Below are 274,046 nucleotides of genomic sequence, written 5' to 3'. Positions count from 1 at the left end.
TACACCTGCTTCCCTTGCCACCCGTGGAACAAACCAGGTGGACTGACTCCTGGGCCTGGCCACATGCCCTTCCTAGGAGTCCTGTGAATATAGAGGTGCACAGAGCCTTGCTATGCTACCACAACACCCTCCTCCGTTACCCACGGCTGACCGGCAGAGACTGTCGACACCCTGACCACAACCCATTGGTCTTGGCCATTTTAGTCATTGATGGCCTGACTCCCTAATGCCTTACCAACAGGCTTTCTCTGGCCCCTGGAGCCTGCTCTCTGCAAACAGGGCAGCCTCCAAGTGCAGAGGAATTAATTATTTGCACAATATCTGTCACCCGTCGCTGCCCAGAGTTCATGTCAAAATACCGCAGCTCCCTCAGCCTGGGTGCAGGAATAACTCAGAGACACAAGCTCCATGCTGTCTCCCGCAGTTCCCCAGTGGGATTCAGCTCCAGGTGCCCACAGGGGTATCTGGGTTGATGATACACCTTCTATTGGTCCCCCTCCCTTCCCCATCCCACTTCCCCACTGCCCTTTTGTGTGTCCTGGGACCACCTCCTAAATAAAACCACTTGCTCGTGTCTCAGGCTCAGTATGCTTATAAGAGAGCCCAAAGTAAGAAACAGACACCAGAAATTGTGGTAGACAGAATAATGTCAGTAGTATCCACATCTTAATCCCCCAAATCTCTGAATATGTTACCTTACAGGGCAAAAGGGATTTTGCCAGTCTTGAGATTGCAAGAAAATTGCAGGATCAAAGTCATCCTGGATTATCTGGATGGGATCAATGGTTGAGTCAGAGAAGATGTGATGATGGGAGCAGAAGTTGGAGCAATGTGGTTGCTGGAAGGGGCACAAGCCACGGAATGTGGGCAGCTTCTAGAAGCTGGAAAAGGCAAGGTAACAGTCTCTTCTAGAGCCTCTAGAAGGAACACAGCCCTGCTGACACCTTGATTTAAGCCCAGTGAGACTCCCTCGGACTTCTAACCTCTAGAACTGTAACAGTAAATTTGTGTTGCTTTAAGTCATTACGTTTATGGAAATTCATTACAGCAGCCATAGCAAACTCATACAGTAACCAATCAACCACTCTTTCCCACCCAACCCAAGCACAGAATGCTTCCCAGTATACCCATGGGCAGGAATTAGTACACGAGGAATTATCCATGTACCACTCCGGTGCCAGGAGCACCTGCCCTCTAGATCCAGATCCTTGGGACACATCAGAGCCATCCTCTCCCTTCCCACATCCAGTGAGGGCCCAACCCTCACTGGCCTGTGTTCGCAGGCACATTGCCAATGGGAGGCACCACTTCACGGACTCTATGTGTGAAAAGACGTTCCCTGGAGCACAGCACGGAAAGCTCCAGGAATGCAGCCCAGTGGCCCTGGGACCCCTCCCGTCCCTGACCTAAGGGATGTAGCCTCTGGGGTGTGAGACGCCTTCCTGAGGCTGCTTTGGTGCTGCCGTTTTGTTTCAGGGACATCCTGACACAGCCTACGACACACGTCACTGAACAGTCGATGCATTATATCAAACAATGTGGGAAACAGACACTTTGATGCCAAACTCAAGCCCCTCCCTACCCCATCCCCCGACCCAAGTGGGGATGAGGGATGCCTGTCGCGCTATAACTCGCTGGTGGTCAGGAAATGTTAGATGATAGCGACTGCTTCCCCCAGTCGGTTGATCAGGGCCCCAGCTGCCTTATTATGGTCCTTTGCCCCCAGCTGAAGCTGTCCACAGGGTCAGTCTGGACACGGAGAGATGCGGCAGTCCGGCCGCTGGCGCCCCTCGCGGCCACACGGCGTCGCTGCCGAGCCGTCCTGGGCCGATCCGGAGGCTGGCGGGGCTACCCCGCCGCGGGGCTGTGGGTCTCCGCGGGGGAGGCGTGGGCGCCTCCCACCGCTCAGCAGCCGCGATCCCACCCCGGGCTCTTGTCCTGGGCCCGGGTAGGCTGGCTTCTACCGCTTGATGGGCCGAGGCGCGCAGCCGCCGCTGTGACCGTTCATTCAGGAGGCGCCCCCTCCTCCCCCCCACCCTTCCCTGGGAGAGGCTGCCTCCAGGAAGGCTGGCGGAGGAGGCCCCGGTGGTCCAGGAGGCCCGGGAGGCTGGGAGACTTCCATGCTGCTTCCTCTCTCTCTCTGGAAAAGATGCACGTTCGTGCACCAAAAAATCGCTGGAGGGCGCCTAGACACTGACTGCGAAAATACAAATTAGACAAAATCTCCTGCCAACCCAGAACACCTCTCTGCAAAAGTAGAAGGGAAGGAACACAGGTTTGTTATTAAATACGGGTTCAGCCGGAATGCGCTGCACATCACGGGCGACCGGCAAAGAGACGGCAAAGGAAGACTTCGCTCCTTTTCTAAGGCCAGGTAGATGGCCCAGTACACACATGGACACACATAGACACAACCTATCCCCCACCGAGAGGACTTGACAGCAAGTCGCACACAGTTCATGCTAAACGTTCCTAGCAATTACGGTAGTCACCTGTGTTTGCTAATTGCCTTCACGCAGAAGAAAAATACCTTCCTCCCATCTCTATGACAGGAGGTAGGTTTGCAACTTGGAACCAGGCACCGGTGAAGTCAGGCCGATACTCCCCCACGGAAAGGGGGAGACCGGCGCTTTCTTCCTCCATGATTCCATTTCAAGGAGATGGATTCCAGGTCCTTCAGGAAACATTCCTGGGATGTAGAGCTGGCAAGAGTCTTCGCTTATGAAAAGATTTACATATATTTTAAAGAGGCGGAACTTAAAATTGCAAGGTTTCTAAGCTGAATGCTCTAAGAAGAGAGAGGGAGAAAGTCTCTTCCCTTTTTTTTTTTCCAATAGGGAGAATTAAACTTGTTTTGTTATTTTTAGAGGATTTTTTAAAAGATGTTATTTATTGTTTGTTTGTTTGTTTGTTTGACAGCAAGAAAGAACACAAGCAGGGGGAGTAGCAAGCAAAAAAGGAAGAGGGAGAAGCAGGCTCAAGCCCTCCACGGGCCTTGGTCCCAGGACCCTGAGATCATGACCTGAGCTGAAGGCAGACGGATGCTCAACCAAGCCACCCAGGTGCTCCTTGTTTCGTTACTTTTAATTTGTATTTTCCCTGACACCCCCGTGCAAACACACGTTCCCCCTCAAAGCCACCACCACTTCTGTCTGACCCCACCCCTGACCCTGCAACCTAGCCACCGGACACGCGCAAGCGCGCATGCCCATCACACAGAGACGCGTGCACACACCAACACCGTGCACACACATGCGCACACACACGCACAAGCGCACAACAGTATGTGCGCATGTCCTCTCTCTGCTCCTCCTTTGTTATCAGAACCATTTTCTTTTCCAGGTTGAGCTGACTAAACCCAGCAAGAGTTAAGACGGAGTCTAGTTGACTCCCAGGCAAACTACAGAGGCGGAAGCCAAAACAAATCATTGCTGTTGTCAGCTGCTGAGTTTTAGGAGATAACTGATCAGTATAATAAATCTTTACTTCTTTTTTAGCACCTGATTTGTAGTTCAGGATCCAGCTACATGGAAATCCACCCCTCCCGATGTGTGTGTGTGCACACACATATTTGTGCACCTGCATGTGTACACGCGTGTGCACACACACACATAGGCACAGCACAGCCAGAAGAAGTTGCTTGACCATTCAGTCCCTACTCTGTGTAGAGCTGGTGCAGCTAACAACATGCCCGACACCACTCATGGTTGGCTTTGCAAACCCAGCTTCTGCCCTCAACCACCCTGGCACCTCTCTGGCTCACGTTGTTGGCCGTGGGCCCAGGGGCTGTAGGCACTCGGCCAGGACAAGAAGGTGAGGAGTAGAGGAGGTGTCTAGAACTATAATGTAACCAAAGGCCTCCTGTCATCTATAAGTCAGAAGCCAGGGGCACCTGGGTGGCTCAGTGGGTTCAGAGTCTAACTCTGGATTTCCGCTCAGGTCACGATCTTAGTGTTGTGAGATCGAGCTCCCTGTCAAGGTCTGTGCTCGGCAGTGAGTCTGCTTGAGATTCTCTCCTTCCCCCTCTGCCTCTGCCTCTCCTCTTTCCCTCTAAAAATAAATAAATAAATCTTGGGCACCTGGGTGGCTCAGTCATTCAGTGTCTGCCTTCAGCTCAGGTCATGATACCGGGGTCCTGGGATCGAGCCCCATGTTGGGCTCCCTGCTCAGCGGGAAGCCTGCTTCTCCCTCTCCCATTCCCCCTGCTTGCGTTCCCTCTCTCCTTGTCTCTCTTTCTGCCAAATAAACAAATAGAATCTTCAAAATAAAATAAAAATAAATGCATCTTTAAAATGTGTGTGTGTGTGTGTAAAGCCAAATGTCTGGGTACTGAGGCTGGGCAGCTGCCAGTAAATCAACGCCAGATGCAGCCCCCATCTTGGACATCTCTGCACCCCCAAGAGGCTGCCAGATAAATGGTTCCCATGGGGTCAGGGCAAACAGCAACATGGACATCTCCATCACACAGACTGGCACCAAACTGGGAGGGGGGGTGCGCAAGAAAGAAGGCCAGTGAGTGGCCGAGCATGCCCCCCCCCAGCCAGAGGACACCCCTGTACCAGCGAAGAGTGCGAGGAAACCAATGAAGAAAGCAATGTGGCATCTCAGCGGGGATGTCCTCCAAAGCAGGAGCTGAGAGTTGGGGCTGGCCCGTGAAGTTTAATGTCACAGGGAGCTAACCGACACTAGCATCTCAGATGTGGGCTTGGAATGAACTAGGATTGCATGGCATTCCCCTCTAACAAGTACTTTAAATAATAATCATAATAAAGACTGGGTCTGGCTGGTTCAGCAGAGGTGGGGATGAGGCTGAGCCTGGGGCGGGCCCAGGGATCTGGGTCCACCGGGCTTCTCTGCTGTGAATTCCTGGTCTGCGCATCCTACCTCCCGACCTACCGCGGTGTGGCCTCTGTCTGCTTTCCCGGTCAGCCGGTAGTGGGTAATGATGAAGCTCTCTGGTCTGTGCTGGTCATCTGCAGAGACTAAAAGAAGTAACTAGAGCGGACAGCACCTCCAGTCGGGACTTTCCTGCCCTCGGGGCTCTCTGCTGAGACCCCAGAGCCTAGAGGGCCACCTCGGCTGGCTCACTGAGAGGTAACAAAAGCACGTCCTATCCGCACCCCCCAGCCCCAATCTACACCCATGACATTGAAAAGTTCAAGAAAGACAGTTCTGAGCTGGAACTTTCTCCAAAGGAAGTGGTCAGCCCAGGAGGAGGGAGAGAGTGTTGACGCACACACCCCCAAAACACGCCACCGCTCAAGTCAGGTGAGAGGGACTCAGGAGCGCCACCGTGGGGGGCGGAGGCTGCCAGAGAGGACCGTGGCATGTCATCCCCACACTGTCATCCATGGCGCTGGCTGAGCCGTTGACCCTCTGAGCCTTGCAGTCTCCAGGGCAGAGTTCAGGGAGAGAAGGTGGGAGGAAATGGAGACCAGAAATCTGGAACAGTCTCCAGCCTGGCAGAAGAGAGGGAAGAGAGGGCTGCAGGGGGAGACCTGCCCTCCACCATGGCCAGAGTGGACATCCAGAAGGGAGCTGGACTGGAGTGTTCTCAAAGGGACCCAAAGAGCACCCAAGAGGGCTGCCTGTAGGCATAGAAAGAGGCTTTGTCAGGAGCACTGGGCAGGGTCTGAGCACTCCCCAGGATCAGACGTTCCCTGCATGGGGATCAGCAGGGGCCGAGCCCTCCAAGGGGCAAGCCCACCAATCCACATTCCTTGTGTGACAACAGCGTCATCAAGGAGCACTACCCTTTACCTGGAATCCCCTTCCTCCCTTCTGGACCCCTCTGCAGGAGCCAGAATGCAGCTGCCTTCCCCGGAGGAAGGAGGTGAATCTCAGAGAGCCCACCCTCTGTGACCACAGAGGTCCCAGCTGCTGAGAACCTGGTCGGCTTGCATTGGAGAAGCTGATATTGAATGGAGGATAAATATATCTATTGAGAGAAGACGAGCCTTATTTTTTAACTTGGCAAAAATAGTTTCTTTTTTGCCCAACTTTTTACAAGAATTTTCAAACACACAGAAAAGTTGAAAGAATAGTGCAATAAACACCCATATGCTCACCCAAAAATTGTTGACGGGTGTGTGTGTATGTGCGCGCGCACACACACGTTCATGGTTTGGCTGAACCATTTGAAAGCAAGCTTCAGCCATCACAGCCACTCCTAAATCCTTCAACGTACATCTCCTAAAAGAATCAGAATTTTTGATGCCAGAAATTGAAATTGTTCTAATATCAGAAGGAAATGGATAAAGCTACACTCAGCTGAAATGTTTTTTTCTCTCTCTCTCTTTTTTTTTTTAAGATTTTAGTTTTAAGTAATCTCTCCACCCAACGTAGGGCTCGAACTCACAACCCCAAGATAAGGAGTCCTACACTCTACCGACCAAGCCAGCCAGGCGCCCCTGAAATATTTTCAAGGAGGGGGAAGAGAGAAGAGACAAACCATGTGCTAGGGCAGTGGGGTGAGAAAAATTGAACTGTTTCCCTCTTGCACCCTACGAAATCCAGCCAGTTGAATAAACAAGCTCCATAAAGAAGATAAGACGATTTCAGATGATGGCTGCTGTTACAGAGAAAGGAAATAAAGCAGGATACACGCGATAAGACTGGGAGGCGAGGCAACATTGGAGTGGGTGGTACAGAGCGATGCCATATAGGAGCTGAAACCCCAGTGACAAGCAGTCAGCAAAACAAGACAATCTGGAGATCCGTGTTCGAGGCAAAGTAACCAGCAAGGCCAGAGGCCTGGGAGCAGGAAGGAGCATGGAGTGACAGCTCGGGAACAAGGGGGGACAGGAAGTGCTGAGAGAGGAGAGGGGTTGCCACCCAGATCTGTCAGCCAACGGGAGGAGTCTGGGGAGAATTTTAAGCGGGCAAGGGACTTGATCTGGTTTATAGTTTTAGATATTCTGCAGCTTAGTTGGAAAAGACTTGGGTAGGATGGGGCACCTGGGTGACACAGTCATTAAGCGTCTGCCTTCAGCTGGGGTCATGATCCCAGGGTCCTGGGATCGAGCCCCGCATCGGGCTCCCTGCTTATCAAGAAGCCTGCTTCTCCCTCTCCCACTCCTCCTGCTTGTGATCCCTCTCTCTATGTGTCTCTCTCTGTGTCAAATAAATAAATTGAATCTTTTTAAAAAGAAAAAAAAAAAAGACTTGGGTAAGAAGCCCAAGGGGGAAACCTGGAAACCATCACGAAGGCTGTTCGCAATCCTCCAGGCGAGGGAAGGGCTGGCTTGCACCAGGGTGGTGGCCATGACGTAGGTAGTATTTACGGGGACACGGAGGCTCAGAGAAGTGAAGTGACTTAACCAAGGTCACGCAGCTTTTAAGTGGCAGGTCCAGGGTTTTTCTCGGTACTTTTTAAATTGTGATAAAATAGATATAACATAAATTCACCATTCTAACCATTTTTAGGTGTACAATTCAGTGGCATTAAGTACCTTCCCAATGTTGTGTGACCGTCACCACCATTCATTTCCAAAATTTTCTCGTAATCACACGCAGAAGCTCCAGACCCATTAACAATAGCTCCCCATTCTCCCCACCCAGTCCCTGGTTACCTCTACTCTACTTTTTATACCTATAAATCTGCCCGTTCTAGATATCTTCTACACGTGGACTCATACAATACTTGTTGTTTTGTGTCTGATTTTCACTAAGCATGTTTTCAGGGCTCACTCATGTTCCAGCATGTATCAGAATTCCATTCCTTTTTAAGGCTGAATAATGTTCCGTTGCGTGTATATACCACATTGTATTTATCCACTCATCTGTTGATAGCGTCCAGGGTTTTTACCAGGTTGTCTGAGTTGCAGCGTGGTTCCCGTGGGCTCCGCTCCAAGACCTCCCGCAGAGCCCCGCGCAGTGCCCCCTGCGGCCACCAGAGGGCGCACCGGGCCCCCAGGCAGGCTCGCGGCAGGTGCACAGCGTGGTTGGTGGGCGGAAGAGGAACGCGGAGCCCAGGCTTTTTGCACACACAGTCCTACACCCAAAACATGCTGACGAGAAGGAAGCTGGCTGCGGGTAAGGTGGCTGGACTCCAGGATCAGCCTCAAAAGGAGGAAAGTGAGGAGGTCAGGGTGGGAGGGGCCGCCCTGTAATACTCTCCAAGGGCACAAGAGACAGGTGCCGACGCCCGCAGCTTGCCCGCCCGTTGTCCTCCCGTGTGAACAACCCTGGTGCTGAGGAGATCAGCGGGGCAGGTGTGGGGGAGTGAGTCCAGCGAGACTCGGACCCCCATTCCTGCTCTTCCCCAGCAGCCAAGTGAGCTCCAGCTTGTGGCGGGGCACACTTTCCCAACAAGGAAACTGAGGCTTGGAGCCACGTGCTGGTCGCCCACGCAGGTGGAACAGGCAAGCTCTGAGCGTCACCCTGTGACCCTGGGCACTTCCCTTGTCCAAGCTCAGTGCCCTGATTCCTGCAAGCACACCACAGGGGTAATGCAGAATGGTATAGGGCTCTGGAGGCTGGTCTGACCACGATGGCCTCCCTCCTTCTGAGCCCTGGGCCTCTTGTGATGCTACCTGCGTTCACCCTGCCTGGTTTTTTGTTAGGCCTCCTCATGCTGACCAATATCTCTGCCTGCTTAAATCCTTCGCCATTTCTTGCATGTGCCGTTGACGGCTGAGCCATTTCTCCCCACCCCCCGCCCCCCCACCGCATCTCTGTGCAGCTGGGTCTTTGGATCCGAGTCCAGGAACTGACATTTATCCCTGTCAAATTTCATCTTGTTCGTTCATCTGACAAACATTTGTTCGGTGCCCACGCCGTACCAGGCACTGGGGACACAGCACTGAAAGACGAGTCCCCTGGCCCCAAGGAGCTCCCGCTGTCGCTAGACAAAGCCGCAGCCATCCCATACCCCAGTACGAGCTGGCTGCCACGTACAGGTCGTCTCACCGACCTTCACGGCACCAGCGGAGAGGTGACGTTGCCCCCATTTTGCAGATGGGGAAGCCAGTGTTCCGAAAGTTGATGCGACTTGACTGATGCGACTGAAGGGGCATACCTAGAAAGCGGCAGGCCCAGCACTCACCCTTCCAACCCCTTTGGATTCTGATTCCGTTCTCCTACTTAGATACCTTAAATCTCAGCTTTGAGTTCTCTACGAGTCTGAGAAACTTAACCAGCTGCATTTCGTCAACAGCACTGGTGTTGACCCGACCCCGGGGTAGGCCACCACTGCCCCCGTACCCCAGACAGACAGCCGTCTATGGTCCCATGCCCTGTACATTCAGCAGATACAAGGCACCTGACTGGAAATCACAGGACCATTCTCCCTGCACCCCTGTGCAGCCTCCAGCTCCAGGCTGCCTCCCCTGTCCAGGCGGCTACATGTCTGCTTGTTGGCCTCTCTGAACAACAAACCAGTCCCCAAGACCACGCCCTCTACGGGCAGGAGCCCTTGCCCACACCATGGTGAAGATTCATCCTCCCAAGGGGAGACTGGAAGCCCAGGGACCAAGAGTAGGCAGTGGCTTTGGGATTTCTCAGGCTCCGAACATCCCTCCCCCCTTTGCATCTGTGGCTTCTTCTCTCCCGCACAGTCTGCTCCGGGAGCCTCAGCCCATCTTTTTCCCTCAGTGTCTCTGCCAAGTGCAGGGAGGTCAACGGCAGAGCAGGCCTGTGGCAGGAAACAAGGCAAGTGGAAAAATGCGCTGTGCTGCTAGGGGAGGGGGAGTTGTGAGATGGGCTCCAAGCTCCCAGCCAGGACCCAGGGCCACCCACCCCACACACACACAGGGTTCAGACCTACGCACACCTGCCCTCCTCCCAGCCCCATTACATTAGAACTAGTATCCTTCTGCCCATTTTGCAAGTGAAGGCACGAGGGCCAGGCAGATGGGGTCCAGGGTTGAGAACTGCCCCCGCGGACACTGCTTCCTGAAAAGAGATGGCAGGGGGAGGTGCTTGTGGACAGAGCGGAACCTGCTGTGCTTGAACTCAGCGAGCTCCTACCATAAGCCCACTCTGGCAGCGAACAGGTCAGAGCCAGGCCCTGCCCTCATGGCCTCCTGGTTGGGGGGCAGGAGAGGTAGAGGCAAACAAGTACGCAGTTCCGGGCAGTGACACATGGAGCCTGTTAGAGAATGTGTTCCTAGAGCTGGGGGCCCTTCTCTACCATCCTGGAAGGCCTCTGTGAAGAGGGGACATCTGAGAGCAGAGGAAGAGCTGGCCTTGGGAACAGTGAGTGTAAAGATGATAAAAGAACATGATCGCAGCGTGGAGCCAAAGCCACCCACCCCTGTCATGGCTGACTGCAGACAGGGAACCACCGCTCTGATATGAGGCCTTGGTGGGGAAGCACGTGGGACAGTGTCCTCAGGGTGCCTGGCCCCTGGCACAGGCTCCACAGACACCTGTCCCCTCCACTCTCCTTCCAGCGCTCTGTGGCCCTCCCAGGCCACGCTCTGTGTCTTCTTCACTTCTCGCGTCCTCCGCACGTTTCTGTGCCAGACCCAGCGCCAAGCAGGTGCTGGATATGTGTTTGCCGGATGAACCAACACCCAACAGCCCTTCTCACCAAACCCTGAGGTCCGGCAGGGAGCACATGTGAGGACAGCCCCGAGGAAATCCTACCTTGTTCTACAAGGAATCACTGGATGGAGTCTGTGACTCCGATAGGTGGTAGAGGCAGAAAAGACAAAGGGATTCCAGAAGGTGGGAGGAGGGGTCGCCTACACAATTGGAAAATTTCACAAAGTCCAGATTTCAAGCTATTTTTAAAATATCTGAAGCTCTGGCAACCCCAAGCCTGCCTATTCCCATGGCAACACCAGCTGGTGCTGAGCACCGCTGCCCCCTTGAGACTGGACATGCGCTCTGCACCTTCGGGCGCTCGGGGCCACTCGCCATTGCCCACACCTAGCCCACCCCGCTCATCCACATCACCTGGCCCCGTGGGCATCTGCGTTGGCCAGCTCTGGTTTAAGGCATTTCACGAGCAGAAAGCAGTGCCGGGGACATGGGGACTGAGACGTCTGCTGAATCAGCCTGTAACCAGGGGTTCCCCTCCCTCAGGTTCTTAGAGCAGTGGGCCAGTGTTGGGGTTTCCAGATCCGCAGAAATCCGTGCTCTGTGCTGGGTTCAGCGGGCAGGTGGGCTCCGGAACTCCTTGGCCACGCCCTGGAGGTGAGAGATATAGTTCCTGATATGCACCAGCAGGGAACGCCACTGCTGGCCTGCCCTGGGCTGGGGGCCCCAGGCGCAGAGTCCCTCCACCATCCTAGGAGCTGTGTCCCTGACCTTTCCTACTTGGGGTAACAGCTGAGGCCCAGCATGCCTGGCAACATGACGGGCTCGGCAGTGACTGGCTGGGCCAGGATATACTCCAGGTGCCCAAGGACAGCCTCAGGAGCCCCCACCCTCCCCACTGCCGTCTAGAAGCCCTTCCAACCTGCAACTCCCCAGGGCCAAAGGGCACCCCTCCCGGGATCCCTTCTCCTAGCAACCACTCCTCTCCCTCCTCTTCTTCTGGGACCACTCAGGCTTCCCGAAGCCCCTTCCCTTGGGACTGACCCTCCAATTCAGTGTTTTATATACTGCGTGCTTGGCACTGGGTTCAGGGTTTTATATACTTTATTTAAAATCCCCACAATCCTATAAGGTAAGAATTAATCCCCATTTTACAGGTGGGAAAACTAAAGCTTAACCAGGCGACACAACGCCCCAAGGCCACGGAACTAGCAAGATTCCAATTCAAGCATGTAAGGCCCCTCTTTCCTGGATGGCCTTGCTCCTAGTGAAGGAAATTTTAGAATAAATGGAGGGGAAGGAGGGACTGGTTAGGGTTTGAGGGCAGAGGACAATCCTTTGTTCAGATCCATACCGGACACCTAGTCTGTTAAGAGCCACCCAAGGACAGGGACTGAATCTGGGGCCTGTAAGCCAGTGATGAAGCCTTAGGAATAGCTCTTGGCCTTTGAGAATTTAGTGAACATCTCTCCATCCCCACCTAGGGCCACAGTCTGAGCAGCGAGACAGGCCCCAAACATGCTGCAGCTTCTGACTTCTTTTTTTTTTTTTTTTTAAGATTTTTTATTTATTTATTTATTTATTTGACAGAGAGAAATCACAAGTAGGCAGAGAGGCAGGCAGAGAGAGAGGAGGAAGCAGGCTCCCTGCTGAGCAGAAAGCCCGATGTGGGGCTTGAACCCAGAACCTGGGATCATGACCTGAGCCGAAGGCAGTGGCTTAACCCACTGAGCCACCCAGGCGCCCCAGCTTCTGACTTCTTGAACCCATGGTGGGTTCAAGAACCCATGAGGGGGCCAGGAGGCACCCTCCCCAAAAGGCTCGAGTGACCCACCCAACCGGATAGGACCTTTATGAGGGCCAAGAGGCCCAGACGCCACACAGTGAATTTAGGCACCACTGAACATGACTCCATTGGTGACCCACAAGCCTCAAGGTCTTCCCCACCCCCACCTGCACAGGGACAGAGAAGCCCAGAGAATCATCCGCCCTCTGAGACTATCACAGTTCTTCCCCAGCCCCTGGAACCAAGGCCACCACGGAGGTGGGAAAAAGGTTTCTGTCCATACTGCTTATCCAACTCACCTCCCATTTCCCCAAACATGCCTGCACTCACACCCCTGGGTCTGCTGGCGTCTCCCCGATTCTACCACCCCATCGTCCAAACCCAGTGTAAAAATCACCACCTTCTCCGGACAATCCACGGTAATCCAATCCATCAAACCTAATCATTCTTTCCCTCTCTGGAAAGGACTAGAACCCCATGGACCTCTCCTGTGGCATTGAGGCCAATCCCCTGCATGCTGTCATTGTTTCTGGGCTGCTGTTTTCTCTGACAGCAGACAGGAGGGTAGAGCAGGCACCCTATCTCCTAGCATGGGGCCTCATACATACACGGCATGAAGTTCGTTGGAAGGTTGGAGGGACGGGTGGACAGACGGACAGACAGATGGATGGTGACATGAACAAACAAATGAACAGGTGAGTGGGTAAGAGTAGATGGCCCCCAGAAAGTTCACCGTGGTCCCCGTAATTGGCCAGGACACCTAGACTCCCCACTGTTCCCCGCAGAGTAAGATGTCCCTGTTTTCACTTGTCATGGTGTGTCCTCTGCTTCCCTGAAGATTAGAAAGACAGCACCATGCGGAGAAGCACGCTGAACCTTCGCTGAACCTTGGTCTCTGTGCGTGTAAGGTAAGGATGTTGGACTTGAACTTGATGATTCTTTGGGCCCCTTCAGCTGAAGACACATGCCTGTGCTGGGGCCCAGCAGGGAAGGGTGTCACTGACTGAGCCCCGTGCTGCTCAAAGGACAGCGGGATGGGTTCAGACAAGAGATGAAGGGACGAAAGGGAAAAGGAAAGAAGGGAGAGGGAAGGAAGGGAGGGAAGGAGGGAGGAAGAAAACTGCATTTCCATATCCGAAGCTAAAAATGCATTTAGCATGTAAGATTTCCCAGATGCATCGTTTCTTAAAAAAAAAAAAAGTTAATTTCAACATATTCGATTTAGTATCACAGCAAGGCAAGAGTGAGTGATGGATCCTGTAATGTAACGGAGATGCTTCTAGCAGAGCCGGCCGGGGTCAGAAGATGCCAAAGGAAAGGGTGAGCCGAGGCGGGCACGGGGGATGGAAGGGCCGCTTTCTCTCCACCTTCCCTCCTCTCACCTCTGCCTTATGTATTGATCTTACAAACCCAATATACTATTTGAATAAAAGATTTCTGGAGAGTGTGTGTAAGCCACTTAACTAATGAGGAGAAACGAGAGGCCCAGAGGGAGGTGACTTGCCCAAGGTCACCCAGCAAGTTCATGACACAGTCCCTGGGGGCCTAAGAGAATGCCTCAGTCCGGATACGTGAATCCAGGCACATTCCCTGGGGGCTCGGGCCCCCCCCGCCCCAAGCTGGCCTTGCACATCTGTACTCTGGCTCAATTCCAGCAGCCTCCACAGGAAGTCACCAGGCTCCTTTAGAGAACATTCCGCTAGGACAGGAACAGACGGATAACCCAGGCCCTATTAGACACCAGCAAATCTCACAGGGGGGCGAACACCCGGAACAGGGGGGCTCGAGCGGCGGCTCAGCTCTCTGCAAGCTTCACAGTCGAAAACCTTCCTAAAACAACCCCTTGGCTGCTTCGGAGCATAATTTAATCTTCCTTTGATGACTCCGGATCTCGCCCTTCCTCAGGCCACTCTGAAAACATCAATTACTGCTGGGTCCAGGTGGGGAGCAGAGCCCTAGAGGCTGACCCCACCCTGGAGGGGGTGGTGGTGAGGGGCTGGGAGAGACTTCAAGGGGCAGAGGCCAGCCTGAGCCAGGGAGCTGGATGTTGCTTGGGTGGAGAAGGGGACCGACTCCTCCCCAGCCAAGAAGGGGAGCCCTAGGTGGGCCCCTCCCTAGCCCCCCAGAGCAGATAGGACGGGGCTGCTCCCCAGAGTCCCTGCAGGTAGAACCAGAGAGGTAAAAGCACATAGGAGGGACACTGAAAGCCAGCCAAGGTGACGCTGCTAAGGTAGAGAGCCCACGGACTCTGCAGACGTTGGGTCCACACCGCCCCTGTCCTCCCCAGCTGGGAGACCGTGAGCAAGTTACTTAACCTCTCTGTTTCTTAGTCTCCTAATTTACAATGCTTGGAGTAGTAATGAGGCCGTGAGGTTACCTGAGCCTCCTGCCGGCTGCTGAAGAATGAGGGTCAGACCACAGTCCCTGCGGAAGAAAGGTCTGGAAGAACATACATCAGAAAGCACACGGGGTTGGCTCTCAGGTGAGGCTGGGTATTTTGTTTTGTTTGGCCTATTTGTGTTCCCCCTGTTTTATGCAAGTAAAACATTATTAGAGAATTACAATAATTCAGAGAAAAGAACAAAACACCAGGGACCATGATTTGTCCCCAAAGGGACGCAACTGATCGGAAGAGGAGCCTGTCCGTGGAGAGTGGAGATGGAAGGGGGCTGTTCCCCTGAGCCTGGGACTCAGACAAAGGAGCCCTGCCTGCCGAGGAGCCTAGCCGATCACAGCTGGAGCCCTCAGGGACAGACAGCCATGCCACTTTCTGCTGGACCCACCCTACCATTTCCCAGGGGACAAGTCTCTAGGCCACCTTCTCGGGAGGCAGCAGGCAGGGGAAGTGATGCCCGGCAGAATGTCTTCTGCCCACTCACACAACACCACTCTCAGAGCTATCCCACAGACCCTCCACATAGAGATGACCCAGGGCCCTCAGGACTCAGACCAGACCCCCTCCCAGACTATCCTCAGGCCAGCCTGCCCTAACCACCTACCCCTCAGTCTGGCCAGCACCCCTGCTGGGCTCAGCCACACCAGTGGCCAGCCTTTGCTGAGGCAGCCCTTTGAAGACGGCAGGGCTCGGTGTGTCCACAGCGCCCTCCCATGCCAGCACCATTAACACTCAGAAGAAAGTCAAACATCAGCCTGGGGAACTTATGCCTTATATAAGTCCCCCTGGGGGCAGGCACAAAAACAGCTCCTGGGAGCTAAGCTGCCCCAAGCGCAGGAGCCTCTGCTGGACCCTGGGCTTCGGCCACATTCCGCCACCGGCCCCAGCGGAGGGACCTGGGCCCCTACCAGCTACCAGGTAAGGAGGAATGGGGACCCCCGCCCAAGCCCCGGCCCGAGTAGGCCCCTGAGAAGCCCCCAGGATCTGGTCTTGCTTCCTTTCTGGGACTGGCCGAGCCCCTTACGCCCTCTGGGACCTGCCTGGGACTCCTTCCACTGCCCCAGTCGGTGGACCCAGGCCCAGAGGACAGCCGAGAGCCAGAAGGCTTGGGGCTTGGGGAGACTTTCCCAGCAGGCAACCTGGGCTCTTCCAAGCCTGTGTCTGCTCAGGGTGAGCAGGGACCTCCCCACCTTCCCCCAACCACCACCATCTGGCCCCTGTTGCCAATGCCCATGGCCAGGTCCCTGGGGTCCCAGCTGTCCTGTGCCACACGTGCACGTGGCCTGTGTGAGCAGCCTCGCGGAGCACAGACAAACTCACACACACAACCACACGCCCATGCTCCCACAGCTGCGCCTTCTACTCCAGCCTCAAGACACACATCACAGCAGACACCCCATGGACACACACACCTGGACACACGCCGCACCTGCGGTCCTGTGCCTGGACACACCGCTGGGTGTGTCCTCATGTATCCACGTGTGGACACACACCCCTGAGCCCCACATCTGTACATGTTTATATGCATGCTGTTCCGTGCACCTGTGCTCACACGTGCATCTGGCCCACAGTCCCACGGTGCTCCCACACCTGTCCGCATAGGCACACCAAACTCAAGTGCATACTCACCTCTCCCTGGCCAGGTGCCTTCCTGCAGCTCTGTTTCATCCTGCAGCTCTTTTTCATCTGCCATGGCCTTCTCCGAGCTCATGGACCGAGTGGGCAGCAAGGGCACCTTCCAGTTCCTGAACATGGTCTTGCTGGGCCTCCCAGTCCTGGGCCTGGCCAACCATTACCTGCCGCAGATCTTCACAGCGGCTACGCCGCCCCACCACTGTCGCCTGCCCCCCAACGCCTCCGCCGGGCCCTGGGGGCTCCCCAAGGGCCTGGATGGGAAGCCTGAGACATGTCTCCGTTTCATATATCCACCCAACACCAGCCTGCCCAACAACACCCAGGGGGCCACCGAGCCATGCCTGAACGGCTGGGTCTATGACCTCCACACCGTGGACTCCATTGTGACCGAGGTATGCACAGAGGGGGGCCCTTCTTCTTCCACTCACTCAGGGATGGGAGAACAGTCTGGGCTCTAGTCTCCCTGGGGCTGGGACCAGAGGCCGGGGCGCTGGGCAGGCAGAGAAGAAGGACCTGGGTGCCGATGCCGACAAACCAGAAAGTTCGGTTTCTTCACGTTCAGAGTCGCCAGCCCATTTCTGGAGCAGACACAGTGCTAAGCTCTGAGGATACAGAAATGCACTGTCCCTGCTACCCAGGGTCCTCAGCCCTGCAGGACATCACCCGAGGAAGGAACCCCATAAAGAAATGTAAATTTACAACTTCAGAGTACTTAGGGCTGTGACCTTAGACTAGGGCTGCCTAGGGCTGGACATGGGGGCCGGAGGGGGGGTGTGTGGCGTGAGGATGTGGGGGGGCAGTCCCAGGGGAACAGTTCCCTGAAGAAGTGACCCTCAAGCTGAGCTAATGTCCTTTGAGAGTTCACCAGGCAACAAGGAAAAGGAAGGAAATTGCATCTTGTGTGAAGGTCCCAAGATGGGAGAGTGTATGGAGGAGGGAGCGGGGCCCAAGGTGGCAGGGTTACCCGAGCAGACCTCCCAACCGCCCCCCTCCCGCCGTGAGTTACGCCTGGGTTCACTTCCCATGTGTTCAACCCTTAACTTCTTTCCTGATTCTATGACCTGCCATCCCTGGAATGACAGAGATACAGAGGTACGTCCGGCCCTCCACCCTCAGATGAACTAACAAGCTAGTCAGGAGACCATGGTGCGGGGAGGCTGGGAGAAGAACCAGGAACGGGCATTTGGGGAGGATCTGCAAATCGCCAGGCACATTTTGGTGCTTTGCAGACGTTGTGATTCTCACCGCGATATCTTGTCGAACGTGATTTTTGCTCCTTTTACAGATCAAAAAGACCAAAACTCAGAGAAGGGAAGTGAGGGTCCAGTATCACACAGCTGGTCGGTTTTGGGACTGGGATTTAAGGCAAACGCCCTCCCCTAAGAGGCACAGAGGGGGATAGGGGTTCATGGTGGTTGGAAGGAGGAAGGAGGGAGGAACTGCAAGATTCTAGTGGGATTCCCGGGAGGCTTCCTGGAGGGGGCGTGGCATCTGAGCCCTGAACAGAGAGGCCGCTATTTTCATTCTCCTCCCTTGAGAAGCAGGATGTTGCATTTGCCTCATCGGAGAGCTGCATTTCCAACCGTTTGCCCTGCGCCGGTTCTCTGCTAGGCGTGCTATAGGTGAGGGCTCCCAGAATCCCAGGCGACAGCACAGGGAGCCTCGTTCACAACTTTCCCAGGAATACCTGTGCTTAGGACCTGGCAAAGGTGGGATCTGAACCCAAGACTCTCTAACTTCCTAGTCTGTATAACTGTTTCTCATGTGTTCCGTGAATATTTATTTATACATAAAGCGCTTACTACATGCCAGGCCCCTGTTCCAAGCACTTGAGAGATATTAACACTTCTAACCTTGCTGACAGTGCTGTAAGGTAGTTTGTATTATAAGCTCATTTCTCAGATGGGATGGGAAAGCAGAAGCCTGGAGGTTAAGGAGCTCCTTCAAGTTCACGCCACGAGCAAAGGGGCAGATTCAGCATCCTAACACGGGCTTCTGGCCCCAGAGCCATGCTCCGAGCTATGACACTCGCTGACTCTCCTAACCCTGGGTTATATTACAGTTGCTTTTTCTCCCCTGGGCCAAGCTCAGTGCCTGAAATGCAGCAAACAAACACTTATTAAAAACTATATGCCTACTGCTGAGGACAAAGAGTCACAGTCCACCTGCTCCCTCCTGCCCTCCAGGAACTCACCTCTGGCAAGAGACAGAGCCACCCCTCGAGGACCCCTGGCTATGCGTGCAACACGCAAGCTTCCTGGGACAGAGATTTCTAGCTGCTTCCCTCTATCCCCAGCAGCTAGAACAGAGCCTGGGCCAGAGCGGGCAGGGGGGCCCAGGAGGGCCAGTTGGAGTCAGCGAAACCACCCTGGGTGTGACCAGGAGAGAGGAAGCAGGCAGGTTGAAGTGGGCAAGCGTGCCCCAGGCCAAAGCAACAGTGTGGGGGATCAAACGCTTGGTCCCAGGAGCAGGATAAAAACAAAGCGGTCAGGATAGCAAGAGACAGGGGAAGGCTAGAGGCGCGAGCTGTGGAGCGTGGAGGCCACCAGACATGGGGCTGGAGAAGAGGCCACCCAGCTTGGATGCTAAGGAGAGGGTGTAGCCTCTGTCCCAAGACAGCAGAGAGCCCTCGAAGGGTGTTGAGCAGTAGAGAGGTGTGTTCAGATCACCCTCCCTCTGACAGCAGGACGGAGAGTGTCTGGTGGAGAGTTCTAGTCTAGGGGTAGGAAGAACAGTTAGCAGTTCACCACAAGGATCCAGGGAAATGAGGACAAGTGGAAGGGACAGTGGGAATAGATACCAGAGAGTTTAGGGAGTCAGAATCCATGGGACTTGGGGACGCAATGGAGGTGGTGGTGAGGAGCGGGGAAGGCATCAAAGATGCCTCAATACTATAAAATTTCCAAATGTATGGGCGACTTGCTGTATAGCTGGCCCCCGGGAAATCAGAGAGGAGGAGTGAAAGCCACCATCCCTGTCTGTCCTCTGAAAACACGGAAGCTAGCTGGAGAGACAGCAATCAGGCAGGAAGCAGTGACATAACCATCACCGCTACACCTGACTGTGGGCTTTCCCCATGCCCCAGGGCTGGCCTTTATTAACCCCTTCAATCTTCCCAACAACCCTGAGGCTGGCACCTTAATTGTCCCATTAGTACAGATGAGGAAACAAAGGCACAGGTCGAGGCCCCCTGGCCTACGCCACCACGTTTCATCAATGGTGGAGCTGGGACATGGAGCAGGGCCGGCAATGGGGCTCCTTCAGGCTGCATAACCCCACCCACAGTCGGTCCCTTTGACCGAGCACCCTGTGGCCCCAGGAGGCTGCTGTTCACAGAGCCCCCTCCCTGGCTGGTGGCTTCCTCCTGGACAGGGAAGGTAGGTCCCCAACCCACCTTTTTTTTTTTTTCCCCTTAAGATTTATTTATTTTGAGAGAGAACATGATTGGGAGGGGCAGAGGGAGAAGGAAAGAGAAACTCAAGCAGACTCTAGGCTGAGTGCAGAGCCCAACGTAGGGCTGGATCTCACAACCCTGAGATCACAACCTGAACAGAAACCAAGACTCAGATGCTTAACCTACGGCTCCACCTAGGCGCCCCTCCAACCCATCTTTCGCATCCCTGCGCCAGGAGCACAGGAAGGGCTCAGCGGATGCTGAACGAAGGCCAAGGCCGCTCCTGGCAGAGGCCCTCAGGGGGTCTTGGATCCTGCTGACTGCTGGCAAGTGGCTTCCCCTCCAGGGAGCCTGGCCAAGAACAGAGTTTGCAGGTCTTGTCCTTGGACAAGCGTCCGTTCACGTCTGTGCCAGCCAAGTGCCCAGACACCATTCCAGCCCTTGGGGGGAAAGGGGTGGAATCTGCATCCCGACAACGCAGGGGTTCACCAGTCCTCAGGATACGGTACCCTTTTCTGGGTGGGCCTAGCTCCCTGGCTCAGCAAGGGGTCCCTGCCCAGCTGGGAAAATGTCAGTGGCCAGACCCAGCGATTTGCTGGTTACCAGCACAGTGATTTTTCTCTTGGCAGCTCCATCTGGGGCAAATCCGTCCTCCACCTGCCTGCGGTGGGGCGAGCAGGGTTCAGTTCCCCATGGGGCGGAGGTAAAACCATGGCCGGGCCTTACCTAGAGGTGGGTCTCTGGAGCGGAGGCAGGGTCTGGATGTGCCAGCCCCAGTGCGGAAGGTGGTAATAAGGGTGTGTGGCACCTGGCACCTGACTCAGTGACCCTAGTTAGCGGAGGCCAGGGGCTACCCCCCTGACCAACAGCGTGTGCTCGTGATCCAGGGTCAAGCAACAGAGTTCACATCCTGACTCTGCCCTGGACTAGGAATCTCATGAGGCCAGAAGTCTCAGTTTGCTCATCCGTAAAACGGAAGAACAGAGCAAGGGTGAGCCCGACAGGAGACCACACAAGGCCCCTGTGGAGGCTTCAGCTAATGTCTGTGGCCTCTGTGGCTGTTGCCCTCACTATTATGGTTAATAGAGGTGTCCTGAGATTAGAGAGGTTGTCCCCACCAGAAGAGCAGGGGGACCTCCAGGAAAAGGGGAATCAGCTGTCACGGCACTTCCCAGCTCCCCTGGGCGGCTTAGCCACACTCCACAGCTTTCACCTAGCCCTCCCCTCATGGAAGCAGCAAGCCTGGGTGTGGGTCCCCACTCCACTCTCATAGCCAGTGACTTGGGGCATCAGCCCCCCTCTCCGTCTCAGTTCCTGCATCTGTATAACAGGATCACAAGGAGCTTCCCTCCCAGAGGAGGAGGCACAGGTGGAGAGGACTGTTGGCCAGGATGGGAGTGAGCACAGGGCAGGGTCCAGTCAGAGTGGAGGGAGTCTCCCTCACCCGCTGATCCCCTAAGCCTTCCTGGCAGAGGCGACCACACATTCCTTTCTCTGAGTTCCGCAGAGATAAGGTTGGAATTTTTCAGAAAGAGCTTTACTGGGACATTAAGAGAAAACAAAGGCCTTTCTTTCAAGTCTGGCAAGTGTGGGGAGCATGGATTGTGGGCTCTGGGTTCCCTGGAGGGGAGCTGTGGCCCGCAGCTCCCACACTACTGAACCTCGGTCCTGTGGGTGCCCAGCTCAGTCTGGGGGTCCAAGTGGGCCCCTCCGATTCCTCTCTGGGCCTTGAGTTTTCCTGTCCTGTCACCAGTGCCTGAAGGTCTGGCAACAGGACGAGAACAAGGACATGACAAGCTCAAAGGCAGAGAGGAACATACACGGTGTAACCCGACTAAAACCACAGACCACATGTGGCTCAGCCTGTGCATGGAGTCAAAGTCAAAGGAACATAAACCACACACCCTCAACCCCTTTGAGACTAACCAAGCCTTCAGCCTTCTCAAGGGTCTTATACAGCTAACCACACAGAATCATGCCCCAAATGTCTCTAGGTATCTTCCCTCCCCCCAGAATTCCAGGATGCCTTTAAAAATCTCTCCAGTTCTCTCTATTTCTGGTTCCCTCATGGCCAGACTCTTCCATCCCCAATCCCCTTCCCATCACCACCTACCAAGCCCACAGTACTTCAAACATGCAGGAATCACACAGTGTATCTGTTTCCTAGAATTTCCATATCAAAGTACCACAAACAGGGTGGCTTAAAATAACAGAAATCTATTGTCTCACAGCTCTGGAGACCAGAAATCCAAAATCAAGGTGTAGGGATGCTCTCTCCCAAGGTTCTAGGAGGAACCTTTCTTGCCTCTTCTAATTTCTGATGATTGTCCGTGAGGCTTGGTGTCCCTTGGCTTATCCAATCTCTGCTTCCATTGTCCAAGACGTCCTCCCTATGTGTCTACAACTTCTCTTCTTACAAGTACACTAGTCACAGAGGGTGAAGGGCCCAGACCTACCCCAAGATGGCCTCATCTTCACTAATTATATCTGCCACAATGCGATTTTCAAATAAGGTCACATGCTGAGGCACTAGGGGTTAGAACTCCAGACTAACTTTTCACGGGACACAATTCAACCCATAGCAGTTACACGTTCCAGATCCGAGCCCTATGGATTTGTGCTGATCTGCAGGGCAACCCTGGCCACAGTTTTATCATCAACTCCAATGAGTTTTATTAACCATGAAATCTCTGGGAAGAACTAAGTGTGCATTTGAAACCCAAGATTTTTTTAATGTCTAACCACAAAGCTCTTGTTCTAAGCTTTAAACCCTCATTTCACCATTCCCTAGTAGATAGTTTGCCATAGACGTTTTTCCAGCCTGATTGCGAAGTTTTTCAGTCCTTCCTGCTGACACGTCATTATACATCCTATGGTTATAGCCCAGACACTCTCCATCCTGACATACGCTCATTGTGGCAAAGCAAAACTCTCCTCCAGGTGGTATCTGGAGTGTGGACCATATGACCTCTCATTTCTACATCAGCATATCTTAACCACTAAAGTTCTCCCTCTCTCTGTTCTTCCTGTAGAATGCTCACTCCTTCAATCCCACCAGTATTTACTGAATGCCTACTATGTGCCAGGCACCGTGCTAAGCAAAGGAAGTACAGTTGTGACCAAAACAGACGAAACACTGTACCCTTATCAAGATGACGGTCTTGAGGGAGAAACAAACACACAAAAAGGAACTATGTGGTATAGCTCATGGTACAAATGCTATCGAGAAAATAAAGCGGGGTGGAGTAATGTAGACTAGGAGTTACGATTTTAAATAGGGTGGTCAAGGGGGATCTCGTTGAGAAGATGATGTTTACGCAAAGATCTGCGAGAAGTGGAGGAGCAAGTCAAGTGGCTCTCTGAAGGGAGAACTTTCCAGGCGGAGAAAATGCCATATGCCAAGATTCTGAGGTGCCTGAGATGTTCGAGGAACAGCAGGAAGACCAACTCCAGTGGAGTTTGTGGAGGACAATGGAGTTTGTAGTAGCCAATGAGAGCAGAGAGGGAACAGGGATAAGTCTGCTCATCCTGGAGCGATTTATGGGCCATTATAAGGATTCGGGCTTGTTTTAAACATGAGTCAAAGCCCATTCTAGAAATGGTGTTTCCTTACATGGCTCAGCTTTCAAGTAGAAACTGGCTCATGACCGTTATTCTAAGGCATACCTCACCGCAAGTAGTATGGTAGAAACCAAGACGTGGCAGATCTGGTCTCAGACCGTAGAGAAGGGCAACAGCCTTAAACTAATCCAAATGGGTCTGACATTGACCCTCTCAGGATCCAAGCAGAAAGATTTGTTCTTGAGACACTAAATAACATGGAGGTTGGGGGGAGGGAATCAAGTATCCATCTGCAACTTCTGGTGGGATGTATCAGGATAGACTATGTTGCTGTAACAAAAGAGTCAATGATAATTCAATGGCTTTCAGGTCATAGACGTGGTTCTCTTTCTCATGCAAGAGTTCTAAGGTGGGAATTTCAGGTCGATGGGTGACTCTGCCCCATAGGGTCATTCAGGGACCCAGACTAACAACAGTTTTGCCATCTTCAACACATGACTTCCTGAGTCGTTCTAGTTGTCACCATTCCCATCAACAGGAATGGAGGAGGCATTCAAGTCCAGACCAAGGTTTCTCCCTTAATCAAATGAGATGGAAGTAATAAGCATTTCTTCTGCTCCATTGCACTGTCAAGAACATGACCCACCCAGAGACTGGGTCACCTGAGAAATGTGCTTACTGTGGAAGGGGTGGGGGTGTGAATGAAACTAGCTGGGTACTAGGTCTTTACTTCAGATTTTCCTAAAGCAGTTTTTCACAGCATGCCACAATGTACCAAAAGTTTCTCCAGACACCCTCTGGTGTACTCCTCCTCACACCCCTCACTTCCTCCTTCACCCTTTACCCTCCCATCATGCCACACACATACTCTGCAGCCTCCCTTCTCAGCCAGAAGAGCCCATTGGGTTTTCTGGCCATGCTGGGCTGCCTGGAGACAGCTGACCTGGAGTCTTCATCCACCCCATCCCCCTCACTTCCAGCAGAGGAATGTGGACAGGGCTCCCTGGGACGTATGGTTTCTCGCCCACACTGTTTCACTTCCAAAACATTCTTGTGAGGCGTTTCTACTGAATAAAATTCTCCACTTCATTACACAAGTAGTTCAGGATGGCTAGACAAAGGGTGCATGCTGGGGATTAGCAGAGATTAGGCCAGACAGGTAGGCAGAGGAGAGAGCATGAGGGCTTTCTAAATCTGTGTTAACAGAGCTTTCTCCTTACCCAAAGGGTAGGAGGAAGCCAGGGAGTCCTTTAGGCAAGACAGGAACCTGACCTGAGAGGGGTTTTAGGAAGCCATTCAAGTTCGCAGGGAAAGCAAGGACAGGAGGAACTGAAATCGAAGGCTGAGAGACCTGTCTGAAGATCACCACAGTGATCATCAGCAGGCCTCAGTCTCTTTATCTATAGAATGGGGATGATGACAGTAGTCATGCCCCATCATAAGGTTGTTGTGGGGATTGAAGAAGTTAAAGCTTGGGAAGTGTTTCCTTACAGCAGTGCCTGGTGCATAGTAAGCCCTCCATAAAAATCGGCCATTATTATTAATCTTGCACTAAGATAGTAGTAGAGATAGAAGAATCCAGATTCCAGAAATATTCAAAAGTTAGAAACTGGAGGATGGCGTGGGGATGCACTGGAGAAGATGAGGCAAAGGACAGGCTCCCAGCCCGCGAACAGTGGGTGACAAGTCTTATTGACTCTGAGGTGACCGTGAGACATCATCGAGGTAGAATTTTCAAGAAGGCAGCTGAATTGACTGTTCTCAAGGCCAGAAGAGAGGTTGGGCTGAAGACACGGGTTGGAGTCTTCCTCATAAAATAGAAACTGAAGCCATAGGAGCAGGTGATGCTCCACTCAGGAAAGTGGATAAAAAGAGAGAAAGATCCAGAAAGAGCCCTAGGGAATCTTTAAGAGAGAAAGGAGCCCATGGAGGAAGAAGAGGAGAGGTAAATAGGGAGAGAAAGACCAGAGGGAGGGAGAGGTCAACATCAGCAACATCAGGGGCTGCTGGAAGTCAGGGCAGGCCAGGCTACAGGAGGTTCCAGTGCGCTTAGTGAAAAAGCCATCTCGGGCGACTCTGGTGAGCACAGTGTCAGTGGAGTGGTCGGGGCCGACTGGAGCAATGAGCAGAAGATGAGGCCAGGCTGAGAGCAAGTATAGCTTCTCTTTCAAAAGATTCAGCTTTGGGGGCGCCTGAGTGGCTCAGTGGGTTAAGCCTCTGCCTTCGGCTCAGGTCATGATCTCAGGGTCCTGGGATCAAGCCCCGCATTGGGCTTTCTGCTCAGCAGGGAGCCTGCTTCCGCCTCTCTCTCTCTCTGCCCGCCTCTCTGCCTACTTCTGATCTCTCTCTCTGTCAAATAAATAAAAAATAAACCTTAAAAAAAAAAAAAGATTCAGCTTTGAAGGGAAGGGAGAACGGAAAGTGAATGTGGACCTGAAGGAGAGATCTCAGAGACACAGACAGATGTGGGATGGAGCCAGGTGTCAACCGTAGAGCAGTGTCCGCATGGAGAAGAGGGAGAAAGCTAGGCTGCAGGCCGGCCCTGACCTTGCAGCACAGGGTGCAGGCGAGCTTGGAAGGGACGAGGGCAGGAGTTGAGAACATACCTGGAAGTGACAGCTAAGCAGACTCTACAAGCCCCTGATGGACCACATACACTGGAGAGGAACTGTCATTGCACCCCAGGGGTCAGGGACCCAAAGAGCCACAGGCAGACCCAAGGAGCCCCGGGCTGGGCTGAACGCAGAGCTGGCGCCTGAGAGTGGGGTCCAGGTTCAGGGAAGTCTGGTGAGGACGCCAGGAGCAGGCGGGCACCGTGGAGCTCAGGCAGAGCTTGGCTGGGAGGGCCAGTCTGGACCGAGCCAGGCTGGCACGACCTTTCTCCTGTGCAGTGGGACTTGGTGTGTGACTCCAGAAGACTGAAAGAGGTGGCCCAGTCTGTCTTCATGGCGGGGATACTGACTGGGGGGATCGTGCTGGGAGACCTGTCGGACAGGTGAGACACGGGGGCCTCTGGAGGGGAGGCGGCACAACCTATGGGGGCATCCCACCTCACTCTGACCACCTATGCACTTCCCCCAAAGAGGCAAAGAGCTGGGGGAAGCAGGAAGGACCGACCCTGGTCTGTGGCCTTGGGCAAGTCCCAGTCCTGCTGGGGTGCAGCCTTCCCTCTGCCCCAAAGCCCTCACAACCGGAGTCTTCCCACCTCCTCAGACCCTGGGGAAAGCCTCGAGGTTTTCGGACACGGTGTAGAGGCTGTGTGGCCGTGGAGGCAGGTGCATGGACTCTTTGGAGATGGGAAGTCCCTTGACCTCTGCTCAGGCCACTGAGCTGGGGTGGGGGAGGCGATCACTCATTAACTTGGAACCGTAACTGCAAACCTTCAACAAAATAGCAATTACCAGTCAGTCTCTGTCTAAAGAGGGGATTACATGCCCTGCCCAGCCCTTGGGGAGGTGGGGGTTCCGACCCTTTGCCCTGAGACCTGCAGAGTCACGTCTCACTGAACTCACCATGGCTAACGCCGTCCTTCTTCTCCTCTGAGCTCCAGGTTTGGCCGGAAGCCCATCCTGACCTGTAGCTACCTGCTGCTGGCGGCCAGCGGTTCCGGTGCAGCCTTCAGCCCCAACTTCTCCATCTACACGGTCTTCCGCTTCCTGAGCGGCTGGAGTATCTCAGGAATTGTCCTGAGTACCACCATCTTGAGTAAGCCATAGGGGGAAGGAGCAGGGGAGCAGGAGTCGGGGGACCCCAGCCTGAAGCCAAGGGCCTAGCTCAACGCAGGTTCCCTGTGACCTTGGTCGCCTAAGGTGCTGCCCCTCTCAGGATCTCAGAGGCCCCCCTCTGAGCATAAGGACAACAGCAATCCACAACGAGGACCCCACCCCATCCCCCAGGCCAGACACTCTTGGGGGGACACCATCCCATTCGGTCCACACACACATGGAGGCCACACTATTGTCCTGATTTTACAGATAAGGACATTGAAGCAAAATGAGGGAAGTCATTTGCCTCTAGAGAGACACTCAAGAGTGTGGGCTTAGAGGTGGGGGTGGGGTGCCTGGCTGGCTCAGCGAATAGAGCATGTGACGCGATCTCAGGGTTGTGAGTTCAAGCCCCATGTTGGGCATAGAGATTACTTAAAAATAATTAAAAAAAAAAAAAAAGAGTGTGGGCTTGGAAGTCAGACAGACCTAAGTCTGGGTCCTACCTTCTTGAGCCTTAGTCACAGCATCTGTAAAATGGGGGCGATGAAGCCTTAGGATCAAGTTCAGGTCAAGCAGCTGATGGGATGGTGGGCAGGAGCTGGTGCCCCTCCATCGGGAGGTGGCCCAGGGCCCAGCACAATCTTAATCTGGTCCTTGGGCTCCTCCTGCAGATGTCGAATGTGTCTCCATCCAGATGCGGGCCATCATGTCAAATTTAATGGGTTACTTCTATACTTGTGGTCAGTTCATTCTGCTTGGCCTGGCCTATGCCATCCCCCAGTGGCGCTGGCTACAGTTAACCGTGTCCATTCCCTTCTTCGTCTTCTTCCTGTTGTCCTGGTATGTGGCCCTCTCCTCTTCCTCTCCCTCCTTAACGCCCATGGGGGCCAAACAGGGGGAGACCGTGTCTGACCAGGCTGGCGGACTCTCTCCCAGGACACCTCTGTCCCAGATTTGGGAAGGGCAATCCAGGGAGGAGGAATTAATCCACAAAGGTGTGCAGCAGGACCAGGTGTCTGGGGGGCACTCAGTGGAGGAAGGGGCCAAGTTGAGAGGCACAGGGCCAGGCTGTGGACAGAATAGAAAGCCAAGGAGCCTCGGCTTCGTGTGGAGGGAGAGAGAACAAACGTGTCTGTGGTGTCGAAAGGCCTGACTGAGCTTCTGTTTGTGACCCAAGGACAGACCCAAGTGGGTGGAGATGAGAGGAGACACATGACTGTGTGGGCAGGAGGAGCCTCAGGAACAAGTCCGAGAGGCATTTTGAAGGACAAATCCATAGGATTTGGGGACTTCTAGATTTGAGGTAGAAAGGAGAGGAAAGCCCAAACTGGGGAACTGGGAGAATCGAAGTATCTGGGACCAAAGACCACAAATAGGTCAAGGGCTCACTATCATCACATCAAAGCTAAGGACACGTTGAAAACAGGAACTGAAACTCCAAAATGTAACTTGTTTTCTGTTTTTTAAGTAGGCTCCATGCTGGCCATGGAGCCCAGTGTGGAGCTTGAACTCAGGGTCCTGAGATCAAGATATGAGCTGGGATCCAGGGTCAGATGCTTAACTGACACAGAGTGACACTTTACTGAGCACTTCCTGTGTGCAAGGCCCCATTCTAGGCATCCCCTTAAATCATCCGGATCCTCGTGACATCTCTGTGTGAAGGAGGCATCACTGTCCCATTTGACAGATAAGGGAACAGAGGCTTAGAGAAGTGAAGCCATCCCCCAGGGTTACACGAAAAGACATAGAAGAGGGACAGACCTCCATTTGAAAATGAGAGTAGAATCTTACAGAAAGGGATGGACAGGTGGTCCAAGGGTCCAGGGTAGAGCCCAGAAATGTTCACAGCCTGGGATGGGAGAAGACAGGGAGCAAAGAGCAGCAGAGTGTCAGCAGGGAACAGTCAAGAGCTCAGGCCCCTTCTCCCTGGGACTTGAGACAAGCCTCACCCACTCTGAGCCCCGAGATTTTCCTAGGCAAAATGAAGATAGTAACGCCCATCATCCAGGGTCATGGGGGCCTGGTCCACAGGAAGGCTCACTGATGGGGAGCCACTGTTCCTCTTGTTGGGGAGAGGAGGACAGAGTCTGGTCCTGGGTGCCTATGGTGGCCACAGCCACAGCTGACACCCCTCAGACAGGGCTTTTTAAAATATCATTCCTTCTTCCCCACACCTCCTTCTCCTCTATTTCTCTTTGCCTAGTGACACTCAGGGTCTGCTCAGGGCGAACCAAGCCCAGAAGTACAGCCTGGAGATGGGGAAAGTGAGGTCGGCTTCCTGCTCACTGATCCCAGGACCTCATGCTGTGCTCCTACTCCAGCAGAACTGGTCCTCTGCCTCAAACCCGTCCCCTAGGCCATAACCCTAACCTGAGCCACCTTCTCAAGCTGCCCCAGGACCGAAACCCTGCCCCTTCTTCGCCCTGGGAGGTGGCCCAAGAAGGGCTGGGGAGGAGGATATACAGGAACGTCCAGCTGTCTAGCCTTGAACATGCCGTCCCTTCCCCAGGATCCACCTGCCTTGGCCCAGGCCCAAGGTTCCTAGCTAAGGAAGATACCCAACGATAACAAGTAGCCCAGGTAGGGGGGCAGAGGAAAGGCTCTTCTGGAAGGGGAAGAAGAGAATGCTAGAATTTGTGCTGGCAGCAGGCAGCCCAGGTGCAAAGCTTGGCCAAGTTTAAATTCCATGAAGTCTGCAGTAAAACAGCTTGGGTTTCTGGACCTCCTGCTCTGGGCCCTGTTGATGTTGGTGTTCTTCTGGCCCCACCAAAAAGGCTCTGGCGTGGGGGGAGTCACTGTGACTTGGTTCTGGCACCCAGGTGGATACCAGAGTCTGTACGCTGGGTGGTCCTGTCTGGAAAATTCTCAAAGGCCCTGAAAATACTCCGGTGGATGGCTGCCCTCAATGGCAAGAAGGAAGAAGGAGAAAAACTCAGTGTGGAGGTAGGAGCCAAGAGGGATTATAGTCTGGACCAGGAACCCTCCTCTTGCCTCTGTTTCCCTGATCCCAAGCCAACATCACATCCAATGCCCCAGGAAAAGTCTTCTAGAGACACCAGGCTGCACCTCCCTCCCTCCTTCCTCCTGCCCACCAGCCAATCACTAATGGCACCCTTCTCTTTCCTCTGCCCCAAGGATCTCAGATTCAGCATGCAGAAGGAGATCTCCTTGGCCAAGGCCAAGTACAGCATGGCTGACCTCTTCCAGACACCCAACCTGCACCGTGTGACCTTCTGTCTTTCTCTGGCCTGGTAACACACCACCCCTCGTTGCTCACATCCGCACATCTCTGCCAAACAGAAGCAATGAACAAGGCTTCCGGCAGGTTTTCCAAAGGGGAAGGCCTAGGGTACTTGCAAGAGGAGTCAAGAGATCCCCTCCCTGGGCTGCCACAGCCCAGCCCCAACCCTGGAAATAAATCTCCTGTGTCCCAGCCACACACCTAGTGCTGGCCATCAGCATCTGCTTCCCCGTCAGGTCATGCCCACCCCACGCACAAGGCAAATACTCCAAACCCTTTCCCCACTCACAGCTCCCATCCCTGCTATGGCAATTGCCCCATTCTCTGCTTTTCCATCAGCACACCCACTGGCCCAGCTCTGCCCTCTGGGACCACACGGAGCAAGGCTGGCCCTCACGGCCTGAAGACAGAAATTACGCTTCTCCAAGTCATCTCTTCTGTCTGACATTCTACAGCTCCTGCAAAGCCCTCTCCATGACCTGGTTCAGAGACCCTCCTTTATCTCCACATGACTAGGGTCCATATGTCCAGGGACTTCAAAAGAGATCCCACGATTCTGAGAGAGAAAGAGGAAGCATCTGACCCAGGCACACAGCTTGACTCACCTCTCCCATTCTAGATGTTCAACTATTACACAACCAAGAGAGACCATTTCCTACTTCCTTTGGTCTCCCAGAGTCTCGCCAGTCCTGATATTCTCTAGAGTCAATTATGTGAATCTTTGCCACCACACCCTAGACCGTGCCCTTATTAGACATAACGAATCCATCCCAGCACTGAGCCCTGACACAATCTCAGAGAGCTCTCTGAGCAGCCTGTACCGATCAGCTGCGGTTGGGATAAGAAATGAAACTATTCATCTTCCCGATGACCCCATGACCAGCGTAGGGAGAGACCCCAGTCTGGCGGCAGGCACCAGCCAATCACTCTCTTCCCCTCAGGTTTTCCACTGGTTTTGGCTACTACAGTCTGGCTATGAGTGTGGAAGATTTTGGAGTCAACCTCTACGTCCTCCAGCTCATCTTTGGTGGGGTCGACATCCCGGCCAAGTTCATCACTGTCCTCTCCATGAACCATCTGGGCCGACACATCACTCAGGCGGGTGCTCTACTCCTGGCAGGAGGGGCCATCCTGGCTATCATCTTTGTGCCCTCAGGTGAGAAGCCAGGACTAAGCCAGAGCCTTCTGAAAGCAGCCCAACATGTCCGTGGGCAACACAGGCTACCGCAAACTGGGAAGTGGGGTGTCTGGGATCCCAATTCTGCTGGCTCTGCCCCTAATTCTCTGTGTTACCTTGAGCAGGTCTCTGAACTCTCTGGGGCTCACGTTTCTCATCTAGAAAATGACTCATCTGGGCTAGATGATACCAAAGCTCCTTTCCAGATCTGACCCAGCCTGGGCAAAGTATGGTGGTGTCTGGCCAGTGTGAGGGATCGCTCTGGGATGGAGCATGGCCTGCTGACATCGCTAAGCGGAAGACGAGCTGGCATGGGAAAACCACGGAGCTCAGTGCTCAGGGGAGACCCCACAACCTACTCCCACCACGGCCTTGGAAAAGCCACGTTTATATAGACATTTGTGTGTTGATACACCCATATCCTCCCAAAGGAACGTGAGCTATTTTAGGACCAGCATATATACAACAAAATATGGGAGAAGGAAATCAGAGCCAGGGGAAAACACCAATGCAGCAGGACAGCACGCAAAGCACTAGAAACAGCAGAGGGGCTCTTACTCAAATTTAAATTAGATCTGAGCTTTCCAGCAGCCAAAGCAAAAAGGGAGACAAAGTCCGCCAAGGAGGGAAAACACTCAGGTGCTTCTGAGGCAAAGACCCATCGCCTTTTCTTCCCTCTGTAGACTTGCCAACCCTGACGACAGTCCTGGCTGTGTTTGCGAAGGGCTGCCTGTCCAGCTCCTTCAGCTGCCTCTTCCTCTACACGACCGAGCTATATCCCAAGGTCATCCGGTAGGTGCTGGGCTTGGGGTTGACCCAGCCAAAGGATACGGGGTCAGGTGGGATTGTGGCATCCTCCCGCCCCTGCCCAGGGGTCCCACAGCTGTCCTTTAAGACCCACACAGGCTGCTAGTCCGTGCCCTGGATTCTCCCAAGGCAAACAGGTATGGGCGTAAGCAACATGTGGACCCGTGTGGGAAGCATGTAGGCCCCACTGGTGAAAATCACAGAGGAGTTGCAGCCCTTCATCCCCAGCGTTATATTTGGGACCATCACCCTCCTTGGAGGCAGTGCCACCTACTTCCTGCCTGAGACCCTCAATTGGCCCTTGCCAGAGACTATCGAAGACGTGGAAAACTGGTCAGTCGCTTGCCTCTGGTCCCACTGGAACTCCTCATTGGGGAAGCAGATCCAGACCGGGAGCTTTTCCTGAGCTCTCTTTCCCTAGGTCCTGGCGGGCAAAGAAGCCAAAGCAGGAACCAGAAGCAGAGAAAGCATCCCAGAAGATCCCTCTGCAGCCTTGTGGTCCGGGCCGGGACCCCAGCTGAAGACAGCAGAGCCCTCCTTTCCCTGCCCTTCCGAAACGAATCCCAGCCAGGTCTTCGCCTGCCTCTGGGCTCTGGGGGCACCTTGGGAGGCCCTGAGCAGGTCCATGCTCCAGCCCAAAGGTTTGACCGCAGTCCCTTCTAATGCCCCACCCTTGTCCTCATCCTCCCTCAGCCGAGGCCATGTCATTCTTATGTCCAGCCCTTCCCCACAGGCCACCTTCCCCCATTGACCCAGCCCCCTTCCCCTGAGGTCCTCTTCAGCTCCCTGGCTCAATCTTAAAGACAGCTTCCCTTTCTTGCTCCCCACCCCTTCCTTTGATGGAAACGTTCAATAAATGGCAATGAACTTAGGCCACCATGCTCAGGAGTGGGGGCAGCAGGGAGAAGGGGGCTGGCCTCCACGCAGACACATGCGATGCATAACCATCCACTGGAACTTCTGTGTCACATGCAGGGATGGGCACACGGGTACAGAGAGGCTGGGCTGGAACCCGTGTGCACGTGTACAAGTGCACAGAGCTGCATATACACCAGGTCTGCTCGGGTTGCGACAACAAGCCACAGGCAAACCACGTAAACAACAAATATTTCTTTCTCCCAATTCTGGACACTGGGAAGTTCAAGATCGAGGCGCTAGCAGACTCAGTGTCCAGTGGGAGCCCTCCTCCTGCTGTGCAGACGGCCACCTTCTTATTGTGTCCTCACTTGGCGGGGACAGTGAGAGAGAAGCAAGGTTTCTGCTGTCTCTTCTTCTGAGAACACTAGTCCCACCATGATGCCCTCCCCCATGACCTCATCTATCCCCAGTTACCTTCCAAAGGCCCCACCTCCAATTACCATCACGCTGGAGGCTGGAGCATCAACATACAAATTTGGGCAAGGACGCAATATTGTCCATAGCAAGTCCTGTGCTTGGAAGTATGCTGTGGCATGTACATGTCCCAGCACGCGTGTGAGCAGAGGACAAGCCCAGAGCGGCTGCAGGCAGAGGCCAGCGCTGCTCCAGTCCCGATCCAATCCACCTGCTTGCCCCAGGTCTCTGATCCACGGCCCAGACCCAGGCCCCTGGACAGCTCTGTGTCGTATGTACATGCGAAAAGCATAGCCATAACCAAGGGCCACCCTTGTCACTCTATGTTCCCTGAGTTCCCTCCAATCCCAGCAGGAAGTCAGTCCTCCCACTGGGGCTCTGCACCCAGTCCAAAGGAAAGCAGCCTTTGGATGTTTTCCCCCTCAGGTCTCCTCCACCCATTCACTATCTCCTGGCTCATTTCTCAGCACACGTCAAATGAGCTCCCGCATCTCCTGTCTTAACAAAAACGAACCAAACCAACCAGCCCCCCTTGGAACCGTATCTCTCCACAGGGGCCACACCGTCTTAAAATTTCTCCCCTTCACAACTAAACTTTATAAAGGAGTTGGATGCCTCTCGGTCTTGTACCTTCTAACCTCGTACATCTTCAAACTGCTCTCCGGCCTCCTCCCTTCACCGAGACAGCTGTGGCCTTCGTCATTCAGTGCCCCCAGGGCTGAGCTGAACCCAAAGGGCGTTTTCATCCTGCCTGTTACTTGGCCTCTCAACAGACTTGGGTCCCCTGGTTTCTGAGAGGCGGTGGGAGGGGGGGAAGGGTCGGGGGAGGAGGGGTGTTGGCGTGCAGCTCCCTCCCATACTGTGGCTGAGCCTTCAGACTCTCCTGGAGGGTTTCCAGCAAATGCTACAAAATGTAGTTTCGCCCGTCCTGCCCCTACCCCTTTCTCAAAGGTCAACACCCCCAGAACCTGCCAACTGAAGTCATGACTGTCTGGACCAGGCGGCCCTCCTGAACAAGGTCTCATTCATCACGTGTGCCCTCCTGGGCTGGGAGTCTGAGCCACAGAGGTTCTAGTCCATGCCGTGGTCCTTGTCCTGGGAAGGCAGGTTAGCAGGAGGGCGGGCTGGCCCAGAAGCTGGTGGGTCAGAGAAAGCCGGCTGCTGAGAAAGAACAAAGCGAAGGGCACCGAGAAAAGGAGAACCACAGATACGAGGGCCCAGATAAAAAGACTCGGTGAGACTATTCGCATTGATTTTTTTTTAAGATTTTATTTATTTATTCATATGAGAGAGAGAAAGGCAGAGAGAGCACAGGAAGGGGGAGTGGGAGAGAGAGAAACAGGCTCCCCACTGAGCTGGGAGCCGGACGTGGGGCTCAATCCCAGGACCTGGAGATCATGACCTGAGCCTAAGGCAGACGCTTAACCATCTGAGCCACCCAGGCGCCCCTCACAGTGATTCTTAACGGAGTCCAGGCCCCAGGTCCTCCTCAGTCCTGGATATACTGAGCTCGAGAAAATATCCTGAATTCTCTGAATAGCTTTTGTTTTGTTTAAGCTAAACTCAAATGTTTCCAAACCAAACAATTCCAAAAGCAGCTCCTCTCCTTCTATCATCTCCTAAACACTGACGTTCCCCAGAATTCTTTCCTAAGACCCCTTCCTCAGCCATCCCTTGCCAGGGATGTCCGGTGGAAATGGAATGCAAGCCACTTATGTGATTTGAAGTTCCTAGTAGCTCGTTCTTAAAAAGAGGTAAAATTAATTTTAAGTGTGTGTATATATGATAATAATAATATATTTTATTTAGCCCCAGATATCCACATATTACCATTTCAACATGTAATCAATATAAAAGTTATCAATAAAAGTATTTTACAGCTTTCAGTCCATAGTAAGTCTTCAGAGTCTGGGGTGCATTTTACCCTATTAGCACATCTCCGTTGGGACTGGCTGAGCTCAAGCCCTCAGCAGCAGGTCACGGCCACCAATCAGACAATTCAGAAACACTCCAGGGCTGCAACCGCCAGCCGCAGAATCCACTATTCTCAAATCTGTATTTAGATGTTTGGAAGAGAGCTTACTAAACAGGAGAGAGAGCGTGTTACACCCCCCTGCTTCAACATTTCAGTGACTTCCCAGTGGGATGAAGTCTACACTCTTGTTACAAGGCAGGTCCCACTCAGACCCCAACCCGCTCAGGCCCCAACCTGCCTCGACTGACTTCAGTTTCAATACCTCCACCTCCCACCTGCAATGTAGCCTCATTCCACTCCTGTCAGTTCCCAGACTGCACCAGCCTCCCCTTACCCCCTGCCTTTAGTACACGCCCAGCCCTAGATGGTTCCCACCCATCCCCCAATGGCTGGGGCTCAGTGGGCCACGGGGTGGCTTGGCTGGGGCTCAGCCTGAAGGGAGGAAAACTGGGCTCAGGTAGGAACACTAGCCCCGCCACCCCACTCCCCCAACTTCCAACTGTCCAGAATTCAGGGTGGCTCCCAGGATGTCCTGGCCATAACCATTCCTGAGCTGTTTCAGGGTGTTTATTGTGAAGACATGCAGGAAGGTGAAAGGAAGATGCCCGGGAAAGCGCTTCCCAGTCACGTGGTCAGGACACCTGGTGAATCAGGATGCCGGTCAGGATGCACACGGCCCATTCTTCTTGCAAGAGCATTTCCTCTGACCTGTAAATCATTTATCTGAAAAACCTCACAAAACAACCAAAATCAAAATCGCATGTAGTGACACAGTTTAAATCCCATTTAACAGAATAAAATTATAAAAAAAAAAAACCTGGATGTCTCAGAAAATCTGAGATATGTGATGGCTGTTAACATGATAGAAAGAGCAATGGAATCGAGAGGGCTGAGATCTAGATGGGTCTGCTGTGTGATCAAGGACAAATCCCTTGCCTACTCTGAGCCCTGGTCTCCTTATCTGTACAATGAGAAGTTTTCATGTGAGCGACAGCATTTGTCTGATGGTATGTGGTTCTGTGGCACTTGGCCAATCAGAAGTCCCAGATTTGACCCCTTCTGGGTGAGCATGGCCAGAACTGAAGTCCACATTCCAGTCAGTCCAGGGAGTCCAACTCTGAGTGTTTAATGACTCAGAATGTCCCTAAAGGATATTTCTCATTCTGCCAATCATTCGCCACGGGAGCACTTCCATCCAGAAACCCTCCAGGAGCTGAGGGGTTGGTGGGAAGTCTCCTTGCTAGACAGATGATCCCAGAAGCCAACCACAATGGAGTCCCTGGAGTCTCCAGAGCCTTTTCCAGTCTCAGCTTGGCTTGGAGCTAGTCAGGCCCTAGGGAGGGGGCTCTTCTCAAAAGCAGGGTTGGGCGCATGCTCAAAAAGGGAAGGTGCTTGTAGGACCTCCATCTCCCCCACTGCCCTCAACACTCCTCCCACGCCCCCACGAGGGCACCAAGTCCTGGCAGGAGATTGGCCCCAGAGCCCCCAAGCTGTTTGTCCAGCTGTCTTCACATCCCCAGGCCACAAGGTTCTTATATACCTTGGCCTGGAGAACGTTGTCAGGCATCTGGACACCCACTGGGTCCCAGCCCAGAACCAACATTGGGTGGGGGGAAGGGGGCTGGGCTGAGTTACATCCCTCTCTGGGCCTCCCTATTCTTTTCTGTACATGAGACTGGATGAGCCCTAAGATGTCTTTAGTCTTTTGCTCACCTCTAAACCTGCAGGAAACCACCTGGCTTTGAAGTTAGACAAAATAGGTCTGAAGCAGTCTAAGACTTCACGTATCCCAGCGCCTCAAAAGATAGTAAACACCCTCCCAATTTCATACACGAGATTGTAGCTTGCGTAAACTGTACAACGATGGCAGGGCATCCTGAGTCCTTACAGGAGAAGTCAGAAATAAAACTGCTTCCCCTCAACAATAAGACTTAGAGATTTATGCCTGGGAGAACTGAGAAATACTCCCTCTCTTCACGGCCCTTTGCATCAGCTAATTCTTATGGGGCTTGGATATGTCCCACAAAACTCCAGAACCCTAACCATCTATGCCGTTCAGACATATGCCAAAGAACCTGGTGAAATGGGGTGGACAGACAGCCCACAGAAGGCAGGAAAGAGGGAGGGACAGCCAGAGACCCCAAATGGAAATACCCCACAAAGAAGAGTCTGGCAGCAAACCTCAAATCAACAATTGAGTTAGAACATGGTAGAGAAGAGTGTTGGCCTGGACCCAGGAAGGTCAGGGTCCTGATATGGCTCCTCCAATGGCAAAACTGGCTAGGTATGCCTGGGAAGTGCAAGGGTTGCCATGCTTCAGGGTCCAAACTACTCTGCTGTAGTCCAGCAGAATGTGGAGGAAGAGGAGTTCTCCTCCTCACCTTGCAAACATTTCCCCTACTTCAATAAGAGCATGTGCATTCTTGGAAGTATTTTGGTAGAAGTCATCTGTATGCCTGGAATATCCCTGGCCAAGCAGGTATGGGATTGATCATTATTCAAAATAAGTCTGAGACGTCTCTTAAGGCAATGTCTAGAGACATTTTTTGGTTGGATTTAGACCCAAGTAAACTGACTCAGAGTCCACGTTTCCTATACCATGCACTATGCAAATTAAAAGCAAGACGTTGTTGAGGTGTCTGGGTGGCTCAGTCAATTAAGCATCTTGATTTCAGCTCAGGTCTTGATCTCAGGGTCGTGAATTCAAGACCCTCACCGGGCTCTGCACTGGGTATGGGGCCTACTTTAGAAAAAAAAAAATTTCAATTCAGTAAAAGCAAGAAGTTGCCACTGGCTCTATTGGCATTCCCAACCCATGATCCAGCCAGTCAGAACTCACAGAAGCCCACCCAGCCAGAACTCGGCACTGCCCTGATCTTGGATGATTGGGGCTCAGCAGCCAAACCATTGGAGGAAAACAAGTGATTGTCTTTGAGTTGTGGCTGCAAATAAAATAAGTACATGCTCAACTGAAAAAATTAAAACAAAAACAAATTATGGACAGAGATAAGACAAAAGGAAAATTTTGGAAACAGAAAACGCCAGAAGGTAAAAGCTGAGACCCTGAAAGACTCGATCTAGATCATGTACGAATGTTGGTCTTAGGTCCCACTCCTTCAAAAGTAGCCTCCGACCTCTTTAGTTACTTCCATCTGAACAAAGCTGTGGTCCCATGAGATCTGAGCTGTCCCCAGGAGACCAGAGACTGGGGTTGCCAATTTTAGCACATAAGAATACAGGATGCCCAGTTAAATCTGAATTTCAGACCAGTGAATGATTTTTTTTTTAGTATAAGTGTGTCCAACATAATATTAGGGATATACTTACACTACAATAAAATGTATTTGTTGATCTGACACTGAGAGTTCTGTATTTTCTCTGGCAACCCTTCTCAAAGACAGACTGCTTGGATCCTGTCCACTAAAAAGGACAGACTCCCTTCAAAAGGCTACCACACTTCCCAGAGCCCAGTCTTCTCACTAAAAGGAAGACAGTAAGGTCCCACCTGGCCCCCTCTGGCCCCCGGATGTCCAGACACGCCCTCCCAGTACCTCCCCTCTCACCACCCCCATTCCAGTCCACTCTCCTGCCCTTTATACCCACTTGGAGAATTTCCACTGACACAAGGACACTCAGAGGGTTAATCCTTCTGATACCAAGTCACACTTTAACTCATTCCCTCCAGGCCAAGGATTAAATCCTGCCCATGCAGGGGTCAGGGCTACGGCAGACCCTGAAAGCTGAGCACCCCACCCCCAAGTGAGGGGAGGCTCAAGGGAAAGGGAGGGACAGAAGACGGAGAGAGCGAAGGAAGGAGGGGCAGCCAGCCAGGCTCCTGTCCCCCCACAGAGCCAGCTCCGATTCGGCTCTAGGAACAACTCAGCTGCGGAGGCAACAGCTGCTTCTGTGCTCCAGCTAAGGACTGCAGGCTCAGGGACACCCAGACAGAAGTCCTCAGCTCCCAGCCGCTTGGCCGGCCCGGCCCCATGGCCTTCAACGACCTCCTGCAGCAGGTGGGGGGTGTCGGCCGCTTCCAGCAGATCCAGGTCACGCTGGTGGTCCTCCCGCTGCTCCTGATGGCCTCCCACAACACCCTGCAGAACTTCACTGCGGCCATCCCTCCCCACCACTGCCGCCCGCCTGCCAACGCCAACCTCAGCCAGGACGGGGAGTTGGAGGCCTGGCTGCCCCGGGACGGGCAGGGGCAGCTCGAGTCCTGCCTCCTCCTCACTGTCCCCCGACAGGGACCGCCTTTTCCCAACGGCACAGAGACCAACGGCACGGGGGCCACAGAGCCGTGCACCAATGGCTGGATCTATGACAACAGCACCTTCCCGTCCACCATCGTGACTGAGGTGAGGACACCTGGGCCCCCAGCTCCAGAGGCCAGCCAGACTTGCCTTCCCCTCTGAGACAGGCAGACAGATGCACACATACACACACACAGATTGTCCCAGATTCTCCAAAGGCCAAGATAGGAAGATGAAGAAAGGGACTCAAGATGGGGGCCTTTACAGAAAAGGGGGATGTCAGAGTCAAGAAAAGTCTCTTGGCTACCGGGACCGGGGAAGCAAACAGCAAAGGGAAATGTCAGGGGAAGAGGGTGGCATAGGCCTCAGAGGGCTAGCCCAAGGGAGGGTAAGGGGAGCCCCGCAGCCCAGGCTCATCTCTGCCTGACCCTTGCCCCCTCTCCCCACAGTGGGACCTCGTGTGCTCTAACAGGACCTTACGCCAGCTGGCCCAGTCCTTGTACATGGTAGGGGTGCTTCTTGGAGCCATGGTGTTCGGCTACCTGGCAGACAGGTCAGTCCTGGGCAGAGCCACAGGGCCGGGCTGGGCCTGGGCCTCAGCTGGGTTCATGGGAACCAGGTGGGAAGTTGGCCTTGAACCTTGGGGCTGGTCTGAGGACCTAAAGGGCCAGCCTCAGGATACAGCACAGGTCCTCAAAAGACCCCCCCAGCCCAGAGCCTCCTCCAGGGCAGGCACCCCTCTCCCTACCCGTCCTGGCACGGTCAGCCCTCAGGATCCCTGCTGCTGTTCTCCCCTCCCCCACCCCAGGCTGGGCCGCCGGAAGTTGCTGATCTTGAACTATCTGCAGACGGCCGTGTCAGGAACCTGCGCAGCCTTCGCTCCCAACTTCCCTGTCTACTGTGCCTTCCGGCTCCTTTCCGGCATGTCGCTGGCTGGCATCGCTCTCAACTGCGTGACACTGAGTGAGGGAGGCTGGGAGGGCAGGGCGGGCCTCTACCCACTCCTCTCTGACCCCCAACCCAGCAGCCCCTTTCCGGCTCCCTCTCCCAGCCAACCCCTCCTAAGTCCCACCTGCCCTCGTCTGGGCAGCCAACCTAACAGCCTTCTTCCCTGGACTCATACCATCCTGACCTCTCATTTAGGCATGATTGCAAACTCCATTTTTAGGGCCAGGCTGTTCCCATAAATGACTGAAGCTGACTGGGTACAAAAGGCATTAGGGAACACTGAGGACTTTAGACAAAGGAGGGTCATAGCCCCATCCAGAGGGGCACAACCACTCAGCTACTCAAGCCAGAAGGGTCAGGGCTGTCAGATCTTACCCTCTTCTCTTTATTAACGTAAAATATCCGAATTTTGTAATGTTGGAAATTAATTCCATGTTTTTAACATGGGGCAAGCCAGCATCATGTAGACCAAAGACATTTATGGCCTGAGCATGGTCTGTCCATGAGCCATCAATGTGCATTCTTCAAGGAGGAACCTGAGACTGGGGAGAAGGGCAAGGATTTACCCAAGGTCATCCCTCAAGCCCAGAAGGGAATTTATGGATTGGGGGTCAGGGATGAACCAGGATGGTTCATGAGCTGCTCTGGCCACCGAATCGGCCCATGCTGAGGAAAGCCAGCACTGAGTGGTCAGAGAGGCTCTGAAGGGAAAAGGGATGCTCGCCAGGACAGTAGGTTGGGGAGCAGCAAGACAGAGTGGGGGAGTGACGGGGACAATTCTTAGGGATTCCAAACCCATCTCCCCCTTCCTTCCTCCACCGAAAGTCCCCCACTTCCCCCATCATGGCACGCATCCTCATTCGACGTGTCTTCCACTGAGCCCTGGGACAGATCAAAGTTTGGGTGGAGAGAGGGCAATAAGATGCCCAGCCCAGGGGTGTCAACCTGCTGGGCAACCCGGTCAACAGCACCACTCTGTTCTCACCTTCTTTCTAGATATGGAGTGGATGCCCATCCACACGCGGGCTTGTGTGGGCACCCTGACTGGCTATGTCTACAGCCTGGGCCAGTTTCTCCTGGTCGGTGTGGCCTTGGCCGTGCCCCACTGGCGCCACCTGCAGCTCCTGGTCTCCGTGCCTTTTTTCGCCTTCTTCATCTACTCCTGGTGTGTGGGGCCCAGGGTGGGCAGGGGTACCCAAGGGCTGCCCAGAGGGCTGCAAGGGACAAGATATCCCCCAGATCCCACAGCACACTCCAACACACAGAATCAGAGAAGGTCAAGGCCAGAAGGTCAAACCCAGCCCAGTGCCTCCGTGTGACAGATGGGAGAACTGAGGCTGTGGGAGGAAGGATTTACCCCCTCCCCCCCACCCCGGGGATATAGTTCTTCAGCTCCCCCCTGGCTCTCCAACCTGCCTGTGTTGCTGCCTTTACCTAAGACCCCAAAGCTGAGCTTCTGGGTTTGGGAATAGGTCATCACGAAGCTGGTCGCTGTCTTATGGTCCTAGAGAGAGGGATTTGGCAAAACCCCTGGGTTCCCAGCCTGAAATGAAATCCCACTGCAGGCCCCTGGGAAGCCCACCCTTTGCCCCCAGCCCAGCCAAAGGGAATGGAAGCCATGTTGACACCTACCCCCACCCTCCTGCTCCCAGGTTCTTCATCGAGTCAGCCCGCTGGTACTCCTCCTCCGGGAGGCTAGACCTCACCCTCAGGGCCCTGCAGAGAGTGGCCTGGATCAATGGGAAGCGAGAAGAGGGGACCAAGCTAAGTATGGAGGTGAGACCCCCCCAAGGCCTCCCATGACACCCCATGAGGATTCTACCCTCAAACCCCGAACCCAGGTCTCAGAGGGCTTCCCTGAGTAAGGGGTTAGGCTGGGAGGAGTTTCTGGAGGAGTCCAGGCCCTGAGCCCTGCCCATCCTGGCAGGTGCTCCGGGCCAGTCTGCAAAAGGAGCTGACCATGGGCAAAGGCCAAGCTTCCGCCTTGGAGTTGCTGCGCTGCCCCGCCCTTCGCCACCTCTTCCTCTGCCTCTCCATGCTGTGGTAGGCCCAGACAGACCGAGCCATAGAGAGATAGACAGAGACAGACCAAGAGACAGGAGGCTGGTTGGGGAGAGAGTGGACGCAGTGGGTGGAAGAGGCCAGACAGAAGGGAGGAAAAGTCAGCGGACCTGCCATGAGGGGCCGTAATCCTCCACCAGGGACGATCGTGAAGAACCAGACGACCTCCCCTCAGTTCACTTCCGGTCGCCACACTGGGCTTCCGTCTCTCCATCTTCTCTTTTTATCCACTCCGTGGCAATATGGAAATACCTCCTCAGGATTGGGATCAGCCCCAAAGTCAATAGAATTACATCTTGAAGGCAGAGACTAGTCTGGCTTGCAAAACATTTGGAGACTTTCCTGATCTTGCCTGATCAGGGCCTGCCAGAAACACAAGCACGGGCAATAAGATGCCTAGAACTCACCTCCAAAAGGACACGTTGACCAAGGCTGGTATCAGCCAAAAATGTTCCTTTCTGGTTGCAACATTCCCCATAATCCTTCTGATGTGCTCCCCTCCTGAGCCCATCACCAGAATAATGCCATGACAGTTAGGAAAAGCGCAGTCAACAATTCTACCAGTGAGTGTTTTGGTTCCGATTTGGGATTTACTCCAGGTTCTGGGTCCTATCCAATAACCTGAGCTTCATTCTGTGGGCTCCAGACAACGTAAGAAGCACAGCCATCCCAGAACCAGGCCTAGGTCTGCAAAGCTTTGGCATTTCCTAACACCTTGACTCTAAAGATGTGCCTTGAAAATCCACCTGCCCTCAGCCTGGCATCAATAGATAAGATAAAGACTAAGACTATATGAATTTTACATTCAACTAAGTGAAAAATCCCCTAATATATTGGGGGATACTAGTTATCAGAAGGTTGAGAAATTTGGGGTCTTGGAGGACTACCCTGCACTTAGACTAAATGCTTGAAGACAGATTAGCCAAGGCAAATTCTAGCTTCTGAAGCAGGGTCACAGTGTAGCTCACCCCTATGTTGAAGAGCAATCCCCCCCTTTAACCCTTCCTAACCAACTCCATACCCCTCGTCCCTCCCCCACTAGGTTTGCCACTAGTTTTGCCTACTACGGGCTGGTCATGGACCTGCAGGGCTTTGGCGTGAACATCTACCTAATCCAGGTGATTTTTGGTGCTGTGGACCTGCCTGCCAAGCTGGTGGGCTTCCTTGTCATCAACTCTCTGGGCCGCCGGCCTGCCCAGATGGCCTCACTGCTGCTGGCAGGCATCTGCATCCTGGTCAATGGGGTGGTACCCCAGGGTGAGCACCCACAAGTACCTTGGTCCTTCATCCTTACCCCTATCCCCAGATTCTCATGCCCCACCCCCAAACTCCCACTGACTCCTTCCTTTCTCTCTAGATCAGTCCATTGTCCGAACCTCCCTTGCTGTGCTGGGAAAAGGCTGTCTGGCTGCCTCCTTCAACTGCGTCTTCCTCTATACTGGGGAGCTCTACCCCACAGTGATTCGGTGAGTAGGAGCCTAGTGGGAGGGGCCTTGAGACAAGACATCCCCACACACATAGGTCAGACCCCAGAGCACACCGCCCAGCATGCATAGCCAAGGCCCCCTCTCAGCCCCCATCTGTGCAAGCTCAGTACACACTTCGTGGCTAACACAGATACACCTGCCCACTAAGCCCTTACCTGATCCAAGGAAAAGATCTCAAAAGGAGTCACCAGCTGGGGCAGGGTAGAGAGCCAAGAAGACACATCTCAGAGGCAATTCATTGAGGTCCCCCCACCCCACACCCACCTTGATCTAAATCACAAGTTAGAAGCAGCCACCAAACCTAAATTTCATCTATAAGCTAAGTGTGTCTGTAACCAAAGTATGTCTGAAACCAAAGACCAAACGGGAAAGTAATTTCTTATCACAAAAGCCACATTTAATACTGCTTATGCTTGGTGGCTATACAGATAAACCCAGCATTGCTTTTCAAGTGCCAAAAGGGGGGGGGGTGCATTTTTGCATTGAGAAACAAGAAACACGTGTCTATGTTAAAAATGGGTCTCAAAATTCCCATGAGATGTCAAAGAATGGCCCGGCTTCCCTAGGCTGCTGGGACTGAGCAGGGTCATGGCTGCTGTCCTGTGCCCTTAGGGGATTTCAGGGGAAAGAACAACAGTATAAAACACTTACTACGCACCAGGCATCGTCTTAAACTTTTTATAAGTATCAACTCATTGAATCCTCATGATATGCCTATAAGGTAGGTACTGTGACCATTCCCATTTTACCAATGAGAAAACTGAGCCACAGAAAGATCAAGTGACTTGCCCCATGTCACACAGCTTGTAAGTGAGGAAGCTTGGATTTGAACCCAAGCAATCTGTCTCCTGAGTCAAGGTTTTTAACCACGGTTCCCTCAGAGAATGTTCTTAACATACTCTTAATATGCAGCTTCCGGGTCCTGTCCCCTGGGGATTCTAATCCAATAGGACTGTGTGGGCTGGGACAATTCTAACTCAAAATCCCCTAGGAGATCTGAGAACCACTGGCCTAACTTAACTGTCTCATTTGACAGCTCAGGAAACTGAGGGCCGGAGAGGAAAAGGGACTCTTCCTCTGGTTGTATGGCCAGTTAAGGCCAGAGGCAAAATTCAGTCTCCTGATTCTCTGGCCAGAGCCCTTCCCAGCCTGTTTTTGTTGTTTGTCTGTTTTTAATCTCCGAAACAAATGCCAAATTCACTTGGGGCGGGGGGAGGGGAGGCTTCAGCCTGAGCTGCCCTGACCCTGAATTCAGCTGGGACCTCAGCATTCATGCTAGGGCAGTGACTGACACCACCGCACCTTGGGCCCCACAGGCAGACAGGCATGGGAATGGGCAGCACCATGGCCCGTGTGGGCAGCATCGTGAGCCCACTGGTGAGCATGACTGCTGAGCTCTACCCCTCCGTGCCTCTCTTCATCTACGGCGCGGTCCCCGTGGCCGCCAGCGCTATCACTGCCCTCCTGCCAGAGACCCTGGGCCAGCCACTGCCAGACACGGTGCAGGACATGGAGAGCAGGTGGGAGCAGGGACTTACCCCGGTTCACACGCCCAGGCAGGGGTGGCACCGAGACTCAAACCCATTCAGGCCAGAGCTCTTTGTCCACTTCCCCAGTTGGCTGGGGTCTCCTTGAGTCCTTCCTGGGGGTCCTGGCCCCAGGGAGCAATAGATGGGGCAGAGAGAATGGTAGTTGGGCGCGGCTGAGTAGAGAGCCCCCTTGTAGCCCCCAGCTCCTAGCCCTGGCCTGGACACTGCATACCCAGGACGCTGCTCTCCTGCCCCCCAGGAGGAGAGGAAAGCCAAGGCGGCAGGAGCAAGAGCAGCAGAAGCAGATGGTCCCGCTCCAGGCCTCAGCACAAGAGAATGTACTCTGAGCACTGAGACGGGGCCTCACAGAGCCCGAAAGGGAGTGAGGGTCCTGCAGGTCCTGAGCCACCCACTCCGGGAAGGGAAAGGGGAAATGGCGGCCCAGGGCGGGTCAAGGCTGTGGTTCAAGAAAGCACCTCCCAGGGATCTCCCGCCCTGAACAGACTCCACCAAGACCGCGTCATTAAAAGGTTTGTGTGCAACATCTCTTTTTATCTCTCTCGTCTCAAATGTAATAGCCACTCCACATCAGCCAGCGGCCCCAAATTCATACAGTCCAGTCCCCTGCCCTCAACCCCCAGGACTTTATAAACCATCACAGAAAACTGGAGAAGAATCTTTTACCTGGACCCGCTCCCCCACCCCTACTTCCCACCCTCTTCCCTCCTTTCTTCTCTACCCTATTCAAATATTTCTGTGAGTTTTAAATATCTTACGCTCCACCCCTCCCTATCAGGCTGGAAACTGAGAAGAGTCTGAATGAAAGCAGCCAATCAGAGGCTTTGTTTCAGGCTCCTCCCCCCCTCGCAAGGGCCAATGAGAAACTCCAGCAGCAAAGCGGGAGAACAAGCACCACAGAGGATGTGACGTCAGGAGGCTGGCCCCAGCTCCCCTAGACTCCAGCAGAGTCCAAACTCAAAACCAGTTTGCTACTCCTCTGCTGGATGTTCCGCCCACTCGTTCCCCGAATCCTTCCCACCACCATCCTCCGTGGATATTCTTTGCTCTTCTGCCTCCTCCAGGGCCCCGGGCTAGTGGAGACAAGGGAGGAGGGAAAGGGGAGGGTAGAACCCAACCAGAGAGCGCCAGCACTGAGGGCTACTTTGGTGCCAGGCACTGTCCTAAGCACTTTGCATACACTGATTCGTTTAATCTTCCCAGTAACCTTCTAGAGATAAGTCCTATTGTCACCCCCATCTTGCAGCCCAGAAAATCAAGGCACAGAGTGGTTAAGTCACTTGCCCAGATTCACCAAGTTCAGTAAATTGTAGAGTCAGGGTTTCAATGCAGACAATCTGGCTCCGGAATGCACGGACCTGACCCCTCTGCCCGGACCTGAACTCTCTGCCCCGAGTTGTAAGGCTCTGAGACTTCAGCCTCTGGCACCCCCAAGGCCTGACTTCTTCTCCTCCCTCCTGACCTGAAAAGAGAGAGAGAAGGTGAAGGGGGAGGAGAAAAAGAATCCTGGTAGGAACGATGGGAGATGAGGAATGGAAGGCAGTTTAGGGGTCACAGTCTGGAAGAGACAAGGATATCCTTCCGATCACTGGATCAGCAAGGGAGATTATTGCAAGGAAGCCAGTGGGGATGGAAAAGACAGCCCTATTAGCATCCACAGGTGGCAGGAGTCAGGGCACCAGCCATTCCCTGCTGTAGCTGTGCTTGCTTGGTCACACTTGTCTCCTGGTACACTGCCCATTACTCTTTCCCCTGCAGCTGACTCAGCCCCCCAGCCCCTCATCCTTCATGGAAAGTCCACACCTCTGAGGCATACACATTGTCTTCCAGGTGAGACCCTAGGGCTCTAGCTGAATCAGGGCAACCTGGAGAGGATCGGGAGACCAGGGCTCCCCTGAAAAAGCCACAAAGCCCTGGGACAGCTCACAGCAGCTCAGACAGCAGGATTTCCAGGGCAAAGTGGACAGAGCTGAAATTATGATGACTCACCCCACCTCCTAGAACATCTGGGGACTCAGTGTTTCCCTTGTGCATATACTCCCCGTGTTCCCTAAGAATTTTTAGGCCATGGTAGGATCCAATAGATGCTCAAGGGCTACCAACCCTCCCCCTGATGCTGTTTCTCTGGCAGCACTGACCTCATGGCTGACAAAGGGCACCTAGAATGACATCCTCACCACCTTGAGCAGGGAAACAGGACCGGGACTGGGAGGGAGGTCATCTGCTTCTAGCCCTGCTTCTGTAGATCTGGAGGCCTGGGGATCAGTGATTTGCCCTGTCCCTGCCTCAAAACCCTGCCAGCAACACAGGCATGCTGTGACTCCTGAGGCCCTCTCATCTCTGTGTTTAGATCACCTGGTATCTGCTCCTGCCTCCACCAGAGACAGTCCCTGGCCTGCCCCTACTGCACACACCCCCAACTGGCCCACTACTGGTGTTGACTCAGATAGCTCACACCATCTGCACAGAACCCATTTCCCCAGCTCCTGGCCAGGGACTTCCTATGCTCACCCCATACCCTTGACCAAAGGGAAACCTACTTTCCTCCCATTTTGAAGTCACCAGCAAGTGACTTCTGACTATCTCCCCCAAGGAGCCATCTGCAGAACACTGGCTCGCATCCCATCCTTTCACATTGGCCCTGAGCCTGAGGTGTTGTTTTTTTTTTTTTTTAAGATTTTATTTATTTATTTGACAGAGAGAGAGAGAGATCACAAGTAGACAGAGAGGCTGGCGGGGGGCGGGGGGGCAGGGAGCAGGCTCCCTGCTGAGAAGAGAGCTTGATGTGGGGCTCAATCCCAGGACCCTGAGATCATGACCTGAGCCAAAGGGAGAGGCTTAACCCACTGAGCCACCTGGGTGCCCTGAGCCTGAGTTTTGATACCGTCGTGCTTTGCTCCAGTGGTCTCAGATGCTCTACCCAGTTTTAACCACAAAGCCCAACCGTAGCCAGGATTGGTAGGTGGCATTTGTGACCACCCTCAGTTTCTCTACCTATGGCTCTGAGCACATCCTGGCTAGGATGGCACACTCAGGAGGTTTCTCAAATGCGTGGCCCTGGTAGAGTGCTCACCAGAAGTCACCTCCCTTCCTGAGCTCTGCTGTTGTATCCCAGGACCCACCTCCACAATGCAGGCTTTAGTCCACACCAAGCCCCTTCACTAGGCTCTTCCCTCCTTTCCCAAGAGTTTTCATGGCCCCTTAGAGAATGGATGTCCAATCAGTTCAGCTTTCATATCACATGGAGGCTGAATAATGGGTACCTCCAAAGAAGTCCACAGTCTAATACCTGGAACCTATGAATATATTACCTTACATGGTAAAACGAACTTTGCAGATGAGATTAAGCTAGGGATCTTGAGCTGGGAAGATTATCCTGGATATTCTAGGTTGGCCTCTTGTGAATATAGGAGAGAAGCAGGAGACCAGAGTAGGTAATCAGAGATGTGACAACAGAAACCAGAGTTTGGAGTGGTACAAGAAGGGACAAAAAGCCAAGAAATACAAGCTGAAAAATGCAAGGAAATGGCTTCACCTCTGATGCCTCCAGAAGAAACAAATTCCCGCCAACACATTGATTTTAGACTTCTGACCTCTAGAACTATAAGAAAATTGATTTGTGCTTGTTAAGACACTAAGTTTGGGACAATTTGATGCAACAGCAGTTGGGAACTAATGTACATCCCTTATTCTCAAACTCCTACAGGGGTGTCAAACTGGCCCATAGGGGTTTTGTTTCTCCATGCTCGATTTTTTGGTGGGGATAGGGTTTTACTGTCTGGATCGCCATAGACCTCACCACTCCATATTGTCTTATACCTGATCAGATTCACACATCTATGTTATCTTATGGTGCTTACAGCCATAAAGTTTGGAAGTCCTAAACTACTCTCTGTTAAACCCCCAACTTACCTTCATATGTATTAAAAAATTGTGTGATAAGAAGCAAAAGAAAAGCTCTGGATGGACCCCACTTCCCTCATTGTTCCTCCTCTCTCAAGAAAACCATCTAATAATGTTCTCTGAGATGTGACTGTCTCCACATGCTCATGTTGTAGTCATAGAACTGTGGCTGACTCTATTGCAAAAAGCTGGAGTTATAAGCCAGATGAAATTGAGCCTCAGTCTCCCTGACCAGCTCTAGTGAGGTCTGTTCCAGCTTCTTCTAAACTTTTCCCCTGAGAGAAGCCTACACCCAGAAGCAAGTTCCGTGAGCCACACCCACAGAAGAGCACAAACAGCCTGATAGTACTTGAATTGGTCAGGGTTTAGATTTAGGTGGTAAACAATATTGAGTCTGGATGGATGTCGAGAACTGTGGCAGCCATCTTGCGACCCAACAGGGAAACCAGAGCAAGGATTACAACAACTGAAAGTGACATAGTAGAAAGATGGAACTAACCTGAGGTTTGATGATATCATTGAGCCTCTGATTTAACCAAACCTGAAGCCACCAACCTCTACTCTAATTGTTAAGCATGGGAATTTAAACTTAAATTCTCCTTCCTCTTTAAGCCATTGTGAGTTGATTTTTCTGTGATCTGCAGTTAAAGACATCTTAACTACTATATTTTTACAGCTTTATTGAAATGCGAAAGACAATTATTTGCTCATACTTACAGTGTACAATTTAATAAGTTTTAACAGATGCACGCATCCGTGAAACTATCAGCACAATCAAGAAAATGAACTTATCCATCACCACCAAAAGTTTCCTCATGCCCCTTCTTTGTGGACATAGGCTTCCATACCAAGAAATGGAATGGTTAGGTAGTATATTTGGTAAGGTATTTGTTTAAGTTTTTAAGAACAGCCAATTTTCCAAGGTGGTTATAACATTTCACATTCCCACCAGCAGTATATAGGAGAGTTCCAGTTGCTCTGCATCTTTGTCAACACTTGGTATGATCCATACTTTAAATTTTAGCCAATGTAGTGAATGTGTAGCAGTACATTATTATAGTTTTAATTTGCATTTCCCTAATGACTAATGATGTTAAACAACTTTTCATGTGCTTATTTCCATTTAGATCTCTTCTTTGGTAAAATACCTGGTCAAAAATTTTGCACATTTCTAATTTAATTGTTCGATTTCTTATGATTGAGCTGAAACTTTTTTAATGTATTCTAGAGACAAATCCTTTGCCAGATATGTGTTTTGCAAATATTTTCTCCAAGTTTATAGCTTGCTTTTGCGTTTTTATAACAGTGACTTTTGCATAGCAAAAGTTTAGGGGCATGTGGATGACTCAGGCTGTTAAGAGACTGCCTTCAGCTCAAGTCATGATCCTGAGGTCCTGGGATGGAGTCTGCATTGGGCTCTCCACTCAGCATGGAGTCTGCTTCTCCTTCTTCTCCCTCTGTCCCTGCCCCCTGCTTGTGCACTCTCTCTCTCTCTCAAATAAAAAATTAAAATAAATAATCTTTTTTAAAAGTCATTGAATGGGGCACCTGGGTGGCTCAGTGGGTTAAGCCTCTGCCTTTGGCTCAGGTCACGATCTCAGGGTCCTGGGATCGAGCCCCGCATCTGGGGTCTCTGTTCAGCAGGGAGCCTGCTTCCCCCTCTTTCTCTGCCTGCTTCTCTGCCTACTTGTGATCTGTCTCTCAAATAAATAAAATATTTTTTTAAAAGCCATTGAATAGGGGCGCCTGGGTGGCTCAGTGGGTTAAGCCGCTGCCTTCGGCTCAGGTCATGATCCCAGGTCCTGGGTTCGAGCCCCACATCGGGCTTTCTGCTCAGCAGGGAGCCTGCTTCCTCCTCTCTCTCTGCCTGCCTCTCTGCTTACTTGTGATTTCTCTCTGTCAAATAAATAAATAAAATCTTAAAAAAAAAAATAAAAGCCATTGAATAGGAAAGTTTAAAAATTTTGATGAAGACCAACTGACTGGGTTTTTCTTTTATAGTTCATGCTTTTTATGTCTTATTTTATTTTTTCTTAAAGATAGAGTGTGCATGCATGAAAAGTTGGGGAGAGGCAGAGGGAGAGAGAAAGAAAGAATCTCAAGCAGACTCCTTGCTGAGTGGAGAGCCAGACCCAGGGCTCCACCCGAAGACCCATGAGATTGCAACCTGAGCAGAAACTAAGAGTCCGATGTTCAGCCAACTGAGCCACCCAGGCACTGTGTGTCTTATTTTTAAAATCTTTGCCAAACCAAAGGACACAAAAATTTTCTCTTAAGCTTTCTTATATAAATGTTACAGTTTTAACTCTTATATTTAGGTCTGTGTTCTATTTTGAGGTTATCTTTGTAAATAACGTGAGGAAAGAGGTTGCATATGGATATCCAACTGTACCAACACCATTTGCTCAAAGACTTTTTTTCATCAATTAATTGTCTAGACAGCTTGGTCAAAGATCAAATGTCCCTGTGTGTGGCTCTATTTTTGGACTTTCCATCCCATAGCACTGATCTATTTATCTTTGCATGAACACCACACTGTCTTGATTACTGTAACTTCGTAATTAGTCTTGAACACAGATAGTATAGATCCTTTAACACTGCTTAGCTTTTCCAAAGTTGTGTTGGCCAGTCTAGAACCTTTGCATTTCCGTGTAAATTTTAAAATCAGGGGCAGCTGGGTGACTTATTTGGTTAGAAAGACAAATCTTGATTTCGGCTCAGGCCATGATCTCAGGGTCGTGAGAATAAGCCCTGCATCGGGCTCCCCACTGGGTGTGGAGCCTGCTTAAGATTCTACCTCTCCCTCTCCCTCTGCTACCTCCCCCCTTCATGCTTGCTCTCTCTCTCTAAAAAATAAATACATACATAAATAAATACACAAATAAATAAATAAATCATTTTAAAAGAACTTGTAAATTTTGACCCCAAAAAACTGGAACAGTTTAAGTTTGTATTACAAAAAAATCTATAGAGCATATTGGAAATAACTGACATCTTAATAATATTAAGTGCTCCAATCCATGATACATTTCTCCATTTATTTAGATATTCTTTAATATCTCTTAGCAATGTTTTATAATTTTCAATTTATATGTCTTGCAGATATTCTATCAAATTTATCCCTAAACATTTCCTATTTTTATGCAAATATTAATGATATTTTTATTTCAAGTGCCAATGGTATATTGTTTTTATATAGAAATTCACTTGATTTTAGTATACTGACCTTGCATCCTGAAAATTTGCTAAAATCACTCATTAATTCTGGTAACTTCTTTTGCAGATTCCTTAGGAGTTTCTATTCAAACAATCATATTGTCTGCAAATAAATGCAGATTTCCATCTTCTTTCCTTTCTGGAATTCTTTCATTTATTTTACTTACATTATTACATTCCAATACAATGTTGAACAAAGTGGTGAGAGTGAACTTGGAAGGAAAGCATTTTGTCTTTCACCATTAAGTATGATGTCTCTCCATGAATGTCCCTTATCAATTTGAAGAAGTCCCTTGTTACACCTAGTCTGCTGAGACATTTTTCGTAGGTGCTGTGGCTATTGAATTTTGTTAAATGCTCTTTCTGCATCTATAAAAATGATCGTACAGTGTTTTTTATCTACTAACATGATGAATTACATTGATTATTTAAAGTTAAATCCTATGACCCAGCAATTGCACTACTAGGAATTTACCCAAAGAATACAAAAATACTGATTTGAAGGGGCATATGCATCCCCATGTTTATAGCAGCATTATCAACAATAGCCGAATTATGGAAAGAGCCCAAATGGCCATTTACTAATGAATGGATAAAGAAGTTGTGGTATACATACATACATATATATATATATATATATATATATATATATATATATATGATAGATCAATGGAATATTACTCAGCCATCAAAAAAGCGAAATCTTGCCATTTTCAATGACCTGAATAGAGCTAGAGTGTATCATGCTAAGTGAAATAAGTCAGTCAGAGAAAGACAAATACCATATGATTTCACTCATATGTGGAATTTAAGAAACAAAACAGACAAACATGGGGGAAAAAGAGGTAAACCATAAAACACACTCTTAACTATAGAGAGCAAACTGAGGGTTGCTGGAGGGGAGGTGGGCTAGCGGATGGGCTAAATGGGTGATGGGTATTAAGGAAGACACTGTGATGAGCACTAGGTGTTGTATGTAGGTGATGAATCACTAAATTCTACACCTGAAACTAATATTACACTATATGTTAACTAACTAACTGGAATTTAAATAGAAACTTGAAACAAAAAAATAATAAATATTTACTTAATATTTAATATTTAAATATTAATGTTTCATATTAATTTAATTTTTTTAATTTAATATTTAAATAATAAAGTTAAATCAATTTTGCATTCCTGGGATAAACCCCACTTTGTCAAGATGCATTATCCTTTTTATATATTATTGGATTAAATTTGATAATATTATAGAGGCACATGGGTGGCTCAGTTGGTTAAGTATCTGACTTTTGACTTTGGCTCAGGGTCATGAGATCAAGCCTCGTGTCAGGCTCCACACTCAGTGCAGAGTCTGCTTGTCCCTCTCCCTCTGCTCCTCCTCCTGCTCTCTCTCTCTCTCTCTCTGTTTCTGGGGTCTTAAAAGAAGTTATAAAAGCTACTGCTGGTCATCAGGAAGCCTAGGGCTACAGCAGACCCAGGAACTGATGAGCTGAAGAGACAAAGTTCAATCCCCCTCCTCCCTCTGCATGGAGAGACAGAAAACAGATTGAAGGAGCAGGAGACCTCAGCCCAGCTGCTTCTGCTAGGTCCTGCCCATGGCCTTCAGTGACCTCCTGCAACAGATGGGGGTTGTCAGCTGCCTCCAGAAGATTCAGATCACAATGGTGGTCCTCCCCCTGCTCTTGACATATTTGCCCAATTTTATACAGAATTTCACTGCCACCATCCCCACCACCACTGTTGCCCACCTGCCAATGCCAATCTCAACAAGGGCAAGACAGGCAGGGGCAGCCCAGGTCCTGCCTCCCCTTCACCATTCCCCAATAGGGTCCACCCTTTCCCAATAGCCCAGAGGCCAACAGCATGGGGGCCTCAGAGCTCTGCATCAGTGACTAGATCTACAACAACAGCACCTTCCCTTCCACCATTGTGACTGAGGTGAGGGTATCTGGGCCCCCTGACCCCCTTCCAACCCCTGCATCTCCATCTTACCATCCCCACACACAGACACAGACTGTGTGACCCTAACCCGAATTTGCCTAAATGTGGGAAAGTGCTGGAGATATGAGGACCTTTGCCCAAAATGGGTGGTTAAGAGAACTGTGGTTGGAGTTACAAACTTTCTGGTATAGGAGATTATGGAAGCCCTCACAGGAAAGGAGGTGTGCGGGTGGTAGAGGGCAAAGGGAATATTCCTGAGCAGGGAATATCGGGGCTCAGAGTCCTAGAGACAAAAACAGTTTTCTGACTTCATCTAAAAAGAACTTTCAGCAGCTGAGACCAGGACATGGAGAGCAGCCAAGGAACTAAGATGGGAAAGAGAATAGAGTTATGGAGTGTCCTTTCATCTCTAGTGATCTAATGCCCCTCAAACACACACACACACACACACACACACAACTATAGAGTCAACCTGGCAAAGTGGTTCATCCAGCCGAATTCTACACTTCCACACTTCATAGCTGTCACAATGATCATGCTCTTAACAACTGTTTCAGTCAATGGTCTTTTGGTCACAAGGAAGAGGAGATCTCTTGAATCAGCTCATGGGAAATGGGGGAATTCTTGTAAGGATTCAGAGATTTTAGGGAATCCAGTGATGGGAAACAAAGTATGTCCAGGCCTCGTGGAAACTGGAACCGGGAACTGGAGCACCGGAGGCATCTCTATACAGTTAAGTCCCTCCTCAGCCCGTTTTGTCTACATGTTCATCTTGTAAGACGATCACCAGTCCCAGATCTGATTCATTTTCTCTCAGATTTAGGACCCACTACTGATCAGAATGTTTCTGTGTATCTTAACTCAAATTCTTAGAAAAGGCTCTGATTGGCTCAGTGCAAGCACACGGATGCGCCTCCCCTTACCCTGCAACTGACTCAGGTGCCCACCCTTCATCTACTCATCATGCCAAGGCACAATGTAGTGGAATTATGTAGCCCAGTGCTTACTGGTCAGGAATTTGCAGAGATGTCCTAAGAAAAGGCTATGGTAAAGTTTAGTCCCCAAACTTGCTAATGCAGCATCTGCCTGCATTGATCAAAGTTAAGCCATACTCCCACTCAAGACCCAACACAAAGAAGCAGAAGGTAACTAAGCATGGCTAGTCCTCCCTCTCTGATGGAAGCAGGCATCATATGTCATCTCCCTCCCTGCATAGTTGGGGGGATTTTCTTCATTACTTACCAGCCTCAACCCAAGTTCTAAGACATCCTTGTCCACCCGTCTTAATTTGTATGTTATCAATCCTTCCAATTCTGCTTCCCCATTTCCCTTCTTAAAACTCTATATTCTGGGGGCGCTGGGTGGCTCAGTGGGTTAAAGCCTCTGCCTTCTGCTCAGGTCATGATCTCAGGGTCCTGGGATCAAGCCCTGCATCGAGCGCTCTCCTCGGCAGGGAGCCTGCCTCCCTCTCTCTCTCTCTGCCTGCCTCTCTGCCTACTTGTGATCTCTCTCTGTCAAATAAATAAATAAAATCTTAAAAAAAAAAAAAACAACTCTACGTTCTGTTTTCCAAGGTTGACAATACTACAGGATTGATCTAAACCTAGCGCTTGCTCGTATGTTCAAAAGAGCAGGCAGTTGTTTGGGGTTTTTTTTTTTTTAATATTTTATTTATTTATTTGCAAGAAAAAGTGAGAGATAGAGAGAGAGAGAGAGCACAAGTGGGGTAAGAGGCAGAGGGACGGGGAGAAGCAGACTCTCCCGCTATGCCAGGGAGCCCAACACAGGGGATCCCAGGACTCTGGGATCATGACCTGAGCTGAAGGCAGACGCTTAACTGACTAAGCCATGCAGATGCCCCAAGAACAGGCAGTTTGATCCAATTTTCCTATTTCTTGCCATGTAGGACAAAGAATCTGGGTGAGCACCTTGGATCTCCTTCAAAATGGAGACTTGGTAGTAATGTATCTTGTTTGGTGTCGATGACCAACAAAGTCAGATGCACATAGTTCTCCCATTCCCTGAGATGTATAGAGATGCCAAGGATAATCAAATCCTCTTCCAACAGTCATGGTGGATGGAACCATCATCCACCACCACACATAAGCATGAGTCCTATTTCATTAGCACAGCCAGGGTACCTCTTCCTTGAGCCAATAATGTCAAAGCCTATGTCTGCACCAGAGAACATTTCATTAGGACAATAGGAAGCTTACATGTATAACGCAGTGTGAAGCTGAACCTTCTGAGTTGTGAAGCAAATGAAATGTCTCACAAATTAACAGGGCTTAAGCAAGAAGCCTGATTTCAGTGAAGACACCCTACCCAGGCCACATGGCTATATCTGGTAGGCACAACAGCACAGGTCACCTGAGAGAAACAAGGTCCAGGCTGCCCCTTGGAATGACCCAATAACTCAAAGGGATGCTTCAGCACTCTGAATGCAAAGCAGAAGATAAATAAATATAACAAGGAAAAGATCCTGGGTATAGGTGTATGGGTTATAATAAAATCCTGCCTGAGCTCTTTTCCTTGTTTTCTTCTCAATTAAAATGTCCTGAGCAATAACTAGCAGCTTCCATCTGAACTATATTAGTCAGAATCCTTTTTTACTAATGGCTATAATTTAAGTCAAGCTAATCTGAGCAGTAAAAGACCATATAAAGTCTCCCACAACCAAACCACAAGTTATGCAGAGGAGGGGCTGGCTCTAGGGACAATAGTAACCAAGACCATGGATGTCATCAGAACCCTTGCTAGCTCTCATCTGTGCTTCTCTTTGCATGCTGTGCATGTCCACTGTGCAGAAACCTTCACAAGGTGGCCACTGGCGATTCTGAGCTCAATCTTTTTTTTTTAAGATTTCATTCATTTATTTGACAGAGATCACAAGTAGGCAGAGAGGCAGGCAGAGAGAGAGGGGAAAGCAGGCTCCCTGCTGAGCAGAGAGCCCGAAGCAGGGCTCGATCCCAGGACCCTGGGATCATGACCTGAGCTGAAGGCAGAGGCTTTAACCCACTGAGCTGCCCAGGCGCCCCATCTGAGCTCAATCTTAATGACTTCCTCACCAGGGAGAAAAAGGGTTTCTGTTTCTCAGCTCCAGCTTTTAAAACCTTCTAAGAAAGACTTATTGGCTGTCTTGAGTCATGTGCCTACCCTTGATCCAGTGACTGTAGGGCAGGGAGGGCATAAATTATTATGAATGACCCAGCCTGAGTCTCCTTGTTCAATCCTGTTCTGCAGATGTGAACAGCCACTTGACCTTTCTACTTCCTGGTTCCACTGCCTTTTTGTTTTCTCTTTTTCTCCTTTTCTTTTTCCTGAATCAGCCTCATAATAGCTGTCATTTATCATAATCTCTCTCAAGTTAGCAGTCCAGAGCTATCCAAGGCAACAATTTTCTTAGTCACGCTTAAACCCAACATCATTTATTCCAAGAGGTTGTTTCCTGTTAGTGATAACGTATACACGAAGCCCAGGAGCATAGAGCAATGTCTGATATCTGGGGTTTCAGGTGTACATGAAGAGAACACAGACGGCAAAAGCCAGTACTAACCCTAGGATGGTAGAAGCCCCATGCAACTGTTGTTTCTGTAGGTGACGATCATCTTAGAGTGAACCAGAGGCAGAGAAATTCTTTCTGAGTATTCTGTATCATGGATCAATTTCTAATCTGGACTACATATAGATTTCATCACTAAACTGCATACAGATCTTATTCTCTTTGCACTCCTCTGACTCCTTCCCTCTTTCCTGCATCTTGCTTCTTATCCTTCCATCCTGTCTATAATATCCTTAACCCACTCACCACAGTGTGTCCCATGTGCCTCTCTACAGTCATATTCCATTCACGTATTTCCATTAAAGTATTGTTAAAATTAATTCTCAGCCTGACACAGCCCCCATAACCTTTTTGAAATTAAAGATATATCAGACAACACATAGAACTATGAAATAACAGTTATTTTAATAAAACAGCAATAAAGTCCATTGCTCTTTGGAGAAAGAATTCAAATGTTGACATCCCAAATTCTACAACATGTGAATGTGTGTATCTATGGTAAAAGTCCTACAGTAATAATTATATTCACAAATAAGGATTTCTCTCCAACCAAATCAAAATTATCAAGTAACTACACTTGAAAGATGAATTCATATGGATATATATATTAACACATCTAGAGGGAATTCCATAATTGTCCTGGTCATTCCAACCCCCTTTTCTTTTTTCTGTTAACAAAAGAAATGACAGTTTTAAAATACACTCAAAAGTGTCTAAAAATTAGGGCTTACTTGTAAAAGAAATACCACATCTATTTATTATTTTGACTTAATTTTAATGGCACATCTGTCAGCAATATGATTTTTCTGCAGGCTCCAGAGCTGTTTTACTCCACCTAGAATGGAACTATTTTCAAAATGACAATGTTTTCTTCATATTCATTAAAAAGAGCAACAAAATTTAAACTATCAGTTATAGTATCCAATCTCTGTTATTTCAGGATTGCAAATAACCACAACCCTCTCAAATTTGCTTATGGGAAGTTAGTAAAAAGATGAAAAAGTATTTCACAGAACCCAAGGTCAAGAACTTGAGCCCAGCCTTGTGAGAGACTGCGATCAGGTAGCTGAAGGGAGCTCTCCATCCCTATTTCTCTGGCGCTGACTGAGCTCTCTCCTTGACTTCTCTCTGACTAGAGTACTTCATTCTCCCCTCTCCCTGCTCTCTCTCCCACTCTCTCATATTTCAATTCCACTTCTACATTGTGCCAAACTTGTCCCTCCTACCCTATTTTAGGTATCTTTATAAATCTTGCTTCTTTGAGTCACATTTCCAAATCTGTAATAAACATATTCTGATTAGCTTAATCCAGCTCCTGGGTCAGGTTTCTTCAGCTATGCCCAGAGAGGGTCAGGTTCAGTAGCCCTAAAGGCGGGTGAAGGGTTAGAGCCTAGGGAAGGGGGAGTAGTCTGAGCTGGCATCCCAAAAGGCAACTTTTACATATTTTGAAATAATTTGAATCAATCTCGCCAGGAGAAGGTGATTGGAAAGATTGTGTGGCAGGGAGAGGGAAGCACTCTGTAAGTGCTGGTCCCAATTCAGAACCCTCAGCCCCACCAGGAGATGAAGAGTGGGGCTTCCCTGAGGCCACTCCAGCTCTCCTTGACCCAGCTCTTCCTTCCTCACAGTGGGACCTTGTGTGCACACACAAGACCTTGCCCTCATTGAGCCAATCCATCTTCATGGCAGGAATGCTGATTGCAAGCTTGATGTTTGGGACCTTGGCAGACAGGATTTTGCTGGATCTGGAGCAAAGGACTCTCTAGGCTGGACATGGAAGGGAGACTGGCATCCCTGAGGATCTAGGGAGGGACACGTGACTGATCCATCCAAGTCTAACCATGTCTGGAATGTCTGTAGGAATCACACAACAGTCCATCAGCATTTCCCATGTGTCACTTCATTTCATTGATCTCTCACAAAACCTTTGTGAAGCCAATACAAATGGTACTATTATCTGCATTTTGCCAATGAGAAAACTGAAGTTCGAGGATATTAAATAACACATCCAAACTGTCTAGAAGGAACCAAGAAAGCTGTCAGTTGTGAACTCCAAGGAGTGGAATCAGAAAGAAGAGAAGTTTTCACTTTTCATTAATATGATTTTTATCTTTTGTGACAATTTATTATTTTATGACTGAAACAAGTAAATATTTAATGTTTGCTCTTTTAAAAGAAAAAAGTACAGTCACATAGCTAGAAAGCAACAAAGAAGGACAAGAATCTAGGTTTCCTGACTCAGATCTATAGCTAACTGTGAGTCCATGAGGAAGTTACACAACCTCTCTTAGACTTGGTTTTCGTTCTATAAAATGGAGGTGTTGGCCTAAAAAATAAAATTTTCAAATATTAGAAGTGTCATAGCAGATCAAAGGTACTCAAAATGAGCTTTATTGTTCACAAAATATAAGTCATAGCCATATTCATTTTCCAAACCATAAACATTGCAAATTATTTTTTTTAATTAAAGATCACTATCTTTTGGGAGTGGCCTAATAGGAGTCACTATAGACCAACAGCCACAGTAGCAAGCACACCTCAGAGCAGTTTCCAAGCCTTGGAAACTTGTTAAAACTTAGGTTTCTAGGGGCGCCTGGGTGGCTCAGTTGGTTAAGCGACAGCCTTTGGTTCAGGTCATGATCCTGGAGTCTGGGGATCGAGTCCCACATCAGGCTCCCAGCTCCATGGGGAGTTTGCTTTTCCCTCTGACTTTCTCCCTCTCATGCTCTTTCTTTAAAATAAATAAATGAAATATTTTTTAAAAAATTAGGTTTCTAGCTTACCTTACAGGACTAGACCGGGACTCATCATCTGAGTTGTTTTAAACACACCGCTGGGGTGCCTGGTGGCTCAGTCATTAAGCCTCATGCTCAGGTCATGATCCCAGGGTCCTGGGTAGAAGCTTGCATTCGGCTCTTGCTCAGCGGGAAGGCTTCTTCTCCCTCTCCCACTACCCCGCTTGTGTTCCCTGTCTCTCTGTGTCTCTCTCTGTCAAATAAATAAATAAAATCTTTTTTTAAATTTTTTTTAAATAAACATACAGCTATGATTTTGATAAGAGGATGTGGGCCCCTCCACGGAGGTGCGCTGGGATGTGTCAGGACCCTGGACAGCAGCAACACAACAATCCTCCCAGTACTCAGGGCCTTAAGATGCCAGCCCTCACCTTATCATATTCCACTTTCCATCTCTGCATCCACCTATGTCACATCTGGGCAGCCTCACATGCATCTGCTAGATTGCCCAAGGCACCAAGGGCAAGACAGCCAGGGAAATGGGCCAGAGGAGGAAGCAATGTGCTCTCCATACGTGTTTCCTCTCCCAGCCACAGGCTGGGCTGCCTGAAGAGTTGATCTGAACCCATCTGAAGTTACTGGTGTCTTCTGCCTTTACACCCAACTTCCCAGCCTATTGTGCATGCCTCTTTCTCTCGGGCATGGCTATGACTGGCATCAGGAGCAACTCTCTGATGTTGAGTGAGAAGGGCCTGGGAAGGGCCAGTCTCATGGGGACTCCTGAGTCACAGGGATTCAATGAACCAGCAGACCTGACAAATTCAGACCTTAGCTCCTTCCTTGAGTGAAAACAGAGCCCACCTCTCCCAGCATCCCCATCTATCAGGGCCTCTCTTGGAGTAGGCAACACCCAGGGCAGAAAGAAACTAAGATTACAGCCTCTTTGGTGGTTCTAATCATTAAGGGCTGGAATCTATCCCAGATACTTAGGGATTCCTGAAAGGATGAACTGAGTAAAGACTTGATAGAGATTAAGTGGTGTTCCTTAAAGAGGCCTATCAAACTGTGAGCCTTTATTTTTTTTTTAAGATTTTATTTATTTGCCAGAGATAGAGAGAATACACACAAGCAGGCAGAGAGGCAGGCAAAGGCAGCGAGAGAAGCAGGCTCCCTGCCGAGCAAGGAGCCCGATGCGGGACTCGATCCCAGGACCCTGGGATAATGACCTGAGCCGAAGGCAGCGGCTTAACCAACTGAGCCACCCAGGCGTCCCAAACTGTGAGCCTTTAATTCAACACTCATTTACTGAACATAATTTCTTTTTCTTTAAGATTTTATTTATTTATTTGACAGAGAGAGAGAGAGCACAAGCAGGGGCAGCAGCAGGCAGAGTGAGAAGCAGGCTCCCCACTGAGCAGGGAACCTGATGTGGGACTCGATCCCAGGACCTGGGATCATGACCTAAGCTGAAAGCAGATGCTTAACTAACTGAGCCACCCAGGTGCCCAACTGAACACAATTTCAGATGGCAGTTTGTGTCAGACCATGCATTGGGGATACAAAATGAACAAGAGGACACTATCAATGACCTCAAAGAGGTAACAGTCTCCTGGGGAAGACTGCCAAGCAGTTACAAATTAGTGTGCTTAAAGCTGTGATGGGAGCCATCTTGGGTGATGTGGGAGCTCAGAATTGGGAAATCTCTCCCAAAGAAGTGACATCTAAGCTCAGAATTGACCAAAAATTGAGGCAGAAAGTGAAAGGGAATAAGTTTCTGGAACAGAGTTCTAGACATAAAGAATAGAATATACAACAGAATATATGAGGCCAGAAAGTATGACCAATTGGAGTAAATAAAAGTTGTGTAGGATACCCTGAGGGCAGGGTTCATTCATCTCTATTTCTAAGGGCAAGCAAAGGGCATGGCATAGTGTGGCAATCCTAAATGTTTGTTGAACTAAACTGGGTTGAAGCAAGTACAGAAAGAGTGGCTGTGGGCAAAAACAATGTTTGGGGGAAGCCTGAAAATATGAATGTTTTGGTTGGAGAAGCTGAATTGGAGTATGCCTGGGAATTCAAACCCTTCCAGCCCATCCCTTGCTCCACACATATGCAGAACCTTACCATTGATCAAACCACCCTTGCCTTATCCTCTGAGGGGTCTGGAGGTGCAAAGCAGGACTGAGCTCAAGAGAGTAGTCCTTCTGCTCCAATGTAAGGATTCTTATATCCACCTGGAAGTGACTACAACACCACACATGCACACACACCTGCACAAACCCTGACTTTGATCTGAGTTCCGCTCTTCTCCCCAGGCCTAGAGTGGCTCCCCATCCGTGCCTGGCCAGGTCTGAACCTCCTAATTGGATTTATACCCAAGTTCTTCTTGGCTGGCATGGCTTAAGCTGTGCCCCACTGGCACCACCTGCAGCTGTTGGTTTCTGTGTCCTTCTTTGTCTTCATCTACTCCATGTGCACAGGGCCTGAGGATAAGGTAGAGGGTTCACAATAAGTGAATAAGATGGGCAGAGCATTTCCTAGAACTCCCTCTCTTCCCCTCTAGTACCAAAATAGGTGAAAGCAAAAAGAATCAATGCCCAGTTTGATAGATGGGGGAGATCACAGCCCAGAGAGGAGCAAGACTTGTGTCAGGTCTCCCAAGAAGACAGTAGCAATCCTTAGAGTAGAACCCAGGGCTCCAAACTCCCAGGTCAGAATTCTTTCCACCTCTCCAAGTTGTCTTCCTGCTCTGTCCTATGCCCTTCTTGGGCAACCACAACTCATCAACCCAGCCTGAAATGGCACTCCCTCCTGCCCTCCACCCACAGGTTCTTCATTGAGTCTACCCTCTGCTATTTCTCGGGAAGACTGAATCTCACCCCAGTGGCCCTGGGCAGAGAGTGGCCCAGATCAATGGGAAGGAAGATGGAAGAGGACACCAAGCTGAGTATGAAGGAGAGAACCTGGGACTTTCTGTGGCAACCCACAAGGACTCTGCCTGCCCTTACCATCACCCTAGAACCCAGGACATCTGGTGCTTTCCAGGGCAGGGAGTGGGGATATGGGTCCCTAGGGGACCCCAGGCCCTGAGCCTCATCTATCCAAGCAGCTTTTGCAGATGAGTCTGTGAAAGGTCCTAATCAAGGACCTAGACCAGCCCTCAGTCTTGCAGCTATTGTGTTCCCCTGCTGTTCACCACCTCTGCCTCTGCCACTGTGGTAGGTCCATTCCTTTTCAGGTAAGAGACAGAAAAACTGGTGGATGGATACAGACTGAGAAGACAGGACAGGCTGAGAAGGTGAGAGGCCGAGGGAGTCCCCACAGCAAGTGGAAAAGGACACTGAGCCTGGGTGACTCAGTGGGTTAAAGCCTCTGCCTTCAGCTCAGGTCATGATCCCAAGGTCCTGGGATCAAGCCCCACATTGGGCTCTCTCTCTCTTCCTGCCTCTCCACCTACTTGTGATCTCTGCCAAATAAATAAAATAAAATCTTTTTTAAAAAATTAAGACAAGTTAAAGACAGAAAGTAAGATGTGTCACAGATTCCTACTATATCAGTCACCAAAATAAATGTAAATAGGTTAAACCTACCAGTTAAGAGGCAGAGATATTTCAATTTAATTTTATTTACCACTCCATGCAGTTTAGGGACCGATCTAAAATATTAGCACATGAAAATGTTAAATATAAAGAAATGGAAAAATAGGGGCACCTGGGTGACTCAGTCGTTAAGCATCTGCCTTCAGCTCAGGTCATGATCCCAAGGTCCTGGGATCAAGCCCTGCATCAGGCTCCCAGCTCAGCGGGAAGTCTGCTTCTCCCTCTCCCACTCCCCCAGTTGTGTTCCCTCTCTCGCTGTGTCTTCTATCAAATAAATAAATAAACTCTTAAAAAAAAGAAAGAAAGAAAGAAATGGAAAAATATAAACCAAGCTAATATTGACCGGAAGAAGTTAGGTAGCTATGCTGATCAGAGTCAAAATACACTTTAAGACCAAAGAAAGTACAATGGTTAAGAATATGTCTCTGCGGGCACCTGGGTGACTCAGTCAGTTAAGCATCATACTCTTAATTTCAGCTCAGGCCATGCTCTCAGGGTCCCCCAATCAAGCCCTGCACTGGGTTCCACTCTCATGGGGAGTCTGCTTCAGGATTCCCTCTCTCCCTCTTCCCCTCCCCCGCTTAAATAAATAAACAAACCTTTAAAAAAAAAAAAAAAAAAGAATTCGGCTCCAGCATATAAAGTAACTGGTCCAATGCTTGGTTATCTTACCTGTAAAAACACACATAATAATAATAGTACCAGAAATAAATTAAATAGAAAACAAAAATATAAAAGAGAGTCAACAAAACAAAAAAATTCATCTTTGAAAATCTCAATGAAATGAACAAATCTTTGGTAACAATAATCAAAAAATAAACAGACTGAAGACATGAACAAATATTAAGACTAAATAAAGAAACTGAACTACAGTTTTAGAGTACTTACAAGGATACAAAATATTCATAAACAAGTCTATGCTGATGAATTTAAAAGAGATAATATAGGAAAACTAATTTTAGAATTAATTGTAAAAGTCTAAATAGGAAACCCTAAAATCTTGCCTCAAAGAAGACACTAGGCCCAAATAATAACACAGGTGAGTTCCACCACACTTTTTTTTAAGATTTTATTTATTTATTTGACAGACAGAGATCACAAGTAGGCAGAGAGGAGGCAGAGAGAAAGGAGGAAGCAGGCTCCCTGCTGAGCAGAGAGCCCGAAGCAGGGCTCGATCCCAGGACTCTGGGATCATGACCTGAGCCGAAGGCAGAGGCTTAACCCACTGAGCCACCCAGGAGCCCCCCACCACACTTTTAAATAAAAAACCATTCTTCCGGGACACCTGGGTGGTTCAGTGGGTTAAGCCGCTGCCTTCAGCTCAGGTCATGATCCCAGGGCCCTGGGATCGAGTCTCGCATCGGGCTCCTTGCTCAGTAGGGAACCTGCTTCTCTTGCTGCCTCTGCCTGTCTCTCTGCCTGCTTGTGTGTACTCCCTTGCTCTCTCTCTCTCCCTGGCAAATGAATAAAATCTTAAAAAAAAAAAAAAACCATTCTTCCAATACTATACCAACGCTTCCCCCCAAAAGAGAAAAAGATGAAATTATTTCAGATTCATTCTCTGAAAACAGTTGATACTGAATCTGAAGGAATATTGTTGTGAAATAAAGATTATGAACAATATCACTATAAACAGATACAAAATCCTAAGTAAAACTGAGGCACCTGGGTGGCTCAGTGAGTTAAGCCTCTGCCTTCAGCTCAGGTAATGATCTCAGGGTCCTGGATGGAGCCCCACATGGGGCTCTCTGCTCAGCGGGGAGCCTGCTTCCCCCCCTCTCTCTCTCTGCCTGACTGTCTGCCTACTTGTGATCTCTGTGTGTCAAATAAATAAATAAAATCTTTAGAAAAAAAAGGTTTAAAAAAAAGTGCAATGGGCCATATATAACTAAGATAGTTCTTTTTTTTTAAGACTTTATTTTGGAGAGAGAGAAAGAGAGAGAGCACAAGCCAGGGGAGAGGCAGAGGGAGAAGGAGAGGGAGAATGACAAGCAGAATCCTTTCTTAGCAAAGGAGCCCAACACAGGGCTCAGTCCCAGGACCCCAAGATCATGACCAGAGCCAAAGTCAGACACTCAACCAACTTAGCCATCCAGGTGCTCCAATTCTTTTTTTTTTTTTTAAGTAGGCTGCACCCCCAGTATGGAGCCCATCACAGGGCCTGAACTCACGACCCCAAGATCAAGACCTGAGCTGAGATCAAGAGTTGGACACTTAATGGACTGAGTCAACCAGGCACCCCTATAGTAGTTTGTTTGTTTTTTTTTTAAAGAATGAAGTAGAAGGATTTGCTCTACCAGAAATCAAGGCATATCATAAACTCTTATTATAAAAATGTAGTAATTAAGACAGTGGATGATGGAGCAGGAAAAAACAAATTGCCCAGTGGGAAAGAAGACCAAGCTTAGAAACAGACCCCCACACGGGAGAAAGCTGTAGAGGAGCATTACAGATGACTGGATAAAACATGGACCAATCAATAAATAGTATCAGGACATCTACTCACCCATATGCAAAATAAATAAAGTGCAACTCATATTTCAATCTTAAACAAAAATTAATTCCTTCTGAAGAGGAAAGGATTTCTTAAGACATAAAAAGGACTAACCAAAACAGGAACATTGATTAAATTTTTCTGCTTTGAGGTTTTTTTTTTTTTTCAATTCTGGCCATCTGTTTCACTATAAATAATGTGAAAAGAGTAAAAGAAGGTATTTGCAAGGATTTGTATCCAGCATTTATAACGAACTTCTGAAATCAATTAGAAAAAGGATTTCTATTTCCATTAAAATAACAAAATAACACTGAAAATAAGCCCCAAAAAAAGTTTAAAGTATTTTAAAATGTCCTTAAAAGCACCAGAGATCTGGAATAAGATTAAAAGAAAACTAGGCCAACCATCTAAGGGAAATCAGGGACCCAGAGAGGTAAGCATCAAGGCAAATACTATACATATACATGATGGGGAAACTTATGTGCATTCTCTTGGACCTCTGAATCAACTGTGTGCCTTAGTACTTGGGGTCCTGGCCAACACTGATCTACTAGGAAAGAAAGAGAAATAAGGAATTTAAAAGAGAAGTGTTTAAAGTGTCGTTATTTAGAAAGAATATGATCACGTACCCAAATAAACCAATAAAATCAACAAACAATTAAAACTGAGAAGAGAGGGATGCCTGGGTGGCTCAGTTGGTTGGACGACTGCCTTCAGCTCAGGTCATGATCCCGGAGTTCCGGGATTGAGTCCCGCATCGGGCTCCCAGCTCCATGGGAAGTCTGTTTGTCCCTCTGACCTTCTCACTCATGCTCTCTCTCACTGTCTCTCTCTCAAATAAATAAATAAAATCTTTAAAAAAAAACTGAGAAGAGAGTTCATCAAGGATGCGGGATACAAAATCAAATTACCAGAAAATCAATAGCAATAACCTAGAGAAATAATCTAGAAAATCTTGGAAAATTAAGATACCATTCTGAATAATGCCAAAAGCTAAGTATCACTAGGCAATTGACATAGGATACCCAAGACTTCCATGGCAAGAATTTTTTAAACTCTTTTAAGATCATGAAGATTAAAAAAAAAAAAAAAAGATCATGAAGATTATCTTAGTAAAAGGAGAGAGATCCCACACTCTTCTTTAAATGACATAACGTGGGGGCGCCTGGGTAGCTCAGTGGGTTAAGCCTCTGGCTTCAGCTCAGGTCATGGTCTCAGGGTCCTGGGATCGAGCCCCGCATCAGGCTCTCTGCTCAGCAGGGAGCCTGCTTCCTCTCTCTCTCTCTCTGCCTGCCTCTCTGCCTACTTGTGATCTCTGTCAAATAAATAAATAAAAATCCTTTAAAAAAATAAATAAGTGACATAATGCGGGGGCACCTGAGTGGCTCAGTTGGTTGAGCATCCAGTCTTAGTTTCAGCTCAGGTATGGATCTCTGGGTTATAAAATCGAGCCCCATGTCAGGCTCCAGGTTCAGCATGGAGTCTGCTTCTCTCCCTCTCCTTCTGCCCTTCCCCTGTTCCCTCTCTCTCTCTCTCATATAAATAAATCTTTAAAAATAGAAATAAAAAATAAATGACATAGTGTGATAAAGATGCCATCCTCTGGCACCTGGGTGGCTCAGTCGTTAAGCATCTGCCTTAGGCTCAGGTTATGATCCGGGAGTCCTGGGATCAAGGCCCACACTGGGCTCCCTGCTGGAGCCTACTTCTCCCTCTCCCACTCCCCCTCCTGTGTTCCCTCTCACACTGTGTCTCTCTGTTAAATAAATAAAATCTTTAAAAAAAAATCCATCCTCCCCAAGTTCATTTCTAGAAATTCAATGGAATCTAATCAGAATTTCAGTTCAATTACTTTTTAGGAACTCCAAAAACATACTCTAAAATGTATATGAAGTAAAAAAGACCATAATTGCTAAATGAATTTTGAAATAGAAAATCAAGGAGAGACTCACTATACCACCTACTAAGACATACAACAAAACCGTAGTCTGTGTGCAGCCTTCACGGTGCAAGAAACAGAATTGAAGAGAGGGCTTAGAGACAGAGACAGAGAAGGAGAAAAACAGAGACGGGGCCAGAGATATGGCGATGATAGCAATCTGATTATATTGAAATGGACTTCTGCTTATTGAAGAACACGAAAAATTTAAAAGATAAACAACAGATTGGGAGAAGATATTTGCAACATTTAACACTGACAAAGTTCTAATATTAAGAATATTAAGGGGGTGGGGCGCCTGGGTGGCTCAGTGGGTTAAGCCGCTGCCTTCGGCTCAGGCCATGATCTCAGGGTCCTGGGATTGAGTCCCGCATCGGGCTCTTTGCTCAGCAGGGAGCCTGCTTCCCTCTCTCTCTCTCTCTCTGCCTGCCTCTCCATCTACTTGTGATCTCTCTCTGTCAAATAAATAAATAAAATCTTTAAAAAAAAAAAAAAGAATATTAAGGGGGTGCCTGGGTGGCTCAGTCAGTTGAGCATCTGCCTTTGGCTCAGATCATGGTCCCAGGGACCTAGGATTGGGGTCCTGGGATCAAGACCCACGTCAGGCTCCTTGCTCAGTGGGGAGTCTGCTTCTCCCTCTGTCCCTCCCCACTGCTCATGCTGTCTCTCATTCATGCTTTCTCTCCCTTGAATAAATAAATAAAATCTCTTTTAAAGATCTTCTTAAAATTGTAAAAAAAAAAAAAGGAATATACATGAAACTCTTACAAGTCAACAAGAAAAAAAGAAGAACACTAGTAGAAACACAGGCAAAAAAAAAAATTAGTTAATAGGCATTTTAAAGACAATGAAGCCTAAAACATTAACCACATGAAGAATGGGATCATCACTTTGCACAGTTAAACTAGCAACATTAAAAAGCTGGAAAGTGCCAAGTGCTGTGGCCATGAAGGAATACAGGACTCCTACATCCCCACATGGCCCACACATACCACTGGTGGGAGTGAAGGCTATGCCCCCATTCTGGAGGGCAACATAAACACACATACAGTGACCCAGCAATTCCCTTCCTGGGGCTGTATCTCCGAGCACTTCTCACAAGGGCCCCTAAGGCTTCATGAGAAAGGACATTCAGTGCAGTGTCCTATGAGGTCACAGGTGGTAGCGGCAAGCTAGGTTTTAGGTAAACCATAGACTGATACTGGTGGGCAAACACCTAAGAGCATGGAAATCTCTTCAAGACAGAGCGATGCATGAAATGAGAAATCGAACAAGAGCTGCTACCTGTACCGCTGAGGTCAATTAAACTACGTGCAGACAAAACATACATGTTTTACAAGAACATATCTAAATGAAAGCATATACATCAAACACAACAGAATAGTTGACTTTGGCAGGGATGGCATTTGGAGTGGGTTATGGTGTTAAAGAGGAATAATGAACAACTGAAGGCAGGAAATAAGGGGACGTTGCAAGGAGGAACGACAATAGAGAGTCGTGAATGGAAGTCTCTTTGCATTTGAGACCCAAGAAAACGTAGAGAAAAAGAGAATTATGTTAGGTAGCTGCTTTAGGTAAGATCAGGGTGATAAGGCAAATCTCCCCAGGAAAGATTAAAGGTAAACAGTAAGCCCAAAAGCCCTAATGAGAATGAGGGACAGGGCACACGAGAAGAATGGAGGAAAGCAGAGACCAATCATGTAGGGATTTGCAAGGAGGTCAGATTTTATTCTAGCATGGTGAGATGTCACTGCGTGGTTTTAAGCAGAAAGTGAAATGATCTGAGTTATGGCTTTAAAAGATCACCTTGATGGGGGAGGCAGCGCCTGGGTGGCTCACCTGGTTAAGTGCCTTCAGCTCAGGTCATGATCCCAGGGTCCTGGGATGGAGCCCCGTATTGGGCTCTCCGATCAGCAGGGAGCCTACTTCCCTTCCTCTCTCTGCCTGCCTCTGCCTACTTGTGATCTCTGTTTGTCAAATAATAAATAAATAAATAACTGCAGGGAGCCTGTTTCCTTCTCTCTTTGTCTGCCTGCCTCTCTGCCTACTTGTGATCTCTGTCAAGTAAATAAATAAAATCTTTAAAAAATACATATTTTTTAAAAAAAGATCACTTTAGGGCTGGGGGATGGGGGAGCTAGGAGGGGATGAAGGAGGGCACTTGTCGTGATGAACACCAGGCGATATATGGAAGTGTTCAGTCACTATATCCTACACCCGAAACTAACAGAACACTGTATGCTAACTGACCGGAATTAAAAATTTTAAAGAATAATTAAAAAAATTAAAGATCACTTTGGCTGCCTTGTGGAGAACAGGTGGGGGACAGAGTCCCAGGGACAAGAGCAGAAATGGGAAGACCAGATCAGAATCGACGGCAGTGGTACCGGCAAAGGTGGAAAGAGCCTGGAGTGGTTGCGGAGATGCAGAGAGAGCCTGACTCCGAACGTGTTTCGAAGAGCATCCCGATTCATATTCTGGATGTAGGGAAAGAAGGGACCAGGAGGCATCAAGACACTTGCACCTGAGCAACTGGTTGGTTCCAAGCACCACGTGCCAGGATGGAGAGACCTGGGAGAGGAGCAGACTTGGAGATGGAAATGAAGAGTCCCTTGACCGTCTAACAGTTGAAGGGCCTTTTAGACAGCCAAATGAAGACTTTGAGTAGGAAGTTGGATGTGTAGTCTGGTGCTCGGGGGGAAAGATGGGTTGGGAAGTTGTTTACAGTCACACAGCAGATGCAAATTGGGACCAGATCCCAGGCTCCCTGGTTCCCAAACTATTTGTTTCCCACTTTCCTTTCAGCCAAGGTCAGTGCAGGCATTTGGCCCTGCAGGGAATGCAAAACGAGGGAGCACACTAGCAGGCAGAGTTAGGGCACCCGAAAGCCCCAGTGGCCTCACAATGTGTTCCTGCTCCCCATAGGCAGAGCGGTCTCAGCAGGACACAGGCAGAATCCTGCTGAGTTCTACCCCTCCTTTCCTCTCCTTGCCTCTCCTTGTTTGTGGAGCAGTTCCTGTGGCTGCCTGACCCATCACTGTCCTCTTGCCAGAGACTCTAGGCCAGCCACTGCCCAAAATGGTACAGGACCAGGGGAGAAGGTGGCGGCACCTTCCCCTAGCCTCCCCTGCCCCCAGACCCACAAGGGGCTCGTAGCTCCTTGATCCAACCCTGTTTCACCAAAAAAATCCAGGCTCCAGGGAGAGGTCACCTGGGGTCATTCAAGGGGACTCTGGTGGAGCCAAGGTCAGAATCCAGGCCTCTTGCCTGCTGAGCCTCCTGGGTCCTGCTCTCACAGGATGAGTCTCCTGGAATCCTTCCTGGGACTCTTGGCTCTTGGAAACAGTAGGCAGTTTGGACATAAAGGGGAACAGCTGAGCACAGACACCTAAAAAGAATCCCCCAGTGCTACTTCTGAACCCTGCTTGGAATGGAAATTGGGGCAGAAGCCACAGGAGCAGCAAACGGTCTCACTCCAGGCCTCCCAAGGACTGCAAAGGAGCAGCAAGTAGAAGAAGGAGCTCTTGAATCTCCTGGATATGGACCCCAAGAGGAGGGCCAGAGAAACAATAGCCTGGGGAGGGCCGGAGGGACCTCTTCTGGACTTGTGGTTTCAGAGAAACACCTCCCCTGGATTCCCTGCTCCTAGCCGGACCCACCTAAGCCCATTTCATTACATTAAAAAAGTAACTATGCCCAGGGGCACCTGAGTGGCTCTGTCCATTAAGCAGCCCGCTCTGGGTTTCAGCTCAGGTCATGATCTCAGGGACCTGGGATCCAGCCCTGCGATGGGCTCCACGCTCAACAAGGAGTCTGCTTCTCTCCTTCTCCCTCTCCCTCTGCCTCTCCCCCCGCTCTCATGGACACACAAGCCTACACACACTCTCTCTCTGTCTCTCTCAATTAAATAAATAGGTAAATCTTTTTTTTTACTTTTTTTTTTTTTTAAGCAACTATGTCCAACTTCTCCCATTGCTCCTCTCCGGCCCACCCACAGTGGCCACTCCACATCAGTCAACTGTCAATCATGCAGTGATCATCTATGCGGGAGATCCAATAGAATCTACACAAATGCAACCACAACTAAAACATGAGCTTAGCAAGGTTGTGGGGTATAGGTCAATATTTTTAAAGAATTGCACTTCTAGGGGTGCCTGGGTGGCTCAGTCAATTAAGCGTCTGCCTTCGGCTCGGGTCATGATCCCGGGGTCCTGGGATCAAGCCCTATATCAGGCTCCCTGCCCTGTAGGAAGCCTGCTTCTCCCTCTCCCACTCCCCCTGCTTGTGTTCTCTCTCGAGCTGTCTCTCTCTCCTCTCTCTGTCAAATAAATAAATAAAATCTTTAAAAAAAAAAAAAAGAATTGCACATCTATGCACTAGCAATTAACAACTGGAAATTAACATTTAAAAAACAGTTTTGGGGCGCCTGGGTGGCTCAGTGGGTTAAGCTGCTGCCTTCGGCTCAGGTCATGATCTCAGGGTCCTGGGATTGAGTCCCACATCGGGCTCTCTGCTCGGCAGGGAGCCTGCTTCCCTTTCTCTCTCTCTCTCTCTCTGCCTGCCTCTCCATCTACTTGTGATCTCTCTCTGTCAAATAAATAAATAAATAAAATCTTAAAAAAAAAAAACAGTGTCATTTACAGGGGCATTAAAAAACATGAAAATGGGGTGCCTGGGTGGCTCAGTGGGTCAAAGCCTCTGCCTTTTACTCAGATCATGATCCCAGGGTCCTGGGATCGAGCCCTGCATCAGGCTCTCTGCTCAGCAGGGAGCCTGCTTCCTCCTCTCTCTCTGCCTGTCTCTTTGCCTACTTGTGATCTCCAGAGGTCTAGAGGAGCAAGGAGGGTTGAACAGGTGGAACACAGGGGATGTGCAGGAGAGGAAATCTATTCTGTATGACGCTGTAATGTCATTACACATATCAAAATGCTCAGTGATCCATAAGGTAAGTACTATTATTATCCTCAGGAAGGGTTATTATTATCCTTGAGGAAGGTAAGACACAGCTAAGAAGTAATGGAGCCTATACTTGAACCCAGAAGTTGGCTTGTCCGTAGAATTCACGCATGAGTACACACACACGCGCGCACACATACACCATGCGCCCACCTTCCTCTTCACTTCTCTATGCTCCCTGCAGGGCTGTCCTTAGAGTTACAATGAAAAACCATATGCGTCTAGCCCACACACCCCCAACACGCACACACTTGCCCCCTTCCATCAGTCTACCCTGGCAGCGAAGAAGGGACAACAGGGAGGGGAGCCAGTCAGGAGGCTCTGAAACTCTTTCCCTCTGAGACAGGTGCAAACATCTGAAAATGAAGGGGGAGATGAACACGAGGCAACAAGCCTCTGCACTCCCGGACACGCCCCGGCTGCAGGGGCAGCAAGAACCGCTTTATACCCACCTGGGCTCTTGTTCAGGATGTCCAACTAACCTAAGCTTCCCACCCAGACTCTGCTCTTCTGTGATCTGCGCCCCACCCCAGTCCCAGGGATGAGGCCTGGCAAGGCAAAACACAGTTCCAGGAGTCACTGAGATCTGGTCTCGGTCGTCGGACCCCGGGGCTCCTCTCTCACCCTGTCTGCCTCTCCCAGGCTGGCCAGAACCCCAGCACTGATGGCACTGGGGAGACACAGAGGAAGAGGGGTGGAGGCTGATGGCTTGAACTGCCGTCCAGACCAGCACTGAGGATTCCTGGTCCTGGTACCAGTTCTGAGCCGGGCGGGGGCGGTGGGCAGAGGAGGAGCTCTGGCAGTGGTTGCAGAGAGGTGGGAGCAGGCGGATTGGAGCTGTGGCTGCCCCGTCAGGTTAGGGTTAGAAGCACATCTATCAATCCAAGGCCTGTTCTGGCCCCGTCCTGGGCTAATGGGACTCTATCCCGGTCCAAGTTGCCTAGCATCAGATGCGCCCAAAAACAAGCACACATTGTCCCAGGCCCGAGAAAGGAGAGCGAAGGAGGGCTTGATCCCCTCCAGGCTCTGCAGGGACAGGGCATATATGCCCTCGCAGGACTCTTACACGGATACCTGTTCTAATCCCATTGATCCTAATGTCTGTTTCTAGATCCTGGACCTATTCTGGGCCGGCCTGGACTTGCCGCTTAGCGTTGGCCCCTCCCCCCATCCTCTCAGCCTCGCTTCCGAGCCCAGGGCTTCCCCGACTCTGGTTTTGCCCCTCCACCTCTCCGCCGTGGTGCTGCCCCTGAGACCCTGTCCCCAGGTTTGATCGTAAGGCCCCATCGCCTCGTCCGACCTCTGCTGGGATCACCGCTACCCACCCATCCATCTCCTTCAGATTCTCCACTTGCTTCACCCTCCCTGTCGGTCGGATGACTGGTTCGGGACCATCCACACCGGAGGGAGCCCTGTGAGTGCCCCCTCCCCCAGGCAGTACTGCCCCCCTGCCCCGTGCCCCTGGCCCCAATCCTCTCCCGGCTTTCCCGCCTGCCAGCCCAGCCCGCACCACCACCAAAGACAGGGTTTCTGCCCATTTTCTCACTGATCTTCCTGAGTTCCTCAAAGACAAGACCCACAACCTCCATTTTACAGGCCAGCAATGTCCTGTCCGCTGCTACTGCCCTGGGGTGGCCTCTGCGCCGGTTGCTATCGCTGAACCATCAAGTGCTGTCTGTCCCGCCCCACCTCCTACCGTCCCGGAAAGATTTCAAGTCCCCCCATTTCTTATTGTTTTAAATACTGCATTCAGGGGAGCCTGGGTGGCTCAGTGGGTTTAAGCCTCTGCCTTTGGCTCAGGTCATGATCTCAGGGTCCTGGGATCGGGCCCCGCATGGGGCTCTCTGCTGGTCAGGGAGCCTGCTTCCCTCCCACCTCTCTCTGCCTGCCTGCCTCTCTGCCCACTTGTGATCTCTGACAAATAAATAAATAAAATCTTTAAAAAAAAATAAAATCTTTATGAAAATTTTAAAAATAGGGAAGCCTGGGTGGCTCAGTCAGTTAAGCATCTGCCTCTGGCTCAGGTCATGACCTCAGGGTCCTGGGATCCAGCCCGGCTTCAGGCTCCCTGCTCCGCTGGGAAGTACTGCTTCTCCCTCCCACTCCTCCTGCTTGTGCTCCCTCTCTTGCTGTCTCTCTCTCTGTCAAATAAATTAATTAATTAAATCCTGGAAAAAAGAAAGAAAGAAAGAAGAAAGAAAAAAATAAAAAATAGGGGCACCTGGGTGACTTAGTCAGTTAAGCATCTGCCTTTGGCTCAGGTCATGATCCCAGGGTCCTGGGATGGAGCCCCACGGCATCAAGCTCCCTGCTCAGCCAGGAGCCTGCTTCTCCCTCTCCTCCAAGCTCTTGCTGTCTCTCCCTATCTCTGTCTCTGTCTCTCTCTCTCTCTCTCTCTCAAATAAATAAAATCTTTAAAATAAAAAAAATTACATATTTTTTAGATTATATTTATTTGAGAGAGAGAGCACAGGGCTCCTCTCTCTTTGCCCACTGCCTCAAGCCCCAGACCTCCGTACAATCCTCCTCTTTATCCTGTAGAAACCTGATGGTGTGTTTATTACTACCTAGGCAAAGGTGACAGTGATGCCAAGTCCTTGAGACAGGAAAGTGTCTGGTGTGTTCCGGAAACAGCAAGACCAGTGCAGCTAGAGCCAAGTAGCAGGAAAGAGTGCTAGAAAGTAAGGCAGAGCAGGGAGCCTAGGCTAACCAGGCAGGACCCTGTAGGTCATTATAAGGCCCAGAGCTTTACTCTGAGAAAGACAAGAAGCTGTTAGAGCATTTTGAACAGAGGATGAACATGATGTCACTTACACATCAAAGGGGACTTTCTGAATGCTGTGCTGAGAACAGACGGCGGAGAAGTCCAGGCAGAAGAGGGAAGAGACGGCCCTGGCCAAGACCACAGTGGCCTCACCCTGGATATAGGTAAGGAAGAAACAACAGGATTATCTAATAAATGTGGCTTGGGATGTGAGAGAAAGAATGGAATCAAAGGTTACTACAAGATTTGGGACCTGAACTACTGGAAAGACAGAGTTGCCATCAACTGAGATGGGCAAAGCTCCAGAGAGATCAGGTTTGGGGGCTGAGATGAGTCATGTCTGAGATGATTCTAGATTTCCAAGTGGAGCTGGCAGGCAGCAGTAATGACAGTGACAACAATAATCGTGGCTGCAGCCATCATGTGCAAGCTGAGCCCGGCGCCCTCCCAACGGTTCACGAAGCTGAACTCATTTAATCTGCGTGAGAGCCCGACGAGATCAAAACTAGCGTCACTCCCATTTTACAGTTAAGAAAATACTGGGTGTTCAGAAGAGAGGCCAGGGTGGAAACTTAAATCTGGGTCTCATCAGTGTGTGGGTGGCATCAGTTCACCTGAGAGTAGGTGTGAAGGTCCAAAGACTGAGCCCAGACCTTCAAAGTTTAGAGAGTGGGAAGCTGAGGAACGTTGGCAAAGGGAACTGAGGAACAACAGCCAGGGAGGGGAGGAGGAGAACCAAGAGGGGGTGTCTCCAGAGACAAGTACAGAAAGTATTTCTAGGGATGCCTGAGTGGCTCAAGTAAGTTAAGCATCTGCCTTCAGCTCACATCAGATTCCAGGGTCCTGGGAGCACGCCCTGCATTGGGCTCCCCTCTCAGCTGGGAGTCTGCTTCTCCCTCTGCCCTTCCCTTCCCCCATCTCACTCTCTCTCTCTCAAAAAAATAAATAGGTCTTTTTTCCTTAAGATTTTATTTATTCAGTTGAGAGAAAGAGAGAGACAGAGCACAAGCAGGGGGAGAGGCAGAGAGAGAAACAGACTCTGCTGAGCTGGGAGCCAGACACAGAGCTCAATGCCAGGACCTGGAGATCATGACCTGAGCCGAAGGCAGATACCTAGCCATCTGAGCCACCCGGGCACCCCAAAATAAATAAATAGAAAGAAAGAGAGGAAGGAAGGAGGAAGGAAGGGAGAATTTCTAGAAGGAGAAAGTAACGAAGAGAAAGCACTTTGAAAACCGTAAACTGAGATCATAATACAAAGAGACAATTTGGGTGTCTGCGTGGCCCTCAGCAAGTCACAGAGCCTCAGCTTTTACATCTGTAAATTGGCTCCTTTCGCCCCATGACCCCCGTGACTGGCCCTTGTCCCCAACCTCATTCCAGGACCACCTGCTGAGTCAGGCTTATGCCTCTACCCACCTCCCATCCCACCACCACACTCCCCTGCATGGTCTCCTGACCTCTGCCCTTGCCTCTACTTCCCACCTCCCACCACTTACCTGACTAGAATGTTCTAGTTCATAATCTATATTTTTGCCTCCAAAGGGTTCCCTTGCCTTGGACCAGGCTTGTGTTGGGGGAGGGGAGTTTTAATGTAAACACGGTGCAGGGCACCCCTCACGATGCCAATATGTGCAATCACTCTCCCACGACCCTGGCTCTCCTTTGACTCTGGTCGGGCCCAAAGACCAAGTGGGTTGCAGATGCAGCTGGGGACAGGGAAGAGGTGACCTGTTAACCAGGTAGAACCCCAAATCTCACAAAGAGCTTTGGAGAGGAAGGCTGAGAGTAATGGGTGGGAGGTGGAACCAGGGCCTGGAGATGAGGTTCAAAGGTCAGAGTCTGGAGCTGGAACCCAGGATACTTGGGGCCAGACTCCTCCTCCTAAGCTAGGGAATGAGGTCTGTTGACTGAGGCCTGGAAGGCTGGAGGCTGGGTGGGGGGAAGCTTGGGGCTGGGACCTGGGCTTGGGAACAGGAAACCCCATGCAGGGCTATGGGAAGCCATCACACTGACCCCCACCAGGAGAGGCCAGATGGCACCCTTCAGATCATCTGACAACCAGAAAGAATCTGGGAAGGGGCAGGCAATGGACTGAGTTTGAGCCCTCTAAGGCTGAGTCAGGGAAATTCACAGGAAGCCAGACACAAAGAAGGACACACTAAGGAAAGTAGAGCAAGGGGCTCCGGGGTGAGAAGTGTCCAGAAAGTTTGGAGCCAGGGAAAGGAGCCCTTGATGGGGACAGGCCTGAAGAGTGGAGAGAAGGCCTAGAATTTTTGCACGTGGTAGCTGGAGGGTTTCTACGTAGGCTAGTGCTCTGTGACTCAAGTATGTTCTTCTGATGCCAGTCCTAAGAGATGCTCATGTTAAAAAAAAAAAAAAAAATTCTGTCGGGGCAACTGGGTGGCACTGTCAGTTAAGCATCCGACTTTTGGTTTCGGCTCTGGTCACAATCTTGTGGTCATGGGATCAAGCCCCACATTCGGCTCTGCACTCAGCAGCGGAGTCCGCCTCGGATTCTTTCTCTTTGCCCCTCTCCACTTGCACACACTTTCTGTCTCTTTCTCAAATAAATAAATAAAATCTTTTTTTTTAAGATTTTATTTGTTTATTTGACAGACATCACAAGTAGGCAGAGCGGCAGGCAGAGAGAGAGGAGGAAACAGGCTCCCTGCTGAGCAGAGACACCAACTCGGGGCTCAATCCCAGGACTCTAGGATCATGACCTGAGCTGAAGGCAGAGGCTTTAACCCACGGAGCCACCCAGGCGCCTCAATAAATAAAATCTTTTTTAAAAATCTGCAGTGAGATAGGGTTAGGAATCTGCATGTTTTCTCTGCCTCACTGAGATTCTTTGTTCATATTCACCATTTGAAGGTTCTGATAGGTTCCTGCAGTTAAAAAAGCCTAATTAATTTCCCGTTTTCTCATGGAGGCCTTTTTTCTTACCATTTACACCTACTAAAGTCTTGCAAAATAGACTTTGAGGAACACTAAGCTAACCTAACCTCCTGTTTTACTTCTGAGAAACCAAAGCTCGGAGAAGGGGAGTGATGTGCCAAGGACTCAGGGCCAGGCGGAACTGAGTCAAACCCCAGGTGTTCCCTCTGCAAAGAACATCAGAGCTGGGAGAGTCCTTTGAGACCATCTAGTCCATCTTCACCTCTATCCCCATCCCATTTAGAGATGGGTAAACTTAAGCTGGGAGAAAGGCCATGACTCCTTCCCTCCCACAAGATTCTAGACTGGGTCCCCAACCTGACTCAAACAGTTTGGTGCCCTGACATCCTACAGAAGATCCAGAACCGGACCATCCTTCCCAGCCGGCCCTATACCGTCCCCAGTGGAGCGAGTTCCCACAGAGCATCCCTATACTTTTCTTCACCTTTCTTCCTATTCCCAGGAAGTTCATGGGCTCTGGTCTGCCCTGGTACCTTCCCCAAGATCATCTTATCTCCTTAGCTAGCTCAGCAAACCCGCGGCTTCTGGGCTTTGATTTTACCTGTTCCCTTCCTTGTGTTTATCACACTTCTGGGCAAAGACTCCAGACTGTTGCCTTAGGATAGGGTTGCATTATCAACCTGCAGGAAGTAGGACATACTATAGGCTGCACTGTGTCGTTTTCAAACAGTGACTACTGGTTTAAAACTCTGGAAGCCAGGGACACCTGGGTGGCTCGGTGGGTTAAGCATTTGCCTTCGGCTCAGGTTATGATCCCAGGGTCCTGGGATGGAGTCCGAGATCCGGTTCCCCAAGCTGGGAGCCCGCTTCTCTCTCCGCCTGCCTCTCCCCCTGCTTGTGCGCTCGCTCGCTCTCGCTCTCTGTCTCTCTCTTTCTGACAAATAAATAAAATCTTAAAAACAAAACAAAAGTCTGGAAGCCTATCCCTGGAATGTAGGGTAGAGAGCAAAGAAAGGGTCCCCATATAAAGGGCTGCTCGCCTGGGTTTTTATCCCTGTCTTCCCTCACCCCAGGTGGCTTGCACACTCACACCCTGGCTGGTGATGGCCAGAAAGCTAAAGCAGGCTAGACGTATGCTCAAGGAAGAGGACCACAGGCCTAGAAGGAAAACATACCCACCAAAGAACTAAGCCACTAGAGGCCCAGACAGAGCTGCTTTCCACCTTCCACAACGAAGAGACAGCCTGGCTCCCTCCCACTCCTCCCTCAGTGCTGCCGCCATTTTGCTAGAAGGGTTTTCCTTCTTCTAATAGGCACCCAGCCCCTCCCCTTCTGAGCCTCCCGCCCTCGGTAGAAAGGGCAAGGACAAGAAAGGCAGTGAAGATTTGTCCCCAGCCCCTGAGGACACAAGCGCCCTAACCCCGTTAGCCAGGCACATCACCCTCTCGGTCTTCCGGGGGTCTCCGGCTTCATGCAAACCCCTAGTGCGGCCCGGGGAGACGCGACTCTAGCCGGGAGGCCCCTCCCCTTCCCCAAGCCACAGCCGCGGAGCTCCGGCCCTAACTCGATTGTGCACTGTTAATCACAGCGTGTGCCGACGGGCGGAGTAAACAGGCGGCCTCCAAGGTCGCCCAAAGCCATCAATCCCTGCCCCGGTCAGGCGTTCAGCAGCTGAGGCTGGCCGGAGGCGCCAAGGGGGCGAGGAAGGGGGGGACCTAGACCCTAGCAGAAAGACTGATTGCCTACAGTCAGGGATTGGAGCGGGGTGGGGGGAAGGTTGGAGAAGGGGAAGGCGATGTGGATGCATTGATACTGACATTTGGGGGAACTTTAGGATAGAGGCAAAGGCGATGATCGGAGTCTACTGGCCTAGCTCTGGCACCCACAAGCCGAGCGACCTTAAACAGATTACTGAACCTCTCAGTACCTCAGTTTCCTTATCTGTGAAATGGGTATAATAATTCCACCTACTATGTTGGGTTATTACAAAAATTAAATTGGTTAAAACATGTAAAACATTGAGGGGCGCCTGGGAGGGGCGGTGCGTTAAGGGGTTAAGCATCAGCCTTTGGCTCAGGTCATGATCTCAGGGTCCTGGGTTGAAGCCCTACATAAAGCTTCCCGCTCAGCCGGGAGCCTGCTTCTCCTTCGCCCTCTGCCTCTTCCCCCACCCCCCCACCCCCATTCATGCGCTCTCCCAAATAAATAAATGAAATTTTTTTTTAATGTAAAACGTTGAGAACAAAGCTATGTATTTGTTAAATTAAATCGGGGCAGCAGGACGGAGAACTGGGAAAGACACTGGCTTAGCAAATTCCCAGGATACCTCTCCTTCTCATAAATGGCCCAGAAGAATTCTCAACTAGGAAGAAGCTGGGGCCAAGATCCACAAACTGTGAGGGAGTCCAGAGGGCCGACTAAGTTAGCCTAACTTCTCTGGGCCTCAGTTTTCTATCTGTAAAATGGAAATCACAGCACCCACACCGTGGGGATATCACGAGGTTTACATAAGACAAGTGCACGTAAGGCGCTCATGAATGCGTTAGCAAAGGGTAAGTGCTGCAATGAAGGGTACTTCTGAGAGTTGGGTCTGCACCATCCCTACCTACCCCTGCACACGAAGGGCCTGCGCTGTAGGTCAGGGAAGAGGCCTTTGTACTACTATTCCTCTCCCTGCGAAGGCACAACCCCGCCCCCGCCCGGCCTCTCGCCCCGCCCCTCCGGGACCAGGAGCCCCGCCGCTAGAGGGCGCGGCGGAGGTGCGAGGGGCGGTGGGTACCTCCGGAAGATCCAGAGCAGCCGGCACCGAGGCGGAGGACCGCGGAGAGCCGCGGCTCCAGGGTCACCACTCCGCAGGCCGGAAGCGTGGGCAGCGCCCTGCCCGCCGACGTACTTGCTGCGCCGGTGCCCGGGGCAAGGGTCTCGCGGGGGAGGTGAGCAGGAGAGAGAGCGGGCTTAGGCTCCTCTTGCCCTGCTCCGTCCCACTCCTCGCCACTGTGGGCTTTGAGCTTCGGTCTCTGTCCTGGTGGGGACTCGAGGACAAGGCGTACAAGCTCACGGGGGTCGAGAGGGAGGGGGTGCTAGGAGGCAGGGAAGCCAACCTAGCCCGGCCGGGGACAGGGGACCCTGACATCAGTCCAGCCTCACCCGGCTCACTCGCCGGACACGTGGACTGAGCCATGGGGGGCTGGAGAGAAGCTCTGGGGATCCGGCCCGACGCGCCCGCCCAAAGCTCTGCACCACTTGTCTCCAGCAGTCTCACATCGGGTCAAGTCCAGGGCTAGGTCGCATATACCAGGCTGCTGCAAACTTGGGGACCTGGTGTCCACTGACCGGGCGGAGCAAAATTGACCCCGTTCATCAGATTTTCCAAGCCGTTTTTGACCGGAGAGATTTGAGTGGGAAGCACCGCCTCCATAGCGCTGAGGGAAAGCGTCCCTTCCCTCCTCTGGGCCGCTCGTCCGTCCACTGTGCGTCCAACTCCTAGGCGGCAGCAAGTGACCTGGACTCCGAGGTCCTGTCCTCATAGGCGGGACAGAGAGCGCTTAGGGACGCCCAACAGGAACGCTGCTCCTCCCCGGAGCCCAGTGCAACCGAGATTCACAGACTTGTCCAAGATGCGTCACCTCTGTTCCCAGCATTCAATATCCCGGCGCGACCCCTGTCGCTCCAGCCGCCAGAATGACCAGGCGGCGCTCACTCCAGGTCCAGGCCGCGCAAGAAACCAGAGTCTGGGTCTCCCGGAACCCATTCATTCTCCGGAAGCCGACCTCAAGGCTTCGGGGCCAGTAGAGCCGGGCTTCCCGGGGCCCTGACGCTGCCCCGTAGGTACCTGCAAATAGCCCCGCCCGGGCGCAGAGGGAGATTGTTTCTCCAACAGAGGCCTTAACTGCGGAACGGGATCGGAAAACCTCGATCTCCTGTCCCAAGATGATGCTTTTTGTTGTAGCCACTTTCTCCCGGGCCCCAATTGTCAGGGACTGGCGCGTGGGGGGGGGGGGAGGGCGTTACTAGCCCCCATTTATCTTCAGCCCCACCCTGGATATTAGTTTCTTCTTTTACCTGGGAATTAGTCTCTCCCGGAGTCCCCACCGTTGGGGAGGTGAGGGAGGGGGAGTAAAGAGGCCTAGAGCAGCGGTGGGGGTGGGCAAGGAAGGACGCCGGCAGGACCACCAGCTGCCTTCCCTGACCCCGCCCCCCACCCGGCTCGGAACCGAGGTCACCTCCCACGGCCGGTGAGACCTCCAACCCACGCCCATTCCTCAGGGCACTGAGACCCAACCGCTTCATAGGTCCGGTGGTCCGGTGGGAACAAAAAGAATCGCCCACTCCGGCCTCTTCCCAGGACAGAGGAAGCGGCACTGACAAGTGGCGAATGTATCTGGGTTTGAGCTTCTGGGGGGTCCAAGCCGAGGGGAGGGTTTAAACGGAGGGGCTTTGGGCGCGGAGCACCAGCACACTCCCCGAGCACGCTCACTTCCTGTCCCCAACCCCTCGCAGCCCTCAGCCAGGAGCCCCCGCCTTTCAACCACGCGGTCGCCCAGCAGGTCTCTGTCATTCCTGGAGCTGCAGCCGGCGCACCCCCACTGCGACCCCAGTCCCAGCGTGGCCCGAGACAAGCTGACCGCACCCGCCCCGGGGTTACGCGCCGCTTGTAAACCTATTCATCTGTAAAATGGGAATAATAATAGAAACTCCCTCAGGGAGCTGTGGGGAGAAGCAAACCCGTTAATGAATGTAGAGTGTTTAGCAGCGCCGGGCACATAGTAAGTGCTCAATGCGGGTTATAAATAACGACGATCATGGCCTTCACCGGTGGCGAAACGACAGTGCCACGTTTAACCGGCAACAGAGGGTCAAACGTCTGACTTCCGTGACCGGGATGAAGAAACAGACCTAGACAGGGGCCCTAACTTGCTCCGGGCGGTTCAGCGGGGAAGAAGGCAGAGTCGGATTCGCACCCAGGACCGCTGGTCTCCTCCTCCCCGGAAGGAGGCTGAGAGAGGGGCCCGGCCCGGCGCGCCGTCAGCCCCGCGCTCTCTCGGTGGCCCGGAGGAGTGACTCCTCAGCCAAGGGACCAAAAATAGCAACCCGCAGGAGTCGAGACCCGGGTGTCCTGCGCCAGGCGGCGACCCAGCCGGCCAGACAGAAGCGAGAAGTGGCTGAGGTCAGGCCGGGCCGCTCCCGGGTTGCTGGGGGGCGTCGAGCGGGGGTGGGGCTGGACCCCCACGTGCGCCGCCTGCCGCTGCTTAGCCAAGCCCTTTGTCGCGAGCAGCAGCGTTCGTGCCTCACTCGGCGGCTTAAAATAAAGACAATGTTCCCAGCCTCCCTGCGGCTAAATCCGGCGCGGGTGCGGGGGCGGTGAGAGAGCCGGGTGGGAGAGCTTCTCCTGGCCCTCCCTCCCTTCCTGCCTCAGTTTCCCCATCTGGTAAGGGGACCGAGCCAAGTCTGGGCGGAGAAGAGTCATACAAGCGGGGGGGAGGGCGCGCTGGGGGGACATCATCCTCCTGCCTCCGCAGCTTCACGGACTTAAGGAGGAAACCGCCTGGGACAGAGAGGGGCACCCAAGAAGAAGCAAGGGAAAGCTGGACACCCTCCCCCCTCCACCCCACCCCCGCCTACAAAATAAGTGTTTTTATTTCTAAAGGGACGTGTGCAGAGGCGGTGGGAGAAGAGAAAAGGGAGACCAAGGAGACTGGGGGGAGGGGGCAAGGAGAGAGCCTGATTCAGACTCGGAAATGGATGTTGAGCGTGGAGGCCTAACACCCCCACACTCAGCCACGTGTACGCGCACAAGTACACGCAGCCCCACCGCGCGCGCCAGCCGCAGCCGCAGCCGCAACCCGAGGACCGCCCAGCAGGGGGCAGCCCGAGTCCGCGCCCACGGACAGGGACCTGTGGCGTTCTGACCCCACCCCTGACCTGGTCGGCCCTAGGGTGGGACGGGGTTGCTGGGACTCGTCTCCAAGCTGCCGTGTCTCCTCTGCTTCAGGAGGGAGGTGGCCTGGATGCTTGCTCTACCCGAAGCTGGCTTTGAGACGCAGAGATCCCCCACATGTACCTGCCACGTGTGCCCACCGCTGGCATCCCATGGCTGCTGGCCAAGCCCCGGGGACTCCCGTGCCTGTTCTACCTGGCTCCATTGGCAACTGGGCTGCAGCCGGAGGAGGCCCTGGGTTATCCACAGGCCTCCGGATTGAGAAGGGGTGTTTGGTGGGGATATGGGCAGGGGAAAAGTGGGGGGCAGCCCCCAACCCCTTGACTTAGAGCCAAGGGACCTGAGTCCATTCACGTATTAATCACGCCTCTGATCTTCAGTTTTCTCATCTGCATAATGGGACTAATAGATGATCTTTGTCCTTCCTATCTTCCACCCCAGAGCTTGGGCATGACCCAGCGGGGCAGAGGACACAGCAGCCCAGCAGAGGGCTCCCCAGCTTCCCTCCCCAGGTCAGTTCCCCTGGGAGGTCTCTAGGGCCAAGTGAGGGCCACACAGAGCCCTGGGCTCTATGCAAAAGGCCCCCAGAATTCTATCTCTGAGGAAACTCAGCACAGAAATCCAAAAGGTGGGCGGGGGGGGGGGGGTGGTTACTGACCAAGCAGTGGGACTAAGTAAGGCAGGTGGGGAATAAGGGCAAGGTTGTCATTTCCCAGGAACACACCTGTGAGCCCTGAGTGGGAGTCAGGGGAGACAGAATTTGACAAGCTGGGAGGAGAGCTGTCTGTCTGCCTGTCTGTCTGTCTTCCAAGTGGAAGGTGGGGGTGGAGCAGGCAGGGAGGTGGAGGCAGGGAGGGGGAATGAGCAAGTTCCACAGTTGGGCAACACTCAGACACACAGCGAATACAGATACACGTGTACACACACGTCCTGGGTCCAGACCAACGGGGTGACACCTGCATTTACACAGGTTGCGCGGTATTCGGGGACATTCGCGTGGGGGGGACACTCAGCAGCACGTGTAGTGAGCACACGCCCCCCCACTCCTCCCTTCCAACCAGACCCCTGTACAGCCTCACACCCGGGCTCTGCAGCGGGGACGGACACAAGAGCACGCAGCCCAGCACGCGGCCACGTCTGCCCAGCCCCTGGGGCGGTGCGCCAGCCCTCTGGGTCTGTTCCAAGTTGGAGCCTCTCACGTGAGGCCCAATGTGTCATTTCCAAACAGAAGGAATCTAGCTAGCTCCTTCGCAGCAGGGAGGAAGGGCAGGGTGTGGGGCTGGGTGGGTGGGTGGGCGCGTGGGCATGTGCAGGGCGCAGGGCGTGTTTGAGAGAAACAAGCATGTGAATGCTAGGCTGTGTGTGTCGGGGCATGGTGTGCACCGGTTGGGGGCTCTAAGGGTGGGTGGGGGAAGGAGCCCTGGGGAAACAGTGTGCCTTTGTGAGGGTGTGTGTGTGTGTGTGTGTGTGCCGCTGAGTCTGTGTGCAGTGGGTGTGGGTGTTTGTCTCCTTGTATCCGCCTTCTCTCCCGTTCTGGACTTTTAGCCTTCCTGGGCTCATTTTCCCCATGTCCTACCTCCTCCCTCTCTGGGCTCGAATTAGGTGCCCTAGTGGAGGAGGGGGGCATGCTCCAGGACCTAGTCCAACCCCAGACGCTGCCTGAGGCTTCCCTCCAGCTCCCCCTCCCTTCCTTTTCTCCCTTTCCTCCCTCCCTCTCTTTCCTCTCCTCCCTCCCCCCCAAGGCTGGCGTGCCAGGGGGTGGGACATGCCAATCACTGGCTGTGCCTCTCCGGCTGCCAGCACAGGGCGCAGCTCCCCCCGGGAGCCAGGTGTTTGGGTCCCTGGAGACGCCGCCGGCCCCCGGGGAGGCAGTGGGGCTGAGGACCCTACAGACCCTTCTCCAGTCCCATGGTGAGTACATTTGGAAGGGTTCGGGAGGGGTTCCACCGAGGTGGGGGCGGGAAGAGCAGGTCCTGGGAGCAAAGCAGAGACGAGGACTAGCAAATGGGGATGAACTCCGAAGAGAGGAGGGGGACAAGGAGGGGTCTAGAGACCAAGGGGGCTTTGCAGCACTGGACAGTGGCTGTTCCAAACACCCGGTCTCATGGCTTTGAACAGATACACCCGATGTTTTTCTGGGGTTCAGCTGGCAGAGAAGATGGAGACGCCTCCCCTTAGGAAACTGGACCTGGAGCCCAGAGGGACTAAGCCGCCCCCTAGCAGTCAGAGGACCCAGAATCCTAGAGACAGAGTGGAAAGGGCAGGGGGCCGGAGGGCGGCCTTTGCCACCAGCATCCTGTGGGAGGTTGCCCCCCAAAGCATCGGGGTGCCCGTCCCAGAACCACCTCCTCTTTTCCCTCAGGGAACCCTGACTCCCACCACCCCCATCCACCTTCAGCCCCCCCAAGATGGACTGAACCAGGTTGCTGGCCAGACGGACAAGCTGGATGCCAAGGTGGGTGTTAGGCCAGAAGCCAGCAGGGGCCCAGGCCAAGAGCCTCTGGGCTCTCCGGGAACAAATGGGCACATGGAAGGCCACACCAGTCAGGGTACGTGGCCCTGACGTGTGCAAGGGCCCAGAGAGCGCTCCCTATGTCCACAGTATCTTGGGGTCCCCCAGAGCAGGTCTCAGTCCTGTAGCCTGTTAATGCAGCAGTACTAATGGGTACCCATGCAGGGACCCATCCCAGGAGCCCCCAGACCCCATGATGTAGGTAGGGAGGGGCTGGAGGCCACCAGCTCTGATTCTGCAGATTCACCAGCTCCTGGGCCGGCAGCAGGGAAGGGGGTGGTCAGCTCCCATTGGGTCATTCAGACAAGTGCTGCTTAGGAGTTCTCGGTGCTAGCAAGAGGGGTTCACCTCTTGCCACAAAACGGACCTACAGCTCCACCCAGGCTGACCCAACCACCACCAGCCACCCACCCCCCTCTCCCAACTGGCCGGAAGGAGTCAGATTGTCTCCTGTAGTCGGACAGTCTCCTATCCCTGAGTAATCAGCTGCTCACTGAGCTGTCAGATAAGAGTTAGTTCTCTGCCCCCTGACCTTAGCCACTGGGCAAGCCATGATCGCTGCTGTGATACAGAACGCAGGGAGGGGAGGGGATGGTGAAACGGGGCTGTGGAAGATGTGACTCTTGTCTCCCGGGCTGGGGCCTGGAGGTCTGAGAACTAGATCCCCAAGGGCAAAGAGGCATCCAGAGTGTCAAGAAGGGATTAGGCAGAGGTCACGTCAGCCCTAAAAAGGAACCTCTCCAGAGAACAGATGAAGAGACTGAGGCTGAGGAAGGAGAAGGGACATGCTCATGGTCCCAGAAGGGACATCGAGGGTTCCTCCTGGGCTGGGACCCCATTCCCCTCACCCTCAGGGCAACGCTGCGCTCCCACCTCCCCGAGCAGGATGACGGGGTGAGGGGAGCAGCAAGCCTTGGGAGGCAGGAGCTTGGGCTCAGGAGGGGAGGGCGGGCGGGGAGAGGTGGGTGACTATCTTGCTGGGTTTCTGCTGTGCTGTGATGCCATGGTGATGCCTAGGAGGATGGGGGAGGGAGGGAGAGAGAAGAAAGGAAATGGGGAGGAGAACTCAAGGATGGAAGAACAGGGGGCAAGTGGAGAGGTGGATGAGGGGCGGAGCACTGATGATGCCAACTGGCGGAGTGAGGTCTAGGGTCCAGCCTGCTGGCTGCCTGGCTCTGGCATGGTTTGGCTGACGTCGGGGAACTGGTTAAAGTCCATCAGCCGTGAGTGTGTTTGGCAGTGGTTCTAGGGCTGACGCTCCTCTTCCGGCTCGACAGCACACTTACGAGCATTTAACTGATGGCTCCTGCTCTCCCCAGGGCTAGTTGGCATTCCCAGTGGTGACTGTTGAGCTTGAAAATGTGGTAAATTGCATGTGTTTGCCCCCTCCTTCCCAAGGCCAGGCATTGGAGGTAGGAGTTTTTGTGCACCTTTAATGGGTCAAGAGCTACTTTTAGAGAAAAGTTAACCCAGGGGGAGAAAGCCGCCTGCGACAGGCTGGCTTCTGGATGAAGGGCCCAGCAGAAGGGACCCGTCAGAAGACCCGGCCAGAGGAATGCCCCCCTCCCTGCTCGTGTGAAACCCCAGAAGCCCAGCCACACAGACCCTACCTCGTATCTCCCTCTCCCCAGTACTGCTCATTCTCTCCAGTCAGGGCTCGGCCAGCTTCCAGGCCCAGAATCACAAGATGGCTTCGCTCCTCCCTCCTGAATCTCTTCCCCAGCAACCCCTCACTCTCCCTCTCCCCTTCTCCACCACTCCACCAGTGGTAAGATTCAGGAACCCCAGTGTTCAGGAATCCCTCTCCCCAGCAATCGCTCCTGGCCTCCCCCTTCCTCTTACCAGCCAGATCCCCAGCCCCAGGGGATCCATCTAAGGCTCTGGCGGTCAGTAGTCTGGCCTGCTGTTCTAGAGGCTCTGACCTCATCCCTTAACCCTTTAAGCCCAGGCTGACTTTTTCCTCCCCCAGCACTGACGGGCCCCCTCCCACGCCCACGCCTGTCCTATCACCGCGCTCAGCTTCTCCACAGCAGGTGAGTCAGGAGGTTCCTTTGTCCATTGAACAGGTGAGGATGCTCTTGGCCATTTCTCTCCTGTGCTCTCAAGCCAGACAGGGCCTCACCCAGGAGACAGGGACCCGGGAGGTGAGGGTAAGCAACGGCCAGAAGGAATAGGGGGCATGCTCCCGAGCCTGACGTGAAACAGGAGGACCCCACGTACATATTCACTTATTTGTTACACAAAATATTTATGGAGAAACTACGTGTGCCAAGCACTGGGTTAAAGCAGCCCCTACCCTGCTTCTCAGAGAGCTACGGCTAGACCTCCCCCTTCCTCAGCGCTGTCATCACACATCACGCAGATCAACAACAGACACTGTCACACGCACACGCACACACATGCACACACGCACACACACACACAAACCCAGGCCAGATTCTAAAGGAAAGACTGGTTCTTCATTGACTCAAACCTCAAACTCTGGGTTGGCCAAGTCAGCCAAGGTGGGCGAGGAGGCTGGGGAGCCTGCCATTCCCACAAGAGCTGTTCAGAGTAAGCAGGGGTCCAAGAGGTCTACATCCTGGTTGCATTAAGGAGTTAAGGTCCTTAAGGCCTCAAAACCTTTGTCACCCCTTTTGCAAATTGAGGACAATAAAGCCTGTTTCACAAGGAATTGTAGCAGGTCAATTAAATCATAACTAGAAAGCTTAGAGCTGGGTCTGATATATGGTAAACAATCAGTGAATGCCAGTTGTTATGATAATATTAATAATATTATTAAAAGCTCCAACAGCCTTCATCAGGAGGCCACAGTCCTGAGCAGAAAAGCGCCTCCTGCTTCCTTGCCTCCTTCTGGTACCCCAGACGTGACACCCACAGAGGAGAGACTCACCCCCACCATTTTTTTTAAAGATGTTATTTATTTTTTTGACAGAGAGAGACACAGCGAGAGAGAGAACGCAAGCAGAGGGAGTGAGAGAGGGAGGAGCAGGCTTCCCGCTGAGCAGGGTGCCTGATGCAGGGCTGGACCCCAGGACCCTGGGATCATGACCTGAGCCGAAGGCAGCTGCTCAACGACTGAGCCACCCAGGTGCCCCACCAGCACCCCACCACCATTTCTTATTCCCACTCAGCAATGCACACACCCTCACATACCATCAGCCTCAGAAGGATTAACAGGTTGGGACAGTGACTTGCCCAAGGTCACACCGCAGGGACCAGAGCAGACCCCTGGGAATGTTCTCCTGAGCAAATCACTGTCTGAAAGAGGTTTGGGGACGGCCTCTGCTTCTGACTGGGGAGGAAAGGCAGAGTTATTGACGATTCTGTCCTTGGGCAGTAGCCCAAGAGCTCAGAAGATCCAGGCAGTGGAAGAATTGGGGTCCAGTTCCCCAGAACCACTACCCTCCTCTTTGCCCTCGTTCTCCTGGGAGGCCTTAGTGCCTCCAGCTCCTAGGTGGGGTATAGAGGAGTCTGCCAAGCAGGAAGAATGCAGGTGTCGGAGCCGCAGCCCAGCCCCGGGGCCGAATCCCAGCTCCACCACTTCTCACCACTGTGAGACCATCGGCAAGTTAACTTCAGTGTCTTCGTCTGTGAAATAGAGATAAGACTCCCGCTGGGGTGCCCGAAGGATTACAGGAAATGATAGCGACATCAAGTGTCTGGCACGCAGGACGTGATTCATGATGGTGGTTATCAGCTTGGCTATTAAAATGAGTGAGCGGGGAACACCTGGGTGGCTCAGTCGGTTAAGCCGCTGCCTTCGGCTTCGGCAGGGAGCCTGCTTCTCTCTCTGCCTCTCTGCCTACTTGTGTGTGTTCTCTCTCTATCTGATAAATAAATAAATAAATAAATAAATAAATAAATAAATAAATAAAATCTTTACAAAAAAAATGAGTTAGTGGGAGGGATTTCTAGCCCTTAAGGAGGGGGACTGCCTCCAAGGACCACTTCTCATAGATCCTCCATTCCGAAAGCCTTTTTAAAACTCATCAAAGCTGGGGCACCTGGGTGGCTCAGCCAGTCAAGCGTCTGCTTTCGGCTCAGGTCAAGATCTCGGGGGTCCTGGGATGGAGCCCCACATCGGGCTCCCTGCTCAGCGGGGAATCTGCGCCTCCTTCTCCCTCTGCTCCTCTCCCTGCTTGTTCTCTCTCTCTCTCAAATAAATGAGTAAATAATCTTTGAATATGTATATATGTAATAATAATAAATAAAAACACATTTTTAAAAAGAAAAGAAAGGAAAAAAACAAATGAGGAATCTAGGACTGGAGCAGGGCTGTGATGGGGTCTGGACAGCAAGAGGAGGCTGGGCTGTGGGTGGGACTGAGGAGCCAGAAATAAGTCCAGAGACGTGCTCTGGATGCCGTGAACCCCAGCAGCTGGCAGAGACAGGGTGGCCGGGGAAGGACAGGTTAAATGGTTGCTGAGGATCACACCACTAGGAAGAGACAGTTTTGAGGGAGGACACACAAAAACTCACTAATGGAGATAAATAATAGTGTAATGTTACGTTTTTAAAAATCAAACTTGTCAAAAAAAAAAAAATCAGACAGCAACTAGGCAGCCCACAGGCGGGCCGTCTGTTTTTATAAATAAAGTTTCATTGGAACCAGGGCCAAGATCAGGGTGAGTCACGGGTGATAGGATGGTTTGTGCAAGTGCAAGATTGGACCCTGCCTTTCTTTAAAATTTTATTCATGATGGATGGTTGTGCATCAGCTTCCTTTTTTTTTTTTTAAGGTACGCTCTACACCCAACGTGGGGCTCAAACCCACGACCCCGAGATCCAGAGTCACCGAGCCAGCCAGGCGCCCCATCAACTTTTTAAATATTGCATTAAAATATCCACTTTCTTGAACACTGAGTTTGGGGGCACCTCTGATTTTACACCCGAGGCAAAACTGTCTTCCTCACCCCCCAGCCCCAAGCCTAGCCCGGCGGTGGTGTGGGACCAGATCAGACAGATGGGAGGCCTTGACGCAGCGCTGATGGCCACACCACGCCCCAGCAGACAGGACGCCCCCGCAGCTGCTTGGGGTGCGGCCTCTGAGGTCAGCAAGTTCATCTTGTCTGACTCTGACTTAGTCTTTTCCCATCTTGACCCAGGGAGCCAGGGGGGGCTCCAGAGCTGCCCCAAAACACCAGAGGTTGAGGGGTTGGGAAAGGGAGCCGGCACCCGAGTTAGGAGCCAGGAGACTTTGGAGATACACCATGCCTTCTTCCCCCTTTTCTCTGGGCCTCAGTTGCTCCATCTGTGCAATGGGCACTAAACAGCACTGAGTTCAGATCAGAGGGGCAGGAGTTGTGCAGGGCAACCGTGTCATGGCTGCTGGCATCCACCAGTGCCTCCCCAGGGAAAGCCCCCGTGGGCACAGTCCCATGCCAGCCTCCAGCCCAGCACCTGACTTTGGTTACAGGAAGAGAATGCAACAAAACTCAGTAAGCAAGACAAATAATATTTCAGCATAATTTTTCTTTTCAGCATAATATTTTTAAAATTCAAATTGGCGGGGCACCTGGCTGGCTCAGTCGGAAGGGCACACAACTCTTGATATCAGGGTCGTGAGTTCAAGCCCCACACTGGGTGTAGAGATTACTAAAAAAAAAATAAATACAAATAAATAAATACAATTTAAGAGATAAAATTCCAGGGGCGCCTGGGTGGCTCAGTCATGAGGCATCTGCCTTCGGCTCAGGTCGGGATCCCAGGGTCCTGGGTTCCCTGCTCTGTGGGGAGTCTGCTTCTCCCTCTCCCACTCCCCCTGCTTGTGTCCCCTCTCTCGCTGTCTCTCTCTCTGTCAAATAAATTAATAACATTTTTAAAAAAAAAAGAAAAGACAGATAAAATTCCAATTGGCGAACTGTGATAGCCTCCAAGCTAGCCATCGGTATTTATAAATACGGTTTCAGTGGAACAAAGCGCTTGGGCTCAGATCTTGTTTCCTACCTTACCTGCCTGATTTTGCTTTTCCCAACTTCGGTTTTTCACCTGGGAAATGGAGAGAAGAGCGACCCCGAGGTCACGTGTTTCCTGTTAAGATTAAATGCAGTAATGCACATAAGTGCTTTCAGCAGCAACTGCCACTCAGGGAACACTGAATAGTAACAATGATCATTATCGTTGGCAGTTGCTATTGTCATAGTATTCGAAATTTCTTTTAAGTTTATTTAAGTAATCTCTACACCCAACGTGGGGCTTGAACTCATGACCCCAAGATCAAGAGTCACATGCTCCACCGACTGAGCCAGCGAGACACCCCATGAAATTTTTAATCAAAGGAGCAGACACTTGGGGTGCCTGGGCAGCTCAGTCAGTTAAGCTCACTCAGTCGACTCCTGATTTCGGCTCAGGTCACGATCCCAGAGTCCTGGGATGGAGCCCCGTGTCGGGCTCCCTGCCCATCGGGGAGTCTGTTTCTTTCTCTCCCTCTGCCCCTCCCCTCTTTCCCTCTCTCCCTCTCTCTGTCTCAAATGCATAAACTTTTTTTTTTTAAGATTTTATTTATTTATGGGGCGCCTGGGTGGCTCAGTGGGTTAAAGCCGCTGCCTTCGGCTCAGGTCATGATCCCAGGGTCCTGGGATCGAGCCCCGCATCGGGCTCTCTGCTCAGCAGGAGAGCCTGCTTCCCTTCCTCTCTCTCTCTGCCTGCCTCTCTGCCTACTTGTGATCTCTGTCTGTCAAATAAAATAAATAAAATCTTTAAAAAAAAAAAAAAAAGATTTTATTTATTTATTTGACAGACAGAGGTCACAAGCAGGCAGAGAGGCAGGCAGAGAGAGAGAGAGGGGGAAGCAGGCTCCCTGCTGAGCAGAGAGCCCGATGCGGGGCTCGATCCCAGGACCCTGGGATCATGACCTGAGCCGAAGGCAGAGGCTTTAACCCACTGAGCCACCCAGGCTCTTTAAAAAAAAAAAAAGAAAGAAAGAAAAAGGAGCAGACCCTCGTAGGAGGAAGCCCTCACCGGCACACATGCTAAGAATCAACGGGAACCAAGTTCAGGCCTGTGGTGCCAGGCCTGTCCCAGGCACTCTTCATCTATAGACCCATTTCGGCCTCACAACAATTCCTTGATTTATTCGCCAGGAACTGGTGTCATTCCTGTTTTCCAGCTGAGGAAACTGAGGCACCTGGCAATGACACCGCCAGCAGCGGTCCCATACCCTGTAAATGGTACCGCCTGGTCCCAACGGAGCCAGTCTGGCTCAGGCTGTCCAGGCCCTTCTACCATGACGTGCCGTGTCCTCCTGATGTGCAAACTGCCCAAGAAACACAAGCACACGCTGACAGTTACGGTCCTTCTCGCTCCTTCTGTCACACTCCCGACTGCCATCCTGAGAGTCCCTCTCACACCCCGACCCCATGACCGGTGTAGATGACCTCAGCCACACACCCTCGGTCACAGGATGTCACAGCCGCCTGTCGTGCCTCGACCTCCTCACAGGCACACAGCACGCTCATCTCTCTGTCACAGACCAGTTTCTGAGGAACACCAGAGCCCGGTGCCCGATGTCTCTCCCTTGGAATTTTTCCAATGATACAACCCCTGAAACCATAGCAGCAGGTGGGAGGAGACCCCAGTCTTACGAGGACAGACGGATGCCTGAGGCCCAGGACAGGAAGGGACCTGCCAAAACAAAGAACAGCAAAATGGTAGCTGAGCAGTGGGGTTCTCCTGCTAAGGTTGCTAAGAGACCCGGCTTTTCCCTTTACCCACCTTTAGTCCTTTAGTGCCTGGGCTGGACTCCAGTTTCAAGAAAAATGTGGGGGAATCTTCCCTTTTCCCTTGCTGCCCCTCACTCAGCTTGGACCCAAGAAGAAAGTGGGGAGACAGAAGGGGGCTCCCACACCTCATCAGCGGCCAGACCCCTGCTGGGAGCTGAGGCCCTCGGTTTCCCCACCAACAGCGCCCCACTACTGCTACCTGCATTCACTCCAGACTTTTTTTTTTTTTTTTTAAGATTTTGTTTATTTGTCAGAGAAAGAGAGAGCATAAGCAGGCAGAGCGGCAGGCAGAGGGAGAAGCACGTTCCCCACTGAGCAGGGAACCCAAACTCGGGACTCGAACCCAGGACCCTGGGATCATAACCTGAGCCAAAGACAGATGCTTAACCAACTGAGCCACCCAGGAGCCTCTCCCTCCAGACTTTCTACCACCAGACAAGCATTTAGGCCCAGAGCAACTTACCCAGCTGCCCTCCTAGAGGGGTTGATCCAGCTCCAAACTCTGCCTTCCTCCTCTCTCATTCTCTCTCTCTTTCTATCTTTCTATCTCTGTGTCACACACAGACACGCATGCGCGCGCACTCACACATACACCCAGGGAAACATGCAGACACGGCAACGTAACCTCCCCGTTATCTTCTCTAGAGCCTTGCCCCGGCCTTCCCATCTCGCCTTATTTGATGGAAGGATCCTGCTGGAGCTCCACATGCTCAAAGTAAAAGAGAGACGTGGGTTCTAGCCATACTCACCTCCTCTGTCACTGTGGCCTGCTCTAGTGGCCGCTTGGAGCCACGGCTGCCTCGGGGAAATGGGGAGCCTAAGAAACCTTCCTCCTAGAGATGTACGACAGTTAAATTAGGTAATTCAGTTAAGTGCTTAGTGCTGTGTCTGGCATGTAGTAACTACCTAGTAAATGAGAGCTTTAATAAAATTGACTGAAGTGCTTTGAAAATTTGGCAGTATTGTATACAAAGCGAGTCTCCCGACTCCTGCCACAGAAGTGAAGCAAGACAGGAATTAGTAGCAATTTCCCAATGAGAAAATTGAGGCTGGGAGTCTGAACGGTGAAGCTGGAAGGAGGACTCCATCTCTGGATTCCAAATCCCCACCCCCCAGGGCTGCTGGCACATCCATTCACGGCTGGGAAAGTGCCTTATGAATGACTGAGAGTGGCCACGGGTGAGAAGGGATGACGTCTTGCCTAAGGGTCCAAGAAGGCAGAGGCCGTGTCCCCAGCACCTTCCGCCCCAAGCTATCAGAGACGAGCAGCAACCCAACCAAAGCTCTTGTCCTCTTGTTCCAGGTGATGACCTCCCCCTGAGGAAGCCCTGTACCGCGACTAGAGGAAGGGGCTGCCCCCCCCACCCCAGCCCACCACCATGAATACCTCGGCCCCACCCGCCGTCAGCCCCAACATCACCGTCCTGGCACCAGGAAAAGGACCCTGGCAAGTGGCCTTTATTGGGATCACCACAGGCCTCCTATCCCTGGCCACAGTGACAGGGAACCTGTTGGTCCTCATCTCCTTCAAGGTCAACACTGAGCTCAAGACAGTCAACAACTACTTCCTGCTCAGCCTGGCCTGTGCTGACCTCATCATCGGTACCTTCTCCATGAACCTCTATACCACGTACCTGCTCATGGGCCACTGGGCTCTGGGCACCCTGGCCTGCGACCTCTGGCTGGCCCTGGACTACGTGGCCAGCAACGCCTCCGTCATGAACCTGCTGCTCATCAGCTTCGACCGCTACTTCTCCGTGACCCGGCCCCTGAGCTATCGAGCCAAGCGCACACCCCGCCGGGCGGCCCTGATGATCGGCCTGGCCTGGCTGGTCTCCTTCATCCTGTGGGCTCCGGCCATCCTCTTCTGGCAGTACCTGGTAGGGGAGCGGACGGTCCTGGCCGGGCAGTGCTACATCCAGTTCCTCTCGCAGCCCATCATCACCTTTGGCACAGCCATGGCCGCCTTCTACCTCCCGGTCACGGTCATGTGCACGCTCTACTGGCGCATCTACCGGGAGACGGAGAACCGGGCCCGGGAGCTGGCGGCCCTGCAGGGCTCCGAGACGCCCGGGAAGGGGGGCGGCAGCAGCAGCAGCTCTGAGCGGTCCCAGCGGGGGACGGAGGGCTCCCCGGAGACCCCTCCGGGCCGCTGCTGCCGCTGCTGCCGGGCGCCCAGGCTGCTGCAGGCCTACAGCTGGAAGGAAGAGGAGGAAGAGGACGAAGGCTCCATGGAGTCCCTCACGTCCTCCGAGGGGGAGGAGCCCGGCTCCGAGGTGGTGATCAAGATGCCCATGGTGGACCCCGAGGCCCAGGCCCCCGCCAAGCAGCCCCCCCGGAGCTCCCCCAACACGGTCAAGAGGCCAACCCGGAAGGGGCGTGAGCGGGCGGGCAAGAGCCAGAAGCCCCGGGGGAAGGAGCAGCTGGCCAAGCGGAAGACCTTCTCGCTGGTCAAGGAGAAGAAGGCGGCTCGGACCCTGAGCGCCATTCTGCTGGCCTTCATCGTCACCTGGACGCCGTACAACATCATGGTGCTGGTGTCCACCTTCTGCAAGAACTGTGTTCCCGAGACCCTGTGGGAGCTGGGCTACTGGCTGTGCTACGTCAACAGCACCATCAACCCCATGTGCTATGCGCTCTGCAACAAAGCCTTCCGGGACACCTTCCGCCTGCTGCTGCTCTGCCGCTGGGACAAGCGTCGCTGGCGCAAGATCCCCAAGCGCCCGGGCTCTGTGCACCGCACCCCCTCCCGCCAGTGCTGAGGGCCCCTAGCCGGTGTCCAGGCCCGCCACCCCAGGCCCTGGGACAGCCGGGCAGGAAGGAAGCGGGCAGGGGCTGCGACCTCAGACCCAGGGCCCTACTCTGTCCTCACCAGGCTTCCGGGCGGGGGGGGGCGGGGGGGAGCCGTAGGTCACCTTCCTGGACGGCCCAGACAGACCCTGCCAGCTTTCCAAACTGTTGCTATTCCCAGGCAGGGAACGAACCTGAACCGGGGGAACTGGTTTTTCTGTTCCCTGCTGGGTGGGAATGGGCTGTCACCAGGAAGAAGGCAGGGGAGAGGAGGATCCAAGCTTTTAGATCCCTTGTTTGCCTTCAGGCAGGAAATCTGTGGGGAGCCAGCAGGCCCGGCCAGGAGTAAATAGGTTCACATTTCAGTCATCCCTGGCCCAGGGGCTGGCCCCATGGGGATGGCAGTGGGAGATGGTACCCCCCCACCCCACACCCCCACACCCCCACCTCCCACCCACCCCCAGCCCCAGGCCAACAGCAGGGAGCTGATGCCAACCACTGAGAGGAAAGCTTGGCTCCAAGGCAGCACCCTCTGGCTGGATACTGGGTATCCCCTCCCTCCCCCCCACCCCCCCACTCCCCACTCCACCCCACCCCACCCCTGCCGCGCCGAGCGACCGCTGGGTCCTAGGCACACTCTCCAGGGTTGTCTAGCCTCCCTACTGATGTCCCCAGAGTGTCCCCAAAGCAAACGTCCAAGCATCAGCAGGACAATGTCACCAGAAGAGACCAGCTTGGCTGCCGTCACACACCAGGAGCAGGACCAGGCTCCAGGTGTTCTGACTGTCCCACTCTGTCGTTTCCCTGGGAATGAGGGGCAGGGGTGCCTGCTGTCCAGCCCCACACCCATACCCTCTGCTCCAGAGAAACCCTCGGTCCCTCCCTCCCTCTCTGGCTCACAGCCGCCACCTGGATGGATCTGCTCCACGCAGGCCTAGCCAGGTCTCCCGCATGCTGCCTGCGTCCAGCCTGCCCCACACAGGCCTGGCCCAGCCTACGGGTCCTCTCCTGTGAGCTCCCAGTCCAACCCATGCATGGCCTCCCAGCTGCCCTTATCTCCGGACCCAGCCTGGCCCCACCCCCCATGTTCTTTCCTTCTATTCTCAGCAAGTGCTGAGTCTGTGAATAAAGCCACATACCCAGAGGGCAATCTGGGGCCTTCTTCCCTGTGTTGGATGGTGGGCCTGGGCTTAGGCCAGGGCAGAATGGGCCAGAGAGGGCCCAAGTACTGTGGAACAGGTGGTCCCGGGAGGAGCAGCACTGAGTGTCTGGATCTCCTGAAACCCGTGGGCCCCAGCACTCCAAGGTCCCCGGCTCAGGTGAGTAGGGTGCTCATGGGCGGTAGAGAGGCCAGGTAAAATACATTGCCCTTGCCTGTAGCCCAGCATATTCTCTATCAGCTTTGTCATGTGTGCCTGCTCTGGGGGCCTACTAGAACCAGAGAGAGTAGAACTGCTCCAAGGCCCCATTTACAGATGGGGAGACCAGGGCCTGCTGACCCAGGAGGACCATTCAGGGTTTAGCCCACAAGGCAACACCCAGTCTTCCAGGCAATTCACAGCCTCCTGACCCGTGGACTAGGGAGAGGGCACACTTGGGGTCCAGGCAAAAGCACTCCATAAAGGGGACCCTCAGACCAGGTTCTAGGCATCTCATGGGTGAGGGGGCCCTAAAGCTTAAAGCAAAGAAATCTTCCAGAGGTCAGCCCCACAGCATAGAGTAGTGGTTCTCATTGGGGGTCCTCAGGAGCACACTTAGGTTCAATGATTTGCTAGAAAAACACACATAACTCAGCAGAGCTGTTACACTCATGGTTAAAATCTATTACAGTAAAAGGATATAAATTAAAATCAGCAAAGGAGAGGCGCCCGGGTGGCTCAGTCGGTTAAGCATCCAACTCTTGATTTGTGCTCTGGTCATGATCTCTGGGTTGTGGGACGGAGCCCTGCGATGGGCTCCACACTGGGCACATGAAGCCTGCTTAGGATTCTCTGTCCTTCCCCTGCTCTCTCTGTACACTCTGACTTCCCCTCTTTAGGGGAAAAAAAAAAAATCAGCAAATGCTAATAACACTTAGGGCAGAGTCCAAAAGAGACCAGGTGCAAGCTTCCAGTTGTCCTCTCCCAGCAGGAGTCATGGGGTCATTTAAGAAGTCATTTAAGCCTTCCATGTGTGACAACATGCATGAAAGATTACCAACCACAAAGCTTACCTGAGCCTTGGTGTCCATGTTTCTACTGGAAATTGCTCATGTAAGCCTGGCTGATCCACTTGGCTGGGCTTAGTTACTCAGTGTCCAGCCCCTCCAGAGGCTAATCTGATACCACAAGGTCCACGGCCCCCAGGTAAACAAAGACACTCTTATCAGGTGGGATATTCCAAGGGCCTGGGGTGATCTCCCACGACCCGAGTGGAGGACCAAACCTTTCTCCAGAATGTGCCGGGTTTGGACCACCCAGCCCTCCTGAGTTAATCCTTGAAGACACCGCCGTCCTGACCAGTAGCATTAGTATCACTCAGGAACTTGTTAGATCTCTAAGTGGGGTCACCCCAGAGGTACTGATCCAGAAACTCTAGGGGTTGAGCGAGCCCAGCCTGTGCTTCAACAAACCCTCTGGGTGTGCTGATGCAGGCTAAAGTTTGAGAAACGCTGGTTAAAGGAATGAGGTCCTGGGTGGGCTGAACTTTTTACAGAGAGGGCATAGAAGGTCACCCCCCCCACAGCAGTCAGGACCCCAGAAGCCTTCAAAAGGGAAGCTTCCCACACTATGTCACCTCTAGACGCTGGGAGCGCCCATTCCTCACCACTGCTCCCTTGTAGCCCTGAGCCCCCTTTAGGGTTCAATGCCCGGCCCTGTGGCAAAGGCACTGGAAAAGCAGTCTTGGTGGCAGAGAGAGCAAGGAAGTTGAGCCTTAGGAGGAGAGGAGCTCTGGAATCCGGAAGCCAGGAGAGGGAGGTCAGGAGTTCGCATCAGGAATGGGGCTAGCGGTTCATAATTGTCCCTTGTCGCAAGCGCGAGTCCTACCTTGCCCATGGCCCCCAACAGGCAACCCTAGGCAAGTCTCTTATTTTCAGTCTCCTCAAGGGGAATGAGCTCCTGGCAGAAGAGGGAAGAGGGCTGGAGAGATTAGGAAGAAAGCCCCTCCCAGGCTCTGTGAGCAGTGAGCAATGTTACCAGAGTTCGAGGCTATTCCGGACACACACATTTCCCTACACCTCCAGCTGCGGCTTTATGGAGTCCAGAGGCCCATCCCCCACCCCGGTCTGGGAAGGGGTGTTGTGGGGGGAGAAGCGGCTCTTGCAGAAAGGAGTGTCAGGGGGCAAGCCTGGGTGGGGGACAACTTGCAGTCCACGAAGGCAGCATCCCAAACATGGGGCCTGGGTCCTGCAAGCCTCTGTAGCAGGAATCCTTCAAAGCCAGCTGCCAGAAGATGGAGGAAATGGCTTGAGGCTGACAGGAGAAGGTGGCTGGATATGGCATCAGTCCACCCCAAACATCCCAAACCACCCCCCCACCCCCACCACCCTGCCCTGAAGGTGTCCTCCTTGGCCCTAGGAACAAGGGCTGTTTCCAACGTGAACAGGAAGTGAGGAAAGAATGAGGTGGCTTTGTGAATGCCACCTCCTGCCCCTACCAAGTTGGAGCAGGCCTAGAGAAGGGGCACCGGGTAGGACTTTGTCGTCCGGGCTGCCCCCTCCACGCCACCCCGCGGTTCTCACCGTGTCACTTGAGCGCCATCTGCGGGCAACCGAGGGAATTGTCCTGCGGAGAATCGGCGCTTAAAACCTGCCAGGGGTTCTTCCCAGAGACCAGGACCCCAAGGCAAAAGATAGAGTAGATCGTTGGCCACCTCAGCAACTGCCCCACATCTCGGCAGGAACCCGAGGCCCCGGAAGGACCAGTTCACTTGGCTACTAGGCTAAACCTGCTGGGGTAAGCCTGACCTCTCTCCTGTATGCCAGCTTCACCAGACAAGTAAGAGATGGATGGGGGGTGGTGCTTGGCATGGAGGGACAGCCCCCCCCCATGTTCTCCCAGTGCCTCCCCCAGGCTTTTGGAATCATTAGTTTCATTTCTTGGAGCCAGGCTCTGCTTGTACAGAACACTGATCCAACTGGACATTTAGACAGGTACCACCTACCTTTACAGCACAAAAGCCTTTGGAATGGCAGGTGTCCCACACCAGCCGCAAGCTCCAAAGACTTTGAGGTGACATCTTTGTTCTTTGCATCTTTAACACACACAAACTGCGTAACTCCAGGAATCAGACTATCACACAAAATAAGCCTGAAAACTACTGTCACTCTCCCCGCAGGTCCTACAGGTCCCTGTACACCCCCCAGTTCTACTCCCCCTCCCGGTGTTCCTGGCCTGGCTAGCACCACCATCCACGCAGCACTCAATTCAGAAATCTATGCATCATCTTGGACTCCTTTTCCTTCTCAACTCCCTGTACCAGTTGGTCAGTCCACCTCCTGAACAGTTCCTAAATTCGTCCAGCGCTCCCTGTCTGCCCATCACCACCCTAATGCAAGAGTGCCTGAAATGCTTGAACTACCCCTTAATTCAGGGGTTAACAAACCTTTTCTATAAAGGGCCAGATAGTAAATATTTTAGGTTCTGTGGACCAAGAGGCAAAATTAAGGATAATATGCAGTTACTTACATATTATAGTCGCTGTCACAACTATTCGGTTGTGCCATTGTAGGAAAAAGCAGCCATAAACAATACCTAAGTGAATGAACATGGCCGTGTTCCAATAAAACTTTATTTAAATTCCACTGAGCTTTGAATTGCATATAATATTCATGTGTCACAAAACCTTATTCTTCCTTTGATTTTTTTTTCTGACCATTTAAAAATGCAAAACTCATTCTTAACTTACAATGGGTACAAAACCAGGCCAACCGGCCGTAGTTTGCCAGCCCCTGACTTAATTGACCCCATTCCCGTTCATTCTCCATGCTTCAGCCAAGGGGATTTTGCCAAAACATAGATCCGATGCTGCCAATCTTTTGCTAACAACTGGCCAATAGCTTGAGATAAAAATGCAAGGTCGTCAGCCTCCAACAGCCTTCCATCCAGGCTCTTCTGTGACCCCCTCATCCCATGGATCCTTGACCCCCTCATCCCATGGACCCTAGACAGCCCCGAAAATTCCCCTGGTCCTCACACAGGCCCCAAGCCCACTCATTCATGCTTTTCAGTCCTTTCAGTTCCTCTGTCTGGAATTTTCTTGCCCCACTAAAAATTCTGTTTTCTTTACACTCTACTCACAAAGTTTCTGACACCAAATGGCAGTTTGTTTGTTTGTTTGTTTGTTTGTTTGTTTGTTTTTCCACATCAGCTAATTCTCCAACATCAGCCAGGTGTCGAACAACTGATTCTGACACTATCTACCTGTAGTTAACATCAGATCCCACGGGGCTAAGGGCTCAGGGCCACGAGACTTCCCCCTCGTTCCCACCAATCTCAAGTAGTGGGTCGTGAGGGGACTCATACTTCTGTCTGATTTGGCTACAAGTTGGAAATTCCCACAGCTCCCTCCTCCTGTTCACTACTTAGCTCAGGGAACTCGGATAAACACATTTACGGGTTATATGATAGAGACAATAAAGGAGAATGGACAGAGGAACAGCAAGGTCCAGAGGGTCCCGAGTCAGGACCTTCTGTTCCCGTGGAAGTGGGGTGCACCCCCTTCCCAGCACAAGAATGTGTTCACTGACTAGGGACCCCTCGAACCCCATACTTCCGGGATTTTATGGAGGTAAGTGTGATGGATTATTCTAAGTATGTAAGTGTGTAAGTGATTATTAACTCAACCTCTAGCCCCTCTCTTCTCCCTGGAAGCTGAAATGGGCACTCAAAGTTCCAAGCTCCGAAGGCCCCTCTCGAAGCTAATCCAGGAGCCTAACAAGAGTCATCACATTAGGAAAAAACGGCACTCCTATCACCCAGGAAAGTCCAAGGGATTTGGCAGCTCTGTGTCAGGAACCAGGATCAGAGTTTATGACAATGATGCAACTGTTGGGGTGGAGGGGCCCTACAGAGCTCAAGGGGGGGTGGGAGGGCTGGTTGCCAGAGGACCCAACCCCTAAAAAGAGGCTTGCAACTTTCAGTCCTGTCCATGACCTCGGGGAAGGGAGAAGAGCTGGAGATTTCCTTCCAATCACTAATGGCCGAGGACTTGATCCGTCATGCCTACATGATGGCATCTCCATAAAAACTCCTAAATGACAGAGAACAGAGAGCTTCCAGATCTGCTTACACATCAAGGTGCTGGGAGGGTGGTATGCCCAGAGGGCATGGACGTTCCCCGTGCACCTTCCCTCCCCTGAACCTTGCCCCTTACATCTCTTCTACGTATCCGTTCCTGAGTTGTAACTTTTATAATAAACTGTTAATGATAAGGAAAGCACTTTCCTGAGTTGGGTGCATCGTCCTAGAGAATTCTGAAACCCATGGAGCCCTTTGAATTGTTAGCCCGTTGGTCAGAATTTCCAGGGACAACCTGACACTTACGACTGGCACCTCAAAGGATGGCAGTCTGGGGGAGTGAGCCCTTAGAACTGTGGGATCTGAGAGGGACCCTGGTAGATAGTGCCAGAATTGAATTGAACTGTAGGAGAAGTGGCTGGTGTGAGAAAACACACACACACACACACACACACACACACAATCTGGTGTCGTAAGTTTTGTGAGTAAAGAGTTCAGATCATCTCCTACATGAGGAAACTGAGCTAATAGGTTTAGATGGGGTAGAGCCAAGAGGCCATTCCCGAGTGACCTCTGAACCCCTGCTCTCTTCCCCTTCACCCCGGCTGGGTGACCCACGTGGCTTAGCAGTGCCAATGTCATGATCTCCTCAGCCCCAGAGACCTCCCTACTAGCCCTGGAGGGAGGCGCTGCTACTCCCCTCCCCTGCCATCGAGCTTCCTCCCCTGAGAAGCCGGCACCGGGCGATCTCTCATCCATGCCACAACTGTCTGCGGCCCCCGGGCCCCGGGTTTCCACTGCAAAGGCACTACCCAGATGAACCCCACCATCCAGCTTCCCTGATCCTACACGTGGACAGCCAAGGATGGCTGGGGAAAAGGTCCCGCCACCTTCATAGACTGACACCATCAGCCAGTGGGCCCCATGGTGCCATCCACATCTCCTTGTACTCGTCCTCAGTCAGTCAACTTCCTGGCCTTCTCCCCAAAGGTATCCTTAACTTTGACCTCTCCTCGCGTCCCCTGTCCTCCACCCCCACAAGGCGTGCCCTTGTCTCCTGGGTGTTCATTTGAACGAGACCAGACTCTCAAAGTCTGTTGTAGAGACCTCGCAGTCACAATCACCTGGATTCCATTAGCTCCTGCATGTGGGACCCGAGGGAGATGCCCCGTGCTCCCCTTCTGCCTTAACAAAGAAACTCACAGGTATTTATACCTTCGAGAAAACAGAGAAGTGAATTTAAATATTATTGCCAGGGCAACCCATTATTAAGGAAGACAAGCGATCAGAATCACAAGCTCTGTAAAAGTTAAAGGTTACTTTCACAGGACAAAGCAACCGCCTCTTAAATGTGATTGTCTGACAAGATTCTCTTGTAAGCAGTAACATTTGCAAGGATGGTTTTCAGCTGCAGGAAAGAGGCTGCTTTCATTTCCGTGGCTTCAGAAAAAAAGGGAACATTTTTTCTCCTTAGGCTGAGCCAGGGTTATTTTCATCTCCACCAGTTAGACGGACATGGAATTTTTTTTTTAAGATTTTTATTGATTTAGGGGCGCCTGGGTGGCTCAGTGGGTTGAGCCTCTGCCTTCGGCTCAGGTCATGATCTCAGGGTCCTGGGATCGAGCCCCGCATCGGGCTCTCTGCTCGGCAGGGAGCCTGCTTCCCCCTCTCTCTCTGCCTGCCTCTCTGCCTCTCTGATCTCTCTCTGTGTCAGATAAATAAATAAAATATTTTTTTAAGATTTTTATTTATTTATTTGTCAGAGAGAGAGAGAGAGAGAGCACAAGCAGGGGAAGCAGTAGGCAGAGGGAGAAGCAGGGTCCCTGCTGAGCAAGGAACCTGATGCGGGACTCAATCCCAGGACCCTGGGATCATGACCTGAGCCAAAAGCAGATGCTAAACCCACCGAGACACCCAGGTGCCCCGGGAGCTGGAATTTTTAAGGCCAAGTGCTGACATTCCATTAGCACCAAGAAGAACAAGGGCGGGTCCGAAAAAGATTGTCTACACTGCCAGGAGGCCCATGGCCTTCCCATTCTCCTACATCAGGGCTTGTCCACCTGGAGCTCGCCCAGGTCACCTGGGATCCAACGTGCAAATTCAGGTGCTGACTGCCGAGGTCTGGGGTATCCCAGAGATTCTGCACATCTAACATGGAGATGAGGTGCTTGCTGTCAGTCTCCCTCCAGACACTGTAAATGGGACCATCCTGGATGTTTATTCATATGTGTCCCCACTCCTCAAACCTCCCACCCTGGGGAGGCCCCAGTCCTCACACTCAGCCAAGGACCTCTTTTCCTATTTCACCAAGAAAATAAAAAGCAATCTGGGGGGTGGAATTCCACAAACTCCCACGTCTACCCAGCCACTCCGTCCTCATCTGCGTGCCTCGCGTGTGACAGTGCAATATCGCAGGCTCTCCTCCCCCCACAACCTCACCCTAGATCCTGCCCCCTTTCCCACCCGCAAAGGCATCTACCCCTCCAGTGTCCTCCCTCTGGCATTTTCCCTTTTCACCTTAAGCAAATGCGCTGTCGCTGCTCCCATCTTTAAGAAACCAAAGACTTCTGGCCCCTTCTTCTACCTGCTACTCCCTCATTTCCCTCTCTTCCTTAATAGCTCCCCTGTCTACAGGCACGGACTCTGAATTCTCTCCTCGGACCCTCCGGAGCCCCTTCCAGTTGGCTTTTGCCGCAGCCTCCACCAAAACTGCTCTCGTCAAGGTCACCAAAGGCCTCCATGCTGATAAACATAACAGCCTAGACACTGTGCTCCCACTGGGCCCCCCAGCAGCGTGGGACCCAATGTTTCCCCAATGCCTGGTCTCCAGGGCACCCCCTCCCATCCACCTCACTGCCCCTTGCTCTCGGTGTCTGTTGCTGGCCTCTCACCTGCTCTGGCCCCTTACTCCTCTTCTCTGCCCTCTCTACCCATACCCTCCTGGTCTCCTCCTGCCATTCTGCGGCTCTCCATGCCAGTTGTACCCACGACTCCCAGGTTCGAATCTCTAGCCCAGGTCACTGCGCTAATGCGGGGGCGGTATGCCCTGCTAACATCCTGACGTTTCCACCCAGGTGTCTATCCAATCTCAGGGGCAGCAAGGCCAAACTGCTTGTTTCTCCTTTTAAGTCTGTTCCTCCAGCAGTCTTCCCCACCTCAGTAAAGGTACGTCCTGTCTTCTACCTGCTCTGGCCAAAACCTATAATCATCCTGACCCCTTCTATATCCAGGGCTCCCCCTAGGTTAACCATAGGTTAACCAGCACCCCAGTGTGAACTGGGAAAGGGTGCCCCTCTGGGCAGGCATGGGACCTGGAGTCTGAATTTCAGTGTCCCCCATACCCCGTCCCCACAGCCCACGGCTTTGTGCCCAACCACACACACACTGGCAGTGTGTCCCCTGGTGGCAGCCTCCCAGGCTGTTCCAGTTAAAAGATAATTGTCCTTCCTGCTGCTTGGCATTTGCTTCCTGCCCATTTTCCAAGTCTGGTCCTCCCTCCTCCTGGCAGTTCCTGATGGCCTTTCAATAAATTCTTCTGCTGCTGAAGAAAACCAGGAACACCCACTGAGACTATCTAGAAACTTGTGCAAATCCCTCCTACCCTTAGAATTAGAAAACTCCATTTCCCCATCGTCCCCTGGAAACGGTCTGGAGGGGGCTGCCAGAAGACCACCAATGATGTCACCAAACTGAAGACCACCTGGGACAGCTCTGCTCTAGCTGACACCAGCCTGGTCTCTTCGTCCTGCCTTCCCACCCACATGCCCCCAGGGCTCTGTTCTCTTCCTGGGTCCCTCTTCCATGTCTGTCCTGTAAACGGTGCCAGGCCTCAGGACTCCAACCTCTCCCTTCCACCCTTTTCACCCCTCCATGCTCCCCAGGGCGCCCTTCACACTCACAGTATGAACCCCACCTCTACCCTTCTGCTGAGCTGCAGACCCTCCCCTGCCAGAAGCCTCCACCTGCAAGTCCAAGGGCACCTACATCCAGCACATCTACGTGGAGCTGATCCCCTTCCCGCCTACAGCTGCTTCTCTTCCTGCCTCCCCCACCCAGCTTGAGGACCCCAGCCTGCTTCCTAACCACCGGAGCCAGAAACTCAGCATCACCGCACAGCTCCCTTCTTCCTTCACGTCAAGTCCATCTCTCCTAGGCACTCAGGAAATCCGGGAGCTTCTTCTCTTGAAACATCTCTCCAAACCATCCCCTCCTCTCCAACCCCACAGCCTCTGCCTCCTTCACTTCTGCATCTTCCCCGGGTGGTTCCAGCAGCCTCTTAGAGGGTTCCTGGCCACCTTCCTCCTCTTCCCCCACACCAGAGCCTGAGTGAGCTTCCTGCAACTCAAACCTGACGATGTCGCTCCCTACCAATGAGAGCCGTGTTCTTTCCTGTTCTTATCTCAGCTTCTTACAAAGATTCTGGTGTCCTCTCCCAGATCCTGCTGAAACAGGACATTCAGGAGAAAAACTGGGACTTCTTTGCCCTCCTCTTTGCTCCTCAGATATAATTCAGCAAGTTTGCAAAACATTGATCTAGTGATTCCCAAAGTGCTGTGGGAATCATTTGAGAAAGCGGGTTAAAAATTAACTCCCACGGGGAGCCTGGATGGCTCAGTGGGTTAAAGCCTCTGCCTTCGGCTCAGGTCATGATCCCAGGGTCCTGGGATGGAGCCCCACATCGGGCTTTCTGCTCACTAGGGAGCCTGCTTCCCTTCCTCTCACTCTCTCTCTCTGCCTGCCTTTCTGCCTACTTGCAATCTCTGTCAAATAAATAAATAAAATCTTTAAAAAAAAAATTAACTCCCAGGCTCACCCCCTTGGAGATTCCAATTCACTGGACAGTGAATGTAAGATTTTTCCAGAGGACTCTGCATCCTGGCCACCTGCTTCAACTATGATAATGGGGGGAAGGGTGAGAATTCCTCCCTCACAGGGTAGTTGGGGGCCTGAGACAGCTTCTGTCTACATCTGCCTCTCACTTCCTTCCTCCTTTGACACAGCAGTGAATGTGAGGCCCCCCGTGGCACGGGTCTTGCAGACTCAGAGCCCCTCTCGTTGATCTCCTCATCTGTTCCCCATGGCACAAAGGTCTGACCATGACCAGGATGTCCCCCAGTATCTTTGGGAGTTCCTGTGTCTTCCTTTAATGTTTGGTTTCTTCATTTTCTTTTTTTTTTTAATATTTTATTTTTATTTATTTGACAGACAGAGATCACAAGTAGGCAGAGAGGCAGGCAGAGAGAGAGAGGAGGAAGCAGGCTCCCTGCCGAGCAGAGAGCCCGATGTGGGGCTCAATCCCAGGACCCTGGGATCATGACCTGAGCCGAAGGCAGAGGCTTTAACCCACTGAGCCACCCAGGCACCCCGGTTTCTTCATTTTCTATTTTAAAAACGAATATGGGGGCACCTGGGTGGCTCAGTGGGTTGAGGCTCTGCCTTCAGCTCAGGTCATGATCTCAGGGTCCTGGGATGGAGCCCCACATCGGGCTCTCTGCTCAGCGGGGAGCCTGCTTCCTCCCACCCCCGCCTACCTCTCTGCCTACTTATGATCTGTCAAATAAATTAAATCTTTTAAAATAATAAAATAAAATAAAAATAAAAATGAATATGGGCCAGCGGTGGGGGTGGGGGTGCCTGGGTGGCTCAGGTCATGATCTCAGAGTCCTGGGATCAAGACCCATATGGGGCTCCCTGCTCAGCAGTGAGTCTGCTTCTCCCTCTCCCCCTGCTTTTCCTCCTGCTTGTGCTCCAATAAATAAAATCTTTTTTAAAAAAATTTTAAATACAGAGGGACGGAGTTCTGTTTAATGGGTACATTAGGTCGACATGATGACGTTCTGGAGGTGGATGGTGGCATTGGTCGGGCCAGTGTGAGTATACTTAATGTCACTGAACAGCACACCTTCAAACAGTTCACGTGGTGTATTTTATGATCTTTGTAAAACCTAACCTGTTCCTCTAGCAGTCTCCCCACTACTCGGCCAAAACCTTAAAATCATCCTGACTTTTCTATATCCAGGGCCCCCTAGGCTACTCAGTACCCCATTGTGAACTGGGAAAGGGCTTTTTGAAAAAGTGAGTCTACAAATTACATGCAAAGCATGAAATCAGGATGAGGCTCCATGTTTAAGTGATACCATGATACCACCCGGGCCAGAGGGGAGGCCAGGGCAGAGCGAGAGAGAAACAGGGAGGGCTAGAGTCAGCCTCCTGGGAGCGGAGCCTCAGGGAGGAGAGGCCCAGACCAGACAAGGGCCAGAACCCAGAGGCAGTAAGTAGTAGGAGGCAGAAGGGATGAGGAAGGCAGAAAGAGCCAAGGCCCAGCTGGCTGGCTGCCAAGGGCGTATTCACCGGAACTGTGACCTTGGCACCTGAGTGCATGCTGTTGCAGCCTTGGCCCAGGTGCAGGGTGAGGGAGACCAAAGTGAGCAAACATGGACCAGGCCTTAACTGGAGCATCGAGTCTCTCGACCTGTCCCCTGAACTAGGACCCCCTTAGAGGCCCAGTTCCATCCTGTAGGAATCAACTGTTCTTTTCCCTAAGAAAGCTGGGAGGGCCCAACTTAACCCCCAGGGCTGTGAGGCCAACCTAAGGATCAAGACTGCCAGAGAAAAGATCCTACAGAAAACCCCATGGACCTACCTGCAAAGTCCGTGCACGTAGCTCGTCCACTACTGCTACCCCGGTAAGCCTAGTAAACTGCAGCCCTAACCACACCCGACCTAGCCTCCCAGCTAGCAGGACGGCCCGTGAGTCCTCGAAAATCAAAGCCAGACCATACTCGCTCGGAACCCTCCAACTCCCATCCCACTCCCTCAGACCGTGTGTGGAGCGCAGTTCAGCTTAGCCAACATCTAAGCCCCTGAAATGTCCTGACAGGAGTGTTTACCTGGAGCCCTCAGACATCTGTCAGTCTAACAATGTGACTCACAAGAAGTGCTCTGGGACACACAACTTCTGGGAGGAAGTGGAGACTCGAGGTTGACCATGTGGGAACCAAGGAGAACCCTGGACACCAAGGCTCAGGGGAGTTTCCCTGATGGGCCACACTGGGCATCATAAACCAGGGTCCAGTGCTCCACTGGGAGAGGACAACCCACTGGGAGCTTCACACCTGGAGCCCCCCAGACTCCCCCCCGCCTACACACCCCATCCTCTGGTGGCACATGCATCCTTCCGCTATTAAAACACCATCATCTTGGGGCTTTCCTGAGTTCTGTAAGTCATTCTAGCAAATTATCCACTGAGGATGGTTTGAGGCCTGGGACTTGCAGCTGGTGTTTGAAGTAAGGGCAGTCATGTGGGACTGTGTCCTCAGACTGTGCTGCCGGCCAAACTCTTTGTGACCGCCTTACTGGGACCTTCATGATCTGCCTCACCCCTGCCACTAAGACCCCATACCCCGATCCTTGAGTAAGGCATACCCCTGCCTGAGGGCCCCGGGGAGCCCCCTTCCCCAGGTATCTGGCAAAGGAACCCCCTCCTTCCATTTGAACATCACCTCCCAGGAGAGGAGGCCTCCAGCCCCTCCCGAAACTCCCTCCACCCCGGGCCCCGCCCTCCCTTCCCTATTACTCTTTCCCCATCACTACATCCGGGGCCCTCTAAATGGCACTCACCTTTCTCCTCCATCTCCTCACTAAACTACAAGCCCCAAGGAGAGAGGGATTTTGTACTTTGGTCCCTCCTGGAACCCCAGCACTGGAAACAACTGTCATGTGCTAAGGATACAGGCGAGTCCTGTTGAACGAATGTCCTCTAGAATCCTTTAGAGGTACCTCTTGGCAAACAAGCCCCCCTGCTCTCCCTCTTCCTCCCTGAAAGGCCAAGTCTGCAAAAACAAGGAAACCTGACCACACTTGGGTGGAGACCATTGCTGAGGAGGAGAAGGGAAAAAATCAGTAAGACCCAAGACCTCCAGGAGAGGCCCCCCGCCCAGATGCTAGTCCTAGCCCGGACCCCATGTTGTTGTGAGCTTGAAAGGCCCCTCCCTCCCGGGGCTAGAGCAGATGCACGAAACTCTCTGGCTCTGAAACTCTCTGGCTCTGATCACAATGGGCAGGTCTGGGGGGATGGGGGCAGAGGGAAAGGAAGGAGGGGGAGCAGGGAGGGGTGCCCCTGCCCTGACAGAGAAGTGGAGAGAGGACAAGACCTCACTAGGTGGGAGTGGCTTTTATTTGAAGCCGGAACACACCTTAATCTGGGGTTTCATCTGTAATCTGTGACAGTAAAAAAAAAAACGAAAAGAAACCAGGATCTGAAAGGCCCAGGGAGGGGAGGGGAGGGGATGGGAGGGGAGTGTAGGGGTGTCCTGTCAGGCCACGTAAGGGAAGCGGAGCAACAGCCCTTCATATGGCTTCAGGTTCAGGTGCTCCAACTCCAGAGACCCACCCTCCTCACGGCCCACATCGGTGCTGAGCAGTAGGTCGACACTGGCCGGCAGGCTGGCGCTGGCCGGCACACCAGAGGCCCCCAACATGGCAGTGTGGCCCACACCCCCGAAGTTGAGCACCACCAGGAAGCGCTCGTTCTGGTCCCAGTGGCGGATGTAGGCGAAGAGGTCCGGCTCGGGGGAGAAGAGCACGTGGAAGTCTCCGTGCAGCAGAGAGCGCTCCTTGCCCCGCTGGTCGCTCAGCCTCCGGAACAGGGAGAGGAGGGAACCGTGGTCTTCACTCTGGCTCTGCAAAGGACCGCGGAGAGGAGGAAAAGATGAAGGACGCCCCTGGGCGCAAGCTTCTAGTAGCCACCTGCCCGCCCTCTGCTGAGCAGGCCTGGCCCACCCAAAACCCTTACCTGTACACTCATGTTGGTACTTCCGGATCCTGAGGTGTTGGGGAAGCTGGATTCATCCCAGAGCATGAACGGAGCCTTCGCAGGCTGAGAAGCAGAGAAAACAGGACTTAGAAAAGGCCTGGGCCTGCTCTCTCTTCTCGTCCCTCTCCTAGTCCCACACCGTCCCCGACTGTGGCCTGACTTACTGGACAAGCAAGGAAGGCTCCTGCCTCGGGTCGCTGCCCACACGGGGCCCTACCCTTGGAGGGCTCTTCTCCCAGATGGCCACAGCCAGCTCCCTCACAGCCCTCCGGCCTCTGCTCCACTGCCCCACTGGATCTTCTGTGGCCCCTCGACGGAAAACGTCCCCCGTCCCTGTCCTTTAGGCCCCCAGCCCTGCTCTCTTTCGCACAGCACTGAGCAGCACTAGGCACCTTCATTCTGTTTTATTATCTAACTTCACCACCTGCAGCTCTCCTGTGCACTGCTGTATCCTCTGCGGGTGGCACAGAGCAGTGACCCCTGAAAACCGCGGAGTAACTAGACGGCAGCTCCATGCACATCAGCAGGGGTGCTGACCTCCAAGCCTATGGCTAAGGTAAGCCAGCGCTTTCGTGCCCTTGCCCCGACCACAGCGAGGGCTGCCGTGCATTTCTCGGACTCCTCTGGGCCCTCCCCTGAACCAGGAGTTGCTGGAGGGCAGAGTCCCCTGAACGCCAGAACGAATGAACGAACGGATAGGCGAGGGCTGGCTCATACCGAATACCCAGCGGGGGTCAGCTCAGCCACCGCATCTTAAAATAGGCTCTCACTGGGCACCTGGGTGGCTCAGTTGGTTGAGCAACTGCCTTCGGCTCAGGTCATGATCCTGGACTTCCACTATCGAGTCCCGCATCGGGCTCCCAGCTCCTTGGGGAGTCTGCTTCTCCCTCTGACCTTCTCCTCTTTCATGTTCTCTTTCACTCATTCTCCCTCAAATAAATAAATAAAATCTTAAAAAAAAAAAAAAAATAGGCTCTCACTGAATCCCTACAAGAAGCACAATATCCCAGAAGAGATGATCAAGGCGGCGGCAGGGAAATGACTTGCCGAGGCCGCACGGCGACCGATCAGGGGGCTAACCGGGGATCAGACGCGGTTCCAGACAAGGCTCCCATCTGCCTGCTGCCACCCACTCAACCTCCCCACAGCGTGCAGGGGGAGGCGGCAAGCCGTACCTGGCCAGGAAGGGCAGCTGCCTCCAGGCCAATCTCATCTCCGTAGTTGAAAACCGGGGTGCCGGGCAGCGTGAACAGCAGCAGCTGGTAGAGACGGCGGAGGTGAGCCGGCACGAGGGAAGCCAGGAATCCCGTCTGAGACAGCTGCGGGAATGGACGCACGGAGGTGAACCCCAAAGCCCGCCTCTGCCTCCATCTGCCAACACCCCTGCCTCCCGGAGGCCCTCCACCCCCCGCTGGCATCCCTCCCCCCACGCCATGGTACTCACACTCCAGCTGCACCAGCGATCCTCAGTGGCGTTCAGATACTGGGTGACCAGGAATTCCATGCGCTCCCCAGTGGAACCAGAGCTTGACAGGTATGAGCTGGTCAACAACAGGTCCTTGGTGGACCCGAGCAGGCTCAGGATCTGCCGAAGGTCAGAGGACTCGGTCCCGGCAATCAGCAGCCTGCACAGAGCAGGGGTGGGGGGCCAGGTTGGTAAAGAGCAAGAAAAGAATGAAGGTGGAGAAGGTTCTTTGGACTGGGAAGTCCCCGTCCCTGGGGGCTAGCCCTCAATGGGAGCATCTCAGAATGCAGCAGAGCTGGTGGGGGAAGTCTGACACTCACCTATCTTCACTGAAGCTCTTGGTCATGTTTTGCCACTCGGCCAAGAACAAAGGCGCATCCTGGAGGAGAAAAAGACAAGTCAAGGAGCAGGGAATGCCACCAAGCCCTGGAGAGTCCCTCTGCTCTCACCCAGGCCTGCCTCTTACGTGCAAAGGGACTCACCTCCAGACTCTCCACATTCCGAACCTGGAACCCATCCACACCGGCCCGCAGCCAAAAACTCAGAGCATCCTACAGGGAAGGGGGCAAAAGAACAGGGAAAAGGTATTGATACTCTGACAAAGGCTTACAAAATCCACCCCATGTGGGGCGCCTGGGTGGCTCAGTGGGTTAAGCCTCTGCTGTGGGCTCAGGTCATCATCTCAGAGCCCTGGGATCCAGCCCCACATCGGGCTCTCTGATCAGCGGGGAGCCTGCTTACCCCTCTCTCTCTGCCTGCCTCTCTATTTGTGATCTCTGTCTGTCAAATAAATAAACAAAATCTTTAAAAAAAAAAAAAATTCCACCCCACGTCAAACCCTGTCCAGGATGCACTTCCCCTTGACCTTGGGAGAGTCACTTGCCTTGACCAGCCTCACTTAACCACCTCTATCATAAAGGTTTATTAGACTTCGTCCCTAACCCCCACCCCACCCACTTCTGAACTATCACTGATTCTTAACGCTGCGGCATTTCATTTCTCTGTTCCTCCCCAGGGCAAATCGCACAGGTTCACCTTTGGACACCTATAGGAAAAAGCCCAAGAGAAAAAGTACATTCATAAATGTAACTTCATTTAACCCTTAGAATGTGTGGAATGCTTATATGCTCATGTCAGAAATGAGGCAACACTCCCAGAGCAGCAAGGAAGCATGCCCAAGACCACAGTCAGAGAGCAGAGGACATGGGACCCAAAATGCTAGCCAAGATCTCACTCCTCTCCCAGTGTCCTGAGGCCTGGGAAGGGTAGAAGGAAGAGAGCAGGTCAGAACAAGGCCAAGGATGAAAGAGTGTAATTCAAAGCACAGCCCTCGGGCAGTCTAGCTGAAGATCTGAAAAGTGGAGTCAGCTCTGCAGCACAGGCCCAGGCCTGAATTCCAGGCAACAGGTGAATGCAGAACATGGGGCCCCCAGCTCCACAGCCCCCGGCCCTGTGCTCTCTCTTCTCACCTCCATTTTCATTTTCGTTTTTCCTGCCTCCATTTTCATCTGAAGCTACCACACCTCACGGCACACCATCTACCATCTAGAAACATTCCTTCATTAATAACTTTTAAGAGATTTTTTTAAGTAAACTCTATCACCGACGTGGGGCTCAAATTCACGACCCTGAGATCAAGAATCACCCTGAGATCAAGAGTCGCTCCTGACTGAGCCAGCCAGGCGCATCCGCGCCCTCCCCTCCATCAATAACTCTTGAAGGGTCTTCCAGCAATTAGCAAGGGCTGAACTGGATGACTAAGGGTCCTATGGAAATGCTGGGAGTAAAGAATTCTAACTCAGAATCACAGGGGCCAACAAAGGGTCAGAGTCTGGTCCATTTTTACTCCACCCCTGCTGACCTGGTCAGTGTCCTAGAACCCAGGCACCAGGAGCTCAGATGACAAAGTCCCATTCCCAGCTTGCTGGGTAGTATTTGCACCTATACCTTCACTCAGGGAAGGCAGATCACAGAAATGAGACTACCTAGGACCTCCAATCCTAAACACAGCAAGCCCCTCTGAACCTTAGCTTCTCCATTTACAGACAAGAGATGATAGGGTCCCTGCGTGGTCACAGAGAAATTCAGAACATATACAGAACACGTGGCACAGACCCAGACACGTACAAGCTCAGTCTGGGCTCTGCTCCAAAACACATCAAACAAGAGCTGGGAAACCAGACAGAACAGGAGTCCCACAGAGAAAGGGCTTCCTCTCCCAAAAGGAAGAAAAATCAAACCCAGATTGACATCTGAGAAATTCCTTTCCTGGCACTGTTACCATCAGAGTCAAGGAAACAAGAAAAATCACTGGCCAGAAAAGGAACAAGCAAAACGGCGGGGGGAGGTTACGCTGTTGGCCTCCCATCCTGCCTGCGGGAGGAGTGCGCCAGTTTGGCTCCAAGGACCCAGGGGCCCCTTGGCTGGAGCCAGGTTCCGTTCACAGGGCTTGCCAGGAGGCTCAACACAGCCCCCACATCCAGCTTGCCCCTGCCAGCAGCATCAACACACTCACCTTCATCTTGGCGGCCACAGAGTTAATCTCTGTGGGGAGGAACCACGAGTTCTGGCCCCTGTAGTTGGGAGTGAGGTCCAGGATGACCCGGATGCCTGGAACAATGGAGAAAACCGCAGTCATGAGAAAGACTCTGGGGCGAGGGAAAAGTTAGAAATCACCAAACACAAACCAGCAGACTATTCTGTATGTATCATGTGGCACACATGCTTAGATCTGAACCCAGCTTAAGATCTTCCAGGGCAGCAGGCACACAGTGTAGAGGAGAAGGCTGAGTTATGGGACCCTGGGCTCCCCCCCCCCAACGTGTACCTTTTGATTTCATGTGGCTATTTTTCTCAAAAGGATCCTCTCCTCTGAAAGTTTAAAAGCCACTGAATTACGGGCACCTGGCTGGCTCAGTCAGGAAAGCATGTGAGTCTTGATCTCAGGGTCATGAGCTCAAGTCCCACACTGGGCAATGGAGCCTACTTAAAAATAAAATAAAAAGGGGCGCCTGGGTGGCTCAGTGGGTTAAGCCGCTGCCTTCGGCTCAGGTCATGATCCCAGGTCCTGGGTTCGAGCCCCGCGTCGGGCTTTCTGCTCAGCGGGGAGCCTGCTTCCTCCTCTCTCTCTGCCTGACTCTCTGACTACTTGTGATCACTCTCTGTCAAATAAATAAATAAAATCTTAAAAAATAAATAAATAAAATAAAATAAAAATAAACCAGTGAATCAGGAAAAACCTACATTTTGCAAACAAGGGCACTGAAGCCAAGAAGTAAAAAGGCTGGACACAAAACAATTACGTCTCCGAACCACGTGACAAATTCATTTTAGGCTGAAGCCGAAGAAACCTCCCCAATACCTGCCTTAGGAAAACTCAGACCCAGTCAGCAGTGAACCCAACAAAAATCCTATCCTGTCCTTCCTATGGCCAGAAGGCCAAGCCCTTCTCAGCTGCTTCCCAGGCAACTCCAGGACACCCACTCTTTTTCTTGGCCGACTGCAAGAGACTGTCAAAATCTTCCTTGGAACCAAAAGTGGGGTCGATCTGTTCCAAGTTGGTCCCCGCGAGGTCATCCTTCTGGTTCTTGTGAATTGGGCCCAGCACAAAGCCCTTCACCTTCAGGGTGCTCAGGTAATCGAGACGTTCCTTCAGGCCTGAAACCGAGAAGCAGGGTTAAGGTGAAGCCCCTCCGGGAGGCCCCTGATCCGCCCTATTCTCCCCTCTCCCAGGGACTCAGTGTGGGGTCGGGGGTGAGCTTCGATCACGAGACCCAGGGGTGCTGATGTAAGATGCCCGGCACATTACTTGAGAAACGTCAGCGCCCGGCTTCCGGAGCCGCAGGGGAAGGGAAGACGCTGAGTCAGGTACCCCCACCCCGCGCCAGAGGGAGTGGGGGCGGCTTTCCTCCAAGAGAGGAAGGAGGGTGCGGGACGACTCCGGGGCGGGGACGGGGTCAGGACTCCGGGTTTAACCGGCCGCGCACGGAGCTCACCGGCGAGGTCGCCCCCCTCGGGGCCCTGGAAGGCCTGAAGGTCACCGATGCGGTAGAGGGCGCCCTTGTGCCACCAGCTCTGCGCCGGCAGCTTGCGACAGCGCGGGGCCTGCACGATGATGACCACGGCGCCCGCGAGCATGCCGAGCCAGCCAAGCCAGAAGAGCACCAGCAGCGCCCAGCGGGTGCGCACCCAACCGGGGCTGCCCGCCACCTTCAGCAGCTCCTCTTTGGACAGGCCAGTGAACTTGGCCGCGGCCGCCGCCTCCGCCTCGTCGTCGGCCACCTTGATCTTCACCAGACCGTTCTTCTCCGCGCCGCCCGCCACCACCGCGGCCATGGCCGCCCCGGACGGCGCGTTCATCGGCTGCTTCTCGGGCTCCAGCTCGTTCAGCTCCACCTCCTTCAGGTCCACCTCTGTGTCCTGGCTCATGGTGCCCGCGGAACCGGCGACGCGATGCAGCCTGCGGTCAAGTGGTGGCTGGACTCCTGTCCCTACCTTCCCGGTCTCACCACGGCCTCGGCCCCGGCTCTGGGTACCAGGGAGCCCCGCGCAAGCTTCGGCTACAGCGTCCGCGTCTGCCCGGGGACTAGCGCAGCCTCCGGAAAGAGGCCGGGGAGCCCCGCCCCCGCCCGCCCCTTAAAGAGGAACGGCCCCGATCGCTCTTTCTGGGCCCCTACGGTCCCTTCCAGAAGGACGCCCAGAGAGCTGAGCCCGGAGCCGCCTTTCGGTGGGGGAGTCTGATTTGTCCCGCTCCGCGAAGGGGACCTGGAGGGGCGGTCCAGAGCCGCGGGGGGCCCGGCCCCTCTCCGCCCACTCCGAAGGCGGGTGCGCACCCAGACGCGGTCCTCCGTCTGCCCCTGGCCCGGGGCGCAGGCCACCGCGTGGTCCTTCCCAGTTCGCATGGCCGCTGGCGCTCTCAGAGCCGGCCGCACGCAGCTCCTCTCTCTCTTTTTTTTTTTAATTAGATTTTTTTTAACATTTTATTTATTTATTTGACAGAGAGAGATCACAAGTAGGCAGAGAGGCAGGAGAGAGAGAAGGAAGCAGGCTCTCCACGGAGCAGAGAGCCCGATTCGGGACTCGACCCCAGGATCCTGGGATCATGACCTGAGCCGAAGGCAGAGGCTTTAACCCACTGAGCCACCCAGGCGCCCCACGCAGCTCCCCTCTTTCCCCGAACTAGCTGCGTCTCCTCCAGCCTCTGGGACTTGGCGCTAGACCTCCGCTTCCCCGCAGGGCTTCTTCGTCCTTCAAGACTCATCTTGAGTCCAGTTCAGATAGTTCATCACGCGGCAACTATTCGGCGCCCACCACAATGCATTGATTTATTAACTTGACCGAAAGAACTCTAACCCGATCTTCATGATGTTTTAAGACGAATCTGTTCGGACAGGAGAGTTGAAGCTGACACTCCCCGTTTTACCCCACCCCACTCCCAGTTTCTGGCTCCAGGATGTTGGGCAGCGAGGAATCCGACATCCAGAAGAGCCTTGGGCGCCTGCTGGGCAAGCTTGGGCCTGTAGCAAACATTCCAAGGTTGGGCCTCAGTTAGAGACATCCACCATTTTCCTACAACAGACCGTCTTTTCCCCACTTTGCAGGGCCTCCCACAGATTAGCCCTATCTCCCCAGGGTGCCCAGGGTTCCCTGACCCACCCACCCCCGCCCCCCATCACTTCACTGTGCTAAGCCTTGCAGGCCTCTGCAGAGGCCTTGAAAATCATCTCACCTCCCTCCACGGAGATCCTGGGATGGAGGGGAAGTGGGGCAGAGACAAGGTTCATAGCAAGAAAAAAGTACAGATTCATAACAGGGACTGCGGGACATCAACAGCATGGGGCCCAGACGCCAGGAACTTATTGTTCCTGACCAGTGCCAGCCGGGTTATTTTCAGAGAAGAGCTGAAGGAAACAAGTTCTTTCTCCCTCTCCTGGGCTGGAAGCCAAGATAGCTGTGTATTTGGAAAAAAGCAGAAGCCAAGATCTGAAGAAACAGCAGACAGAAAGGGGGGCCAGAGGAGAGCCAAGGGTGTGGAAAGGCTCATCTTCTGCCTTTCCCTTTCTGCATGCCACAGCCCACCCCCACCCTAGGAAAGCCAGAACTAGAGGGAGGCAGACCAGGGGGTATAGGGTGGATGTCAGAGGAGTGTGCAAAGATGATAGTAAGTCCAAGGTGCCCTGGGCATGGCAGATAAGTGCCAGCCAGAGACTCTAAACAGACTTTATTTCCAGGGTGAAAGCTCAAGGTTGAGAGCTGGGGTCAGAAATTTAAGACGGTCCAACATAACACCCCTGGGAACATAACATCTCACTCACAGCGACCCCTGCCGTGGTTCCAGACAGATGAAGCCAAGTCCTTCTGTGTGCAGTGAAGAAGCTCAAGAAGCTCACCACTGACCTCCCCAAGTTTATCACCTCCCCACACACCTTCCACGGGGAATAGCCACCCAACGACATCAGCCTTCGAACACCTGCCAGTCCCACAGCATGCCCAGCTGTGTCAGTCCTCTGCATCTCTGCACCTGCCATTCTGTGTCCTTCCCTTCCGCTCAACCTCAAGAAGCTCCTGCTCATTCAAGACCTAGCTCAATGACGGTTTTTCTCAACTTCTCCAAAAGAATTCTTTTTCCATCCACCTCTGCTACAACACATACCCTGTTTGTTTATTACATTTCCTTTTCTGAGTGTCCGCACTTGTGGACAAGCGGCAGGGGCCTTGTGCTATGTCCATGGCCCTGCCTACTTACAGAAGTAGCTTAAGTAGGCGCTTCACGGGTGTTTGGAAAAAGCGGGGATGAACTGCACCAGTCAAACCCAAATATTTCCCTTCTTAGAAACAACAAAAGCAGGGCGCCTGGGTGGCTCAGTGGGTTAAGCCACTGCCTTCGGCTCAGGTCATGATCTCAGGGTCCTGGGATCGAGTCCCGCATCGGGCTCTCTGCTCAGCAGGGAGCCTGCTTCCCCCTCTCTCTCTGCCTGCCTCTCTGTCTACTTGTGATTTCTCTCTGTCAAATAAATAAATAAAATCTTTAAAAAAAAAAGAAACAACAAAAGCAGCAGACGAAGATAAATGGAGAAAAATGAAAGGACACATAAATAACACTGTATGATATCATAAGCAAGCAAAACAGGGGCGCCTGGCTGGCTCAGTCCTTGGAGCTCGTGACTCTTGCTCTCCGGGTTGTGAGTTCGAGCCCCAGAATGGGTGTAGTGATTACTTAAAAAATAAAATCTTTAAAAGTAAAGAAGGAAGGAAGGAAAGAAGGGAGGGAAGGAAGGAAAAACAAACCATGGCTTGTTCAACCAAAATGAAAGTAATAAATCTAAGGGAAGGAGGGGAGAGAAAGAGGGCAGAATGTGGCTAGGGATATTCAGATCCTTCAGTGTCTTTTGATACATATAAAACTTTAATATTGGGGCACCTGGGTGGCTCAGTGGTTAAGCCTCTGCCTTCAGCTCAGGTCATGATCTCAGGGTCCTGGGATCAAGTCCCGCATCGGGCTCTCTGCTCAGCAGGGAGCCTGCCTCCTCCTCCTCTCTGTCTCTGCCTGCCTCTCTGCCTACTCGTGATCTGTCTGTCAAATAAAAAAAAAAAAATCTTAAAACTTTAATATCTACGTAGGAGTGCAGAGTAGATCATTTGTCAAGAAGAATTAAGCCTTCAAGAGAAGGTTGGGACAAGGCAGAGATAAAAGGCAGTCCGGAGGTCCAGAGGCCCCTTGAGGCCACCTGTCTTCAGCACTTTACACTCAGGCAGGCAGATAGGGGGTTGGGCCCTGAAATACAGAGGGCCAAGTGTACAGAGAAAATTCCTTTCTAACCCCCTGCTGCAAAAATCCATGTCACGTGTTTGCCAGTAAATGAGGATGGCAGTTGATCCTTGAACAATGCAGGAATTAGTGGCGCAGCCAAAACTCTACGTGGAACTTTTTTTTTTTAAGATTTTATTTATTCTTTTAAAGACTTTATTTATTTATTTGACAGAGATCACAAGTAGGCAGAGAGGCAGGCAGAGAGAGAGAGAGAGAGAGAGAGGAGGAAGCAGGCTCCCTGCAGAGCAGAGAGCCCAATGCGGGACTCGATCCCAGGACCCTGAGATCATGTCCTGAGCTGAAGGCAGAGGCTTTAACCCACTGAGCCACCCACGCACCCTCTACATGGAACTTTTGACTCCCCCAAAACTTAACCACTAATAACCCTACCGATAATGTAAACAGTTAACACATATTTTTAGGGTATATGCATTATATCCTGTATTCTTACAATGAAACTGGAGAAAAGAAAACATGATTCAGGAAATTACAGGGAAGAGAAACTTTTTTTTTTAAGATTTTATTTATTTATTTGACAGAGATTGCAAGCAGGCAGAGAGGCAGGCAGAGAGAGAGGAGGAAGCAGGCTCCCTGCTGAGCAGAGAGCCCGATGCGGGGCTCGATCCCAGGACCCTGGGATCATGATCTGAGCCGAGGGCAGAGGCTTTAACCCACTGAGCCACCCAGGCGCCCGCCCCAGAGAAACTTTTTTTAATCTGCATAAAAGTGGAGCTATATGATACTGACCTGTGTTGTTCAAGGGCCAACTATACTTGATCTTAGCCAAAATACAAAAAGGATTTCCAAAGTCAGAGCAAGGTGGAAGGACAGTTTAAAACTCTCTAGGAGACTGTCTGTCCAGCAGACTCTACAACTTTGCCAAAACCCAAGGCATTATTCCAAAGACCCAGAAACAAAGCATCCAGACTCTGTTTCTGAAATAGTCATTAGAGCACCTGGGTGGCTCAACTGGTTAAGTGTCTGCCTTCAGCTCAGGGTCCTGGGATGGAGCCCCATATCCAGCTCCCTGCTCAGCAGGGGGTCTGCTTCTCCCTCTCCCTCCACCCCTCCCCCTGCTTATCCTCTCTCCCTCTCTCTCTCACTTTCTCTCAAGGAAGTAAGTAAAATCTTTTTTAAAAAAAGTAAGTTAACCCCTGGGGCAAATAATACATTATATGGGTTTTTTAAAATATTTTATTTATTACTTGACAGAGAAAGAGAGAGATCACAAGTAGGCAGAGAGGCAGACAGAGAGAGAGGAGGAAGCAGGCTCCCTGCTGAGCAGAGAGCCCGATGCAGGACTCGATCCCAGGACACTGAGATCATGACCTGAGCCGAAGGCAGTGGCTTAACCCACTGAGCCACCCAGGCGCCCCTACATTATATGTTAATAAAAAAAAATTTTTTTTTTTTAATCCCAATGCCCAAAAAAAAAAAAAAAAGTAAGTTAAATAAAATATCCATTAGCTTTGGGGAGTTCAGGCATTTGAAAACTGGGTCATGGCTGAAGGTAAGGCCCTGAGCGTTTGGAAGTCAAAGCACTGTGGAAATGAATGCAGAGAAGGAGGGGGGATAAAAGCCCGAAAGAGTAAAGGAAATACAACCAAAGCCACCTGTTAGAAAAGAAATTACATGATCTGAAAAGTATCTGGCACTCAAGTAAATCAGACAAATGAACAACACTGCTGGGAGCCTTTCTCTCTAATGCAACCAAGTATCAAAAGAGAGAAACATCAGAGATCTAGCAGATCAATTTACAGAAGAGACAAAGAAGCATTTTTAACATATTATTCTTGGATAGATGACATCAGGTATCTATCTGATCAGAGACAATACTGATCTCATGCCAGAGACAAAATGGTAATAAGAGATTCACTCAGCTTTAAACAACTAAAGCCCTCCAACATCATATCCTTCTACCATCCTAGTCACACAATACTGGTGGGTAACATCTTTTTTCCATCCCCCGAGACTTTCAGAACTTTCTACCATCGGGTGCCTGCGTGAAGCATCTGCCTTCAGCTAAGGGCATGATGTCCAGGTGCTAGGATCGAGCCCCACATCAGGCTTCCTGCTCAGACGTGAGTCTGCTTCTCTCCCTCTCCCACCCCTCCCCACGGCTTGTTCTCTCTCTCTCTCAAATAAATAAATAAGATCTTTTTTTTTAAGTTTATTCTTTTTTAAAAGATTTTATTTATTTATGGGGCATCTGGGTGGCTCAGTGGGTTAAAGCCTCTGCCTTCGGCTCGAGTCATGATCCCAGGGTCCTGGGATCGAGCCCCGCATCGGGCTCTCTACTCAGCAGGGAGCCTGCTTCCCCTCTCTCTCTGCCTGCCGCTCTGCCTACTTGTGATCTCTCTCTGTCAAATAAATAAATAAAATCTTTTTTTTAAAGATTTTATTTATTTATTTGACAGAGAGAGAACAAGTAGGCAGAGCGGCAGGCAGAGGGAAGAAGGTTCCCTGCTGAGCAGAGAGCCCGATGTGGGGCTCCATGCCAAGACCCTGGGACTATGACCTGAGCCGAAGGCAGCCATTTTTAATCAACTGAGCCACCCAGGTGCCCCAATAAATAAAATCTTTAAAAAAAATTTTCTTTCATCACATTCTTTGGAAGAAAATTACTAAGTGCAGCCACAGTCAAGGTGTGGAGTAAAACCCCCCCTCCGTGGGGTGGGCAGGGGGGCGCTATCTACATGAATTACGTGGGATTTTCTGTACAGGAGATTTGTCTCGTCTCCTTTATTTATCTATTCATTTCTTTATATCAGCATGGACTCATGGATATTTATTTTATACTTTGGTTTAGAATTCAATACTATATTATTGGGGTCTTCCTTCAAATTTTTCCATCTTTGGCCACTGTGAGCTCTGTCGGGTTGGCTCCTTTAATACACTTCTCTTCCCCCGTCCCCCTGTCTCCCCCTCAGATACACTTGTTTTGAGCACTTCCTTATGTGCTGGCTCTACAGAATGGTCTGGGCTCATCTTCTTTGCACACTAGAGCCCCAATCAGCCACTTCTCCAAGGAGCCCTGGTTTCTTTTATTGGAGAACGGTATTTAAAAACCAAGATCTGGGCACTCAGGTGCCTTTTGATAAACAAAAGTTAACCATCAAAAATGTTGTCAGTCTTGGTGGGTTATCTGGACTTGGGGAAAAAAAAACATATCAATGTTTTCTTTCGTGTTTTTATTTTTGGTGACTTATTTAAAAAATCTTTCTTGGAGCCCCTAGCTGGGTCAGTCAGGAGAGCATGCAACTCTTGGTCTCGGGGTTGTGAGTTAGATCCCCATGTTGGGTATAGAGATTACTAAAAAATACACAAAAAAAATTTTTTTCTCTAAAAAAGTCTTTCTTTACTTTAAGGCCTGGAAGATATTCATCAACATTTTCCATGCAAAAATGTAAGGTTTTGTTTTTGACATTTAAGTCTTTAATCCATCTTTAATTGATCTTTATTTATGGTATAAGGTAGAAAGCCAATCTTGTCTTTTTTATAAATGGCTAACTGCGATATGATAAAAGCAGAGAGAGAGAGAGAGAAAGGAGAGAGAGAGAAAGAAAGACAGAGCACGCAAACATGGCCTTTGCCCCTAGTTCCTAACACTAAGTTCCTAAATCCTTGGAATTCCTGGGTGATAAGAAAGTCTTTTCTTCCAAAGAGGCCAATCTTGGTGATAGCTTCGGGTTGGGGACTGCCCACTAGAAAAACTGAGGCATGACAGTCCCATCCCCCACCTTCCAGCAAGGGGTCGGGGCTGGAGATGGAGTTGATCACCAAAGGCCAATGATCATGCCTGCGTCATGGAACCTCTGTAAAAACCCTAATCGATTGGGCTTGGAGAACTTCCGGGTTAATGAACATGGACAGGGAAGTTGACACATCCCACGTCCACGGGATCAGAAGGTCCTGTGCTTGGAATCCTTCCAAAGTCACCTTATGTACTCTTCATCTGACTGTTCATTTGTCTCCTTTATAGCATCCTTTATAATAAATTGGTAATAGTACGTAAAGTGTTTCCCTGAGTTCTGTGAGCTGTTATAGCAAATTCAGACCTGAGGAGGGGCTTGTGAGAACCCCGATTTACAGCCAACTCAGAAGTGTGGGTAACCTGGGACCCACAACTTGAGATTGGTGTGTGCTGTAGCGGCCACTCTTGTGGGACTCAGCCCTTAACCTGTGGGGTCTGTGCAAACCGAGGACGGTTAGTGTCAAGTCAAATGAGGTGGTAAGCCTTCCAGTGTGCTGCACAGAATTAGAAAGTTGTATGGTATGGAAACCCATATTCTGTGGTGTCAATATTCTGAACAGAAAACAGATCATAGTCATGTCAACCAAGAAAAGGAGGTGAAATTGGGGTCCCAGAATTGCAACTTGGGGAGCACAGATTCCAGAGTAGCCAGAAAAAGTGTCCCACTCATGTGGTTTAGGCAAGAGGTTTTAATGAGAAAGAAGGACAGAGAGCCTGGGTGGCTCAGTCATTAAGCGTCTGCCTTCGGCTCAGGGCACGGTCCCAGGGTCCTGGGATTGAGACCTGCACTGGGTTCCCCGCTCAGCAGGAAGCCTGCTTTTCCCTCTCCCACTCCCCCTGCTTGTGTCCCTCTCTCACTGTCTCTCTCTGTCAAGTAAATAAATAAAATCTTTAAACACACACACACACACACACTTTTGATTACTATCTAATCGATGATTCTATTGGTGCTATCAATTGAAACTGTTCTTGGTATGCAGTAGTTAACTTTTCTCTCCTCATAAAATTCCAAGTTTTATGGTTCGAATACCAGTCGTTATGTTGGGATTTTATGAGGAACTGCTGGTTAAACGTTACTGCTTCTGGCCCAGTTTAGAGTGCATTAGTGGCACTCCTGGGGGGCTCAGTCATCAAGTATCTGTTCGGCTCAGGTCATGATCCCAGGGTCCCAGGATCCAGCTCCGCATTAGGCTCCCTGCTCGGCAGGAAGCCTGCTCTCCCTCTCCCACTCTCCCTGCTTGTATTCCCTCTCTCGCTCTCTGTCAAATAATAAATAAAATCTTTAAAAAAAAAAAAAAAAAGAGTGTGTTAGTTAGAAAGGAAATCGGAGGGGTACCTGGGTGGCTCAGTCTGTTAAGCATCTGACTCTTTTCTTTTTTAAGATTATATTTATTTATTTGACAGAGAGAGAGGGAATGAGAGGGAGAGTACAAGCAGGGGGAGCAGCAGCAGAGAGAGAGGCAGAAGCAGGCTCCCCGCTGAGCAGGGAGCCTGATGCAGAACTGGATCCTGAGCTGAAGGCAGTTGCTTAACCAACTGAGCCACTCAGGCGCCCTAGGCATCTGACTCTTGGTTTCTGTTCAGGTCATGATCTCAAGGTCATGATCTTAGGGTCATTAGAGGGACCCCTGAATCAAGCCCCAAGTTGGGCTCCCCATTTAATGGGGAGTCTACTTGAGATTCTCTCTCCCTCTCCCTTTGCCCAAATAAATAAAATCTTTAAAATAAATAAAAATAAAAGACATAATGGAACATCCATATGATGAAATCCTATGCCTCTGAAAACGAACGCTCTGTAAAATGCTATGGAATGTATACAGTGTGCTACCTTCTGTGTAAGGAAAGGAGTGTGTGTGTGTATTACTTTCTTGAGTGACAACAGAAAGGTAAACCAAAAGCCAATATAAAATTGTTACCTATAGTGGAAGGGGGAAAAAAGGCAACAGGGGATGTCAAATGAGCATATGAAAAGATGCTCAGGGTGCCTGGGTGGCTCAGTGGGTTAAAGCCTCTGCCTTCAGCTCAGGTCATGATCTCAGGTTCCCGGGATCAGGATCGAGCTCCAGCTCCGCATTGGGCTCTCTGCTCAGCAGGGAGCCTGCTTCCTCTTTCTGCCTGCCTCTCTGCCTACTTGTGATCTCTATCAAATAAATAAATAAAATCTTTTTAAAATATTAAAAAAAAAGAAAAGATGCTCAACGTCATGTGTCATTAGGGAATTGCAAATTAAAACAACAATGATCTACCACTACAAAGGTCTTAGAATGGCTAAAATCAAGAACACCGACAATATCAAAGGACAATGTAAAAGGAACCGTCGTTCATTTCTGGTAGGAAAGTGAGATGGTACAACTACTGTGGAAGATAGTTTGATGTGTTTTTTTTTTTTTTTACAAAACTAAACACATTTTTACCATATGATCCAGGAATCATACCCCTTGGTATTTACCCAGATGAGCTGAAAAATTACATCCACACAAAAAGCCGAACATGGATGTTGATAGCAGCTTTTTCATCATTGCTAAAACTTGGGACATCCAAGATGTACTTCAGGAGGTGAACAGATAAAGAAACTGTGGCACATCCAGATAGTGGAATATTTTTCAGTTCCATAACAAGAAACGAGCTATCAAGACATGAAAATTCAGGGAGGAATCCCAAATGCATACTTCCAAGTCCAAGAAGCAAATATAAAAAGGCTACTGTGTGATTCCAACTATATGACATTCTGGAAAAGGCAAAACTATGGAGACAGTAGAACGATCAGTAGTAGGGACGCCTGGGTGGCTCAGTGTGTTAAGCATCTGCCTTCGGCTCTGGTCAGGATCCCAGGATCCTAGGATCGGGCTCCTTGCTCAGTAGGGAGCCTGCTTTCCCTCTGTCTCCTGCATTCTCTCTCTGGCAAATAAATACATAAAATCTACAAAAAAAAAAAAAAAATCAGCAGTTGCCGGGAGTTGGGGGGTGGAGGGAGGACGAAATAAGCAGAGTATAGGGGATTTTTAGGGCCACGAAACTATTCTGTATCATTGTAATGGAGGATACATGTCACTATACATTTGTCAAACCACAAAGAATGTACAACACAAAGAATGAACCTTGAAGGAAACCACGGTCTTTAGTTAATAATAATGTATCGGGGCGCCTGGGTGGCTCAGTGGGTTAAGCCTCTGCCTTCGGCTCAGGTCATGATCTCAGGGTTCTGGGATCGAGCCCCACATCAGGCTCTCTGCTCAGCAAAGAGCCTGTTTCCCTTCTCTCTCTGCCTGCCTCTCTGCCTACTTGTGACCTCTCTCTGTCAAATAAATAACTAAAATCTTTTTTAAAAATAATGTATCAATATCAGCTCATCAATTATGAGAGGTGTACTTCACTAATACAAGATGTTAATCATAGCGGAAGGGATGAGGGGTAAAGGGAGGGTAAGGAAGTATATGAGAACTCTATTCTTTCTATTCATTTTTCTGTGAACCTAAAATTGCTTTCAAAAAAATAAAATATATTACATAAATAAATAAAGGTGTTGACTACAGAGGAAACGAAAACTCAGGAATTTAAGGAAAATGGGGCACCTGGCTAGCTCACTTGGTAAAGCATGTGATTCCTGATCCCGGGGCTGGGAGTCCAAGCCCCATGTTGGGTGTACAGATTACTTAAAAATAAAAAATAAAAAAAATTTAATTCAAAAAATGTTTAAAGAGGGGCGCCTGGGTGGCTCTGTCGTTAAGCATCTGCCTTCAGCTCAGGTCATGATCCCAGCGACCTGGGATCCAGCCTCACATTGGGCTCCCTGCTCAGCGGGAAGCCTGCTTCTCCCTCTCCCACTCCCCCTGCTTGTGTTCCCTCTCTCGCTGTCTCTCTCTGTGTCAAATAAATAAATAAATCTTTAAAAAAAAAGTTAAAGGAAATGGATCTTCTAGCAAGTTTAGAACAAAGATTCGCTTTCATCCTCTAATTAGAAAGCAGCATTAGAACTGATTAGCCAGTTTCTTTAAAACAGTAGTACCAATAATTTTTTTTTAATTCCAATATAGCCAACATGCAGTGTTATATTAGTTTCAGTTGTATGATACAGTGGTTTAACACTTCCATGCATCGCCCAGTGCTCATCAGACAAGGGCAGTCCTTGGGTCCCTGGGGGGCTCAGTCAGTTAAGCGCCTGCCTTTGACTCAGGTCATGATTCCAGGGTCTGGGATCAAGTCCTGCGCAGGCTTCCTGCTCAGTGGGGAGCCTGCTTTCTTCCTCTGGCTCTATCCCTCCCCTCTGCTTGTGCTCTCTCCACCTGTCAAATAAATAAATAAAATCTTAAAAAAAAAAAAAAAAAGACAAGGGCACTCCTTGATCCCCATCCCCTGTTTCACCCATTCCCCCCATCTTCCTCCCCTCTGGTAACCACTGGTTTGTTCTCTAGAGTTAAGAGTATTTCTTGGGGGACGCCTGGGTGACTCAGTGGGTTAAGCCGCTGCCTTCGGCTCAGGTCATGATCTCGGAGTCCTGGAATCGAGCCCCGCGTCGGGGCTCTCTGCTCAGCAGGGAGCCTGCTTCCTCCTCTCTCTCTGCCTGCCTCTCTGCCTGCTTGTGATCTCTCTGTCAAATAAATAAATAAAATCTTTTTAAAAAAAAAAGTATTTCTTGGTTTGTCTCTGTTTTTTCCCCTTTTGCTCATCTGTCTTGTTTCTTAAATTACACATATGAATGAAATCCTATGGTATCTGTCCGGGGCACCTGGGTGGCTCAGTTGATTAAGCATCTGACTTAGGCTCAGGTCATGATCTCAGGGTCCCAGGATCTAGCCGCACATCAGGCTCTCTTCGCAGTGGGGAGCCTGCTTCTCCCTCTCCCCTCCCCCACAGCAGTCACGTTCTCTCTCTCAAATAAATAAAAGTCTTTTTTTAAAGATTTTATTTATTTATTTGACAGATCACAAGTAGACAGAGTGGCAGTCAGAGAGAGAGGGGGAAGCAGGCTCCCTGCTGAGAAGAGAGCCCAATGCAGGGCTCGATCCCAGGACTCTGAGATCATGACCTGAGCCAAAAGCAGAGGCTTAACCCACTGAGCCACCCAGGCGCCCAATAAATAAAAATCTTTAAAAAAAAAAAAAAGAAATCATATGGTATTTGTCTTTCTCTGAGTTATTTCCCTTGGCATAATACTCTGTAGCTCCATCCACAATGTTGCAAGTGGCAAGATTTCATTGTTTTTTATGCCTGAATAATATTCCATTGTGTATACAGACCACATCTCCTTTATCCATTCATCTGTTGATGGACACTTGAACTGCTTCCATAATTTGGCTACTGTAAATAATGCTGCTATAAACCTAGGGCTCCATCTAGCCCTCTGAATTAGAGTTTTTTATGGTTGGGGGGGTAGGGTAGTGCAATTGGATTGTAGGGTAGTTCTATTTTTAACTTTTTAAGGAACCTCCATGATGTTTTCCATAGTGACTGCATCAGTTTCCATTCCCTGCAAGAGTGCAAGAGGGTTCCTTTTCTTTCCACACTTGCTGTTTCTTGTGTTACTGATTTTCGCTGTTCTGACAGGTGTGAGGGGCATCTCATTGTAGTTTTGATTTGCATTTCTCTCACGATGAGTGACGCTGAGCATCTTCTCCTGTGTCTGTTGGCCATCAGAAGGTCTTCTTTAGAGAAATGTCTGTTTGTATCTTCTGCCCATTTTTAACTGGATTATTTGGTTTGGGGGGGTGTTCATTTGTAAATTTCTTTATGTATTTTGGATACTAATCCTTTTTGGATATGTCATTTGCAAATATCTTCTCCCACTCAGTTGGTTGCCTTTTAGTTCTGTTGACTGTTTCCTTCATTTCTGCATAGAAGCTTTTTATTTTGATGAGGTCTCATTAGTTTATTTCTGCTTTTATTTCCCTTGTCTAAGGAGACTTATCTAGAAGAAATGTTGCTATGGCCGATGTCAGAGACCTTACTGCCTGTGTTCTCTTACAAGTTTTTTATGGTTTCAGGTCTCACATTTAGTTTACTACCAGTAATTTACAAAACACTTTTATAAGTAACTAACATTCTATTTTTTTAAAAGATTTTATTTATCTATTTGACAGAGAGAAAGAACACAAGCAGGGGGAGTGGGAGAGGGAGAAGCAGGCTCCCTGCTGCAGGGAGCCCGATGCAGGGGCTTGATCCCAGGACACTAGGATCATGACCTGAGCCAAAGCCAGATGCCCATCCAACTGAGCCACCCAGGCACCCACTAACATTCAATTTGCAAGAAAAATTGAGACTTAAATGTTTTTCTCTACTTAGTTACAGAAAATTCTGTACAGAAAAATCAAGTTGAGGGGTGTCTGGCTGTCTCAGTCAGTAGAGCAAGAGACTCTTGATCTCAGGGTTGTAGGTTCGAGCCCCATGTTGTGTGTAAGAGTACTTAAAAGATAAAATATTTTTTTTTTAAAGAAAAATCAAATTGAATCCACAAATTACTAGAATAAGAGTTCAATAAAAACCAGACACAAAACAATTGTTGTGCATGCCAGGAGCAAACAACTAGAAAAAAATTTTTTTGAGATTTTAAAATTTTATTTATTTGACAGGGAGAAACACAGTGAGAGAGGGAACACAAGCAGGGGGAGTGGGAGAGGGAGAAGCAGGCTTCCACTGAGAAGGGAGCCAGATGCGGGGCTTGATCCCAGGACCCGGGGATCATGACTTGAGTTGAAGGCAGACACCTAACAACTGAGCCTCCCAGGTACCCCGAAAATGTTTTTTTAAGTTGCCATTTATACTAACAACTGTTAACCTTCAAAATAATACTGTCAAGTTATTTTGCCAGCAAGGATGGGATTATTCAGGAATAGCAGAGAATTGCAATTCAGGATATGTGGGCAATTTGCAACAGTCTATAGAACTGAAAATACCCTTACTATTATCCAGAAATGTCATTTCTAGATTCACAGCCCAGAGAAACCCTCATACATGTCCACAAAGCGACATACAAAAGATTTCATGCAGCATTGGTTAAAGCATTAAATATTTGGTCATCTGAAAAAAATGCCTATCACCAGGGGACAAAATAACTTGTAGAAAATTTCTAAATAAAATACTATAAATGACTAAATCTTAAAGAACCAGGGCAGAAAAGACAAAATGTGCATCACAAATAAAGCATGAAAGGAAGAGGGGAAACAGCAGGTTCACCTTAAATTTTTTATTTCAAAAACCAGAAGACACTGTGGAGTACCGACAGTCTGCACTTTTACTGACAACTATCCCAAGAGGGAGAACCATACCATTCACGGAGATACTGGGGTATCAGATTGGTCTGTGGAATGGACAGAGCCAGCGTCCATTCAATCTCCCTGTTCCAAAAATCCACTTCATAAAGTACCATCAGGTAGAGGATTTACAAAACATTAAATGATAAGAACACTTGCTATTCATGATCTTGGACCAAAAAGCCAAAACAACCTACAATTAAGTTTCCCATCAGAACTTGCTTCCCAAATTTTCACTCAAGGCAATAAAAGCAGCCTTAAAGCTGTCCCTGATAAAATTCCACATCTCAACTCTTCCAAAAACCAGTCTAATCCTTCCCTGGGAGACCTTCCCACTGGCAGAATTGAGAAATTCTGTTCTCAAATTGTATTTTTCCCAGAGGTGAATGCCCTCGTCCCAGCTCCCAGCAGAGCACGGCTCATTTGCCTATGCCTTCTCCGCTAACGGAGGCAGTGCCTCTTGCTGCCAGGAGGGGACAGACACTGCTTCCATCCTCGAAGAGCTGCCCTTGGCGAGGAAGCGGTCTACAGTTGAGGTATTTCTCCTAACAACCTCTTCAGGAGCTTACTTCAAAGCACAGCGCAGGCGTTCAGTGAATTCCAGTGTCATGCCTTGTTCTACAAAATAGATGCCTTGTTCTATAAAATAAATTATACAGATGCGATTTCTGCCCTCGGGGACGTGGTTAATGGGTCAAGTAGCACAAGGAAAGGAATGCAGAAGTGACATTAAAACTGAAAAATGGGGGCGCCTGGGTGGCTCAGTGGGTTAAGCCGCTGCCTTCGGCTCAGGTCATGATCTCGGGGTCCTGGGATCGAGGCCCGCATCAGGCTCTCTGCTCGGCAGGGAGCCTGCTTCCCTCTCTCTCTCTCTCTGCCTGCCTCTCTGTCTACTTGTGATCTCTCTCTGTCAAATAAATAAATAAAATCTTTAAAAAAAAAAACTGAAAAATGGGGCTCCTGGGTGGCTCAGTGGGTTAAGCCTCCGCCTTCAGCTCAGGTCATGGTCTCGGGGTCGTGGGATCAAGGCCCACATCCGGCTTTCTGCTCAGCAGGGAGCCTGCTTCTCCCTCTCTCTCTCTGCCTGCCTCTGTGCCTACTTGTGATCTCTCTCTTTCTCTGTCAAATAAATAAATAAAATCTTAAAAAAAAAAAAAAGAAAGAAAAAAGACCACTTTGGGCACCTGGGTGGCTTGGTGGGTGGAGCGTCTGCCTTCAGCTCAGGTCATGATCGTAGGGTGCTGGGATAGAGCCCCGTGTCTGGCTCCTTGCTCAGCAGGGAGTCTGCTTCTCCCTCTCCCCCTGGCCCTCTCCCCTGCTCATGCTCTCTCTCTCAAATAGATAAATAAAATCTTTTTTAAAAGAAAAAAAAAGATCATTCTGGGGGCACCTGGGTGGCTCAATCAGTTAAGCGTTTGCCTTTGGCTCAGGTCATGGTCTCAGGGTCCTGGGATCAAACCCTGTGTTGGGATCTCTGCTCAGCGGGGAGTTTGCCTCTCCCTCTCTCTCTCCCTCTGAGCTCTCTCTTCAAATAAAAAATCTTAGGAAGGAAGGAAGGACGGAAAGGAAGGAGGGTGGGAGGGAGGGAGAGAGAGAGAGACTACCCCGGCTATAATATGGAGAATGGATTAGAAGGGGGTAAAGTCAGGGGTGCCTGGCTGGCTCAGTCAGTAGAGCATAGGACTCTGGATTTTGGGGTTGTGCTTTCAAGCCCCCCGTTGGGTGGAGGTTACTTAACAATAAACTAGAAGAAGAAGAAGAAGGAGAGAGAGAAGAAGGAGGAGGAGGTAAAGTCAGACCCAGGAAACCAGGTTGGGAATCTGCAGCAGAAATCCAGGGGCAAATGGCTTAAGCTAGGGTACTGACAAGGAGAAAAGCAGCTGCTGATGTCTAGAAGCTGGCCTGGCACTTACACCAAGGCCTTGGTGTTCTCCCGATGAACATAATTTCAGAACATCAACATAAGACAAGGCCACTCTGATCATGATGGGTCAAGTCAAAATAAGCTCATCCGAAAATCACATCTGAACACAGAAAAGACACGAACACTGCCCACATCACAAAATCCAAACAGCTCCCTATCCTGCTAATATGAGTGACTGTTGTTTCTTTACCAATCATAGGTTAGCCTCATCTGACCACGGTCTTCCCTCCTTCTAGGTAAGACTTATTAAGATACCGAATAAGGGGGCGCCTGGGTGGCTCAGGGGGCCTTCAGCTCGGGTCATGGTCTCAGGGTCCTGGGATGGAGCCCCGCATCAGGCTCTCTGCTCGGCAGGAAGTCTGCTTCTCCCTCTCTCTCTGCCTGCCTCTCTGCCTACTTGTGATCTCTCTGTCAAATAAATAAATAAAATCCTTTAAAAAAAATACCCAATAATAAAACGATGCCACTTCCCAAAAGCAACGAATCCAAAGTAAAGCCTCACTTGTTTAAACCCTCTCCCAAAACACCTAACACAAGCCCAGATCCTAAAATAAGTTCTAACAGCCTCCTACTGAGACACCCTGTGGTTTCCCATGGTATGTGTTCCTCCTCGCTGTAACAAGCAATAAACTCATGTTGCTCCAATACAAATACGTTCCTGGGAGTCTTTGGCTGGAGACCACTTACGGTTTATCAGCACTGGAGATAATGACCACACCTGGTTTAGACAACTGAGCAAGAGAGGGCCCATTGGAGAAGGAACAGATTTGTAGGAAAAGATGATGAATTCAGATTTGGACAAGCTGAGCTGGTTATGGGCCATCCCAGCGAAGATGTCTGGCAGACTGTTAGATACAAAGGTGTGCAGTTCAGGAGATCCTGGGTTGAGACGATGTTGGGGACATGGCAGCATATATATGGTAAATGAGGCCAAGGTTCTGAGTAAGTTGGTCTAGGCAGAGCATAGTGAGTGAGAAAACAAGTGGACTGCGGCAGAACCCTGGAGAATGTGTAGGGATGGAGAGTGAAAAATGGTCAAGAAGCAAGAGGAGACCCAGGAGAGTGCAGGGTATCAGAAAGCAAGGATGGAGAGCACTTCAGGAAGAAAGGCAGGTCAACAGTGTCAAATGCTACTGAGAGGGCAAGAAGCACAAAGTATTGGGGCACCTGACTGCTTCCGTGGTGGACCATGTGACTCTTGGTCTTGGGGTCCTGAGTTCCAGTCCCACGTTGGGTGTGGAGATTACTTTAAAAGGGGGCAGGGGGTGCCTGGGTGGATCAGTCGGTTAAATGTCTGACTTCGGCTCAGGTCATGATTCCAGGCTCCTGGGACCAAGCCCTGCATTGGGTTCCCTGCTCTGCAAGAAATCTGCTTCTCTTTCTCCCTTTGACCCTCCCCTCTGCCCATGCTCTGTCTCTCACTTTCTCACTCTCTCAAATAAATAAAATCTTAAAAAAAAAAAAAAAAGATGAAAGTATCTTCTGGGATTAAGTGAGTAAGATCAGTAGTGGCCTTGGTAGAGGGGCCAGTACTGGAGCCAGAGTGCAAGGGGTTAAGGAGAGAATGGGAAGAAAAGACATCCCTGGAATGAGGACTGGGCAGTTTCAGAGATTTCTCTTTGTCCTTCCCACTGTGGTAGCTCTTCTTCCCAGGCCGGACACCTGATGTGAGGTTAATCCAACTCCAAGTACATCAACCCTGTTAAACACCCAGGGACCAGGGAAATGATGCGTGGACTGCGCAAAGTAAGCTCCCATTCCAGCTCCCACTCCAAAAATCAGTGGAATACATTGTTCTCAGATAGAGGACGCATCGGATGTTAAACTGGTAAGAACAAATACCACACTTGATCTTAGCCAAAAGGCCGAGAATCGCTAATACCGGTATCAACCCTCCATCATCCCTTCCGTCCCAAACCTTCCCCCCTCGGATCTACAAACACAGCACGCGAGCCCGTCGTTATACTTTTCAACATCCTCATCTCCCTGAAACCAGGCTAATGCTTCCCAAGGTCATGCTTCACCACAATCCAGATAATTCTGTTATCAAACTTGGATCGTTTCTCCACTGAGGTTGCTGGCCGGTCTCCCAATTCCTAGCAAAGCCAAGGTTATTTGTATATCCTCCTCCTCCTTTAGGGAGGCAGTGCCTCTCGTAGCCACGTGGGGGCAGGGTTGCTCCCTGAGCGAACTCGACGGACCTCTAAGCAAGGAGCTCATTCCACCTGTAGCGAAATGAATTGGGAGTTGGAAAAAGGTCATTCGAAATTTACGGAGATAAACTAATTTATTGAGTCCTTCTTAGTGTCTTGCATTCTGCCAGGCAGCAAGAATATAATGATGATTTCCACAGGCATGATCTTGAGCCTAAAAGAGTTACAATGGGTGGCAGGGTGGATCAGGCTTGGGGAGGGACCAGGGGAGTTAAAAAAAAAAAAAAAAAAAAAAAAAAAACCTGACAAGAAAAGCAAGGGTCTTGACAGCTATATTGATGGCCTGGTCTTTAGCCTAAAGACTATGAAGGGCACTGAAGGATTATGAGCTGAGAAGTGAGACCTGACCACAAATGTTTTATTTGGAAAGATCTTTCTGCTATAAGGTAGAGAATGGATTGATTAAAAGGGAGGAAACCAGATCCAGGGAGCCAGATAAAATTTGTTGTAAAACCCACAGGAAAGGTGTGCCTGGGTGGCTCAGTTGGTTAAGCATCTGCTTCATTCAGCTCAGGTCATGATCTCCAGGTCCTGGGATGGAGCCCTGGATCAGGCTCCCTGCTCAGCAGAGATCCTGCTTCTCTGTCTCCCTCTGCTGCTCTCCCTGCATATGCACTCACTCACTCTCTCTCTGTTCAATGAATAAATAAAACCTTTTAAAAAGAAAGATTTTATGGGACGCCTGGGTGGCTCAGTTGGTTGGGCAGCTGCCTTCGGCTCAGGTCATGATCCCAGCGTCCTGGGATCGAGTCCCACATCGGGCTCCTTGCTCGGCGGGGAGCCTGCTTCTCCCTCTGCCTCTGCCTGCCATTCTGTCTGCCTGTGCTCGCTCTCTCTCCCTCTCTCTCTGACAAATAAATGAATAAAATCTTAAAAAAAAAATAATAATAATAATAAATTAAAAAAATAAAGAAAGAAAGATTTTATGCAACCTACTAATGAGAGAACAAATAAGATTTAAGACTGGTTCAAAGGAGAATTCTAGGAAAGGAGTATTTTCAAATCCATCAGTCAAGAATGCTGATATGAATTTGTTCATAGGTAGATATAAAACGGGCTAATAAAAAAAACAAAAATAGGGGTGCCTGGGTGGCTCAGTGGGTTAAAGCCTCTGCCTTCGGCTCAGGTCATGATCTCAGGGTCCTGGGATCGAGCCCCACATCGGGCTCTTTGCTCAGCGGAGAGCCTGCTTCCTCCTCTCTCTCTCTGCCTGCCTGTCTGCCTACTTGTGATCTCTGTCAAATAAATAAATAAAATCTTTTAAAAAAAAAATAAAATAAAATAAAACTGGCTAATGTCACACAAGGATATCACAGAATTATAAAATAAACAAATCAAGAATAAATAGGAAGTCCAAAAAAAGGACACACTCCCTAGAAAATCAGATAACCCCGAAGATGTGTTGGCTCACTTTACAACATCAGAAGGACGCCGAGCAATCACTTTGGCCTCTCTCCAATTTTTGGAAAAAGGCAAAAAAAATTTTTAACAGGGTCAAAAGTAGAGACCAGGTTTGAATCACAGCTCAACCACAGTAGCTCTGTGTCCCTGGGTGAGTAACGATCTAATACTCAGTTTTCTTTTATTTTTTTTTTAAAGATTTTATTTATTTGACAGAGAGAGATCACAAGTAGGTGCAGAGAGAGAGAGAGAGAGGAGGAAGGAGGCTCCCTGCCAAGCAGAGAGCCCAATGCGGGACTCAGTCCCAGAACTCTGAGATCATGACCTGAGCTGAAGGCAGAGGCTTAACCCACTGAGCCACCCAGGTGCCCATCAGTTTTCTTACCTGTAAACCAGGGATGAGATTTTTGTTGTCGTTGTTTCCAAGTAGCTTCCACACCCAAAGTGGGGCTTGAACTCACAACCCCCCAACTGCACGCTCTACTGACTGAGCCCCCCAAGCACCCAAAAACTATTTTCGAACTGAGGTAATACTTCACATAAAGCACTTAGTATACTACCTTCCCTGGGTGCCATGGGAAGCAGTTAATGGATATTAATATTTTTCTAAGATTTGTTTATTTATTTGAAAGAGAGCACAGGGTGGGGAAGGACAAAGAGAACCTCTAGCACACTCCCCACTGAGCAGGGAACTGGATGCAGGGCTCCACACCTGACCCTGAGACCATGGCTGGAGCTGAAGAGTCAGAGCCTTAACCAACTGAGCCACCCACGAGCCCCGGATGTTAATATAATAACATTAACACCCTCTGCTAATTGTTTCATCTCACTGTTCCCATTTCTCATTTCTTGACACCCAAGCCTTTTGATTCTGGCCACATAAATGTATTTACACACACAAACACACACATACACACACACACGTTTCATTTAATATGACTACTACATTCTTCTCTTCCAGAACAATCTCCTTTCTTATCCAAAGGAAAAAAAAAATTCAGTGTTCATTTATTCCGTGGATAATGAAACTTGCATTATTTCCACCAAACTTCAGTCTCCCCTTGACATACACAAAATCTCCCCAGTTCTGTTTCCAAAATCCTACTCATGGGCAACGGAGTAGCTCACTGGGTTAAGCCTCTGACTTCGGCTCAGGTCATGATCTCAGGGTCCTGGGATCGAGCCCCGCATGGGGCTCTCTGCTCAGAAGGGAGCCTGCTTCCCCCCTTCTCTCTGCCTGCCTCTCTGCCTACTTGTGATTTCTCTCTGTCAAATAAATAAATAAATAAATAAATAAATAAATAAATAAATAAATCCTACTCATGACCTGTTATGTTACGTACAAGTCAGTGAGCAGAGCCCAGCCCTCCCGTCCTTCTCCCTGGAACACTCTACCCCAGATGGTTCTGTGCTCCATTTCCTTCAGCATCCTGCACAAACATCCCCCTCATCAGGAAGTCAGGAAGACCCTCTCTGTCTGGGTGACATGACAGTTTCTCCCTTTGATCCCAGCACTCCCTCTCTCCTTCCCTGCTTCACGTTTACCACAGCATTCCACTCTACTCTACCATAATCTGTTCCTCTGTGTCCATCCACCAGAAAAGAGGCTCCAAGGGAGCAGAGGGGACTGTCTGCTTTGTTCCTTGTTGTATTTCCTACGCCTAGCAGGTGTTCAACAGATAAATACTGGCAGAATAAATATTACTGAATGTCACCTGTGATCTTCAACGGCCAAGAACACTGCCTTGTTTAGTGCTTATTCCCTTTAACCCCTTTGTAGCTTCCAAATAGAACCACCAGTTTTCGGCATCCCCCACCTTCTAGTCACAACACAAGAGGCTGCAAACTCACACTTAGGCTACCTTTGACCCACAGGCATATTTGGATTGCCTTATACAACATGCTTAAAATTTCCAGGCTAGATGGCAGCCATTAAAGTGTACAAATTAGGGGCGCCAGGGTGGCTCCGTGGGTTAAAGCCTCTGCCTTCGGCTCGGTTCATGGTCCCAGGGTCCTGGGATCGAGCCCCACATCCGGCTCTCTGCTCAGTGGGGAGCCTGCTTCCCTCTCTCTCTCTCTCTCTCTCTCTGCCTGCCTCTCTGCCTACTTGTGATCTCTGTCAAATAAATAAATAAAATCTTAAAATAAAATAAAATCGACAAATTAATATACAGTTCTGGATTTCTGGATCCTCTTGGTTAGATTTTTCAGACAGAAACACTATTTTAGCAACGCAACAACCAACTGGGCTAAAAAGCGGCCTAGCTTGCCACTGTCCCCACCAGTTCATATCACTTTGGGGCATTATTTACATATCTGCATATATGTCAGTTGGAGATCCCTGACTTAAATCCCCTCTTTCCATTCCCGTTGCCAGTACACTTGTTAGTACAGAATCCACTTCCCTGTTGCCTAAACTTCTCGGACAATCTAACTCATGTCCTTGTCTCCATCTTATCTCTCAGTTTCCTATCACCTCCCTGCTCAAAAACTTTCATCTTTTTCCCCTCATCATCTATGGTTCATATAATCTTTGCATTCCAGACCCTTCTCATTTGGCCTTCCCCAGGAAATCTTTTCCAGTTTTATATTCTATGATTCCCCTCCAGCCCATCATTCATAAATTACACTCATACACTTCCTTTCCGTTCCAGCTCCAAGCCTGTGCTCAATTTTTTTTAAAGATTTTATTTATTTATTTGACAGAGAGACAGCGAGAAAGGGAACACAAGCAGGGGTAGCAGCAGCAGGAGTGAGAGAAGCAGGATCCCCGCTGAGCAAGGAGCCAGACCTAAGGCTCGATCCCAGGACCCTGGGATCATGACCTGAGCCGAAGGCAGACACCTAACGACTGAGCCATGCAGGTGCTCGCTGTGCTCAAATTTTAACTGGAATCCCCACCTACCCCCACCCCTGTAGTCTGTTTAATCTACTCTTCAAGGCCTAGGCACTCCATAAAGCATTTCCCAACTCCCATTTCCACACACAACCCCTCTATATCCTATCTGCCTAGTGTGGACCTTCAGAATTGTTCATAGTTTAACTGTTTCATACACAAAACACACACATATGTAAAATACTTCGGGCTTTTTTTAGTTATTTAAGTAATTTCTATGCCGAACGTGGGGCTTGAATTCAGGACCCCAAGATCAAGAATCACCGACTCCTTCAACGGAGTCAGTCATTTACCCCCGCATCTTCTAGATACTTTGTTATAATTTTTCAACCATGTAGTTGAGCAAGCAATTAATATTTGCTGAATAAATAAATTTATTTCAGTCCCTAAATGTATTCAAGCTGGAATTCTCTCAGTTGCAAATACTTGTTAGGGTACCCTGGGACACACATAGGGACACTGTTGCCCCAAGAGTGACAATTGGTTTGGCAGGGGGAGAGACAGAAAAATCTTGGATATTAAAGAGGTTTCTGGCCCTTCAAAGGGCCATGGTACATAAGCAAATATACAGCATACCAGTGGTATTAAAATTTCATGAGTGGGACTGGAGAGGGAAATGTCTTCTTAAGGTTCCTGGGGAAGGGGGAAAAAAAAAAAAGACTGAGAAACAGAACCCTGGGATCATTCCATTTGTTTCCTGTGCATTTGCCTGCTCCCTGACTACTTTGAGCAGTAACTCAAAGATGAGAGCCGTAAAGCCTAACGGTCAGATGTGCGGGCATGGAATCAGACAGCCTGGATTTGCAGACTGCTTGGTTCTAATTATCTCTTAAATGGATAACACGCAGCAAGTTACTTAACCTCCGTAGACCTCACGTTCCTCACCTGTAACATTACCTTAATAGCTTCCTGCCCGGGGTTGCAGTGTTAGGTGAGGTCACACAGAGGAGCACACAGTCAGAGCTTAGTCCATGTTTCTGAAACCGACAAGTACACCGACTACTTACCACAAATTGCTGATGAACCAAGCTAGTTGGTCCGAATGGTCTAGAGGTGACTGGAACCACCTTGAGGATCAGGTGAGAGTTGCAAGCCCCTCTGTAAGAACTCTTTGCATCTAGGGTCCCGTATCTATAAAATGGGGCTAGTTATGGGGCTATCTTGGGATTTGGGAGAACTAAAGTAATCAAGTCGTGTAGTGTGCTTAAAACGGTGCTTCCAAGGATAGCGAATATTACCTCAACTACAAGCCAAGCAGGTCATAGGTGGCAGCTCAGGAAAAATCAGACCCTGTCGGAAGACTCAAACGGAGCACTTACAGCCTGATTCACTTTACCAAAATGGCTCCATACAAAGGACCTCCCCCCAGCCACCCGCTACACAGAAACCCTGCGCACCGGCCCTGGAATGGGCGCTGGGCGGCAGGCGCGGGACCGAGATGACACCGGTCGAGGCTTCAGGAGGTTCGGGATCCGTGGAGGCAGAGCCTACACACCGGTTTAGGGTGTGTGTATGTGTGTGTGGGTGGGTCAGGGGGTGCAGGCACCGGTGACCGAGGCAGAGCGTCGCCCACCACCGGTGCGAAGCCGTAGGTTCGGCGTCCCGATCCCAGAGAAAGATAGCGGCACAGACCCCAACCACAACCACAAAGCCGACCGCGCCCTTCCCTAAAGCGCATGCGCGTCTTTTTCCCGCCCCAGCTCCCGACGTTGCGCACGGCACTCCAGCCTTCCCTGGAATTCTCTACCCACAACTCCCCGGGCTCGCGCGCCCTCTTTTTTCTCCCGCGCGCCCTCTTTCTATACGCCTGCGTCCGCTATAGTCCCGCCCACAAGTCCCGTGGGCCTCTGCGAGGTGCTATTTAAGTATCTCGCGGAGGCCCTTCGGTCTCGTTTTATCACGGAGTGCGGTAAGTGTGGGGTTTTTGCATTATTTTCATAAGTCAAGTGGGCGAAGCACGCTTGAGCGTGTTAGACTGGGTTTACTGGTTGGCGTGGGAGGGTTAAGATCTTGGCCATGGCCTCGAATTTGCGGAGCCGCCGCGGAGCTTTGTAAAGGACAAAATGGCGACTGCGGGCCGTGGCGGCGGCCCTCTCTGTGATGAGAACCTTTTCACAGACCTGTACTGAGCTCCGTGAGGATAAGACTCTCTGAGGAGACGGGCCTTGCCCAGCCCAAGCCCAGCACAGTCGCAGCTCCGGAAGACAAAGCGAACGTGAAGTCACGGGTGTTGATTTAATGTCCCTTTGTCTGCAGGGTTCAGGCGCACCTTTGAACGCTGGAGAATGGAGAAGAGCCGACTTGCGTGGGTAGGTGTTTGTGGTCGTCCTTTCCCGCTGTTTCTCTACTGTGCAGCTGACGCAGGCGCCCTGGGGTGTGCTACGGGGATGATACTTAAATTGAACTCTCTCTTTCTGATGGCTCAGTGGAGAAAACATAAAAACTCTGAGGAGCACCGCCCTGCAGCAGACGTGTGGGGTTTCGGCGCGGAAGTGTTAGGGCACGAACGTGAGACGGGCTGCAAGGTACAGCACTAAGTGAGGGGTGCTCCTCGGTTTCTTTCAGATGCGGTTCGGCTCTAAAGACCCTAGAGGTTTGAGGGTGAGACAAGACCTATCACGTGATCCCTGCAAACTAGGCCTCACTGTGATGCTCCAGGTGGGTATGAGGCGATTTCTGCAGGTGTGGGTGGGCCTGAGGTCTGGTGGGGTTTGCTCTCCTCCAAATTGTGCTGACCACTCAATGATGAACATAAAAAAGACAAGCATATGGCTGAACTTAAAAAAGTGATGTCATCTTCCTGCTGAGAAGTGGGCCAGGAGTACTCAAGGGTCTGTGAGCGACTCTTCTTCGGTACATCATAATGCCTGTTTTTTCTGCTCTAGCATCTCATCACTAGGCCTGAGGAACCCAACCGTCTGCCTGGGTGAATACAGGTAATTAACTGTTCAAATGGGGGATTGGAGTGTCCTCTCCGGTTTTGCCTACAACCGGGAGAGCAAATGGCCAGTGGAGCCGTGTTGCAGTACAGTTCTTGGGAGGGTGTGCTCTCCCTCCCCATGTCACTGTCAGATGATTTGAATAGATACGCTGATCCTCTGTGAGGTGCGACAATTTATAGCATGTTAGAGTTCTGATGGCAGTTTTTGTTAACAAAGAAACTTTATTCCACTTTGTATTTTTAGATAACCATTTGTTCCCCTTTTGCAGGTTGTCCTGATGGTGATACATTTATCTGTTCTACGGTAAGTAGCTTCTGACAGTACTGTGATAAGTAAGCATATATATGAGTTCAGTATCCAAAGGATGGTTTTTATCATCGTGGTTGTTTTTGTTGTTCTGACCAGAGACTTGTTTTTATTTTATGTAGACTCCATTCCCAACGTGAGGCTTAAACTCATGACCTCGAGCTCAAGAGTCACATGTTGCATGGACTGAGCCAGCCAGGGGTCCCTTGAACATCCTCTAGATGTTCATTCAAGATTCTGCCCAGGGTTGAACTCCTGGCAAGTGTTAAGGATGGTGAGTACTTGTAACCTTAGTGGTTGTGGATTGGCAGAGTATGTGCCAATGAGGAGAGCAAGCGTCTTGTCTTACCCCTGTCATAGCCCCAGAGCCAGTAATGGTGAACCCACTGGGGCTAGCCGGGAGAGAGGATGAGAATTTGTTCCATAAGGAGCTGTCTGAGGTACAGCATATGCCTGTCAGTAGCATTTTCTTAGCTTAAATCTGTTAACCATAGCTAGAATGGACTTGGCTGTTTTAGATCCTTTACTGATTCTGTAATCTTCTCATTCAGAAGCAGCTTGTTCCTGTGTGTTACCCCAAAGCCTCCAGAGTTAACAGGTTAGTCGATTAATGTCTATGGTTCATACCCCAAATAGGCAGTTTCCGTGATGAATCAAACTAGCTCACTATGACTTACACAATGAAAATAAGTGAACACCTGAGAAACTGGTGAAGACAGGAGCAGAGGGATGCTGTGTGTGCAAGGGCTTTTTATACACCTACACTTTGGTCTTTTTCTAGGTGCTGTTACCATAACCTGCTTGCTTGTTCAGAGGTGAGTTGTTTATATATGTGGTATGTGGAGCATACCAGGTAGAAAAAAATAGCCTTTTGAGGGCCTAAATGCATGATGACTTACATGGAATCTCGTTCGGCTGATGACTTGCTGTTGAGACTCGGAAGTCTGATTCTCCTAGGAATGATAATTTTAAGTGGGAACAACTTGTTGGAGGTAAGCGTTACTGACTCTGGTCTTAACTGTTTCAGGGCTAGTACCTTGTGTGGAGCCCAAGAGTGACTTGAGGTAAATGCCTTTGTAACACTGTCTTTTAGCTGCTGTATAAAATTTGCCAGGTATTTTTGGGTGTGTGGGTGGGTGTGGGTGTGGGGTGGCATTGTTCTCGGGCAGCCGTAAGAAGACATGACTGGCTTACTGCAGAGTCCTGTCTCTGACCCTTCTGAACCACCTGCGACAAGCTCCCCCTCACCAGTGATGAATTCAATACCGCCCCAGTCTGATCACTGTGACTGAAAGGTATTTTCTGAGCTGTGAGCTTGTCTTAGAATGAAGTGACAGCCGTGGAAAGTTTTATCAAGTGGCATTTAAGCCAGTAGGAGGTTCCGTGGGCTGCCTGGTGGTTACTGTAAAATATGCATGCTGAAACTCCCAAAGCCTTTACAGATAACGCCTTTGCTCTAAGCAGTAGAGACCCCTAGGGATGATTGAGAGGCTTAGTTCTCAATTATTCTTTTGCAGGAACCCTGAGCCATTTTTCTGCTGGGCTCCAGTCTGAAGTCAGAGGTGAGTAAATGTAGGTGCAGGGTGGCCCAAACTAGAACTTCCCAGTGAAGAAACAGTCACATGTCCTACCTCCTGTCCTAGTCCCAGAGCCTGTAAAGGTGAACCCACTGGGGCTGGCTGGGGGAAAAGAGGAAACTTGTTCCAGAAGGAACTGTCTGAGGGATCATAAGGGGTTTCTAAATATGGGAAAGAGTGATAAATTTCTTTTTGAAATTGAATGTACTTGTTTTCCAGGTCTGAAGAAAGAACAAGGCCTGTATCCTAGGTTAGTGTCTATTCAAATATTGGTGTTTAGAATTTAATAGAGAAAGATAAGCAGAAAAGGTATGCCTGGAGGCAGGTTTTTTAAGGTGAACTAGTTTAAAGGGTTGGCCGAACATATTACATACATTATTACCTAGAAAGAAAATTCACCTTTTTTTTTTTTTTTTTTTTTCCTCTCCTTCTCCCTCTACAGGAATCCAGTTCTTCGGAGATATCAAAAGGAAGTTTTCAGGTCATTTTTTGTACAACCCAGTAGAAGTGAGCATACAGTTGTTTCAGCCTTTCTCAATAAAAGTTTAACCTTTATTGTTGTTCATGTGTTTTGAGTGTCTGGCGGAGCAGAAGGAAATAATCTTGGGGAATTTGCCCTTGTCAGCATTGTTTAGTGTGGCAGGTTGCCCTACTGTGGTCTAGCTTCGGGAAGCATTGTTCAGGGAACCTCAGTAGATCTAATGTTCCCCACCGTCCAATGCTGTGCCGTACTGTGTGAAATGGGTGTGGGTGATGACTTTAGCAGGCTTACCTGAAGGCACTAGGAGCCAGTGGGGCATGACCATCAGGGATCCCTTAGACTAAAAAAAAGTGTCAGATTTTGGTGTTTCACTGTACTTATCTGCATACAAAACTTCAATATGGTTTCTTTTCCTGTAGGATCAGGCCTACAGCCCTTGCATTTCTGTTCCTGTAGTGAACCTCTGGATCGCTACATGCCCTTTTTCTGGAATTCTCTGGGTTCTTTCATGGAGGTGACTCAGGGCCTCCCGGATAGTTATTTAAGCATCCAGTTTGATGTCTCAGGGTCATAAGATCAAGCCCGGTGTTGGGCTTCACACTGGGCATGGAACCTACTTAAAATTTTGTCAACTGGGGATGCCTGGGTAGCTCAGTTATATGTCTGCTTTCAGCTCAGGTCATGATCCCAGAGTCCTGGGATCAAGCCCCCAGTCAGGCTTCCTGCTCAGCGGGAAGCCTGCTTCTCCCTCTCCCATTCTCCCTGCTTTTGTTCCCTCTCTGGCTGTGTCTCTGACAAAGAAATACATATTTTTTAATAATACAGTACTTTGCTGTGTGTGTGTGGTGTTTTTGTTTTTTGTTTGTTTGACAAATCATAAGTAGGCTGGGGGGGGAGCAGGCTCCCTGCTGAGCAGGGAGCCTGATGCTGGCCAGGATACTGAACTCGATCCCAGGACCTTGGGGTCATGACCTGAGCGGTAGGCAGAGGCTTTAACCCACTGAGTCACCCAGGTGCCCCAAAGAAATAAGATCTTAAAAAATTTTTCTGTCAACTGCTAAAAGGCTTACCTTGCTTGACTGTCATTGTCAATTTATGCTGTTGGTGTAAATACACCTTGAGTGGAATAATCCTACCTGGTTTCCCCCCTCCCTTTTTAAGATTTGAGCAAGCACAGCTTACATTGGGGGTGGGCGAAGGAGGGGAAGAAGCAGAATCCCTGCTGGGCAGGGAGCTGGATTCCAGGACCTTGGAGTCAGGACCCAGCCTAAGGCTGATGCTTAATTAACAGCCACCCCACCACCCCTCCTTGCATTTGTTCCAGTGGGAAACCACTTCTGTTCATTCAGGACATATGGTGGGGTGCTCAGTGAACACGTACATGAATGATTTGCACTGAATATCCAATTTGGTTTTTGTTTTTTTTTTTTTAAGTAAAGCATTTCTTTTTTTTTTTTTTTTTTTTTTAGATTTATTTCACAGAGAGATCACAAGCAGGCAGAGAAAGGGGGAAGCAGGCTCCCTGCTGAGCAGAGAGCCAGACGCGGGGCTCGATCCCAGGACCCTGAGATCATGACCCGAGCCGAAGGCAGAGGCCTAAACCACTGAGCCACCCAGGCGCCCCTGAATATCCACTTTCTATGTGTGCCATTGTATCTGGGCATTTAGGAAGTGGGAGTTAAGATATGTGAATGGACACTTGAGAATTTATAATCTCATTCAGTTGGGTTCCCTGTCCCCACACTTACCTGGTAATTTCAAATCTTCACTTTTTTTTCTTTTAAGATACTTCAGTGTGCCTGGGGTGGGGGAGAATCTCAGTAGACTCCACTGGGTGCTGACCCAACTTAAGCTGGATGCTAGGACTCCCAAGTCCTGACTGAGCCACCCCAGGGCCCCCAAGTCTTGCTTTTTAATTGTCCTTGGGCAAGCTGGCCTTGGGGATGAAGAACAGTAAAGGAAATGTCAAAGCAGAAGCTCTGGGTGGGGGGTGGTTATGTGTGTTGCTAATCTTCAGAGCAGTTGCATGGTTGCCTACACCCGGAGCCTTAAGTCCGCACACTCACACAATCTCCATCCCCATCCCACAGGCAGTTCTGGTTGACAGAAATAGTTTCATAGTGAACATCTTGCTCAGAATGAAAGAATGGATACCAAATGATGAAAAAGGATTCCCATCCATAGGTAAATTTTATTTATTTTTAAAGATTATTTGAGAGAGCATGAGACGTGGGAGGTTAGAGGGAGAAGCAGACTCCCCACTGAGCAGGGAACCTGATGTGGGACTCCATCCTGGAACCCCAGGATCATGACCTGAGCTGAAGACAGCCGCCCAACCAACTGAGCCACCCAGGTGCCCCATAGGTAAATTTTAAATTTTAAACTATAGGGCAACCTAGAGGCTCCTGGGAGTGAGTCGAGTGTCTGGCTCTTGATTTTGGCTCAGGTCCTGGTCTTGGTATCTTGGGATTGGCTCTGCCTGGCACGGAGTCTGCTTGAGACCCTCCTCTTCTGTTACCAACTCCCCCAGCCTCAAATCTTTTTTTTTAAGAAATTTTTAAAAAACTAAGGCAGGGCGCCTGGGTGGCTCAGTGGGTTAAGCCTCTGCTCAGGTCATGATCTCCGGATCCTGGGATCAAGCCCCGCATTGGGCTCTCTGCTCAGCAGGGAGCCTGCTTCGCCATCCCCCCTCCTTCTGCCTGCCTCTCTGCCTACTTGTGATCTCTGTCAAATAAATAAAATCTTAAAAAAAAAAAAAACTGTAAGGCAACTTAATTAAAACAACATGCATTCGGGGCGCCTGGGTGGCTCAGTTGGTTGAGTGTCTGCCTTCAGCTCATGTCTGATCCCAGAGTCCTGGGATTGAGACCCACATTGTAGGGCTCCCTGCTTAGTGGGGAGCCCACTCCTCCCTCTGCCCTTCCCCGCTACTTGTGTGTATCCTCTCTCTTCCTCAAAATCTTTTAAAAAAATGAATGCGGATTTTTTGCTCATTAAATAGTTAACCTTAAAACTTGAAGAGCTCCATGGGGAACCTGTTTCTCCCTCTCAGCCTGCTGCTTCCCCTGCTTGTGTTCTCAAAATCTTAGAAAATAAAGTCTTAAATTACTCTAAGTTAAAAGGGGGATGTGGGGCGCCTGGGTGGCTCAGTGGGTTAAAGCCTCTGCCTTCGGCTCAGGTCATGATCTCAGGGTCCTGGGATCGAGCCCCGCATCGGGCTTTCTGCTTGGCAGGGAGCCTGCTTCTTCCTCTCTCTCTGCCTGCCTCTCTGCCTACTTGTGATTTCTCTCTGTCAAATAAATAAATAAATAAATCTTTAAAATAAATAAATAAATAAAATGGGAGAGGAAAGTGTCATAAGCCTTCGATTATTATGTGACGATTTTTACACTATTGGTTTCATGAAAATAAGACATCAAATATGTTTACAATGTATGCACATGGAAAGAATGTTCTTCCTTGGCCTCACTTTGCCTGTCGTCAAAACCTGTCACGAGGGGCGCCTGGGTGGCTCAGTGGGTTGAGCCTCTGCCTTCGGCTCAGGTCATGATCTCAGGGTCCTGGGATCGAGCCCCGCATCGGGCTCTCTGCTCGGCAGGGAGCCTGCTTCCTCCTCTCTCTCTGCCTGCCTCTCTGCCTGCTTGTGATATCTCTCTGTCAAATAAATAAATAAAATCTTAAAAAAAAAAAAAAAAACCTGTCACGAAAGCATTCTCTGTGAACTCCCCCACTTCCCTCCACCTCTGTCATCAGAGCCACCCCTGCCCAAGTCCCCTCCTCCTGCCTGGTGGATCCCAGGATTCTTCCCCCTCTTTTCCCCAGTAGACTATGAATGTCATGAAGGCAAGGGCCACATCTGATTTTATCATTGTAGGGGGTCTGCTCAATAAGCATAAACAAATGAACAAAAAGCCTCCCAAGAGAAAATGTAATTCTGATTCTTAGAGCACCTGTGCTATCAGTGTCCTGTACTTAGATAGGAAGAGCTAGTACAGCAGACAGCGCGCAGGAAACACTCCCCACTTGCCTAGGCTTCAGAAGAGGAACAGGGCTGTTGTGTTGCAACCTCACCTGGGGAACTGCGCCCCACCCCCCAAAGCCCACCCCCAAAATCTGCGCGCTGGGCCCCCGTCTGTAACTTAGGCTACTCAGGGGGCTGTGACCTGCCCCAGGTTGGGTCTTGCAGAATTTGAAGAAGGTTGAGATTGAAATAAACAATTTGGGGGCGCCTGGGTGGCTCAGTGGGTTAAGCCTCTGCCTTCGGCTGGGTGTCCTGGGATAGAGCCCTGCTTTCGGCTCTCTGCTCCGCGCAGAGCCTGCTTTCCCCTCTCTGCCTGCCTCTCTGTCTACTTGTGATCTCTCCGTCAAATAAATTAAAAATTTTTAAAAAAAGAAACAATTTTGGGCGCCTGGGTGGCTCAGTGGGTTAAGCCTCTGCCTTCGGCTCTGGTCATGATCTCAGGGTCCTGGGGTCGAGTCCCGCATCAGGCTCTCTGCACAGCAGGGAGCCTGCTTCCCTCTCTCTCTCTCTGCCTGACTCTCTGCCTACTTATGATCTCTCTCTGTCGAATAAATAAAGAAAAATCTTTAAAAAAAAAAAACAATTTTGCTTTTGCCCCTGTATTTCTACAGCTGTTGTAACAAATTACCACAGACTTTTTAAACAACTTATTATTTTACAGTCGTGGAAGTCAGATGTCCAAAACGGATCCAACGGGGCTAATATCAAGCTCTGTCGGCAGGGCTGCATTCCATTCTGGAGGCTCCAGAAGAATGTTTCCTTAACTTTTCCAGCTTCTGGAAGGCCGCCCACATCTGTCTGATGACCCCCTTCCATCTTCGAAGCCAGCAATGCCTCATCCATGTTTCGCATGCCGCCTCACTCTGACGCTGCCTCCTCCTATCCCTGATAAGGACCTTTGTGATCACAGGCACCCACCACATAATCCAGCATAACCTCTCCTTCCCCAAACCCTAATTTAACCATACCTGCAAAGTACTTTTTGCCATGCAAAGTAATACATTGTGAGGTCCTGAAAACCAGGACCTGGGCCTCTGGCTTGGGGGTACTGTTCTACTGGCAGCCCCTCATTGGAGGCTCTGGGTTTACTTATGGGGACCCGTGGAAATTGCCTCTGTTTATTAACATCGGGGACACACTGCGGAGAACCCCGTTCTCTAAAATCATCCATCACAGACATTTTGCTAATTAAAAGCCTATCAGTAAGAACCTAAGTCCCCACCCTTCGACGCAGAGATTCGGTCTCTATTTCCAGGCGGGGTGTAGAGTTTGTTAAGGAGGTTTCGGACTGATCGTCCCACATTTATATTAATATAGTTTCTAAGGAAACGGGACCCCAAGTCCCTTCTCAGCCCTGGCCTGATCTCAATCGCTTTCATACAGCCGGACTGCTTTGAGCCTACAAAAGAACTGCCTCATTTACGTTTTATCCACTCTGGCCGCACCCTCTTTCTCCCACCCGGGGTTAAGGAATTGGGAAGGTCCGAAAGGCCTTTCTCGGGGCCGCTTTTCCCCTCTGCGAAGGGCCCACGGTGGGTGACGGATGGTGCAGACCGCAAGGTGGAAGTGTGTTGGGGGTGGAAGTTGCAATCGCTCGGACTGTTAGTCCCCATTCAACGCGCCCCATGTTGTCAAGTCACGAACTAGCGAGCCGGGATCCCAATTCGGTTCTTCGAGCTCCAAAGCCTGTGCCTGGGAGCCACAGCCTCAAAAAACAAAGGCCGGGGAGAGGAGCGCCGGCAGCCGCCACACCGTCTTCGACTCACTAAGAGAGACCGTCTGCGAACACCCGCGAGCAACCTGCTCAGACACTGACTCGATACTCCCGGGAGGGCGGGGGGGGGGGGGGAGGCCACGCCCACGTTGCCACCCGACGTGTATGTGGACCAATCCCCAAAAAGTAAAAACAGTGCAGGGGCGGGCTTATGTAAAACGTACCGAGAGCGAACCGGGAGGCAAAGAAGTAAAGAACAAAATTTTGGCCTTTTTTAAAAAATGTAGTTATTATTATAAATTAAGATGATGGAAAATTGAATTTTAGAAGTAATGCACATTGAAAAGTGATCTAATCTTTATGCCATCAAAGTTACCATAACCGGAAAAGCTATCCTAAAGGTAAGGCTTTCGGGGAGTGAAAGGGTTCAGCATCGCTTCTCGGCCTTTTGGCTAAGATCAAGTGTAGTATCTGTTCTTATCAGTTTAATATCTGATACGTCCTCTATCCGAGGACAATATATTAAATGGATTTTTGGAATTAGGAGATGGAATAGGAGCTTGCTCCGTCCATTCCACGCATCGACCTGGTATTGCAGTACTTCCAGGAACGGTGCACCCCCCCCTTTTGGGGGAAATTAACTGTTGTACAAAAATCAGAACTGAAAGTGAAGTCGGTTTTCTTGATCGCGAAAAATTTAGATTTTAGTTTTTTTTATCTTAGTAGGTTGGTTTTTGGTGTTATGGGTAGAGCGCTTTTACCATGAGACCTTAGGAGTAACAATAGCTGTTTTGTGTTTTTCTTTTTTTAGTTTATTTACTTGGTATATACGGATCTCAAGCAGAAAAGCGCTTAGAGAAATGGGGGTAGTATAGCGGGCTTATTGGCTGAGCAACGAGCGTCCTTTCCCTGAGAAACCCGATCTCGGGATCCTGAAGTCAGGACCCGCAGCAGAGGCTCAACCCACTGAGGCACCGAGGCAGCCTTGGAATAATGATTTCTATTGTACTTTATGAACCGGCATCACTTCGCTTTTAAAAAAAGTGTACTTCTTGTGGTTCTCAAATTGTCTGATGGCGTTGTGGGGAGTGCTTCGTTTGTCTTTCCCTTAGGTTTCCATTTTATCCTATAAACAGATCATTGGGTCGCCCCGACTAGCATAAGCCGCAGGTGTTCCCCCTGACGAGAGAAACTGCGCAACAGAGGATATGTCACAAAATAAAGGATTTAAGTGTGGGATTTTTAAGATTTTATTTATTTATTTATTTTTTAAAGATTTTTTTTTTTTTTTTTAGATTTTATTTATTTATTTGACAGAGAGAAATCACAAGCAGGCAGAGAGGCAGGCAGAGAGAGAGGAGGAAGCAGGCTCCCTGCTGAGCAGAAAGCCCGATGCGGGGCTTGAACCCAGGACCTGGGATCATGACCTGAGCCGAAGGCAGCGGCCTAACCCACTGAGCCACCCAGGCGCCCAAGATTTTATTTATTTGACAGAGGGAGACACAGCAAGAGATGGGACACAAGCAAGGGGAGTTGGGAAAGAGAGAAGCAGGCTTTCCGCTGAGCAGGGAGCCTGATGCGGGGCTCGATCCCAAGACTCTAGGATCATGACCTGAGCCAAAGGCAGCTGCTTAACGACTGAGCCACCCAGATGTCCCTAAATGTAGGATTTTAAAGACAAAGGGGAATTTAGGTTTAATTTAATGTGATAGGCTGCAAGGGCAGGGGGACGCGAGGAGGTCAGTCTCAGGCGTGGACTGTATGTAAAGTAGACCCAGGGCGCTTGTTTCCTTGGTAATACAACGTTAAATGTGGAATGTGGTGCTCAGAACTCTCACTAGCAGCTCTGCAGCTGAGCTGCAAACCAAGGCTGCTTCTCCGTGCAGGCAAGAGTGGGATGTTCATATTCTTACTGATATAATTTCAAACAGTTTCTGGTTCTCTAATTTCAGAGAACAAAAATCTCTCTGTAAGGAAACAGCAGCCACTCAATGAAGGGGCTGTTATGACACTGTACAGTAGCCGTTTGTCCCTGGGAGGAATAGTTTTAATTTTGCAGACTTTTACTCTCAGCTAGAGCTGATTTTTACCATCCCCAAACCTCAATATGAGGAAAGAAAAACGACGCCCCCACCTCCACATTCCGGATTTCTGTTTTAAGATCGTCGGGTTCAATTTCCCCATCTTTCTTCCTTTTGTGTCTTTTATACTCGAGGTTGAAGCCATGAGCCTCATTAGTGATTTGAATTGTTTCTGAAGTGCGCCCTTCCTTCTTCTCTTGTACGGAAAACCAGCTGTGCATGATGCTTTGGAGGGAGGGAGACGCACTAGGCCTGGCTCCGCCAGGCGACGCGGTCCGGTCAGGATGCCTTCCACTCCGAGAGCAAAACTGTCAAGTTAGTCTTCAGATCACAAGTATCTCCAGAGTTCGTGTTCGTAAAGCGAAACCAGCTGTTGCAGTTAGGGAAGCTTTACTCTTCCAGGTTCTTGCTTTGTTTTGTTTTTGTTTTGAGTCATCTCTACGCGAAACCTGGAGTCTCAAACTCACGACCGCGACATCAAAAGCCGCAAACTCTTCCCCGTGAACCAGCTAGGTTCTCTTCTTCCGGCTCCTTAAACTCCGGGTCAGGGCTTCTTCCCCAGGCGACTCGGCGCGCGCTGATGACGTGATAACTGCGCCGGAAGTCCGAGCCGTGGGCTGCTGGGCTCCGTTATGGCGGCTGCAGGGGCACGCTGGAATCATGTGTGGGTGGGCACGGAGACCGGGATCCTGAAAGGTGGGTGGCTGGGCCCGGCTTCGGGAAGTGGGAGGTATTCCCCGCTCGCGACCGCGGCGCGACTGACACCCGCCTCCCGCAGGGGTGAACCTTCAGCGCAAACAGGCGGCGAACTTCACGGCGGCGGGACAGCCGCGGCGCGAGGAGGCGGTGAGCGCCCTGTGCTGGGGCGCTGGAGGCGAGACTCAGGTGAGCAGCCGCCGTTCGGCCCCGAGCTGGGGAACCAAATGAGGCAGCCTCGCTTTGATCTCCATCCTGCTCTCCTTTGCTCGCAGATCCTGGTGGGTTGCGCCGACAGAACGGTGAGGTACTTCAGCACCGAGGAAGGCCGATTCCAGGGCCAGAAGCACTGCCCTGGCGGAGAGGGCACGTTCCGAGGCCTCGCCCAGGTCGACGGGTAAGACTGAACCCCTCCATGAACGCTCAGGTCGCAGGGAGAGCATGGAGGCTCCCACAGGAAGGCCGAATAATGACGGTCAACCCATGGTGACACGGGCCGGGGCTGGGTGACAGGGACCTGCGTCCTCCCTATAACAAGCATTTATTGAACACCTGCTGAGTAAGTGTCGTTGGGCGAAATGCAAGGGCTGCAGGTAAACCAGGCACATGAAGTACCAACGTTCATGGAGTTTGCATCCGCAAGAGTTTTGCATCCTGGCTCCGTAACCTTTTGGATGACCTGGAGCAAGTCATTTAATAGTTTAGAGTATGTTTGAAAACAGACACGAACAACAACCAACAATATGGTGAAGTTCCCAAGGTAAAGGATAGGAAGGTGCTAGCGATTAGGTAACTGGCCTAGCTTTTTTTTTTTTTTTTTTTTTTTAAGATTTTATTTGACAGAGACACAGTGAGAGGGGGAACACAGAGAGAGTGGGAGAGGGAGAAGCAGGCTTTCCCCAGAGCAGAGAGCCTAACGCAGGGCTCAATCCCAGGACCCTGGAATCACGACTGAACTGAAGGGAGACGCCCAAGGAGTGCCCCCTGGCCTAGCTTTCTTTCAAAGATGGAGAAGGCTGTGAATAGGCTGTGTAGGTTTAGTGGTGGTTTGACAAGTGAGATCTAGAAGTTCCATGAGTGAGACATTTGCACGGGGCCATGAAGGATGGGCAGAATTTTGACAGGAGGAGAAAGGGGTAAGAGCATTCTAGAAAGAGGCTACTGCCTGGGCATGATGGTGTCAGGCTACAGCACATTTTGGGAAAGATAAACAGCATTTGGAAGTTGAAGCTAAGCATGCATTTTAATACAAATGGGCAAGAAAGGTAGAGATGATATGGAAAAGGCTTTCAGAGCCAGGCTGAGAGATTTGCACTTGTGATTTGCAGGTGGTGGGGGTGTTGGGTTTTGAGCAAGGAGGGGTATGGAGAATGGATTGGAAAGAGCAGTTGGGAGGCTGTCGCCACAACCCAGGCAAATGACACAGCCTGCAGCAAGGTGGAGAAGGTGGGCAGATGAAAGAACATAGGCTCCGGCTCTCCAGATCCTGGGAGGAACTTGCTTGGGCTTCGTGGGAGGGGTGTGTACTTTGAGGAAGAGATCAACATTTAGTGTCTGGAACCCTGAACTGGGAACTGGAGAGAAGCAGCTGGTGGTCAACTTTGGCCAGACCCTAAATTTAGACCAGTCCCACTTCAGTCTTTTCAGGACTACTGATCCTGACTCCTGGTGACCCACTGAAGATTGAGAAAGAGCAGCAGAGCCGGGTGCCTCCAGGTGTAGCTGCAGAATAGCAGAGGCCCTCTGCTTTGGAGTACACAGACTTTATTTCCAGCTCTAGTTCTGACGTTTAGTTGTGTGGGCAAATCTTGTCATTTCTCGGAGCTACAGTCTCCTCACTTCCAAAACTGGTAACCCCTCCCCTTGTCGAGGATGTTAAATGACAGACCTAAAAGGAGAAAGTCTCGTTAATGTGAATCTGGGGGTGGGTCGGTTGACTGGGGCCCAGAGAAGACTTGTACACTTTTTTTTTTTTTTAAACCTAACTCTATCCTCCCTCTGCCTACAGCACCCTTATCACATGTGTGGATTCTGGGATTGTCCGAGTCTGGCGTGACAGTGACAAAGAGGCATCTTCTGACCCAGTAAGTAATCCTCTGACCTTGCCTTGCTGGTGATGGTAGGGAAGATGGGGGCCAGGAATCAGTTGTTGTAGGAACCAAGTGAGGGCTTTGGGGGAAGATTATCATTTCTGGAACTGCTTCTCATCTCCCCTCTCATCTGTTCTTTTCAGCTCCTGGAACTGAGTGTGGGTCCTGGGGTGTGTAGGATGCGCCAAGACCCGGCACACCCCCATGTGGTTGCCACGGGTGGGAAAGAGAATGCTTTGAAGGTGTGGGACCTACAGGGGTCTGAGGAGCCTGTGTTCAGGGCCAAGAACGTAAGTGATGGGGGTGGGAGGGGCTGGGGCTGAGGTCCAGGGAGGCTGAGGCCACTGACTGAGTCAGAGACAACCAGATGGGCTTTAGGAGATGATGCTGAAGGGCTGAAGGAAAGGGCCTCATATGAGCCTCCCACAACCTGTCGCCCATCTACCCACCCCCGACCAGGTACGGAATGACTGGCTTGACCTGCGGGTTCCCATCTGGGATCAGGACATACAGTTCCTGCCTGAGTCTCAGAAGCTTGTCACCTGCACAGGGTACCACCAGGTGAGGCACCATCTCACCCCTGGCCCGTCCTGGGCTCCAGCAACCTCTTGGAGAAACAGCCTCCCTGCACAGGCTCAGTCCTCATCCCTCATCGTTTGGCACAGCTTCCATTCTCACCAGGCTCTGTCCCTGAGTTCTCAGAGGCAGGATTTCCTCCATCCATCCCAGTCCTATGGCTGAGCCAGTGATCTTCTAGTGCTTCCTAGGATGTGTGTTCTGGACTGTGGGCCTTCCTTCGCTTCCCAGCTGGAAGGGAGGACAGAAGAGAGTGCCCCTTTCACTGTAGGAACGCAGGATACAGGTGTGATGGGAGGACACTGGGCATCAAGAGAACTGGATTCTGGTCTTTTTTTTTTTTTTAAAGATTTTATTTATTTATTTGACAGAGAGAAATCACAAGTAGGCAGAGAGGCAGGCAGAGAGAGAGGAGGAAGCAGGCTCCCTGCTGAGCAGAAAGCCGGACGCGGGGCTTGAACCCAGGACCTGGGATCATGACCTGAGCCGAAGGCAGCGGCCCAACCCACTGAGCCACCCAGGCGCCCCTGGATTCTGGTCTTGATGCAGGCTCTGGTTTGCTGTGGACCCAGGCCTGACACTTTCCTCTCCAGCCTCCAGTTCCTCGGCTTTATAGGGGGAAGGAAGGGAGTGAGCGTCTAACTGGGGATCTTTACAGCTGGCCTCATTTGAAGTCCTAAGACCCAGGCAAGACTGGGTCACTGTATTTGCCTCATTTCCTTTACTCCTGCATAAGGAAATCTGATCTTGGTGATATGCCTCCGTTCAAAACACACTGAGGGCTTCCTCTCTCCTCTGTTGTTTAGGCTAAATTTCTCTGAAATTCAGTACTCTCTGACAGTTGGACTGGCTTACTTTGTCGTCCCAAGATGGGAGTCTAGAGAGATGGAATGCTCACACGTGTGGACCATGGGAATGCTGCCCTCTCCCAGACTGGGGGACCTCTTCCCTCAGCCCTGTCCGTCCATGCTCCTGAGCAGGTCTCCTCTGCCCACTCCTTACTGACATTCAGAGAAGGGGAGGTACATTTCAAATGAGAAAGTTTCTCTAAGAGTAGGTCATAAACAAAGCGGTGGGTGAAGGAGGGGGTAACGATGTGGAGAAGCCGGAGGGCAGTGCTTTTGTGATGCCCCTGTGTTTTCCAGGTCCGTGTCTATGATCCAGCCTCCCCCCAGCGCCGGCCAGTCCTAGAGGCCACCTATGGAGAGTACCCACTTACGGCCATGACCCTCACTCCTGGGGCCAAGTAAGTGTTGAGAGGACAAGAGGGGGTGCTCAGAGAGGACTCCAGGAGGTTCCTGCTGACCCCACCTGCCTCTGGTCTCCTCCTCAGTTCAGTGATCGTAGGGAACACTCACGGGCAGCTGGCAGAAATCGACCTTCGGCAAGGTAAGTGGACCAGGGAGCCTTGCGAGAGGGCAAGGGGTGGGAGGAAAGGCAGGATTCCGTCTCGGGGTGCTGTAGAGTGGTTGAGCCCTCATTCAGGTGCCTGTTGCCGGCGTTCAAATCCTGATTTCACCAGAAGCTATAGGATCTTGGACAAGTTACTTCAACTCCTTGTGACTCCTAGCTCCTTCACACGTAAAATGGAGATCTCAGTGATAACTCCTGTCCCAGCACTATGTTGAGGAATAAATATTGAAACATAAAGTGATTGAGACAGTTGGGGCATCTGGGTGGCTCGCTTGGTTAAGTGTCCAAATCTTGATTTTGGCTCAGGTCATGATCTCAGGGTTGTGAGATGGAGCCCCAGGCCCTACTGGACGTGGAGCTTAAGATTCTCTCTCTGTTGCTCTGCCCCTCCTACACATGAGCACTCACTCTCTTTCTCTCTCAAAAAAAAAAAAAAAACAAAAAAACACACATTTAATGGGGGGCACCTGAGTGGCTCAGTGGGTTAAGCATCTGCCTTCAGCTCAGGTCATGATCTCAGGGTCCTTGGATCGAGCCCCGTATTGGGCTCTGCTCAGCGGGGAGCCTGCTTCCCCCTCTCTCTCTGCCTGCCTCTCTGCCTATTTGTGATTTCTCTCTCTCTGTCAAATAAATAAATAAAGTCTTTAAAAATAAAAAAAAAACATTTAATGGTTGTTGGCTGGCCTGCTTGTGCTGATGTGCCCCCTCCTTCCCCAGGGCGCTTACTGGGCTGTCTGAAGGGGTTGGCGGGCAGTGTCCGAGGATTACAGTGCCACCCTTCAAAGCCCCTGCTAGCCTCCTGTGGCTTGGACAGAGTCTTGAGGGTACACAGGATCCGGAATCCACGGGGCCTAGAGCATAAGGTGAGATCTGGCCGCCTCGTGTCCCCATCCATATTTCTGTTTCAATGTGCTTGGCTCAAGACCCCTGATCTTTTGCAGGTTTATCTGAAGTCTCAACTGAACTGCCTTCTCCTGTCAGGCAGGGATAACTGGGAGGTAAGCATTTGGGTCTAGGAATGTGGGAGCAAGGGCACAGATGTGAGCATTTCCCTGGGGAGAGAAAAAAAAGCAGCAGCTGGAACACAGACCTGGAACTGTCTGCTTGTCTGCCAAGTTACTTAAGTTTTGTGAGGGGTGTTAATAGTTAACAGTCCTGACAGGATTACTGCCAAGGGTTGACATAGGAGCATGGATGGGAATAGTGGCTGGGAGCAGGAAATTAAAGTGATTATTTCCCAGCTAGATCCTCCTTCCCTGTCCATCTGTTTCTGTGCCCCTCATTCCTCTAAGTTTTCTCCCACTCACCAGGATGAGCCGCAAGAGCCCCAGGAGCCCAAAAAGGCACCCCTGGAAGACACAGAGACCGATGAACTTTGGGCCTCCTTGGAGGCAGCTGCCAAGCGGAAGCTCCCTGATTTGGAGCGGACCCAGGGGGCTCTCCAAACCAGACGGAGAAAAAAGCAGCGGCCTGGGTCCACCAGCCCCTGAAGAGCCTGCCCTCACTTTGTAAATAAACAGCTCAACACCCACCGGGACCCTGAGCCTTTTGTGATGGGAGAAAGGAAAGAGGGGGGACTGCTCCCATCGCTGGTGCAGTGGGATATCTGACGTCACAAAAGCCAGGCACAGAGGCTGGCGGGCTGGCGTGGGTGGCACGGAGTTCGGGGCCGCTCGGGGCTATGGGCTGCTGCCAAGACAAGGACTTTCAGACCTCCGATGAGCCGGCCAAGGAGACCGAGTCGGAGGAAGGCGAAGGTGGGACCCAAGACACACCAACGGGGCCCAGGGAATGGGAGAAGGGGTTGCCCCGATGGGGACCGTCCAGGAGGTTGGACGGGGGAGGGTAGAGCAGAGCTCAGTGGCCTCGTCATCCCCGCAGGCTTCGAAGGGATCGGTGAGGACCCGCAGGACCGCGGGAATCGGAGGTCGAATGAAAGCCTTTTGATCACCGTGCTGTGGCGGCGGCTATCCCTGTTCAGCCGTCGGGGGTCAAACAAGAGGCAATCAGCCCAGAATCATAAGCTGGGGTTACAGGAGAGCAACCGGAAGGGGATCCTGGAGGAGCCGGAGAAGGGGTGACCCCAGCCCTGCTCTCAGTCTGCCCCAACCTCCAGAGAATAAAGTTTCTAACGTGTACCTGCCCGAGTGCAAGCGCCTTCGCTGCCGGTTCCGGGCCCCCAGGGCACCGGCTCTGCTGGGGCTGCGGGCTCTTTAAGGCTCCTCCCCTGGGGCTGGCCTTGCCTCCCGGGCCCCGGCTCTGGTTCCTCGGGGGCGGGGTCACGAACAGCCTAGCCAATGGGAGGGCGGAGTCGCTCTTGCGTTTGGGTGGTGGGGCGTGTCTCTCGAGTCCCTGTGCTCCAAAAGGCGTGGCACCGCCCTCTCGTCACCGGGGGAGGGGTTACGTGTGGGTGACGTGGCGGCTTCCAGTCTGGTCGGATTTCGGCGGCTACAGCGCTTGGAGAGGAGGCGGTGACCACCCGGGAGACTGTGGCAGCGTCGGTGGCGGCAGGAGGCAGAGAGGAGGTAGGACTCGCTCTAGAAGGGGTCTGGCCGCCGTGTCCGCTCTGGGCAGCGGCTTTCTGGGGGCGGCGACGGGAGGGGGGAAGGGAACCTGGAGCGAGCGGGCCAGTCCTGCCGGCCCGGCTCGGGGTGAGGGAATACTTCGCCGTCCAATCAGGGAAGCCCCTGTTGAGAAAGACGTCGGCGTTACCTAATCAGTGGCTGCAGTCCTCCAGAAGGCGGGACTTGGGCGGGGGTGGGACTTCCTGTTTCAAATAAACACCTAGAGATTTTTTTTCGCCCCCCTCCGCCCACCGAAGTGGGTCCCTCTTGGGAGGTCGGTCACCGTTTCTCCCTCAGGAGTCGAAGGGATCCGCGGATACGAGAGGGCCCGGTTAGGGCCTGGGGCAGTTCCACAGGCCGGGCTGGCGCCTCGGTGCCGCGGGACCTGCCTCTGGTCCTGTCCTGCTTCAAGGCCCCCGGCCCGCGCTCTGGCCGCCAGAGCCAAGTTGGTAAAGAGTGTGAGGAGCGGGACCAATTGGGCCAGAGAGCGGGGACCTGTCCGCCTTGGGCCGGCCCCAGGATCTGCGGGTGGCTTTGGGCGCGAAAGTCCGTGCCAAGTGCAGAAGGGGCCCGAGGATTTACTGGTGTGTGTGTGTTGGGGGTGGGGGATTTGTGGGGAAGGAGGCTGCCTGGGGAATGACACTCTCCCCTCCACAACAGTCCGAGGTTATGCGTCTCAATGATCCCGCGGAAACGCTACGGGTCTAAGAACACGGATCAGGGTGTCTACCTGGGTCTCTCAAAGACACAGGTCCTGTCCCCTGCAACTGCTGGCAGTAGCAGCAGCGACATCGCCCCTCTGCCCCCCCCAGTGGCCCTGGTCCCTCCCCCTCCCAACACCATGTCCTGCCGGGATCGGACCCAGGAGTTCCTGTCTGCCTGCAAGTCCCTGCAGAGCCGTCAGGTAAGGACCAGGAGTGAAAAAGGCAGCAGTGAGCCTTAGTGAAATCTGGAGGAGGCTGTGCTCCAGCACTGTTGATAGACATAATTTGGGGGTGGGGGGTGGTGACCTGTTGCAGAGCTGATTTGGTTTGGAGGGGCTGTAGGATCTACTCAGCAACAGAAAAGGTGAGGGTCAGCTATCTGGATGCAAAGTGTTCTGTGAGAAATTCCCGCAGAGGGTAGGGTTGCTAATCTTCGAAGGAATATCTCAGGATGAGAGGTGGCTGCAGTGTATTTGGAGTGGATAAGGAACACGTTCTAGAAAGAGCCTTTAGCTCAAAGAGAGGGACTTTGAGTTCTAGTTCCGGAATAGTCCTACCATAAGTTTGCTCTGTGGCCACAGGGAACTTAGTCTAGTTGGGCCTCAGGGGCTTTTTGGCGGGGTGTGGGGGGTGAGTGGGGAGGTGTAGGGCTTTTTTGTTTTTGATTTAAAGTAGGCTCCATGTCCCGTGTGGAGCCCAGTGTGCTGCTTGAACTCATAACCCTGAGATCAAGACCTGAACTGCGATCGAGAGTCAGAGGTTTAGGGGTGCCTGGGTGGCTCAGTGGGTTAAGCCTCTGCCTTTGGCTCAGGTCATGATCTCAGGGTCCTGGGATCGGAGCCCCCGCATCGAGCCTGCTTCCTCCTCTCTGTCTCTGCCTGCCTCTCTGCATACTTGTGATCTCTGTCAAATAAAATCAAATAAAATAAATCTTTTAAAAAAGAGAGAGAGAGTCAGAGGTTTAGCCAACTGATGCCCCTGGGCCTCAGTTTTTATATCTATCAAATGAAAGCCTTTTTTTTTTTTTTTTAAGATTTTATTTATTTATTTATTTATTTGACACAGAGAGAGTGTGTGAGCAAGCGAGAGAGCACAGGCAGGAGGAGGCAGAGGGGCAGAGGCAGAGGGAGATGCAGACTCCCTGCTGAGCAGGAAGCTGGATGTAGGGCTCCATCCCGGGACCCTGAGATCATGACCTGAGCTGAAGGCAGACGCTCAACCGACTGAGTCACCCAGGCACCCCGAAAACAGTTTTTTTTTGATAAGTACTTTTTACCAAAATTGCTTTGGAATGCTTTTTTACAAATTAGATTCCCTTGTTTCAGTCCACACATCCTGAATCAAAGTGGGACCTGAGTGATTGTAATTTTAAATATTTTTACTGCTCAGGTTTTAACAACTGCTTTTCTGTATGATCTCCAAGAGCTTCTCAGTTATCCTCTTTGATTTCCTGATTGGAGGACTAAAATGGTAATCGTGCCTATCATTTATTTAGTGCTTACAATGTCTGAGGCATCTAACTAAAATACTTTATGGCCCTTATGCTGTTTAGTTTTAGCAGCAACAATAGGAGGTGTGTGGATTGTCTTCTTTTTAAGCAAGAGAAAACAGATTCAGAATAGTTTAAGTCATTTGCCCCAAACCCCAGCTAATAAGTGGTGGAGTCAAGATTTGAACCTGGGTCTACCCAGATTCAGATCTGAGCTCTAAATGACCGCTACTGATAAAATTGGACCATCCAGTGGGGGTCCTAGGGAGAAGGTTGCTGATACCTAAGAAGCAGTGAAAGCTGGAAATGGGGAGGGAAAACTAAAGTGTCACACCTTGACGTTGTATTTCAGAATGGAATCCAGACAAACAAGCCGGCTCTGCGTGCTGTCCGGCAGCGCAGTGAATTTACCCTCATGGCCAAGTAAGTTGAGAGAAATTACATGGTGGGGTGCTGCAGGGTCTGGGAGCAGTAGGCTTGCCTTAAAGGGGGCCTTGGCTGTGAGGGAGGTCTGCACCAGTTTTGCTGGAGCTAATGTGGGAATAGGCCCTGTCCTGCCCTTTCCCGTGGTGCCCTCACTAATGCTCGTTTCCAGGCGCATTGGGAAAGACCTCAGCAACACATTTGCCAAGCTGGAGAAGCTGACAATCTGTGAGTGTTCTTGGGGTCTTTCAGAGATGGGGCAGTGAACCAGAGAGGGCTGAGGAACCGTACTCCCTGAGCCTTGTCTTTGACCTACCCCGTCGTGGCCTCCTCTGTCTCTGCAGTGGCAAAGCGCAAGTCCCTCTTCGATGATAAAGCAGTGGAAATCGAGGAGCTGACTTACATCATCAAACAGGTGAGCTGCTGGCCCTCAGGATCCTGCGTTCCCATCAGATCGCGCTATGAGTCGCCGGTATCACGGAGGTCCAGAGCAAGTTTCTAGAGCCAGCCCCAGACATCCTGCTCGTGTGTTGAGGCAGTGGACACTTGGCCATCAGCTGTGTACAAAGCACAGTACAAAAGCTTGAGGCAAGATTTCCGCCTTCAGAGCTTATTGTCTCCAAAAGGTATCCGGTCCCACAAACTCAGACTTACAGTGAGGAGAAGGCAAGGGGTCTAGACCTTACAAAAAGATGAATGAGACGGTCTGGGGACACTGGGGCAGATTTTCTAGAGGGAGTGAAGTCTGAACTGGTTTCAAGACTTGCCTACAGGCCTTGGAAGAACATTCCAACAGAAGAAACAGTGTGTGCAGTGGCCCAGCTTATAACAGAGAAGGTTGAAGTCTTTGAGGAGATGTTACCTGCTCAGGGAGGCCTACCCTGAGCGTGCTGTTTAGTACATCAGTGCTCGCAACTCTGATCTTCCTTACCTTGCTCTGTTTTTCTGGTTATAGCACTGGATCCTTTCTAACATTCTCTGTCATTGACTGACTTACCTTAATTCGTTTTGTTCCCTCCCATCTACCTCATCCCCCCACCCCCAAACAAAGAAAAGAACAGAGATTTTTTTTTTTCTTCTTGCTTGTTCACAGATGTATCCCAAATGCCTGTACTAGTGTCTGGTGTAGAGAAGGTACTCATTGTTTGTTAACTGGATGGCTGGTCAGCAGGAGATGAGGCTGGGTGGGTAGATCGGTGGCTGGTTGGGAAGCTCATTGTGGGCCTGGGTAAGGAGCATGGAATCACTGACTGCCAGGTGCTACAAGGACGATAAGAATCTGGAATATAGTCTGTCTGGAAGACCCCCGGATAGCAGAATCTGTACAGTTGTGATTCCTTCCTCTCCCAGCACAATGTCATGAGCATGAAACTTGAAGTTGAATGACCATAAGTGGGGGAAAAACCCAGTCTGGAGCATGGATGGGCAGAGAGGCTAGGGAGGAGGTTCTGCTGCTGTCCAGAGGCAGCCGTGTTCAGGAGGTGCCTTGTGGGGGGGGTAGAGAGAGGATGCCACCATCTACTGGGGCATTCTTGCATAGGCTTTGAAGAACCACTGCCTGGTTTCAGACAGACGAGTTCAAATCCCAAGTCCACCAACTATGGTGTAACGTTGGGTAAGCCGTCTAACTACTCTGAGCTTCGGTTCCCTTATGATGGTCACAGCACCTACCTCGGAGGGTGGTTGTGGGAATTCACTTATTTATTTTTGGAGTCACATTATTAGGTGACCTATAGCTTCCTGGTTCTGGGGGATTCAGCAGTGAGCAGGACAGGTGCGGTACCTGCCCTGGGGGGTTTCCTTCTTCTCTCCCTCCTTTCCTTCCTTCCTTCTTTCTTTCCTTCTTTCTTTCTTTGAGAGAGGGGGAGGGAAGGGAGAGGGAGAGACACTAGACAAGCAGATAGAAAAAACAATTTCAGGGTGGTGAATTCTATTAAAGAAATAAATTGAGTTCCTCAGGCTGGGGTCTTAGTAGATGGGGATGATCTAGGATGGCCCGTGAGAAGGGGCATTGAGACCCGAATGGTGAAGAAAAAGCATCTTCCAAAGATCTGGTGGGAGCACTTTTCAGAAAGTGGGAATAGCAAAGGGAAAGGCCCTGAAGGGTGGGCCACCTTAGCGCATCTGATAAACACGAAGGGCAGTGTGGTTGCACATAACAAATGAGAAGGAGACCAGGAGGGATGAGGTCAGGGAAATGGGCAGGGCCAGACCCTGTGAAGTCTGCGTCCACCAGGGAAGGAATTTGGCTTGTGTTCTAAATTTAGTGGAAAACTCTTGGAAGATTTTAAGCAGAGGGAGGGGTGATATGCTCCGTTTCTGGTTCAAAAGCTCACTCTGGTCACTGTGTCGAGGGTGAATGGGCGAGGGCAGGCTGCAAGGGCAAAGTCACTTAGGAGGCTCTTGGCGAATGTTGAGAGACAGTGATGATAGGGTCCAGGGCAGGTTTCGTAGGGAAGGAGGTGAGCGGCCCGATTTGGAGCATCTGTTGGAATCAGCCGGGTTTTCTGTGGGTTCCTGCTAGGCTCCATATGGATTAAGGGCAAAGAGGGGACTTGAGGATGGCTTTCCTGCGTCTGGTCTGAGCAGCTGGTAACTGGTGGTGCCATTTACCAAAAAGGAAAAGTAGGGGGGCGCCTGGGTGGCTCAGTGGGTTAAAGCCTCTGCCTTCGGCTCAGGTCATGATCCCAGGGTCCTGGGATCAAGCCCCACATCGGGCTCTCTGCTCAGCAGGGAACCTGCTTCCTCCTCTCTCTCTGCCTGTCTCGCTGCCTACCTGTGATCTCTGTCAAATAAATAAATAAAAATCTTTAAAAAAGGGGCGCCTGGGTGGCTCAGTGGGTTAAGCCGCTGCCTTCGGCTCAGGTCATGATCTCAGGGTCCTGGGATCGAGCCCCGCATCGGGCTCTCTGCTCAGCAGGGAGCCTGCTTCCTCCTCTCTCTGCCTGCCTCTCTGCCTGCTTGTGATCTCTCTCTGTCAAATAAATAAATAAAATCTTAAAAAAAAAAAAAAAATTTTTTTAAAAATCTTTAAAAAAAAAAAAAAGTAGGGACAAGGGGGAACAGCTTTTGGCGGGGAGTTGGGAGTTGTCTTCTGTGGTAAGTGTAAGGGCAAAGAAAGTCGCAAGCTGCCTAGCGCGCTGTGTGGCACAGAGACACAGGCGCTCAGTGCCCGGTAAGTGACCCGTAGACTGTGGTTGTGTTGTGGCAGAGAGATGGGTTTAGGAGGTATGAGTATGTGACTTAGAAGCTTCCAGCTTGGGCACCTCCGTGGGAAGCAGTACCATTTTTCCGAGCTAGAACTCTGGGGGACGAGATTTTATGGAGAGAAGACGTGGAGTGCGGTTTTGGACGTGGGGCTGTAAGGAGGTTGTGTCAACTCCAAAGGGCCAGACCAGTCAGCTGTGGATATCGTCCATGGCTCTCGAGTGCTTGTGGCTGGAATGCTAACTGAGGGAACTGTTAGAGGAATTCTAGAAGTTGCCTAATCTAGTTTGTCTTCAGTGTGTTCCTTGAACTCACTATTCCTGACCTTTTCTCTCTCCCCCTCCCCCTTATCTCCTGGGCAAACTTTCTCTGCCACTCCCCAGCCATCTCCTTCATCTCTATCTTGGCAAGCCAGATCGGGGAGCGGAGGATGCTTTGGTCTGGTGTAGAAAGCCGGGTTGTGCTACTTTACCTCATCGTGTGACCTTGGACAAGTCAGAGCCTTTACTCTTTTGCTATAATGACTTTTGAAAGGAGTTCTGTGTATAAGAGGCGTTTTGTTGATGCTTCCGGGAAACACGGAGACTTTGACTCTTCCCTTTTCCTGATTGCCATACAGTGCTCTGCTGGCCAGCATGCATTGGGTGTGAGATCATGGCCTTCGAAGTAGTTCTCTGGTCACGTGTCTGGCCTCACAGGTGGAGTTGAGCCGGAGGGTGAAGGGGGTAAAATCAGTTATTTAGAAATGGATGAGACCAGATTTTGCCTCTTCTGGCTCTACTCCGCAGGGACTGAGCCGGAGCAAAGTCCGGAGCTTGGACCATCCCAGAAGCCCCTTCTGGTCTGACTTTGAAATACCCTCCCCATCGTTCGTAACTTCCACCCCGTTGTCCTTGCTGGAGCTGTCCATGTGGGAGAGACATTGGCCGAGGACCCCTTTGTTAACCGTTTTCCTGTTGGCTCTCCGTAGGACATCAATAGCCTCAACAAACAAATTGCCCAGCTTCAGGACTTCGTGAGGGCCAAGGGCAGCCAGAGCGGCCGGCACCTGCAAACCCATTCCAACACCATCGTGGTCTCCCTGCAGGTGGGACCTGGAGTTGGTGGAGTGGGAGGCAGAAGGGAGAAAGGGACTGTCTTCTTTGGCCAACCCTCTCTCCTTTTGTTCTAGTCAAAACTGGCCTCGATGTCCAATGACTTCAAATCAGTTTTAGAAGTGAGGACAGAGGTAAGAAGAATCTGTGTAGGAGGGATGGGAATCGGGGTAAGGGCCCAACGGGAGATGGGGAAGGAACAAGTGGAGGGGTGAGGGTAACAGTGTCATAGGCCGACAGGAGGGTCTCTCTAACATGCCTGCTTCCCAGAGGCCTCGGGACCTTTGCATTTCTTCCCCAATCCCAGAACCTGAAGCAGCAGAGGAATCGGCGGGAACAGTTCTCCCGGGCACCTGTGTCAGCCCTGCCCTTGGCCCCCAACCACCTGGGTAAGTCACCGGCAATGCAGGGAGCCCTGAGGGGTAAGACTCACTTATTGTGTCTGTGATGGCATCCTCTAACCCCGAGAGGGCAGGGCTTGTGTAGGAGAATGGACAGGCATCCTTGAGATGCCAAGATTTCTCTCTCAGAGGTCAAACCCCATGGCTGGCCTTCATGATCTATACTTAGTCTCCCACATTCTCACTGTCGGGGCTGACTTCAGTCCTGTGCACTAGAATGACTCTAACATTTTTATTATTCATTCACATTCTCTCATTTAATTTTCACCACCACCTCAGAGAAAGCCACTATTATTATGCGTCATTTATTTATTTTTAAAAGATTTTATTTATTAGAGATCACAAGTAGACAGAAAGAGAGGAGGAAGCAGGCTCCCCGCTGAGCAGAGAGCCCGATGCAGGGCTCGATCCGAGGACCCTGAGATCATGACCTGAGCCAAAGGCGGAGGCTTTAACCCACTGAGCCACCCAGGCGTCCCTTATTATGCATCATTTAAAGGGGAGGAAACTGAGGCCCAGCGAGATTAAATGACTTGTCCAGGGTCACAAGGCTAGGAAGTGCCCATGCTGGGATTCAAACCCAGAGCATGTGGGCTTTGAACCTATTTTCAAGCACTACGAAGTGCCTTTTCTTTCTTTTCCCAGGGGGCAGTGCTGTGGTTTTGGGGGCAGAGTCTCGTGCCTCCGGGGATGTGGCCATTGACATGATGGACTCTCGGACCAGCCAGCAGCTGCAGCTCATTGATGAGCAGGTACCTGGGCTCGGAACTGGGTAGGAGATGCTCATCTGTCCTCCCCAGTGGCCCGCTAGCAAGTGTTTGAAATGTGCGTTGAGTCGAGTGGCCACGCTGGGAAGGGGTCCTAAAGAAGCAGGCCCTCCGCTGAGGAAGCTTCTAGAGTTCATGGGCGCTGTCTCTCCCCTGAAGGATTCCTACATCCAGAGCCGGGCAGACACCATGCAGAACATCGAGTCCACAATTGTCGAGCTGGGCTCCATCTTTCAGCAGTTGGCACACATGGTTAAGGAGCAGGAAGAAACCATTCAGAGGTGAGACTCTCTTTCACCCCGGACAGAAGAGCCTTCTGTTCCTGTGGGGTGACATCCTAAAGGCCCCCAGGGACAGCTTGCTACCCGTCGAAAGAGTAGAGGGAATCCGGCCTACCCACAGGGTTCCTTCAACAAGTGTTCACGAAGTGCCTGTTTCTTGTCAGGTGCTGTTCTAGGTGCTGAGGATACACCGATGAGTAGAACCGTGACATCTCGATAGTGTAGGGGTGAGATTCAGGAGGGTGGGTGAGCACAGCTGTTTAAAAGAGTTGACAAGAAATTTTCAGGTAGTGATAAGATATACGTGGAGAATTATGGCGGGATGACGTGTTAAGAAAGGGATCATGGGGGACGCCTGGGTTTCTCAGTTGGTTAAGTGGCTGCCTTCGGCTCGGGTCGTGGTCCCAGCGTCCTGGGATCGAGTCTCATATCAGGTTCCTTGCTCGGCGGGGAACCTGCTTCTCCCTCTGTCTCTGCCTGCCTCTCTGCCTACTTGTGATCTCTCTCTCTCTGACAAATAAATAAAATCTTTAAAAAAAGAAAAAAAAAAAAAAAAGAAAGGGATCATGGGGCGCCTGGATGGCTCAGTCCGTTAAGCGGCTGCCTTTGGCTCAGGTGGTCCTGGGATCGAGCCTAGCATCGGGCTCCCTGCTCAGCAGAGAGCCTGCTTCTGCCGCTCTGCCTATTGTGCTTCCTTTCTTTCTGTCAAATAAGTAAATAAAATCTTAAAAAAAAAAAAAGATCCATTCTATCAATGGACTCCTACACTTCTGTGTTTTGGCTATTGTAGATAATGCTGTTATCTTTCAAGTTAGTGTTTTTTTTTTTCTTTGGATAAATGCCCAGGAATGGAATTACTGGATCATGTGGTAGCTATATTTTTAATTTTTTGAGGAACCTCGGTACTGTTTCCCAGAGTCGCTGTATCAGTTTGCATTCTCACTAACAGTGCACAAAGGTTCCTTTTCTCCACATCCTCACCAGCACCTATATATATATATATATATATATATATATATATATATATTTTTTTTTTTTTTTTTTTTTTTTTGCTATTTGTTTTGTTTTGTTTAGTTTTTTAAGATATTATTTATTTATTTGACAGAGATCACAAGTAGGCAGACAGGCAGGCAGAGAGAGAGAGAGAGGGGAGAAGGCTCCCTGCTGAACAGAGAGCCCAGTGTGTGGGGCTCAATCCCAGGACCCTGAGATCATGATCCGAGCTGAAGGCAGAGGCTTAACCCACTGAGCCACCCAGGTGCCCCTGTTTTGTTTTTAATGCTAGCCGTTCTGACAGGTATGAGATGATTATCTCGTTGTGGTTTGGATTTGTTTTTCCCTGATGATGAGCGGTGTTGAGCATCTCATGTGCTTCTTGGCCATTTGGATGTCTTCTTTGGAAAAATGTCTCTTCAGACTTCCTGCCCATTTTTTTTTTTTTTAAAGATTTTATTTATTTATTTGTTAGAGAGAGAGCATGAGCACAGGCAGACAGAGTGGTAGGCAGAGGCAGAGGGAGAAGCAGACTCCCCGCTGAGCAAGGAGCCTGATGTGGGACTCGATCCCAGGACGCTGGGATCATGACCTGAGCCGAAGGCAGCTGCTTAACCAACTGAGCCACCCAGGCGTCCCTTCCTCCCCATTTTTTAATTAGATTGTTGGTTTGTCTGTTTGTTTGCTCTTGGGTTATATGCAGTCTTTATATATTTTGGATGCCTGCCCCATATCAGATAAATGATTTGCAAACTTTTCTCCTGTTCAGTAAGAAAGAACTTTGTTGATCGTTTCTTCTCTGTGCCAAAGCTTTTTACTTTGATGTACTTGCATTTGTTATTTTTGCTGTTGTGGCCCTTGCCTGTGGAGTCAGGTCCAAAAATATTGGTAAGTGATGTCAAGGAACCTGCCACCTGTGTTCTCATCTAGAATTTTTATGATTTCGGGTCTTGCATTCAAGTTTTTCATCCATTGTGAGTTAATTTTTGCATGTGGTGAAAGAAAGCGGTCCAGGGTCACTCTCCACATGTAGCTGTCCAGTCCCCCCACACACTGTTGTTGAGACTGTCTTCCCTGTTTATATTCTTGCCTCCTCTGATTAATTGATCACATATGCGTGGATTTATATCTGGGCGCTCTCTCCTGTTGCATTGATCTATGTGTCTGTATTTGCGCCCGGACCAGGCTGTCCTGGTGACTCTAGTTTTGTGTTATAGGTTGAAATCAGAGCGTGTGATGCCTCCAGCTGTGTTCTTTCTCAAGATTGCTTTGGCTACTCAGGGTCTTCTGTGATTCCATAAAAATAGTGTACTTTGGGGGGCGCCTGGGTGGCTCAGTGGGTTAAAGCCTCTGCCTTTGTCTCAGGTCATGATCCCGGGGTCCTGGGATCGAGCCCCGCATCAGGCTATCTGCTCGGCAGGGAGCCTGCTTCCTCTCTCTCTCTGTCCGCCTCTGCCTGCTTGTGATCTCTCTCTCTGTCAAATAAATAAATAAATAAATAATAGTGTACTTTTTAATAAGGTTGGATTTAGGCTTACCATTTTACTATTTGCTTTCTCTTTCTTTTTTTCCTGTTTCTTTTTGTCCCTTTGTTCCTCTTTCTCTTTCATCTTTTGGACAATGGAAATTTTTTTCAAAATTCCACCAAAAATTTTTTTGTTGGTATTTTAGCTAAATGTCATTGCATTTTTTTTTTTTAAGCGGCTGACCTAGGGATTACAGCATGCATCATTAGCTCTCACAGCCTACTTCATACAAAATGCGAGAACTTTAGGGGTGCCTGGGTGGCACAGTCAGTTGGACATCCGACTCTTGTTTTCAGATCAAGTCATAATGGCAGGGTTGTGAGGCTGAGCCCTGTGTTGGGCTCCGTGCTGAGTGTGGAGCCTGCCTGAGGTTCTCTCTCTCTCCCCCTCTCTTTGTCCCTCTCTCTGCTTGTGCGCATGTGTTCTCTCTCTCTCTCAAAAAAAATTTCGGATGCCTGGGTGGCTAAGTTGTTAAGCGTCTGCCTTCAGCTCAGGTCATGATCCCAGGGTCCCCATCCAGCTCCCTGCTCAGCAGAGAATCCTCTTCACCCTCCCCGTCTGATGTCCCCCCTGCTTGTGCATGTGCTGTCTCTCTCTAATAAATAAAATATTGAAAAAAAATACTTTATTTATTTGTCAGAGAGAGAGAGTGTGCACAAGCAGGGGGAGCAGCAGGCAGAGCAAGCAGAGGGAGAAGCAGGCTCCCTGCTGAGCAAGGGACCCAACATGGGACTTGATCCCAGGACCCTGAGATCATGACCTGAGCCAAAGGCAGAGGCTTTAACCCACTGAGCCACCCAGGGGCCCCCTACCTTCATTCTTGGAGGATGTTTTCCCTGGATATAGAATTCTGGGTTGGTTTTCTGGTTCACTCTTCAGGCACTTTAGCTGTATCACTCTACTGAGCTTTGGTCTTTGTTGTTCTTAACGAGAAAGTGGTGGTAACTTCAGCTGTGTATGTAATGTGTTTTTCTCTGGCTGCTTTTCAGGTTTTTTTGTATGTTTGTTTTTTTGTTTGTGTGTTTTTTTTTGTCTTTGATTTTCAGCAGTTGACTATTATGTCTCCTGATGTCATTTTCTTTGAACTTCCCTTTCTCGGGGTTCTCTGAGTTTCTCGCATCTGTACATCTACATCGCTCATCAAGTTTAGGAAACGTTTGGCCATTATTTACTCAGACTGTGCCCGATTCCTCAGACTGGTTCAGTGTTCTCCGTTCAGTAGGAGGGAGCGCTAAGAGCGGAGGGAGGGGGAGGAGATGTGGGAGGGGAAGGAGTTTGACTACCGCTACTTAAAGGATGTTTATTTGTTTATTTATTCATCGACTATAGTACCAGCCCTTTATAAGGTGCTATGAGTCTAGCCATCATGGTCCTGGAATCAAGAGACTTCAAAAGACTGATTCTTGGGGCACCTGGGTGGCTCAGTGGGTTAAAAGCCTCTGCCTTCGGCTCAGGTCATGATCCCAGGGTCCTGGGATTGAGCCCTGCATTGGGCTCTCTGCTCAGCGGGGAGCCTGCTTCCTCCTCTCTCTCTGCCTGCCTCTCTGCCTAGTTGTGATCTCTGTCAAGTAGATAAGGAAAATCTTGAAGAAAAAAAAAAAGACTGATTCTTCCCTGGTTCAGCTGAGACCTAGGGAACTCCTTACTCGGCTGGTTCCGTAAACACTGTAGCTCCTCAGGCTGTGATGTGCTTTGTATATTAGAATATTGTTATAGATTCTGTGAAATGGAATCATAAAAGATACTTGGGTATGGGACGCCTGGGTAGCTTAGTCGGTTGGGCATCTACCTTCAGCTTGGATCACGATCCCGGGACCCTGGGGTGGAGTCCCGCACGGGGTTCCTTGCTCAACAGGGAGTCTGCTTCTCCCTCTGCCTGCCACTCCCCCTGCTTGTGCTCTCTCCCTCTCTCTCCCTGTTGAATAAATTAGTAAAATCTTAAAAAAAAAAAAAAAAAAAGTTACTTGGGTTCTTTCTCCATCCTTTATGTGTTTTATTTATTTATTTTTTTTTTTTAAGATTTTTTTTAATTTATTTATTTGAGAGAGAGACAGTGAGAGAGAGCATGAGCGAGGAGAAGGTCAGAGGGAGAAGCAGACTCCCCATGGAGCTAGGAGCCCGATGCGGGACTCGATCCCGGGACTCCGGGATCATGACCTGAGCCGAAGGCAGTCGTCCAACCAACTGAGCCACCCAGGCGTCCCACCTTTATGTGTTTTAAATAGTTAACATCAGGGGCACCTGAGTGGCTCAGTCAGTTAAGCGTCTGCCTTCAGTTCAGGTCATGATCTCAGGGTCCTGGGATTGAGTTCCGCATCAGGCCCCATGCTCAGCTGGTGAGTCTGCTTCTCCTTCTTCCTCTGTGATCTGTCTCATTCTTGATTGCTCTCAAATAAATAAAATCTTTTTTTTTTTTAATTTTATTTATTTCTTTGACAGACAGAGATCACAAGCAGGCAGAGAGGCAGGCAGAGAGAGAGAGAGGTGGAGGCAGGCTCCCTGCTGAGCAGAGAGCCCGATGCGGGGCTCGATCCCAGGAACCTGGGATCATGACCTGAGCTGAAGGCAGAGGCTTAACCCACTGAGCCACCCAGGCGCCCCTCAAATAAATAAAATCTTTAAAAATTGCTAACATTCTCTTCCATCTGCATGCAACCTCACATTCTCGTCTTCCTTGAAAGAGTTTTTCAGTGTTAGTGTTCATTTCTTTATTGTTTAGCAAACATCTGGTGATGCTCTGAGCTAGTCCTGCTGGATCTGGGGATAGGAAGGTGAAAGACCGTTCCGGTCCTTGCGGCGCTCATGTCTAGTAGGAGAGACATGCACTGACAGTTACACTTCAGTATGGTAAGGGCAGGAAGAGGAGGAGGTAAGGGAACTCAGGCCAGGTACCTCTCCTAGAAATAAAAGATAAGTCCTGAGGAGGAATGCCAGCCAAAGGAAAGGAAAGGCCATTCCAGAATAGCTCAGAAATGAAAAAGGGCTTGGGTGGCTTCCAGGAATGCAGACTTAGTGCACACGGCAGGCAGGCAGGCAGGCGGAGTGGGGAGGGAGGAAGCTGGAGAGGCAGGGCCAGATCACAAAGGACCTGTGTGCTGCATTCTCAGGGAGAGAACTCAGGGAGAAGTAGATGGATGCTGGGGGAGGGGAACGAGCTTTGTTCTGGACATGCTGACTGTCAGACTCCCTGGGCCCTCCAAGTGGCATTTGCTGTGTGGCCTGAGGCTCAGCAGAGAGGGCTGGGCTAGAGATAAGGACTTGGGGGAGTCAGTGGCCTCCTGGTGAAACCGTGGACATAGACGAGACTACCCCGAGACAGTGGGTAAAGTGAGAAAAAGGACAGGACAGATCCCCGTGGCTCCAGGATTACTGGGAGAAGGGGGAAGGATTTGTCCAGGAGGCTGAGGAAGACGGCTAAGGAAGATGACAAAAGAAAGCGGAGAGTAATGTGTCCTTAGAAGCTGAGGTGGTGGGGATTTTAGGAAGAAAGGAGTGGATATTTCTCGGTGCCCCTGAAAAAGGAGGTGTGAGGTGAAGCTCCAGGGTGTTCAGGGGGCTGCGGGGCTGGGATTGATTGGATCAGCGCAGCAACTTCTGTTGGATGGCTCAGAAGCAATTTTATAGGGGATTGAAACACAAAAGGGAAATAACAAAAGAGAAAAATTGTGGGCAACTATATGTACAAGAAATGGATATTTTGAAAGGATGAAATTTTTTTTATTGTATTTGTTTATTTTTTTAAGATTTTATTTTAGAGAGAGGGAGCAAGAATGTGCTTGTGCGTGCATATGAATCAGGGGAGCAGCAGAGGGAGAGGGAGAAGCAGGCTCCCCACTGAGCAGGGAGCCTGATGCTGGGCTCGATCCCAGGATCCGGAGATCATGACCTGAGCCAAAGGCAGACGCTTGACTGACAGAGGAAAGGATGAAACTTTTTAAATAGACGTTCTTCTGTTTGCTTCCTGCATGCCAGTGGATCCGGATTTGAACACCCTTTTTAGAAACCACTGATTTAGGGGCGCCTGGGTGGCTCAGTGGGTTAAAGCCTTTGGCTCAGGTCATGATCTCAGGGTCCTAGGATCGAGTCCCGCATTGGGCTCTCTGCTCAGTGGGGAACCTGCTTCCTCCTTTCTCTCTCTCTGCCTGCCTCTCTGCTTACTTGTGATCTGTCAAATAAATAAATAAAATCTTTAAAAAAAAAAAAGCACGATGTGTTTAAAAAAAAAAAAAAGAAAAAAAAGAAACCACTGGTTTAGTCCAAAGGTCTTTAATATGTAGATTCCTGGGCCCCATCCTAAACTTTCTGAATATATGAGACATGAGAATCTGCATTTTGGGGATGCTCAACACGTGATTCTTATTTTTTTTCTGAGGTATGAAAATTGCTGACCTGTTACTCCGTTGTTTCGCTTTGTATCCCGATTTGTAACCTACAGGATTTCTAGCGAGTAGAAAGTTGGGAGGATCATACAAATGAGCACCTTGTTCCTTTCACTCAGATTCGCCCACTTAATATTTTCTCACGTTTGCTTTCCCTCCTTTTTGTTCCTCTGAACCATCGGAAAGCGCAAAGATCATGGCATTTTTATCCCTAAAGACTTCAGCAGGCACCCTTCCAGAATTGGTATTCTCAAAAAAAAAAAAAAAAAAAAAAAAAAGAATTGGTATTCTCCTGAACAGCCACAATGCCACTATCATACCTAAGATGACCGACAATTCTCTGTCATTACCCAGTGTTTTTTAGTCCATACTGAAATTACCCCAGCTGTTCTAAAAACAAGTGCTTTTAGCTTTTTTCCTTGAATTTAAGACCAGGCAGTGATCACACGTGGCATTTGATATGTCTCTTTAGTCTGCCTTCTGTTTTGCTTCTCATGACACTGACTTTTCTTTGAGGAGGCCAGTGCCTCTCATAGCAGGTCCCACATGTGTGTTAGCTTAGTGTCGCCTTGTGATCGGATCTCCGTTATAGACTGTAGGCCAGCTACATAGCTGATTATTACCAGTGGGCACTTGATGAGGTTATCCCTTTATTGGCCATGGCAAGTTTGGTCACTTGTTTAATACGGTGAGCATCTGGCTAAGTCACCTGTGGAGTGACGCTTCGAGTGCCTGTGAACGTCCGCCTCCCTAGACCCATGATGGTCCTTGCCTGATACAGTCGTGACTATGTGTGAGACCAAGTGGCAGTTTTCTAATTCATCCCTTTTTTTTTTTAAAGATTTTATTTATTTATTTGACAGACAGAGATCACAATTAGGCAGAGAGGCAGGCAGAGAGAGAGGAAGGGAAGCAGTCTCCCTGCTGAGCCCGATGCAGGGCTTGATCCCAGGACCCTTAGATCATGACCTGAGCCGAAGGCAGAGGCTTAACCCACTGAGCCACCCAGGCGTCCCAACCGTCATCATTTTTCATTATAGAGTCAGATTTTCCAAACCTGGCCACATGGAGCTCCTTTTTTTTTTTTTTTTAAGATTTTATATATTTGGGGCACCTGGGTGGCTCAGTGGGTTAAGCCTCTGCCTTCGGCTCAGGTCATGATCTCAGGGTCCTGGGATCGAGCCCCACATCGGGCTCTCCGCTCAGCGGGGAGCCTGCTTCCTCCTCTCTCTCTGCCTGCGTCTCTGACTACTTGTGATCTCTGTCTCTGTCAAGTAAATAAATAAAATCTTTAAAAAAAAAAAACCTTTAAAAAAAAAAAAGATTTTATATATTTGAGAGAGAGAGCACAAGCAGAGGGACTGCAGGCAGAGGGAGAAGCAGGCTTCCTGCTGAGCAAGGAGCCCAATACAGGACTCTGTCCTAGGGTTCTGGGATCATTATTTGAGCCAAAAGCAGACGCTTAACCCACTGAGCACCCAGGGGTCCCAACGTGGAGCTCCTTAAAAGTAGCTTCCATATCCTCTGAATATGACCCAACTCCTATCAATCATTATGAAGCCTTTGGGAAATTGACACTCCGAAAGCTAAAATTCCAGATTTCCTAATCATGGTCAAATAGTCTTTCCAGTTCCTGGGCTTACTGTCATTCTCCATTCAACCTCCTTTTTGTTGTCTTCCCTAATTTTAAACTCAACTTTCTCATCCTCTGGGTTTTCATGCCTCTCCATCACTCTGAGCATGTATCCTTGCTGTTCAGTCAAACTCCAGCTCTTTTTTTTTTTTTTTTGAAAGATTGATTTATTAGTAAGAGGTCACGCACGCACAAGTGCAGGGGAGATAGGGAGGTGCTGAGGGGGAGGGCAAGAGACAAGCAGACTCCGGGCTGAGTGGGGAGCCCAATTTAGGGCTCAGTTTCACAGCCCTGAGATCATGACCTGAGCAGAAGTCAGGAGTTGGACACCTAACTGACTGTGCCACCTAGGCACCCTGAGACTCCAGCTTCTTTTTTTTTAAGATTTTATTTGAGGGGTGCCTGGGTGGCTCAGTGGGTTAAAGCCTCTGCCTTCAGCTCAGGTCATGATCCCAGGGTCCTGAGATTGAGCCCCACATCAGGCTCTCTGCTCAGCAGGGAGCCTGCTTCCTCCTCTCTCTCTCTCTCTGCCTGCCTCTCTGCCTACTTATGGTCTCTGTCTGTCAAATAAATAAAATCTTAAAAAAAAAAAAAGATTTTATTTGAGAGCGAGAGAGTGAGCATGAGCAGGGGAAAGGCAGAGGGAGAGAGGGAGAAGCAGACTTTCCAATGAGCTGGGAACCCAATGCGGGGCCTCGATCCCAGGATCCTGGGATTATGACCCGGGTCAAAGGCAGATGCTTAACCCACTGAGCTACCCAGGCGCCATGAGACTCCAGCTTCTTAATGCTTGATTCCTTCCCTCTATAGTTTTACTTTCTTTCCGTAAGACATTCCTCCAACCTCCTCACCGTGCTAACTTTTCCCCTGTTTTCTTTTTTTAAAGATTTTATTTATCTGACAGAGATCACAAGTAGGCAGAGAGGCAGGCAGAGAGAGAGGAAGGGAAGCAGTCTCCCTGTTGAGCAGAGAACCCGATGCGGGGCTCAATCCCAGGACCCTGAGACCACGACCTGAGCTGAAGGCAGAGGCCTAACCCACTGAGCCACCCAGGCGCCCCCCCCCCCCCCCGTTTTCTTCACCCTTCTCCTTTTCAGGCCACATTTTCTGGCCCCCTCATATCTGTCTTCTGCTCCCCACTACTGTCTCTGAGTGTCCCACGGATCCCTAATTCCCCCCCACCCAGAGCTCCCTCCTGTTAGTTTACATTCATGGACTCTGATTTAAAGTCTTTCTTACGCCAGACTGCATTTACTGTGTATGCATTTTTGTTAAGCAAAGCCATTCATGATTGCCAAGATGAGCTTTCTTGGATATGAAATGACAGTTGCACCCACAATGAGAAATGAAATGACAGCCCAAAGGTAGGAAACCTGATACTTCAGTTAGCCACTCGGACACAAATAGGGTATCATGTACAGTCTAGACTCCTGTATTTGGGCCTTTTTTTTAAGTTTATTTACTTATTTAAGTAATCTCTATATCTAACATGGGGCTCGAACTCATGACCCCAACATCAAGAGTCGCATGCTCTTCCATTTTTTTTTTTTTAAGATATATTTATTTGGGGAAGCTGGGTGACTCAGTTAAGTGTCTGACTCTTGATTTCAGCTCTGGTCATGATCTTGTGTTGTGAGATCAAGCCCTGCATCGGGCTCCACACTGACAGGGCATCTGCTTCAGATTCTCTCTCTCCCTCTCCCCCTGCCACCTCTCTAAAATAAATAAAACCTTAAAAAAAAAAAAAAAAGATTGGGGCGCCTGGGTGGCTCAGTGGGTTAAGGCCTCTGTCTTCGGCTCAGGTCATGATCCCAGGGTCCTGGGATCGAGCCCCACATCGGGCTCTCTGCTCTGCGGGGAGCCTGCTTCCTCCTCTCTCTCTCTCTGCCTGCCTCTCTGCCTACTTGTGATCTCTGTCAAATAAATAAATACAATCTTTAAAAAAAAAAATTTATTCATGAGCGAGAGAATGTGAGCAGAGAGAGGGGCAGAGGGAGAGAAAGAATCCCAGCAGACACACTGCCGAGCATGGAGCCTGACCTGGGGGGCTCGACCCCAGGACTTGGAGATCATGACCTCAACCGCAACGAAAAGTCAGAAGCTCCACGGACTGAATCACCCAGGCGCCCCCAGAAAGCATGGTCTTCTGACCGAGCCAGCCAGGCACCCTTGGGCTCCTACGTTTGGACAGAGAGTAGTTTGCAGGCCTCATGACTACCTTCTGAGGACCTGGGGCTTGCAACCGCTGACCCAGGCTTTGCGTTCCTGTTCCAACTGGATTATCAGGCTTCAGCTTTTCTGTCCTCAAACAGCTCACTGCAGTCTCTGCTTCCGGGGCCTCCCTTTGCAAAAGCCGGGGTTTGTATTGGGTTCTCAGGATTGTTACATATGCCGGGTGGCCAAGAAATGTTTTCTTTTCCTCAGGCGCCTCTTAAGAGATGGACGTTCCTGGGAGAGACATGTTCTCCTAATAGCAGGGCTTTTCTTATCTCCTGACTTCCTGTTCATATCATTAAGTTTTTCTTCCTGTCTCACTCAGAACCAGGATTTCCTGACTTCAGTGGTCTGTGAGCATTTTCTCCCATATTACAAATGCAGTATTACTTATTAGACAAAAAATCAATAAACACTGACAAGCGAAGATTTATAATAGATGACATTTGAGGGGGCTTTTCGTGTGGGCTGGGCACTTTGTTAGCCATTTGAGGCCGACGACAACCACAGATGCAGTGTTGGGGTTATCCTCCTTTTCCCTCCTTTGCAGTGGAAGGAAATGAGTCTGGAGGTTAAATGACCGGCTCCGAATCACAAGCTAATAAGTTGCAGAGCTGATCTTCACACCAGAGCCAAGCCCCATCCCCATTACCCTTCCAGAGCTCTTTCTATATACAAGCATAATTACACACAAATGGGATCGTACTGTATGTAAATACTTTTCACTCCCACATTATCACGACCATCTTTCCATGTTGGTAAGTCTACTTCAACAGCAGTCTTTTTAATCCAGTGTTCTTCTGTTTCCTCTTCTTTCCGCCCTACCCCCAGGATCGACGAGAACGTGCTGGGAGCCCAGCTGGATGTTGAGGCCGCCCATTCAGAGATCCTCAAGTACTTCCAGTCGGTCACCTCGAACCGGTGGCTCATGGTCAAAATCTTCCTTATCCTCATTGTCTTCTTCATCATCTTTGTGGTCTTCCTTGCCTGAACCTTCTCCACTCTGAGGCACTCCATCGGGGTTTGGAATCCCTTTGGGAGGGCAGGTGGCCAGTGCTGTCACTGAGCCTTGTGCAGGGTACTTGGGAGAAAGGCCCTGTTTCCTGGAACTGCTGAGAATGGCCACTGCCCCTGCCCCCTGCCCCTTTGCCTCTGGCCACCCTGTCCTCCCCTCACCACCCTCAGGCCCTCGAAACACACAGTTCTGAATTTGTACTCTGCTGTGAAGGGGCTGGAAGGGAGCAGAGGCCAACTGGGGGGCTGGTCGGGGAGGCTGTCTCCACTAGGTAGGAGATTTTTAGAAACTCCCCAGCCTCTTCCAAAGGAAACTTGGACAGCAAGGGTAGATGATGGCCTTCCCCACCTTCCTGAGAGGGAGGAGAGGAAGTGAAGCCGCCCCCTGGGACCAACTTTCCCATCTGGGTTAGAATTTGACCTCTTTCTTCTTCCTCTCCCCACCACGTGAGGCAGGGGGCCCTGAGCCCCTCAGCTGCCTACACAACCCCACCTTTGGCTGCTGGTGACTCTTTCTGCCAAACGCGCTGCAGCCCATCTTCTCCCAATTACAGCAAGACTGTCAGCCTCACTAGCCATGTCGTCATTTCTGGGTGGGAGCGTCGAAGGGCCTTTGCAGCCAGTGGAGTGAGTGCACTGCCTGGTACCAGAACTGAAAGGCTGGGCTGATGGCTCTGAGGGCCAAGCTTTGGGCCCTGTGTACACAGCTGCCTCCAGGCAGGGAACACCCGGGTGCAGCAGCACTTCATGAGCCTGGAAACTTCCCTCCAGAGGGGGAAGCACAACCCCAGAATGGGGCCCTGATTGGTGGCAACTTTCAGGATCATCTCCAGCAGTATCTGTGCCTGTTTCCACTGCATGCTCCAGCCGGCTGGCCCCCGTTTTTCCTTCAGCTGGATGACACACAAGCTCTGCCTGCCGCCAGGAGTAAAAGGTGAAGAACTCGTTCCCAGCTCCAGCCGAGGCTCTTGGTCCCCTCCAAGCCCCTCACCAAATCCAAGCCAGTCACAGGAGAGTGGAGGAGAAACCTGCCCAGAACAATCCCCTCCTGCCCCGCCAGGGAAGTTAATACACTACGTGGCCAGGAGCCACCACCACATCATTCTGAGGTTCCTGGGGTACCCCCATGGCTCACACACCCCAAAGGAGGTTCAAGCTACAGAGAGAACCACACCGTACTCCTGAGAGCTGGCCCTAGAACTTTGGGGAGGTGCATGGGGGCAGTCTAGGAGAACTCGGCCTTTTCTAGCCCAGGCATTGTACTATTTCCTCTCTCCTTGGTTTCTGTTCAGCAGGTGGCCTTGCTTGCATTCTCAGTGCCCAACTGACGCAAGATTAGTTCTCGCACAGCACCTCGGTGGTGGGTGGAGAGGTTGTGAAGACAGTTGGTTGCCAAAGCTGGAAAAATGGTCGATTCATTTGACTTGGCAACTCTTCTTGGGGAGGACGCATAGATCGGAAATTCATTTCATTTCACAAGTGTTGAGTTCTTGGTACATGCCAGGCAGGGTACTAAGCCAGAAGCTGGAGGAAGAAAAGCCACGAATTAGTCAAGGTCCCAGCTCTCTTGGAGTTTACGTTCTAATTTTCTGTTGCCTGATAATCCATTTTATAGACGAGGAAAGCATGGTTTCTGTGGGCTGCTGGCAAAGGGCTGGGCTGAGACTTCAATACTGGCTGTACACCGCTAGGGGTCTCCGAACCATCACTACCGCTCCAAAGCCCAGGGCTCCCCTTCCTCGGCAGCCCTTCCTGCGACCCCCTTTTCTGTTCCTCTCAAGAGACCTGGGCTGCAGCAGCTTGCTCTTTGCTCCAGCGCTAGCCCGGAGGTGCTGGCGTAGCGACGGACCGAAGAAAGCAGGCAGCGGGGCAGGCCTGGTCCAACCCCGGGGGTGGCCGGGTGAGCGTAGGTCTCCGGCGGGACGCGAATCGGCCAACCCCGCCCCCAGCGCGGCTGCCCGCCGAGTGCGCACGCGCAGGCGGCTGCGCTCCTCCGGCGGCACCGCCCACCACAGGGGGACGTCGGCGGCGCGCGACGCAGTTCGCAGAATAAATGCGGTGGCGCCGGGCGTAGGAGCGCTTCGGCCGGGGCGCTTGTGGGTGTTCGGGTCGTTTGGCGGCGTTGTGGCCCGCGCCTGAGCCGGCCCTGCTTTCTCACTGTGCCATGGCGGACGAGGGGAAGTCCTACAACGGTCAGTGCTGGCCTCAGGGGCGGGGAGCGAGGCGATCTGGGGCCCCCGGTGGGCGGCGCCGGCCTAGGCCGCAACTCCGGGGCGGGAGGCCGCGAGAGGCCGGGCGTCCGCGGGGGACGGCGGCGGCGCGGGCCGGGGGCGAGGCCACCCGGGGGCCTGGCCGCACTCGAGGCTGGGAGCCCGGCGATTTGACGCGGGAATCCTGGCGTTGCGAGGAGCTTGGGCTCGGAGCGGGCGGCCCGGCAATGGGGCGGCGAGATTCCTTTGAACTTTGTGGATGGTTGATGCCTGTCAGTTCAGTTTGGCGGCCAGACTCTTCCTTTAATGTGAGTCAGTGCCGTGCTCATCGGCTACCTGTGTCCTCTTTTCCATCGCGTCCAGTCTCTTGCCCCGCCTCCCCGTGGCCTTGGCTTTGGCTTTAATATTTTAAACCTCCACACCAACTCGCTGTGCTAGTCCGAACACTGCGCAGGGTTTCAGGCCAGAGAAGTGGTTAGGAGCACATGACAGCTGAGGTTTGAGTCCTGAGTTGTCTTCACCAAGCTTGAGTGAATTCCACCCCCAGGCCTCATCTTTCTATCTCCCTAAGAAGGTAGCGACTGTAGTTACTTCCTAAGTTTGCCTTTGTGTATGTTAAATGAGATCGTTCGTATCAAGTGCCTGGACCTGGAGAAAGTTGTCGGTGAATATGAGCCTTGTCTGCTATTCATGTGTTTGTTTGGTTTTTTACTTCCTGTAGTCATTTCTTAAGGTTCATTGTTTGCAGCCTGCTAGGCATGAGGCACACCTTCTTGGGAGGTGTCGATTCTTTTTTTCTTTTTTTAAGATTTTATTTATTTGAGAGAGATAGAGAACACATGTAGGCAGAGGAGCATCAGGGAGAGGGAGAAGCAGGCCCTGCTGAGTAGGGACCCGACGAGGGGCTCCATCCCAGGACTCTGAGATCATGAACTGACCTGAAGGCAGCCGTTTAATTGACTGAGCCACCCAGGCATCCCTCATGGACCTTTTTTTGAGAAGCCATTCCTACACCAGCATTCAGAGGGTCCTGTTCCTGGAGAGCAGTGAAGGACCCTTGGCTAAGCTCCCTAGTTGCCGCTAGAGTCTGAATCTTAAGAGTTGTCTCCAGTTAAAAAAGCATTTCTGGGGGGAGCCTGGGTGGCTCAGTTGGTTCAGCGTCTGCCTTTGACTCAGGTCATGATCCCAGGGTCCTGAGATAGAGACCAGTGTTGGGATCTCTGGTCAGTGGGGAGATAGCTTCTCCCTCTCCACCACCCCACCTCCACCCCACCCCACCTACTTGTGCATGCGCTCACTTGCGCGCGCTCTCTCTCTCTAATAAATTTTTTTTTTTTTTTTTTTAAGCATTTCTGGCCAAGGAAATAAAGAGCTCACTCCCAAAACTTCAGTGTGGCAGTTTGAGAACAAGAATTTTAAAGAAGCCAAAAAAAAAGTTTTGTTTTGTTTTCTTTGTTTTTTAAAGATTTTATTTATTTATTTGACAGAGAGAGATCACAAGCAGGCAGAGAGGCAGGCAGAGAGAGAGAAGGAAGCAGGCTCCCTGCTGAGCAGAGAACCCGATGCGGGGCTCGATCCCAGGACCCTGAGATCATGACCTGAGCCGAAGGCAGCGGCCCAACCCACTGAGCCACCCAGGCGCCCCAAAAAAAAAATTTTAAAGAAGCCCTTAAATTGATTATATTTGTAACCCTACGACATTTGTACTCTGTAGACAAAGGAAGGAAGCATGTTTACTAAAAGCTGATGTAATCATTATGATTGATTGGTTTTAAGAGATGTGAGAGGGGTCACCATCCAGATTTTGAGAAGGGTGTAATAGATTTGGGAAGCCAAGAGCAAGCAGATTTCATGTGACTTTCCAGTTCCACACCGAGTCCACATTCTTCTCACACTTCCACATCGTGCTTCTTCTCTCTCTAGGTTCCAGTTTCTGACTCATTTTTCTAAAGCTCTACACTGTCTTCCAGTAATGTTTCCCCCATGCTGCCAAGCCACAGAGAGGGTTCTGTCTCTCAACAGACAGAAGTTTGTGTGGAAGTGGGCTCGTAGTTGGTGTATATGTCATTCGATAACACAGGCTGCTGGATGCTGTGATCGCCACAGTAGGGTAGCTGGATGAGCAACGTGTTTTCTAATCGATGTTGTTTTTAACCCCAGAGCACGATGACCGCGTTAGTTTCCCTCAAAGAAGAAAGAAAGGCCGGGGTCCTTTCCGGTGGAAGTATGGTGAGGGGAACCGTAGGTCTGGAAGAGGAGGGTCTGGCATTCGATCTTCCCGCCTGGAGGAAGATGACAGAGATGTGGCAATGAGTGATGCCCAAGATGTTCCCCGAATACGGCAGTAAGTGACCAGTTGATCTGGTTTGATTTTAGTGACCCACTTATCTGGCTCTCTGCTGCCCACACCATTTCTCTTCCCACCTCTAAAAGTGAGAGATGCCAGGGCCAGGTTAATGCTTGAACAGTCTTAACCGCAGTCCTGACAACAGTGTGGGAAGCCTTCGAGAAGACATTCCTAGTGTTTGTGGACATTTTATTCTCTGCTTTCCCATAGCAACCCCTATCCTTCCCGACCCAACCGTCGAGGTGACAGTTGGCACGATCGAGATCGCATTCATGTTACTGTGCGGAGAGACAGAACTCTTCCAGAGAGAGGAGGAGCTGGCACCAGCCAGGATGGGACCTCAAGAAACTGGTTTAAGATTACAGTGAGTGTCTGGGTGCCTGGGTGGCTCAGTGGGTTAAGCCACCCCTGATTTCGGCTCAGGTCATGATCTCAAGGTCACTAGATTGTCCTGTGTCATGGTCTCCGTGCTGAGTGTGGAGCCAGCTTGAGATTCTCTCTCTTGCCCTCTGCACCTACCCCCCTCTAAAAAAAAAAAAAAAAAAAGATTACAGTGAGTGTCTGGGGAAGTAGATGCTGCAAGGGAGAGGGGGCTGGGCTCCGAGTGAAGGTCTTTACTTTTCACGTGACAAAGTCAATCGTCTCCGTTGTTTTCTCCACAGTCAGTAGTCCATCCTTTCTCCTAGAACACCTAAGAGCAGGTTCAGGAAAGGAGTAGAAGTGACAAGCAAGATGGGGGTGGGGGGATGGGGGCATCGTCTAAAGGAAAACATGATTAACTCGTTGGGAAGTGGAGGAACTGCTCTGAATGTCTCCATGTGTCTCAAGGCGAATGTGGGGTTTGGGGTCTCTTAAGGCCCCTGAGGGGTGGGCCAGGTCTAAATCATGTCTTGGACCTGTTAGACCCAAAAAGTTTTATTTTCTTGAGAAATACTAAGTTTAAATGGACAGAAAGGAGAGTAAGCAGTCTGTGTCTGACTTGAGTAAAAAACTTTTAACTGGCCCTTTCTTCAGGAAATCTTGGGAAAGTTGGCAGGTACGAAAGGAGCACTGGATGGGTCTGCCAGTCAGCCTGCGTTACATGTCGTACCCTTTTCTCTGTCCTCTAGATTCCCTATGGCAGAAAGTACGATAAGTCGTGGCTCCTGAGCGTGATTCAGAGCAAGTGCAATGTCCCTTTCACCCCCATTGAGGTGAGTGAGATTAGGCCTTCGTGGCTGGGGGGACACCAAGGAAGGTGAGGGGCCAGCTGGACTGGGGGGGGACCCTGGGCTCCAAGTCTCACACGCTCCTGTTTCCTCTTCGTGCAGTTTCACTATGAAAACACACGGGCCCAGTTTTTTGTTGAGGATGCCAGTACTGCCTCTGCGTTGAAGGCCGTCAACTATAAGATTGTGGATCAGGAAAACCGAAGGGTATGTATAAAGGGCCTGGCCTGCCTGACGGTTGGTCTTGGCCAGGAATTCCCTCCCTCCCCAGCTCAGGCCTTTCTGGAATTCACCCTGCCCTCCCCATCTCGCCTCCAGATATCGATCATCATCAACTCCTCTGCCCCTCCCCATTCGGTACAGAACGAACTGAAGCCAGAACAGGTCGAGCAGCTAAAGGTGAGGCAGGCTCCCTTCACGCGTTTCCACTCTGGTCCTCCCACTTCGCCCATCCCCAGCCCCCCACACAGCACGAGTGACCCCCAGCCCCTTTTCCTTGCCCTGCAGCTAATCATGAGCAAACGATATGATGGCTCCCAGCAAGCGCTTGACCTCAAGGGGCTCCGTTCAGACCCAGGTAGGGCCGGTAGCAGTCATCCTCAGGGAGGTGGAGGCAGAGGGGGATCTGTCAGGCGGGGAAGGTCTGAGAGTGGTTTGGTACGAACTCCAACCTGGGAAAGCCCTCTCAGACTTGCCTTTCCTTCCTTTCTGCTTCCTGAAGACTTGGTAGCCCAGAACATCGATGTTGTCCTGAACCGCAGGAGCTGCATGGCGGCTACGCTGCGAATCATCGAGGAGAACATCCCTGAGGTGAGGCCTTTGTTGAGTTTTGAGACAGGAGGAAGCCGGGTGGGGTAGGTAGGATGGGGTTGGGAGGCAGGTGTGTCTCGGAATCCTTTGTCAGTAGAGCTTCCTCTCAACTTTTCCCTGCCCACAGCTTTTGTCCTTGAACTTGAGCAACAACAGGCTGTACAGGCTGGATGACATGTCCAGCCTTGTGCAGAAAGCACCCAGCCTGAAGATCCTCAACCTCTCCGGGAATGAGGTGAGACCTGAGAGCCTGGTTGTGTCATGGGTGGGGTGAGCAGAGGGCTCGCCGGCTGACGGCAGGAGGCAGGAGGCTCCAGACGCTTGGGGAGGGACATTCGGGGCTGGGGGTCTCGCTGGCTCTCCTTATCAGGGTCTCCTGCCTGCTGTTTTCTCCCCCGCTCTCCGCAGTTGAAGTCTGAGAGGGAGTTGGACAAGATAAAAGGGCTGAAGCTGGAAGAGCTGTGGCTCGACGGAAACCCACTGTGCGACACCTTCCGAGACCAGTCTACCTACATCAGGTCAGTTGTAGCCTCTGTCTCCCCTCCTGGGGACCTTCACCCCCCGGGAGGCTGAGCTAATATACCCTGACCAGTGCCCGTCTGCAGGAGATGTGCAGCCCTGAGCTGGAACCAAGTGTCCTTTGGGAGGATCACGTGCTCCTCCCTTCGTCTGTCCGTGTGTCCCAGCTTGACCCCAAGGTCTCCTTCCCTTCCTTCTCCCCTGACTACCTGTTTGCTGTTCTGTGGTCTTTCCTCTTCCCGAACACAGCCTTTTCTAGAGTCTCCCCACCCTGCTGTTCCAGGAAGGGCATCTCCCGCTTTCTACTGTGACCTGGGGGTGTCTTGCGTACATGTCCCATACGTGGAGCTGTCTTGTGCCAAGAGCCTGGTATCCCTGGGCCGAGAATGGCCTCCCTCTGGGGACTTCCTGTTGATGGGCCTTCCCTTCTTTGTCTGGTGCTGGGCCCTCTTGTCATTTTGCCAAGAGGGACTCTTCTCATGGTCCACGTGCCCAAGGCGGTTGCCTGGGCTTTCCCCCTCGTGCTGAGGTTGAGGCCTCCTCGGAGCTGGTGCCATGCACTCTGTCTCTCTTGCCTGGAGCTGTGAGCTGGGCCCTCCCTGGAGAAGAAACCTGGGTTCCCCAAGCCATGTGACCAGAGCCAGGGCCCCGCCAGCCGGCGAGGGAAGCCCAAGGCAGGCGCTGGGCGTGGAGGCCACGGGGGCATAGGCTACCGAGGAGACAGAGCACTGACCCTCTCGGGGGGCGCTGCCCCGCCCTCACTCGCACACCTCACGTCACCCTGCTTGGCCCCGGAGGATGGCTGGTTAGCCAGAGACGGGTAAGATTCCTCAGGGAAGGAACAACCTAAGACAGGCACAGTCGCAGAGGGGCCATCAGGAGAGAACTTGGGGGCCAACAGAGGTGGGGCACAGACCCTCACCCCCCCAACTTTGCAGGGGCCTGAACCCTCACCCCTTCTGAGGGAGGTCTCCTGCCCCCACGGCTGCTTCGCTTCCCACGCCCAGCTGAGATCGGGACCCAGGCACCAGACCGAGACCTGGCCGACAGCATGTGCCCTCCGGCCGCAGCAAGCGCTGTTTCCCGTCTGTACCTTGGGCCACGGGGCAAGGGGCAGCCGAAGGAGAAGGCTGTATCGGGTGTCTCCTTCCCTTTTTCTTCCTTGTTTCGGGGACGCCTCCTTGCCGTCTGCAGCACTTTCGCCTTTGCTTTGCTTTCTCTCTCTCCTTACTCTCTGCTCCTCTCCATCTCCCCATCTCTCCCTTGCTCTGGCCCCATCCTACCTTCTCTCTCCTCCTCTTCTTTTCCTTCCCTGTCTTCTCTCTTCTCTCCCCTCCTCCTGACCCCGCCTTGTTCATCTCCCTGCCCCAACATCCTGTGCCATCCCTGTGGTGTGTTCTGGTCTTGGCCATGGCCAGACCGGGCAGAACTGATGGATACCTGTTGAGGCAGCGGAGCCCCTGGGCTCCCACCCCATTCCCTCCTCCCGGGGCTGCACAGGTGAGTAGGTGGAAGGTAAGGGGGGCAGGGTGGGGAAGGAGGTCCTGGCTTAAAGCCTGGGCTGGGAGTGCTGCGCTCGTGGCGCTCGGGTCAGGCAGCAAGAGGGTCCGCCTTCAAGGTGGTCATTCCTGGGTGCCCCGGGTGAGGTGGGGAGTGGGGCCTCTTTTCCCGGGGCTCAGAGGCTGGGGAGGAGTGAGAGGACAAGCAGGATGGGGTGGGCGGCCCCTTGGGCATTGGAGTATTTGCTCCTAGAGCAGCTCAGGAGGCACGGCGGCTCTGAAGTGTCACTCATTTGCGTCCCGTTTTTGACAGCGCCATTCGAGAACGATTTCCCAAGTTATTACGCCTGGTAAGTCTGTAGCTCTTTGTTCTTTCCTTTTGCTTTTTTTGTTTTTTTTTTTTTAATATTTGGTTTATTTATTTAACAGCGCGTGCGCATAAGCGGTGGGAGTGGCAGGCAGAGGGAGAAGGGAGGAGCAGGCTCCCCACAGAGTAGCCCGATGTGGGACTTGACCCCAGGACCCTGGGATCATGACCTGAGCCGAAGGCAACCGCTTAACCTACTGAGCCACCTGGGGGCCCGTTATGGTTTTTCTAATGAGCACAAGCTCTCCCACCCAGAAGCTCTCGCCTCTCGTGTGTTTGTATGACCAGTAATCTGGAGACGTGGAGCCCTTTGAGAATCTGGCAAAGGCTATGATCCTTTTCAGAAAGAGGCCGGTAGACAAAAGTTGCCTCTCTCTGGATTCCTGGATCTTCTGCACATGTCCTTGACACTTGATTTCTGAGCCCTCGTTCCTCGTTCGCCCGTCTCCTTACTCATCCAGTCTTTTCTCTCTGGTCATGCTGCCGACTTCCACTTCTTCCTGCAGGACGGCCATGAGTTACCCCCGCCAATTGCCTTTGATGTCGAAGCCCCCACAATGTTACCGCCCTGCAAGGTAGGAAGGGGCAGAGTTAGAACGAGGGTTGGGAGGAGAGGATCGGATACGTGGTCCTGATACCTGTGTGATTCCAGGGAAGCTACTTCGGAACGGAGACCCTGAAGAGTCTGGTCCTGCACTTCCTGCAGCAGTAAGTACGCCGCAGGCCCTGAGGCTGGGGAGCGGCGGGCGGGGCACAGTACAGCCCGCTCTGGGGAGCTCTGGGGAGCCAGCCGGGGAGTCAGACTTCCCCTTCTGTTCTGCGTAGGTACTATGCCGTGTACGACTCTGGGGACCGGCAGCGGCTCCTGGATGCCTACCACGATGGGGCCTGCTGCTCCCTCAGCATTCCTTTCACCCCCCAGAACCCTGCCCGGTGAGTGTCCCCACCCGCCGCCTGCCCCGGACCACGCATGCGAGCCCTTGGACCACGCATGCGAGCCCTTGCGAGCCCCTGCTGGCGCGCATGCTGCTCTAACCCGGGCCTCCTTTTCCACTTAATCCTCTAGAAGCAACCTGGCCGAGTACTTCAAGGATAGCAGGAACGTGAAGAAGCTCAAAGACCCAAGTAAGTGCGTGGTGTGAGCACAACAGCATGAGAAAGGGGGCTGGGCGGGACTCTGTCCCAGGGCCAGCATGTGGCAGCCCCGGATCTTGTGTTCTCCTCCCCAACAGCCCTGCGGTTCCGGCTGCTGAAGCACACACGACTTAACGTCGTGGCCTTCCTCAATGAGCTGCCCAAAACCCAGCACGACGTCAACTCCTTTGTGGTAGACATAAGCGCGCAGACGGTAAGCACCTGTTTCAAAAGCCGGAACTGATGGAAGGAGCACTTACGAGGCCTGGGGGCCTCGGGATCTGGCCGGGAGTCCGCATGGTGACTGATGCCTTTTCTCTTCCAGAGTACGTTGCTGTGTTTTTCTGTCAACGGGGTCTTCAAAGAAGGTAAGAATCTTTGGGGTCCTGAGTTTGCAGAGTGGGCCTCCCACAGCGAGATTTTTTTCCGTGGCACTCTCAGCTGCCTTCCCTCTCTGTCCCTGACCTCCTCCTGTTCTGCGCCCAAGCCGCCTTCATGAGGCCTCCCTTCACTCATCTTTCCTGTCTGGGAAATGGGAAAAGCCTGAGGATTAGGAGGACACAGACTCTGGGGTCAGGCAGGTCTGGGCTTCCATTCCAGCCTTGAGCCCGTGGATGTGTGGGCAACTTACATTATCTGCACACTTCCGATTCTTTCTTGTGAAGGGAGTTAGTAAGAGCTCCGCCCTGGGGAGTCAGTGGGGGGGACAACTGACACAGGGTCCAGGTGGGCTACCTGGTGGTGGTTCGCCCTGGCCTCTGACATGCCTCTTCCCCTCTCCTCCCATGTACACATGTGGTCATCTGTCTGGTCTGCTTCAGTTTAGTCGTATCGAGTAAGACCAGGATTGAGAAGCTTTTAGTAAACCTAACGTGGAGCTAGTTCTGAGGGGTCGTTGTTGTTGTTGATGTTACAGTGGATGGAAAGTCTCGGGATTCTTTGCGAGCCTTCACCCGGACGTTTGTCGCTGTTCCTGCCAGTAACTCAGGGTAAGAGTTGGGCTTATCACATGGGGTTCCCGTCCCAATCCGTGGCCAGCATGTGGAAACTGGTGGGAGACGCAAAAGGGGAGCAAGTCCTCAGGATATTTTCAGAATTTCAGAAAGGCAAGTGGGCATCAGGAGGCGGCTCTCCCGGCCGTGAGCTCGGCTCTGGAGCCACACTGCCTGTCTGGGTGTTTCATCCTGGCTGCCCCACGTCGAGCAAAGAGCAGGTTTCGTCACTGGGAAACTAGCATAAGCTACTTACTTCGTTGTTCTGTCTTGAAGATCCACGGTGATAAGAACTGCCCTGAGTTGGGGAAGAATGTGTAATTCAAGTGTGTTTGGCATCTGCCCCCACACGCGGGTTCTGTGGGAAGGGGCACAAATGATAAAACGTGACCACGAGTGGGGAGGGGAGCTTTGCGGGCATTGAAAGAATCTGTCCAGTATTATAAAAGTGTCAAATGTGAGAACAGAAGTGATGTTGGGAAGTTCAGGTTGGCTGTCTGTTCGGCTGTCTAAAGTGCTTTTTGTCCCAAAGGCTGTGCATCGTAAACGACGAGCTGTTTGTGCGGAATGCCAGCCCTGACGAGATCCAGAGAGCCTTCGCCATGCCCGCACCCACCCCTTCCTCCAGCCCAGTGCCCACCCTGTCCCCAGAGCAGCAGGAGATGCTGCAGGCATTCTCTACCCAGTCTGGCATGAACCTTGAGTGGTCCCAGAAGTAAGTGCTGGGCATGCGTAGGAGTAGGGGTAAACGGAGGCAGAGGTGGAGTGAATGAGTGCTCCTGATATTTTAAAAGCCAAAATTTATAAATATGGCCTGTAAAAAAAAAAAAATGTGGCCTATGTCTAAATCAGCATAGCAACAATTTTACAGTTCTGCAACTTATTTTTTTTGCTTACCCCGTGAATGTCTTACCCTATCGTTATAAAAAGTACCTTGACAGCTGTTTATCCTTTGTATCCAGTAGACCAGTGATAGACATTTGAATTTTTACTTATTTTTCATTTGTAATACACAGTGCAAGAATGTATATAATTTTGGCACACACGGCTGCGTTTCTCTAGGAAGGATTGTGAAGAGGCATTTAGTGAGCAGGGTGAGTGCATTTTGGTTCTGATTGTGCTGCCTGTTTTCCCCCCACTCCAGGTGCCTTCAGGACAATAACTGGGACTATACCATATCTGCCCAGGCCTTTACTCATCTCAAGGTAAGTTTCGGGAACTTGACAACAAAAAGACCAGGGATCTCTGGGCCTTGAGAGGATCAAGCCAGCCAGCCAGGGGGGATGGGGGAAAGGGGTTGGCTCTGTTGACCTTTTTTTTTTCCCTAAGGCCAAGGGTGAGATCCCAGAAGTGGCGTTTATGAAGTGATCGTAGACCTGCCCCCAGAGGAGCCCTTGTAAAATAGCCCTTGGATATTGATGTCTTGTCGTGGCTGTTGTCTCCGCCTCTCTGGCCCCAAGGCCACCCCGTGACTGTGACGGAAGAGGAAGGGCCGCTGGATCCCTCTCCTCACCTGCCTTCTGGAAGACTTCTGGAAGTTTGAGCCTCACTGGTGCCAGGAAGCCAAAGCTTACTTTGTAGAACTGACACTAAACTCCCTGAAGGACTTAGGTGCTTTGTGTACTTACCCCAGAACCCGCCCTACTTTTTAAGATAAAAGAGTGACGTTGTATTTTGTGTCCCGTGTGCTACATTGTTTTGCCTCGCCCCCTGCCCACAGTAGGGGGCCAGGGCGGGGCCGATCCGGGTGCCGGCGCTAGGCTGCTAGGCTCGGGGGTGGGGCTGCCGGCCGGAAGTCCCTCCCCGGAAGCGGCGCTGCGCAGATTCATGGCGGCACTGGGGAGGCGGTGGTCCGCACGGGTGTTCCTCCCACTGCGGCCCCTGCACGACGCGGCTCCGCCTCGGGACGTCCTGCTCTTCCAGCATGAACGGGGCCGCTTCTTCGCCGTCCTCGGGCTGTTCTGCGCCGGCCAGGGCGTCTTCTGGGCCTCCCTGGCCGTGGCAGCCTTGGCCCGAACCCCAGCCCGCGCGCTGCCTCCAGACGCGGAGCCCGCAGACCGCGGCCGCCTGGACCTGCGCTCCGCTCTCTGGCGCTATGGCCTGGCCATCGGCTGCGGTGCCATCGGTAAGGCGTGGGCTGGCCTCCCACCACGGGGACGTGGGGCGGCTGGACACGACACTCCCTGCCCCACAAGGACAGTGCGGGCTCCCGACCTGGAGCGCCCCCCCCCCCCCCCCCCCCCCCCCCCCCCCCCCCGCCAAGCCCTCGGACAGGCCTGGGGTACTGCGAGCTTGAGCAGTTACACCGCTCTGGACCCGTCTCCTTGTCCTTAAAGCAGGGGTGTACATGAAGGCTGCTGGGGAGGAAGGATGAACACGAGAGTCGGGTAGAACTCGGTAAATGTGACTGTCATGGCTGAAAGGGTCCGTAGACAAAAGGACGAGACAGATACAAAGCGAAGGTCAAGCAAAGCTTTATTTCGCGCCAAGCATCAAGAATCAAACTGACCGGGGCGCCTGGGTGGCTCAGTTGGTTAAGCAGCTGCCTTCGGCTCAGGTCATGATCCCAGCGTCCTGGGATCGAGTCCCACATCGGGCTCCTTGCTCGGCGGGGAGCCTGCTTCTCCCTCTGCCTCTGCCTGCCATTCTGTCTGCCTGTGCTTGCTCTCTCTCCCTCTCTCTCTGATAAATAAATAAAAAATCTTTAAAAAAAAAAAAAAAGAATCAAACTGACTGGCCAGGGCCGTCTCTTGCAAAGAGGCGACCCCTCCCAGCCTCACAGACTAACTTTTATAGAGTAAAGGCCATGTGGTTGAGCCTGACCACACACAGGTGGCCAACTGAATTACAAGTCACCCTATAGTAGCTATCTGAACTAGCCTATCACTCCGGTCAGGATTGGCGCCCAAAAGGCAGGGCCCACATTCTTGGGTGGTTAGGGAGGTGCTTTCCTGATTGGAGGTCTCCACCTGGCTTGGCTCATCCTTGGCGGGTAGGGAGGTAATACATGCGCTTTCCCTTGATTGGACGTTTCCACCTGGCCAGACACGTCCTTGTATCTGAACTCCATTATCTCTGCCCAGCCTGACATGTCCTGGTATCTGTGCTCCGTTAATTGAAGCTCTTTGGCCGTATTTCACCAGTTCTGTTTCTAAGCGCTTTCCTCTTGGGGGGAAGGGGCAGGTTCAATCTAAGTTTACTGCATAAACAACAAAATGGCTCGCTCTGGCTAAGTAGGCCCTTACATTCCCCCCCTTTCTTTGGAGATTAGTCAAATCCTTGACTTTCTAGCCAGTTCTATGTTTTTCTGTTGTAAGGGGTTATAAGGCATCTAAATAGGGGTTAATGGGTGCCAATTGGCATAAGGTTACATTAAATTGCACAGTCGGCTGATGAGTTAGTCATTCACCGCTTTGTATAACCTTTTCCATTTCTCCTAATTCCGTTTGTTTAATTTCCCACCTATACTTTTCTGTCTTATGAGGTGACTTAGAAGCTCTTACAAAAACAGGTAACAATAGGAGCAACAATGAACTCATAGTCTTTTGAGTCTTAGCTTTAGTCCACCATCCGCAGGGTCCATTGGCAGCAGCTTCCATCTCTGGGGGGCGACCTCGTCCTTGGCTCGTTTGACGTGACCCACGTGAATCCAGGCCCGGATGCCTTCTACTTTCACTGCCGTGGGGGTGGTCAGGATGACAGTAAAGGCCCCTTCCAGTGAGGCTCCAAGTTTCCCACTTGGTAGTGACATATTCAAACCAAGTCCCCGGGTTGGTAAGGATGTGGTTCCAGCTCCGTCTCTGTCTTAGTGTGGGCCGTTGGGATCACTGTGTGGGCTAGACAGACTGTAACACCTGCAGTGACTGGAGTACAGACTGACCAATCATTTTTGCTAGGGCAACCTCTTGTAGCTGAGGGCAGAGCGGGTGGGGGTGTTTCCCAAACATTATTTCAAATGGGGTCATCTTGTTTAAATAGGGTGTACATCACGCCGTGAGGAGGGTGAAAGGAAGGAGAGCCACCCATCCACCACCAGCCTCCAGAATTAGCTTTGTCAAGGTCTCTTTAAGAGTCCAGTTTATTCTCTCTACTTGCCGGGAACCTGGGGCCGGTAGGCACAATGTAGTTTTCAATTAGTGCCCATGGCCTTGGCCAATGCCTGTGAGACTGAACTCACAAATGCAGGGCCATTGTCTGACCCAATCACGAGAGGTAACCCAAACCTCTAGTAGCTTTTGGCTACCATTCCTGCCATTTCATGTTTGGCAGAAAAAGCCTCTATCCAGCCCGAAAAGGTATCCACAAAAACTAATATATACTTGTGTCCATATTTTCCCAGTTTTATCTCTGTAAAATCCATTTTCCAATAAATTCCTGGCTCCTTACCTCTTTCTCTTTTCCCTCTTCCCATTCTAGTTCTTCCCACATTTACCGCCTGACATTGAGCCCATCTATTAACCACATCCTGAATCATATGCCATAATTTAGAAACCTGAAACTGCTTGCCCATAAGCTCCTTAAGCTTGCGTGTCCCCAAATGAGTGCCCTGATGTATTTGGCTTACTAATTTTTTTCTAGTCTCAGCCCAGTCCCCTTCATAGTCTAGTTTAACCCATTTTTGTAAATATTTTAAGTCTTCCTCTAAAGTTTACCTCAAGTTGTCTAGCTTAGGCAAACAAACATTTAAAGACAACCAAATCTAGAAGTTAACATCCATAAAGGTAGGTTATTAAAACAATTTTTCTCTTTTGGGCGCCTGGGTGGCTCAGTGGGTTAAGCCGCTGCCTTCGGCTCAGGTCATGATCTCAGGGTCCTGGGATCGAGTCCCGCATCGGGCTCTCTGCTCAGCAGGGAGCCTGCTTCCCTCTCTCTCTCTCTCTGCCTGCCTTTCCATCTGCTTGTGAGCTCTCTCTGTCAAATAAATAAATAAAATCTTTAAAAAAAAAAAAAAAAAAAACAATTTTTCTCTCTAAAATAATCCTCATTTCCAGAGATAGCCAAATTAGGACTAATTTACTTGAAAAACAAGTCCAGTTTTAACAAACTTGGCCTATTATTTACATAAGCTCAGCAAGAACAGTAAGTAATCATAGATATTTTAGAATCTGCTTTGTTGGAACTTTTTATAAGGAATCTCTAGGTTGAACTTTTAGTAGCCTCTCCAGACCAGAAGCCAAGCCACATACTTGCCATCAGACATGCCTGTAACACCCGTCGACTTGGGCGAATTCCTCTTCCTGAGGCTCTGCCCCTACCAGGGAGTGACATTCTTTATTCACCTGGTGAGGCTGCTGGGAACTCTGTAAGCACGGTATCAGGCCAACAGTTCCAAAGGGCTTTATGCCTCCAGGTTTCATAAAGTCAACCTCAGTTCCTTTAAAATGTTTGGTCATATCTGAGTCTTTTCAAATATGACATCCCAGTCAAAGCCTTGGTAAAATAACCAGTTTCCAATAGTGTCCGGTTACAAGGAAAACAGATTCTTATTGAACTTATGCAAATGACTGATTGCCATGGAAGAAAAAATACTTACTGAGACCTTCTGATTTTCAGAGGGTTCACATAGAAAAGTTGAATGCCTTGATTTGTTTACAAATCAATATTTTTACCTCTCTGTAAGTTACAGATAACTTAAGAAAAAGTATCCCTAGTCTGGAAGAGCAAACATTAGAGAACCAGCAATGTTTAAAATAAGACAAAACATTAAGAGACACGACACTAGAATCTTTTAGTTCATTGAGTCCCATGTTGCTAATTCTGGTTTAGTCCGAATGCAGTTTTTACTTCTGTAAGTTCTTACCCGTTTCAGTTCCCAGGATTTTAACATATCAAAGACCTGTATTTGTCCTGAAATTTTTCCCATATGAATTTCCTTTAAGGCAGAATTCATCTTACAAGAGAATGAAAACAATTACAAATGACAAAAACCCAGAATAGATATGGTAAAGAGCTGATGAGATCAGAATTTACAATTTTTTTTTATTTTTATTTTTTTTTAAGATTTTATTTATTTATTTATTTGACAGACAGAGATCACAAGCAGGCAGAGAGGCAGGCAGAGAGAGAGAGGAGGAAGCAGGCTCCCCGCTGAGCAGAGAGCCCGATGCAGGGCTCGATCCCAGGACCCTGAGATCACGACCCGAGCCGAAGGCAGCGGCCCAACCCACTGAGCCACCCAGGCGCCCCTACAATTTTTTTTTTAAAGATTTTATTTATTTATTTGACAGAGAGAAATCACAAGTAGGCAGAGAGGCAGGCAGAGAGAGAGGGGGAAGCAGGCTCCCCGCTGAGCAGAAAGCCCGATGTGGGGCTCGAACCCAGGACCCGGGATCATGACCTGAGCCGAAGGCAGCGGCTCAACCCACTGAGCCACCCAGGCGCCCCCAGAATTTACAATTTAACTGGCAAGAAAATCAGGTTACTTCTGTGACACGTAACATTTCTATAATCACAATATCAGGTGATGATCTATCAACATATTAAAACTTTAGGAAATGCATAGAATCTTTAGAGTAGTTATAGCATTTTCCCAACTGCAACCCAAGGTTTATCATTGGTTTATTTATTTATTTTTTTAAAGTTTCCATTCACTTATTTGACAGAGAGAGATCACAAGTAGACGGAGAGGCAGGCAGAGAGAGAGAGAGGGAAGCAGGCCCCCCGCCGAGCAGAGAGCCCAATGCGGGACTCGATCCCAGGACCCTGAGATCATGACCCGAGCTAAAGGCAGCGGCTTAACCCACTGAGCCACCCAGACGCCCCGGTTTATCATTGGTTTAAATCTTGTCAACAATTGCTAAAACCTTAGGAAGTTTTAAAACATATGCCTAAATAGGGGCGCCTGGGTGGCTCAGTGGTTAAAGCCTCTGCCTTCCGCTCAGGTCATGATCTCAGGGTCCTGGGATCGAGTCCCGTATCAGGCTCTCTGCTCAGCAGGGAGCCTGCCTCCTCCTCTTGTCTCTCTCTGCCTGCCTCTCTGCCTACTTGTGATCTGTCAAATAAATTTTTAAAAAATCTTAAAAAAAAAAAAATATGCATAAATATAATTAGGGATGTTAAACACCTGATAAAACAAAACATAGGAACTGAATTTTCTGGGCAGGCAAACAGAAAACCATTTACATTTCAATTAACCAAAGAAAACTTTATCCTTTTAAACAGAGAGAAAACCAGCTTTTCTATACCAGTGTCTTTTCCTTTTTTTTTAAGTGTGCAGTCTTAAGATATGAGTTTTCTGGGTTTCCCTCCCATTGTGAATGATGTCACAAACAAAGGGAGGGGGGGGGTCTTTCAATGCTGTCTTAGCTAAGGTCTGTCTGTATAAACCCCGGACCAGGTTACTCCGTGGAGTAAATGACCGTTATGCCATATGACGCCCGGTGAGACTCAGGGTGCAGCCCACTCAGACTCCGTAGCCGAAGCATTGGAGCTATACAGACACATTCACACAGTCCAGGCACTCTTCAAATTCAAACAGGTTGGACACCCCACCTCTGGGTATCCCTGGCTAATGGGAGGTGATCAGTCTCCCCTTTCACTCTTTACAAATAAGAGTGAGTTTTGGGACGCCTGGGTGGCTCAGTTGGTTAAGCAGCTGCCTTCGGCTCAGGTCATGATCCCAGCGTCCTGGGATCGAGTCCCACATCGGACTCCTTGCTCATCAGGGAGCCTGCTTCTCCCTCTGCCTCTGCCTGCCATTCTGTCTGCCTGTGCTTGCTCTCTCTCCCGCTCTCTCTCTGACAAATAAATAAAATCTTTAAAAAAAAAAAAAAGTGAGTTTTTATGGTTACAGGCAATGGGGGATGGTAACGGTATTTTTGCAGTCTCTCAAGGTTGGGCTGCTTTCTTAATCTCTCAAAGCCAAATGGCCCTTTCACTTGGAAGTATAATCTATGTGGAGGCAGGTCAGGAGAGTGCTAAATCACCTTGGAGGCTGTTTTCCTTTCTTTCTTATTTAGACAGGATCAGGCATCTGGTCTTCCCCCCCCCCCCTTTTTTTTTTTCTTCCTTGTCCGTCCTGACCATATTAAAATTCCTTTTCTGAAGATTTCCCTTCACAAACCCTCTACAACTTTCCTTTATATTCAGGTTTTGTCCCAAGCCATTTCCTTCTAAACCACCATCTCATTTAGGACAAAATTACCTTCTTTTACCTTCAACAAAATGTACTCCCATTTCTTAAATCGTCCTTACATATCTTCTACTTTTTCTACATACAGAGTTGTTTCCCTTATTTCTATCAGTCTTAGTTACGCTTAGCAGAATTTTGTACTCTTAGAAACCCCTTAACCTCTAGTCAGTTATTAACCAATTGTGAACTATTACAACAGAATTCTTCAGATGGCAAAGTTATGAATCAGTTAAGCACAAAACATGTTTACCAACAGATTTCAAAAGCACAAACCTAGTTCCAGCAACCAGCGCTCTAGCATTTTATCCCATTTGGTTTAAAGTTTCAGGTTAGCAAAGACTTTGAAAGCTTCTTCAGCAACTACCCATTAAAACATTGAGACAGACGGGGCACCTGGGTGGCTCAGTGGGTTAGGCCGCTGCCTTCGGCTCAGGTCATGATCCCAGGTCCTGGGTTCAAGCCCCGCATCGGGCTTTCTGCTCAGCGGGGAGCCTGCTTCCTCCTCTCTCTCTGCCTGCCTCTCTGCCTACTTGTGATTTCTCTCTGTCAAATAAATAAATAAAATCTTTAAAAAAAAAAATTGAGACAGACAATTAACCATCAGTTTAGTCATTTCTTTGCTAATAGATTTCAACAGATTTTAACAGAAATAATGAGAGCTTATTTGATCTTAAGTAAACTCTGAAGTTTTACATTTACTGCTGATAACTTAAAAGACATGTCTGTCTTAATTAAACCAACAAACTTAACTTAGGTCAAATACTGATTTATGTTCCACCTGGGCCCACTCCACTTTGAATGTTTACCCGAGACACGGGTGGGAGGATCTGGAGTGGGGGTGTTGGGTCCAGGGGCTGCTCTTCTTGCTGCTTGACAGTGAGGAGAGAAGGAGCCGCGGTGCATGATCTAGAGGCTGGTCATGCAGGCTGCACGCACGTTGGTGCAGAAACACAAGAAGGGGGAGACAGAAGAAACAAAGTGCCGCCAGAAGGCAGAGAAAGGATTCCTGGTTTTAGAGCTCATCAACTCCAACAGAGGAGCAGACGCCATGCTTTCCCGCCAGCAAGGGGGAGGGGGCTAGGCAGTCCACATTGAGCCAGAGAGGGCAAGGAACTTCCCTGAAACAAAGGAAGTTTCGGCAGCTGCTTGGGAATATTCCTTAAAGTCTCTGTCTCGAGTTAGACCAACTCCAGTTGGCTCCAGTTATAGCCATTATCACACGAAATGAGTGAGGGAGAAGCCCCACATCTATGAGTAGGAACGGAGAGATGAAAATCAGAGTCCCCTTACTCTGCTTGCCCCATTCCTTCAAACACAACAAACAACAGAAAACAAAAAGACAAGACAAAGACAACCACAAACCCAGCGGCCCTCATCCAGAGCCTGCCGGGGGTGGGAGTTTTTCCGGCCCCTACAGGGGTTATCTGACCCCCTACAGATGCTCGCCAGGACGAGCCACAGACCAGAACCAGACCCAGCGGCCCTCACCCGCTGGTGGGGGTTACCTGGCCCCCTACAACCAGACCCAGCGGCCTTCAACCAGATGTTAAGCCCAAAGATGTGCAAGATATAATCCCAGCTTAAAAATGTAACCTGCCACTGTAGGGAATTTTCTCGGTTCCCTATGAGCATCTGTTGACCCAGCGGGGAATTTTCTCGGTTCTCTACATGCATCTGTAGACCCAGCGGTTGCTGGGGATTTTCTCCGTCCCCTAGACACGCTTGCTGGTGGGGATTTTCTCGGTCCCCTAGATGCACCCACTGTTGGGGATTTTCTTGGTCCCGATTGCCTGGGAGGGCTCGTACCCCCTGGCAATCCCCCCTCATCCCCCTGCTGGAGGGATGAGGCATCCCCGCATCCACTGCAGCCCTGGGGAGCTATGCCTCGTCCAGCTTCTCCCCGGTGGGCTTTACCCTGGAGCTCCACAGACAGACAAACAGATAGGATCTCAAGGGATCTTGAGATCTTACCTCCAGAGGCTTTCTGATGCTGGCTCAGTCCTCGCCGTTTTATCCCGAACGAGCCCCCACTGAAAGGGTCCGTAGGCAAAAGGACGAGACTGATACAAAGCGAAGGTCAAGCAAAGCTTTATTTCGCGCCAAGCATCAAGAATCAAACTGACAGGCCAGGGCCGTCTCTTGCAAAGAGGCGACCCCTCCCAGCCTCACAGACTAACTTTTATAGAGTAAAGCCATGTGGTTGAGCCTGACCACACACAGGTGGCCAATTGAATTACAATTCACCCTATAGTAGTTATTTGAACTAGCCTATCACTCTGGTCAGAATTGGCGCCCAAGGGGCACCCGGGTGGCTCAGTGGGTTAAGCCTCTGCCTTCGGCTCAGGTCATGATCTCAGGGTCCTGGGATCGAGCCCCACATCGGGCTCTCTGCTCAGCGGTGAGCCTGCTTCCCTCTCTCTCTGCCTGCCTCTCTGCCTACTTGTGATCTCTCTCTCTCTCTGTCAAATGAATAAAAATTTAAAAAATTAAAAAAAAAAATAAAAAGAATTGGCGCCCAAAAGGCAGGGCCCACATTCTTGGGTGGTTAGGGAGGTGCTTTCCTGATTGGAGGTCTCCACCTGGCTTGGCTCATCCTTGGCGGGTAGGGAGGTAATAAGTGCGCTTTCCCTTGATTGGACGTTTCCACCTGGCCGGACACGTCCTTGTATCTGAACTCCATTATCTCTACCCAGCCTGACATGTCCTGGTATCTATGCTCCATTAATTGAAGCTCTTTGGCCGTATTTCACCAGTTCTGTTTCTAAGCGCTTTCCTCTTGGGGGGAAGGGGCAGGTTCAATCTAAGTTTACTGCATAAACAACAAAATGGCTCGCTCTGGCTAAGTAGGCCCTTACAATGGCAACTTTTTTTTTTTTTTTAATTCAGGGGCACTGTTAAGGTTGCTGCTTGGCTCTTCAACAGAAATCCCTCACCCCAAACATTGGTCTTCCTGCAGGTACCCTGGTACTCGGCGCTGGTCTTCTCTTCTCCCTCCGTTCTGTGCGTTCAGTGATGCTGCGGGCTGGAGGAAAGCAGGTGACCCTCACCACTCATGCCCCCTTTGGCTTGGGTGCTCACTTCACCGTCCCTTTGAACCAGGTATCCTGCATGGCCCACCGTGGTGAAGTCCCTGCTATGCTGCCTCTGAAGATCAAAGGCCGGCGCTTCTACTTCCTCTTAGACAAAGCTGGACACTTCCCCAACACAAAACTCTTTGACAATACTGTGGGTGCCTACCGCAGCTTGTGAAGAAACCATTGTGGGTCGCTCACCCCTCCCAGAGGGGACTAAAAACTGAACCTTAGAGATAGGGTGACAATCAGGGTCACGACACAAGGGCACCCAAGGTTCATGAACAGCAAATAAAAGAGGAGTCATCAAAAGGGCAACTGACAGAACCTCTGCCTTTTGTTACATGTCTGTTGAGCTCTGTCCTCCCATCCACCTGTCTACAGTGCTTTAACACCAAGAACTCAGTACCAAGAGGAAGGAAGAAAGTAATATAATATTCTGTTACAAAAAGAGCTGTAGGAAGAGAGGTGGGGGTGGGGGCTATCATCATGTTTCCCTCGTGGAGGGAAAACAGGCTCCCAGCATAAACAGGGCCAGGAGGGGACAGCAGGATTATAGGCACTTGGGCAGTCTTTGGCTGCAGGAAGCATTCTTTGGTTCCTCTTCAGGAATGAGAAGGGCGTGGCCCAACCAGAGCATCTGTCTCAGAGCTCCACTCAGGGTCGCCCCGCTCCAGAGGCCGGTATGGGGTGGCTTCGGACTTCCACTGCACCACCTGAAGCACCAAGACCACACACCACAATACCAGATTCACCCAAGAAGAGGTCTGTGGGAAACAGGAACAGGAGTGTGAGGAGTGTGGCCATCTCAAATCCAGTCCCACCCAAGAACCACCATTCTCTGTTTGCTGTCAGGCTGAAAGCCCTTCAGCCCCTCACAGCCTCTCACTGGAAAACACCCTTACAACTACAGATGCTTATAGGAATCTGGGAATCCCTGGGTTTCGAACCAGTCTTTCATATCCCGGGACCTCACTTCAGCATTGTGTAGGTTGGAGTAAAACTGCAGGGCGGTTCCAGGGGGTGTCCACGGAATTTTCTGGGCTTCAGAGCAGCTGCAAGGTCAAGAGAGACGGTGGTGAGAAAGGGCAGAACATACCCGACACTCCCATGCCCAGGTGCCCTTCAGGATGGGAGCAACTGACAGGGACAGAGAGGGAGTTACAGGGTCCCCTCTGTGGATGCAAGGCAGTCAGCCCCAGCCAGGGTCCCCTCCTCTCCCATTACCTAATTGTAATGTTCAGGGAGACGATGGATTTGCAGAGAGAACGGGTGCCAAATCGAAGGATACAGGCAGCCACTAAGACCAGGAAGATGGCTATAGCGGAGATGACCAGTGCTATGCAGAGCCCTATAGGGCCTCTATGAGGAGGTAGAAAACCAGCCTTGTGGGTGAGATGGGACTTCTCCCAGCTCAACCCCCAGCCCTCCGGGTAGGGCAATCACCTGTGGGAGTCCTCGATGCAGCTGCTGTAGACCCAGAAGAGGAGAAGCAGGAGACAGTAGAGGGCCAGGAGGCCAGAGACCCCAGCCACAAAGTAGCAGAGGGATGGGGCCGAGGGCTGGCCTAAGGCCAGGGAGGAGCCATTCAGGGTGGCCACACCATACAGGGGACAGCGGCCACTGAAGGAGCCCTGTGAAGAGAAGCTGCTGAGATGTCTGGTTAGCGCCTCAGCGCAGGCTCATAGCAGGTGTGAGGGATAATCTAGGAGAGGGCTACCCTAGGAAGTTCTAGATGCACTGTCAGTTCCTGTTTCTGGGCCAGTAGTGATGGAGAGGGCCTGCTGGGGAAGTCAAACCTGCTGTGGCCAGAAGGATCAGGAAATAGACGGTGGATATAAAAGACAGTGAGCTCCGGAGATGCCTCACAAGTTCTGGTCTCCCCTCTGCAGAAATCCTAAAGTAAAACCAGGACTTGTGTAACCTTCAGCTATCTCCGATGTTTTTTCATCCGTTAAAAAAACCACCAACTAATAGTGCCTACTTCGTATTCATAGGGTTCCATGTCCCTGGGTCTACGAAGACGACTGCCTGGGTGGGAAAACCCTTGGGCTTTCGGTGGGGGTCTTCTACATGGCTGTTTTGTCATTCACACACACTGGGCTGCAATCCTGCGCTAGCCCGGCGTCTCCACCACCCTAGGTTTTATTTCCTAGCGGAGCTCGGCACAACAGTGTCTGATTTAAAAGATGAAGGGAGGGGCGCCTGGGTGGCTCAGTGGGTTGAGCCGCTGCCTTCGGCTCAGGTCATGATCCCAGGTCCTGGGTTCGAGCCCCGCATCGGGCTTTCTGCTCAGCAGGGAGCCTGCTTCCTCCTCTCTGTCTGCCTCTCTGTTTACTTGTGATTTCTCTCTGTCAAATAAATAAATAAAATCTTAAAAAAAAAGATGAAGGGAGGGCCTGGACCGAATTCTGCTGCAGAACTAGGCTAAGGTTATACAGCCGAAGCCACCAGGCCGGGCTATGTCTGGTGCTGTCAGTCAATCCTGAGGACTCGTCCTTGCGGCAAGGAAACGGCTGTGAAGCAGAACTCCTGCCGGAGAGGCCACAGAGCGCGATCTGCGCCCGCCGGGCCTCACCCGGCCCACCGACTCCGAAGAGCAGCGCGACGGGACCAGGCCGACCCGGACAGCAGCACCAGCATCCCACCCCACCTCCCCGACACCCAGGCCGGACCGGCCCCGCCCCGCACCTGGGTCCGGGTCAGGGTCGCGGCCGCCACGGCTCCGCACAGGAAGGCGGCGGTGAAGAGCAAGAGCTCGAAGCGCTGCAGCCAGGGCAGCGCCATGGCGGCCCCGCCATCAGGAAGCCAACCGCCCAAGTCCCGCCTCATCCGGCGCGGCACGCGAGCGCGGAGACGTCACTTCCGACGCGGGGCTTTATTTACAGAGGAGGGGGCGGGGACGCGCCGCTTCAAAGCGGAAGGTACAGCGAGTAGTCTGAGAGCGCCCAGCGGCGGGCCGGGCGGCCGGTGCGGCCGATCATGGGCAGCTTCTGCACGTAGCGCGAGGCCGGGCTAGGCCCGAATGGCGCGGGGAAGGCCGTCTGGAAGAGGCGCCCGCGGCACCGCCTCCCGGCCTGCCGCCCGGCAATGATGAACCGGAAGTGGGGGGCGCCGCGCGGGGCGAAGCGGCTCTTCTGGAAGACGTCGCGGGTGCCGGCGCCGGGCCCCTGCTGGCGGGGCGCCCCCCGCGCCCGGTGCACGCGCGGCAGCGGCCGGCTCTCGGAGGCGGCGGGCGCAGAGGCTGCCGCGGGGCCGCCGCCGCGGGGGCTCTCGTCGCCCTGCGGGCTGACCATGGCGTTGGCCGTCAACTGCGGCATCTTGCGCACCGAGTCCGGAGCGGCCACCGGCTCCTTCTTGTCCCCGGGCGGCCGCGGAGTGCTGGGTGCGGGCTGACCGGTGCCAAAGCGGGTGGCCAAGCTGTCCCCGAAGAAGGCGTACAGCTCCCGGTAGATGTCCGCCAGGGTCACCGATGGGGAAGGGTCCTCCGGCCCCGCGCCTCCTGGCGGCAGCGGGAGGACAGACCCAAAGCCTGGCTCCGCGCTGCCCCCGGAGGGAGACTCCTGCAGAAGGAGGCTGTCCCAGGGGAGATCATCCGAGCCCCGGCACCCCCTGCCGCTTGGGCCGCTCTTGTTGGGCTCTGCTGCCTGGGCCTTCATCTTCAGCAGTCGCTCCACAGCCACCTGCAAGAGCAGAGGAACCAGGATAGGCAAGAACTAGGAGGAACCGGGGCCCATTAAGTTTTCCAAAGTAAGGCAAGTGAGCGAGCTCCTGAGCTCAAGCAGGGTAGAAGGGAGGCTGGAAGGGGCAGGCACTCACCAGAATGGCTCCATAAACCTTGTGCCCATCTGCTTTAACCTGGGCGTTAGAGACGGAATAATCATCTAGCACAGCCTGCAGATTTGTCCAGTAAGTGGACAGGTGTGGGTACAGGACTCGTTCCACCGCCTGGGAGAGAAGGAACACAGTAGGCACCTCTTTGTTGCTTATGGCCTCTCAAGTACCCTTTCCCATGGAAGACCTACTTTCTATCTCCGATATGAAATTCTTAGCCTGGCATATTCAACCAGCATTTATTTGGAACCCACTCTATACCCAAACCTTTGCTAAGCACTGGCGATAAAGGTCAGGTACAAAGACAATATAAAGTGACCCAACTATCACTGACCTACCTGTATGACAGGGTCTAAGAGGGCGTGAGTAATGCCCAGGGCTAGAAACAGACGGATTTAATTTGCCTATTACCCTATATGCTCAGTAGGCAACTACTATTCTCGCTGAGATGTAAACTGGGACTCAGTTCAAACCACCTGCCCAAAAACAAACAACTGATCAGAGACCTGGTCTCTGATTATGTATCAAGTTAAGACTTCAGGGGCGCCTGGGTGGCTCAGTGGGTTAGGCCGCTGCCTTCGGCTCAGGTCATGATCCCAGGTCCTGGGTTCGAGCCCCGCGTCGGGCTTTCTGCTCAGCAGGGAGCCTGCTTCCTCCTCTCTCTCTGCCTGCCTCTCTGCCTACTTGTGATTTCTCTCTGTCAAATAAATAAATAAAATCTTTAAAAAAAAAAAAAAAAAGACTTCACAGAGGAAGTGACCTCTGTTATGCACTTTGCTGGGTGGGAGTTCTCTGGCCGGTCATCCACAGCCTGAAGATTTGACAATGTTAACAAATGGGCAAGTTCCTCGAGAAATAGAACTTACTGCTGACTCAGCTATTAAAAACTTGAATAATTCTCTAACCATAGTAGGTACCTAACCACAAATAAAATCATTGCTAAAATTCAGTCTACAGATATTCAAGGAAAAGAGCATCTCAATCTCACAAGAACAAACAAGAAATGCTCCTACCATGCCTCAGTCTATGAAGTCAGTGTAACCCTGATAATAAAACTCTACAAGGACAGTACAAGAGAAGAAACTTGTTACTGATTTCACTCCTGAAAACAGAAAAAAATTAAAATTTAGTAAGCCCGAAAGTATACAAAAAAATGCCTTATATTCCAATAAAAGATTTAGGGTTTTTTTAAGTCTATACTATATTGAGTCTATACACAAAAATGTAATGATGGTTTACTATCAAAAATCCATGGGGTGCCTGGGTGGCTCAGTGGGTTAAAGCCTCTGCCTTCGGCTCAGGTCATGATCTCAGGATCCTGGGATGGAGCCCCTCATCGGGCTCTCTGCTCAGCAGGGAGCCTGCTTCCTCCTTTCTCTCTGCCTGCCTCTCTGCCTACTTGTGATCTCTGTCAAATAAATAAATAAAATCTTAAAAAAAAAAAATCCATAAACGGGAGCCTAGGTGGCTTAGTCGGTTGGGCTCTTCGTTTCCACTTGGTGATCTTGGGGTCATGTAGCGCAGGGTCTGCTTGAGTCGGCTTGTCCCTCCCCTATCCCCTCCCCCTGCCCTGCTCTCGAGTGTGCAAGTGTTCTCTCTAAATAAGTTTTCTTTTTAAATCCATAAATACGGGGCGCCTGGGTGGCTCAGTGGGTTAAGCCGCTGCCTTCAGCTCAGGTCATGATCTCAGGGTCCTGAGATCGAGCCCCGCATCGGGCTCTCTGCTCAGCAGGAAGCCTGCTTCCCTCTCTCTCTCTCTGCCTGCCTCTCTACTTGTGATCTCTCTCTGTCAAATAAATAAATAAAATCTTTTAAAAAATAAATAAATAAATAAATCCATAAATACAATTAATCACATTAACAGATAAAAGCACAAAAACCTTAGGATCAACCAAAAAATACAGAAAAAGCATTTGATAAAAGTTAAACATAAATAATAAAATCAAGAATATAAAGCAGTATGAAGTAATTTATCTGAGAAAGGTTACCAGTAAACACAAGGTAAATGTCAGCCTAAATGGGAAGGATATTAGCACTTCTCTCAAAATTGGAAATGACATGGGGCACCTGAGTGGCTCAGTCGGTTAGCTGTCTGTCTTCAGCTCAGGTGATGATCCCGGGGTCCTGGGATCCAGTCCCGCATTGGCTCTCTGGGCTCAGGGGGGAGCCTGCTTCCCCCTCTCCTCTGTGCTCATGCTCTCTGTCACTATCTCTCTGTGTCTCTCTCAAATAAAATCTTAAAAAAAAAAAAATTGGAAATGACACAAGGATGCCCCTTATAGTTATATGTAAAATGATACTAGCAGTCCTAGCAATAAAATAGAAAGAAATTAAAGGCAATAGCTTTAGAAAAGATGAAATAAAGCTATCATTATATTTACCATATGATCCACATTAAAAACTCAAAAAAGTGAGGCACCTGGCTGGCTCAGTGGGTAGAGTGTGCCACTCCTTTTTTTTTTCTTTTTTTGAGTGTGCCACTCTTGATCTTGGGGTCATGAGTTCCCCATGGTGGGTAGAGAGATTACTAAAAATAAATAAGCTTAAAAAAAATACTCAGTGCAAGAGGAATTGAAGGATAGTTCCTTAACATGATTAGCACAGTATGGGCAGGGATTCATGAAGTGGAGATATATTAGTACTTGCCACGTAGGGCATTTTTTTTTATAAAAGATTTTATTTATTTATTTGACAGAGAGATCACAAGTAGACAGAGAGGCAGGCAGAGAGTGAGAGGGAAGCAGGCTCCCCACTGAGCAGAGAGCCTGATGCGGGGCTCGATCCCAGGACCCCGGGATCATGACCTGAGCCGAAGGCAGAGGCTTTAACTCACTGAGCCACCCAGGCGCCCCCACGTAGGACTTTTGAAAGCATAAGACACTGATCTACAGAAAGTCATGCTACCAACTAGCCTGGCTTCAGGCAAGAACTCTATACATGGAAACGGCAAGCATAGACCATTTTTATGAGAAAAGACACACAAATACCATTGTTCTATTTACAAATGGGAGCTCTTATGGCTCTGTCTATGGGGAAAGGCCAGGGTCCTCACCTTCCAGCCAAGGGCATGCAGCCCCACCACAGCCCCGTAATGAGAGCAGAGAGGCCGCACCGGGTCTGCCAAGACCTTCTGCAGGGAGAGCAGGATCTGCTGATAAAGGCCGCTCACCAGGTCCCCGTGGGTCCTACGGGCGCAGCATTGGTCAGAGAGGAGAATGAGGCACAGGGCCACCCAACTGGACTCAAGTCAGGGCACACAGAGAAAATGGCGGTGGCCTGGCACATTGAGGTAAGCAAACAAGGTGGCTCGTTGTTCAGGGACTGAAGACTACCCAAAGGGCTGAAGGACCAAGCCCTTGGCACAGTCGCCATCCATTTCTACAATCCCAGGGTGCCACAGTGCAGCGACCGGAAAGCTCTAATGGAAAGAGGCTCCCTGACCTCATGACATAGGGCCTTGAAGCCAAACATTTCCACCCCCTCCTCCCACCACAACCCCCTCAGTGCTGTGGCAGCCCCCCTCTGTTGGGCTAGGCCCAGTGGCTACCAGAAGATGTGGCTGAGCAGGAGGGCGGCGCCATCCCGAAGAGTCCAGTGGTCATTCAGAGGGTTGATGGAGGCAGCCAGCGGCTCTAGGACGCAGTAGAGGACGCTGCCTACCAGGGAGCGAACGTACGGCCCCAAGCACAAGTGTGGGTTCCGAACCAGGCTCCGGGCCACTTGCAGGAGCCGGTGCAGCTGCTCCAGGTCGTGGCTAACAGATTTCACCTGTTTGCAGAAGACACCGGCTGAGGGGCACACGAGGGGGCAGGGAAGGGGCGGCGGCTCTGCAGGCACCCGCCACCAGCCCTACCCGGGGCTGGGTCACCTCCCCAGCCTGCTCACTCACCCCACTGACCACATAGACAAAGTAAGGCAGAAGGGCCGCTATCTTGGAGTTAGTCTGCAGGTCCTGGAGAGCAATCTGAAAAGGAAGGAGCCAGACTGCCCTGGATCCACCAGCCCCAGGGAAAAACCGACAGTTTTTAAAGGACAGCTAAGTATTTCTAAAGTAAAATTGTAAACGTTCTCACTCTTTGATTCAGCAACTGTATTTCTGTAAATGTAACCCACCGTAAGAAATAACCACTCATGGGACCCCTGTGTAGCTCAGTCGGTTGGGCGCCTGCCTTTAACTCAGGTCATGATCCCAGGGTCCTGGAATCCAGTCCCGCATCAGGCTCCCTGCTCAGCGGGGAGTCTGCTTCTCGCTCTGCCTGCTGCTCCCCCTGCTTCTTCCCTCTCTTTCAGACCAATAAATGAACAAAACCTTTATTTTTTTTTTTAAGATTTTTTTTATTTATTTATTTGACAGAGAGAGATCACAAGTAGATGGAGAGGCAGGCAGAGAGAGAGAGAGGGAAGCAGGCTTCTCGCTGAGCAGAGAGCCCGACGCGGGACTCGATCCCAGGACCCTGAGATCATGACCTGAGCCGAAGGCAGCAGCTTAACCCACTGAGCCACCCAGGCGCCCTGAACAAAACCTTTAAAAAAAAAAGAAAGAAAGAAAGAAAGAAAGAAAGAAAGACCCACTGACAAACATACCCACTCCTACCCGTCTGTGACAACACGAAACTGAATACAACGTAAGTTCTAATACGTTTTTTTTTAAAATATTATTTGTGCTTTCTTTTTTTAAGATTTTATTTATTTGACAGAGAGAGATCACAAGTAGGCAGAGAGGCAGGCAGAGAGAGAGGGGGGAAGCAGGCCCCCTACCGAGCAGAGAGCCAGATGCAGGACTCGATCCCAGGACCCTGAAATCATGACCTGAGCCGAAGGCAAAGGCTTAACCCACTGAGCCACCCAGGTGCCCCTGTCTAACGTTTTTAATGGAGAAAAGCAGCTGTTCTAAAACCAGATGTTTTGGTTTATACTAGAGTAATCACAGTTAAAACATAGGGGAAAAAAAGGTAGGCGCTTCTATTAGAGACCCTCACTTTCCAGTTTGTATGCTTTTATTTTACAATACTTCTGTAATGAAATGCTGGTCTTACTTTTGTAGCAGAAAGAAAGTTAAGTAAATGAGAAAAACTGTCCTAGGCACGAATCTCTGCTACCTGTGACCCCCAGACTCTTCTGGATAAAGGTCCTCAGCAGGTATCACGAAGGCAGACAACATGCTGGCGAGGCAGGAGCTCAGCTCCCAGGCCCTCCATCCAACCACCTGCCCTGCTCCTAGGGAACCAGAGCCGTGCTTCTGAGGCAGGAATGTATGGTAGCGACATTCCCAATTTTGCCGTGGGAGTGGCAGCGACAGCCAGACACGTGGAGAAGTGGGGGATGTAAGCCCTCTAGGAGAGGCCACATGCATGAGCAGACCACCAAACCAGTGCTGTCCTGATTCTGGACAGAAGGGGACTGACCACAGGTCGCGTCCCGCAGGCCCTGCGGAGTCCCAGAGGCTAAAGCAGCAGGGTCTCCGAGCCGGCTGGGCACCCTGACCTGACTGCTTCTACTTCCCATCTCTCCCTCTCAAGTCCAGGCAAATGAAAGCTGCCATGTGCCTGTCCCCTTCCCCCTGCCCCGTGGACGCAGGTCAATAGTCACCCTAAAGCGCAGACTCTGGAATTAAAGGGTGGGGGTACTGACCACGTGAGCCCCCTAAATGCCCCAGCTGAGTTGCTGGTTCCAGAAGAACAAGGGTTCCTGCTAGAGTGGTTAGAGTCTGCCCTGGAGGAGGACCAGCCTGAGAGTATGACACCACCACTGACAGCAGCCTCCAGCCATGTCAGCCCGGCGGTGTGGAGTGGACAGGAAGCAGGCATCTGAGAGGGTTTTCGGGGAACCTGAAAGCTGGCCTTTGTGCCCCACTCGCTCACCTTCATTAGCTGTGGATCGTCCCCCAGCACAGCCCGGGTCACTTGTTGGTAGTACTTGAGAAGGTCATCAGTCAGCGAAGACACCGCGCTGGGCACTGTACGCGGATGGGCAGGAGGTGGTCAGGGTGGAGAGCCCAGCCCTCTCCCAGCCTCCCCTGCGTGCTCTCCTTTACCCCCTTACCCTCCACCCTCCCCGCCAGGAGCCCATCCAGACAGGACTCCCAGAGCAGCCTGCTCAGCCCTGACCTTGCCGGCTCTGCCCACCTCTGTGCTCTGTATTCTGCCTCCCACCCGTCCTCCACTAGGCAGATTCCTGCTCCATCCTAATCCCTCCTGGACCCCTGCCATCAGGGACCCCAGCTGCCCAGCCTTGTGTGCCAGCATTCAACATCCCACAACATGACGGGTTCCAAGACTGGGCTGGGATCTCCAAATCCAAGCCCCCTGGGCAGTGGCTGTGCCCCCGCAGGACCAGGCATCAGTAAATACTTGTCAGATGAAGAATCAGAGAAATGGGGTGCCCCCCTCACACCGGCTCCTAAGGAAGGAAAGCTCAGAGCCCGTTCCCCATACCACCCTTACCTGATCCTTGCGGGGCCAGGTTCCCTTTGCCGTCTAGGTAGGAGACATGAACTAGAACCAGAGCAGAGAGAGAGGGGAGCCTGGGGTTTTGCCTGTGGTAGCACCGCCCACCCCTGAGTCCTGCTCCATCCACCAGCCAGCCCATCGCCCCTCCTGTGACGACTCTGTTTCTGTCCCCGCCCCACATAGGGCCTGGGCAGTCACCTCTCACAGCTGTCTCGGCACAGCCTTTAGGGATGTTGGTGGCCAAGGCCAGCTCTACCAGGTTCACCTCTCGGTCCTCAGGGAAGTACAGCTCACCCTCTCTGGCAGGGCGCAGGGGCAGCGCCTCCTGGGACCCATAACCACACACGGCCTGAGCAGAGAGAGGACCAGAGGGCAGGCTGAATCCAGGGAGGGAAGAGGCGCTCTACAGATCCTGCCGGGGAATCTACACTGAGGCAAATCCAAAAGTCCCGAGAAAGGGGAGATGCCCCAGGCCTCAAGCCTATTGCTGGGAATCTGGCCGCAGCATCGAGCACTCGCTGGGTCAGGGAGTAGAACATGGTCCCTCCACCCTGATTTGTACGGGCTCTGAGCCCCACACCCCTCTGCTGCTGGTCCTCACACTCACCCAACTTTGAAAACACGACTCTTTTTTTTTAAAGTAGGCTCCATGCCCGATGTGGGGCTCAAACTCACAACCCTGAGATTAGGAGCCACATGCTCTACTGAGCAAGCCAGCCAAGCGCCTCAACACTACTCTCTTCTCAACCTGACCTCCTCCCCTCGAGTCCCTACCCCACAACAACTACGCAGTACATTTTAACATCCACATTTGTGCCCAGGCTCCTCCCTTACCCAGAATGTCCCCCTCTTCCCCTCTTAGCTGAGTCTAATGCAAGCCTCCCTTCAAAGCCTGCATCGAGTCCCAGCTCTTCCAAGAAGGCTTCCCGAACCTCCGGGGCCCCTGGCACTGTGGCGGCCATGAGCTTCCCTTGTGCACACACTGGGTCTTCATGTGTCTCTCTGTGGTGCCAGTCCCGAGCAGGGCACGGAGGTGGGTCGTGCCAGCCGAGGCCTCCGCAGCCTGGGCTCGACTCACCTCCACGCTGCTCCATCGGAGAGCCCTGTTGAAATCCTCGACGGTCAGCTTCCGCCGTTTGGTGTGTTTCATGAACTGCGAGCTATTCTGAGAGGGGAGGAACAAAGTCAGGGGACAGAGAGAAGGGGGTACGGAGTCCCCCCCCAGGGGAGAGAGACAGATGGAAGGCAAAAAGGACCCCGAACAGAGACCAAAATGCCTGGACTCCAGCGCTGGTCTTGTGCAAACAGCCCTTGATGTAATGTTCCCTCTCTGGGACCCAGTTTCTCGCATGTAGAATATGAACATGACCTTGTGTGGCCTGCCCAGTATGGCTGTCAAGAAGATGGGCATGTGGAGACCATGCACAGCCAGCACCATTCACCAGGAAGCCCCGCTGGCTCAAAGGGGAACTCTGGAGAGGGCAGGGACGGCCTCCTCCATTGCCTTGAAGCCCGAGTAGGGGCTGCACCCATACCTGTGTAATACATCCCTGCAGGAGGGGGCGACCACCGGGAGGGGAGAGCAGGGAGGGTGCAGGGAGGGAAGGGGAGCGGACCTGCGTGGCCTCTCTGAGCCGGTAGCACACGTCCTCCGCGAGCAGGGCCGCCACCTCATCGCTCAGCTCCAGGCCCGTGCTCTCTGCCATGAGCCGGACCGACTCCCGAGGGATCTCCACAAACCGCCGCTCTTCCCGCTCTGACATGGCTCCGCTGGAGCTGGGAGCCAGGAGAGAAGGCCTAAAAAGCCACCCAGGCCCCCTCCGAGCACAGGAGCCTGCCTCAAGGCCTTCTGAGCTAGGCTCCCTGCTCTTGCTCCAGAAACCCCAAACAAGGCGCCACTGAGGCAAAGTGCAAGAAACAGACGAGCCGGGTCAGACAAGAGTGCTGCCTGAGAAAGGGCCTGGCCTTGGGAGTTCACGGAACTGGGCCCCAGCCGTGCCCTACCACTTCCTGAGTGAACCTGGCCGAGGTCTGTCAGCCTGAGCCCTGGTGTCCCAACCTGGGGAACACAGGCAATCGCCCCCGCCCTCCCTAACTCACGGGGTTGCTGTGACGACGAATGAGCTGGTGCTGGAGGGAGCCAGGGACTAGAACGGTACCCAGATGGACAACGAAAGATGTAACCACGGTCAGTTACAAGTAAAAACGTCATGTCTTCCTCCCCGATTCTTGCTACAACCACTACCTACTGAGTCTTGATGAAAACAGTACTTTCCCCCTTGCTCAAAAGCCTTCAGTCCTTCCCCACAGGTTCTAAAAGAAACTCTCAACTCCCCAGCTTGACATTCTGGGTTTGGTCCCAAATCCCCACAGGCGTTCAAGCTGATCCCTCCTCCCAGGAAGACCAGCCTAGTGTCCTCCCGCCTGCCTTGCGCTCCTCCACCAGTGCTCAGGCTGGTCTGCCTCCCCCTTTACTCCAAGCCCCCACCCTCTCCTCTTTGCTAAGGTGAAGCCAGGCTTCCCTGTAAGGTCTTCCTGCCCGTATGCCACTGGGGACTGTCAGGCTTTCAGCAGCTGGGCTTTTTGCCCATGTGTCTGGTCTTCCCCAGTCTGGCCACGAGGCCTAAAGGCAGGAACCCGTTCTTCCGTTCACAGGATATGGCAGAGTAAGAATCCAACAAAAACAGTGGCCGATGAATGACTCTGACACAATTAGAAGGCAGGCCCATAAGGGCCAGAGTGAGGCGTCAGCACCATGGGCAGCAGGGCTCCAGTTCCAGGGTGACCCACCCAGGAGCTGCCCCACTCCTCCTCTCTGGCAAGGCTCACTGGGTCACGAGTGATCTCCAGGTCCCTAGATCCAACGGGCATCCTACCCTGGCCTCCCGTATGCCTCCCAGTGGCTCCACACTGGCTCTGGAATAGAGAACAGACCTGGTTCCCAGGTCCTGCATGTCCACCGACTTCTGCAACATTTCTCTCCTGTGTTCTGCATTCCTACCATGGCCTCTTTCCATTCCCCCCCAAAACACCTACTATCAGGACGTTCATACACTGCGCTACTGGAAACACTCTCCTCCTCCACTCCCAATCTCTAGGTCTAGTGGACTCCTAAGAGGCTCCCTCAAGTCTCAGTTCAAATGTCACTTGCTCCGGGAAGTCTCCTCAGACCTCCACAGTGTCCGGGTACTTTGCCTTCAAAGCAATTATCACAGTTTGTAATTACGTATCTGTGTAACTTTGTGATTAACTCCTACCTCCCCCACTAGATAGTAAGCTCCACACCAGCTAGGATCATCATGCCTGTTTGCTCACCTTTGCATCCCCAGCGTCGGGCACACTGTCAGCACATAATACGCCCTCAATAAACACTTGCTGCAAAAACGAACAAAAAACAGCTATTTTTTTCTAAACACACGCAATGCCTGAGGCACAAAGCTAAGTGCTTTATATGGCTCATACTTCATTTTATCCTCATCAACAATGAAATAAGTATTATATAAGTACTACGTCAATTTCACAGTCAAGGAAATCAAAGCTCTGAGGGATTCATGTTCAGTGACTCGTCCAAGACCACCCAGCGAGCACTAAGTAGGGAGCAGGGACCAACTCTTGTTCCGAACCAAGTGAGTGGCGGGCTGTGTGGGGAACAAGGCCTGCATTCCCAGCCCGAAGACTTGGCGTTGGAGACCCGCCAACGGATAATTCTGAAGTTTCTGTTTCCCTGTCCGTGAAATGAGAATATGAAGTCCTGCCCACGCGGAAAGCGCGGATGGAGTTTCCCTACTGGATGCCCACATTAAGACCCACAAAGTCCAGGTTCTGACCAAGGTCTCTCTCCACCCCAATCTCCTCTCTGCATCCTCAGAGCCACTAGCCACACTGGGAAAGAGCGTGGGAACTGACCGCCACCGGCCTCAGGGGTGTGCATCCCCCCACCAAGCCTCGCTTCATCCCCGATCCAGAAGTGGCGGGGTGGGGTGGAAGAGGTCAGGGGGTACCGAACTTGGGTCACGTGGTCAGAGAAGGGGGCGGGCCCCCAGAGGAGCCGGCCCTAAGACCGGTGAGTGCGCGGCCCACAGAGGGACGGAGAGTGCGAGGCCCTGCGAGGGACTGCTCACCTGAGGGCTCCGGGCGCAGCGAAGGGGTCTACCCAGACGGCGGCGGTGGCGGTGGCGGCGGCGGCGGCGCCCACTCAGCCTGCTCACCCTAATTCCCTCTCTCTGAGCCCAGGCCCCACCCTCCAAGAGCACAGCCAATCGGCGAGCGCCTTGCGAAGCTCCCGCCCTCCCGGGGGCTTCCGGCCAAGCGGTTGGCCTCTGTGAAGGGGCTGTAAAACCATCTGGGCGCGATGGGGTCACGTGACGCCGAGGCGTCGGGCTTCTTAAAGCAACAGCTCTTGGGAATTTTTGCGAGTAGGTACCTATGGTTTGGCTTGAAAAGCGTATGGTCAAGAATAGCGTCCTTATTCCTTTAGTCTAGTCTGCTCCTGAGTACGTACGCGACTGCAACGAAGCTTTAAACTTTAATGTCTAATCAAAGTTTTCTTTGCCCGCTTGCTGGGGCTCAGCTTACCCCTCCAACATCACCTGCACTTCCCTTTCCCGCCGTAGGGTTGGAGCTCCCGGTGGGTATTCTCTTCCGGACAGAAGGGTCTTCCCACTGGCCCGAACTCAACGTGCAAGCTGCAGACGCCAGGGCCATGCTCACTCTGACACCCTACCTCCTATCTTTTTCATTCCTGTTCTTACTGAACAGAAGCCCAAACATAAGCCCTCACCTGCCTCGCAGACTTCCTTGACTGTTCTCCCTGCACACACTTTCCCGAACTTGTGCAGTTCTCAGTTCAGAACCAAGTTGGGTTAGTGAGTCAAGTATAGTATTTGGAGTCAGACTAACCTGGGTCCAAATTCTGCCACCAATTTGGGGCAAATTACCTAACCACATTTTCGCCCAACTGCAAAATGGGTAGTAATACCCACCTCACCGGATTACTGTAGATTAAATGAGATCATGTCTATGAAAGCACTTGAGTTGTGGTCGGACCTTCTTTCACATAACAGGCGGCAGACAGTGAATCAATTCCTTTATGTTCATCCAAGATGAGGTAGTTGGCAACAGGCTGTTCATTACAGAGAGGAGTATTCCGCGAGGGAGCGTGACTGTACATTCTAGCCCTTCCTCCCTCTCTGGGTTAGATGCTGCTGCCTCCAGAAAAGATACTCCCAGGACAGAGCAGGGAAAGCCGGATAGAGATGACTCAGGTTGCCATGGCAACACCCCCTAAGGAGCCCATGACCCCGCAGAGTCTCTTCCAGTTACATTCAGAATGACACTAGCAGTAGTTTTCAGTACTGTGCTTCAGTGCTCCAGTGTCTGCCCACCTCTGCATAAAGGGAAGGGGCAGGGACTCCTCTGACGTCCTGAGTCTGAAGTCAGCTTAGCAAGATCTGGGCTCCTGGCTGATCTCCTGGCTGAGGTGTTCAATTAGTCTGGAGAGCCACTGGCAACCTTGGAGGCAGGAGACAATGGCGGAAGGCCCTGGGGCCTGTGGGATATACTGACACTGTATTCAAGCTATCTGGGTCCCACCTGCCCCCAAGCTCGGGTGGAGGCAGGGGTTAAGGGAAATAGTAGTGAGACCCACATGGCCACAGGTAAGAAAGCTGGGTCCACTCCCTCCCCAGCCACCTAGTGCCTGGCAAAGAGAGCTAATGAAGGCTTTGGTGCCAGATGGACAGTTTAAAAGCAAAACAAAAGCCCTACCACTCACTAGAGCTGTGTGACCATATGCATTCTAGTTGAGGCGTCTCACCTGTTTTGTCAGCCGTCAAGTGGAGTAACAGACGCGACTCCATGGAACCCTTGTGAACAATCCGGTAGCATATCAAAGACTTAGCATTAGCAGGCAGATATTCCTGTTACCTGTGACCTTTGTAAGAGGCCGTAACTTTCAGTTACAAAACCTTAGAAGAATCCTGGAGACCATCTCCAGGCCATCTGCACTTGCTCCCTTTCCCCGACAGCGCGTGCCTTCCTGATGGGTGCCACCCCCCACATCCTCACCACCACCTTCGTGCCCAGGTTCCACGAGCAGCTTCCGTCCATCAGTTGCTTCCTTTCTAGGCCCGTGTTACTTCCAGGTTCTCCGCAACACAATTTACAGATGGGAGGCTCCCTCTGAGAACTTGAGAGGAATTCTGCTCTTGGTGACACACATGGGGTTTACAGCTTAGGGGGAGTTCCTACAACCTGGGTGAGCCACTCAGAGTACAACAAAGTGGTGGCACAACTATAATGTGGTTTCCGTGGGAAAATTCACTGCAAATCCAGCCCAGAAACTGTCCCCAGATTCAACAAACTTGGAAAACGTGGCCCAGTCCCAAGAGCTGGAGATAGAAAAATTAAAGGGAAAGAGATGCAGGTGAATCCACAGTTATCAGTTATCAAGAAAATAACAAACTTGGGGCACCTGGGCGACTCGGCAGGTTAAAACTCTGCCTTCCGATCAGGTCATGATCTCAGGGTCCTGGGAGACCCCTGATCAGCGGGGAGCCTGCTTCCCCCCCCCCCCACGCCTGCTACTCTGCCTACTTGTGATCTCTTTGTCAAATAAATAAATAAAATCTTTTTTTTTTTAAGATTTTATTTATTTCACAGACAGAAATTACAAGTAGGCAGACAGGCAGGCAGAAAGAGAGAGGAGGAAGCAGGCTCTCCGCTGAGCATAGAGCCCGATGTGGAGCTCGATCCCCAGACCCTGGGATCATGACCTGAGCCGAAGGCAGAGTCTTAACCCACTGAGCCACCCAGGCGCCCCAATAAATAAAATCTTAAAAAATAAAAAAAGAGAGCCCCTGGGTGGCTCAGTGGGTTAAAGCCTCTGCCTTCGGCTCACATCATGATCCCAGGGTCCTGGGATTGAGCCCCGCATTGGGCTCTCTGCTTGGCGGGGAGCCTGCTTCCTCCTCTCTCTCTTCCTGCCTCTCTGCCTACTTGTGATCTCTCTCTCTCTGTCAGATAAATAAATAAATAAAATCTTAAAAAAAAAAATCTTTACATAATAATGAGGGGCACCGGGACGCCTGGGTGGCTCAGTGGGTTAAAGCCTCTGCCTTCGGCTCGGGTCATGATCCCAGGGTCCTGGGATCGAGCCCCACATCGGGCTCTATGCTCAGTGGAGAGCCTGCTTCCTCCTCTCTCTCTCTGCCTGCCTGTCTGCCTACTTGTGAATTCTGTCAAATAAATAAATAAAATCTTAAAAATAAATAAATAAATAAATAGAAAAATAATGAGGGGCACCTGGTTGGCTCAGTCAGTGGGGCAGGTAGCTCTTGATCTCAGAGTTATGAGTTCAAGCCCCACCCTGGGTGTAGAGATTACTTAAAAGAGGAACCAGTTAGGGGAGCCTGGGTGGCACAGAGAAGGGGTCCACTTTCCGTGTTGGCTCAGGTTGTCATCTCAGGGTCATGAGATGGGGCCCCGCATCAGGTTCTGTGCTCAGTGAGCCGTCTGCTGAGATTCTCTCTTCCTCTCCCCTTCCCACTCATGCTCTCTAAAATAAATAGATCAATCTTAAAAACACAGAGAGAGGGCACCTGGATGGCTCAGTCAGTTGAGAATCTGCCCTCGGCTCAGGTCATGACCCCACATGGGATCCTGGGATCCAGCCCCACATTAGGGCTCCCCACTCAGTGGGAAGCCTGTTTCTCCCTCTGCCTCTACCTGCTTCCATTTGTGGGCTCTCTCTGTCAAATAAATAAAAATCTTAAAAAAGAGAAAGAAATAAAGGTTATAAAAAGAAATGGGAGACAGTAATAAAACGTTTTGTGACACACTGTAGAGGTATGAATGGAAAAGCCTCCATCTATCTGTCCAGGAGTGGTGAAGGCAAGGAGAAAGAAACCACATTTAAGTGTCATTTTCTTACCATGTTCCAGCCACTATTCTGGATGCTTCTTATGGGGGTCTCTGGACCTTGGCATGATTGACATTTGGAACCAGGTATTCTTTGTTGGGGAGCGGGGTCCTAGACACTGAAGGATGCTACTACGCAGCACCCCTGGCCTCTTCCCACTAGAAGGCAGTAGTACCATCCATAGTTGTTACAGCCCAAATAAATGTCATTGCCAAATGTCCCCAGGGTGCAAAACCCACCCCAGCTCAGAATCACTGCTTTAATGCATTAGGGCACAATCATCACAATTAACAGTTGAGGGCCTATCAGGGGCCAGACGCCGTGCAAGCCACTTGCACGTGTAAGCTCACACCAGCAGCTACCACCCAAAGAGGGATGTAGGCCCATTTCATCACGAGAAAACGTAAAGTCACCCAGCTAGAACCGAAACCCAGTTTTACACCAACCCAAATACCACGCTTTCTAGGACACAATTCTGCCTCCCAAGGAAGTAAAAGAAAGCTGAAAAAGAAGAAAAAGGGAGGCGGGGGAGAAGAATGATTGAGGTTTGCTGGATTGGCAGGCAGCCAGGAGACAGGCTGGGAGAGGGCATACCAAGGCAGAGGAATTCTATGACAAAAGCAGAGTGTGGGCATCCTGGGAGGGAAGGCGGCATATCTGTTTAGTCTTCCAGTCATTTCACGGATTTTGACCATGTCACCCCCTACGGACATTTTAAGCCTGTTCCCATTTTCAGTTCAGCTTAGGGATCGATCAGCATTGAAAGGCCTCCGTTGTCTGTGAAGCCATCCTAGGGAAGGCTGTGTTGGGATCCCGAAGTCTGGGTCATTTCTGTCCTCATTTCCCTCCCCCGACCCAACCATCTCGTCTCCCCTCAAGCCCAGCTACACCCTTTGTGTTTAAGGGTGAGGGAAGCGCAAATACTCTACAACTCGATCGGGACTCGGACTGGCTCTAACGACAGCATCATTTGCTGGAAGCCAGAGACCTGACATTAGTGCCTTCTCTTCAGTGAGGTCAACGTCAACCCTCTGCACAAGGGTTTAGTCAGATCCCCTGGGTCACTGGGGCTAACTGAGGCATCAGGCCACCGAAAGAGAGACTAGCAACCAACTGGGCTCCAGCCTTTAAGAAAGAATTGTTCTTACCAAAGAAAAGAGGTAACACTTCCATGAGAACAAGACCTTTATGGTTAGAATGCACAGTCAGAAATCTGGGGAGTGGTTGCTAAGCAGAAGAACCCAGTGTTTTCTGGGGACAAGGAGCCTTCTCTGCCTCCCCACAGCAGCCAGACCAGGCCTCTGGGCTCCATGAAGAGTGTGACTACCACATCTCCTAGATAAGGACCAAACAGAGCAGAGGGTCCCAGTGCTCAGCTCACAAGCCCTGCAGAGAACAGGAAAAGCACATCAGTTGGGCTCAGAGCTTGGGGGCAGCCATCAACCAAGCATTCCTCGTCCCATGAGGCGCATGTCCTGGATCTTCCAAGCAGACAGTCCTGAGTTTTCTTCATCTGCGACTCGGGCATTAAGTCCCACGTCCACCCCCTGCCTTCACACACCCCTTCTCCAGGCAACAACCCTGGATGCATAATCAGGCACTCACCCAAGTAGTCGTCCATCAGAGAGCCAATAGCAAACTGCAGGAGGGAAGGCAGAAAGGAAATAAAGCCTGAGCGAGCGCGGGACTAGGCTCTAACCCCCAGCCCCAGGGCTTCTGCCCAGCCATCCCCTCTTCCTTGCAGAAGAGCACAAAATCCCCAGGAACCCTCGGTGGTAAGAAATCAACAGTTCCCACCTCTGCCTGGCACAGGGAAGAGGGCAGGCAAGAGACTCACAATGTCATTCTTGTCCACACGGGTCCCCACAATCTTCAAGCGGATCTCATCGTCCTGCTGAATCACAATGTCCTGGGGAAGAGAGAACGGGATACTCAGATATGGCACCACCCACCACCATTCCCCCGTCCTCCCCCGACAAAGCCAAAATCCCTCAGAGGGCTCATTCCTCCTTCCTCCCTCTCATGCACTTCCTCCCCACCCACCTCATCCATTGTCTTGTAACAGGGTGGGTTGGAGTTGGGGTCAAACTCCATCTCTGATGGGATGGACTGAAAGGAAAGCAAGACTGATCAGCGCTTTCCACAGGTGCTTCCAGAGATGATCAGGACTGGCGTCTCTCCTCCTTAGCGCCCCCAGCATGCCCAGACTTACATGTCGAGAGATGAAGCAGGACATAGGTCCGATTTCTGTGAAGAGCCCCACCTAGGAGGACAATGAGTCTTTGAGGCTTTGTCTCTTATCCCCCAACTCTTGTAAGCTTCCCAACTTTATCTGACTCCTAATAATCTTCATGTTTTAAGGGCACCTGGGTGGCTCAGTGGGTTAAACCTCTGCCTTGGGCTCAGGTCATGATCTCAGGGTCCTGGGATCCAGCCCCACATCGGGCTCTCTGCTCAGCGGGGAGCCTGCTTCCCCCTCTTGCTCTGCCTACTTGTGATCTCTGCCAAATAAATAAAAAATCTTTTAAAAAAATCTTCATGTTTTGAAACCACTCTGAATGGTATCATCTGCTTTCATGTCTCTCTTCTGCCAAGATTTCATTTTAAGTGAAACAAATACAGGCCAATCAAGGCCCAAGGACTGGGACTTGTCAGTCCACAATTTGAACACTTGTGGATCACATGACCTTGACCACTAGACTTACGTTCTCCACACGGAGGCTTCTATACAAAGGAATAAAAGCACACGCCTCAGTCATTGTGAGGTTTTGCGCCGGACATGGCCCAAGTAAGTACTCAACCAATGGAGGCTGCCACTGGTGACTACTCATTCTGACTTATAGGACCCCGAGGGAGGCAGCACTGAGAATACTGTACCAGTATACAGGTGAGGAAACTGGAAGCACAGAGTGACTTAGCCAAGGACACAGAATGAGCAAGAGTAGTTGAGACCCATCTCCCATATTCTAAGCAGCCACCCAACTGCCTCTGCTCTGTATGGTCTCACCTTGTTGACTTGAGTGACAACAGCATCCACAACCTCCCCTTTAAAGGGCCGGAAAACAATGGCCTTGTACTTAACCGGATAAAGAACAAATCCTCGGCCTGGCTGGATCACACCAGCACCAATATTGTCAATGGTGGTGACAGCAATTACAAAGCCGTACCTGTAAGGAAGGGAAAAAGAAAGGCACTGTGTGGACAAGAGTCTCTAAAACCATCTGTAACAAGACGGTGGGCATGGGGGTTAGGAGACAGCACAAATGGAAGGAGATGGCACCCCTGCCCGCAGAACTTAATGCCGGAGAGAAGACACGACACCGATCAGTATCTATAATGCCAAATGCTGCTCTCATAATTTCACAATAAATATCCAAGGAGGCTGTGGTCCTTGAGCCAAGAGACCTCAATCTTGGGGATGCCTCAATCACCTAAGAAAAACTTACTAAAACACAGATTCCCAGGCCTGTCCCCAGTCTTGATGCTGTCTGGATGAGATGAGGTTCAGGAACTTGCATGTGCATTTTTATTTTTTTTTTTAAAGATTTTATTTATTTGACAGAGAGAGAGATCACAAGTAGGCAGAGAGACAGAGAGGGGAGGGGAAGCAGGCTCCTTGCTGAGCAGAGAGCGCGAGGTGGGACTCGATCCCAGGACTCTGGGATCATGACCTGAGCTGAAGGCAGAGGCTTAACCCGCTGAGCCACCCAGGCGCCCGCATGTGCATTTTTTAAAAGATTTTATTTATTTATTTAAGAGAGAGAGGACGAGGCAGGAGGAGGGAGGAGGAGACTCCCCACTGAGCACGGAGCCCCACATGCAGCTCCAATCCAGGACCGTGAGTTCAAGACCTGAGCCCAAGTCAGACACCTAACCTACTGAGCCACCAGGCCCCCTGCCTGTGTTTATTCCCATGTGGGAGGCCCAAGTACCCACAGCCCAGGGCTCATCCCAGCTCATTCACATCACCATGTGAGAGGCCCTTCTCTGCAGAGCCCAGAGATGTGCCATGCCAGGTCCTTTGGTCCTGTGGGATAGAAAAAAACAGAAGAGGGGCGTCTGGGTGGCTCAGTCTTTAAGCAACTGCCTTTGGCTCAGGTCATGATTCCAGGGTCCTGGGATCCAACCCCGAGTTAGGCTCCCTGTTCTGTGGGAAGTCTGCTCCTCCCTCTCCCAATCTCCCTGCTTGTGTTCCTTCTCTCGCAGTCTCTGTCATATAAATGGATAAAAATTTAAAAAAAAAAAAAAAGAAGAAGAAGAAGAAGTCGTAAGAATCACAGGGAGAGGGGGCACCTGGGTGGCTCAGTGGGTTAAAGCCTCTGCCTTCAGCTCATGTCATGATCCCAGGGTCCTGGGATCCAGCCCCGCATCGGAAGAAGCCTGTTTCCCTTCCTCTCTCTCTGCCTACTTGTGCCTACTTGTGATCTCTGTCAAATAAATAAGTAAAATCTTTTTTTTTTAAAGATTTTATTTATTTACTTGACAGACAGAGATCACATGTAGGCAGAGGCCAGCAGAGAGAGAGAGAGAGAGAGAGGAGGAAGCAGGCTCTCCACTGAGCAGAGAGCCCGATGCGGGGCTCGATCCCAGGACCTTGAGATCATGACCTGAGCCGAAGGCAGAGGCTTTAACCCACTGAGCCACCCAGGTGCCCCATAAATAAGTAAAATCTTAAAAAAAAAAAAAAAAATCACAGAGGGGGAACAGACACAGGAACAATGATTAGACTGTGAGCCCCATGAGCGCTGGCCTCATTCTATCTTCTTGGCTGCATTGTCCCCGGGCCCAGCCCAGAACCTAACACACAGCAGGAGCTTTAAAAATGTTCGTGGCATCAACGAAATGACCAATCTCTGCTTAAGGGAGACAGTCTTATGATCCAGCTTTGCAGACAGCGCCGCGGGAACCCAAAGCAGGAAGCAAGTGCCTGAGAGGGAGAGGGTTCCCCAGGGTAGGTAGCAGGTCCTTGAGGACCTATAGGAGTGGGGGAGAGGCTGGAAGCATCGCGCGCCTCGGCACGAAGGGCGCGGCACTCACTTGCCGGTGCAAGTCCCCTCCACCTCCGTGAAGAGCTTCTGCTTTACGGTGTTGAGCAGGTTGGGGCCGAAGTAGCGCGGGTGCAGCAGGATCTCGTGCTCCAGGGAGATCTGAGGGAAAAGTGGGATGGAGACCAAGTAAGGCGCTGTAGGGACATGGGGTCAGGAGCAGCTCCTTGACCCGGCGCCCGCTTAACTCTCCCTCTCAACCCTGCCCTCGCCGCCACCCGGTGCTCCGCTTACGTGATAAAACATGTTCCCGGCGGGGACCCAACAGCGACTAAACCCACACCTGCCCAAGCAGACGCTCCTCCCGCCCAACCGGAAACACACTTAGCCTCCCCGAACCTGCTTCCGGGCCTGCCCTAGAGAAGTGGGCGGGACTCTGCCCCCTCCGTGGACCCAATTGGGCATCGCTATCGTAGGCGGGGATTCCGTGGACCCCGCCCCCTTTCGCCACGCCCACCAGCGGTCCAACCTCTGGGCTCACAAGTTAACAGTGTCTGCCCTAGAGTGGATGCTAAGTAAACAAGTATTTTCTACTTTGTTTTATTTTATTTATTTATCTGAAAGAGAGAGAACAAGCAGGGGCAGCGGCAGGTAGACGGAGAAGCAGGCTCCCCGCTGAGCAAGGAGCCCCATGTGGGACTGGATGCCATGACCCTGGGACAGGGATTCCAGCCGAAGGGGGGCACTTATGGACTGAGCCACCCAACCGCCCCAGATAAATACTTTCAAACGGAATTAATTAGCTAATAAAAGACAACATGAATAAAGCGCTTTAGCAAAATGCATTCCTACAGCAAATATTTGAAGGCTGCTTTCATACAGTAACCATAGTAAGTAGCTTTTTAAAGCAACCCCACCAGGCAAGCTTTACCAATGAGGGCCCAGGCCCAGAGGGTTGAGGTCACTTGAGGGTTACTCAGGGGCGGGACTCAAATTCTCGACGTCCCACCCCAAGACTCTTGCAGGCATTCCTTCAGCAAATGTGGAGTACCCAGCCAAAATCAGAGCCCAGAAAGCAGCGCTCTCTCCGGGTGTGAGAAACCAGGTCCCCTTTCCCCTCCCCCAACACACACACACCAGGGGCTTAAAGAATTGATGAGCCTTTGTCAGTTCCTTCAACTCTGCCCACTTTTTTGTAGGCAGTCCCTTTATTAAACTCACTTCAATTAACCAGAGTAAGCATGCCATCTGTTCCCTGCTGAGACCCTGACTGATAAAAGGGCAATGCAGGGCGCCTGGGTGGCTCAGTTGGTTGGGTGACTGCCTTCCGCTCAGGTCATGATCCCAGAGTCCTAGGATCGAGTCCCACATAGGGCTTCCTGCTCCATGGAGAGTCTGCTTCTCGCTCTGACTTTCTCCCCTCTCATGCTCTCTCTCACTGTCTCTCTTTCAAATAAATAAATAAAATCCTTAAAAAAAAAAAGAGCAAATTATTAAAAAATAAAATAAAATAAAAAAATAAAGGGTAATGCAGAAAAAGGGCAGAAGCCACCAGAGACACAGACCCCTGAGAAAGGCTTAACAAGAGCCTCAGGTTCTAGAGCCAGGACAATCCTTGTGGCCTTGAGCCAATGCCCAGCACCTAAGCTTTTTTACGTTGTAAATGGGCCTGACCCACCCTCCTGCAAGAACAGAGACTTCTGCTTCCTCAGAGGGTTCATACACCAGTTCCCATGGACATTGCTCATTTCCTAAAGTTGTTGAACCCACCAGTCTGCCTCTCAGACTCCATGGATCCCCTTTGGAGGATCAGGCAAGGAAGCAAATGAATGGGCCTCAGCAGTCCTAACTTCTCTTTCCAGCCAGCCTCTCCTCAAAGGCAACTTTTGTTTTGTTTTTTTATTTAAATTAAATTATTTAACATACAGTGTATTAGTGGTTTCAGTGGTAGAGGTCAGTGATTCATCAGTCTCATATAATACCCAGTGCTCAGGGGTTCCTGGGTGGCTCAGTCGGTTAAAACCTCTGCCTTCAGCTCAGGTCACGATCGCAGGGTCCTGAGATCGAGCCCAGCATCGGGCTGTCTGCTCAGCAGGGAGCCTGCTTCTCCCTCTCTCTCTACCTGCCTCTCTGCCTACTTGTGATCTCTGTCTGTCAAAAAAACAAAAAACAAAAAAAACAGTGCTCATCACATCACATGCCCTCCTTAATGCCCATCACCCAGTTACCCCATCCCCCACCCCTCCAGAAACCCTCAATTTGTCTCCTAGAGTTAAGAGTCTCTAATGGTTTGTCTCCCTCTCTGATTTTGTCTTGTTTTATTTTTTCCTCTTTCCCTATGATCCTTTTGTTTTGTTTCTTAAATCTCACATATGAGTGAGATCATATGATAATTGTCTTCCTCTGATTGACTTATTTCGCTTGGCATAATACCTTCTAATTCCAACCACATCCTTGCAAGTGGCAAGATTTCAATTTTTTGATGGCTGAGTAGTATTCCATTGTGTGTGTGTGTGTGTGTGTGTGTGTATACATATATATATACACTCCACATCTTTTTTAAAAAAAAGATTTTATTTTTTTTGACAGACAGAGATCACACACAAGTAGGCAGAGAGGCAGGCAGAGAGAGAGGGGGAAATAGGCTCCCTGATAAGCAGAGAGCCCGATGTAGGGCTCAATCCTAGGAACCTGAGATCATGACCTGAGCCCAAGGCAGAGGCTTTAATCTACTGAGCCCCCCAGGTGCCCCAGCACCACATCTTCTTTATCCATTCATCTGTTCGTGGACATCTGGGTTCTTTCCATAGTTTGGCTATTGTGGACCCCTCAAAGGTAACCTTAAGGACAATGCGGTGCTGGAACAAGCTACAAGAGCTTTTTTTTTTTTTTTTTTTTTTTTTGGCAAGCAGCAAAGCAAGGTTTGTCGAGCAATATCAAAGTGGTAGTACAACCTTCCCCAGGGGGAAGGGGACCCAAAGAGGTTGCCACCAGTTTCTAAGTCTAGGGGTTTTTACGGGCTTATTGGCAGGCTGTGTTCATCTGATTAACCCTCTGTGTCTGTCACCCAATCAGGCTTTTGTCACCTGTCATATGGGAAAGAGTGGAGGGCTCCTTCCAGAGCACCGTAAAATCCTTTAAAGAGTGGTTTCCTCTTAAGGTGGGGGTGGGCCCTTGTTCCTGCCTGCCTGCCTTGCAATTACCCTTCATCATTCCCTCCTCTAAAGAGGTAACCCTAACTACTGTCAGGGAAAAAGGGTGACGACCGATCGAAGCTACTTCCTGCTGGTCAGGGGCATGGATGGGACGGCAGTCAGGGCTCCTCTCATCCGGATCTGTCACGGGGTCCCCTGCAGGTGTCTAGTTTGATCTCCATGTGAGGCTCCTTCTGAACCACCACCATTTGGAGTTCAACGACCTTTATTCTGGAAGATCTAAAGTGGGTCATGGCATTTAGGAGGCAAGGCCAAATGCACAATGCAAGACCGAGTACAGCCAGGGGTCCAGTGAAAAATAGAGCATGTTTTCGTGAACTCCCCACATGCTGTGAGGAGACAGCAGGCAAAAGGAAAAAGACTTATCTGTGTCTTCTTGCTTCAAGCCTAGTTTGAGGTCCTCACTAGGTTCACAGAAGGATTTTGGTTCCTTGTTGTTAGGCCCCACTGGGGACCAGTGTTTGACCAGGAATGATGGATCTGAAACAGTGGCTCTAGGCTTCACTTAGCTATCAGAGTTGCTGACAACCCTGTGTGTGGGCCTTCCCAGACCAGCCCCCTTAACAAGCACTTGGTCCCCAGGGTGAAATGGGAGAAGTCAGTTATTTTGGGGCTGGGAGTTAGGAAGCTCTTTGCAAGAGGGATGAAATGAGTAAAGCCCAAAACCTCGGATACTCCCTCTGTTACCACTCTGAAGGGACTGCGTGAGTCCAAACTGATGTGATGGGGTCCATGATCAAAGGAGCGAGACAAAGCGAAGGTCAAGCAAAGCTTTATTTTGTGCCAGCACCAAGAATCAAACGGACCGGTCGGGGCTGTCTCTTAAGGAGAGAGTGACGACCCCCAGCTTCACAGACTAGCTTTTATAGAGCAAAGGCCATGTGGTTGAGCCTGGCCAATGAGATTGTCTTCACCTGGCAGGACTTGTCCTTGCATTCCGGGCTGTTATCTCTACCTGACCTGACCCGTCCTTGTATTTGGGCTCTGTTATCACGGACTGGCAGACCATATTTTACTGGTTTCCCAGACTTGCTTTTAAGTAAGTTCTCCTGGGGGGTGGGAGCAGGGTCAGTTTAAGTTTTACTGCATAAACAACAAAATGGCTGTTTAACCGAGATGGAGTCGCTCTGGCTAAGTAGGTCCCTACACAAACCAAGGCATTTACAAGTCCCTTTATCACTTCCAAGCATTTTTTTTTTTAGAGACAGTGCACGTGTTAGATAGGGGGCGGGGGCTCGAGCATACAACCAAGATCAAGTTGCATGCTCTGCCGACTGAGCCACCAAGTGCCCCCAGCCAGTTCTTACTATTTCAGAAATTTTGCAAGCCAGCTGTTAAATACAGCCTTTATTAAGCATTTAATGCTGTTTATTATTATAACTTACAATTAAATTAATTGTACTAAAAAAAAAAAAAAAGGCCAGGGTGCCTGGGTGGCACAGTTAGTTAAGTGTCCAACTCTTGGTTTTGGCTTAGATCATGATCTCATTGTTGTGAGATCAAGCCTCCTGTAGGGCTCCCTGCTCAGCATGGAGTCTACTTGAGATTATCTCTCCCTCTCCCCCGTCCCTCCCCTTCATTCTCTTTCTCATGAATGAATGAATGAAAAAAAAATATGTATATATATATATACATATTTTTTTTTAAAGGCAGAGGTGATATTTTTTGGTTTTTTGTTTGTTTCTATTTTTGGAATGTTGATGAGGTTGGTGGGGTCCAGAGTTGATGTCCAGAAAAGAATTCTTGAGATGTCTTAGGTGCAAAAAAAAGTGGTTTTATTAAAGCACAGGGACAGGACCGCTGGGCAGAAAGAGGTGCCACTGATAGGGTTGGACTGTGAGGAACGACAGTTTACAACCTTGGAGTTGGCGGGAAGTAAAGATAAGGGAAATTCTAAAAGGACTTTCATATGCTAAAGAAGACTCAGGATCCTGGAGGAATGTTATAATCTGCCTATTTCAAGTATTTGTCAGTGGGCTGCAATTTATAAGGACATTTAATTTTTTTAAGATTTTTATTTATTTATTTGACAGACCGAGATCACCAGCAGGCAGAGAGACAGGCAGAGAGAAAGAGGGGGAGGCAGGCCCACCGCCGAGCAGAGAGCCCGATGTGGGGCTCAATGCCCGGCTCAATCCCAGGACCCTGGAACCACAACCAGAGCTGGAGGCAGAGGCTTTAACCCACTGAGCCACGCAGGCGCCCCATAAGGACATTTAATTTTATCTACATTTCTTTCTGCCTTTGTTTCCCACAGCAGAGTTATAAATGAAGCAAGTTTGGCAATGCACTGGTAACTGCTGAAGCCGGATGATGGGTGATGCTGGTTTCTTACATGTCTCCTTCTGTTTGTGTTGAACATTGTTCATAATAAAAAGTTAGGGAAAAAACCCAAAGGTAATTATGATAATTGTAATTTATAATAAGAAATACATATTTGGTCTTCTCCATTCCTGGCCCAGAGCTCCTAAAAGACTTAGAGTTTTCTAAGTGATAACAGTGTTAAAAGGTGTCTTCTTGATACTCATAACAAACCCCTCTCAAACCCAAGTTTATGTTAATGAGATGACATCTGAAAATCACCTAGTAATAGGGACTGGGTGCTGGGGGAACCAACCTGATGACTGAAAGGTTGGATCTTTCTGTCTCAACCCCCGACCTCCAGGGAAAGGAGAGGGGCTGGAGGTTGAATCCTTGACCTTTGGCCAACAAGTTCATCCATGGTGTGTGTGTAATGAGGCCTCCACGAAAACCGAAAAGGATGGAGTTCAGGGAGCTTCTAGATCAGCAAATACCTGAAGACACTGGTTGAGTAGTGCCCTAAAAGAGAGCCTAGAAGTTCCATACCCTTTTCCCATACCTTGCCCTATGCATCTCTTCCTGAGTTATAGATCCTTTTTTTTTTTTTTTAATTTGACAGACAGAGATCACAAGTAGGCAGAGAGGCAGGCAGAGAGAGAGAGAGGAGGAAGCAGGCTCCCCGCAGAGCAGAGCGCCCAACGCAGGGCTCAATCCCAGGATCCTGGGACCATGATCTGAGCCGAAGGCAGAGGCCTCAATCCACTGAGCCACCCAGGTGCCCCTATATATCCTTTTATAATAAACCTGTAATCTAGTAAGTGCAATGTGTCTTTGTGTTTCATGAACCACTCTAACAAATTGACTAAACCCAAGAAAGAGTCTTTGGAGAATATATAGCCAGTAGGTGAGAAACTCAGGTGACAATGTAGACTTCCAGTTGGCATCTACAGGGGGGAGGGGGGTGGGGACAGGGAACATTCTGACAGGACTGAGCCCTTAACCTGTGGAACCCCATATTATTACCATGTAGATGGTTTCAGAATTGAACTGAATTGTAGGACACTCAGCTGGTGTTTGAGAATTACTTGATATGCATGTGTGTGGGGGAAACAAAAACACTGTATTTAGGGTCAGAATTATTAATAGATACTTACTACTCATCAGTTCCTGGGCCTGGGGTGCCTGGCTGGTTCAGTTAGTAGAGCATAGGACTCTTGATCTTGGGGTTATAAGTTCAAGCGCCATGTTGGGCAGAGAGATTTCTTTCTTTTTTTAAAGATTTTATTTATTTATTTATTTATTTATTTATTTGACAGACAGAAATCACAAGTAGGCAGAGAGGCAGGCAGAGAGAGAGGAGGAAGCAGGCTCCCCGCTGAGCAGAGAGCCTGATGAGGGCCTTGATCCCAGGACCCTGAGATCATGACCTGAGCCGAAGGCAGAGGCTTTAACCCACTGAGCCACCCAGGCTCCCCTGGGTAGAGAAATTTCTTTAAAGAGTGCAACAAAATCTTAAAAAAAACCCTCATCTCTTCCTAGTTATTTTCCCACAGTTTACTATTATCAATGCTCTTGCGTTAATTTACACCTATTGTGTCTGTGTGGTATGGTAAAATACTATAATTGCATAAGCAGGCTAAATCCAGTTGCTCTGATATCTTCACCAGCACTTGACACTGTCAGCAAGGCTTGTTTATTTAGCTATTCTAGTAAATGCGTAGTAGTAGCTCATTGTAGTTTTAATTTTCACTTCCCTAATGACTAATGATGTTGAACATCTTTTATGCACTTATTTGCCAAGACTGATGCATCCAAGACTCAAGTCTAATTATGTCTCTCCCCTTTTTGTAACCCAATGGCTTCCCAGGGTAAAAGAGGGCTGTGGCCTCCATTTTGACCTCAAACTTTCTAGTTGGGGTCTTCATTCCAGCACGTCTCTGGGCTCAAATGGAAGACCCTGAGGGCAAAGCATCCCTTGATGGAAACCAAAACTACCCCTTCACGCATCAGGGACTCTCCTGAGCCCGAAAAACCCCACCCATGATTGCTGGTAAGACAGTGATCCCTTTGACCTTCTCCGCCTACCTCCCCTGACCCACCTTCCTTTGTCTGGCGTTTTCATTATACAAACGTGGGAGTATTTTCAGCACTTTGGAGACAGTCTACAGTCTTTGAGATGGTAATCTTCTGTTTTCCCCGGGTGTTAGCCTCCCTGAAACTCCTTTTCTGTTTCACCACCTCCTGTTTCTCTGCTTTTGGATTTTGTCTGTAAAGACTGGCTGAACCTGTTCTGTCTCTGAGCTCCCCAGGCCGGGGTTGGCGTTGATACATTTTCCCCAAGCCCTGATCCCTTTGCTTCCAAAGCCTCGGGATCAGAGAGAGACAAGCTAGGATGGAAGAGAACAGCATTGGCTACCAATCAGCTGTACTGAGATTTGGCACACAAAGAAAGTCTGTTGGAAGATTCAGTTATCATTTGCTAACTCTCTCTCTTTTTTAAAGATTTTATTTATTTATTTATTTGACAGAGAGAGAGAGAGAGAGAGAGATCACAAGTAGGCAGACAGGCAGGCAAAGAGAGAGGGAGAAGCAGGCTCCCTGCTGAGCAGAGAGCCCGATGTGGGGCTTGATCCCAGGACCCTGAGACCAGGACCTGAGCCAAAGGCAGAGGCTTAACCCCCTGAGCCACCCAGGAGCCCCTGCTATCACTTTTTAGAGAGGAGCTCCTGTGATGTCAGTCACTGTTTCCTAAAGACCAACAGTAGTAGCAGGTCCTGCTGGAGGGCGATCTCTGAGCAAGACCATCCATCCCCGCTGACCCTCTTCCTGGTTCTGGACTCCTCCCTCTGTGCCACCTGTTCTTCCAACAACTAGGATACTCCTGCTCCCAACTAAGTCTAAATCCTCTGGCCATTGGTATTACAACAACCCTGAAAACCACTCTACAGACACTCTAGGAAGATAGATCTACAGAATGGTTAGGGGTATGGTTTTGCAGGTAGTCTTAAACTCAATCTCAGCTCTGCCTTTTATTTTATTTTATTTTTTAAAAGATTTTATTTTTTTAAAGATTTTATTTATTTATTTGACAGAGAGATCACAAGCAGGCAGAGAGGCAGGCAGAGAGAGAGGAGGAAGCAGGCTCCCCGCCGAGCAGAGAGCCCGATGCGGGGCTCGATCCCAGGACTCTGAGATCATGACCTGAGCCGAAGGCAGCAGCTTAACCCACTGAGCCACCCAGGCGCCCCTAAAAGATTTTATTTTGATTGAGATCACAAGTAGGCAGAGAGGCAGGCAGAGAGAGAGGGAGGGAAGCAGATTCCCCACTGAGCAGAGAACCCGATGCCGGGCTGGATCCCAGGACCCTGGGATCATGACCCGAGCTGAAGAGAGAGGCTCTAACCCACTGAGCCACCCAGGCGCCCCCAGTTCTGCCTTTTATTAGCCGTGTGACCTTGGCCAAGTTATGTAACCAAGGTGAAGCTGTCATTTCTGCTTAATAGAGAGCAGAAAGACTATTTTGGAATTAGAGATTATATCTTTAGCATGCCCTTAACAAATGCTAAATAAATGGTAGATGGTTATCTAACTTCTACTAATACACAAATACATAGAAGCAAAGCTTTTCAAGCTTTTTTCTTGGGGGAAAAATTGATACTGTAGGTATGAGGTTTCTTTTCGTATTTATTTATTTACTAAGATTTTTTTAAAGATTTTTATTTCTTTATTTGACAGAAAGAGAAAGAGAGAGAGATCACAAGTAGGCAGGCAGAGAGGGAGGGGGAAGCAGGCTCCCTGCTGAGCAGAGAGCCTGATGCAGGGCTCCATCCCAGGACCCTGAGATCATAAACTGAGCCGAAGACAGAGGCTTAACCCACTGAACCACCCAGTTCCCCCCTAAGATTTTATTTTTGTAACCTCTATGATAGTCATTGGGTGTCTGCCTTTGGCTCAGGTCGTGGTCCCTGGGTCCTGGGAGCAGGGAGCCTGATGCAGGGCTTGATCCCAGGACCCTGGAAGGTCCTGGAAGGGAGTTGCCCAACCAACTGAGCCACCCAGGCACCCCGCAACATGGCAAATGTAAAGCTAAAACAAGAAATTTCAGGGGTGTCTGCCTGGCTCAGTCAGTAGAGCATGTGATTCTTGATATCAACGTTATGAGTTTAAGCCCCATGATGGACACAGAGCTTATGTGTAAAAAAATTCTTTTTAACCTAGGTCCAGTAGGCATAGCAATCCCAGAGTGTGGCACTCAGTCTTTGTGCCCAAACTCTGACTCACCTTCATTCCGATCTCTTCTGAACCTGTAGAAACCAAACTGCTTCACCTTCCTGAACAGCCTATGTTCTTTACTGCTTACCAACTCCAGCAGTCCTCTACTATACAGGGGGGATCCCTCTAGTCCCTTGGTTTTAAATATACCATCCATATACTGATGACATTCCCCAGCATGTATCTCCAACCCCAACTTTCCCCCTGATCTTCAGGCTCACAAGTCTTAACTGGCTAAGAGGAAGCTCTACTTAAAGGATCAGAAGCAGAACTCTCGATTTCCCATTGCCTGCCTCTCAGAAAATGGTTCTACCAGCCATACCACTGCTCATGCCAAAATTTTGACTTTTTTTTCTCTTGTTCCTAACTTCCTACCCTTGCTTTAGCAAATTCTGTTGACCTAGCATTTCTCTCCAGCTACATCCACCACTACATTTATCAAGGCACCATCATCTCCTCTGGGACCATTCCCACACCTTCCTCCCTGCTCCCACTTTGATCCCCTATGCTTCCTTCTCCACTGAGTCATCAGGATAAGCCTCTAAGAACTAGAATCATATCAGAGCATTCCTCTACTTAAAACCCATCAATGGGGGCACCTGGGTGGCTCAGTGGGTTAAGCCTCTGCCTTTGGCTCAGGTCATGATCTCAGGGTCCTGGGATCGAGCCCCACATCGGGCTCTCTGCTCAGCGGGGAGCCTGCTTCTCTCTCTCTGCCTGCCTCTTTGTCTACTTGTGATCTCTCTCTGTCAAATAAATAAATTTTAAAAAATCTTAAAAAAAAACAAAAACAAAAACAAAACATAACCATCAATGGCTTCCCATCCCACTCAGAGTAGAACACCGAGTTGTCTCCGTAGCCAATGAGATTCCATGCACTAATACCTGTGTGAGGCATTTTCTTTGCATAATCAACACAATATCTCATAATAGCTTGAAAACCGAAGCAGATGTGAGAATCCACCTGTATTCTATTAAGCCAGACATTAAAGAAATTTGGGGAAATATAAAAAATTGCTACTAATTATCACTACATTTTTGTTTTGAAAATATATTTTCCCCAAAAATGATATGTTGCTTACATTAATTTTAATTTCTATGCAATATAGTGTGGCTTGGAGGGTATCTTGAAAAGATGGGCTCTCAAGCCAAGGTCAATATGGCCCACAGGGCTCAAGTACAAGGATGAAATGTTGATTAATGTCCTTAATTTCTGGTTAGGTCTCATTGGAGGGCTTGGCTGCAGGACAATGCGAAGATACTTAGTGTGGTGGGTGAAGGGGTGAAAAGGGGTGAAGTGCACTGAGTTACCCCTATGGAAACCCTGTCAACACACTGCCCTGGTCAGAGAAAAGACAGGTATCGGTAACTCCCAATTAATACCCCTTCTTCTGCTGGTTACCTAGGTACCCTCAAAAGATTTATTCAGAAGCAATCACACTCAAAGGGAAAAAAAAAAGAAAAAAAAAAAAAAAAACCCAAACAAAAACAAAAACAATGCTACCATGTTCTTGGAGCTTAGTCGGTGGAGCGTATGATCCTTGGTCTCAGGGTCCTGAGTAAATGCTCCATGTTGGACATCGAGTCTACTTTTTAAAAAAAGTGGCGGGGGTTGTAACCACACTCTTTATTCTCCTATTTTCCTGTGCTGGTAAATTTTAAGGCCATGCCCCCACTCCCTCCCTTCCATCAGCACCTCCAAGGCCCCTGCAGACACACAGAAAGGCACTCTAATCTCTTCATTGTAAATTGACTACAGGAATTAGGCTAAGGACGGTATGATCAGGTGAAAGGACACTACCATTTCTGACCCAGGGGTCTGGAGCCATCAGATTAGGGTTTTGGGGTTTTCCCTTTCTCAGCCACCCTGAGCAAAACACCTTGCAGAGCCGCGGGCCTCGAGCCCAAGCCAGAGGACTTTGCGCTCATCTCCATAGAGCCGCTCCCCGCCCTCCTACCGCCGCAGGTATATGAAGCTCAGCCAATCACGAGGTCTCTGGGGCAAAGAAGGCGGGACGACGAGGAAAAGTTTAGGACAGGAGCGCCAACCAATCCTGCGCCTAGCTTCCGGAGTAACGGCCACCGGCACCCACTTGCAGACGCCGCTCAGAGCTGGGGGATGGTTAGTGGACAGTGAACCAATCCGTGCCGAGGGAAGGACAATTTTAGCCAATTAAAATTGAGGAGGTGGGAGGGGCGGAGCTCGCCGGTGGTTTCTCGCTGGTGGGTGAGGGATCGGCTTTCTCTGCTAGTTCCCACCCTAGGACTTCTTAGCCCCTGGAAGGCGAGAGAGAGAGGCTCAGGGGAGTTCTTGGAGTGGGGCGTAGAGGTACCTCCCGGGAAGGCCTGGAAGCAAAAGAGACTCCTAGTTGGGGAAGCTGCTGGAAGCCAGTGGGTGGGCATCGAGGAAGCGTAGGCTGGTTAGGGGGCGGGACTTCCGGGGCGTGGTTTTACGAGCGGGGGCGGGGCCTGCTGCAAGGTTGAGGCGAAAGGGCGGGGCTTAAAGATCACTGGGTGTGACCTAGGAGAAAGAAGGGTAGTAGTTTCAGCGGGCGTTTTGGGGCCAGGACGGTGTTGCCAGAGGCTGTGGGGCGGCAGGTGAAATCTCAGGCTGAGGTGAAGGTTGCTGGGGAGGTTAGCTGCCCTAACCTACTGTCCTCTCTTCCCAGGGAGCCACTGGTGGGGCCCTTCCTAGGGTCCTTTTCCCTTCGTGGGGTGCTATGGAGTTCCCAGAACACAGCCAGCAGCTGTTGCAGAGCCTGCGAGAGCAGCGGTCCCAGGGTTTCCTCTGTGACTGCACCGTAATGGTGGGTAGCACCCAGTTCCTGGCCCATCGGGCTGTGCTGGCCTCCTGCAGCCCGTTCTTCCAGCTTTTCTACAAAGAGCGGGAGCTGGACAAGAGGGATCTGGTGTGCATCCACAATGAGATTGTCACGGCCCCAGCGTTTGGGCTGCTTCTGGACTTCATGTATGCTGGCCAGCTGGTCCTGAGGGGGGATACCCCTGTAGAGGATGTGCTGGCGGCTGCCAGCTACTTGCACATGAATGACATCGTTAAAGTGTGTAAGCGGCGGCTGCAAGCCCGGGCCCTGGCTGAGGCAGACAGTACAAAGAAGGAGGAGGAAACCAACTCACAGCCCCCTAGTTTGGAGTTTTTGCCCACTTCCCGTGGCCCCCAGCCTTCGTTGGCATCTGCCGAGACATCAGGCCACTGGGGCAAAGGGGAATGGAAAGGTCCTGCAGCTCCCTCACCGACAGTCTGTCCTCCAGATGAGCCACCAATGCCCGGGGGGGCTGACACGACCCAGCCTGGCGTGGAGGTCGACTCCCCACATCTCCGGGCACCTCCTGCATCAGTGGCTGATGTGTCCCTCGCCAGCCCCAGTAGCTCCACAGAGACCATTCCTGCAAACTACTTGTCTTCAGGCCTTCCAACAGTTTCGGCAGAGCCTCTGGCTCCCCTTGATGTGGGTACTGAGAGTCTGAGGATGGTGGAACCAAGGGGAGCTGGGGGAACACTGCAAGGCTTCTATCCTCCTGCTCCAGCAGCTGCCCTGGTCCCAGTCCCGGTTCCATCGCAGGCTCCAGCGCCCGCGGAAGCTGAGCTGGTCCAGGTGAAAGTAGAAGCTATTGTGATTTCTGACGAGGAGCCCGATGTGTCCGAGGAACAGCGTCAGGGGCCCGAGGGACTGTTCCCGCCCGGGGGAGCAATGTACGGTGGACAGCCCCCTCAGCCAGAGGCTTTTGAGGAGCCGCGAGCAGCCGGACTGGAGGAGGTGGGGCCAAGTGACCACTTCCTGCCCCCGGATCCTCACCTACCCTACCATTTGCTGCCAGGTCCCGGGCAGTATCCCCGAGGACTGGTGACATCGCCCTTGCCTGCGCCCGCGGCCCTGCATGAGCCACTTTACCTGCCTTCTGAGTATGAAGCAACCCCGGGAAGTTTTGGGGTTTTTACTGAGGACGTGCCCACTTGCAAGACATGTGGGAAGACCTTCTCATGTTCTTACACACTAAGGCGACACGCCACGGTGCACACACGCGAGCGACCCTACGAGTGCCGCTACTGTCTGCGCAGCTACACCCAGTCAGGGGACCTCTACCGACACATCCGCAAGGCTCACAATGAGGACCTGGCCAAACGCAGCAAGCCAGATCCTGAGGCTGGCCCCCTCCTAGGAGTGCAGCCCCTCCACGGCTCCCCGACAGCAGACAAGCAGAACAGCGGTGGCGGTGGCGGTGGTGGAGGGCCACCTAAAGATTTTGTACTCGGCCCCAAAAACTGACACCTGCAGGAGCATCATAAGCCGATGCTGGGCCTGCTCTTGCCATCATTAGGGGGCAGCAGAGACTGGAAGCTTTTTCTTTTCCCCTGCTGTGGGAATGGAATGAACCTCTTGTGCAGGCGGGAGATTTCCCACCGGTTTTTTTTTTTTCTTTTTTTACCCAGCCAGACAGCAGGACTTTCTGGAGCGGGTGCATCTCGGTCAGCTCCTCTCCAAGGGCACTGGGAATTTTTCTGAGCTGTAATTGCTTCCCACCCTGCCTCCTGGACCATAAATCTAGCAGTGAAAGTATCTCTTTGGACCGGTGTCGGCTGGTTTATTCCACAAACCTGCGTGCCTTCTGATTCTTTCATACTTTTCCTGCCAATCTTTTAGGAAGCTGACATCTGTACCTGGGGTAGGGTTCAAGGTCAGGTTGCTTTTGAGGGGAAAAAGTGGGACAGGCAGAGGGCAATATGGATTTGGCTTAGGAGACGTGTACTAATGAGGGAATCGTACCCAGTGATGGTTTATCGTCGTAGTTGAGCTCCCGTGTCCTGGGCTGTACTGAGGACTTCATAAAAATCCTTAATTCTCAACAACTTTATGAGGTATTAGCACTCCCCTCCCCTTTTCTTTTTCCACAGGCAAGGAAATGTGAGACCCAAAAATCAGGTTAACCTACTGCGGGTCACAGGGCGAGTTAAGGGGCAAACCAGAGTTTGAGTCATGGGCTTCAAACACCATGCCCACTGTGCTGGGTTAGAACGTTGTTGAGAAAACCAGCAGTTTTCTCGTTCATCCTCATGAGTGTTTGGCTTTGCTCCCTTACCCCTTTGCCTCTGCTTCCATTATAGAAAGTCTGTGGGTGACTGTTTCAGCAACAGACACTGTTACCGATGACTTGAAATCGTTGCCTCTGTGTCCTGATGTGGGTTGAGGTCCCTGAAGATGAACCCGAAGGCAGAAAACACGAAGCTCTGGGGTGATGGGTTTTGCGGGGAGGAGGAGGAAGGCCTGTGGCATGGGAAAGATGGGGGCTTGGGAAAAATGAAAGCTAGGAACTCCAGATGACACAATCTTAAAGTTCTTTAGTCCAACTCCCTCACCTGAAAGGCATGAGGATGGCCTCGAGAAGTCAAGATTACTCGGTTGTGGTCGCACAGTGGTTACTGGCAGTAGAGACCCCAGAGAAATGGGGGTCTCGGGTGTTGAGGTGGGTTCTGGGAGCTCTGGGCCGGTAGGAGAAGGGGCCTGCTCTTCTGTTCTCTGTGAAGAGTGGTGCCATAGGGTAGGAGGGCTCCCGAAAAACACTTCTTGATTCTGCACATAAGGAATCAGGTGCAAAAAAAGCAACAAGGAAGAGTTGGAGAAGATGAAAATGAGTCACTTTTCTGAATTTTTCTCTTTTTGTATTTATCTGTCCTCCTCTGCATTGTAAGCTCTTGCCAGCAAGCTTCTGTTTCTGAGTTAGAGGAAGGCGGACCAAACATCAGAGGTTTGGCCAAAGGAAACTCCATATCTGGGGCATTGAGGGAAGCAAACCATTGATGCTTAACATTTTCACAGCTGAATGAATTCTATGCCTTTCACTTCCTTGTGTTGGAATAACCTTTTAGTTTCCAAATGGCTAATTTTATTTGTGCAAATATATATTCCCACTTTAATTCCTTGGCATCAGTAACAAGGCAAGACATACATACACCCGTTAAGTTCTAGCTGAGTGGAGCACCTTTTCCAACGTCTTGCCTAGAGTGACTATTGGTTGCCTAAAAACAATCAGTTGCCTTTAAAAGGGTAAATTTTGGCCACCTGGGTGGTTCAGTCAGTTAAGCATCTGCCCTCCGCTCAGGTCATGATCCCAAGGTCCTAGGGTTGACCCCACATTGGGCTCCCTGCTCAGCGGGGGAGTCTGCTTCTCCCTCTGCCCCTCCTCCACTTGTGTTCTCGAACGTGCTCTCTCTTTCCCTTTTTCTCTCAAAATTTTTATTTTTTTATTCATTTTTTAAAAGATTTATTTATTGGACAGTGAGAGAGACAGCAAGAGAGGGAACACAAGCCCGGGGAGGAAGAGAGGGAGAGGCAGGCTCCCTGCTCAGCAGGGAGCCCGATGCCGGGGCTTGATCCCAAGACTCTGGGATCATGACCTGAGCCACCCAGGTGCCCCTCAAATAAAATGTTTAAATAAAAGGATAAATTTTATGATATGCGAATTGTATAATAATTATATATGTGGAAAGAAAGAGGGGTGCCTGGGTGGCTCAATTGGTTAAGCAGCTGCCTTCTGCTTAGGTCATGATCCCAGGGTCCTGGGATGGAGCCCCACATTGGCCTCCTTGCTCCTCGCTCAGCAGGGAGCCTGCTTCTCCCTCTCTCTCTGCCTGCCTGCTGCTCCCCCTGCTTGTGCTCTCTCTGTGTCAAATAAATAAAATCTTAAAAAAAGAGGTACCTTGGGACGCCTGGGCAGCTCAGTGGGTTAAAGCCTCTGCCTTCGGCTCAGGTCATGATCCCAGGGTCCTGGGATCGAGTCCTGCATCGGGCTCTCTGCTCAGCTGGGAGCCTGCTTCCCGCCCTCTTTCTCTGCCTGCCTCTCTGCCTGCTTATGATCTGTCAAATAAATAAATAAAATCTTAAAAAAAAAAAAAAAGAGGCGCCTAGGTGGCTCAGTTGGTTAAGCAGCTGCCTTCAGCTCGGGTCATGATCCCATAGTCCTGGGATCGAGCCCCACATCAGGCTCTCTGCTCGGTGGGGAGCCTGCTTCCCCCTCTCTCTCTCTGCCTGTCTCTCTGCCTACTTGTGATCTCTGTCTGTCAAATAAATAAAGAAAGAAATAAAATCTTTTTAAAAAAATCTTTTAAAAAAGGGGGTGGGGAGACAAAATAAAATCAGTTGCCTCAGAACATCAATTCCTAAAAGCAAGACATAATATGGTGTCTACATGTATATATCATGCATAGTATTTCTCTAGACAGTCTGGAAAACAGTAACCATTGTTACAGTCTTGGCCATGTGTAACACCTAAAGAGGATCTGTTGCTTGGTGTGGTTCTCCTCCAGAGCCAGCATTTGCTTTCAGTTTCCAGCATGAGACGCCAATTTCCCTGGCAGTGGAAATTAGGAATCTGCGAGATGTTGAAGGCAGCTAACAGCCAACACGAAAGGCCACGGTTGTCTCACTGTATATGCTGGTCACCAGGAACAGTCTCTACCGGTCTATAGAGGCGTGACCTATAGAGAATTTTCTCATTTCCAGGGTTCTCAATGGTCTCCTCCGTGAATTCAAGGAACCACAGGTGAGCTCATCCAACCCCTGGTCCAACATTGGCTCCTCCTATTGCCAGTGTGAAACCCCTGCTTGAAGAAGAACCTGGGACGCCTGGCTGGTTCAGTCGGTGGAGCTTGTGACTCTTGACCTTGGGGTCATGACTTCAAGCCCTACATTGTGTATAGAGATTAAATAAATAATCATAAAAAACAGAACTCATTATCCCCAGAGGAAACATAGTCTATCGCTGGACAGTCCTAATTTTTGGATAACGCTGCATTTTACTGAGCCAGAATCAGCCTCCTTTTATGAGGGTAAGGGTCAGGCTCCAGCCTACCAAGAGTTTCACCCTGAAATTTTATTTTCAAGCTATAAGCGGATTTAGTTTTCAGACAACCACCTTTTGCTCTCCAGCTTCAGAGATACAATTCTTTTAAGATTTTTAATTTTGTTTTAAGTAATCTCTATGCTCAGCATGGGGTTCAAACTTACAACCCCAAGATCCGGAGCTGCACACCATACTGATTGAGCCAACCAGGTGACTCTAGAGCTTTAATTCTAATTTAGGATTTTAATTCTTTTCTTTCTTTCTTTTTTAAAAGATTTTATTCATTTATTTGAGAGAGAGAGAGAGAGAGTGAGAGAGAGCATGAGAGGGGAGAAGGTCAGAGAGAGAAGGAAACTCCCCATGGAGCTGGGAGCCCGATACAGGACTTAATCCCAGGCCTCCAGGATCATGACCTGAGCCGAAGGCATTAGCATAACCAACTCAGCCACCCAGGTGCCCCCCCCTTTTTTAAAATTTAAAATCTTTTCTTAACTGGCAGTTTTGTAAGAGTATGATTTCATTTGCTGCCTATTGTGTCTTCAATCACCAGACAATAGGCCAGACTTAGCTTCACAAGTCACCTTTTCAGTCCTTTGCTTTGGATTTCCATTTTATTTATCTATTTTTGTCTTGCTTTAGAGAAGAGTGTGTGTGCGTCTGCACAAGGCTGGGGATTGGGTGTGGGTGGGGGGAAGGGGCAGAGGGAGAGGGAGAATCTCAAGCAGGTTCCACATCCAGTGTAAAGTCCAATGTGGGGCTCTATCTCAGGACCCCAAGATCATGACCTGGGCCAAAATCAAGAGTCAGATGCTTAACCAATTGAACCACCCAGGAATCCCAACTATTATTTATTTATTTATTTAATTTTTTTTTTTTAAAGATCTTATTTATTTATTTGACAGAGAGATCACAAGCAGGCAGAGAGACAGGAGGAAGCAGGCTCCCCGCTGAGCAGAGAGCCCGATGCGGGACTTGATCCCAGGACCCTGAGATCATGACCTGAGCCGAAGGCAGCGGCTTAACCCACTGAGCCACCCAGGCGCCCCAGCAACTATTTATTTTTTTAAGTGATCTCTCTGCCCAACATGGAGCTCAAACTCGGAGATAAGTTGTGTGCTTGACTGACTGAGCCACCGAGGTGCCCCTGAATTTCAATTTTAATGTCGCCAAAGCCAATGTTTCCAAAGATGATTTACCGGGAGATATACTATTTTTATTGTAAAATATATTTACTTTTCTGGGTTTTGTTTTGTTTTGGCAAATGATATGAAATCTTCCAAAGTCCCCTACCCAATTATCAGTAAATGATTTTGGCATGCACCTCTAAAGGAATTCTTAATATATTTATTTTTAAGATTTTATTCATTTATTTGAGAGAGAGAAAGTGACTGAGAGAGAGTACAAGCCGGGGGTTAGAGGCAGAGGAAGAGGGAGAAGCAAACTCCCCACTGATCAGGGAGCCTGATGTGGGGCTCGATCCAGGACCCTGGGATCGTGACTTGAGCCAAAGGCAGCTGCTTCAAGGACTGAGACACCCAGGCACTCCTAAAATAACTCTTAAAAACAACAACAACCACCACCATCACCACCACCACCAGGGGCGCCTGGGTCAGGCTCTCCGCTCAGTGGGGAGCTTCTTCCCCTCTTTCTCTCTGCCTGGCTTGATCTCTGTCTGTCAAATAAATAAATAAAATCTTAAAAAAAAAAAAAATACTGAATACCATAGTCACACTCAACAAAACTGGCAAAAATCCTTTTCTCCATCCCAACAATTCTGGTTCAAATTTATCTCATAAACTTATTTATTCTTAAGATCTTCTTTTAAAGATTTTTAAAGATTTTCTTTTTTTTATTAAAAGATTTTATTATTTTTTTGACAGAGAGAGAGCATGCGCAACGGGGAGGGGCAGAGGGGGTTGGAGAAACAGACTTGCCCTTGACCAAGGAGCCCAATGTGGGACTTGATCCCAGGGCCCCAGGATCATGACCTGAGCCTAAGGCAGATGCTTAACAGACTGAGCCACCCAGGTACCCCTAAAGATTTTATTTATTTTTTAAGATTTTATTTATTTATTTATTTGAGAGAGAATGAGTGAGAGAGAGCATGAGAGAGGAGAAGGTCAGAGGGAGAAGCAGACTCCCCAAAGAGCTGGGAGCCCGATGCAGGACTTGATCCTGGAAGTCCAGGATCATGACCTGAGCTGAAGGCAGTCGCTCAACCAACTGAGCCACCCAGGTGCCCTAAAGATTTTATTTGTAAGTAATCTCTATACCCAGGATGGGGCTTGAACCCACAATACTGAGATCTAGAGTCATACTCTAACTAGCCAGCCAGGCACCCTTATCTCAAACTTTCAGTTGTTTTGTTGTTGTTGTTGTTTTCTTAAAGATTTTATTTATTTATTTGACAGAGAGATCACAAGCAGGCAGAGAGGCAGGCAGAGAGAGAGGAGGAAGCAGGCTCCCCGCTGAGCAGAGAGCCCGATGCGGGGCTCGATCCCAGGACCCCGAGATCATGACCCGAGCCGAAGGCAGCGGCCCAACCCACTGAGCCACCCAGGCGCCCCTGTTGTTGTTTTTTTTAATAGAAGATTTCATTTATTTATTAGAGAGAGAAAGAACAGCACACGCACACAGGCAGGGGGAGGGGCACAGGGAGAGGGAGAAGCAGGCTCCCCCCTGAACAGACGTGGGACTCGATCCCAGGACCCTGAGATCATAACCTGAGCTGAAGTCAGAGGCTTAACCAACCCAGGTGCCCCTCAGTTGTTTTGTTTTCAAATCAGAATCCAAATCCAGAATTCAAATCAGAATCAGAGTCACATTAGTTTGGTTGTCTTAAGCCTTTTTTAATCTATAAGTTCTTCTCTCCTTTTCCCTGCATTTAAAAAAAATTTTTATTTATTTATTGATAGAGAGCATGAATGCAAGCAGTGGGGGTGGGGGGTGGTGTGGAGGGCTGAAGCAGAGAGAGAATCTCAAGCAGACTCCCCGCTGAGTGTAGAGCCTGACTTGGGGCTTGATTGCACAACCCTGAGATCATAACCTGAGCTGAAATCAAAAGTCAGATGCTTACCTGACTGAGCCACCCGGGTGCCCCTCCAGCAATTTATTTATTGAGGAAACTGGGTTGTTTGTCTTATAGTTTCACAGTTCACAGTTTGTGGATTATATCCTCATGATATTATTTAACATGTTCCTCTGTCCAAAAGGTCCTTTGAAAATAATAGTGTAGGGGTGCTTGGGTGGCTTAGTGGGTTAAAGCCTCTGCCTTCAGCTTGGGTCATGGTCCCATGGTCCTGGGATTCAGCTCCACATTGGGCTTTCTGCTCAGCGGGGAGCCTGCTTCCCCTTCTCTCTCTGCCAGCCTCTCTGCCTTACTTGTGATCTCTGTCAAATAAATAAAATCTTTAAAAAAATTAAGAAAATAATAATGTAGGTAGTATGTGGTTTTGGCAAAACTGTAAAGGTGGTGGGCAGGAGCTGGGAAGACACTGGTCTAAATTGTCCCTTCTTTGCCCAAGTACGTACCTTCATATCCACAATGCTTTCCCATCAATCAAACCCTGAAATTCTGCATGGAATCCATTAAGGATAAGGTGAGCTGCCTCCCCCACCACAAACTTCTGAGTACAGAGATTGAGGTGCCCTCTGGGATTCCTTCAGGATGTGGGCTGGCTGGATCTCCCCTAGACCCACAGGTGACTGCCTATCTCTGACAAATTTCTTGTTCATTAACATCTCCATTAGAAGGCGGTCTTCGAAATAAAGACTGAAATGTAAGCCTGACCGCTTGATCTCTTTGCAGTGCTAATAAAAGGATTAGTGCAACAAATTTATTTTTTTTAAAGATTTTATTTATTTATTTGACAGACAGAGATCACAAGTAGGCAGAGAAGCAGGCGGTGGGTGGGTGGGTGGGTGGGTGGGGAAGCAGTCTCCCCACCGAGCAGAGAGCTTGATGCGGGGCTCGATCCCAGAATCCTGGGATCATGACCTGAGCCGAAGGCAGAGGCTTTAACCCACTGAGCCACCCAGGCGCCCCTAGTGCAATAAATTTGTAAAATAGGTTTTTAAATACCAGTTTTATTTTTTTCCTCATTGATGCAGAAGATAGCTTAGTGTAACATCCAGTCTTTGGAAGAAAAAAAAAAAGAAAAAAGAAGATCAGAAAGCAAAACTTGCTCAAAGCAAACATGCAACCATGACATAATTTTGCCAACAACCTAGGCTTAGAAACTTAAGCAGCTTGGAAAAGGAATGAAATACTCTATTTCTGTTAGTTCTGTCCTTGGACTTACAAGATTATTTGGTAGAAAACCTTTTTTTTTTTTTTTTAAAGATTTTATTTATTTATTTGACAGACAGAGATCACAAGTAGGTAGAGAGGCAGGCAGAGAGAGAGAGAGGAGGAAGCAGGCTCCCTGCTGAGCAGAGAGCCCGATGCGGGACTCGATCCCAGGACTCTGAGATCATGACCTGAGCCGAAGGCAGCGGCTTAACCCACTGAGCCACCTAGGCGCCCCTAGAAAACCTTTTTATTGTAAGTTCTGTTATTTAAGGGTGGGGGAGACACAAAGAGGAGCCTGACTCTTTGGGGGTGGGGGGACATTACTGATGAAGGGAGAAGAATTTACGCGTACTTAGCAAGACTAAGGGTTTGGGGGTTTTTTGGTTGTTCTTTCTGGAATCTGTTAGGTGATGGCTAGTGACGCATGCTTACTACCTCCACTCATGAAGGTCGAAGCAGTGCTACATGATCTCATCTACTCTGTAGAACTCAAATCTTGTGGACATTATTCCCAACAAGTACACAGAATGACAAAGGAGCTTGTGGTTGATGGAGCCTCCTATTGAGGTGACCACATCAGATCTGCAGCCTGCACTGACAAAGCTTCTAGAAAGTTCTAAGGGGGTGCTTCAGCACTAGGGAAGGAGAACCCTTATTATTTCCCTCCTCTCTAAGGAACTGAGCTCTTGCTAAATATGAGGTGACACATGAAAAAAAGATTTAATTTTTTTATCCTGCTTTCATGGTATTGTTTCAAGACAACATGGCAATCTATTTTTCCTATTTTCTTTTCCTTAGAGAAAGGAGCATACTATACATATGCACCTATTAAAAATTAAAACGTTTACTCGGGTTTTTGTTGTTTTTTTTGGCACAACAGCTAAAGAACTGTTAAATACTTAAATGCCTGACTCAAGATTTTAAGATAGAAGAGTTTAATGAAAAAATAAATAAGTATATTGTATGAATGTTCTGAGTATGAACAATAGCAGGAGCTAGAAATTATTACCAGAAAAAATAGAAACCAGATCCTTTCACAGGGGGACAAAGAATCTGAATGTACATGGAATATTAAGAAAAAGGAATTGGTTTAATCAAAATGTTTAATTTCAAATCTTTCCATTTTAAGTCATGTGGGTCCAATTTATAATTGTTTTCACACAAAAATATGTTTCCCAGTCTGCAGTCTGTGTGACTTTGGCGCTGGGCATCTGAGAAACAGAGAAAAAAACTCTGTCATTCTTTCATCCTTTACTAGCTTTCTCCTTGGTACGTGAATACATGTAACAACATCTACCATTAAAATCTGTGCCACAGAGAGGATTAATCGCACCTATAGGTGACTGTATTCTCAAGGCAAATATCCCCAAGAATCATGTATGGAAAGGTATACAAATACAGATGGACAGACCCGAGAAACAAAGCACAACACAACACAACAACAAAAGAAAACCAGACTGCATAAGTGCCAAGGAGTTTGTGCAGGGCTCGAAACAAAACAGAAATCCACCTTGGTCAGAGAGGTATGGGGTTAATTTCTCTTGCTGAGGCTCAGGTTTTCCCTGGATGGGTCTTTAACTTTCAAGTTCAAGTGGAGGAGCATCTTTCTTCTTTGTTAACCAAACATGCCCAGGTAGAGCTGTCTCTCCTTCTGATGGTAGCTACTGAGTTCCGACTGTGTTAGCTGGAGGTACCGTCGGACATTGGCATCTTAGGAGAGGGCAAAGAAGGCAGTTAGAGGCAGTTAGAACACAATCACACTTTGGGGCAGGAAAGGATTGTTCACACACTTTGTTTGTTTACAACTTTTTCTATAGAATCAGGTATTTTCTTTTTAGCCATGGCCGAAATTAATAAATGAGCCCTTTAAAATGTTCAAAGCAAAACATACTGATTATAAATAGAGAAAATACCAAGTTACTGTTACTGGCTTCTGCAAGCTAGCATTTGACCCCCCCTTTTGGGATGAGGTTATTTTACAGAAACAGGTCAGAGACAACCCCAAATGCCATCCCAATGAATGATATAAACCAGCACTGTTACTTCAAATCAAGATTCCAAGTCTTTCAAAGGACTTACTATAGAAGGTAGGTTTGAGGAGGTCCAGATTTCTGAAACTGGAAAGAATCATTTGGGTTTACTTAGTATTATACTGGAACAATTTTTTTTTTTTTTGGAGGGGTGTGTGTGTGTGTGTGTGTGTGTGTGTGCGCACGTAAGTAGCAGAATAAACATATTCTCTGGGAGAATAAGTTTGTTCCGATCTACAAAGTATGCACAGAATTTTTTACTCTCTAGAGCCCAGGAACCTTCCTGTGAAGAAACACACATAATGATGGGTATCAAACTTTAGCTGCTACTTTAACCCTTCTTCGTTGAGGCTTCTTCTCTACCTATAGTCGTGGGGTTTGTCCTGCCAGTCTTCAGGTCGATTTCTGGGGTATTTAGGATGATTTGATGATTATCTAGTTGGATTTGTGGGATGAGGTGAGCCTAGGGTCCCCCTACTCCGCTGCCATCCCCCCCCCACATACTTGTTTTTAAAAATCTTTCTAAGATCTGAATATATTATAACTATTCCTTGTAATAGTAAATCTCACTCATTAATACCACTGCAAATTTTTAAAAAATTTCCGTACAGGAAGAAAAATCTCTGTACAATCAGGGCTGGCTGGTTTTTAATTTGATAAAGGAAAAGAGTTTGAAGAAAGAGCTGTTGTCACAACTACAGAGACTCTAAAAATGCTTATACGTGGCTGGCAGTTCACTTATGTACTTGAAGGTAAGAAACACGAACAAATGCGTCACGTTTTAGGTCTTTATTCACACTAGATTTCCCATTAATTTGTTCTATGATTATTATATTTTATATTTAGATTTTATTTTTAAGATTTTTTTTTTAAGATTTTATTTATTTATTTGACAGAGAGAAATCACAAGTAGGCAGAGAGGCAGGCAGAGAGAGAGGAGGAAGCAGGCTCCCTGCTGAGCAGAAAGCCTGATGCGGGGCTCGAACCCAGGACCTGGGACCATGATCTGAGCCGAAGGCAGCGGCTTAACCCACTGAGCCACCCAGGCGCCCCTAGATTTTATTTTTATTTATTTATTTATTTAAAATATTTTATTTATTTATTTGACAGAGAGAGATCACAAGTAGACAGAGAGACAGAGGGAAGCAGGCTCCCTGCTGAGCAGAGAGCCCGATGTGGGACTCGATCCCCGGACCCTGAGATCATGACCTGAGCCGAAGGCAGCGGCTTAAACCACTGAGCCACCCAGGCGCCCTAGATTTTATTTTTAAGTAATCTCTACGCCGAACGTGGTGCTCGAATGTACAACCCCAAGATCAAGAGTTATAGGCTCTACCGACTGAGCCAGCCAGGCGCTGCCCCCCACCCCTATCCATTCAGACAGTTTTTGCTACATTGTTATGTTTGGGGACCCTCTGCTTCTAACATCTTCTAGCTGCTCTAAGCCAGAATGCAAAACGGGAGACAATTTTCAGTGCTGAACCACCAGCACAGGAATGAGTCTATAACCCACTTCACCATATCCTTGCTTCGAAAACAAAGAACCAAGTCTCAAATTCTCTCTCAGCAGGCCGGCCCTTTTTCTAGGTCATACCTGGGCCTTGCTGAGCTAAAGGATAAAGTGACAGCTAAAGCAAAGGCCAGACCCAGCCAGGAGCTGGCAGAAATGAGGATCTTCAGGCCTATTCCCTGGAATCTAGATCCTATTTTATTTACAACCTCGGAACTGAAACTTGAAAGACAATGCTTATTTAAAATCTCTTCGAGGGAAGGCGGGGACATTCTAGATATGCCTATTGAAGCATAAACCCTTCTAGAGGGTATACAATACTGCTTTCCCCTGCAGGCAAGAATGCAAGGATAGAAGGCGTTTATCAAGCACTTCTTTCTACGTTTTGAATTTTGAACTACACGAATGTATTACTGCCTAGGCAAAAACATTTAATAAACTGAAGAAGTCAAATAAAATACTCCCCGCTCCCCAGCAGATACCACCTCCGCAGTGCAGTCTTATCTCTTCTTACCACTTCCATCCCCTTCTCTCACCTTTTGGCTGCCTGTTGACAGCAGCCAGGAGGTACTGCTGAGCCTGGTCGTAGTCCTGCAGATGGAAAAAGGCCACTCCAGCCCGATACAAGGCCTTGGCATTATCGGGTTGTCGTTCCAGGACTTTCTGACTGTATTCTTTCACTCGTTCATAGTTCACTGGCTCCATCTGAAGGAGACAGGCTAACAGGCCAAATGAAAGGAAGACAGAAGAGGGAGGGGGGCTTACTACACTTAGTTCCACGGGCCAACCGGAGGCAGCACCAGAGGACAATACCCACAGTATTCACTCATCTAAAGCATCTAAGTGTCTATCAGGTGTCAAACATTCTTCTAGACACTGGGGCTGCAACAGCAAACAGAAGCTTTACATACCTTATAAGTGACTTTAATAGCTACCAAATGCTTACAATGTGCCCAGTGCTGGGTTAAGACCAGTTCTAAAACTGATAGGAACATACTTCGAAAGGTATTTAAAATTATTCTTGTTTTGCTTCTACCCCAGGCTCTCTGTCTCGAACCTCCATTTCATAACAATTATTGTACTGCAGCTTTTTAGTTTAATTTTTATTTTAAAGATTTTATTTATGTATCTGATAGACACCATGAGAGAGGGAACACAAGGAGGAGGAGTGAAAGAGGGAGAAGCAGGCTTCCCACTGAGCAGGAAGCCTGACTCGGGGCTCGATCCCAGGACTCTGGGATCATGACCTGAGCCAAAGTCAGACGCTTAACGACTGAACCACCCAGGTGCCCCCGTACTGCAGCTTTATAAACAACGGTTGCCATCAACTGTGTGAGGAAATAGCAAGCACTGTGCTTTGTGCTCCATAAGAACATTATCCCAGGGGCACCTGGGTGGCTCAGTGGGTTAAAGCCTCTGCCTTCCGCTCAGGTCATGCTCCCAGGGTCCTGGGATCAAGCCCCACATCAGGCTCCCTGCTCAGTGGGGAAGCCTGGTTCTTCCTCTGCCTGCCCCTCTCTATCCCGCTCACCCTAACAAATAAAACCTTTAAAAACAAAAACAAAACATTATCTCCTGGGACGCCTGGGTGGCTCAGTGGGTTAAAGCCTCTGCCTTCGGCTCAGGTCATGGTCCCTGTGTCCTGGGATCGAGCCCCACATCAGGCTCTCTGCTCAGCAGGGAACCTGCCTCCTCCTCTCTCTCTCTCTCTGCCTGCCTCTCTGCCTACTTGTGATCTCTATCTGTCAAATAAATAAATAAAATCTTAAAAAAAAAAACCAACAAAACATTATCTCCTACAAAACATTATTTCTCAACCATTGTGTGAAATTGGTCAGTGTTACTATCTCCATGTAATGGACAAAGAAATCAAGGGTTGGAGAGATAAAAGTAACTTGCCTAAGATCCCACAGCTTCTAGGTGGAATATAAAGTTTGAACCAAGGTCTCTCTGATTCCTAAACCATCTTTCTTTCTTTCTTTTTTTTTTTTAAAGACTGTATTTATTTATTTGACAGAGAGAGACAGGTCATAAGTAGGCAGAGAGGCAGGCAGAGAGAGAAGGGGAAGCAGGTTCCCTGCTGAACAGAGAGCCCAATGTAGGGTTCCGTCCCAGGACCCTGAGAGCATGACCCGAGCCGAAGGCAGAGGCTTAACCTACTGAGCCACCCAGGTGACCCCCAAACCATCTTTCTTGATAATATATTACTTCACTATTACCTTGGTATATATAAGGAGACTTCAAAATACAAATCTGTTTATGAGCTAATGTTCAGCCTTTCTAAAATTAAGAAGGGAAATGTGTTCCCTGTTTCATTACCGTAGGAATTAAACACAGTATTATTTAATCATGGTGTGAGAAGAAAGGAGAATCAGGGCTTCTGAGGACAGTAAAGGGCCCAGGCTTACATCTGCATCCCTTCTACAATACCCCCACCAAGTGGTCATATGGCTTATACTTGACTAATCCATCACTGTAGTTTCATTCATTATTGGACAACCGGTTATGCATATGTTAGGCAGAGCTAGGAGCAGCAGGAAGAGGAATGAGACAGACATCTTGATGAGTAAACACCACTTGCATCCTAGCCCCCGAGCAGGAAGAGTATACAATAAACAAATGAATTGTTAGAAGCATTTTCAGGAAAACAAAACTGTGCTATGATAGAGTGAATGTCAGAGTGATGCTTGATTACACCAGGCCTCTCGAAAAAATGACTTTTTTTTTTTTAAGATTTTTTTTTTTAATTTGTTTATTTGACAGAGAGAGATCACACGTAGACAGAGAGGCAGGCAGAGAGAGAGAGGGAAGCAGGCTCCCCGCTGAGCAGAGAGCCCGATGCGGGACTCGATCCCAGGACCCTGAGATCATGACCTGAGCCGAAGGCAGCAGCTCAACCCACTGAGCCACCCAGGCGCCCGAAAAAATGACTTTTGAACTAGGATCTGAATGTCCAGGATCACTCAAGGGTCAGGGCATGCTAGCCTAGAGAGAGAAGAAATCCTACAAAACTAGAAGGTAGAAATAAATATGCTTTGCAAGTTCAGTGCATGGAGGAGCCAAGCCATATCTGGCCCAAAGGTGAGGGTCAGAGTTTGGGTTTTTTCCTAAGTGTAATGAGATACCAATGGAGGATTTTCGGCAGTGACATGATCTCATTTCCTTACCTGCAAAATGGGGATAATCACAAGTACCTGGCAGAATTTTTATGAAGATGAGAAATATTGTAAATAAACTGGTGTGACAGGCATTCGATGAGCAGAAATGGTTAATTGAGTAAATCTTTATGGAGCATTCCCTAAGCACCTCCAAGCAGAAGCTCTATGGATGGCTAAGCCACAGTCTTTGCCTTTGGGTCCCTCGACAGTGAAGACATTGGCCGACCACTCTCTTTAAAAGAAAACGTTCCCATGCCTGCGGCATTCACTGTCCCATTCTCTGCTTTATTCCTTTCCCCAGCACTTACCATCACTTCATATATTATGTATGTTACCTCCTTATTTGAATATATGTTCCACCAGAGCAACTTTTTTTTTTTAAGATTTTATTTATTTATTTATTTGACAGGCAGAGATCACAAGTAGGCAGAGAGGCAGGCAGAGAGAGAGAGAGAGGGAAGCAGGCTCCCCGCTGAGCAGAGAACCCGATGTGGGACTCGATCCCAGGACCCCAAGATCATGACCTGAGCCAAAGGCAGTGGCTTAACCCACTGAGCCACCCAGGCACCCGAGAGCAGCTCTTTTTATCTGTCTCATTATCCTTCCATATCCTTGCTACCAAATAAATGTTGAATTGAATGACTTGAAACATTAGCTACTATAATTACTATTATTGGCACTTGAGTCTAAGAATTGCTCTAGACACACACTGTAACAAAGCTAGATTTTCATTAAATCATAAGTGAAAACTATTGTAGTGAAAAAAATCACCTTTAAATAACAGTCATGAAGTATAAAAATTAATCCTAATAATTTCTATGGCCTCAGCTGGGACCATTAGAATGCTTTAATGGATTTCAAAATAATTTCATTAGCACTATGATTATGTTGCCTGCCATAGAACAGACCTGAGAAGTTTACTTTCTTTTCACAGATTAATCTTAGTGATACTAACTCTGCCATCTGTTTCTTCATCCAAGGCCATATGGAGATGGATGACACTAGTTATCCCAGAGCTGATTTTTTTTTTTTTTAATATTCAGAGAAAGAGAGCGAATGAGAGAGAGAGCACATAAGCAAAGGGAGAGGGAGAAACAGGTTCCCCGCCGAGCAGAGAGAGCCCAACTCAAGGCTTGATCCCAAGACCCCTGGGTCACAACCTGAGCCGAAGTCACACGTCCAACCAACTGAGCCACCCAGGTGACCCGCTGTTTTTTTTTTTTTTTTTTTGAAAGATTTTATTTGAGAGAAAGAGAATGAGTGGAGGAAGGGCAGAGAGAGAAGTAGACTCCAGCTGAGCAGAATCCCAGTTAGGCCCCTGGGATCAAGACCTGAGGTGTGGGGCGCCTGGGTGGCTCAGTGGCTTCGGTCACGATCCCAGGGTCTGGCTCTCTGCTCAGCAGGGAGCCTGCTTCCTCTCCTCTCTCTCTCTCTCTGCCTGCCTCTCTGCCTACTTGTGATCTCTGTCAAATAAAATCTTAAAAAAAAAAAAAAAGGACCTGAGGTGAAGGCAGATGCTTAACAGACTAAGCCACCCAGGTGCCCCCAAGAGCTGATTTATAGGAAGGAGGAAAACGTGGAAAAGTCCAAAACATCTAATAATGACTGACACCACAGGCTAAAGCAAGTGGCTTCTTCTAATATTTTACATATTAAAGAAACAATGCCATAAACATAAGTTCAGTGTTTTTTCCAGAGCGTGCAAAATTCCCTAAATCTAATCGCATCCCCTAGGAATCTGTTAGAAACATAAATTGGTAGATCCTCCCCCCACCCCACATTACACCTCAGACCCACTAAATTGGAATCTCTGGGGGGTGGGGCTCAGTTAAACTCTCCAGGTGAAGTTTGAGAAGCAGGGAGCCCTAGAGATTGGAAATACATTTCAATCCATGGCAGAGTAATTACATGACAGAAGAGCACCTCTGTGTTTTTCCCAATGTTCACAGACTTTCACGTGCCTAATACTGTACCCGCCCTTCAGCCCTGTTCTTACCAGCTAGATTGTTGTAGCAGTCTGTCTGCGTGGTCTGCAGTATGTTCTCCTGCTCAGGTGTGAGGGCCGGGCCCTGAGGTCCTAGATTGGGTATCGGGGAGGGCAGATTTGGATCCAGACCCCGCAGCTGAAGCAGAGCTCGATGGTACCTACTTACAGCATCTCGGTACTTCCCTTCTCGGTAACGCTGGTTCCCTTTCTCCTTGTACAGCTGAGCCTCCTGCAGGCGCTTCTCCATAACCCTGCCTCCCAAAGCTCTTGCGGAATTGGGAAGTGAAAGAGCAACTGAAGCTCTGAAGACAGGAGCGAATAACTAATTTAGGTAGCCGGTATGAGAAGGCAGGAAATTACCCTTCACCAGGACGCCCCCCAGGGAATGAGTTTCGCTTGTTTCTTCTACAGCCCCTTCCTCTCTACTCTGCAGTATTTTTCGATCTCTAGACGTACAGGAGTAATCAGGGAGAGGATGTGGGAATAGTAAAGCCAGAGACTAAGTGATTTCTTAAAGAGACTGCGGGGTGGACAGGCCCTCCCGGAAAATCCGAGGCCGTCCCAAGGAACTGTGGCAGGCGTGGGAATGCCGGCGGATTTTGCTTCCTCCTTTCTTTTGGACACACCTCCCTGACCCGGAAGCGGAAGGGAATAGGCGGGGACAGCTGCTGTAAGAGGGCTACAGGCCTGGCCGCCACCCTGGCTCTTTATTTGCACGTATTCCACAAGCATTTGTTTCTATCTGCGTCAGAAGCTGGGAACCGAGCTGAATACGTTCCGTGCACCCAAACCACAGGCATAAACTGACGCGGCAGCACAGCAGCTCAGTGGCAAGTCCCGGAAGCCCCACGGGCAACCGCTCGCCCTCTGCAAAAGCCCAGGCACGGAAGTCTCCTCCTCGACTTCGGTTTACGGGCGGAAGCACCTTCAGTACCTGGGCCAGAGTCCCGACAGTTTGGTGTCTAAACGGCAGCGCGCATTGCGCCACGCCGTCCAATCACAAGCGGCCTCGAAAAAGTAATCCCGCAGAAATGACCCCGCCTCTCCAGCCCCCTGCGGATCAACCCGGGGCTGGAGGGGGGTGGGGAATCTCCCAGCTTCGCCAATTGGAAGAATCCGGATGATCACGCACGACCAATCAGAATTGCAGATGTCGATTCAAGTTGGCCAATAAGAAAGCTAACAGGCGAGGTCCGAGCGTGTGTTGCTGGGTAGAGAACTTGAAGGATTTAGAGAAGAGGGCCAGGGGGTCACGGTATATTCCTTGGTTTGGGGAAGCCCTTTGTGTACTAAACAGAAAGACAGTTGCTCGTAGGCTTTCAAGTTGCAACAGCTTCCCTCCTGGCTTTTTTTTTTCTTCTCAAAAGCTGCCGCACGTATAGATAGTAGGGAAGAAAGACTAGCAAGCCCTAAGACGACAGCGCGATCGGAAGCCAGCCGAGAGTAAGGGTGGTGACGGGGTGGGAGGGGCGTGTGGGAAAGGAGCTCCCGGCGGCTGCGCAGAGCCCGCGGCTGGAAGTACGGGAAGGCGGGCGCGCACACCGCTCCGTGCTACGAGGCACTTGAACCGCAGCCAGTCCCCGGCTCCGGCTCCGGTGCGGCTGCGCGGTGAAACCGCTGGCGGCGATTGGCCGAGGGGTGAGAGGGGGCGGGAGGTAAGGGGAGGGAAGTCCGTCGTCCTCGGCGCGCCCGCCCGCGGCAGGGGAACCGAGGGCTGTAAGGGAAGCAGTGCCCCGCTGCGTTGTTTGGGGCTCCGTGAGCCGAAGGGGGGAGGGGAGCAGTAGGGAGAAACAAACACGACGTAGCGGAGGCTGCGCGCGGCCTTCGCTGCCTGCGTGCGTACGTGCGTGCGCTCGCTCGCGCGGGCTCAGTGCTGGCGCGTGAGGCGGAGGCGGGCGGCGGCGGCGCCTGCGCGGTCGGGCTCGGTCGACGGTTCGCAGGGGAGGAGGCGGCGGGAGGCGGAGGAGGCGGCGGCGATGGAGGTGAAGCGGCTGAAAGTGACCGAGCTGCGGTCGGAGCTGCAGCGGCGGGGCCTGGACTCGCGTGGCCTCAAGGTGGATCTGGCGCAGCGGCTGCAGGAGGCGCTGGACGCCGAGATGCTCGAGGACGAGGCCGGCGGTGGCGGGGCCGGGCCCGGCGGGGCCTGCAAGGCGGAGCCTCGGCCTGTAGCCGCGTCGGGCGGTGGCCCGGGCGGGGACGAGGAGGACGACGAAGAAGAGGAGGAGGAGGACGAGGAGGCGCTGCTTGAGGACGAGGACGAAGAGCCACCCCCTGCCCAGGTCTCGGGCCAGGCCGCGCAGCCGCCGCCGGAGCCCCCGGAGGCGGCAGCCATGGAGGCCGCGGCCGAGCCTGATGCTTCCGAGAAGCCGGCGGAGGAGTCCACGGCGGGGTCAGGTGGTGTAAATGGTGGCGAAGAGCAGGGCACCGGCAAGGGGGAGGAAGACGAGCCGGAGGAGCGGAGCGGGGACGAGACGCCGGGATCCGAGGCGCCGGGTGACAAGGCCGCAGAGGAACAGGGTGAGGAGCTGGCAGCGGAGCCCGGCTCCAAACTGCCCCCGACCCAGCACCCAGCCGTGCACCGCGGGGTCCGATTCCCTGTTCTCACTTGCCTAAAAGCGCAAGATTCCTATCGCCTTCTGGTGGGACTCCCCAGGGGAGGTGGTGGTTTTCATTCTCTACCCACCTTTCTGGGGGGTTTGGCTGCCTCTGGCGGCCCTGCTCTCTGCAGGAGGGAGGTTCTTGCTTAACTTGGTTCCTGGATGGAAGTGAGCGATTTTGCACGCGAATTGCTTGTGAGCTACCTGTGGAGCAGCTTCCCGCGGTACTGGTTATCTTTTCCTAAAGCGGGAATGCGCTTAGAAATTGGCGATTACACGGACAGTCAGACCGCACTATAGGGAGGCTTTGGCCTTTGGGTTATTGATATTTCTGCCTTAAAAATATTAAGCAATAAGCTAAATTCGCCCCATCACTTTGCTGGAGCTTGAGCCACACAGTGAATTTGGAAGTCTAACCTTGCTCCTGCTTTAGCAGCCAGTGGTGTGAGGGTGTGGAGTTTAATAGTTAACTAGTGAAGCGAAGGTCTTAATCTAGTGCGTTTAGAACTGACCAACCCCCTCGTAGAGGTTTTATCTTGCCTGAATTCTTATGATTAAATTTAAATCTTCCCACTGAGTCTGTGGATGGGCAAATTTGGGGATTTGCTGTATACTTGGTCAGCCTTTTACATTTTCGGTCCCTGACTTCCTGAATTGAAAAGATTGAGGTGTTAGTGGCTTCATTTGAGTAACCTCGGAAGAGAATGTGTAGAGTCGCCCCAGGGAGTTAGTGACCTTTCTTCTTTTGAAGTGGTTGGATGGTGAGAGCTGATCCATACTTGTCTGTCAGAGTAGGTAGGAAACCTAGAGCTGCTTCCAAGTCTTAATATGAAGTGGGTTGCCTTGGTTTTTATAACAGATTTTTTAAAGCTGCTATTAGTAATCATGGTATAATTGGAACCCATTCTAAGACAGTCACATGCAACTTGCAGATTGTTTGTTCTATGTCCTGGAACAAAAATCCCATTACATAACCTTTGACTTGACGTGTATCCCAAATAGCAGGTAAAAAAGGTTGAGAGATAAAGGACTGCTTTAAAGAAATTATTATTAAATATCTTTGTGTTGCAAATTACCAAAGTCTAAGGAAAAATTCCAGTTTTTTTCCCCCCTCTGGCAGAGAATGTTGCTAAATATGTGACAACACCTTTCTGCCCCAAATTATGTGCAGTAAAGATGCAGTATTATTTATGGGTCTCTTGTGACTAAATGGTTTGTTCTTGGCAATTTTCAGTAAAAACGCATGGTAAAAATACAGCTGTGTATATGCACCTGAGTCTGTTGGTGTATAAGTAAAAGTTGTGAATGGCTGTGCATTCTAAGCTAGAAAGGCAAACTGTAAAACACACACACACTCACTCTGAGGCATCTATATCATGAAGCTGTGGAAGAGTGTTGGAAAATGTGTATTAACTGTTTGCTTATTTCCAAATCTAACAATCAAGGATCAAAATTAAATTAACCTACGAAGTTTTTTAAAAGACTTAGGGGATTTTTAAAGATGTCATATTGGTGGGAAAATCTGCAAGTTTGACCTGATTTAAGCAGATAAATTTAGAATGCAAAAATTGTCCAATTTTTATCTACTGCTTGACTCTAATTAGCCCATAATGTCCGTCCCTTCTTTTTTCTAAGATAAAATACCATCCAGTGACAAGAAGATGATCTTTAGAAATAAAGCATTCTGTGGATGCCGTGGGAATAACCTGGCTGTTCTCATTAGACGGATTCTCAGCTCCTCCTTTAGTTGCTATTGGTTCTGAGCTTATTCTACATTCCAAAATGAAAACTGCTGATTTTCTTTCCCTCCTTTTTGTAGGAGATGACCAAGATAGTGAAAAGTCAAAACCAGCAGGCTCAGATGGTGAGCGGCGGGGGGTAAAGAGACAGCGGGATGAGAAGGATGAACATGGCCGAGCTTACTATGAATTCCGAGAGGAGGCTTACCACAGCCGGTGAGGGAAACAGTCCCTTTCGTTGAAAGGAGTGTCTGCTCTGATTTTGGTATACCTGATATTGATTGGAGAGTTTGGAAAGAGGGGTGGATTAAAAATGGAATAGGTTTTTACAGGCATAAGTATTAGATTGGATCTGCTCTGAAAGCTCCTGTTGTTGTTTTCTTATTTGTTGAAAGCAGCTGTCTCCTGGAATTTTATATTCACTGATAGTTTAAGACATTTTACAGACACCCCTCAAAGAAAAGGGGTTTGGATACACCATTTGCTTTTCTCTTCTACCTACAGCTCAAAGTCTCCACCACCCCCTGAAGAAGAGGCAAAAGATGAGGAGGAGGATCAGACTCTTGTGAACCTGGACACGTGTATGTATAAGGCAGAAGGTTGGGGTTTTCAACCAGTCAAATGTGATTTGGGATATTAAAATTTCATGGTCTGCAATTTTTAAGAGACTTAGCAATGGGAGACTTTGTATCCATTCTTGACAACTAGGTGTATTTGTGCTCTGCTGGTGGCTTTCGAGTGTTGAGCTTTGGAATAAACAGATTCCTTCTCTCTAACAGATACCTCGGATCTCCATTTTCAAGTGAGCAAAGACCGCTATGGAGGGCAGCCGCTTTTCTCAGAGAAGTTCCCCACCCTTTGGTCTGGGGCAAGGAGTACTTACGGCGTGACAAAGGGGAAAGTCTGCTTTGAGGCCAAGGTAGTATATGCAGCTCATTGAGACCATTCATTTATTAAATTGTTCATTAAACTACTATGTATTTGGTTCCTGCCTACCGATATTGTATTAATGCAGTAAAAGGCACCACGTTTGGGGCGCCTGGGTGGCTTAGTGGGTTGGGGCCTCTGCCTTTGGCTCAGGTCGTGATCCCGGGATGCTGGGATCGAGCCCTGCGTCGCGCGCTCTCTGCTCTTCGGGGAGCCTGCTTTCTCCTCTCTCTCTCTGCCTGCCTCTCAGCCTGCTTGTGATCTCTGTCTGTCAAATAAATAAATAAAATCTTAAAAAAAAAAAAAGGCACCACGTTTTAATGATAACCGTAGCTCCAGTAACCAAGAAATTGATCTCTCTGGCTTTGGTTTAAGTTCATTGACAGCTGTTATTCTGATGTTGATTTGTGGTAGTAGTTTTCAGTTCATATAAAAGTCTTGTCTTTCTAACTCAGTCTTTGCTCCTGAATTGGTCACAGTATCTGAGAGTTCCTTTTCTGACTTGACCAGGTAACCCAGAATCTCCCAATGAAAGAAGGCTGCACAGAGGTTTCTCTCCTTCGAGTTGGATGGTCTGTTGATTTTTCCCATCCACAGCTTGGTAATGTTATTTTTAACTTAATCTTTGTGTTTGCTGCCGTGTTGCTTACTTCATAGGAAATTTGCATGTAGATAACTAATTTGTTCACTGTTCTAGGTGAGGATGAATTCTCTTACGGTTTTGATGGACGAGGACTCAAGGCAGAGAATGGGCAGTTTGAAGAATTTGGCCAGACTTTCGGGGAGAATGATGTCATTGGCTGCTTTGCTGTAAGTGCTCCTAAAAGTTGTGGATTCATAGCAAGGAGTGGATAGAGGGCACTGGGTATTCAGTTTGCTTCCTCCCCCCCCCCCAAGTAGGCTCCATGCTAGGCGGGAGTCTACTTCCTTTGCTGTATTGTCCGATTTCTGAAAGCAGGTAAAGTCTGGAATGTATCAGTGAGTTCATTTTGGGGCTTGAACTCATGACTGAGATTAAGATCTGAGCTAAGAGTCGGACGCTCAACCCACTCAGCTACCCAGGTGCCCCTCAGTTTGCTTCCTGTCAGGTCTTGTCTTCTGTGCATTTGATGCATTGTTTGCTGAGTTGTGTTCAGCAGTCTGAGTTTTAAAAAAATATTGTAAGATGTAATCAGTCTCAAACCCTGTAAGGTCACAAATGCTCTTGTTTGTTGTCATTGTAGAATTTTGAGGCTGAAGAAGTAGAACTTTCTTTTTCTAAGAACGGAGAAGACCTAGGTGTGGCGTTCCGGATCAACAAGGAGTCCCTGGCAGAACGGGCCCTCCTACCCCATGTCCTCTGCAAAAATTGTGTTGTAGAATTAAATTTTGGTCAGAAGGAGGAGCCCTTCTTCCCACCACCGGAAGAGTTTGTGTTCATTCATGCTGTGCCTGTTGAGGAGCGGGTGCGCACCGCTGTCCCTCCCAAGACCATAGAGGAGTGTGAGGTATGCCAGACAATGCGCAGAAACGTTCGTACGTGTGCTTTGGAACAGTTGGTCTTATGGCTTCTCATAAAGCTGCTTCTTAAAGCTCCACTGAGCTGGGGCAGATGATGATGCTTTTAAATTGGGCTTTGTAAACATGACCCTCCGTCACTTTCATGGTATTCCTGGTTCTGTTTACTTATAGGTGATTCTGATGGTAGGACTGCCTGGATCTGGAAAGACCCAGTGGGCACTGAAATACGCAAAAGAAAACCCCGAGAAAAGATACAATGTTCTGGGAGCTGAGACTGTGCTCAGTCAAATGAGGGTGAGTTGCTGGGGGAGGATAGCCATGGTATTTGCTTTGGAGGCCCCCAAGAAATGTCTATAACCTTTTTCTGATGGAGTTGGGTCTGTTAAGTGTCTGAGAACAGGATCCCACAAATAGAGAAATGAATTCTCAATATATATTTAAAGTAGTTTTAGTTTTTTTTTTTTTCCGTTTGCTGTGTCATCAGATTTCTGAAAGCAGGTGAAATCTGGACTATATCCAGATCAAGACTGGAAGTGACTCTTAGAAAATGGACAACATACATTCATAGCATTGAGGAGTAGCAGTGAACTGCTATGATAGCTTTGGTGGCATTTAGAGAGATGGCCTTTACCAGTGACTCTTGGGTTTTAACTTGCTGCATAACTTCTTGTGTTTCTCTTCACTTCCCCTCGAACTCACCAGATGAAGGGGCTCGAGGAGCCAGAGATGGACCCCAAAAGCAGAGACCTTTTAGTTCAGCAAGCCTCCCAGTGCCTTAGTAAGCTGGTCCAGATTGCTTCCCGGACAAAGAGGAACTTCATTCTTGATCAGGTATTCTTCAGACATCGGGGGGAAAAAAAAAAAACAAAAAACCTGGGGCACCTGGCTGGCTGAGTCAGTGGGAAGTGCAGCCCTTGATCTTGGGGTTGTGGATTCGAGCCCCACGTTGAGTATAGAGACTACTTAAAAAACGAAAGAAAGAAAGAAAGCTAATTTTACAGAAGGTCCAAAGATGAAAACTTATCTGATAGAATTGCCTACAGTCACAAGTGGGGTGCATATGTAGAGAGAGACTGAATTAACGATCAGAACCAGGTTACCTAATTATGACCGAGCGGTTATATTGTGGCCATAATGTTTTTTGAACTCAGAGATGCCTTCTATGAGTGTTTTTACCAGAGAGTAGGGACCCAGACTATACATACGTAATAGAGGTAATGAGAAGAGCTTGTTTGGATTCCTGGCTCCACCACTTACTAGGTTTATGACTTCAGACAAGTCTTGTTCTCTGAGTCTCAATTTTTCTGATGTGCAAAACAGGATAATAGCTGTTAGGTGGAATTTGAAGAATTAGGGGAAATTGTGTCTGTAAGACCCCTAATCTCTTGCTTCACTTGGAAAAGATTCTCCGTAAGTGTTTTGGTTGCATATGAGTGGTAATTTTTATTCCTAAAACCTGTTATCCTTCCTGTCCCTAGTGTAATGTGTACAACTCTGGCCAACGGCGGAAGCTGTTGCTGTTCAAGACTTTCTCTCGGAAAGTGGTGGTGGTTGTTCCTAATGAGGAAGATTGGAAGAAGAGGCTGGAGTTGAGGAAGGAAGTGGAGGGAGATGATGTGCCTGAGTCTATAATGCTGGAGATGAAAGGTGGGCTAACATGATACAAGTTAGGGAGCCTGTCCTTGGTCAGTGCACACCTTTTCAGGGCCTCTTAGCTCCTCTTAGCACCTGGAGTACTTCTCCACATTTAAAGAGTAAATCTGGGGGTGCCAGGCTGGCTCAGTCAGTAGAGCATGTAACTCTTGATCTCAGTGTCATGAGTTCAAGCTCAGGTTGGGCATAGAGCTTACTTTAACAAAGGGGGGGGTGTGCAAATCTGGAGAGTAAATGAATGGGTATGAGCACTTGTAGATGGATGAACGAGGAAGTGACTGGAGAGAGGCAGTAACTCCTTGAATCATTCTAGAGAGGATACAAAAAGGGAGGTAGTGATAGACCATCACTCAGAGCAGAGGCTTTGCTGAGTCAGTTACTCATTTAGTAAAAGCTTCAGGGGTGTTTGTTGTTGTTAGTACTATCCTAGGCATAGAGAGTAAATAGCCATGAAATGAGGCTTTGCCTTCATTGAATTTATGTTCTAGAGGGGGGTGTTTATTACGGTTCAAACGAAACTATGGTGTTTGGTGTGAACAGTCTCATTGGTATACCTTGCTTTCTAGTGTCACATTAGGATTGTTCTTTCGTTTTGGTTTTTGGTATGTGCCTGCAATTTTTAATGCAGTACAGAACCTTAGAGCAACATCTCCATCTTGACTGATCCCACTTCCAGTTGTTCTCTTGAGGTGATTTTTTTTTTTTTTCCCCTGTTGGCTGCCTTCACCTTCTGGCATCCCACCTGTCTTATCGGCTACTGGCTCTTTGAATTGTGGTAATGCCCAGACCCGGGAGCTGATGACACACCTAAGAGCCGGACGCTCTGAGTTAACTCAGAATGAACTCTGCCAGTCCATACCTGATACTTAGACACTTGGAGGAATTTAGTTCAGAGAGCTCACTGGATTCCTCTGAGAATCAGGAGATCCCCATTGAGCTGAATTCCGCTGAGACCCAGCCTCATGTGCCGGCCCGTCGCGCATAGGTGGTAAATGAGCTCCCTTGTACCCTTGCTTCCTGTGCTCATCTAGATGAGTAAGTGCATTTTGGTTTGGGTCAGCTTCTCACGGAGTTGCTCTTAAAAGTGGATTTTTCAGCATCTTACCAACACCAAAACTTTCTCAGGTATTTTTAGCCTCTGGCTACCTGCCTCTGTCCTGATAAGAGACTTTAACCCAATTCTCTGTTAATTTATTATGGATCACTGGAGAACTTGTAAATCGACTTCGCAAGTAGCCTCTGGTCTGGGGCTGATACAATTTAGGGAAAAACTTCCAGTAGGGCAAGTGCATCATTCAGTTAATTGTGAGTGGGGATGAACCCAGCACCTTTGTGGGCATGGGTAGATGAGGCTTATAAGATCCCGTTCCTCCTCTAGTGCGCTTTTCAAGGTGAGATCTTGCCGCATGTAAGCACTTTTCAGGTCTCGAGAGCTTCTCTCTTCCTCTTAACAGCCAACTTCTCTCTGCCTGAGAAATGCGACTATATGGATGAGGTGACATATGGCGAGCTGGAGAAAGAGGAAGCTCAGCCCATTGTCACTAAGTACAAGGAGGAGGCCAGGAAGCTGCTGCCCCCCTCCGAGAAGCGGACAAACCGCCGAAACAATCGAAACAAGCGCAACCGGCAGAACCGAAGCCGCGGCCAAGGCTACGGTGAGTCCCGGGGACCTGCCAGCCTCCCTGCCTTGGTGCGGCGTCATCGCTGCGCACAGAGGGAGCCACGGTAGAGGCAAGGACACCCGGTCAAGTTGTAGGTGTTAAGAAAGTACCTTTTTTATGGAGCTCATTCTTCCTGTGTCCTCCACCCCCCATCTTCTTAGGCTTTTCCCACAATCCTTCATGCAGCGAGAGGTAGTTGTTTTGCAACAGAAATATTTTTTCCTTGAAAAACAGTGTTTGAGCTTCTCTATCCCGTCTTCAGTTTTACATACGAGTGCCCCACTTACTTCCTGCTCACTGTTGCAGTAGAGTTCCAGGAGGAGTGCAGTGAGACGGGACTCTCAGCCTAAAGTTTCTTGCTGCTTTGTCTGTTGGATCAACCCAGCTGTGTAGACAGAAAGTGAATGCATTATTCAGTAATTTGCGGGGGGGGTGTTACGAAGTAAGTTAGGCTAGTGGTAGAATTAATTTTCCTCCTGAGTGTCTTGTCACTGAGCCCCATAGTGTGCGCTCACTGCCTTTAATAATGTTTGTGTGTGTGTGTGTATAAGTCAACAAAATTTTTGAGTGTCTGCTGTGTGCTAGGCAGTGGGAATATCAGCTTCCTACCCTAGACGAGCTTACTAGTTAGACTTCGTGTCATTGGCATGGAATAACGGGTCTGGGTTACAGGATATCTGGGGTCCCTTCCAAGACTGAAAGTCTGTGATCCTGTGAATGGCAGATTTTATTCCTATTCCTAACTCTGCCATCTATCCTTTTGCCATCTTAGATGTTTTGCAGGAATTGGGGAGCTCCAAAAGCAAGGTGGCTTGGTTTCCTTGTGTCTCTATTCCTCTGCCCTCCCCCTTCAGACTCTTGAAAAAGCTCCTGGCTGGTGTTTTAATTACCATTGTGTGAGCCTGACAGAAGTAGGCTTCCTACTCCCCCAGAATTGCCTTTGGCTCCGACTTTTTGATTTCCACTCAGACATGGAGCCAGGACCCCATGCCAGCTGTCTGAGCGCGCTCTCCATTTCTCTTCCAGTGGGCGGGCAGCGCCGAGGCTACGACAACCGGGCCTACGGGCAGCAGTACTGGGGGCAGTCTGGAAACAGAGGGGTGAGTGCAGCTCTCCTTCTGCTCCTCCCTCTGGGTCGTGATGGCCATTCCTATTGGCTTGGGGGAGCAGAGCGGTTTGGGCTGTTTCCTCAGGGCTTAGGGTTTTGCCCATTTAATGTGTTCCTCTGGAAGAATTTATTCTGGGAAGCTTAAGCCTGTTGATCATATCAAGCTATGACGTGTGTCTCGTTTAAGTTGGGATGGCAGCGGATCGTGATGCGACAACCCGTAAATCTCCGCTCCTCCTTTCTCAGGGTTACCGTAACTTCTACGATCGATACAGGGGAGACTATGATCGATTCTACGGGCGAGATTATGAGTACAACAGATACAGAGACTATTACAGACAGTACAGTCGGGATGTGAGTATCTTCGGGGAGAGCGAGGGGGGGTGGCAGGACTAGAGGAATGAGCGTTATGCCTCTCCGTCCTCCGCCAGCTGTGGCGCCCAGTGACGGGGTTTCCCCTCTCTTCTAGTGGCAGAATTACTACTACCACCACCCCCAGGACAGAGACCGATACTACAGGAACTACTACGGTTACCAAGGGTATCGGTGAAGCCCCTGTCATTCTCGCCTGTCAGCCGTGAAGCTGAATCTCTAGGGGTGCCAGGCACCCCCCAAAACACAACCAAGGAAAACAGGGGCTGTTCGGGTGGGGCTGAGCTGCCGGGGAGGGGCGGTGGGGGGGAGGGTGCGCAAGCAGGGGCAGGGGAGGGGGGAGGTGGAAACAACAAAACTGTACATTTTTTTTAAAAGTTTGTTGAAAAGAATATTGTCTTATTCTATAAAACATTTCAAACCTAGTTAGATATTTGTAATCAAAAAACATTTGCGCAGAAAGCAGCACTTAGGGCTGCCTGTCCTGTATCCTGCAGTTCGGACAGGAAAAGAACTGAAAATGTCACCTTCTGACATTCTAAGGCAGCTGGACTGGCGGCCGAGGAAGGGAGAGTGTTGAGGAGGTGCGGAGAGGGTGGGCACGCATGTGAGCGCGCCCTCTCCGGAGCAGGCAGGAGTGGGGACAGAGGGAGAGCTTGTGACTGGGGCAGTGAAAATAAACGATTGGCTCTTATCAATCACTTGCACCAACTAACCGTTTGTATTTTCTTTACCGACCTTTCCCTCTTGGGATATCTGGTCTGGTGGGCTGGGAGGCCAAAGTGTCCCTGTCTCCACTTTCCCAGGCCTCGTGCTGTTCGGCGGAGGCGCGGAGACTACCAGTTGGGTGGTTCTGTTACGTAGGATTCCCAGGCCGAGGAGGCCCGGGGACGGCTCACGATCGCAGAGCGGAATAGCCTGCACGCTCCGCGCACCCGGCAGTGAACTTCCGCAGAACATTCGGGGGAGAATGGCGTTGCCGCCCTCAGCCGGAAGATTGTGATTTTGCCAGTCTCTGCTCTCTGTCTTCCAAGCTCGAGACAGGCGGGAAGTCTCTGAAATCATCTCTGTTAGGGTACCTGGCCTCTTGTAGTGCGAGAGAAGGAGCGTTTCTCAGGGTTTCAGCTCACACAGAAACGAAGCAGGATTCTTGGCGCTGCAGCAGGATATGTACATAGGTGAATCCTGTGGTGTGGGCTCCCGGGCCCAGGTGCTGAGAATAGCAACTATTTTATACAGTGTGGGGGGCACAAGCCCTGCTGGGTTTTTTGATACACAGGTAGAGAGTGGATAGGAGGGGGGTGGGGGGTGGGAGGCAGCTCAGTGGGGGCTGCCGAAATGGGGGGGAGGCCGAGAATGTGAGCGCGTGTGTACCGTGTGCTTGAGAAGGGAGCCGCCCCCTCCCGACTTCTGGAAACAGGTTTCCTCCAGGGGCGCTTTCCCTGCGTGTCCCCAGAGAGGCCTCTAGCCAGGAGACTTGAGTTGGGATAGTTTTTGTTTGTAACTTTACCAACACCCTCCCGGTTCTTGACAAACAGCTTCTGGTGGCTGTGCTCAGGAATCCGGGGGGGTGTGGGAATGCTCCTCCCGTCCTCCGCTTTAGTTGTAAGTCCTCTTCCTGCCCAGTGTTGTGTCAGCCAAGAGCTTACTCTGCAAACACCGTGTCCTGCAGCACTAGCCCATCGGGGCGGTGGCGGGGGCCGGCTTGGACCCCACGCCTGCCCCGAGGCTCCGCTTCCGTTTCCTCACCTGGGCAGTCCTCGGGTAAACATTTTGTGCTGAGATCTGATCTTCCTCTCCCTCTGCCATCACTCCTTCCATGCAGCCCTTCTCTAGGCTCGTAGGCCCCGCCCTGGTCCTCCAGTCACCCCTGTCCCATACACACCCTTTTGCCCCCGAGGCTGGCAAGGGGGTGCTGGTAGGAAGGGAGCCGGCTTGCTCCTAATGACATCCTTTCTGTTGGCGCCTGCTTCCTTGTGGGGCCCTTGTGGATTTGCGCGTGGCAGTGGGTGAAGTGATTGCATGAACTTAGCTGTAATCCACTAACAACTTATTAAGGGAGTTTGAGAAAGCTTTGCTCGTAGTGTCAGGCAGGGAGGTAAAAATTCGAGCCCAAAGAAATTGCCGTAGGGCAAGATGATGGGAATAGAAAATTGAATCTGAGGCAGAAGTTGCCATCCCTTTTTCAAATGCCATCCTCTGGCGAATAGCATCTTTTTATGGTCTCTGACGTGGTTTGTGGATGCTAGGCCCTCGGGGCCAGAGGAACAAAGCCCAAGCCGTTTGGAGGTCTTGGGGATTGGGGGAGGCCTAGGGGAGGGACTTGCTGTTAATTTTGGACACCAGAAAGTCATCATAAAAAAAAAAAACCAAACTTTTTCTGTTGGATGGAGAGTGAAGCTGCCACATCCTTGTTGGTTTAACCCAAGAGATCACGTACAACAACAGTAGATGTCTGGGTTTTGTTTCTGTCTTTTTATTGTGAAAAAATGATGTTAAGTGGGGGAAATGTGGATTACCAGGAGGGACCCCTAGCCTTGTTTTCCTTAGAAGACTTGTTTAGTGTTTTATCAGACGTCTATTGTAGTTGTCATAGATGGAAACACACACCACATGGAGCCTGTAAATGTTTTTGCACAACCTGTAAAGCATTCTTGGAAGTGGCCAGTAAAAAAGGGTTTTACCGTTTAAAAAAAAAAAAATGTAACTGTGTCATTGTTTACATCTGTAACTTTTTCCTCCCCTGTTCTCCTTACATCCTGGCAAAAATGTAGGCATAGTAGCTTCCAGTTTTAGAATAAATAACCATTTGGATTGAATTCACCCTCTTTCCTGTGGCTGCACTGACTGGGGCGGAGTGTGTCATCTGGGGGTAAACTGATTTTTGATGGTGATTCCTCAAGTTGTGCTGGGTCCAACCAACGATGGCTTTCCCCTCGCATGGCTAGTACTCCCTTCCTGTTCCCGCGAGTCACTTGGGAGCCAGCCAGGCCTTCACGTGAGGGTTCTTAGTCCCCATAGTGCCTGCTTGTGCTGAGCGTTTGAGCCAGTGGAGTAGGGGAAAATAAATTCTAAATCCTGACTTCTCTGTATTTGGCCTATACTACAACCAGTTGGGTGCTTAAAGCTAAATGTAAGGTTCCATTTGGGGGCCAAATAAGTTTATTAATAAGTCATTACTATTTAGGAGGAAGAGCCTCACTCCATGAAAGGTGTTTGATGGGGGTTATTTCATAGTTAATTTGGAGAGGAAAAGGTAACTTTAATTAACAAGTGCACTATTGTGTTTCTAGCACTGAA

General features: G+C 50.4%; 15 protein-coding genes, 3 long non-coding RNA genes and 11 other non-coding genes across 47 annotated transcripts; 20 read left to right on the top strand and 9 right to left on the bottom strand.

Moving 5' to 3' along the window:
- The first annotated feature begins 15,463 nt into the window (after positions 1 to 15,463).
- On the top strand, positions 15,464 to 33,060 carry SLC22A8 (solute carrier family 22 member 8). Of its 2 annotated transcripts, XM_047693307.1 has the most exons (11): positions 15,465 to 15,584; positions 16,310 to 16,693; positions 26,148 to 26,251; positions 26,801 to 26,961; positions 27,635 to 27,803; positions 29,783 to 29,906; positions 30,099 to 30,214; positions 31,146 to 31,360; positions 32,065 to 32,173; positions 32,318 to 32,521; positions 32,610 to 33,060. In XM_047693307.1, exons 2-10 carry the CDS (start codon positions 16,358 to 16,360, stop codon positions 32,367 to 32,369), a joined length of 1,386 nt encoding a protein of 461 aa, XP_047549263.1. In that variant the 5' UTR covers positions 15,465 to 15,584; positions 16,310 to 16,357; the 3' UTR covers positions 32,370 to 32,521; positions 32,610 to 33,060. The 2 variants fall into 2 exon arrangements, with proteins under 2 accessions (XP_047549264.1, XP_047549263.1); XM_047693308.1 differs by lacking the exons at positions 32,065 to 32,173; positions 32,318 to 32,521; positions 32,610 to 33,060 and adding an exon at positions 31,507 to 32,058 and having other exon boundaries at positions 15,464 to 15,584.
- Positions 33,061 to 39,210: 6,150 nt separating this feature from the next.
- SLC22A6 (solute carrier family 22 member 6) lies at positions 39,211 to 46,314 on the top strand. 2 transcript variants are annotated; one of them, XM_047693874.1, is made up of 10 exons: positions 39,211 to 39,850; positions 40,195 to 40,298; positions 40,554 to 40,708; positions 41,690 to 41,858; positions 42,346 to 42,469; positions 42,621 to 42,736; positions 43,797 to 44,011; positions 44,112 to 44,220; positions 45,558 to 45,761; positions 45,967 to 46,314. In XM_047693874.1, exons 1-10 carry the CDS (start codon positions 39,482 to 39,484, stop codon positions 46,115 to 46,117), a joined length of 1,716 nt encoding a protein of 571 aa, XP_047549830.1. In that variant the 5' UTR covers positions 39,211 to 39,481; the 3' UTR covers positions 46,118 to 46,314. The 2 variants fall into 2 exon arrangements, with proteins under 2 accessions (XP_047549830.1, XP_047549832.1); XM_047693876.1 differs by having other exon boundaries at positions 39,213 to 39,850; positions 46,030 to 46,314.
- Positions 46,315 to 87,091: 40,777 nt separating this feature from the next.
- On the top strand, positions 87,092 to 99,195 carry CHRM1 (cholinergic receptor muscarinic 1). 3 transcript variants are annotated; one of them, XM_047692457.1, is made up of 4 exons: positions 87,092 to 87,650; positions 88,102 to 88,194; positions 96,621 to 96,834; positions 97,279 to 99,195. In XM_047692457.1, the coding sequence occupies exon 4, from the start codon at positions 97,355 to 97,357 to the stop codon at positions 98,735 to 98,737; it is 1,383 nt and encodes a 460-aa protein (XP_047548413.1). In that variant the 5' UTR covers positions 87,092 to 87,650; positions 88,102 to 88,194; positions 96,621 to 96,834; positions 97,279 to 97,354; the 3' UTR covers positions 98,738 to 99,195. The 3 variants fall into 3 exon arrangements, with proteins under 3 accessions (XP_047548413.1, XP_047548412.1, XP_047548414.1); XM_047692456.1 differs by lacking the exon at positions 96,621 to 96,834; XM_047692458.1 differs by lacking the exons at positions 88,102 to 88,194; positions 96,621 to 96,834.
- A 13,942-nt stretch (positions 99,196 to 113,137) lies between these two features.
- Positions 113,138 to 119,834, bottom strand: SLC3A2 (solute carrier family 3 member 2). The gene is made up of 9 exons (XM_047692459.1): positions 119,259 to 119,834; positions 118,747 to 118,920; positions 117,779 to 117,873; positions 115,746 to 115,814; positions 115,584 to 115,642; positions 115,243 to 115,423; positions 114,974 to 115,117; positions 113,778 to 113,861; positions 113,138 to 113,664 (listed from the first exon to the last, which is right to left on the bottom strand). Exons 1-9 carry the CDS (start codon positions 119,689 to 119,691, stop codon positions 113,299 to 113,301), a joined length of 1,605 nt encoding a protein of 534 aa, XP_047548415.1. The 5' UTR covers positions 119,692 to 119,834; the 3' UTR covers positions 113,138 to 113,298.
- Positions 119,835 to 134,078: 14,244 nt separating this feature from the next.
- On the bottom strand, positions 134,079 to 134,266 carry LOC125080320 (U2 spliceosomal RNA). The gene has a single exon (XR_007121337.1). It is a non-coding gene; the product is annotated as a U2 spliceosomal RNA (small nuclear RNA).
- A 3,415-nt stretch (positions 134,267 to 137,681) lies between these two features.
- LOC125080315 (U2 spliceosomal RNA) lies at positions 137,682 to 137,875 on the bottom strand. Its single transcript, XR_007121335.1, has one exon. It is a non-coding gene; the product is annotated as a U2 spliceosomal RNA (small nuclear RNA).
- A 6,464-nt stretch (positions 137,876 to 144,339) lies between these two features.
- Positions 144,340 to 147,888, top strand: LOC125079629 (uncharacterized). Its single transcript, XR_007121160.1, has 12 exons — positions 144,340 to 144,417; positions 144,765 to 144,817; positions 145,074 to 145,166; positions 145,394 to 145,444; positions 145,719 to 145,753; positions 145,879 to 146,030; positions 146,308 to 146,354; positions 146,538 to 146,571; positions 146,784 to 146,820; positions 147,274 to 147,318; positions 147,553 to 147,583; positions 147,776 to 147,888. It is a non-coding gene; the product is annotated as an uncharacterized LOC125079629 (long non-coding RNA).
- Positions 144,888 to 144,962, top strand: LOC125080269 (small nucleolar RNA SNORD26). Its single transcript, XR_007121292.1, has one exon. It is a non-coding gene; the product is annotated as a small nucleolar RNA SNORD26 (small nucleolar RNA).
- Positions 145,246 to 145,320, top strand: LOC125080268 (small nucleolar RNA SNORD27). The gene has a single exon (XR_007121291.1). It is a non-coding gene; the product is annotated as a small nucleolar RNA SNORD27 (small nucleolar RNA).
- Positions 145,576 to 145,650, top strand: LOC125080267 (small nucleolar RNA SNORD28). Its single transcript, XR_007121290.1, has one exon. It is a non-coding gene; the product is annotated as a small nucleolar RNA SNORD28 (small nucleolar RNA).
- On the top strand, positions 146,074 to 146,200 carry LOC125080273 (small nucleolar RNA SNORD22). The gene has a single exon (XR_007121296.1). It is a non-coding gene; the product is annotated as a small nucleolar RNA SNORD22 (small nucleolar RNA).
- On the top strand, positions 146,397 to 146,463 carry LOC125080266 (small nucleolar RNA SNORD29). The gene has a single exon (XR_007121289.1). It is a non-coding gene; the product is annotated as a small nucleolar RNA SNORD29 (small nucleolar RNA).
- LOC125080270 (small nucleolar RNA SNORD30) lies at positions 146,640 to 146,709 on the top strand. Its single transcript, XR_007121293.1, has one exon. It is a non-coding gene; the product is annotated as a small nucleolar RNA SNORD30 (small nucleolar RNA).
- LOC125080271 (small nucleolar RNA SNORD31) lies at positions 147,000 to 147,068 on the top strand. The gene has a single exon (XR_007121294.1). It is a non-coding gene; the product is annotated as a small nucleolar RNA SNORD31 (small nucleolar RNA).
- Positions 147,358 to 147,482, top strand: LOC125080272 (small nucleolar RNA SNORD22). The gene has a single exon (XR_007121295.1). It is a non-coding gene; the product is annotated as a small nucleolar RNA SNORD22 (small nucleolar RNA).
- A 6,093-nt stretch (positions 147,889 to 153,981) lies between the features above and the next one.
- Positions 153,982 to 154,172, top strand: LOC125080314 (U2 spliceosomal RNA). Its single transcript, XR_007121334.1, has one exon. It is a non-coding gene; the product is annotated as a U2 spliceosomal RNA (small nuclear RNA).
- Positions 154,173 to 156,192: 2,020 nt separating this feature from the next.
- WDR74 (WD repeat domain 74) lies at positions 156,193 to 161,936 on the top strand. 3 transcript variants are annotated; one of them, XM_047693956.1, is made up of 11 exons: positions 156,193 to 156,326; positions 156,409 to 156,515; positions 156,602 to 156,723; positions 158,335 to 158,410; positions 158,560 to 158,706; positions 158,876 to 158,977; positions 160,138 to 160,238; positions 160,326 to 160,381; positions 161,123 to 161,268; positions 161,347 to 161,403; positions 161,716 to 161,936. In XM_047693956.1, exons 1-11 carry the CDS (start codon positions 156,263 to 156,265, stop codon positions 161,893 to 161,895), a joined length of 1,158 nt encoding a protein of 385 aa, XP_047549912.1. In that variant the 5' UTR covers positions 156,193 to 156,262; the 3' UTR covers positions 161,896 to 161,936. The 3 variants fall into 3 exon arrangements, with proteins under 3 accessions (XP_047549912.1, XP_047549911.1, XP_047549913.1); XM_047693955.1 differs by having other exon boundaries at positions 161,698 to 161,936; XM_047693957.1 differs by lacking the exons at positions 156,193 to 156,326; positions 156,409 to 156,515; positions 156,602 to 156,723 and adding an exon at positions 157,546 to 157,772 and having other exon boundaries at positions 161,698 to 161,936.
- A 71-nt stretch (positions 161,937 to 162,007) lies between these two features.
- Positions 162,008 to 162,544, top strand: TEX54 (testis expressed 54). The gene is made up of 2 exons (XM_047693968.1): positions 162,008 to 162,162; positions 162,287 to 162,544. The coding sequence occupies exons 1-2, from the start codon at positions 162,087 to 162,089 to the stop codon at positions 162,484 to 162,486; spliced, it is 276 nt and encodes a 91-aa protein (XP_047549924.1). The 5' UTR covers positions 162,008 to 162,086; the 3' UTR covers positions 162,487 to 162,544.
- A 239-nt stretch (positions 162,545 to 162,783) lies between these two features.
- On the top strand, positions 162,784 to 183,665 carry STX5 (syntaxin 5). Of its 5 annotated transcripts, none has more exons than XM_047693958.1 (11): positions 162,784 to 162,930; positions 163,630 to 163,873; positions 165,515 to 165,585; positions 165,758 to 165,813; positions 165,930 to 166,000; positions 169,763 to 169,879; positions 169,964 to 170,020; positions 170,194 to 170,275; positions 170,933 to 171,039; positions 171,214 to 171,335; positions 182,912 to 183,665. In XM_047693958.1, exons 2-11 carry the CDS (start codon positions 163,649 to 163,651, stop codon positions 183,069 to 183,071), a joined length of 1,068 nt encoding a protein of 355 aa, XP_047549914.1. In that variant the 5' UTR covers positions 162,784 to 162,930; positions 163,630 to 163,648; the 3' UTR covers positions 183,072 to 183,665. The 5 variants fall into 5 exon arrangements, with proteins under 5 accessions (XP_047549914.1, XP_047549918.1, XP_047549919.1 ...); XM_047693962.1 differs by having other exon boundaries at positions 162,804 to 162,930; positions 163,715 to 163,873; XM_047693963.1 differs by having other exon boundaries at positions 162,809 to 162,930; positions 163,782 to 163,873.
- Positions 183,507 to 185,037, bottom strand: LOC125080111 (uncharacterized). The gene is made up of 2 exons (XR_007121210.1): positions 184,880 to 185,037; positions 183,507 to 184,618 (listed from the first exon to the last, which is right to left on the bottom strand). It is a non-coding gene; the product is annotated as an uncharacterized LOC125080111 (long non-coding RNA).
- Positions 185,038 to 185,104: 67 nt separating this feature from the next.
- Positions 185,105 to 195,852, top strand: NXF1 (nuclear RNA export factor 1). The gene is made up of 21 exons (XM_047693954.1): positions 185,105 to 185,286; positions 187,465 to 187,648; positions 187,862 to 188,015; positions 188,761 to 188,844; positions 188,962 to 189,066; positions 189,178 to 189,258; positions 189,367 to 189,436; positions 189,581 to 189,669; positions 189,797 to 189,904; positions 190,078 to 190,187; positions 192,001 to 192,037; positions 192,561 to 192,629; positions 192,707 to 192,762; positions 192,880 to 192,987; positions 193,121 to 193,179; positions 193,287 to 193,402; positions 193,514 to 193,556; positions 194,105 to 194,177; positions 194,713 to 194,895; positions 195,325 to 195,385; positions 195,510 to 195,852. Exons 1-21 carry the CDS (start codon positions 185,259 to 185,261, stop codon positions 195,546 to 195,548), a joined length of 1,857 nt encoding a protein of 618 aa, XP_047549910.1. The 5' UTR covers positions 185,105 to 185,258; the 3' UTR covers positions 195,549 to 195,852.
- On the bottom strand, positions 194,992 to 202,326 carry LOC125080112 (uncharacterized). The gene is made up of 3 exons (XR_007121211.1): positions 202,316 to 202,326; positions 198,490 to 198,498; positions 194,992 to 195,121 (listed from the first exon to the last, which is right to left on the bottom strand). It is a non-coding gene; the product is annotated as an uncharacterized LOC125080112 (long non-coding RNA).
- TMEM223 (transmembrane protein 223) lies at positions 195,976 to 205,708 on the top strand. Its single transcript, XM_047693966.1, has 2 exons — positions 195,976 to 196,305; positions 205,268 to 205,708. Exons 1-2 carry the CDS (start codon positions 196,008 to 196,010, stop codon positions 205,558 to 205,560), a joined length of 591 nt encoding a protein of 196 aa, XP_047549922.1. The 5' UTR covers positions 195,976 to 196,007; the 3' UTR covers positions 205,561 to 205,708.
- Positions 205,709 to 205,797: 89 nt separating this feature from the next.
- On the bottom strand, positions 205,798 to 208,228 carry TMEM179B (transmembrane protein 179B). 2 transcript variants are annotated; one of them, XM_047693964.1, is made up of 5 exons: positions 208,074 to 208,228; positions 206,829 to 207,016; positions 206,610 to 206,744; positions 206,359 to 206,437; positions 205,798 to 206,149 (listed from the first exon to the last, which is right to left on the bottom strand). In XM_047693964.1, exons 1-5 carry the CDS (start codon positions 208,212 to 208,214, stop codon positions 205,988 to 205,990), a joined length of 705 nt encoding a protein of 234 aa, XP_047549920.1. In that variant the 5' UTR covers positions 208,215 to 208,228; the 3' UTR covers positions 205,798 to 205,987. The 2 variants fall into 2 exon arrangements, with proteins under 2 accessions (XP_047549920.1, XP_047549921.1); XM_047693965.1 differs by having other exon boundaries at positions 206,010 to 206,149; positions 206,288 to 206,437.
- Positions 208,229 to 208,241: 13 nt separating this feature from the next.
- TAF6L (TATA-box binding protein associated factor 6 like) lies at positions 208,242 to 219,922 on the bottom strand. Of its 4 annotated transcripts, XM_047693953.1 has the most exons (13): positions 219,787 to 219,922; positions 218,981 to 219,040; positions 218,542 to 218,581; positions 217,282 to 217,441; positions 216,744 to 216,830; positions 215,864 to 216,014; positions 215,660 to 215,710; positions 215,078 to 215,172; positions 213,106 to 213,180; positions 212,764 to 212,984; positions 212,269 to 212,401; positions 209,202 to 209,330; positions 208,242 to 209,065 (listed from the first exon to the last, which is right to left on the bottom strand). In XM_047693953.1, the coding sequence occupies exons 4-13, from the start codon at positions 217,426 to 217,428 to the stop codon at positions 208,295 to 208,297; spliced, it is 1,860 nt and encodes a 619-aa protein (XP_047549909.1). In that variant the 5' UTR covers positions 217,429 to 217,441; positions 218,542 to 218,581; positions 218,981 to 219,040; positions 219,787 to 219,922; the 3' UTR covers positions 208,242 to 208,294. The 4 variants fall into 4 exon arrangements, with proteins under 4 accessions (XP_047549909.1, XP_047549906.1, XP_047549908.1 ...); XM_047693950.1 differs by lacking the exon at positions 218,542 to 218,581; XM_047693952.1 differs by lacking the exon at positions 218,542 to 218,581 and having other exon boundaries at positions 213,115 to 213,180.
- Positions 219,923 to 224,750: 4,828 nt separating this feature from the next.
- Positions 224,751 to 228,990, bottom strand: POLR2G (RNA polymerase II subunit G). The gene is made up of 8 exons (XM_047693967.1): positions 228,863 to 228,990; positions 228,621 to 228,730; positions 226,591 to 226,750; positions 225,796 to 225,846; positions 225,627 to 225,692; positions 225,421 to 225,492; positions 225,189 to 225,222; positions 224,751 to 224,969 (listed from the first exon to the last, which is right to left on the bottom strand). The coding sequence occupies exons 1-8, from the start codon at positions 228,872 to 228,874 to the stop codon at positions 224,956 to 224,958; spliced, it is 519 nt and encodes a 172-aa protein (XP_047549923.1). The 5' UTR covers positions 228,875 to 228,990; the 3' UTR covers positions 224,751 to 224,955.
- An 11,471-nt stretch (positions 228,991 to 240,461) lies between these two features.
- On the top strand, positions 240,462 to 242,924 carry ZBTB3 (zinc finger and BTB domain containing 3). Of its 4 annotated transcripts, none has more exons than XM_047693866.1 (2): positions 240,462 to 240,478; positions 241,026 to 242,924. In XM_047693866.1, exons 1-2 carry the CDS (start codon positions 240,476 to 240,478, stop codon positions 242,640 to 242,642), a joined length of 1,620 nt encoding a protein of 539 aa, XP_047549822.1. In that variant the 5' UTR covers positions 240,462 to 240,475; the 3' UTR covers positions 242,643 to 242,924. The 4 variants fall into 4 exon arrangements, with proteins under 4 accessions (XP_047549822.1, XP_047549826.1, XP_047549824.1 ...); XM_047693870.1 differs by lacking the exon at positions 240,462 to 240,478 and adding an exon at positions 240,551 to 240,579; XM_047693868.1 differs by lacking the exon at positions 240,462 to 240,478 and adding an exon at positions 240,588 to 240,685.
- Positions 242,925 to 251,589: 8,665 nt separating this feature from the next.
- TTC9C (tetratricopeptide repeat domain 9C) lies at positions 251,590 to 260,142 on the bottom strand. Of its 2 annotated transcripts, XM_047691338.1 has the most exons (4): positions 260,055 to 260,142; positions 259,199 to 259,491; positions 254,581 to 254,763; positions 251,590 to 252,214 (listed from the first exon to the last, which is right to left on the bottom strand). In XM_047691338.1, exons 2-4 carry the CDS (start codon positions 259,434 to 259,436, stop codon positions 252,120 to 252,122), a joined length of 516 nt encoding a protein of 171 aa, XP_047547294.1. In that variant the 5' UTR covers positions 259,437 to 259,491; positions 260,055 to 260,142; the 3' UTR covers positions 251,590 to 252,119. The 2 variants fall into 2 exon arrangements, with proteins under 2 accessions (XP_047547294.1, XP_047547293.1); XM_047691337.1 differs by lacking the exon at positions 260,055 to 260,142 and having other exon boundaries at positions 259,199 to 259,975.
- A 709-nt stretch (positions 260,143 to 260,851) lies between these two features.
- HNRNPUL2 (heterogeneous nuclear ribonucleoprotein U like 2) lies at positions 260,852 to 273,565 on the top strand. Its single transcript, XM_047691336.1, has 14 exons — positions 260,852 to 261,706; positions 263,606 to 263,741; positions 264,030 to 264,106; positions 264,305 to 264,444; positions 264,963 to 265,053; positions 265,150 to 265,262; positions 265,676 to 265,939; positions 266,124 to 266,246; positions 266,655 to 266,783; positions 267,431 to 267,599; positions 269,060 to 269,260; positions 270,293 to 270,366; positions 270,621 to 270,728; positions 270,844 to 273,565. The coding sequence occupies exons 1-14, from the start codon at positions 261,166 to 261,168 to the stop codon at positions 270,922 to 270,924; spliced, it is 2,247 nt and encodes a 748-aa protein (XP_047547292.1). The 5' UTR covers positions 260,852 to 261,165; the 3' UTR covers positions 270,925 to 273,565.
- Positions 273,566 to 274,046: the final 481 nt, after the last annotated feature.

This window comes from Lutra lutra, chromosome 10 (genome assembly GCF_902655055.1).
Source record: "Lutra lutra chromosome 10, mLutLut1.2, whole genome shotgun sequence".
Classification (NCBI taxonomy): Eukaryota; Metazoa; Chordata; class Mammalia; order Carnivora; family Mustelidae; genus Lutra; species Lutra lutra.
The sequence above is the reverse complement of the archived record's forward strand: the minus strand, read 5'-3'. Positions and strand labels throughout refer to the sequence as shown.

Excerpts from the sequence above, each read along its gene's own strand:
- SLC22A8 (XM_047693307.1), top strand. The coding sequence starts at position 16,358 with ATGGCCTTCTCCGAGCTCATGGACCGAGTGGGCAGCAAGGGCACCTTC. Across the intron at positions 16,694-26,147 it reads TGGACTCCATTGTGACCGAG|TGGGACTTGGTGTGTGACTC; the intron begins GTATGCACAGAG and ends TCTCCTGTGCAG. Across the intron at positions 26,962-27,634 it reads CCTGAGTACCACCATCTTGA|ATGTCGAATGTGTCTCCATC; the intron begins GTAAGCCATAGG and ends CTCCTCCTGCAG.
- SLC22A6 (XM_047693874.1), top strand. The coding sequence starts at position 39,482 with ATGGCCTTCAACGACCTCCTGCAGCAGGTGGGGGGTGTCGGCCGCTTC. Across the intron at positions 39,851-40,194 it reads CGTCCACCATCGTGACTGAG|TGGGACCTCGTGTGCTCTAA; the intron begins GTGAGGACACCT and ends CTCTCCCCACAG. Across the intron at positions 41,859-42,345 it reads GCCTTCTTCATCTACTCCTG|GTTCTTCATCGAGTCAGCCC; the intron begins GTGTGTGGGGCC and ends TCCTGCTCCCAG.
- CHRM1 (XM_047692458.1), top strand. The coding sequence starts at position 97,355 with ATGAATACCTCGGCCCCACCCGCCGTCAGCCCCAACATCACCGTCCTG.
- SLC3A2 (XM_047692459.1), bottom strand. The coding sequence starts at position 119,691 with ATGAGCCAGGACACAGAGGTGGACCTGAAGGAGGTGGAGCTGAACGAG. Across the intron at positions 115,424-115,583 it reads AAGAGCTTCAGTGAAGATAG|GCTGCTGATTGCCGGGACCG; the intron begins GTGAGTGTCAGA and ends TGCTCTGTGCAG. Across the intron at positions 115,118-115,242 it reads ATCGCTGGTGCAGCTGGAGT|CTGTCTCAGACGGGATTCCT; the intron begins GTGAGTACCATG and ends CCATTCCCGCAG.
- WDR74 (XM_047693955.1), top strand. The coding sequence starts at position 156,263 with ATGGCGGCTGCAGGGGCACGCTGGAATCATGTGTGGGTGGGCACGGAG. Across the intron at positions 156,327-156,408 it reads GGAGACCGGGATCCTGAAAG|GGGTGAACCTTCAGCGCAAA; the intron begins GTGGGTGGCTGG and ends CGCCTCCCGCAG. Across the intron at positions 156,724-158,334 it reads GGCCTCGCCCAGGTCGACGG|CACCCTTATCACATGTGTGG; the intron begins GTAAGACTGAAC and ends CTCTGCCTACAG.
- TEX54 (XM_047693968.1), top strand. The coding sequence starts at position 162,087 with ATGGGCTGCTGCCAAGACAAGGACTTTCAGACCTCCGATGAGCCGGCC. Across the intron at positions 162,163-162,286 it reads CGAGTCGGAGGAAGGCGAAG|GCTTCGAAGGGATCGGTGAG; the intron begins GTGGGACCCAAG and ends TCATCCCCGCAG.
- STX5 (XM_047693958.1), top strand. The coding sequence starts at position 163,649 with ATGATCCCGCGGAAACGCTACGGGTCTAAGAACACGGATCAGGGTGTC. Across the intron at positions 170,021-170,193 it reads TTTTAGAAGTGAGGACAGAG|AACCTGAAGCAGCAGAGGAA; the intron begins GTAAGAAGAATC and ends CCCCAATCCCAG. Across the intron at positions 171,040-171,213 it reads TGCAGCTCATTGATGAGCAG|GATTCCTACATCCAGAGCCG; the intron begins GTACCTGGGCTC and ends TCTCCCCTGAAG.
- NXF1 (XM_047693954.1), top strand. The coding sequence starts at position 185,259 with ATGGCGGACGAGGGGAAGTCCTACAACG. Across the intron at positions 187,649-187,861 it reads GATGTTCCCCGAATACGGCA|CAACCCCTATCCTTCCCGAC; the intron begins GTAAGTGACCAG and ends GCTTTCCCATAG. Across the intron at positions 189,259-189,366 it reads AACAGGTCGAGCAGCTAAAG|CTAATCATGAGCAAACGATA; the intron begins GTGAGGCAGGCT and ends CTTGCCCTGCAG.
- TMEM223 (XM_047693966.1), top strand. The coding sequence starts at position 196,008 with ATGGCGGCACTGGGGAGGCGGTGGTCCGCACGGGTGTTCCTCCCACTG. Across the intron at positions 196,306-205,267 it reads CATCGGCTGCGGTGCCATCG|GTACCCTGGTACTCGGCGCT; the intron begins GTAAGGCGTGGG and ends GTCTTCCTGCAG.
- TMEM179B (XM_047693964.1), bottom strand. The coding sequence starts at position 208,214 with ATGAGGCGGGACTTGGGCGGTTGGCTTCCTGATGGCGGGGCCGCCATG. Across the intron at positions 206,745-206,828 it reads TGCATCGAGGACTCCCACAG|AGGCCCTATAGGGCTCTGCA; the intron begins GTGATTGCCCTA and ends ACCTCCTCATAG. Across the intron at positions 206,438-206,609 it reads TCCCTGAACATTACAATTAG|CTGCTCTGAAGCCCAGAAAA; the intron begins GTAATGGGAGAG and ends TTGACCTTGCAG.
- TAF6L (XM_047693950.1), bottom strand. Across the intron at positions 216,015-216,743 it reads TCCGATGGAGCAGCGTGGAG|GCCGTGTGTGGTTATGGGTC; the intron begins GTGAGTCGAGCC and ends CTCTCTGCTCAG. Across the intron at positions 212,402-212,763 it reads CTGCTCAGCCACATCTTCTG|GACCCACGGGGACCTGGTGA; the intron begins GTAGCCACTGGG and ends CTGCGCCCGTAG.
- POLR2G (XM_047693967.1), bottom strand. Across the intron at positions 225,493-225,626 it reads GTTACAAGACAATGGATGAG|GACATTGTGATTCAGCAGGA; the intron begins GTGGGTGGGGAG and ends TCTCTTCCCCAG. Across the intron at positions 225,223-225,420 it reads GTGTGGACAAGAATGACATT|TTTGCTATTGGCTCTCTGAT; the intron begins GTGAGTCTCTTG and ends TCCCTCCTGCAG.
- TTC9C (XM_047691338.1), bottom strand. The coding sequence starts at position 259,436 with ATGGAGAAGCGCCTGCAGGAGGCTCAGCTGTACAAGGAGAAAGGGAAC. Across the intron at positions 254,764-259,198 it reads CTGCTACAACAATCTAGCTG|CCTGTCTCCTTCAGATGGAG; the intron begins GTAAGAACAGGG and ends TTGGCCTGTTAG. Across the intron at positions 252,215-254,580 it reads TGTCAACAGGCAGCCAAAAG|ATGCCAATGTCCGACGGTAC; the intron begins GTGAGAGAAGGG and ends CCCTCTCCTAAG.
- HNRNPUL2 (XM_047691336.1), top strand. The coding sequence starts at position 261,166 with ATGGAGGTGAAGCGGCTGAAAGTGACCGAGCTGCGGTCGGAGCTGCAG. Across the intron at positions 265,054-265,149 it reads TTTTTCCCATCCACAGCTTG|GTGAGGATGAATTCTCTTAC; the intron begins GTAATGTTATTT and ends TCACTGTTCTAG. Across the intron at positions 266,784-267,430 it reads GGAACTTCATTCTTGATCAG|TGTAATGTGTACAACTCTGG; the intron begins GTATTCTTCAGA and ends TCCTGTCCCTAG.